General features: G+C 42.1%; 1 protein-coding gene across 2 annotated transcripts; it reads right to left on the bottom strand.

The window, feature by feature from the left end:
• Positions 1–41,612: 41,612 nt before the first annotated feature.
• Adamts18 (ADAM metallopeptidase with thrombospondin type 1 motif 18) lies at positions 41,613–172,389 on the bottom strand. 2 transcript variants are annotated; one of them, XM_040736509.1, is made up of 22 exons: positions 171,800–172,389; positions 168,498–168,811; positions 119,809–120,091; positions 117,639–117,832; positions 117,440–117,523; positions 115,655–115,814; positions 113,582–113,687; positions 111,633–111,770; positions 108,328–108,481; positions 97,672–97,767; positions 94,301–94,449; positions 87,120–87,292; positions 81,227–81,357; positions 79,947–80,070; positions 79,193–79,437; positions 57,045–57,186; positions 55,819–55,945; positions 54,062–54,266; positions 51,514–51,696; positions 50,161–50,364; positions 48,066–48,213; positions 41,613–43,484 (listed from the first exon to the last, which is right to left on the bottom strand). In XM_040736509.1, the coding sequence occupies exons 1-22, from the start codon at positions 172,077–172,079 to the stop codon at positions 43,369–43,371; spliced, it is 3,756 nt and encodes a 1,251-aa protein (XP_040592443.1). In that variant the 5' UTR covers positions 172,080–172,389; the 3' UTR covers positions 41,613–43,368. The 2 variants fall into 2 exon arrangements, with proteins under 2 accessions (XP_040592443.1, XP_040592449.1); XM_040736515.1 differs by lacking the exons at positions 94,301–94,449; positions 97,672–97,767; positions 108,328–108,481.
• Positions 172,390–223,492: the final 51,103 nt, after the last annotated feature.

The following is a 223,492-nucleotide window of genomic DNA, read 5'->3' as shown; positions in this document are numbered from 1 at the left end:
AGGGTTTATTGGACACTATGAGCACCAAGAGTAAAGGTTGGATAGGAATTGTCTCTCACAGGAACCAAGAAACACATAAAGAACTAGGACCAGTGCCACGCCTGCTTCTCTGTACCTGCCACCATGGCCATGGTCCCTGATGTTGTATCAAATGAGTTGCATCTATCTACATCAGTGGAGATATATAAATTGACACCACAAGCAATGCATCTTCACTTCCTTACATGTTGATAAGTTGAGTTTTGATATCATCTCTTAGTCACTTTTTTCTTGTTTCCAAATAAAACTGTAAACAGAAAGAAAAAGGATTCAGTTCTGGAGCTAGGGTTTAGTGTGCTTGCATAGCAGGTGCGAGGCTCTGGGCTGGACCCCCAACATCATAAAACGTCAACAGATTTAATCTCCAATTTGCCTGGTACCCAAGCCCATATTTGTTCCATAGCTCTGGCTTCCCTTACGAAATAGGAGAATATTCACCTATCTCAAAGGAATTTAGTGTCACTTGTAATTTGCTTTCCTTTTCCAAATAGACTGCCATTGAGTAGAAAACTTTTCCCAAGAGCTGAACAGAAATGTTTATGCTAAAGGCAAGTTCTGGTAAAGTTGAATGAGATGTGGAATTCTGGCTGGATGGAATTCTCAGGAGCCTTGCATAATACAGTTTTAAAAAAATAACAATATAGAAAAGGTCCAGTTATATGCATTTTAAAACAAGACTAAATAAAATGGCCATGCTTACAATGGGAATACATCTTCCCGCTGAGGTGAGATGCCTGTGGATGCCAGTCTCTTCTCTCATGAAGGCTGTTGCTGGCAAGGAGGCCAGTATAAATCAGGCTACCTAATAAATCAGTGAGAGCTCCAAGTGGTGTTAATAAAGGAATCGGATTCTAAACCTCACATGCCATCAGCTTTTTCTACCCCACTGAGGTAAGACCACGGTTTTGGTGGTGCTGAGCTTCAGTGGCAACCTTTTGGAAATCTGTTTTGGCAACTGGAAAGGTGTCAGATGAATGTCAGGCCAGTTCATTAAGGCTCTGGGCCAGGCCTCCTGAACTGGCGGCACAGCTGTTCCTTACACTGTGGGCTGGGGGAGAGGTAATGGAGAGAAACTTGCACCTGTGCTCTGATAGGCAGGGGAGGGGTTGGTCAGATACACGCCTGTGAACAAAGGTGGACAAAGAGGAGGAGTAGGTCCCTTACATCAGCACTTCTCCACCTGTTGGGGGGCCAAAGTTACGTTGTAGGTGTTAATTACTGTGTCTTAGAGATAGATCCATGAAACAAAAATTCCTCTAATCTGCAAGGCTCTTGCCCAAGGACAGACAGTTCCCAAAATCCTGGAGGCTGTTGTTTATAGGAAATAACAAGCCACATGTTTTGGTTCTCTGAAACAGGTTTGTTTGACACATCTGCACCTGATGTGCTTGATCACATGTGGGGGGGAGGTTCAAAGGCAGAAAATACTTGCTCCTGATTGGACCTGATGGAAAATGCAATGAATTATGGGCTTGCCTTCTTAAGTCACTGCAAATGGTGATTCTGGGCCATTTCCCTGGAAACCTGGGTATGGACCTGGCCAGAGCCCATCTACCTAGCCAGTATTTAATTAAAGCTTGCTTCAAATTTGACTTTAAACTGTGGCAGTGGTCTTATTCTCTATCAGATGGATTAACACTGTGGGTCCTGACCCCTCTGGGGTCACATATCAGATAGTTACTTTATAATTCATAACAGTAGGAAAATTATAGTTATGAAGTAGCAGCAAAATAATTTCATGGTTGGGAATCACCGCATGAGGAACTGTATTAAGAGGTCACAGCACTATGAAGGTTAAGGACCACTGCCTTACATCCATAGTAGGAACTCATCATCAAACTGGTGTCCTGATATGAAGTTGGTGGACTGATGGCATACATAACAGAATCTTCCACGTATGGTTTGTGCCACGCTGGATTCTGGAAATACAGTAAGAGTCAACTGGCTTTGCCTTATCAAGACTTCAGTCTGCAGAGGGAAACAGAGAGTGCCTCAGGATGGGAGGAGACACATGGTGTATTACAGAGGGTAGGGGACCAGTGAGATAGTTCAGAAGGGAAAAGAACTTGTTGCCAAGCCTGACTTGCTGAGCTGGACTCACATGGTAGGACAGACAACAGACCCTCTGTTGCCCTCTGACCTTCACGTGCTCACTGTAATTTATTGCACAGACAGACACACACTCATAGACAAAGACACAGAGAAACAGACTCACAGAAAATACATAAATAATGTGATAATTATAGTTTTAGAAAAACAACTCAGAGGAAGGAGCAAAACATCTAGGAGGCCATGAGAAAGCACTTTCATGGGGTGGGGGGTGGGGTGAGGGAACAGAAATAATTCCCGGAGGAACATTGTCCAATCTGGGACCTGAATAGTGCTAAGAAGGGAAAATTCCTCAGACCAATTAAATTTAGTAGAGTTTATTTGAGAAAAACAAAACAAAGTAATTCACGAAACATGCAGCTCCTGGAACTAAAAGGACGGTCTGTGAATTCCCACCAAAGCATGGGCTGACAGCACTTCTCTAAGTCTGGGAGTGTGGCACAGAGACCTGGCCTGGGAATGACTTAATTGGGTAAGAGAGCTCAGAGGAGCCTGCAATTAACTGAGGCTTAGCTACTGTCATTAAAGTCTGCGTTGGTTTGGTCTGGTGAGGATAGTGTTGGAGCCTTGTCCATGTCAATGGTTGCCTGCAAATTTTAAAAGTAGCCAGTAGGTATTAGTTGGATAAAGAACACGAGGGGAAGAAGATTTTCTCATGGGAACCATCTGTCTTCTTAAGCACAAAAGTACCTGGGAACTGCCATACATTTGTAAACTTCCCAGCGCCCTGAGGAAGATTGTCTGTGGCTACCTAACAAGAGCCCAGTGTTGCAGCGAGAGCTATGATGGTGTTAGCTCAAGAACCCGACCTAACCTGGAATGGGCTCAGCCAAATGTTTCTCCTTTTGAGCTGTCTGGAATTTGTATCTCCTATGAAATTGCTATCACGTGTGGGTGTTCCAGGTGGCCTCAAGTTTCTGGTAGTTGATTCTGGAATCCTCTAGTACCTTGGTTATTTTCTACCTGGGTTCTCAGCCTTAAATGGGGTAGAGAGATCATCTTTCTATCACTCTGGCCTTTTAAGAGTCCAAAGGAGGGTGTTTGAAGACATCTGGGGAGTCTGGTTGTAGAATGAACATTCCAATTTTCAATTAAACTGTTTCCATTGTTCAAGACAAGTCTGATCCTAGCCCAGATCTGACCAAAGATGAAATCGACTCCCAACTTGCAGTATCAGTGATAGGCTCTGGAAAAATCTCATGACCATCTCATTAAAACTACACTTTCTTTTTTCTGGAAAAACAAACAAGCAAGCCCCCCCCTCATTGTCATTCAAAGTGACTCCAAGAAGGAAAATTTTGAGGAGCAAAAAGGATTGGGGGAATGGAAAGAAAAGGGGCCACAATATCTTCCGGAGAAGAAGTTGGAGAACATAGCTAGTTTACTCAGAGAAGTTCTCAAAAATTGGTATCAGGGAATCAGAGAAGAAATCATGGGAGAAGGCATGGTCAGAAAAATGTGCTCACACTTATACCATTCTGTGCCCACACACAATGCACTTGGCTGTCTCGGAGGTGAGAACTACTATTCTTATATTTAAGGTCATGAAGGGCCCTACATGATGAATATGAGTCCAACATGAAAGTACTTACAGCAAGGGATTTAGGCAGTGAGGGTTGACCTTGTACACCTGAAGTGTCATTTCATAGGTCTTCTAGAAACTAAACCTGGCTTCCTTCATTCCCATGAATTTGGTCACCACCATGACTATGGTACTTGCTAGGTTCCATTGTCTCTGAATCCTGGTTCATTCCTTGCTTCCTTCTGGGTAAAGGAGAGATTCTGTTTGTGAACTGACAGTCTTCAAAGACAATATTTGGCTTCATTGTGAACACTGAAATGAGTGACTCCAGGTATCATTAGGATGGATTTGAGCATGTTAGTCATTGTGTGGATTTGAGTATGTGAAGGTAGAAGCCACCCAAGTCCACTAATGCTATCTCTGCCAGGTAGGTTCCCGAAGAATTTTTTTCTTCCTTTTATCTCCAACCATTAGGCAAAGGATGTTTTACTACTGAAGAACCGAGAGAGAGAGAGAGAGAGAGAGAGAGAGAGAGAGAGAGAGAGAGAGAGAGAGAGAGAGAAGGAAAAAGCAAACAACAACAACAAAAAACCCTTACATAGCAATGAACATTTTGGCAAAGCCAAGGATGGAGGTCATTCCGCTGCCCTAAGGTCATGTGATAGTCTCATGGTCTAAGCCTGGGGGGGGGAGCTGGTGGGGGATGGGACAGCAAATTCTCACTCCCACTTGTCAGGGACAAAACAGGGTTTGAAAAGGAAAGTACAGACTCCCTCAAGCAAACCCTCCTGTCATTTCTTTTGAGGTAAGCTGGCAACCCCCTAGCCTTTATGCTCAGACTCTTTTGAAAATCAAGTAGAGGCACATCCCCTATGCAAGGATGGGTATGACAAGGGCCTCCTGCTTCCTAAGTACACCCCTTTGTTTTTTGCTTCCCTCTCCCACCCCTCAGACTAAGAAAGCAAGAGCAGAACACAGATCAAGAATTCAGCAGTTCTTCAAAGTTATTAGTTGGGGTTTATGCCATTCACTCAACCTTAATTCTGGCACAAGGTTCTCTTTTGTTTTGCTTTGAGGAACCGTACAGGCTCTCAGAGGCAGCAGGAGTAAAGACTTGTTGACTCAAAGCATTTCTGCTAGATTAGCCTGGACTCCACGGAATGACATACCCCTCAGCCTCAGGTTGCCTGTGTTTTGGTAAGATAGGAAGCGATCCCCTCTGGGACAGGCAGGCCTGGGGCTAATTATACCGCAGGGTGAATTCATCACTAAATCTTTCACTAACAAAGACAAATTACCTCATACCTTTTACAAGACCCTAAAAAATTAGGTGAGTGAATCTGTTGTCCAGCCAGCACATGAACCCAGACAGCAGATGGCACTCCTCCAAGACGACTCCTTCCTCGAAGCAGGTTTGCATAGACCACGATGAGACAGGCAACTGTTATCATCACCTGGCTTATGGGATCTTTCACAGACCTCAGTCTGCTTTGATCTTCACTGCAGTCAGTTTGAGAGCAGTGTTGTTATTACCTGCATTTGTGAACAAGGAGACTGTGGCCTGGACAGCGTCCCATCGTAGAGCCAAAATAGTTTAGGGGGACAAACAGGTCTTAGTTCTAGGTTTCATGTCTACCACTCTATTTAGCTGAGTGTGCGATTTGGTCCCTTCATCTCATAGGGATGACAGTCCTCAGCTCATAGGCTCCTGACTGCACAGAAGAACGTGCTGACACTCCAATGCATAGGTGCATCATGCTACCTCCAGAGGACTATTTTGTTGATCGGGATTCTGTGTGTTCAAACTCCTATCTGTTTAAGTCAATAGATGAAAGAGCTAGGCTAGGCTTTCTGGGGTCATATTTTATGGCTATCCCAACTGCCAATAAATCATTGCCATAGCCGACAATGGTTGAAGCCAGCAATAAGCACAGAAATGGGGTGATGATGTTAATGGTGACTATGTTGCTGATGACCATACCTAAACTCTCATAACTTGTGCAGCTCAGAGCTTAAATCCAATCCCATGTCTTCTAATGTTGACTTGTAGTTTCTATTGTGAGACAGGAATAGAAGATTTAAGGCCAAGGATGGTAAGCAATTTGAAATCCCAAGAGAAGGGGATTCTGTCATGCCAGGACAGACTTTTAAAAGACAATGGAAGTGTGGGAGGGCTGAGTTAATGCCTTCCGAATGTTGGAGATGGGCTTTCATGAGAAGTCTCTGGGAGAGGCTGGCCTTACTAATGTGCACAGTGTGGCTGTGGGACTGAGCTACGGAGTTCCTGGATCTGAGATGTGAATGGAAGTCTTGTCTTCAGCTCCAGTTTGGCAGAAATGACTCTGCTATGGGGACCAGGGACCCTCAAAGCTCTGTTATTCATTCCTTTGCTATTGTAGCTTCTCTTTGGCGAGGCACTGGGACTAGTTATCTATCTCAGTAGTAGAGAAAAGCTCCCATGTAATTTCATTATTCCATTGCCCATTTTTGTTTTTTTGCTTTCTTTTTTAAGGATTTGTTTATTTTATTGTTGTGATGGTGATGGTTTTGTTTTTGAGACAAGGTCTTGCTATGTATTCCTGAATGGGCTGACTTTTTTTTTCCTTCCGAGACAGGGTTTCTCTGCTTAACAGCCCTAACTGTCCTGGAACTAGCTGTGTAGACCAGGCTGGCCTTGAACTCACAGAGATCTTCCTGTCTCTGCCTACTGAGTGCCACTGCCTGGCAACACTTTTATTTTTTGTAACCCAGGCTGGCATAGCAAACAAAAATCTTCCTGCATCAGTCTCCTGATGGACTGGCTTATTTTTTTTCCTCAAAAATTTCGTGTGTGTGTGTGTGTGTGTGTGTGTGTGTGTGCACGCGCGCGTGTGTGTTTGTGTGTGTGTAAATGCAGATATGTGTGCAGGTGGCCACAGAGGCCAGAGGAGGCATAAGATTCCCTGGAGCAGTAGTTACATACATCCATGAGCTTCCACCTGTGAGTGTTACCGTCCGAACTCTGGTCCTCTGATGAACCAATAAGCTTTTGTAACTGCTGAGCCATCTCCCCAGCTCTTTCATTTATTCTTTATCCTTGCACAAGGTGCTATTAGGACCTCATTTTTTTTTATCTGTAAACAGGTAGAAAAAGAATGTCTCCTTGGGCTTTTGACTAAGCCCATAGAGGATAAAGTGGGTAAAACAACAAGCTGTCTTAAGTACAAACCTTACCACTGACTGGCAAGACCATTAGAGACACAGCTTTAGGGCTCTGACAGCAAGAGAGAGGAATCTGCCTCTGTGGCTATTGACTGAAGGTCCTGATTCCATCGCTAATGAGTTCTGTGACCTAAAAGATGCCACTTCTCTGACCAGTTTCCTTATATGATTTGGGAAATGACCAATATTTAAAAGTGTATGTTCTAAGAAACATTCATCTTATGCCACTGTCCTTTGAATGAAAAAGGCCCAGTGTGAGAAGCTTGGTGTCTTCTCTTTTCTCTTGACAATCCTCAGTGTGCACTGTGGCTATGTCAGTAAGGCCCCTGGAGGTCATACATCAAGGTCCTTCTGTATTTGGGTTACACCATGCCTGTCCATTTGGCCATCGGCTCTCTTTTCCGCCATAGCAGCACCTTACCTCCTGTGAATTGTTCCTCAGAAAAGCTGATGTCCTCAGGGCCTTTTCAATTTTGATGGTTTTTTATTTATTTATTTTTTATATCATTACCTGTATCTAGTGTTTCATAGTTAACTACAGCATCGGGTGTGAGAAAAGATAGTCATCAACAGCAGTTGCCTCTTCAGTACTAATGAGGAGGGCTACACAACCTGACAGAACTATAGTTAACCAGAGCCAGGAAGGGAGCACAGGCGTGTATCAGTGTGTGTGTGTGTGTGTGTGTGTGTGTGTGTGTGTGTGTGTGTAATAGTGACATTAGTGTAAAATCTAAAGCTGTGCTTTCAGCATTTTTATTACAGCCAGTGCTGGTTCCCACCCCAATTCCCTGGGCAGTCTATTCTTTAGAATCCTATCCCCTTTTTATCACCCAAATGGAAATAAAAACTTGGAACCAGAAGCTGTTCATTGCCTCCGAGTAGCTGAGCCAAATAAGAGCAATGGACTGGAAACCAGAAAGTCTGCACTCAAATTCTGCCTGTGCTGTGAACTTGACCTTGATTTGCTGAGAATCACCTGTCCAGTCAAACCTTGTGCATTCATTTCTTCACCTGGAAAGTAAAGGAGGGTGAGCCGCATGAGCTTCTGCCTTCTCACCCAGCGTGGCATGTGGTTTCTCTCCAGATAAATGGCATGCGAACCCTGCACTGACTCCACAGCAGTCCCACAGTTTGTCACCAAGTCCCCTGTAGTAGCTGCCTGGTCCTACATGGTTTACATTAGAGGCTTCATCCGAACAAACACTAGCAGGGGGTGGGAACGGCTCAAGCCCATCTGGCTCTGTTAATGGAGCTGGACCTCACCCCTTGAGTGGCATTGCCCACAATGATGTCACCCTCATTTTTTTTTTTAAGGAAAATACTCTCTTTAACTATTGGGACAGCCTGTGTCCACCAGATCAGTGGCTTGGATCATAGGGATTTGACTGATTTTTTTTCATTTCTTCTTTTATTTTGTAATAAAAGAAATGTCATTGACACAAACCCTAATTCAAGTTATGTGAAGGATTTTATTTAAATCCACAAAGTCAATGAGAACCAGACCTGGGCCTGCAAATAAGGCGTACACAATGGCGTAGATTAGGGTACCAGGATCAGCTTCCATTCTGAGGTTAGAGACTGTTCTCTCTTTTGTGGCTCTGTCAGGCCCTTAACATCACTTAAGCCTAATTTGTTCAGGGGAATTGAAGGCTGTGAATGTGTACATTGGCCGTTGTTTCTTTGAAAGTGTGCTCACATTCCTTAAACTATGGAGCCCAGAGAATCTCTCAGAAAAGGCCCTGAGCACTGATTTTTGAGGCTGTTGCCAGTACCATCTGCCTGCTCCCAAATCATGTTTCTAATTAAAGACCTGATGACCTTACCTGGATCATCTCTGACCCCTTGGAGTTAAACTCCATTACTTTCAGGTGGAAGATACTCAAATATGGGGTGTTTCTCAAAGATTTTACCATTGCATGATTTTGGGCCAGACTTTCTAACACTCTGGGCTTTGCCAACTGTTCTTTTCCATGAAATAGTGCAAAATTTCCCCACCATACCACAACCTCCCCTTTATAGGGATTAAAGGCATGTGCCACCAACACCTGGCTTCCTTTTTTAAATTTAAATTAGAAACAAGTTTCTTTTACATGTCAATCCCAGTTTCCTCTCCCTCCCCTCCACCCCTGCCCCCCACCGTCTCCTTTCTGCTCACCAGGGAGGGTGAGATCTTCCATGGGGAAATCTTCAAAGTCTGTCATATCATTTGGAGCAGACTCTCCCCTGTGTGTCTAAGCTGAGAGAGTATCCCTCTCTGTGGATTGGGCTCCCAAAGTCCATTTGTGTACTAGAGATGAATACTTATCCACTTCCGGAGGTCCCATAGATTAACCAGATCTCCAAACTGACATCCTTGTTGAGGGGGTCTGGAACAGTCCTATGCTGGTTTCCCAGCTATCAGTCTGGGGTCTATGAGATCCCCCTTGTTCAGGTCAGCTGTTTCTGTGGGTTTTTCCAGCCTGGTCTTGACCCCTTTGCTCATCATTCCTCCCTCTCTGCAGCTGATTCCGGAGTTCAGTTCAGTGTTTAGCTCTGGGTATCTGCTTCTGTTTCTATCAGCTACTGGATGAAGGCTCTAGAATGGCATATAAGGTAGCCATTAGTTTCATTATTGGAGAAGGGCATTTAAGGTAGCCTCTTGACTATTGCATTGATTGTTAGTTGGGGAAAACCTTGTAGATCTCTGGACATTTCCCTAGTGCCAGATTCTAGATGTCTATAACCATCTGGGAGCTTTCATCCAGTGGCTGATGGAAGCAGAGGCAAACACATGGTTAAACACTGAACTGAACCCAAGGAACCCAGTGGCAGAGAGAGAGGAGTGATGAGCAAATTGGCAAAGAATGGGCTGGCAAAACCAGCAGAGACAGCTGATCTGAACAGGGGAGAGCTCTTGGACCCCAGACTGACAGCGGGGAGGCTAACATGGGACTGATCTGGACCCCCCCAAATGTGAGTGTCAGTGAGAAGGCCTGGGCAACCTTAGGGGCCTTGAGCAGTGGATCAGTGTCTATCCTTGGAATACAAACAGTCATTGTGTGCCCATAGCATAAAGAGGGATGCTCTCTCAGCCTGGACTCTTAGGGGAATGCCCAGACCCTACCCGGAGTGAAATGACAGACTCTAGATATCCCCTATGTGTAAGGAATTGGCAATAGGGTGGGAGGCTGGGGGGGAAGGGGAGTGCCGGAGGAGGGGAGGGAGAGGGAACTGGGATTGACATGTAAAACAAGCTATTTAAAATTAAAATAAAAAATGATATAAAAAAAACTATAACGGCTCCCTCTATTATGATATCTTTTCTTGCTCTCCTCTATTCTTGCCCTGACTTGATCTTCCTGCTCTCTCATGTCCTCCTCTGCCTCCTCTTCTCCCCTTCTCTTTCTCCTAATTCCCTCTTCTCTCCCTCCCATGCTCCCAATTAGTTCAGGAGATCTTGTCCCTTTCCCCTTCTCCCGGGGTACCATGCATATCTCTCTTAGGGTCCTCCTTGTTTCCTAGCTTCTCTGCTGGTGTGGATTGTAGATTGGTAGTCCTTTGTTCTATGTCTAAAATCCATGTATGTGAGTTCATACCATGTTTGTATTTTTGTGACTGGGTTACCTCAATCAGGATAGTTTCTTCTAGTTTCATCCATTTGCCTGCTAATATCAAGATTCCATTGTTTTATTTTTTCCACTGAGTAGTAAGTACTCCATTGTGTAAATGTACCACATTTTCTCCATCCATTCTTCAGTTGAAGGGCATCCAGGTTGCTTCCAGGTTCTGGCTACTACAAATAATGCTGCTTTGAACTTGGTTTAATAGATTAGGACACACTTCTTTATTCTCCAGTTTGCTGGCCTATGTGTATGGATGGTTTTCACTTTATTTAATTTCATCATGTCCTTTGGTGCTGTCTTTGATCTCTTTCTCCATCCTATCTCAGATAGGGTCTACCTAGGCCAGGTTAGCTTGAACTCATGATCCTCCTGACTCAGATTTCTGAGTTCTGAGGTTGCAGGTGCATTTCACTATATCTGACAACTTTCTTCTTTGGCTTGGTGACTTCCTGTGTTCATGCTTTCAGACTCAACCAGATGTTTTCTCCTCAGATATTGTCTCTTCAAAGATCTTGAGTTTACATTTTTTTTCATAAAAGAATACACAAGTTCCTACTCTTGAGATATTCACCAACACAATAATGATTGAGTGGTTCTAGTTTTCTCTCCCATAAAGTATCAGTATCAGAGTTAGTGAATGTGTTGAAAATATATCTGATTTCAATATGTCAATAGTTAAAAAAGGAAGAAAGAAAGAGAAAGAAGGAAGGAGAAAAGCTAATGAGTCATAGAAAGAAACACACAGAGAGAAAGAAATGCAGGAATCTCTAATATGAGCTGGTTTAATTTCAGTATTTTACCTCATTTAACCTCTCCAGAGATTCAGATGATATATATTGTAGCAATGTAATCTGAAGGGGAGGGGGCTGAAACTCAAAGTGTCTAAGTAACCCACCACACCAGTTGGAAGCTTTGGGAAGCAGGCATGAGATGGGGTTAGTAATGTGGATGGTTCACTGGGGAAATGCTTCTGAAAGACAGAAAGGAGATGAAAAAAAAATCCTCCAGGGAAATCCTTCAGTATGAGCCAGGAGTGGACAGGGTAAGCCAAAGGCTATGATTCAGATCTGATAGAGTATCAGCTGATTCACTGGGTCAAGGGGGAAAAGAATGATCCAATACAGATGCCCCATACTGGGTTGAAATTGTCCTACTCCAGTGTCCCTGAAATGTTCAGAAACTGAGTTAAGTACTGAAAGCACCACATCTAAAAATTCTCAGGTGCCTGGACTCCTCGCCAAGTTTGAGTTAAGATGTTTTCACAAAGCCATGGCTTGAAAATGGGTCACTCTGACCATTTCTGGATCTTAAGGAGCTTGGCACACATATCAAAATAAAGTTTCAAAGACAAAAAGTGTGACTAAGATCAGAGTGATATTGATATAAATAGGGCCTTAAATTTTAGTGCTGTATATATGACAAGATGCAAGGTGACTTTCTGGTTCACAATTTTGCACCCATTACTGTTTCCCCTCTTTCAGAATTGTCTTGGCAGGACCTACAGGGATCATATAATGCACAAAATAATTAAAAGTTATTAAAACCCCCAAATGATTGAGCTTACTGATTAAGCAACTGTACAGACATCCAAGTCACTTAACAGGCTGGAATGGTTTCCAAGTGTTGTAACCTCAGGCTGGAAGGAAAGGGATTTATACAAACAGGATTGCTACTCAGGCTTCCTCTACCAGGCTTGGTCTGTGCCAAGTCCTGATTCACTATGACTTCATTGTAGACATCCTGGACCTCAGCCTTTAAGCCACATACACTTGAGTACCATCGAGTGAATGGCATGGGATCCAATACAGTGTAGACTCTGGGGTTATTTATAAAACTGCAAAGCAATATAGAACTACAAAGCCTCTTCTAATTCTCTCCTGTCACTGTCTCTGTCTCTGTCTTTCTCTCTCTAGAGAGAGAGAGAGAGAGAAGAGAAGAGAGAGAGAGAGAGTGTGTGTGAGTGTGTGTGTAAATAATCCAATTTGGGGACTACTTGGAATTGGAAAACTTATCAGGGACCTTGTGTTGTGCTGGTTTTCCTGAGAGGATCTCTTGTTGCCTTGTTGGCCTTAAACTCATTACAAAGTTGGAGATGATCCTTGAGCCTCCACAAGGACACAAGCTTGTGCCACCACACTGGTTTGCTTGCTAATGGAGATCACATCCAAGGCTTTGTACATGCTAAGCAAACAGTCCCCTAACCATGATACATTTCCTAGGCCTAGGTTCTCTTAAAAATAGAAACTCAAAGAGAGATGCTGAGGTGGGTTCAGCTTTTCTTCCAGTGATTCCCATGCTCAGTTTTGTAAGTCTTGGTCTGGAAATGATGATTTCGACCACTTTGCTTCTCAGTTCTCAATTAGAATTAATAACAATCTCTGGGCTTGGACATCTGAATGATTTTCTACTGATGGGGCAGAGACAAGGCTGCTACTCATCTCGAGAACAAGCACACGGGTGACACTAGTACATGTGAACCCTAAAACTTCCAGTCCAGAGCTTGTTAGATCCATGGGAGTTCTCTTGATCTGTAGAGTTACAAGTTGATGGTTGGTTCCCATGGAGGAAAGCTCCTCATCCATGAATGAGGCAGAAGTCCTCCATCACATTTGTGGTGGATGCAAGTCCCGAAAAGGGAAGAGGGGGGATGTTCGTTGGTGACTCTGAAAGTCAGCTTTGAATATGGGTGGGTATAAGCAATGCCTTGGGAAATAACTCCCTACAACTCAAGCCTGAAAACACATCTTCTGGAACTGGTACCTTTCATCATGCTGTTGAGTCTGCACACATAATTTCTAGTCTAAAATATAATCGCATCACTTTAGTGTCAAAGGTATCACCCATCTCCCTTTGTAGTACTCGGTGACCTATCCAGACTGCTAAACCTTTCTAATCTGATCTTTCCCTTTCCCTTTAGATCCCATTCCCCTTACCTAAGGGCATGATGCACATGTGGATGCCACCTAAATGATCTCTCACTGTGAAACATCAGGATGTGGGTTTCACAATTCAGTGTTTGCCGCCTCATAGCAATTCAGGTGTGACTAGTTGTGAGGATCTAGCCCGAGACTGCATGGATCAGGGTTGCAATTACCTGAGTTCACAGTTGGCTTGAAGAATATGCTTGACAGTGACTCTCTTATACAGTTAATTGCTGTTGGGACTAATCAGGTTGGCATATGGAAGCACACTAGAACAATGGCCTGAGTTATCCTCAGAAACCATACACAATCAATTTGGCAATATTTATAGGTAGCTCAAGTTAGCCGTCCTGGGGAGGGAAGCACATAAAGGTGTGGATCTCACTAGGCAGAGATCACAGATTGTTTTGGAGGCCAGTTGCCATACCCATAAATTTCAACATGATTTTCTGTTTGCTTTGATTCACTTGTCTTTCCTTTACCTAGCTGCCTGCCATCTGTTTTTCCAGAATCATCTTAGGTTCTGTCCTGGTTAGATTTCTCTTGTTGTGATAAAATACCACTACCAAAGAAACTTTGGGAGGAAAGGTTTATTTTCTCTTACAATTCCAAATAACAGTAAATCACCGAGGTGAGTCAAGGGCTGGAACTCAAGCAGGGCAGGAACCTGGAAGCAGGAACTAAAGCAGACAACATGGGAAAATGTTGCTTATCGACTCCTTATGTCTTGCTCAGCCTGCTTTCTTTTCTTTTCTGCTTCCTTCTTTTCTTCCTTTCTTTCCTTTCCTTTTGTTGTTGTTGTTTTGTTTTTTGAGACAGTTTCTCTGTGTAGTCTTGGCTGTCTGGGAACTCACTCTGTAGACCAGGCTGGTCTCAAACTTGGAGATTCGCCTGCCTCTGCCTCCTGAGTGCTGGGATTCACGGCGTGCATGACAATGCCCAGATTCAGCCTGCTTTCTTATACAACCCAGGATGACCTGCTCAGGTGCAGCACCATCCACAGTGGCACGGACCCTCGCACATCAATCATTAATCAAGGAAACACCCCCACAGACTTGCCTACAGGCCAGTCTTAGGAAGGCAAATTTTCAATTGAGGTTCCTTTTCCCAGATGACTCTAGGTTTGTGTCAAGATAACACCACCAACCAGCATAGATGCCACCTACTTTCTTGGATATGAATGTGATACAATTAATTTCCTTATCTACTTTTCCAAAGTACTTTACACATGTTATTATGTAATATAAGAATTTGTACTTCATTATGAAACAGGAAGTCTCTATCAAAAGATGTGGAAGAGCAAGGACCACATCATTTCTAGTGCTTCCAAGACTAAGTTAAACATTGGCAAACAGCAGCTGCTTGTGGGACAAGTCAATGAATTAACTTTATCTCCTTCCATCTTGTCAGTGCTAACTTTCTTTCAAGGGACAAAATTAATACTAATGTAGAGTACAAATCATGCCCTTAGAAAAAGAGAGAAGAGGAGATGACTATCAAACAGTTTTTGCTTTAAGTGTTTATTTTAAAACCCTATCATTATATATAACTTTTGATAGAAACGGCTTCTGGGGGATGGAGAGGCGGCTCAGCAGTTAAGAGCACTGACTACTCTTCCAAAGGACCTGAATTCAGTTGCTAGCTCTCCCAAGGCAGCTCACAACCAGTCCCAGGGGGCCCAATGCCCTCTTCTGGCCTCAGCAGGGACCAGGTACACATGTGCTGCATAAACATACATGCAGGCAAAACACTTATACACAATAAATGAAAATAAATCAATCTTAAAAAAAGGAATGTTGGGGCTGGAGAGATGGCTCAGTGGTTAAGAGCATTGACTGGCTGCTCTTCCAGAGGTCCTGAGGTCAATTCCCAGCAACCATATGGTGGTTCACAACCATCTGTAATGAGATCTGGTGACCTCTTCTGGTATGGATGAAGACAAAGCATTCATATACATAAAGTAATGAATAAATACATATTTTTTAAAAAAAGGAATGTTTTCCTGGTGGAAAACTGAGAAAAAAATGAACATTAGCATTCATTAAAGAAAAAAGGATCCTTAGAGGTCACATTGCCCAAACCTGTCCTTTGACAAATGAGAAACACAGAAGTCTTATTTTAAACATACTATTTTATAGTACAATCTACCATAGAGTGTCAATTAACCTTTTTAGAAGGAGAATTCATCAGCTTGAGTAGAATTTGCCCTTATTTTTGTCACTTTCATTCTCTGATCTCATTGCCTTAAATTCCCGTGGGAGAACAGCAGCATCTGTGCTGGACGGTTTAATGTCAACTTGACACAAGTTAAAGTCCTTCGAGAGGAGGGAGCCTCAATTAAGGAAATACCATCATTAACCAGGTGGTGGTGGCACACGCCTGTAATCCCAGCACTTGGAAGGCAGAGGCAGGCAGATCTCTGTGAGTTCCAGGCCAGTCTGGTCTACAAAGCAAGTTCTAGGACGGCCAGAGAAACTCTATCTCAAAAATCAAGGGAAAAAAAAAAAAAGAAAATGCCACCTTAAGACCAGGCTAGGCAAGCTTGTAAGGCATTTTCTTAATTAGTGATTGTTGAGGGAGGGCCCAGCCCATGGTGGGTGGTACTATCTCTGGGCTGGTCGTCCTGGGTTTTATAAGAAAGCAGGCTGAGCAAACCATGGGAAGCAAGCCAGTAAGCAGGACCCCTCTGTGGCCTCTGGATCAACCCATGCCTCCAGGTTCCTGCCCTGTTTGAGTTTCTATCCTGCCTTCCTTCAAGCCAAATAAGCCCTTTCTTCCCTATCTTGCTTTTTAGTCATGATGTTTCATCATAGCAATAGTAACCCTAAGTAAGACAACCATCTAATAAAAGTAATAAGGAAAGAAGGGTATCAGCCTCAAATAACCTTATTTAAAATCACTCAGCATGTGGTATCTCCCAGGAATAGGTAGATAAAAAGTTCTTGTAATATTAGTAGGGAAACTTGAACTTCTTGAATGCCAGTGTTCTATTTTCTATGCAGGATTCCACATGCCAGAGACAGCTGCATAGTCTCTGGAAAATTAGAATTTAGTGCAATGGTGAAGGCTTTGTTAAACACTGTGGGTCAAATTTTATGATAAACTTGTTTCCTTTGGAAAGCGGAGGTGGCGGCTGGCTTAGTTGGTAAGGGGACTTGCTGCCAAGCCTGCTAACCTGAGTTCAATCCCCAGGACTCATATGATGAAAGGCAAGGTAAGTTATTCTGTTTTGCACATATTCATGATGGCATATGCATGCCCACACACAACCACTCTTACAGTAACACAGATAAATGAATAAAAATTTTAAAAATTACAAAGGATAAGTGAAGGGAGTTAGAAAGGATATAGAGAGAAAGCTCTGACTTGTAAATTCAGTTGTGAGTTTGTGATGATTTCCCTCTTTGAATCAAGGTTCATAAAAGGACCTTGTTATTTTTCTATGACCTCTGTCATCCCAACTTGATTCACATACTTCATACTGTTAACATATACGCAAGATCAATGTGACGTTTTAGATGTACCTGGGAGAGGTGTCGAGGAAATAAGGCTACCTGTGCATGAAGACAAATGTATTGGAAAGCCCCACCCCCTTTTGTACCAAACTTACCACTAAACTAGGCAGGACATTTGATGCTAACACAGAAACAGTGGCATTTGCCTGGTGGTTTGAGTTTGCAAGAAGAAGTTCCCTAAAGACCACTTCCCCCAATCCTCTCCATGTCCCATGTTATCCTGGTGACTAATACTCTGTGCAGATGTTTTCAATCTTTGCTTGTTAAATCTACCCGAGGCTGATAAATAAATGGCTTTAGCCCCTTACACAATAGGCTGAAGTCATTCTTAGATTATTCATTGAGAATGGAAATAATCGTAAAATAAAATAAGGCTTGGGCTTATCCACATTGTCATTAGGACCAAAGACAAAGGTTTCAGTCCTGCTGACTTTCAGAATATTATGGACTATCTGTAGCTCTGTCTGAAATCAGTGAACTCAGAGTTCCTGTGAGGGTGCAACATGGGCATGGATTTATGTACATCTATGTGATTCAGGATGGAGAGTAACACAATCTAATGCTATCCAGGCACCAAAGAGGATATGAGAATAAATCAGATTTGTGCAGAAAATTAGTACAAATTCTGAATCTAGAATTTCCTACCTCACTTATTACTATGTTACTCAGTTATTGCTAAGTGCTTCTCCCAACTCCCACTAGGTTCTGAGATACTCTGTTCAAAGGATGTCTAATGTGGCTTATATAATACTCTTTAAAATTTTCTTGTAAAATATTTTCCTGGGACTATAGTTTATGTACCATGTAATTTGTTCACTTAAAGTTTTCAATTAAATGATCTTGAGATCTTCAAACACATGTACATTTTATGAAAAAAATATAGTCTGATGTGACTGGATTCTTTCATCTTGAATGTTTTCATACATATCTTATGATAAGTCAATACTTCATTCCTTTTATTTTCACTTTTGCTATAAACTGACCAATTATAAATTATATGTACTTAACGGATAGAAAATCATCCTATTGTTTTAAGTTTTCTAGTGGACTCTTTAGGGACAGACAGACAGACAGACAGACACACACACACACACACACACACACCTGCATGAACACGAGTGCACACACACAAGCACATGATCAAACATTTTCTCTTTGTGTTCCTTTGATTTATTCCTTTCGCTTAATTGCTCTGGCTTGGCCATTCTATGTTGTGTTGAATAGAAGTGGTGAGAGTGGGCCTCCTAGTATTCTGTACAAAGGAAGAACCTTCAGCTTCCACTGAAGAATGTTACAGATGGAGTTACTGTAAACATTACTATGGTGAGATATATTTTTTGTATACCTAATTTGTTGAGGTTTTTAGCACCATAGTTAGATGTTGAATCTTATAAAATGCTTTTCTGCATTCATGGAGAGATGATACATTTTTTTCTTTGATTCTGTGAATGTGGTTGTTATGTTTATTTATTTGTGGTTATTGAACCATCCTTAAACACCAAGAATTAACCATTGTAAATGAAACCTTTAACATACTGTTTAATTCAGTGTGGTAGTATTTTTGCTGTTGTTGTTTTGTTTTTTAGGAATTTTTGTGTCTAGGTTAGTCAGGGATCTTGGCCTGTAATTTCATTTTCTTGCAACATCCTTGAATGGTTTTGCTATCAGAGCAATGCCAAGCTTGTAAAATAAGATCAGAAGCATTCTCTCATACTTTTTTTTTTTGGGCAAAGAGTTTGGGAAGGACCAATGTGAGGGTTTTCTTTTTTCCTTTTTTTTTGTAAATATTTGGCAGGCTGCAACCCTGAAAATGTTGAGTCCTAAGATTTTCCTTGAGAGATTTTATTATTGATTTAATATACTTAGTAACAATCAGTCTGTTCAGATTGTCTGTGTCTCTGTAATCCAGTCTTGGCAGCTTGTGAGTATTCAGGAATTTATCCACTTTTTAATGGTTGACTGAAGCCAATTAGCATGGGATTGTCATAGTCATTTCTGTTTTCTTCTATTTCCTCTTTTGCTTGCTCAGTTTGTAAGATAAGGTCTCTCTGAGTAGCCTAGGTGGATCTTAAACTCTCTGTGTAGCTCAGGATGGCCTTGAACTCAAGATCCTCCCTCCAGCCTCAATCTACCAAATGCTGAGATTACAGGGATATAGAATGATGTCTGGTCTATTCCTTAGTATTTCTGTGGTTATCAAAGGAAATCTATCCATTTGCATTTCTGATTGCATTTATCTGAGTTATCTTCTACTTTTATTAGTTTTGGTTAGGCTTTCCATTTAAAACCCTTTTTATCTGAAAATATTTGTACACATCCCCAAGTATTTAGGTTTATAAAATGGGCATATCAATCAAACACAGACAATTATAAAGGAAGCAATTTTAAGACAGTTCTTTGGCATACATATAATAACATAATTTATTAAAGATTAAGGTGAATTTGCATAATGGGATGCCCCCCTTTTTAGTATATGCATTTTTAATTGGTTTCTATTCATTACAAATGGTACTGGGTGACATTTTTGTAAGAGTATATAATGTATATTGAGCATGTTTCCTAGGGCATTTTTATATAAATATGTAAATTATTTTGTGTGTGTTTCCCTCCCTCATCTGGAACCTTCTGTTTTTTTAATCTCCTCCCACCTTTAAATACCATTTATTTTCCTAAACAATTCCATTGCTACGTTCATATAATATATACATACCCAACTCTATGTAGCTATATAAAATCTAAAACACTAATGAGAGAAAATGTAGTATTTTTCTTTGTGGCACTGACTGGATTTGTTTAATACAATCATCTCCAGTTGAACCATGCACTGCTTACAATCTAGCTTCAGTTTTCATTGTAGATGAAAGCCATCCTATAATGTATTTGTTGTGTGTAACACATTCTCTCTGTCCATTCCTCCCTTGATGAACACTTGGGTTGGTTCCATGTCCCGGCTATTGTGAATAGTGTTGTAACATCTATGGAGACTTTGGGTAAGCAGACAAAGTGGTGTAGCTGAGCCACACAGTAGAGGTACTTCTGATTTTTCAGCGGAATCATACTGACCTCTATACTGACTGCTTCCATTTACACCAGTGTGCTACCTTCTGTCTACATACCTGCCAGCATTTGCTATTCCTTCTTTTTCTTAATGACTGCCGTTCTGAGGTGAGATGGAATCTCAACGTAGGTTTTTTTATTTCTCTCTTTTTTTTATTCATTTATTTTTACATCTCAATCCCAGTTCCCCCTCCCTCCTCTCCTCCTGCTCTGTCCACTCCCCCCACCCCCACCCCCAACCCCCCACCCCTGCAATCTCCCATCTGCTCCTCAGAGAGGGTAAGGCCTCCCCTAGGAAGTCTACTAAGTCACATCATCTCATTGAGGCAGGACCAAGGTACTTCTCCACCTCCCACACCCCTGTGTCCAGGCTGGGTGTGGTGTCTCTCCATACAGAATGGGCTCCACTAAGTCAGTTTGTGCATTAGTTAGATCGTGGACCCACTTCTGTCCCTGTAATGATAAGCAGCACACTAGTTTCAGGTATAGGTAACTGTTTATTGTAGAACTTACTTACAAGAGAAAACGGGCAACCAAAGTGACTCAGCGCAGTTTTCGCCACAGAATCGGAAGCCGAAAAGAGAGCATGCATTTCTCCTGCACAGTCTTTTATTGTCACCTCTGTACACACTAGTCACGCCCAAAGTGGGTGTGGTTAGTGGAGCAGTTGGACGCCCTTTCATTACCACATCCATATGCACCTCTAGCACACTGCATGGCTAGTGGCACAGTCCTAAAGTCTCCTCCTACACACTTCTCCTGCCTTCATATATTGTCCCAGTCACATAATTGTCATCTATATTAAGGGAGTCTAGTTTGCTCTTATGCTGGCTCCCCATTTGTCAGGGATGGTGATGCCTCCAGATGATTTTTTTTTTTTTTTTGGTTTTTCGAGACAGGGTTTCTCTGTGGCTTTGGAGGCTGTCCTGGAACTAGCTCTTGTAGACCAGGCTGGCCTCGAACTCACAGAGATCCGCCTGCCTCTACCTCCCGAGTGCATTATAGGTGTGTACCACCACTGCCCGGCTCCCCATATGGTTCCTTATCGTACAGGATTATTTTGACTATCCAGAGTTTTTTGTTTTTCCATATGAAGCAGAGTATTGTTCTTTCAAGGTCTGAGAAGCATTGTGCTGAGATTTTGATGGGTATTTCATTGAATCTGTAGATTACTTTTGGTAGGATTGACATTTTTACTATGTTGATCCTACCTATCCAAGAGCATTGAAAATCTTTCCATTTTTCAATATCTTCTTTAATTTCTTTCTTTAAAGACTTGCAGTTCTTGTCAAACAGGTTTTTCACTTGTTTGGTTAGAGTTGCCCCAAGATATTTTATGTTATTTGGGGCTATTGTAAAGGGTGATGTTTCTCTGATTTCCTTCTCAGCCTGTTTGTCATTTGTATATAGGAGGGCTACTGATTTTTTTTTAGTTAATCTTGCATCCTGCTAAGTTCCTGAAGGTATTTGTCATTTGTAGGAGTTCCTTGGTAGAATTTTTGGGGTCACTTATGTAAACTGTCATTTCATCAGCAAATATCAAGAGTTTGACTTCTTTTCCAACGTGTATTCCCTTGATCTCCTTTTGCCATCTTATTGATCTAGCTAGAACTTCCAGTACTATATTGAATAGATATGAAGAGAGTGAACAGTTTTGTCTTGTTCCTGATTTCAGTGGAATTGCTTTGAGTTTCTCTCTCTCCATTTAGTTTGATGTTGGCTGTTGGATTCCTGTTTATTGCCTTTATTATGTTTAGTTATGTTCTTTGTATGTTCTTTGTTCTCACCAAGACCTATATCATGAAGGGATATTGAATTTTGTTGAAGGATTTTTTCAGCATCTAGTGAGATGATCATGTAGGTTTTTTTTCTTTCAGTTTGTTTATATGGTGGATTACATTGATGGATTTTCACAAGTTGAACCATCCCTACATCTCTGGGATGAATCCTATTTGGTCATGTTGGATGATTTTTCTGATGTGTTCTTGAATTTGGTTTGCCAGTATTTTATTAAGTATTTTTGCATCCATGTTCATGAGGGAAATTGGTCTGTAATTCTCTTTCTTAGTTGCATCTTTGTGTGGTTTGGGTACTAGGGTAACTGTAGCCTCATAAAAAGAGTTTGGCAATGTTCCTTCTGTTTCTATTATGTGGAATGATTTGAGGAGTATTGATATTAGATCCTCTTTGATCATCTGGTAGAATTCTGTACTGAATCCATTTGGACCTGGGATTTTTTTTGGTTGGGAGACTATTGATAACTGTTTCCTTAGGGGTTATAGGTGTTTATCTAAGTTGTTTATCTGTTCTCTGTTTAATTTTGGTATGTGGTACTTATATAGAAAATTTTCCATCTCCTTTAAGTTTTGTGGAGTTCTGGTTTTTGAAGTATGACCTGATGATTCTCTGGATTTCCTCAGTGTCTGTTGTTATGTTCCCCTTTTTGTTTCTGATTTTGTTAATTTGGTCAGTTTGGATAAAGGCTTATCTATTTTGTTGAATTTCTCAAAGAACCAACTCTTTGTCTGGGACTGGTGGCTCCCTTAATGCTGCCCAGGGCCGGAAGCTCGGACCTCCCTCTGATGCTGCTTCCAGGCTGGCTTTCAGGCCTGTCACTGCAGATGCTCTGCTGCTCCAGGCCTGAAGCCTGAGCCTTCCTCTGATGCTGCTCCCGGGTCTGATGTTTGTGGCTCCTTTGAAGCTGCTCTGGGCCTAGAGCTCCAGCTTTCCTCTGACACTGCTTCCATGCTGGGGTTCTGGCCTCTCACTCTCGATGTAGGTTTTAAGAAACTTTCTCAAAAACATTTGCATATATTTAGTTATGTATATAAATGTTTGCCTGCATGTATGTATGTGCACCATACATATGTACCAATGGCTGTGGAAGCAAGAAGAGTCAGAACCCCTAGGACTAGAGTTACAGGAGTATTGTGGAATATTACTTTAACTAGGCAAAGAAGTATTACATTTGTTTATGCTGCATTGTTTAACTATGTAAAAATGTGTTACATTTGTTTATGCTGCATTTGTTTAATGATGTAAGGATGTGTTGTTGTTGCACCTTATCTGCTTAAGGCACCTGATTGGTCTAATAAAAACTAAACAATAGCTAGGCAGTAAAGGAACAGGCGGGCTGCTGGGCAGAGAGAATAAGTAGGAGGAAGAGAGAGAGAGAGAATTTGAGGAGAGGGAAAGAGAGGGAGGTGCCTGGGGCCAGCCAGACAGCCGGACATGGAGTAGGACATACAGAGTGAAAAAAAAAAAAAGTAAAAGCCCTGAGGCAAAACAAAGATGAAGGAAACAAGGTTAAATTAAGTTATAAGAGCTAGAGGAACAAGCATAAGATAAGCTCAGCATTCATAATAAGTCTCAGTGTCATGATTTGGGAGTTGGTTGGTGGTCCAAAATAAAGCCTGCTGCACAGGTGGTTGTAAGCCACATGATGTGTGGGTGCCGGGAGCAGAACTAGGGTCCTCTGAAAGAGCAGCAAGTGTTCTTAGCTACTGAGTCATCTCTCCAAACCCCTCAATGTAGTTTTGCATTTCTCTGATGGCTACTGAGAAGGAATACTTTTTCATGTTGGCCAATTGTTGTTCGTCTTTTGAGAAGTGTGTACCATTTCCATTGGCACATTTTTAGATTGGGTTATTTGATTATTGGTCTAGTTTTTAATATTATAAATATTTGTCCTCTATCAGATGCACAGCTAGCAAATTTTTTTCCCTAATTCTGCAGCTTATCTGTTCACTTGATTGTTTCCTTTGCTATGAAAGAAGCCCTTTAATTTCATGAGATCTCATTTCCCAAACAACCCAAGTCCTATTCAGGAAGTCCTTGCCGGTGCCTAATTTTACAAGTGTTTTCCCTATTTTCCCCCCAACAGTCAAAGTTTCAAGTCTCCCATTAAAGTCTTTGATCCATTGAGAGTTGGCTTTTTGCAGGATGAGAGGCAGCAATCTAGTCTTATCCTTCTGGCTGTGGACTCCGGTTGACCCAGCACCACTCGCTGTGGGTTTAGCATCTTTTATCAAAACTCAAGTGCATACTCCCTTGAGTATGTACCTGGGCCCTTGATTCTATTCCATAGATCTATGCATGAATTTGTGCCAGTTCCTCATTGTTTTTCTTACTGTGACTCTATAGTACATATAATTTGAGATCAAGTTTGGAGATTTTTTTCTCAGGAATGATTTATCTATCCAGAATCTTTTGTGTGTCCATATGAATTTTAATATCTTTTCTATTTCTATGAATAATGGCGTTGGAATTTTGATTGAGGTTTCACTGGACATGTAGATTACTTTTGACAGTGTAGTCATTTTTTACACTATAAGTTCTTCCAATCCACCTTCCATCATCTAGTGTTTGCTTTGATTTTCTTCATCAGTCTTGTTAGGGTTAATCTTTATCAACTGGCTACAATGGCTACAAATCTAGACATATGTGGAATGAAGGAATCACAGCTGAGGAATTACCGCCATCAGATTGGCTTGCGGGCAAGTCTGTGGGGTATTTGTTTGACTGATGATTAATGAGGGAAGGTCGAGCCTACTGTGGGCAGTGCCACCCTTGGAATCGTGGCTCTGGGTGTATAAGAAAGCAGGCTGAGCAAGCCCTGGAGAGCAAGCCAGTAAGCAGCACTCCTCCACGGTCTCTGCATCAGTTTCTGCCTCCAGGTGCCTGCCTCGAGTTTCTGCCCTGACTTTCTTTCCTGATGGACTGAAGTTGAATTAAACCCTCTCCTCTCCAAGTTGGTTTTGGTGATGGCTTTTTATCACAGTAGTAGAAAACACACTTTCTAAGAGTTTTTATTGCAGATGTCTTTCACTTTCTTGGTTAGGTGTATTCCAGGGTATTTTATTTCTTCGGCAGCTGTGAATGGGCTATCTTCCTGGTTTCTTTCTCAGCATGTTTGTTATTTGGATATGGATAGGTAACTGATTTTTGTATATTAATTTTGTAACCCTAACAGTTCTTCTAAAAATCTTCAGTGAATGATGAATTTTGTCAATTTTGTTGTATGACTTCATAGTGTTTCTCCTTTATACTTAAAAACCTTTTCATCATGTTAATTAATTAATTAATTAATATTGTCTGGCGGTACATATATGCCATGGCCACTACAGAATTTTCTAGTTGTGGATCTCATCAAGTTTATGCTGGAGTTCATTGAGATCCTTTGCATATGTAGATTCGTTTTGAAACCAAAGTTACAAAGTTTCAGCCAACTGCTCAGATAGACTCATGTCTAAAGTCTGTTTAGGGTTTGGTCTGCAGGAAGCTTCGGCCACCCAGTGACAGGTGGATGACATTGGGTGTTTCTAAGTACATCCTATTGTTAGCCCATTTAAAAGAATCAAACCATCAGCTTACATAGAAATACTGCATTTTAGCTAATCTCAGCAGCACAGGCCTTTAGTACTAGCTACTCCATAGGCTAATGCAGGAAGATGGCAAGTTCAAGGATTTCATAGGCTACCAGGGTGATGACTTAGGTTTTAATAGCAAGTTCTACACTTGAAGAAGACCCAGATTTGGTTCCTAGTACCCAAGTTAGGCAACTCACAACCTCCTACAGTTCTAGCCCTGGAGGGTCTGACACTGTCTTCAGGCCTCTTCAGGCATTGCACTGAGTTGCCCAAACCCCTACACAGACATAGGAGCATATAACTAATTAAAACTTAAAATCTCAAAGTTAAAGCAACAGGGCTAGGGATAAAACTTAGTAGCACAATGCTTGCTCAAGACATGCAAGGCCTTGTGTTCAATACAGTACCACCAGAAATGAAACAAAGAAAACCCAAAAAACAAAATTAAGACAAAGAAATCCAAAACCAAACCAAACCAAAACCCAAGACCCAAGCCTCAAACCCACTTAGATCTCTTACCTTTTTAACTGCATGATCTTATTTAACTTTAATGAATCTTAGCCCCCCCACTCCCACCCCTTAAAAGAGAAGGAAGGATAATAAGAGAATTCATATGAAAATCAGAAAAAGGGCAGATAAACTTCCCTGGACTTTACTTGGCATGGGTCCGGGGCTCAGTAAATGTCAGTCTACTTTTCAGATGGCAATCGAGCTAGCTGGCAGTTTATCTGGGGACTTCACTTAGAGGCAGTAAAACCAAATCTGAATGATCGGGTTTGATAAGATTATCTAGGTTGCTGCTAAATCTTTCTACCACTTTGTCCTGGGGACAGGGAGACACCTAACTCTAAACCAGCATCCCTGGGAAAGCGGTACTTTACAAGGGACCCGTGAAAGGCGCTTTGTGTTTGCAGACAATACCGGGAGTGTGCCTTCCAGATAGACAGTACAGCAAGGAGGCACATTAATCTCGCCTCAAATCCTATTTCATGTCTTCCGGACTTTGTAGAGGGGAGCTGGGTGGGAACAATTGATCTATTGAGAATTGCAGGCCGATCTCTCTCTGAGACCTCTACCTGGGTGACTACATTTGGACAGAAAACAAGCGCTCTGGCCCCAGCCAAACGTGGTTTCCTGTTCCCTCACTGAGGCTGGCTGCAGTTCAGTTGGGAAGTGCTCACAAGACTGACCCTGGAAAAGACATTCAAAGTGCCCACCCCATCATGGCTTAATGAATTGTCATACAGGAACCAACTTCCTCCCTCTATGGAGCTAGGGGAAGGCTGGCAGCTGGCAGCCTGAGAGCTGCCAGCCTAGCCCTCTGAGGAGCCAAACATGCACCTGTGCCAGAAAGCTGGCAGCTGGGGTGCAGATGACCTGGGGCTTCACAAAATCCAGGCCATGAATGAATCTGCTTAGCACCTCCTTCCTGACGAACTTTAAAAGTGTAGAAAGTTTTCTTTTTTTCCTTTTCTTTGGAGCTCTAAGTGAAACTGGCACACAGGAGGGTGGTGAATGTGTTTTTAAATGATTACTGTGCTCAAATTAGCATTCTTTTTTTCCCCCCGAGACAGAGTTTCTCTGTGTAGATTTGGAACCTGTCCTGAAATTCACTTTGTACATGGAGACCAGGCTGGCCTCGAACGCACAGAGATCTGTCTGCCTCTGCTTCCTGAGTGCTGGGATTAAAGGTGTGTGCCACCATGGATCAGCATTCTTATCACTTTACAAGGTGCCCTGTCTTTTCTTTTCTCCTGTGTTGGGAAAATACTTTCCATTTTCCCTCTTAGCACATTCTAAGTACATAGCGTCATGAACTATGGTCACCTTGCTGTATTTTAGTTTCCTGGAAGTTACTCATTTCATACCCAAACTTAGCAAGCCTTGATCCACACCTCCCCATCTATTCCGCTCCATGCCCCACTCAGAACACTGTTCTACTCTATGAGTTTTAAGTACTGAGATCACACAATCTTCTCATATGTGGCTTGCTTCACTCAGGCTAATGTCTTCTAGATTCACTGAAGTTGTTGCAAATGTCAGGATGTCCTTCTGCCCTGGGTTGCTTTTTGTTGCTGTGATGAACACTATGGCCAAAAGCAAACTGGGGGAAGGAAGGGAGGGTTTATGTCTACTTACATGCTAGAGGCCATTGTCCAGGGAAGTTAGGAACTCAGGGTGGGAACAGAGACCATGGAAATGTGACTTACAAGTTTGTTCTCCATGACTCACTTAGCCCGATTCTTATACAGCCCAAGGCTATTTGCCCAGGGATGACACCACCCAGAGCAGTCATCAGTTAAAGAAATACCCTACAAACATGTGCACACCCTTTCTTTCTAGATGACTGAAGTTTGTGTCAATTTGTCTGGTGCACACACAACTCCTTTGTGCTTGCACCTGTGTGTGTGTGTGTGTGTGTGTGTGTGTGTGTGTTATCCCAATTACTTTTCAGTCACTAACAGAGTTTCGATGGCATTGCTATGTGAACAATCCTTAAGTAAACATATTGGTTGAATTTCTTTTGGGTGTATACCCAGAGTAAGCATGGCTGATCATCTATCCAGTGGTTCTATTTTTTAATGCTTTGAGATAATTACATACTGCTTTCATAATGAGTGCTCCAGTTCAAATTTCATCTAACAGTGTATGAAGACTCCTTTCTTCTCACAGTTCCAAATAATTGCTGCCCTTTGTCCTTTGCAAGTAGCTATTCTGACAGGTGTAAGATGGCATCTCATTGAGGTTTTTTCCCAGTTATTTGCCCATAGATCAAACTTATATTGTTGCTTAAAACTTAATGACACTAATTTTTTCTCTATCTGGCCTTCATATTTAAAACTTTTTAGTAATTTATTTTTTTATATTCCAATCCCAGTTTCCCATCCCTCCTCTCCTCCTGATACCCCACACCTCCCATTTGCTTCTCAGAGAGGGTAAGGCCTCCCCTAGGAAGTCTACTAAGTCTGTCCCATCATCTCGTTGAGGCAGGACCAAGGCAACTCCCCAGCCCCTACACCCCTGTGTCTAGGCTGAGCAAGGTATCTCTCCATACAGAATGGACTCCACTAAATCAGTTTGTGCATTAGAGTTAGATCTTGGACCCACTGCCAATGGCTTCATATATTGTCCCAGTCACACCATTGTCACCTATATTAAGGGAGTCTAGTTCGATCTTATGCAGGTTTCCCATTTGTCAGCAGGACTCAGTGATCTCTCACTAAGTCAGGTCAGCTGATTCTGTGGTTTTCCCCATCATGGTCTTGACTCTGTTCATATTTTCTCCGTTCCCTCACTTCAGTTGTACTCCAGTAGCTTGGCCCAATTCTTAGCTGTGGATTTCTGCATCTGCTTCTATCTGTTTCTGGAATCAGGTTCTAGCATCTCTGAGGATGTGGATTGTAGCCTGGGTATCTTTTGCTTTATGTCTGGTATCCACTTATGAGTGAGTTCATACTATATTTGTCTTTCTGGGTCTGGGTTATCTTACTCAGGACATTTTTTCTAGTTCTTACCATTTGCCTGAAAATTATAGGATGTCATTGTCTCTTACTTCTGAGTAATACTCCATTGTGTAAATATACCACATTTTCTTTAACCATTCTTCAGTTGAGGGGTATCTAGGTTGTTTCCAAGATCTGGCTATTACGAATAATGTTGCCATGAACATAGTTAAGCAAATGTCCTTGTGGTGTGAATGTACCTCCTTCCGGTATATGCTTAAAAGGTATTACAGGGTCTTGAGGTAGGTTGATCTCTAATTTTCTGAGAAATCGCCATACTTATTTCCACAGTGGCTGTGCAAGTTTCCACTCCCTCCAGCAATGGAGGAGTGTTCCTCTTTCTCCACATCCTCTCCAGCATAATTTGTTATTGGTGTTTTTGATCTTAGCCTTTCTGATTGGTGTAAGATGGAATTTCAGAGTGGTTTTATTTTCATTTCCTTGATGACCAAGGATGATGAGCATTTCCTTAAGTGTCTTTCCACCATTTGAGATTGTTCTGTTGAGAATTCTCTGTCTAGTGTACCCCACTTTTTAATTAGATTATTTAGTAGTTTGATGTCTAGTTTCTTGAGTTCTTTGTATATTTTGGAGATCAGCCGTCTGTCAGATGCGGGGTTGTTGAAGATCTTTTTCCCATTCTGTAGGGAGCCATTTTGTCTTGTTGACTGTGTTCTTTGCTTTACAGAAGCTTCTCAGTTTCAGGAGGTTCATTTATTAATTGTTGCTCTCAGAGTCTGTGCTACTGGTGTTCTATTTAGAAAGTGGTCTCCTGTGCCTATTCATTCAAGGGTATTTCCCACTTTCCCTTCAAATAGGTTCAATGTGGATGAATTTATATTGAGGCCTTTGATCCATTTTGACTTGAATTTTGTGCATGGCAGTAGACAAGGATCTACTTGCATTTTTCTATATGTTCATATCCAGTTATACCAGCACCATGTTTTGAATATGTCTTCTTTTTCTCTTTTCTATTTTTAGTTTCCTTGTCAAAAATTAGGTGTTCATAGGTGTGTGGGTTGATATCAGGGTCTTCGATTCAATTCCATTGGTTCACCTGTCTGTTTTTATGCCAATACCAAGCTGTTTTCATTATTATAACTCTATAGTAGAGCTTGAAGACAGGGATGGTGATGCCTCCAGATGATCCTTTATTGTTATTCGTGGCTGTTGTAAAGGGTGATGTTTCTCTGATTTCTTTCTCAGACTGTTTATCATCTGAATATAGGAGGGCTACTGATTTTTTTGAATTAATCTTGTATCCTGCTAAGTTCCTGGAGGTGTTTATCATTTGTAGGAGTTCCCTGGCAGAATCTTTGGTGCCACTTATGCAAACTGTCATTTCATCAGCAAATATCCGGAGTTTGACTTCTTTTCCAATGTGTTTTCCTTTGATCTCCTTTTGTTGTCTTATTGCTCTAGCTTGAACTTCTGGTACTATATTGAATAGAAATGGAGACAGCTGATAGCCTTCTCTTGTTCCTGATTTCAGTGGGATTGCTTTGAGTTTCTCTCCGTTTAGTTTGATGTTGGCTGTTGGGTTACTGTTTATTGCCTTTATTATGTTTAGTTATGTTATTTGTATCCCTATTCTCTCCAAGACCTATATCATGAAGGGATGTTGGATTTTGTTGAAGGCTTTTTCAGCATCTAGTGAGATGATCATATAATTTTTCCTTTCAGTTTGTTTATATGGTGGATTACATTGACAGATTTTTGTATATTGAACCATCCCTACATCTCTGGGATTAATTCTACTTGGTCATGATGATGATATTTCTGATGTGTTCTTGAATTCAGTTTGCCAGTATTTTATTGAGTATTTTTGTATCTATGTTCATAAGGGAAACTGATATGTAATTCTCTTTCGTAGTTGTGTCTTTGTGTGGTTTGAGTATCAGGGTAACTGTAGCCTCATAAAAAAGAATTTGGTCATGTTCCTGATCATTTACCCAGATTTTCCATTTCCAGAATTCCCTCAGTTTGTGTTTTCTTTATTGCCTCTATTTCAGATTTCAAGTCTTGAATTACTTCCTTCACTTGTTTCATTGCTTTTTCTTGGTTTTCTCTAAGGGATTTGTTAATATCTTCCATTTTTTTGGTCTTTCCTTCCATTTCTTTAAGGGAATTTTTCATTTCCTCTTTAAGGACCTCAATCATCCTCATAAACTTCTTTTTTAGGTCCTTTTTCTTCTGCTTCATCTGTGCCGGCATGTTCTGGTCTCGCTGTTGTGGCACCACTAGTTTTTGTGGTGCTGTATATTGCTCTTTATATTGTTTAGTGTGTTCTTATCTTGTCTACACATCTCTACTCTAATCAGTGTATGTGGGGCTTGTGCTTCATGGAGTCTCTTTCCCCAATTGGCCTTGTTGGAGTCTGTGACTCAGTTGACCACTCCTTCAGGCACAAGCAGAGCAGAGCCTCTGGTGAACTCTCCTCTTTGTGAAGTGGGTCCAAGGTTCAGGTGGTTGCTTCTTTGGTGCAGGTGGGGCTACAGCTCCGTTGGACGCTCCGCCCATTGGAGGTGGGGCCACGGCTCAGGTGCTCCTCTAAGTGTAGGTGGGGATGAGGGTCCAGTGGTCGATGTAGCAGTGGGGTATCTCTAACCGAGAAATGACAGTGGATGCTGGTTTGGACACAGGTGTTCTTTCCCAGAGGATCTTCTTTTGATAGTTTCTGGAAGCTGCTGCTAGGAACTGCTGCTGTCTTCTCACCTGGCAGCTGCTCCCCACTCCTGGGCCTGAGGCTCAGGCCTCCCTCTGACACTGCTTTGGTTTGATCTCATTGAAGTTTTTAATTTGCATTTCCCTGAGGGATCAGTCATGTTGAATATCTTTTCATTTATCTGTTGCCATTTTCTTGTCTTCCACTGAGAAACATCTCTGCCCTTTGCCTATTTTTTTTTTTTTTTTTTTTTTTTTTTTTGGTTTTTCGAGACAGGGTTTCTCTGTGGCTTTGGAGGCTGTCCTGGAACTCGCTTGGTAGTCCAGGCTGGTCTCGAACTCACAGAGATCCGCCTGCCTCTGCCTCCCGAGTGCTGGGATTAAAGGCGTGCGCCACCAAGAAGGTTAGCCCTTTGCCTATTTTTATTTTTATTTTTTATATTTGTTTTTTGAGACAGTGTTTCTCTGTGTAGCTTTGTAGACCAGGCTGGCCTCGAACTCACAGAAATCCATCTGCCTCAGCCTCTTGAGTGCTGGGATTAGAGGCATGAACCACCACCGCCTGACCTTTGTCTATTTTTAAATCTAGGTTTTTCTTTTTGCTATTAAGTTGTATGAATTCCTTATAAATTTCGACTATTAACCCGCTATCAGACACATGGTCTAAAGTATTTCCCCCAATTCTGCAGGTTACCCTTTCACTCTGTTGATTGTTTCCTTTGCTGTATAAATGACCTCACTGTAGTGGGATCCTCAGACAAAGAAACAGAACACTAAGGCTCTTTGCCAGGAAGCAGCTTTACCTATACTAGTACTGGCTCAACAGATTCACCTCCAAAGGATGAGCCCTGAGCATGGTGGAGTTCAGACTTCTTTACATTGTTTTTGTCCTTTTGTTCCCCTAATAAGGCAACAATACATTTCCACTGAAGATTTTTATGGCTATAAGGCTATGCTACCAAGGATACATGAATGTTGTCATGACACTGTGACATTGAGGCTTCAGGAATACAATAAGATGCTATGGCACTGAGGTCACAGGGATGTGATAAGGCTGCACATGCATATGCTGATACTTATTTCTAGAATATTCTGTTTATTTAAACAACTTTATTGAGCCATAGCATGCATATCCTTAGTCCAGTAATTTAAAGCATCCAGTTGAGTGGTTTCAGCATATTCAAAGTTTTGCAGCATTGTGCATTGCCATTAACTCATGGCTCAGGGACAAGCAATAGATCAACTCACTGATATACCAGGCCCTTATAAAGGGAATGGGCTAGATTTCTACTGTTTCAAGGTCATCTTTTTCTCCTTGAGAGGGAGGGTGACAACATCCTTAAGATTTCTATTGTAATGGTATCATAGTCTTTTTGGGAGGGGAACTTGAGTTAATGTCAGTCATATGTGTTAAATGAACTCAGGAGTTTTCTGCCTAGGTTTCTGTTTGACTTCCACTCCTTGTTAAATCATCCTTAATGTTACTAGATGTTTTCCTGTCAAGTAAATACTGATGAATACTTCAGAATACAGTAAAATGTGAGCATCCCAAAAATCACTAGAACTAATTTGTTCTCGTTAATTTATTGTATAATTTTAGGAAAGGCTCTAAAAAGTTTGACTCTCGGTTTCAAGGTCTGAAATGGGAGAAAAATTCCCTGGAGTTCCTTCAGTTTTAAATGTCTGTATATCAATTGTCAGGTAGATCATTTTGCTGAGTGCTACAGTTTGATTATTTGGTTGTCTTTGATGGAGGTGAAAAGTAGTTTTGCATAATTCACATGTGCATGTTTCCTGGGAGCAGTTGGCTGAACATATGTGTAAGAATCTGTTGCCTAGGACGACTCTAAATGCCTATGACCTTGGAATCATGTATTCGACCTTGACTGTGACTTTAAAACAATGCCTGTTTGCATAGATCAGCACTCTGTGTCCCCATCCCCAGTACTTTCTGGCACCAGGACTGTATGCGTACTAGGCTCTACCACTGAGCCATGCCCCCAGTCCCTTTAAATATTTCTATTTTTAAATGTGTATCAAGCAGGTATTTCTAAGTTCCCAAACTTTTTAGGCTATCCTTGAAGTCACAATTCCCCTGCTTCAGTTTCCCTGATGGTTGGGATGACAGGACTCTTGTATGACAGGAACGCTGTATTCTGTATGTTCAAGTCCTGTTGGGCCAGAAACAAGATCTTTTTTTCTTTTCTGTTTTTTTCTTTGCTGTTTGGATCTCACATTGTATTTGCTGTTCATAGACATTCAATAAATTTTCTTGTTGAAAGAACAAATCCATGTTAGTTAGCAGACATGTGGGAAAAATAATGTTAGTTGAAACAGACCAGACTAAGAAAGACTGAGTATCACTGTGCATGTCAGAGGGACTTTGAGCCTGAAAACAAATAATAGCTCCAAGAACATGTGAAATGTCTTTTCCCTCAGTAGACCAGGCCACAAGTAATAAAATCTGTGGACAATAAGGGCTTCATAACAAAGGGAGAGAGTTGTTGAATACAGTAATACTCCCTTCTTTACTAGTTTTGGATTTAACAGATGTGTAAACAGACAACATGCTAATTTTTAAGTATCTGGAACCAATCTGCTTTTACAAAACATGAAAGCTGTGAATTAATAAATGTAGCCATAAAACAGATTGGAATCCCAGGGCAGTTCAGACCAGAAACTTGTTTATGCTTTAGCTCAGTCCCAAGCACCCTTCCAGCTTCTCCCTGCCATAAAGGTTGTCTTCTTCCCTCCTGCCCTTCTTCTCCTCCCCTGCTTCTTACCGACTCTCCCCTCCCCACATCTCTCCCTCTCAAATAAAGCCAATGATTCCTGGCACTATATCAGGGAGGTGAGCATTGATACTATTCATAAGAGTGGTGAACTGGCCTCTTGGCACACAATGACAGGCAGTAGGAGGGACAGCTGCCTTTGTTCTGCCTTGATCCCGAGTATGTGGGCTGCAGCTCTGTCCATAAATACACACCTGAGGCTGTGTGAATAGTTTGCCAGAGCCATGTTTCCATGGTTACTCTTCATTGAGTTCCCTGCTGTACTGGAGTCCTTGCCTGTGGGTGCCTGACTGAGATCAATGGCCAATTGTCCTTGTATGGCTGGTCCCCATTTGGCAAACCTGGAGTGCCCCTGGAAGGCAGAAAAAAAGGATGTTGAGTCTGCTCTCTGCTGGTTAATGTTTCCCTTGTCCAGCTGTGTGCAGGTGAAATACACTTGGAGGAGATGGGATCAGGCAATGGGCCACTGTATTAGTAGGCGAATTTGGCTTTACACCGTGGAACTGTGCTGTGTAGCCCGATTCCAAGGGTGCTCTTTTGTCTAATTGGAAGGATAGCCACTTTTTATTACACTAGACCAGTGGTTCCAAAACCAATTTTTCTTAGAGAAACTTGAAAGCGTTTTAAACTATAAATTATCAGGCTCCATCTGCAGGATTAACACGTCCAATTTCTCGAAAGGGACTGGGAAATTTAAATACCCTTAAGTGCTGGGGATGGATCTAGTTGGTTAGGAAGCATTGTTCTGAGGCTCTTGGTCCAATGTGCTTTTTAGACAGCATGGGGAAAGGGGAGAGAGGACTCTTTTCAGAAAGAGAAGGCACTCCACCCCTAATGCACAGGCTAACAGTGTTCTGGACACCCCCTCCCCTAGGAACTTGCTGAGGACCATTGAAATTGGCAATGATTTCCTGTTCTCTAGCCATGTGAAGGTAAGGAGAGCAAGGAGAAGCACATCTGGGTCCTTCCTCACCTGACGTAGCCCCTGAGCCTGGTTCACCCTCAGAGCCCATCTCACTAAGGACTCCGGCTCCTCACAGCCAAGGCTCGCTCTTTGTAATTCTCTAGATTTTTAATCATCTATGAACCATGGTGCTGCAGGCTTGTGGAGCACCAAAGGTTGTCATCTAGGGAGAGTTTCTAACATGGTGTAGGTGCTGTGATACAGTACTACACAAGATCAAGCGACATCCTGCCTTATGTGGGACAGAGGTGCCTGTGTGATAAGGTCAAGGCCATGCAAGAAGGAAGATGAGAATGGCGTAGAAAGAGGAGTGGAGGACAGTGACTCAGAGCTGCCTGTTGCTGGACAGTGCAGCTTCTTTCTAGTCTGCATTACGATGTCAGAACAGCCCTTGGACTTCATGTGTCTATTGCAACAGCTGATAGGCAGGTACAGTGCTTTCTTTTTCTTAATTATGGGTGTTTTGTCTGTATGTCTGCCTGTCACATGCATGACTGCTGCCCAAAGAGGCCAGAAGAGGATGTCACATCCCCTGGGACTGGAGTTACAGATGGTCGTGAGCTGCTGGTGCTGGGAATGAAATCTGGGTCCTCTGCAAGAGTGGCAAGTGCTCTTAACCACAGAGCCCTCTCTCCAGCCCTGACTCACAGTACTTCTTACTATTTAATAACCTGATTATAAACCCAGCTATGTTCCTTACTTAATAGGAAAACACTTAGGGATGCCTAAAAGTGATAACTTCATGATGTTCAAACAGAATGTTTGTACCCAGAAAGGGGAGAGGTACCTTGCCACTACTTTGCAGAAACTAACAAATATCTGCACACATTCAGAACATCTCTGAGTACTTTCTCAACCCCCAAAAATTATTGGGCAGAAGTTACATGGTGATTCTCAACATCAACAAAGGACAGATAGTCTGGGTGTCATTTGTCTTTTCTCTGTACAGTGGAAATTGGCATTCAGTGTTATCAACAGAATATTTCATCTTTATCCTTGGTGATACAGATACAGAACCTTACAATTTTAAGGAACTATGAGCATTGCAATCTTCATTAAGGATTTCTTTTTTCAGATAGTAAGCCAGTTAAATGGTATGGTTTTTTTATCATTTTTTATTTTAATTTTAAATAGCTTGTTTTACATGTCAATCCCAGTTCCCTCTCCCTCCCCTCCTCCCACACTGCCCTTCCCCCCACCCTCCCACCCTATTGCCAAATCCTTCCACATAGGGAATATCTAGAGTCTGTCATTTCACTCTGGGTAGGGTCCAGGCACTCCCCTAAGAGTCCAGGCTGAGAGAGCATCCCTCTTTGTGCTATAGGCACATGCTGACTGTTTGTATTCCAGGGATAGACACTGATCCACAGCTCAGGGCCCCATAGGTTGCCCAGGCCTTCTCGCTGACACTCACATTTGGGGGGGTCCAGATCAGTCCCATGTTAGCCTCCCCGCTGTCAGTCTGGGGTCCAAGAGCTCTCCCCTGTTCAGATCAGCTGTCTCTGCTGGTTTTGCCAGCTCATTCTTTGCCAATTTGCTCATCACTCCTCTCTCTCTGTCACTGGGTTCCTTGGGTTCAGTTCAGTGATTAATTGTGTATTTGCCTCTGCTTCCATCAGTCACAGGATGGTTATAGACATCAAGTTCATTATCAGGAATTGGCATTCGAGGTGGTCTCTCCACTATTGCTTAGCTTGCCAATTGGTGTTATCCCTTTAGATCACTCAAGGTCACTCTGGTGCCTGATCTGTCTTCTATCCTATGATTCCCTCTTCCCCCTATTCTACCCCCACCCACTCAACTTCCTGTTCCCCCATGACCAACTTTCTTCCTCTTCACCCCCTCTCTTCTTCCCAGCTCCTACTCCCCCCCAACCCTCGCCGTGTTCCCCATCTATTCAGAGGATCTTGTCTCAATCCTCTTCTCTTGGGTACTATGCATATATGCATATCTTTTAGGTTCTTTCCTGTTTCCCAGACTCTCTATCAGTGGAAGTGCAGACTATCACTATCCTGATCCATGTCTAAAATCCATATATGAGTGAGTACATACCATGTTTGTCTTTTTGCGACTGGGTTACCTCACTCAGGATGGTTTCTTCCAGTGCTATCCATTTACCTGAGAATTTCAAGATTCCATTGTTTTTTTCTGCTGAGTAATACTCCATTGTGTAAATGTACCACATTTTCTCTATCCACTCTTCAGTTGAGGGGCATCTAGGTTGTTTCCAGGTTCTGGCTATTACAAATAATGCTGCTATGAACATAGTGGAGCAGATGCCCTTGTTGTATGAACTTGCCTCATTTAGATATATGCCTAAGAGTGGAATTGCTGGGTCTAGTGGTAGATTAATTCCCATTTTCCTGAGGAATCTCCATACTGATTTCCAAAGAGGCTGTATGAGTCGGCACTCCCACCAGCAGTGGAGGAGTGTTCCCCTCTCTCCACATCCTGTCTGTATTTTTGATTTTAGCCATTCTGACAGGAGTAAGATGGTATCTCAGAGTTGTTTTGATTTGCATTTCCCTGATGGCTAAGGATGTTGAGCACTTTCTTAAGTGTCTCTTGGCCATTTTAGCCTCCTCTATTGAGAATTCACTATTTAGTTCTGTACCCCACCTTTTAATTGGATCCTTTGGTGTTTTGGAGACTTGTTTCTTGAGTTCTTTGTAAATTTTGGAGATTAGCCCTCTGTCAGATGTAGGGTTAGTGAATATCTTTTCCCACTCTGTGGCCTGCCTTTTTGTCTTTTTGACTGTGTCCTTTGCCTTACAGAAGCTTTTTAGTTTCAGAAGGTCCCGTTTGTTAATTGTCGATCTCAGTGCCTGTGCCACTGGTGTTATGTTTAGGAAGTGGTCTCCTGTACCAACTCATTAAAGAGTACCTCCCACTTTCTCTTCTAAAAGTTTCAGTGTGGCTGGATTTATGTTGAGATCTTTGATCCATTTGGACTTAAGTTTTGTACAAGGTGATAAACATGGATCTATCTGCAGTCTTCTGCATACCAGTACCCAGTTATGCCAGCACCATTTGTTGAAGATGCTTTCTTTTTTCCATTGTACAGTTTTAGCTTCTTTGTCAAAAATCAGGTGTTCATAGGTGTGTGGGTTAAAATTAGGGCTTTCGATTCGGTTCCATTGGTCTACCTGCCTATTTTTGTGCCAATACCAAGCTGTTTTCAGGACTATAGCTCTATAATAGAGCTTGAAGTCAGGTATGGTGATGCCTCCTGAAGTTCCTTTATTGTATAGGGATGTTTTGGCTATCCTGGGCCTTTTGTTTTTCCATATAAAGTTGATTAATGTTCTTTCCAGGTCCTTGAAGAATTGTGATGGAATTTTGATAGGGATTGCATTGAATCTGTAGACTGCTTTTGGCAAGATTGCCATTTTTATTATGTTGATCCTACCAATCCAAGAGCATGGGAGATCTTTCCATTTTCTGGTATCTTCTTTGATTTCTTTGTTGTTTTTGTTGCTGTTTTGGTTTTTTTTTTGAGACAGGCTTTCCCTACGTAACCCTGGCTGTTCTGAAAATAGGCCTGTAGACCAGGCTAGCTTTGAACTCATAGAAATCCACCTGACTCTACCTCCCTAGTGCTGATACTGAAGGCATGAGCCTCCACCACCCAGCTTTGTTTTTTAACTAACATGTTAAATACAAGGATTTTTTTTCTGGGCTGGGCACCAAACTCAAACATGCTAAGCAAAAGCTCTACCACTGAGCCACACTCCTAGCCCCATCAGGACTTACAAATATTATTTTAGTATGTGAGTGTGTGTGAATGTTCATGTGTGGGTTCATGCTTGTGTGATGTGTTCAGGTGTCTACAGAAGAGGGCATCAGATCTCCTGGAGCTGGGGTTAGACTGTGAACCAATACATGTGGTTGCTGGGAACAGAACTCAAGTTCTCTAGAAGAGTATCAAGTACTCTCAAACCCTGAGCCATCTCCCTAGTCCCAAGGTTATTATTTTTGTTGACTAGCTATATCCATTTATACCATGTAATATAGATTTTCCATTTGAAGAACTTATGATTCAACAGGAGCATCAGGGTTGCTGTGGTTTGGATATGAACTGTTTCCCACAGGCTCATGTCTGAAGGGTTGGTCTCCAGCTGGGGGCCCTGTTCCAGAAGGCTGTCAGACTGTTAGAAGGTGGGAGCCTCCATGGAGGAAGTGAGTTACCTTGAGGTGTATAGCCTGGTTTACCTTCATCTCTGCTAAACTCAGGAGATTGGAGAAACACCATCATAGGCTTCCAGCACCGTGGAGTCATTTGCTGTCATGCCTTTTCCACCTTGGTGGACTGTGACCCCTCCAGCTGTGAGGAAAAGTAATCCTTTTTTCATATCATCTGCTAATTGATAGGCATTAGGTCACAGCAATGTTGATATTTAATACCTGTGTAGACCACCAGGTTTTTGAAGAATTCAAATAATAATGTGTTAAAAGACATTATTATTATTATTATTATTTTATTATTATTTAGCCACCATGTAATCCTGGTCAGCCCATAAGCCAGGATGTCCTCAAACTAATAGAGATCTACCTCCTTCTGCTATGGTTAAAGGCATGGACCACCATACCTGGCATGTATTGTACTGTTTATTGTGTGAGTGTGTATATGTGTATATACTTGAATGCAGGTACCTGCAAAGGTCAGAGTATCAGATCACTTGGAGCTTGAATTCTGAGTGGTTTTGAGAAGCTCAACATGGGTTAGAAACTGGACTTTCATCTTCTGCAAGAACATATGTGTTCTTAACCACTGAGTAATTTCTCTGGCCTATGTTTCTACATTTTTCAAGATAAGGACAATAAGGTCATGAAACCCATAAGCAAATGACCATTTCCCTATGATATTTACAGCAATGGGCTTCATGATCAGAATGCTATAAACCACTCCTAGCATGATACTGTCTTAGGATCATCTCTGCCTATGATTAGAACAGAACCCACGCCAAGAGCATTCCCACATGCCTTCTCTCCATCCTGATGATCCTGGGGAGCTGCAGGCTGCAGACATGCTGGTGCTATTGTCTAGGAAACACTATCATCCCAGAGAGAAGCTGTTATTAGGGAATAGAGTCTTTAACTATGCAATAACTATGCAACAAGTCTTCAAGTATCCTCTGCTGAAAAGAGGGGCTTAGCAGGAATTTATTACCTTCCACCCTGATTCTGCATCTTAAGTCCCCAGCTCTGCCCATAATTCATCATCATTAAAGTCATCTATCACGAAAGTCTAATTCACATGCATTTCAGGGACCATGATTCCAAGGCCTATGTGTCCCCTGCTTTCTTTATGTCTACTAGGATTGTGACAGAAGAGGCCCAAGGGATCTGGGTTCAAGTCTTGACCCCATCACAAGCTGGCCATTTGCTTCTGGGCCAAATATGTGATCTCTCAAAATCCCAGATGCCTCCCCTCAAAGGGAACAAATTGAGCTGGTGTGTGCATTAAATGAGATAAAGTATATAAAAGTGTTGTGTGTAGGACCCGGCAGCCATTAAACCCTAATGAATCTTTTCTAATCAAACTTTATTACCAAAAGACATAAAGATAGCTTTTTCTTGCTTTCACTTTCCATTCTTAATCCTAATTTTATTTTGCTATATATTAATAATCCATACTGTAATAATTTTAACTATATTTTAGAGTTATGCCTGGTGTGATCATAAATGCAGAGAAATGTTGGACATTCAGGTTAGTTGTATTTGCCTCATCCAGAAAATCGTCATGAAGTCTCATGATTAAAGTTCGCATTTAATTAAGATTTTTTTCTCTTCTCTGTGGTTTTTCCCATCCTATAAATACTATTCTTTCTCTCCCCCCCCTTCATTTTGGCACAAATATTTTCCCAGAATGCCTTTCAGATAGGAAGTAGCCGTAATGGCTTTATCTTCAATAATTTCCATATGCAAATGTTTATCTCCTCAATACAGCAGAACATATTATCTTGATATGCATCATGTCTTGAGATACTCAGTTTTGTTTTACATTTACTGTGTGTTTGCAGGGCTGCACACGGGCACGTGTCAAGGCACATGTGTGGAGGTCAGAAGACAATGTTCAGGAGTCAGTTCCCTCCTTCCACAGTGTGGATTCCAGGCATTGAACTTAGGTCATCAGCATTGGCATCAACTATTTTCACTCGCAGAGCCACCTGATTGGCCCCAAATACATCACCGTTGGACAGTTTATGTCCTTATTCACAGAGGTGACAAATCCGTCTTACACTCCTTTCCTGCCCTTCTTAGTGAAGTTATGTTGAGGTTCTCCATCAACAGTTAAACAAATTAACTTGAAAAAAACTGGCTTCTCACTGAATTGTTCAAGAATTTAACAAGTTTCAAAGATAAAGAAACAGCATACTTTATTATAAAACATAAAATAATTAAATATTACACATATATTTTGACTTTTCTCTATAATCCATGTTTTTTAATTCAACATTTTCCCTCAGAATGTCACTTACTCAGAGAAGCGAGTGAGACACATAAGAATAGGCTATTAATAAATTAATTCTTTCCCATAAAATAATAAATTGATAATTATATAAAGACAAATAACTTCCCACTTTTCAGGGAGCAAAGGAATGGTAGTGTGGTTTATATTCTTTTTTTCTCTCCTCATATCAAAATTACTATTGGAGGGCCAAGCTAAGAAGACCAAGGTGTTACTTTTCACTTCCATGGCATCCAAGAACTCAGGATTCCCAGTAGGATGGGGGCAAAGAATGCTATTAAATTTTAAAGACCACTGTCTAGCTGGTTCTGCTGAGCTGGCAAACCCCTGATTGAACCGAGACTCTGAGAAGCAGTAAAAATGAGTGTACATTCATCAAAGAAATTGGGGGGATAGAGTAGTATCATATAAACATGCCCTGTAGAACCACTTCTCAAAGAATTACAGGGGAACACAGTCTTATAAGTTACTCTGGTTTTGGCAAACAGAGTGGTATTTTTCCAACTGAGAACAATTTTAAGCTTATTAATGCCCATCAACAGCTGGCTCCTGGTGACCAAAAATCTCATTGGAGACATGGTGTAATACTGTTATTCATGGAAGGGTCTCGGTGAGTTGTAATTTATTAATGTAGTAAGAAGATAGAAGGATTTTTCTCTGGTCACTGTCTTTTTTTTCCTTTGTTGACCAAGTCCTGGGGTGAATTGAAACTTGTCAGTTGGTAGGAGAAAACCACCAAGAGCCTTTAATTTTATAAGCATTCTGATAATATGTATGAAGCATTATAAATGGTAGGCTTCCCTCCTTCAAGCATGCTATTTTACCAGTTAGCACCTATTTTTACCAAAAATGAATGTCACCAGTTCTTGTTCCCAAAGAGTAGACACCAGACTCCCTCATTCCCATTCAATAAGCACCAAAAGTTATAAGGTTAATGTTATGCAAAGGGCATCAGTGTTGGAGTTTTTTCCCCCTTCAATTGTGAATCGCAATTACATGCAGATCTTAAATAGCCCATGTGACCCTGCTTCCAGAATGCTACTGGGAATACATTTCAAGTTATTAATTTCAGCCTTGGAGACTCTCTACAGGCAGAATATACTTGAAACCAAATAAACAACACATAGAAAATAACATAAGATGGAGCTTGCCAGTCCAGCAGCAAGCACCCATTGAGCACCGTTTGGTAAATCTGATACTATAAATTCCAAGTGACTGTTAGGCATAGAGTTTCATCCATGTATTTGAGGGCTCTAAGTATTCAGCATTTGACCTGAAGCCTTCAAGGGCCTTTTGAAAATAGATGTCTTTGCCCTTGACTCCTTTGATGTTCAAGGGTATGTGTATGGCGAGGAGACCCATCCCAAAGTCAACAAGATTTTCACTTGGTCAAGATGAAAACTTAACATATCTCAGTATGAAGCATCTCATCTTTCAAATGACAGTGCAAATCAAAGGTTTTAAAGGAAAGTTGGATTTGTCATCACTTCTCATTGTCAAGTGCTTTAGAGTACCATGTGCTTCTAGGGGTCGACTTGGGAGGTTAGTGGCTATCTATCCATTCTTCAAACCCTGTGGCAGTTCCTCTGGAGATGGACAGATAAGGTCCTGGTCTGAGTAGAGTGAGCGGGTTCTAGATCAGCTCTTCCTTGTACATGACCTACAACACTGTTTTCCATAAAACTTGTGGTTGCAGACCCCGTGCTGAGGGACCAGGTGACACCAGCTGAAGAAATCGACACAGGATGGATCATCTGAAAGGACAGAGAGAATTTAACATATCAGCTAGGACTTTGGTGCTCTTACTAAGATGGGAGCCTATGGACAGAGACCTAGGCCCACTGCCTTGTCTCTCTGTGTGTTCTGCCCATGATACATTTGAACTTTGCCAGGGAAGGGTCAATATGCCTGAAGGGCCTGTGTCTGGGGGAGTGGTGTTAGAAAAGAAGCCATACCCAGTAAGAGATTGTGATTGTCTGCACATAGCCTGGCAGTTAGCATGGACATGAGGGTCCTGGGTCAGTACCCTTTCAAGGAGTTTCTTTCTTTTGCTTACTCTCCTCTTGCCTTCTTATATGGGACCCCCTTGGATTTTCTCTTGTGACTCACACCTGCCTACACTTTCTTCAGTTCTGGGTTCTTGTGCCCAGAATTCCCTTTTTTCATGCTCTTCCATATCTCACGGTCATTCCTAGAAATTCCTTTCAGACACAAACCAGTTCCTGTCATGCCTATTTCTCGGAGCCTTCCTTGCCATCCCTCCACAGTCCAAGGTATGGTGATGCCTGTGGAGGCTGAAGCATTAGGATCTGAAGCCTGACTCCCTGACCTCATCTTTCTTCCCACACCACATTAGCACCTTGCTGGTCCCTGAAGAACCAATGAGCTCTGGTCACCATTTTCCCGACTCACTGCCAGGTAGTCTTTCTCTAAAATCCCAGGTCACTTTCTTCTCTCCTCTGCCACTCAACAAGCCAGCCTGCTTCTTGGCCTCCCAGGGAGTGTTCCCACTCTTTCCTTGCTTTATCACCTTCATCATAACATGTGTTTGCTTAGTGTCTGCCCTCTATAATGCAAAACCATTGGTCCCCACTCTTCATTGGTTTCTTCCCAATACTTAAAATAGTACCAATCACAAAGTAGTTGCTAGATAAATATTTTTAAAAGCGTACCCACTCTTTTTATTCTTAGAACACTATCATCTGCCTGCACCAGCTCGAGCATCATGCTTCTCTTCACAGATATCAACACTCATACTGAACAATGAGCTCCCGGTTGCAAGAGTTCAGTTTTGTGCTTGTTATGTCTTGCATACCATTGCAACAGAAATACAAGTGCTACCTAAAGAAAATGTCTTTTGGAAAAATAGCCATAATAGCTAAATAATGAAATTAAGCTATGTAGCATAGGAATGTAGGTTTAAAAATGAGGTGGGATATTCTTTTCTTTACAATGACTTATGGACAACACACACACACACACACACACACACTTGCAGAAAACTTGTATCAGCAGAGACTCGGTAAATAATGTGAGAGAAATGATGGTAACAACAGTATTTTTAAATGAAGTGTATGGAAGAATGGAGTTTAATTCTCTGAAATGGGCACTCCTACAGGGCACTCCTACAGGTCAGGGATCAGGTATCAGAAGGCTGGTTTGAGATATGCTAGGTCCAAGATTCAAGTCAGACATTAAGATGAAGATACAGCTACATTCCACTTGCCTAATTGATATGTATGTACTACACCTATGTACAAACATGAGTTCATTATTATATACCTATCTAGTATCTGATGCCCCAGATCAGTTATCATACACCTTAATCATTTTATTTATCATTCTAGATTATTCTGTTGGTACAATGGAAATTTTGCAAGATACGACAGGCCACTGGAACTATGGACCTAACCTCACAGTCACATACTTTTGAGGTCCTTTGATAGAAGGTCCTGCTATTTACCCAGGGAAGTTTTGAACTTGTGGCTATGCTTCTGCCTCTGCCTCCTAAGTATTGTGATTATAGGCATATACTACCATTCCCTGAATAACCATACTATTTTATTAATTCTCACCTCTCCTCCATTTTTTTTTTTTTGGTTTTTCGAGACAGGGTTTCTCTGTAGCTTTGGAGGCTGTCTTGGAACTCACTTTGTAGACCAGGCTGGCCTCGAACTCACAGAGATCCGCCTGCCTCTGCCTCCCGAGTGCTGGGATTAAAGGCGTGCGCCACCAACGCCCGGCCCTCTCCTCCATTTTTAAAAATTATGTTAAGTGTGTGAGCGCTTTATCTACATGTGTATCTATGCACCACATGCATAAATGCTAACAGAAGCCAGAGGAAGGCATCAGGTCCCTTGGAACTAGAGTTACAGATGGTTATGCACTGCTGTATGGGTGCTGGAAATAGAGCTGATCCTGTGGAAGAGCAGCTGGTTTTAACCACTAAGCCATCTCTTCTATGAACTCAATGGAATTTTACCAAAAGCCTACATCAGGAGCTTTGGGCTTCATGTAAGCCAGGAGGCAGAGTTGAGGAGGGTCAGCGTGCCATGAGTGTGTGATGCCCTCTTTGCTTTGTGAATGTTTGGTGTTAAGAACAGTTATGAATGGCTGGTTCTTTGAGATATGAACCAGGCATCCAGCTTACACGGTGGAAGTTGATTTTACATCCCTTCTCTCTTTGCCTCATTCCCTGCAAGCAAACAAAACAAAACAAAACAACCCAGCAAGCACTGTTGGCTCAGTCTTCAATATCCACCCGACTTCCCACCTCTCCTTACCACCACTCTGTAAAAGAAACCCCTCCATCTCTCCTCGGAAGCAGCAGCCAACTCTCCATGAGGAGATCCTGTTCTCATTCTACTCCAGGTGACCCACTGTCATGACCTCACAGACCCCAAGCTTCTCCACCATATCCAGTTAAATCTGGCTTCTCTGTGATGACTAATAAGGCCCCTGTGCCACTTTTGGTTTGTGACTATGAAGTCACCTATGCCCCTAACCCTAGTATCTTTCTGTTCCTTTGCATTTGCCCTTCCTTCTGCTGAGCAGATGTAAGATCCACCTTCCTTCTCAGAGGCCCTTTGCAAAAGTTGCCTCAATTCTGAGGTCTGGCTTGACCATTCTGTCAAGCCTGTTTTCCCACCTCTTTCCTAAGGTGGGAATTTTTTGTGGACTCCTAAGGCTTTGAGATCCTCATAGTCTCAGGACAGGACCCTACTTTGCTCTATTTTTTTATTCCTAAACAAGAGTCCCAAGGATACATGGTAAGTTCTTTCTTTCTTTCTTTTTTCTTTTTTTTCTTTTCTTTCTTTTTTTTTTTGAGACAGAGTTTCTCTGTAGCTTTGGAGCCTGTCCTAGAACTTGCTCTATAGACCAGGCTGGCCTCGAACTCATAGATCCATCTACCTCTGCCTTCCAAGTGCTGGGATTAAAGGTGTGAGCTACCAATGCCTGGCTCATGGTGAGTTTTTAGTGACCATGATATGAACAAAAGAGAGGGCTTCACCACACTGGTCACACCAGCTTTCTTTTACCATATACTGAGCAGCTATTGTGAGCCAGGTGAATGCCAGATGCTGGGAAAACAGAGACTGACATGATCTCTTCTCTCTTGTGCCTGTCTAAGAGATGCTCCCAGGACTGACCAGAGTGCTAAGGGGTTGCATTTCCTTCTAGAGTAGTCTGACTACAGAGATGGACAAGAATGAGAGGGGGTCTGGCAGAATATGCCCTGTCACTGTAAAATACTAAGTCTCCTCCATGTAGAACCCCAGTGTTGATTAGAGATGATCCTGTTTCAGCAATCCTTACGTTCCAGTCTCACAGGATAACATGGGAAAACGGGGAAGAAACTGATGCCCTGAGCCACAGAGACAGTCAACTGCAACTGAGACGGGAAGTGGGGCAGGTGGATCGTCAGGCCAAAGGCAGAGGGTAACCAACAGAGCCAAATAGTATTCCCCGCAGACTGGAAAAAGTGGGCTGAGAGATTAGGCAGGCACGGAAATCTGTGATTGGATTAAACACAAAGAAACCCCAGCAGCTGTGTGCTGGAGAAGACTCCTTAGCATGATGAAATTGGATCTGACTAAGGGATATACCTCCTGGTGTTTGCCAGATTACTTTGAAACGGTTTGGACTTCTAAGCTTGATTCTGGATTACCCATCAGCACCCACTGCACTGTACTTGTGCCAACTAAGACAACAGGACGATGCATAGTCATTTCAATGGGCTGTAAGTTCTCTGTCTTGCTAATAAAACGTGATTTCCTCTAGGACATTTTTTTACTTAATTTTATACTTCCACTGATTAGCAACAATCACATATTTTTGAGGGAGGGCCTCATGTAGCCCAGGCTGGCCTCAGCTATGTAGCCAAAACTGACTGAGCTTCTAATGCCCTGGACTTCACCTTCTAAATGCTAGAATTATAGATATGCACAACCATGCATAGTTTTATGTCATGCTGGGGACCGAACCCAATGATTCATGCATGCTAGACAAGCCCTCTACCAACTGAGCCACATCCCCAGCCTCTAAATCCTTCATCTTTTTAAAAAGGGAAAATGGTGACATGATCATTTCTCAGGAATGAATGGCTAAAAAATTGAATGAAATCTTGCCTTCGGATCAGGCAAACAATATGTATGGTATTGACAGGAACCGCCTCCAATTCAACCTTGTACAAGTCTAAAGATGCAACCCTATGGGTGCTGATGGACCAGGATACCACAGAGTCAAGTAACATAGAAGCCGCACCACCAACCATAATGAGTTGTGGAAAAGCTTTCTTAAAACTGGTGAAACTGATGATCCATAGCATCCTTTACCTCTCTTTTCAGGAGCTGGACAGAAGTTTGTATTACAGGCTCTGAACACTGGTGGCTTCTGATGGAGTAGACAACTTGAGGAAGGCCGGCCTTGCTGCACACAGTGGACAGATCGGGTCTGGACACCTCCCCCACAGGTCACCGTGCACTGCCAAGGAGTGAGAGAGAAGGGAGTTATACCTTCTCAGCCAGACAGTATCTTCTCTGAGGTCAGTGGCCTCAAACAGAAGGAAGCATGAATATCATGCAGCAAGGCCAAGATGCTTGTAGATGACACAGTCCACAGCCAGGCCTAGGCATACAGTCCAAGTCTCTTCAGTCTTGGGTGAGCTGTGTGGTCAGTGTATCAGAAAAGTCTTAGGCAAATGCTATTGCACCTGAGAGTGTGTCTCCAGTTAAGGGGACCACAAGGAGGTAGGCTCCAGAAATAGTCTCAAACACTCAGAAACAAATCCAGACATGGCCAGGGATGGACAAGAAGCCCAGGAAATCTCAGCCAGATTAGAGAATGGATGGGGGTAATTTGAGACAAGGGCCATAAAGGATGGACTAACCAGAGATACTTTGGGATGGTGTCTAGCTAGACTCTGAATAGCATGGTACCTAATAGCTATGGATTTCACTGTCCAATAAAGCAGAATCTAGGCTCTAAGTTTCCTTTTGTCCCCAATGACTACATGGAAGGTTGGCAGGTCTTTAACAAAAGAATGGAAATGTCAGAGGATGTTTAAGCAGATCCTTTAACCAGATCATTGCTGTTTGCTTTAGAAGAGACTGCAGACAGATGAGAACACCATCTTGTACAAATATCACTGTGTGGTCTGGTATTTGGGAGGAAAAAGTAAGGGTAGTTTTTGTGTGTGTGTGTTTCAAGACAGAGTATCTCTGTGTAAAGGCCCTAGTTGTCCTAGAACTTGCTCTGTAGACCAGGATGGCCTCAAACTCACAGAGATCTATCTGCCTCTGCCTCCTGAGTGCTAGGATTAAAGGTTTGTGCCACTACCGCCCAGCAAAAAGGTAAGTTTTTGCAGAAAGAATATGCATTTAGGAATATTCCAAACATTCAAATGTAGACATGTGAATGCCATTAACTTGTCTGACTCGGAGGTTGTCATTTTTTTAAGTACACAATAAACTTGCATCTACAAGTCAACCTTTATTGTACAAAAACAGTGTCTGAGGAGGAAAATATCTGACTTCCTGGCAATTGTTGGCAGACTTTTGATCCTATCCACTCATTTAGATAACAGTACATGATTTCTCCATGTGAAAATGTCTTTATATTCATTATATGTAGTGATTGGTAATAAACCATAAACCAAAAAAAGAATTTCTAAATAGTAAATAAAATTACAAAACTTAAGAAGCCTATAGCAATGTGTGTGTGTGTGTGTGAAACCATGCCTAATCAAATAGAAATATTCAATGTACAATATTCAAAGCTACTTTCAATGTAGCTTTTTATATTATACACAGGTACTACCAGGGCCTGTATTTAAGGGTGAGTTGAGCAGTTGTTGTGATATCAGTGAGTCCTGCAGTAGTTATATCCCAAGGACCTCAACGTAGCTTTAGGTCCTTATGGGACACAACCAGTGTTCCCAAGAAAAAAGGTGTCTCTATCACCTGGTGACTGAACATTCTAAGCCTTAGTGTCCTCACCCATGAAACTGGGACAATAATGGTTACCACAGCATTAATGAAGGGATGCAATGAGAAAATGCATAAAGAAAGCACAAGCAGGGCTCGGCAAGATTTAGTTCTTCTGTGTCCTTCAGAAACATGCTCTGAAAATCAGGCGTCAGGGATGGAGAGCAGTGTTGCCAAAGTGATGACTTCAAGAATGGCAACAACCAACATGAGCACAATATCACAAGCTTTCCACTCAGTGCTTTTATTATTCTATTTTTATAGGTCTACAGTGTGTACCAGACTGTACGTGGCACCTGCCCAGGCTCACATAGAGGGTGGAATGGCTAGACTGATGCCACGCATCCCAAGTCTATACAGTGGGACAACTGTTGATGAACTGAGAACAATGCTCCTGTGCTACATCTTACCTGAACATCTGTCTCCTAAATCTGCATCCACCCACCTGTTGCCATGGTGATGAATACCACCCTGCCACCACGCTGTACATTGGGCAAGCCCTTCTGTTGCAGGTTTCTTCCAGTTGCAGGTTTGGCTTTTCAATGTTGCGGCATCTCCGCTCTGGGAATGTTATGAGTTTCCCCTGCAAGGTCTTCTCGCTGCAATTCAGTTCTCTCTTCCTGACACCCAAACCACAGGTTGCAGAACACTAGGAGCCCAGAAAGGAGGTATAAGCTGAGCTATGTGTCCGTACAATGTCAATTACACTATATAGCAGCCAGGTCCCTCTTGTTACAGATGAGGAAATCAAACACCAGAGCATTGAAGTGAACTTCTCTTCTCTGGGTTACAAAGAGAAAACTCTGTTCATCTGGGATGAGGTACCATATGGATGCATGAGACACAGGTCACCTATTTACTCACTTTTTCAATGCCCCATGCATTATGTTGAAATAGTTTAAAATACTCTTGATTTCTCATTATTGTCCATCCTTCTTGCTGAAGGATCAGAGCTGGGACAGTATTGGAGTGACTGGGCCTACTTGAGACCTCTCTGAGGATTGGGGAGTTTAAGGCAAGGAATAAAAATGATTGAGACGGAACCACTTTTGAATGAATAATTGCCTGTCTTTGATTTTACCTGTCTCTTTCTTGGTTAGATCTACTCTAACACTGTGTAATATGAGATGGAAAAAAGAGAGAAGTCTGAAAGAGAATGGACTGTTTTAAAGTATTATGTAACATACAGGGTTCTGATGAAGTGAACATGTCAATGCATCTGTATAAACATTGTAAACTATGAAGGTGATATGTTAGCACCATTATAAAGATGAAGAAAGGGGGACTAGCACAATGTTACTCTCACAGTGCACATTGATGGCTGATTTCAGGGATTATTCTTGTGATAATGCTTTTATAAAATGATTGAGAGGCATATTGTTGGATTTCATTCATGACATGAACCAGTGCTTATCACCTAGAACAGAAGTGCTTTGAAGTAACAGATGTGTGGCCATCAAGCTTCTTAAGATCAATTGATGCTCACTGCCAGGTTTACAAGATATAAATAACCTAGGAAGTACACCCCTGCAATTTCCAGAGAGGTTTAAGTGAAATGGGAAGGTCCACTCTAAATGTGGGTGTTACTAGCACAGGGGTTGAGGTCCTGGACTGAATCCAAAGAGAAAGCAAGTGGAACACCAATGCTTATCTTCACTTTGTAACCATGGAAACAATGTTAAAAACAGCAGTAAGTGGGCACTGGGCACATAGATGTACAGAAAGGAACCATGTGGGTGTGGGTGAGTGAATGAGCATTTATGAAAATAACCTCTCAGTTGTGTGCCTAAAATCATACCTCACTCCAGGAAGAGGTGATCCACTGAAGTCGGGTGTTTTTGGGGCATCGTCCCAACACACATCCCTCCTGTGCCTCAGGTCTGGGGCTGCCAGAACACAGGCTCTCTGGGAGTGTCTCTCCTGCAGAGTTTTTACAAAGGACCTCACGTCTCCTCACTCCTCGTCCACAGGTCTTGGAACACTTGAGAAGAAGAAAAGGTGCCATTCGCATCCATTTCAGATGGATTTCATTTGGGTAAACATTGAGAACACACTTATACATACAATGAGACATTGACATGTTCACTACATCAAGACCACATAAATTATGTAGTAGTTTAACACTGCCTGTTCTCTTTCAGACTTTTCTCTTGTTCCCTCTAGTATAGTAGTGTTAGAGTAGATCTAAGCAAGAACAGAGACAGGCAGTTACTCATTCAAAGGTGCTTCTGTGTCAATCATTTTCATTCCTTGGCTCAAATTCCCCACTCCTCAGAAGCTAAAATGGGATATAGTAGCTTCCACTTTAAACATCTGAATACCCGGTGGCTGCTTCATTCCCCCATTCTGAAGATGAGCTATGCTCATCACGAAGCGAAGAGTTTTCCAGACACAGGATACATTGATTCAGAAGTTGCCTTTATCTCTCTGCCATGAGCCTTTGTTTAAGGTGTATTACTTTGGCACCACAGGGAGCAAAGCAGAAATATGTACACATTCAATATGGATATATACAACAGTATCAAAAAGAGTGAGATCCTTACTTCCTAAGAACTTTCTTTGGGCATGGTGCTAGCACAAGCACTTATCAAACATTTCTGAATAAACTTGCACAATTCAAATCTTTACCTTGTGCAATTTACTTTTGTTCTAAGACCTTTCTTTTATTGTCTTTCCTGAGAATTCTATGAACTAGATAAATGTCAAAGAATCATCCTAGGAACAGTTAAAAACTTGTCAAGATTTCTTAGGAGACCCTGGCTCCACACAAGGATAGTCTTGGAGGGCTATCTCTCCATGTTGATCTTTGCGGTCTTCTTTTCCTCTCAGAAGGATCAAATGATGTGGCCATTAGCACCTAAACAATACCCTGGGGCATAGTCCTACATAGGGTAAGAAGACCACTGTAAATTCTCACTTATCAGTGTCCACAATCTTAAAGGAGATGATGTCATGATTAGCACATTGTGGACAGCAAGATCTTTTTAATTCATTCAATGTGATACCTTTAGGTTGTAAATTGGAGCCTGCATCACACAACTGTCCATCACCATTCTGAGTTCATTGCTATCATCCTATTCAAAAGAAACATCTGAGAACTAAGGTCAAAGTCGTTAGCTGCTAAGAAACAAACATGAACTGGCAAATGAGTTTGATGTCTAATCTTGGGAATGAACCATGGAATCTATCATCACTCTTTCACATGTAATTCCTGAACAGTTAATAAAAGTCTTACTCTTGTTGGCAATTATTTTTCATAAGAGCAAACTGTACATTGATTGCAGAGGGAATCGATTTGTTGCTGTGACCCATGTCTAAGAGCTAAATAGTTTGTGGAAACAAATTTTCTTTCATGTTCATTATGAAACTATTCATGACAGATCTGGTCTTTACAATTAATCTTTAAAAGGAGAAAAATATTCAGAATATTTTCATGTGAAATTTGGAGTACTTTAAGATATGCTGGACACTCTGTAGACCCAATTTTCTTTGGTCCATGCCCATCACATGGCTCCATCAGACCTTTGAATTTTCCATTTGTAATTCTCAATTGCAAAGAAAGATTAACTCAACAGCATATCCTACTTAGACTTACCCTTGCTATAAACAAACATTTATTTTTTTTACAAGTATCTATTGTCATGTTCAATGTATCCCTACCTACTCCTGGATCCTTATTTCCTAACAAATACAGTCTCAGTTTGAGTAAAAATCTTCCCCTCACTTCTTCTGGAAATTTGGTAGTATGTTTTAAACTTAGCATCTAAGTGAAAGCATGACAGAAATGGGGCCGTTTGCCATTAACTAGCATTATGGTACAAGTGATATGCTTTATATTATCCACCCACACAGGTTAAGATAAAGCTCTGAAGGCAAGAAAACCCTGGCACTTATCCTGTGTTTGGAGGAGCTGTTTGTACCCTGGAGGACATTTTCCTCTTATACTTCAGATGCCAATAGGACTCATTCACTTCCAAGGTGTCTCTGACATGAACACACTCCCAGAAGAGAACATCTGATTTATAGGACATTTATGAGTTGTACACAGCAGGCAATTCTGATTCTATGCTTCTTCTGGCCCTACCATGGTATCTGTGCTTTGTGACAACTGCAAACTTGGTATCTGGTTCTTTTGCATTCTTTTCCTTTATCTTGTTCTTTTTATCCTATTTATCTATCTGTCTGTCTATCTATCTATCTATTCTCTGTGTGTAGAGGTCAGCAGATGACTTGCTGGAGCTGTGTGGGTTCTGGGGCACCTTTTAGATGGAAAAGTCACCTATCTTTCCACCCCCTTGGTTTTTCATGCAGACCAAGACTAGTGCTTCCATAGCTGTGCCTGTTACCTGAGACCAGGGTCCGGAGCTCCACTCTGGAGGGCAGGCATGGCTGTTGCATACTTGAACCTGAGTGGGTGTGCTCACTGGGCAGAGAGAATGCAGCACAGCTTCCTCCTTCTTGAAGGGCTTCTTTTGCACACACTGTATCTTCCGGCTCTGCTGGCCCCCAGCACAGGACTTGCTGCATATGCTCCATTCACCTGGCAACCAACTTTCAGGGAGACCCCAAATTACTTCCTGTGAAGTCAAAACTTTGCAGTACTACATCTCAAGCAGAAAATGAGAAAGACTATCTACACAGAAAAAGCCTCTGGTTTGTTTTATAGCCAGTCAGGGCAACCCTCACTAACTGTCCCTTTATGGATGTTGAATCATACATGCACTGGTGGGGGCAGCTGTAAGGAGACATGATGGGGGAAGTCCTTCTGTGTGTATGTTGTCCTATTGGTTAATAAATAAAGCACTGTTGGCCAATAGGGAAGCAAGATAGGTGGGATTAGGAGTCTAGGAGGATTCTGGGAAATGTAGTCAAGAGTAGAGAGTCACCATGTGATCCTGGGAAGAGAATGCATGAGTCTGTGTCCTTCGTAAAATAAGACCTTATAAAAATCTATATTAGTAATTATGGGTTAATAATTAAGTCAGAGCTAGTCATTAAGAAAACATAGTAAACGGCCAACAGCTTCATAATTAATATAGTGTCTCATGTGTTAGTTGGGGGCTGAGACAGTGACGGGACCCAGGAAGCTGGCAGGAAGAATACACATTACAGAGACACATTCAATCACCACAAGTTTCTGGTAAAAATACATCCTAGCCTTCTATGTAGAAAGAAACATACTTTACTTTCTGAGAAATTCATCCGAGCAATTTTACTGAGCTTTTAACTATGTGTGTCAGAGACCCAGGCACGGGGGTTAGAGACATGAATGAGACCACATTCTTCCCATGAGGAATCATATGACACAGTGAAGCCATGGATATGTACATCAAAACAAGGATTTCTGATAAGTACTGTGACATAACCTTAAGGCGAGCGGAAGAGTGAGCAGCATAGGAGGGCAGGTTATCTATCTAGGAGAGGGAAAATGCTCAGAATTGGCCAGGGAGCTTGCTTAGACTCATCTTCCAACAGAGGCATGGCTAAGATGAATCTGAGAAGAAACCCACTGAGTGTCCCAGAGGGACAGTCATCAGTGGGGTGTCTCCACTTAGCTTTCACCTCTCTAGTTTGTGTCTTACTACTACTGTGCAATTTGCACTTGAGGTTTCATGGTTGGCATTATTACCATTCTTACACTCTTGGATAATCTATGTAAAAGTTAAACATACAGGCACATTGAAATTTAGCTAATATAAGATTGTGTATCATTTAAATATCTTCTTGACTCCATTATGAAAAGAGGGTAGTTTATTCAAAATTTAAAATGGATGTGGGGTGTGGCTATGGCTCTTGCTCAGTGATATAGCACTTGCTTGGCTAGCATGAGGCCCTAGATTTAAGTCTTAGTACTGTTAGGAGAAAAAAAGACACTTATATCTCAAGTTTGCATAGCAAAATGTGTCTAAGGCAAATTCATACTTTTAGGTCTTATGATTCAATTTCAATCATTTACTTTCCCCTATTTTTATATTAAACATTGTGTATATATTTTTTAATCCCTTCCCATCAGAAAGCACGAATGAAATTTTTCATTGTCACCTAACTGTGACAAAGATGTAGGGAACACATACAGATAAAGAGGCATTTGCAGAGGACTTACTAGGCTGGGCAGGAGAAAGCATTGCATATCTTGGGTTCTGTTGCTGGCTTTGTTCTGACACTGCAGAATGAGGAGTTGACTTGAGTGTTTCGGTCTCGTAAGCAGATGGCCTTGATGCTTATGTAACCTAGTGGGATGCCAGAAGTTACATGGTGAGAAACACAGGTAACCCATTTAATTTGGTTTCAAATCACAGTTTGGGATACCAGTGTCCTGGTATCCTGTGTAAGACACTGAATCCAAATATTTTTGTGAAAATAGTTCCTTTGGACACAGTTTCAACTCACTTGAATTAAAATCATTTATCCCTAAGAGTATATACTTTATACTTTAGTAATTTTAATGTATGTTTCTCATTTTCAAGTGGATTCTAGAACTATCAAGTGATAAATACTATTCAAAGCAAGAGTCACTATAAAATGGAACATTCCAGGAAGCTTTAACCTAAATTGTACTGGTCTTTAGGAAACCATTTATATCTATAAGCCACTAGGAAGGCGCTGGAGAGATGGCTCAGGAGTTAAGAGCACTTTTGCTCTTGCCTCTTGTCTAGAGGTCAGGGTTTGATTTCAGGCCCCCATACAGCAGCTCACAGCCATCTGCAATGCCAGTTCCAGGGAGTTCTCACACCCTTTTCTGTCTCCTATGGGTACTACGCACATGTGGTAACATGCAAACAGATAGGCAAAACACTTGGACATAAAAGTAATTAAGTGCTGGTGAATTCTATGTGAAAACCCTAATATTCTACTTCACTATGGAGCAGCTTATGCTTCCATAACCCTGTGATGCATGCATAGGCAAAAAGTTAAACTCTGAGTATTCATTCACACCCACCCGCATGGACCCTGGTTTATGTAAACACTTTGTTTTAACAGAACTGTACAGCCTGGTTCCCATTGTTCAACAGTTCCCATCAGAGGCACGTGTTTTGTAAATGCTCTTGTTTAGCTCCTGAGACAGGGAATGCCACCTTGTCTTTGAATTGTACTTTGTTCTTCATTTATATGGTTTTCCTTGAAACAGCATTCGAGACATGATTCAAATGTCACTCTCACTTTAATGATGGAAAATCGGCTGCACTCCTCAGCTAGTGGAAGTTTGTTTTCTGGAGACATGGATCTAAACTGGGTCAGGATTCCCCAAAGTTCATGGTATCCTTTTCTAGACTGGATAAAACCTGTAAACAGACACGAGCTGAGAAGCAGAGTTAGGAAACCACTTACCTCCCCCACAGGAGACTGAGCAGTCCGACTGCACTGTGCGCCATGTGTGGTGGAATCTCTTCACCACTGGTTGAGTTACATTCATGACCTTGGGAAGTGCGTACTTCCAAGTGATCCCTGGATTCTTGCCTTGTGTCAGAATCTGGATAGGGTAGAGCAAAACACCAGTGATCAGCATACCATCCAGACCCAGGAAGTGCAGAGATCTTGTTGAACGTTTTAAAGATATTTGCAAGTCATTTTGGTCTTCAAGTCGGGTCTTTTCTTGCTTCCAAGCATGTGAAATAAAAATGCGTCACATGACATTTTAAAGCATTCAGCTTTCTAGGATCAAAACTGGAGCAGACAGACGCTAGGAAACCTAATTTGATGTTTTCTGTAATCATGCAAAACTCAGCTAAAGGTATCACCATCAGTAAAGCAAATGAGTCCTTAAAATCTAGACAAGTGGGCCAGTAAGATGACTCAGTGGATACAGGCATTTGCTGCACAAATTTGTTGAACTAAATGCAATCCCCAGAAGATGTATGGTTCTGGAAAGAGAGAATAGAATTCACAAAGTTGTCCTTTGACCTCTACCATCCATGCCCACATGAGAGCACATACACACAGAGTTAAAGAGAGGTCATATCATTTGGGTCTCAACCTTAAACAAAGCACAGGATGAGCCACATACAATGGTGCTCCATAGATAATATACTCTATGTTATGTCTCTCTATACTGATCATAAATGGACTTATAAACCTTTACAACAGAATAACCATGCCCCCAAATCACAGCATATCACAGCCAGAGATCCCAGTCACCTACTGTATAGTACAGGTGGGAGTCCACATATATCTAAGACTGAGTAGTCATAGCGACTGGAGAGATGGCTCAGCAGTTACATTCCCTTTGCAGAACACCTTGGTTCAGTTCCCAGCATCTTTGTTGAATGGCTTACAACTTCCTGAAACTATGGCTTCAGGGGAACCAATACACTTCTCTGCAGGCACCTGCCTTTACATGTGTTTGCACACACACACAAACACACACACACACACTCACAAGTAAAAATAAGACAAATCCTAACTGAGTCAATCTATGTAGTATAAGGGATTCAACCTAAAAAAGGCTAGGACTCAGGATGAATCTGAGCTCATGAGGTGTGACTCCTCATGAGCAGTAGGGCTATGGGCCTCCTTTAGTTATCAGGTACTCTGCCAGCCATTTTCTTTACATTATCTCCCAATAGTCCTTCAATGACTCTACAATGCTTTTACATGTTCATAAACAGAGTGTGTACGAGCTCGCTCAAATGACTAGAGAATGAATTTAAATAAATCTGCAAAAAAGTGTGTGCTTTTCCAGTGCCATCCATGGCCTTCATTCTGATGTGGGCAAACACTCTCTGGGTGTTCTTTCTTTCAAACCATTCCCCTTTTTTTCTCTCTCAAGTTCAATTCATGAATATAAATAACTGGTTTTCTCCTACCCCATGTGTCTTGTGGAAAATTCTTCACCACCAGAACTGGGCATGCATGCTGTAGAGGCAAAACCTACAGACAGTTAAAAATAGGATCCCCTCTCCTCTGTCTGTTGGCATGCCACCCCAATTAAAGTTGGCTGGGTGGCACTGTACCACTGAACCACACTGCTCTTTAGGATGTTACCACATGGGTTTCATGTTGCTATTAGCTTAAATGCCTCCAGAAGTATTGTGTCTACCACCGAAGGGATCAACACATTAACATCACTTGGTAGTATAACCAAGAAAATCACAAAGTCTTCTAGACAGAGTCATGTTAACAGATGGATCTATGCTACCTCCCCCAACTTTATCAGAAATGAAACTAATACACAACACAACAGGCAGAAGCACTAGCATGAACAAACACTGGATACTGGCCAGTTGCCCATAAAAATGTTCTGCTCTCCTTGCTTGGCCTTTCTACTCTGTTTCTGCTAATTTGCTGGTGCCAGATTAAGTAAATTTAGGCAACTCACAGCCAAACTGGAATTGGAAGAACAGATCTATATTCAGAAACTGTGATGGTTTCATTTTGTCTGCCAACACAACTCAGAGTCACCTGGAAGAGTCTCAGTGAAGGACGGCTAGACCAGGTTGGCCTGTGTGCATCTCCCCTCCCTGATCTCTGTCTCCTCTGTCTCTGTCTCTGTCTCTGTCTCTGTCTCTGTCTCTGTCTCTGTGCGCGTGCTCCCTCCCCTTAAGTTGCTTTTTCTCAGGGTTTGTATCACAGCAACAGATATGAAACTAGGACAGGATGTGATTTTTCTGTCTGTTGGTGACCCTTCCATTAAAGTGGGGTGACAAATCTTGGTTGCCCCTGTCTATGTGCAACAGAAATGAAGAGACTTTAGGGGGAATAATGTAGGATAGCACAAGTCCATGAGTGGAAATGAAAGGACACGTGAGACACAAAAGAGTCATGACAAGCCAAGGAAGGCCTTAGCAGGGTGATGCCACAGTTTGGTGGAGTCACACTCAACTGCACACAGCAGAGGGGCATTCCTGTGGGCTATAGAAGAAAGACGTGTGCTGACTAATCATCACTTTCTAGTGCCACCCATTCCTTCATCCACACTAGTTGCTGATTTCTAATGCTACAGGGTAACGGGCTTCTATGAAATATGAAGAATGGACTTTTATGAAAATGTGAAAAAATATAAAATAATGTTAGTTCTTGCCTTTGTTAGCTGCAAGAGTGAACACTTTGGTGATCTGAGAGGTTTAACAGGGTTTCAGAATTTAGATCCCTGGTAGGGGGCACTTGCCAAGCAAGTCCAAAGCCCTGGGTTTGCTATGCAGCACTAGGAAAGCAAGCAGGCCAACTGAGTAGGGCCTAGGGATATAGAACACGTGGTAGAGTCTGGCCAATATGCATGGACCTTGGATTAAAGTCCCAGCACCACACAGACAAGGCCCATGTCTGTAATATAAGCACAAGGGATGTGAAAATAAGAGAATAGCAAGTTCAAGGTCACCCTTGGCTACACAGTGAGATGGAAGCCACCATCAATCGACAAGGGGAAAAAACGATTTAACAAATTCCCACTGAGCATACATAGTAGCTATTGCTTTCAGTTTTTGGCTATGCTGCAGAAACTAGTGTCAGCACATGACTTTACTGCAACACTGAAAAATTAGGCTGAACATAAAAGCTTCCTCCACACTAAGGAGAAAGCAACCGTGATGCCCACATTTCCCAGACTGCCATCTCAGCCAACCAGTGAACACAATCAACACTGCAGACAGGAAGAGACTTACACAGTGTCCTTCCATTCACCTGCTCCTATCTCTGCATCTGGCTCCTTCCCTGTCGTTTCTATGATGCCCTGCCTGGCTGCTGTCTGAGGCCTCTCCCACCATGTTCCAGTTTGCTTTTCTCTTGCTGTGATAAAACATCATGACCAAGAGCAGTTTGGGTAGGAAAGGGTTTGTTTGGCTTACACTTCCAGACGTCCATCACTGACAGGAGCCAGGGCAGGGGCTCAAGAGGGAACTGAAGCATGAACCATGAAGGAACATTGCAATGACTCGCTGCTCACTGTCTTTGTATACAGCCCAGGTCATTAGTAACTCAAGCTTAAGTCAGTCCCATGTCAACAGTGGTTGCCATTCTCTGTGAAATCCCAAACCCTAACCTCCACATTTGTCCATTCCACTTTCACTCAACCTCTGAATCTGAACATTTGGGAGGTGCATTCAAGTCCAACATTAGCTTTATCTTCCTGTATTCAGAAAGGCTACTTTTCCCTCAGCCTTCTCCCCATGAGATGGCGGCCCTTCCTTCTAAGTGTAATGCCAACACAGGATCCTGGAGCCCCCACAGACTCTTATTTTCACTACTCGCATGCAGCAGACCAGGATGTGGCCTACTCTTTACAGTCCACGTGCCTTCTGTCCCACTCCCTCTCATGCCACTGACACTATCCTGAACTTAGCAGCACAGTATCACTTCTGACCTCCACAGACAGGGAGAAGTGATCTTCTCCAGCAGAGGGTGAGGAAGATCCACATTTAAAAGTGATTCTGCCACAGTCACCCAATAAATTAAAAGCCAAGGGCTTTTAAACTCTGAAGAGGAAAATCACACATGTATGTGAAACTTAAAGGTAGTTGGAAGAGTATCCAAAAGCACATGACCACATCAATTGCTTGCCTATCTAAAATCATATGACCTCCTAAACCAGCTTAGTTGTTATTATTTAGCATTAGCAAAATTCTGGGCCATACCATGTTTCATGTTCAGTTTATTTACTTATTTAGTTATTGAAGTACACTTTCAAGTAGCCTACCCTGGCATTGGGCTCACTAGGCAACTGAGGCTGGACTGAACTCCTGACCCTCCTGTTTCTGTCTCTTGTGCTAGAGCTGTTTTGCTTTTGAGAACTGGAACACTATGGAGCACACTCTGACCTGAATTTGTGATCTTCATGCCTCTGCCTTTTGAATGCTGGGATTCCAGGGGGAGGGCTACCACTATGTTCAGACTTAATTAACCAAGTATCTTGGGGAAGACCTGAGCCAAGTGTCAAAGCAAACAAAGGGGAACCTAAAAGTTCCTTGAAGCTTTCTAATCCTCATGAAGAGACAAATGAGACATTCCCCACCCCCCCTTTCCTCATCAATGAATAGGACATATGAAAAATATTTAGAAAAGTAAATTATTTGAGCTAAGAAAAAGAACACTGAATAGAATATCTAAAAGCTGTAGGGAATAAATATACCCCACATTATCCAGACAAGCAAAAAAGAAAAAAGGCACGGTGTGTTACAATGCATTGAAAAATTTCACAGGAAACATGAACTTTTAAATCAGTAAATCACAAACCCCCACAGTGACTCTCTGTGTATGTTCTATTAGTTTTACAGACACTAACACATAAGACACATTCTTCATATTTACTTGTGGAACATGTGAATGTGTTTTACAAAGGCATTAAATGAATTAAAAACAACCCAATTCTAAAGACTCAAGGCTAAACCTTGCTGTCTATGTAGCTATAAATTCACATGCAGTTATACGAGAAGTCATGTATGTCAGAAGCAAATACTTAAACCCATAGAGGGCTGGCGGAAGACTTTAACATAAGCCCTTAAAAGCCTTTTGAAGGAAGGACTGACTTCTATAGGTAGCAGGGCACAGGACATAAAAAGACAAGCACATAGTGACTGTAAGGCTGTGTTGTTGCTTCTCAACAGGAAGGCACTCTCTGCCCTGTTTATCCTGTGTGGAGAAGAGTAGCTGAGGATAGAACATGGAAGGAATCCCCTGTGCTTCAAACAGTTCTCTGAATATGGCCTCTACTTTACCTAGAGTAGTCTCTGTGGGTTTTTCCTATTTTCAAAAACCTGAGTTTTGTGAGGAAATCAATTCTACATTCAGAATCTGTGCTCACAGGAAAATCCAAGTTCCCTTGATTTAAATAATTAAGAATTCAACATGCCATTAGGTCAAATTTAGGACACCTTGGAGCACAAGCCTTTCTGCTACCTTTTAGGTCCCATGGATATGAAACCAGCTTGACCCAAACTTAATCAATTTAGAAAAACAATTTTAAAACTTTAAAGTCCATAATGATCCTTCAATTAACAACAAATTCTATCTTCATGGAGGGAGACCACTTGTTGATGACACCCAAGTACCTCAATGTGACCATTATAATCCTCTTAACTGCTGGTAAGTCCAGGAACCTTGAAGAGAAGTACACAAACCCATATCCTTTCTGAGCCTCAGACAATAGATAGCCTGAATAATGTCTGTCTGTCATTAACAGCTATTTAGAACCCTGCTCCCCGACTCTCCACAGCAGTAGATTGATTTTCTCAGCATGGGTTGGAGTGGGTGACATGGACACCCTCCCAATCCCACAGGCATCACACCCTTGCCTCGATGGCACTGTGTCTCAGCCACGCCCCTCCTGAACCGCAGGGCGCTGCCCTGCAGGCTGAAGAGCCACGCTGTTAAATGTGCAAATTTGGAAAGGCTGCCAGTGATTCAGTCTACTTAACTGGACTCAATCCAGAGAACTTTTCAGCCAACTGGGATTGGGTCTCTAATTTACAGCTGGCAAGCAACCCCCTTAAATACTTCCAGGTCCTTAACAGACTGTTTAATGTCTACCTTTAACACATGAACCACCTGCCTTTAGACACGGCACTCAGTATCTTAGACCACAGGGTACAGGGTTATAAAATTCACAGCTTCTTAAACTGGAAAGCTAAGGACAAGGCTGGAACCTACCATCTGTCCTCTAAAGTAGGGGGAGTAACTCTTGACAGTGGTACCCAATGTAATCTTGGGATAATGGGATTTTTTTTTAATTCTGCTTTTTGAGAATTCACAAATTTCTCGTACAAGGTTTATATTGGTTTCGTTATTGAAAGCTTATTTTTTAAAAAAATGTGTAAATTTTCCTAATCAAGTTACAGACGGGTTTTAAAGACTGGCATTTACTATATGCGAGGAAACATGTTTCTTGTCTTGCACTGTGTATTTGAATGTGTGCGGTCCCTAAGTGTAGGTGCTTGTGAAAGTGTCTGTGGAGGTCAGAGTTCAACCTTGGGTGCCGTTTGTTCCTCAGGTGCTATCCACCTCGTCATGATAAAGCTGGTGAGGAACCTTGGCGGGTTCCACGGCAGGTGAGGGTGACAAAGGCAGGGGACAAACGTGGCCGGCAGACAGAGCTTAGTGAGAAGGTTTACTAGAAAGGAGAGGGAAGGGGCGGGGAGGAAAGAGAAAAGAGGTAAAGAGACACAGGGACAGAGAGAGAGAGAGAGGACAGAAGAGAAGGAGACAGGAAAAGTTCTGTCTGCCCCAGGGAACAGCAGGAAAGAGAGTGTAAGTGGGTAGGGGTCCTTTGCACCTGTGTGCAGACCATGCAACCATAGAAGCCTGGGCTGACCAGGGTACTGCCTGAGTGCATTCTGCCAGGTAACAGGGGAAGGCCAGTATAATGCCGGAATCCTTACACACTTGGCTCTGCAAGACAGGGAGGGCCCTTTCATTGCTCTGGGGCTTGTCAAGTCAATAGGACAAAATGGCTGCCTCTGAGCCCCAGAGTCCCCATCTCCACCCCCCTAGTGTTGTATGTTCTGAGGACCAAACTTGGGTCATCACAATTGTGCAGCAAGCATTTTATCAATGGTGCTGTCTCCACAGCCTCCCAGTGAACTTGATTGCTTTAAACATAATGGGAACAATGCCAGGCAAAGGTTTGCAGATGTGCTCTTTCCTTTAACGTGGCTATCAATAATATACAAAGATGTATGGACCATCGGCTTGCAGATGAATTTCTAATATCAGGTACCATAGCTGGAAAAGGATGGAATATATGGTATTGTCTAGTTGTAACACTCAACATCATCTCCCAGGACATTCTCTCTCGCGGTCTGATACGATGTCTAAGAGTCCAATATAAAGGCCTATACTTCCAGATACTCTGGTGGCTGAGACAGACGGACTGGAAGCTCCAGGTCAGCCAGGGCAACTTATTGAGACTCTGTTGCCAAATTTAAAAACTCACAAAGACTAAAAGTGTTACAAAAAAAAAAGCTGGAGATAAGCTCAGTGGTAGAACACACTTGTCTGGCATGCACGAGACCGCTGGTCTAATCCTCAGTGAAATGCACACATGCACACACTGTTCTCAGCAATTTTAACATTGATGGGTCTTTTGATTCTTGAACAAATGGACTCATTATAGCTTTGCTAACCTGAACAAGCCCTGCCAGTTAAAAAAATTCCAGCAGAAAGGAGTCCCCACCCCTACTTAGGGAACTACTAGTAGTTGATGACTGTTGGGGGAGGGAGTCACTGTTCTTCTGGAGGTGGCCACTCATAGATTGCCTATAATAACCTCACAGCCATTCAAAAATGGGCAGCACTAATTGGATTTGGAGAGTTGTAAAATATATATAAAGAAGACCTGAAATCAGGAGAGAGAGCATGGGGGACTTGAAGAGAGTTGAAGGGGGGGGGAGCAGAAGGTTGGAAAAGACTAATATATATATATATGTATATATATATATATATGAAATTTTCATAGAATAACCCCACCCCAAGTCCCACAACCCACACTATGGTGCTGAGCTGACGCTGACAGCTGTGTGCTTTGAGCATGTTACTCAATCTGCTGCTTCACTTTCCTTTGTGTCTGTTTAAATGTCTTCAGTGCTGTCTGGACAACTGAAACAGCAAGAGACTTACAGAGGCATCCTTCTTGATAAAATACAAACAGCATCATATGTTATAGGTCTTGGAGAAGGAAAGAGTTCCATGGCACAATTTTTTTTGTAAGTTTATGTGGTTTCTGGAACCCTACGGTATGTTAAAATGCATCTAGTTTTCTTCACTTTCTCATGTGTGGAGAAGGGGGACCGGACAAGCCACAGTTATGCAATGTGGGTAGCCATCTGTAGAGCAGCTTCAACGGCGTGGTCTGACATGCCAAGTTCACCTGTGCACGTTCATCTGAGTTTATCGAAGAAATGGTGTTGCTGATCCACCACAGAAGTGTGTGCCAAGAATTAGCCTGATGGCCCTTGGGAACGGCTGTCTCTCACCTGAGCTCTCTGTCTGCTATTCTGAATTTATTCTCCATTTCTCTCTTATCTCTTGTGTTCTGTGTCATCACTTAATGTGTGCTGCCTGATGAGTCTCCTTTCCCCTATATTGACTCATCTTAAGGAACACTTTTATCCATAACATTACAGCTATTACATGCAGGATTTAGCCAGAATCATCCCAAAGGCAGAAGCTAGATGAAAAGAACATTGTTTATTGAAAGTGTTTATACATAGTCATCCCTCTAATCAAGGTGCCTGACCACCTGGTCCCTTACCCTACAGCATCTCCCTTTGCCAAAGAGTGCACGGGGGAGTTATTTACTATAGTATTCATCCTCATCTATAGTCTCTCTCCCTCTCTCCCTATACCTTCACCTCTCTGTCAGACAGGGTCTCACTGTGTAGCCCTTGCTTGCCTGAAACTCACTATGCCAACCAGGCTGACCTCAAACTCACAGAAATCAGCTTTATTTCCATCTCTCAAATGCTGTGATTAAAGGTGTGTACCACCATGTTCATCTCATGGTAATGTTGTATACAAATTGTTGCCAGCCTTGAAACTAGCTTGAGGTCAGCCTGTTTCTCACTGTGGTTGACTCCCAGAGCTGCTGAATGCTCAGTTTCAGGGTTCCTTTGACATTCTATCAAATACTAACACTGCTGAGGGGGAGGGGAACCCTTGAACCTAAAGGAAAGCCTTTTATATTTTCAGTTTTTCTAAAACAGGAATGCTGCGAGGATCTGGGTGATCAGATTTCATTAAAGACTAGCAGCTTGGGTAGCATGGCATCACTCCATCAGGAAACAAGCCTGAGGAATCCCCCTCCCTGCAGGTCAGCTTGCTAGATGATGGCTCTTTCTCTGCTGTGTGCCTGTGCTTGTGTGTGAGAGAGACACAGCGGGAGGGATAAAGAAGAAAGAATGAGGGCCATGAAGGAGCAAGAACAGAATCCTTAGCCAGAGGCACCACAGGCTAGGGATGCAGCTCAGCAGCAGCAGGTGGTCTAAAGCAGAAGCAGTAAGCCCTGGCAAGGATCCCCAGCACCACCAACAGTTAATCAGCAAAGGACAGAATCAGTGCTTTAATCCTTACTGTCAAGGCTTCCTAATACTGTCCTTTAAGCAAGTCTTCCCCATGGGACTTAAAGACCCAAGTCACTGACCTTTAATAATCTATATCCAAATCTCAAAATGGAGAAAAAATAAGTTTTCATCCATACCCCCAAAGCCCTGCAGGAGCAGTTAATGCAAAGAGGCACACCTGGTCACAGTGCTGAGAGTGTCTGTCGAGTGACCAGCCCTAAGTGGGACATCTATGTCAACTCCTTCGATGCTCAGGAAATACCACAGTAAAGAAGGCAGAAAAAACCGTAAGGGCTGGAGCGCAGGGAAGAGAGCTGTGAAACACTGTCTTCAGGGCATGATATGACTCCTGCTCATGATCTCACAGCAACCATGGTTACTTACAGGAGACCTGCACAAGATAGGGCCCATCAGCATTCCACCACAGACATGGGAGGGCTATACGTCCCTGAGGAGCCTTTGGCTTTTAGTGGTTGCCCTGGGAGGTGATGTAGTCATTGTTCCAGCAAATGACCCGTATGCATGTTCATGAAAATAACTATAGCTTAACTCAGTGGGACACACACACACACAGAGAGAGAGAGAGAGAGAGAGAGAGAGAGAGAGAGAGAGAGAGAGAGAGAGAGAGAGAGGGAGGGAGGGAGGGAGGGAGGGAGGGAGGGAGGGAGGGAGAGAGAGAGAGAGAGAGAGAGAGAGAGAGAGAGAGAGAGAGAGAGAGAGAGAGAGAAGTAGGATGAAGGGAACTTATTGGGAAGAAGAGGTTCAGTGGGTATGGGAGGAGATAAGAGAGGGTAATGAGGTTGTGGGTGTGATCCGAATACGCCATATTCATATGTACATTCTCAAAGGACAAAACAGTATACATATGTCTACTTTAGATAAAACCATGTTTTTCAAAGAAGCTGTGTATACATTTTGACCCTGATTATCAATTATTTTTTTACTTCTATCCCTTTAGTATATAATTCTTACATCCCCAGCCACACACACTAAAGTATTTGGGGATACAGAATTACCCCAGGCAAACCTAATCATATAACACCATCAACCACACACAATACCCTCAACACTATTGAAACTAAAGCTTTCTTTAAGCCTTCCAGATAACTGACAAGTTCATAAGTTTAATGAGAGATTTTTTCAATCTTTCTGCCAGACTTACACTGTAGAGAATGAGTTGAAATAGATGGAAACTGTCTGGTTTCATAAAAACTGTATGTGCTGTAATCCCAGAAAGCAGACCCCTGCCAAGTCTGTATTGATTTCTTTGGGGGCTAGGACTTGTGTGTGCAGGACTGGCCTTTGCTCTGAGCGATGCAGAAATGTAAGTTGTTTGTATGTGTCTGAGTCTGAAGATTGAAGCAAGAATGTGATGGGTAGATTTACATAATACCTAATATTACTGAAGGCTTGAGACGGTCCTGTCAAATCAGCATAGTCTCAGCAATGTCCCTTGGCCATTGAGGAGACCTGAGAAGGAGTGACACCCACCTGTTGTAAATGCTGAATCCAGATAGTGCCAAGGATGCAGAGAGACTGCATTTCAAAACGGGACTGGCTCGAGACTTTGTGATACAAAGTCTGTTTCCTATTTAGTTTAAACTCTGAGTTGCCTATGAAGACATCCTATAAAATTCTGACATATAAAAATAACCAGAAGCAGGAGGTACTTTTATTTGGTGTCAGGCCATGTGCTTCTTTCTCAGGGTTAACTGACAGCAGTCAATTACTCCCAGGATTGTATTACTCCTCATTCTATTAAAACACACACAGAGATATGTGGAAAGATCTGGTGAACCCACCATGCAGGGGAAGCAAAATCATTGCCCTTACCGCAGTGAGCCTTCTGTGACCTCTCAGGTCAACAACATCTTATATCACTCACATTCACAGTGGGGAACACAAGCATATGAGTCCTCAAGGGCATTTTAGGAGTCAAGTGTGTGAAGGGGACTAGAGCGACACATTTAGGAGTGTCTGCTGAACATCTGGGCTTGGTGGTGTTTGCCCTTAACCTCAGAACTCTGGAGGCAGAAGTTGGTGGGTTTCTGTAAGTTGAGGCCAAACTATTCTATCATGTAAATCCCAGGCCAGCCAGAGCTACAAAATATACTGGCTTTCCATGTCCAGCACCCATGTTAGTCACTCTTAACTGCCTGTAACTTCAGCTCCAGAGGATCTGATAATCTGTTCTGGCCTCCTCAGGCATCCACAAACATGTGCACATACTCACATACACACATAAATAAACATACTGAAAAACAAAGAAGTGCATGAATTTACATGTTATTCACTGTAATTATTTTACTCTGTATGGTTCTAAGGCTGGTTCTTAGAGATTATCAAATATCATGGTAATAATACATACTGGGGGATTTTGAGGAGAGGGAAGAAGGGTGTATCAGACGATTTGGAGGGAGGAAAGAGAAGTGATAAATGTTGTAACAAAACTATAATATCAAAAACAGAAGACAAGTTTTAACATGGAATATCACTTGTTTCATACTTTAAAATTTTCTCTTCATATTCTAGAAAGTTCTAGATACCATGTCATTGGTGGACAGCTACAAAGAGAAGTAAGTCACTAGGTGATAAAGGAGGGTTTCAGGCAATGAAAGCACTTCCCGGACAAACTGGATCCTAGGAAATCTGAGCTATATAATTAACATCATACAGGAATTATTAAGTCTGATTACCAAGTACCTCTACAGCTGTTTTCTGTCTTGCTCAGGAAGCTTTCCAAGGGTAAAGGATTGAGGTACCAAAGATCTATTCCTTATATATTTTTTTCACAGGTGATGTTGCTGAGAGAGGGAGAGAGAGAGATAGAGAAATAGAGAGAGATAGAGAAATAGAGAGAGAGAGAGAGAAATAGAGAGAGAGAGAGTCAGCTTTGGATATATGCCCACTAGCAGGTTGCCTGTATCCTAGAGGATGGCCTCCTAACCATGTACACATGAGCATCACTAATTGAAGTAGATTAACAACAACAGAAAAAGCAAGACATGCAGTTGCGATGAAGACTGGATGGGGCATTGGAGGGATGTATGGGTAGATCTGATGAAACTGTATTATAGAAATGTATGACATTTTCAAAGGATAAATAATTACTTTTGAAAGACTTAAATTCATAATGGGTTATAATGAAAATAAAAAGGACATCAAGGTAGGGGGGAAGGGGCCTATTTTTGGTGTGGGGTCCAGGAGGAGGAGGAGGGAACATTTGGGATGGGGGATACAATCAAGATACATCATACATGTGTGAGCAAGTATCAAAGGATAAATAAAAATATTTAAAATACTTGAGATCAAAAAGGTTGGGCAATAAATAAGTGGTACATCTTCAGTACTTAAGACAGATCTGAGTAGTGAATGGGTACTACCATATGTTTAATGTTTTTAAAATCAGACATCAAGAGAGAAGAGAGAGGAACAATCCATGTTGACAGTCATGGGAACTGATGCATACCAAGGTGGTTGAGGATGCAGCATTGCAAGTGAGAGAGAAAAGAGAGAGGTCTCATCCTCACAGTGCTGCCCTTGGGTGTCCAGCAAACACAGCTTTCTGCTGGAGTTTATATTGTAACAGAACTCAAAACATGTAATGGCTTTAATCAACTAGGAGAGTAGTTCTGCTCATAGATTTCTTTCTATGGATGGAACAGCATTGTTCTTTTTTGGTGTGTTCCCACATTCTGATTTCAACATCCCATAGGACTGTAAAACATATTCAACATTTTTATATTGGAGTGAACATATTTTTGGCTCCCAAAGTATTCATTTTGGTTTAACTCATCATCATTGTATGGAAAGGAAAGTGAACTTTATTTAACTTCCTTTAAAGAACAATGCCATGGATCACTTGGACATTAAGATAAAGTCTCATTTGGGGAATATATAGTTTATAACTTATTATAATCTCTCTCTCTCGTGTGTGGTGCATGTTTGTGCGTGTATAGTTATGCTTGAGTCATGGTGCACATGCGGAGGTCAGAGGACAACCACTGGTGTTGGTCCGTGCCTTCTGCCTCACTGAGACAGTCTCCTGTTTGTCCCTGCACACACCAAGGCGGCTGGTCAATGAACTCCCAGGGATTCTCCTGTCTCTGCCTCCAGTCTGACTGTAGGAGTCCTCAAATTACAGACACTCATTATGGCATTCAACTTCTTGACAGTTCAAGTGAACTGAAATTAGGTCCTTACAAGAAACACTTGACCTAACAAGCCATCTCCTCAGCCTGATGTATTATAACTTGAAGTTAAAAAAATAACCTTGGGCTGTCAATTTGGGAGGGAATTAAATGTGATTAGAACTAACCAGAATTTTGGGGCTGGTGAAATGTCTCAGGGGTTATCTTCCAGAGGTTCTGAGTTCAATTCCCAGGACGCACATGGTGGCTTATAATTCTTGCTAATGAGATCTGATACCCTCTACTGGCATGCAGGCATACATGCAGTCAGAACATTCAGATATATAAAATGTGTAACTGAATAAATCTTTAAAAACAGACAAGAACTAACCAGAAATTTAATGATGCCTTCTGAGAACAATAAAACTCAAATAAACAAGATCTATTTAAAAGATAAAACAAATATAATATCAGATATCAGATTTATTTTTAAGCTTCATATATATGCATAAATTTAAACAAATCTGTAGGTACTTTAAAAATCAAGGTAAGGCTACTTTATCACTAAAGTTTCCATTGAGGTTGTTTGTCTGTCAGGCTATATTTTTAGCCTATTAATTTAAGCTTCACTGAATCTAGTAGTAGACTAGGTTCATAAGGTAAGATCTGGGAAACAAATAGTCAAGAAAATGCAATTTTACTTCATGATGGTGACTCTATAAAGTTATTTGACTACAAATGTTACTATAGTTTGTATTCTCTTTACATGTAGTAAGAATGATTTTCAAGGGGCAGATGAGGTGGCTCAGTGGGCAAAGGCACTTGCTACTAAGCCTAATGACCTGAGTTCAATCCCCAGAGCCCACAAAGTGGAAGGAGAGAACTGACTCCTGGAAGTTGTTCCCTGATCTACACACACACACACACACACACACACACACACACACACACACACACACACACACACACCACTAAAAATTACGTTAAAGCACATGGCACATAGTCAATTGAACATATAGCATATATTTATATGATGATTTAGATCTACTCTATTCAACATTCTCCTGATAGGATGGCTTTTACTGCTTAAGGAGCCATCTGTGTAAGGAACACACAGATGGGTTTTAGAGAATTCCATCTTTACTTCTTGAAAATTACTTTTAAAGGACTGGAGAGGTGACTGCTGTTGCAGAGGGCCTGGGTTGGATTCTCAGCAACCACATGGTGGTTCACAGCCATCCATAGCTCCAGTTTCAGGAGATCTGATGCCCTCTTCTGGCCTCTTCAGGCACCAGTTGTGGGCATGGTGCACAGACATGCATGCAGATAAAACATTCATATCATAAGAATGAATTTCAAAAGCCCTTTTTACCCATGGAAGAAGTCAAATGGAAGTAGTTTTTGTCAGGGTTAAATCCTGCTGCTGAATGAGCTGTGGTGAGATTGGACAAAGCATAATAAAGAGACACAGCTCAGGCTGCGGTGATACCTAGCAACTGTGCATCAAAGCTTGCTGATCAAGTATGACATCAACAGACATGCCAAAACCAATAGAAAAAAAGCCCAGGAGGCCTCAATCCTACACAAAAACTATACAAACAGCTGAAAGGTAGGAATAGGATAGGAGGTCTTCCCCAGGGAAGAAGATACCAATTGGTTATCTAGTGCCAAACAGTCATCCCTGAAAATATATATACAGGTAACATTATATGCCGACAAGGTTATATTTAGGAACATAAATACATCCAGTAACAATTAGTGAAAAGAAAGGTCAGGCACTTGAAGGAGAGCATGGTGGTATATATGGGAGAACTTGGAGGGAGGGAAGGGAAGGGAGAATGTTGAAATTAAAGTATAATCTCAAAAATAAAAATAAATGAAATTATGATATATGTGCAGCAAAAGCCCAACTCAATGGATTATTTTTCAAAAGAGAATCTTAATTTAGAGGGAGGAAGCAGGGTTAATCTGGAAGCAGTTAAGGGGAGGATGGGAGTGAAACTCTCTGAGCAGCACCTCGAGGGACAGGAGGATTGAATGGACCAGTGGAGGGGTTAGAAGAGCTGAGGACTTAATAGTGGGATAATCTTTTGAAAAGAATGAAAAAGAAGTAAGGATATCCACTTCATGAGTATGTGTCTTTGTTTTCTTTCTATTGATGTGATAAATACTATGACCAAAACAGCTTGGAGAAGAAAGGGTTTATTTTCATTTTGCAGGTTATAATTTATCATCAAGGGAAGCCAAGGCAGAGACCTGGAGGCAGGAACTGAAGCAGAAATCGTGGAGGAGCATTGGCTGCTGGCTTGTTCCTCTGGCTTGCTCAGCTACCTTTCTCACACAATCCAGGACAGGACCTCCTCCCTAGGAATGGTACTGTCCACCGTAGGCTGTGCCCTTCCATGTCAATGCTTCATGAAGAAAACGCCCTATAGATATGCCCACAGAGCGATCCAGTGGAGGCAATTCTTCAGCTGAGATATGCCAAGTCAAGCTGATAAAACCTAACTATGACAGCATGCAAATTTATTTTTAGCTTTAATAACTGGTAAAATTATTTATATAGCAAAAATTTTTGAAAATAAAATTATTATTTGTTATCTATAAATGTGTGACTGGCATACCTAACTTTACATACCTTTGATACCTAGGGTTGCTTAAAATTTTCTCAGATAAGCCGGGAGGTGGTGGCACACGCCTTTAATCCCAGCACTCGAGAGGCAGAGGCAGGCGAATCTCTGTGAGTTGGAGGCCGGGCTGGACCAACAGCCTCCAAAACAATACAGAGAAACCTTGTCTTGTAACCCCCCCAAAAAAATTCTCAGGTAAAATAGGATCAAAAGTGCAAAAAGTTTAAGAACCCCTGCTGTAGATGTCAGGAAGCCAGCTCATGATCAAGTTCTATGGCTAATCTTGCGAACTCAAGTATCCACCAGGGGCAGAGTTTCTGAAAGCAGATTTTAAAATCCATGGTTTACAATAGGTCACACAATATTAAGGCATTGTTCCATTAGGTTTTTATTGCTATGTGATCTGGGAGATGGATCTGGCCTCTGACCGCCAGTTTGCTCACTGTGGTCTGTAACACACAAAAATAGATGACTCAGACTGAGATTGGGGTTCAAACTTCAAGTTGAATATCAGAAAAACAAAGCAGTCAGCCACTAGATCTCACTTATAGCTCAGTCTGAAAGGGCTGATCCTCGCAGGAGCTATTCACCAAGTCTCAAACTGTTGCCTCTCATCGGTGTGTCTGGAGAAAGGGATGCCTTTCTGAGACCTTGCTTCTGTTTTATATACTTCCTTAATGTTGGGATTAAAGGTGTGAGTTATAATCTCTTTTAGACTGATTCATTCTTGTACAGATCTGGGTGACCTTGGACTCACAGAGATCTGTCTATCTCTCAAACCTGAGTCCTAGGATTAAAGGTGTATACCACCACCTCCTAGCTTCTGCCTGGCTTCTATAGCTTGTGGCTGACTTTGATTTCTGAATCCTCAAGCAAGTTTTAATAAACCATAAAAAATATATCACTACAGTGATGTGAGGTGTAGGGTTAGTTTCTTAAAAATGTGTGTCATATATACAAAGGCAAAAGGTGATGATGTGGACACTGAGCTTATGTCAAATAATTCTTACAAGAGCCAAGCAGCAAGTATGCTTTGCCCACTTTACAAATGTAAAGGACACAGCAAGCAAGAAAATCCCCCTGGTTCTATTAGCAAGTCAAGCCTGCACTTTCAACCTTCAAATCTCAAGTTGTAGATGATTAGCTTTGGTCAACTATCTTCTGAGTTCCATTAGTAAATGTTTAAGGTGTCACATAGCAGATTCCATATGGGGTGAGGGTTAGCATTAATTGTCATTTTACACAATCTAGAATTACTTGGGAAGAGAGTCTCAACAAGGGACCATCTACATCAGGTTTTCCCATGGATATGCTTATGACAGATTTTTCTCTTCTCTTCTTTTCTTTTTTTTCTGAGACAGGGTTTCTCTGTGTAGCCCTGGCTGTCCTGAACTCACTCAGTTGACCATACTAGCCTTGAAATCAGAGATCCACCTGCCTCTGCTTCCTGAGTGCTGGGATTAAAGGTGTGTGCTACCACATCCCAGATGAAAGATTTTCTTAATTGGGCTCATTGATGTGAGACAATCCTACCCAATGTGGGCAGTTATCATTCTTTAGGTTTGGGCCCTGAACTATACAGAGTAGAGAAAATAAGATGAGTATTTTTAATTTTGTTCTTTATTTTATTCTCTCTCTGCTTTTGAATGTGATGAGTGACTGCTTCTGTTCCTGCCATGATCCCTTCTTAATGATGAACTATGACATGAAATTCTAAGCCAAATGAACCTTTCTCCTTTAAGTCGCTCTTTTCAGGGTGTTTTTTTTTATCACAGTAACGAAAGTGAGACTAGGGCATATAGAGGCTGCATCTTTATTCTGCACCACCATGGTTCAAAAGAATCCCAGAACAGACTAATAGACTTTGATAACTTTAAGGAATGCTGCGATTCTGAAACCCAACAGATTGCATGGTCTTGAAACTGTGTGACTGACACATGGACAGCAGTGTTCTCTGGCTGACTGCAAAGACTAAGGGGATATTTGGGAAGCATATTCTACTCCAAAATGAACATAGAGAGATTTTGAATGTGGGATTCCTGCACAGATTTTTAAACATCTTAAAAAGCAACAACACACCAACTTGGAGCAGTCAGAGAAAGAAAAACTAGAATGCCATCCCTATTGTCACTAAGGAAATTTTCACTGTCCTGTCCAGGCAGGTACAGAGGAAAAGTACATGACAGGGTTCCAGAGTAGTAACAAAAGAGGATTTACATACAAAATCCCGTGACAACTTTGAGTCACCATCTAGGTGCCAACTTCTGTGCCAATCCATCGGTGGTGTCAACTGCGGTTCAATAAAGCCTGGAGTGAGTTTTTAGCACATCTGCCTCAGTAAGATCTGGTCACTGACTCAGCAGGAATCCCATGCTCGTCACCATGGGTTATAATGTCACCTGTGCTCTGCTTCTCTACTGCCCCACCCAAAGCTCAGGACATTCATTCTCTAACGCCACTCTGGCTAGATGGGACTTAACTTCCCAGTCTGAAGCATCAAGTTCATTCTTGACAACTTCCTGTCTTGAAGTTCCTGTACACTTCACTTGGCTGGTCCTTCCCATGCTTCAGTTATCACATTAGATGTCTCTTCTCTACTAACCCCTAAATCCAGAGACAGCCTCTGTTTGCTTCCTTTAGATTTATTTTCCTTCAGGGAGCTTGCCAAAGTCTGTGTTCACTGATACGTTAGTACAACACTGCCCTATACTCTCCAGTATGCTATGTTTTATAACACCAAGGAGAGCTGCTGGCTCTTTTCTTCCCTCTTTTCTTTTCTTTCCTTCCTTTCTTCATGCCTTCCTTCCTTCCCCCATATTCTGTTTCTTCTTTCTTCTTTCATATCTTCCTTCCTTCATTTCTTTCTTTTTTCCCTTCCTTTTCCCTTTCTCTCTCTCTTTTATCCTCATCTATATAATATCTGTATCTAGTCTACAGTCATCTGAGGAACCAAGTAGATATTCAGGGTATAAAATACAGAGGAACTTAACAGCTGTTTAATACAGTGGGTATTTTCACTTTTAAGCCTTCTACAGTTCTGGGAAATCTACGAATCCATCAGGGAAACATCAAGATGTCATGTAAACTCAGAATAACTCATCACACATGGCATCCAAACTCCTGCTCAGGGCAAGGGGAATCAGTGCTCACTGCTTTCACCACGGAGCCGTCAGCAGCGGCACACATCACCACCCACACTGCTATAGTACGATCTTGTCCAGCTGAGCCAGGCATGGGGAAAACGAACAGGCAGCATCAGTTTATACAGAGGAAGAATCTGCTTCTGGAAATAGTTTTTTCAGTCACAAATTTGACCCAAGTGCCCCAAGAGGGTAGGGGGATGCAGGATTCTGAAGCCCGTAGCAGCGGCAAATGTAGAGATGCTTCCTAAGCATGCAAGACACAGGAAATGCAAATAACTTAAACACTCACCAGGCAGAGAGAATGAAATAAGGAGTCATAGGCAAAAAAAAAATCACCAGTCAATGTCCTGGTACTGGTCTTAATATTCAGCTTTCATAGTGACCTTCAAGTTGCCACTGGTTTATGCCTATTGGGTGTATTCCAATGATCTTGTGTATCCAAGTGTGGACAGGGGATACTAGCTGTGGCACAGAGGTAAAGTGCACGCCTGGCATACATATGAAAGGCCCTGAGTTCGAGTCTCATAACAAAATATCTTAAAAATATTCTGTGTAGCAACTATCTCTGAGCAGTCAGATACCTGCTCGTAAAGCTTCCTACCTCCCCAGAGCTTCCAAACCTTCTAGATCAACTGGGGCAGTTTTGCCTTGAGAAAACTTTATCACAAGAGTGACTGGGTCTTTCAAGCATCTTTGGCATGCGGTAATGTCAAGTGCAGCAGAATTAGAAAGACCCAAGTTCCAGTCTCAGTCCTGCCTCTTCTATGTTACACAAGTTCTGAGAGGTTCAGTGTTCTCATCTGTAAAAGGGGCCTCAAAACCCCTCCTACTTCATGAGTTGCTGTGGATATTCAAGAAACCTAAGCATGAAGGGCTGTAGGGATAGCTCAGTTGGTAAAGTGTGTCTCAGGAAAGCATGGAGACATGAGTTCAATCGCCAGAGCCCACATAAACAAAGCTGAGAGTCGTGCTGCACACTTGTGATCCTGAGCCGGAGATGCAGACAGGTGGATCAGTGGAGCCTATGCAGCCTAAGCTAACTCACAAATTCCAGGCCAGTGAGACCCTGTCTCAAAAACAAGATGGATGACCCCTGAGGAATGACACCCAAGGTTGACCTGTGGCTGCCTCATGAATGTTCTCACATGTGTCATGTGCAGACACCCACATTAACATGAATCACCACCACACACATATCTTCTCCCACAAAAGCCGAGAGAAACTCATGCACAGAACTGATTAGCACAGTGCCTAACCACAGGAAGACTGAGTCCACAGCAGCCTAAACATTAGCGCCAGAGGAAGTTCCATTAAATAATCTGCTTCCTTTCTTTGAGAAGAAACGAGCAGCGGAACTGGACCGTGGCAAAGAGTTCATGCTCCTGGATGGAGAAGATGTGGACTTTAGTTTGCCTCTGCTTTACCCTGGCTTTGTGGGGTATGGAATTTATTAACTGTTTTTCATGCTCGAAAAGACAGGCTTTTCATAACTGTCTTTATGTCAAGTCAAAGAGGGAAGGCACCATGTGTTAGAGACTTGGTCCCTAGCCAGTGACACTGATGGGTGGTGGTGGTGGTGGTGTGTGTGTGTGTAAAAACTCTAAGTGGCGGCCCATACTCAGAAAATTTTAAGTCACTGGGGAAAAGGAATCCTTGGTAGCATTTTCTGACCCCACCCTTCTTTCTCTTTCACTTCCTGGCTTCCATCTTCTTCCATGAAATACTCCTGATGCTGCCTTGGACACAACAAGAGCAACAGGGCCAACAGAACACAGCCTGGAAATTTCCAATCTCTGCATCAAAATAAACATTTGTGTGTATGTGTGTGTGTGTGTGTGTGTGTGTGTGTGTGTATAAGTTGATCACTTCAGGTATTTTGTGACAGTGACGGAAATCTGAATGAAAGTAAACTTTCTCCTCTAATTGTATAGGTAAAAAAACTGGAGCACACAATGACTAACAAGAATGCTTGGTCATGTGAGTGCTTCTTACAGTAAACATTGTCACTTACACACAGTCCTTCCAAAGCCAACCCATTTTTCAAAGAGGAAGAGAGCAGACCCAGAGGACTCAGGGAAATGTGCACATGATAACAATCTTGCACACTTATTTAGGGAAATTCTGGCTGTGTTTATTGCTTCTATTGCCCATTCATATGTTTTTCTTTTTAATCTCTGGGGAAGCTACAACACACAAAATTATGACTAAACTCCTGCTGATATACAAGTCAGCATTTTCTCTACAAAAAGCCTCCTCCTGGGCCAGCTGACAGATGCTGGGAATAGCTACAATGGACTCTCAGAATTGCAGACATGGCATAGAATCATTTAGTATTACCTTCATATTTCTGGGCACTCCCAGGCTAGTGCAGTGGTAGAAGACTGCTATTTAAACATGAAAACCTTTTGGAGGCACATCAGATTTCTGTCTCCAGCTCCTCAAAATAGAGTTGCTAACTGTCCTTCCCTCCTTGCACTCAGAATGGTCTCCTGTTAGGAAACAAGCTGGAAGGGAGTCCTCTGAGTTTGCTCAAGTTGTAGCCATTGCTGTCAATGCCACAGGAGGCACCAGCATTAGAATCAAGCTTACTTCAATGACCAGCGTCTCATTGGTGGGTCCTGTTGCATACAGGCGTTCAGGGCTATTAAAGGAACGCTGGTATTCAAACGTAGTCCCTGCGAAGGTGAAGTCCCCAGGCCAGTCGATATTCCAGCCCCCTGTGAGGTAATACTTTTGACTGAGGCTACGAACAGCAAGATAACTGGAAGAGAGTTGCAGCTCCTGGACCTCGATGCTTCGGGCCCCAGCTGGGATGGTGACCACAGGATAATATTCTGAATGGAAAGAGAGCATCTGAGAGTTTAACACTGTAGACTGCAGCGGGAACCTTTGAGACTATTCATCCCTATCTTATGAAATAAAAAGATCAACAATTTCATTTTCTTGTTCTGCAATTGTGTGTGTGTGTGTATGTGCGTACGCATGTGCACATATGCATGGAAGCATGTGTATGTGCACATGTTTGTATGTACCCATGTGTCACAGATGCAGAAGAAGTCAAAGGACAACTTTTGAGAGTCAGATCTCCCATTTGTCCTCGGGTTCTGATGATGGAACTCGGTGGCAAGTACCTTTCTCTACTGAGACGTTTGTGGTGCACTCAACATACTTCTTGGGGGCAATGCATAGATGAAACTACTCACCCTAAGAACCTTGCCATGTGACAAAAGCCATGCCTGGTGTCAAGTGAGCTGGGATTACATTAGCACAGTCCCCTCCCATTAGCACAGGCAGGAGCAGGGGGCACTGCCAGCAGCGATGAGGGAACAGCAGCAGCTCTTACCGTTTGCTTTGTGCTGACTCAGGTACAGGCCTTTATAGAACTTGCAAGTCGAATTATCACCTTTGCAAACACCACATGCATCTGAAACCGCTTTAGAGCCAAGTTCATGATCACATCCCACTGGCTGCGGTGAACAGAAACAGGGAAGAAGTCAAAAATGAGCAAAATCAGAGGTGATGACTAACAGGAGGCTGGCAGCTCTGGTAAGGGAAAAACCAAGCCTTAATCAGACCGGGGTTCAAAGTTTCCTCTGCTATTCTTTGTAAATGATACTTCATTTATTCTTTGAAATCTTTTATTCATGTATACAGCATATTTTGATCATATATATTCCTATCACCCGCCACTTCCTGCAAGTCCCCCGTACATTTTACTACTATGTCTTCTTTCCTTTGTATATTATTATTGCTTCAACCCACTGATACTAATGAGTGCTGATTATATGCACACAGGGGTGGGAAACTGGCAATTTACTGGCGGCCAGCTTGTCCCCCTAAGAAAAGTGACCCTTCCTCTTCAAGCAAATGCATAGTTGATCAAATTGCACAATTGATCTAAGTCTTAGACTCCACCCCTGCGAAACTAGAATAAAGACTCATGGTCTATTACCAGATAGGCCAGCTCTATGAATAAAACATAAAAATGCTAAGCAGTATACATTCAGATTACCTCCATGCACATATACATATGCACACACATGTACACATACACATATACACACATAAACATACACAGGCATGTACCCATATATGTGCACGCATATACACAAACATATACACCCACACAAAGAAACTACCCATATGCATACAAACAAGCACAGGCACACATGTACAAACAAATACATATGCACAGGGTAAGCACACATAAAGACACACACACACCCTGGGAAAAGGTTGAAGTGTTCATAATGAAGTTTAAATGCAAGGGAAAGTGAGTCTGGAAAGAGGAAAACTGAACAGAGAGGACATTTCCATTCCCATTGCACTTCTGAGGTTCTAATATGTGGTGAACGTGCTTAGAAAGTAGGTGCTGAGCCATCAACGTCATTTCCATCTGTGTTTTTGCAAAGTGGCTGTGACCTCACACCATTCTCTATGCAGGGGAGAGGCTGAGACAGCAAATGAAGGGGCCATTCAAAAGAGGACCTCAGAGATGGGCATCTCAGCTGGACATTTTGTTCATCTTCCCAATGAATATTACAGGGACTCTCTCAACCGTCCTCACAGGACACAAGGAGACCAAGCCTGACTGCACACCACAGGGCAGAAATGTCATCTTACTTCACAAATTCCATCGATGCAGACATCGTTTCTGTGTGAAGAACAGGGTGTCCCATCTTTCACCTTGCCGGACATGGCGAAGAAAAACTCAAAGTTCTCAGCTTTGCAGTATAGTTTACATCGATCTTCCTCTAGAGGCAGAGAGACAAAAGAAAGTCTTGGTTAAGTCTAGCTTGCGTGCAAAACAACATGGCCACCAGACAGAGCGATTAAATCAACTTGGAAAACTATTGTGAGCATAAGACAACATTCTATATAATTTTGCTTGTGAGTGTACCTGTGTGTGTGCACAGAAGACCACGTATATGCATCTTTCAAAAGAGAAATTCCATTTGGCAGCCTATAAAAAATCAATTCAATATTGGTACCAAAGAACTGTGAGCTATGTTTGGTTTTGTTTGAGAGAGTCTGTCACTGTGCAGCCCTGGCTGGCCTAGAACAGTCTATGTAGATCTGGCTGACTTTGAACTCACAGACATCAACCTACCTCTGCCTCCCTGGTATTGAGATGAAAGGTGTGTGACACTATGCCTGGATTGATACCTAAGAATTTTATATTCCTAATCTTTAGGAATCATTATCATGTACAAGACTGTTGACTTGAGCAGCCTGCCTCCCCAGACTGGAAGCATTACAGACTTTGTGGTCCCTGAAGTTAATGAATAACAGCAGGTATACATGAAATGGTATCTTTGTGTTCTAATGAAACTTTAATTATTACAAACAGATCGGATTATAGTCTTATGATTTTTGTTTGGGACTGGATCCCTGTAGATATTTATATAGTTTATAAAAGGGTAAAGATCGATACACTTTGAAAACAAAAGCATACAGTCAACCATGTTTATAAAAACACATCAAATTAAAATATGAATAGAAAGGGCAAATAAGATAATTCTAAAGGCTATAAAGTACTTTGTGTAGGTCGTTAATCCCCTGAGAAATTTATAGTATCATCGGAAAAAGGAAAAAAAATGTAGTGATAGAGCCTTTGTTATCTGGAAGAAGTAAGCAAGCCAATTTCTTTGATAGAGACAGCTGTCCTTGGCCAGCAACTGCAGATGACGTTTTTCACATGGGACCTTCTGTAGGCGACACTGAGTGATAGCCCTAACAACAGTTTCACACAGATGTGTAAACAGTTCACAAACAGTCCTGTTTCACAAAACTCTTCAATAGAAGGCAAAACTAAAACTGAACCATGAGAGAAAAACATATTACTGTGGTCAACATATATAGATGTGTGGGTGGATAAAATGTTTTTCTCTCAACTATAATGTCTTTATTTTTCAAATAACAACTTTATTTGATATTGTCTAATTTTTATAAGTGAGATTAAGGAGTTGGATGGCGTGTGCTTGTGTGTGTGTGTGTGTATGCATGCCTTTTCTCTTCTTTACTAGTCACAGGATTTAAAAAAGTTCTTTTTTTCCAGAACAGAATTTCAGGCCTGACTTTGTCCTTTAAAGACAGAATAAAAAGGATAAAAGGGAAATTCACCTCTAAGGGGGAGAAGATGTCCATTTATGACAGAGGCTTCCCCTGCTCTTTTGCTTTTGCTTTGTTTTGACACAGTTCCCATATATAGCCCAAGCTGGCCTCCAACCTGTGCCCTTTGTGTTGCTACTTTTTAGCATGAAATTGATACAACTTAGAGTCACCTAGGAGGAGGAAACCTCAATTGAAGAATTGCTCAGATCATATTGGCTCCTAGTCATGTCTTCCAGAGACTGTCTTGATTAGTGATTACTATGGGAGGGCCTGACCTACTGTGGATAGCACCATTCAGCAGGCAATACAAGAAACCTAACTAAGCATGAACTAGAGAGAGTCAGTACAAAGTGTTCCTCCCTCCATGGTTTCTACTTGAGTTCCTGCCCTGACTGCTCTAGAGGATGGATTGGGAGCTGGAAGTATACAAAATGGTGATCAGGAGTAGGATCATGAATTTCCACGCAAAATAACAAAAGCTTTAAAGGAATTTTAGAAACAGAAGAACGGAGAGAAGCACAGATTTTTGGTAGCAGCATTTTTCTCAGGTGTGCTGTTTTGCTATTGACAAGCCGAGATTCACACGGCTCGCTTACTGGAGTTTTCCTGACTCGGCATAAAATGAAAGAAAAAAAAAAAAACAGCCAGCAAGGTTGTTTTAAGAGACTCTGCTAACGATTGAAAGGTGTGTATGTACAGCTGGAAGTGGCAGCTTTTGCTGGATGTCAGCATGGACTGAGGCGGTAAGCTGGAATCACGCTTACGCCCGCCATCTTGACAAAAAAAAAAAAAAAAAACGGCGCCGCGGTTTTAACAGATAAGACACGTGGCCAGAAAAACATAAAGATTTACTGTAAAGTCAGACTTGGATAAAGGAAAGCCTCTAAAGGTTTACGGTCTGTTTAAAAATATACGTGAGATTGAGAGAGAAAACGAAACGGCAAAGTGGTAAATAAATACAAAAGCCAGCATTGTAGTGGCACACGCCGGTAGGATTTACTCCAGAGGCAGAGGCAGGCGGATTTCCAAAGAGAAACCCTGTCTCAAAGAAAAATAAATAAAAGTAAAATAAATAAAGTAATAATAGATAAATAAAAAAGCCATGTAAAGATGGAAAATACACAGAGTCTGGATACTGTATGCTATTGTGTTTTTCAGTTTTTTGATTGCTAAGGAAGGAACAGCTGCTAAAGTACACTTGATTATAAATGCTGCTGAATTAATCCAACTTCTATCTTTTGAAAATGCGTTGACTTCAAAATTTAAGTATAAGGATATGTTACTTGGAAAAGGAGATTTTGCTTATGTTTCTACAGAAAATGAAAAGCTGAGGATTCCTTCCAGACTTCTGTGGTTTGACGAACCAAGACCCCCCCAGAAGCAGTGGATCAGATGTTCCAACAATTAAAACAACTAAGATGATACAGTTTTACAGGCCCCGAAAATACGGACTGATACAGGTTTCTGAGTTTTGTCATGATCCCCATGGTAAGAACAGCGCCCCCTTCCAGCATGAAGCAGTTTGGAATGAGCGACGTCCTGATTCCCATCTTGTTTATAAATCTTTGTTTTCATTTAAATGGGATTGTTTATAATTGGCTAATGATCACAGCCGATCTCTTGTTAATGGTAAAAAGGGGAATTATGGTATGGGTATTGTTTTTCATTTATTGATACAAATTCAAGGTCAATTTTGTGATATGTATATTTCTCCTCTTGATTAAGTATTGTGCTTATACTGATCTTTTAAAATGTAATGCATAATTAAATACAGATTATAGATAGTTACTTATAATAGTCAGAACTTATAGTTAGGTAAGTTAGGTTTTCTAGATAGATAGAAATGTATTTCAGACAGATAAACAGTCTTCAAACCTCTCAAAGACCTTCAGAAAATGGCATTTAAAATGGTTTAGGGTTTTTCTTGACAATGAGAAATATCTGCTCCTGGCAGCACCAATTACGTCTGAGAGGAAGATGGGCATCGAAGAAACTTGTTATGGAGTTTGCTTTCAACATGGCAAGATTAGCCATTTGGGCAAGAAACTGCTCTTGCCTAGACTGTTTGACTGTTGCTGTATAAACTGGACATGCAGGACCCACAGGAAAGTGAATGCTGAACTCAGTCTTACAGGGTTCCTGCTTCATGGAAGAGTCTACGAGACTTTCTGCAGGACAAAGAAAAATGACTGACAGACTGCCAATGCAGATGGACAGTTTGAAATTTCCTGCTTTGCTGAGAAGTGTTCCAGACACATTGTGGCCTATGGGCTGAAGATGGATGCCCCAACGTTACAGAGGAACTTCGGGTGACTGTTCAGGCAGTAAGATGTCTCTGTCAATCCTAGTGTTTATATATTATCCTTCTGTGGTCTTTGATGGAGTTGAAGACAGATAGTTATAGTTTTCCTTAGTTATGATAAAAGATAAGCTACATATAGGACTTTGGACTCACAAGAATGAGATAGATGATATTTTCTTTAAATCTTGCTGAATGTTGATAGACAAAATATTGTAACTGTATTCTTACTTGATAACTGTTCTGTTATATACAATTTGACTATGTTAAAGTTAAGACCTTTCTTTTTGTTTAAATAGAAAAGAGGAGATGTTGGGGAAGTCCTGTTATTTGCCTGTTATTTGTCAATAAAGTACTGTTGAGCCTATAGGAATCTAGATAGGTGGGGCTAGGAGTCCAGGAGAACTCTGGGAAGGAGAAACACAGAGAGTCAAGATGTAATGCCATGGGGGTAGGAAGCCCGGAACCATTCTCTGGTAAGAGAAATACTTAGATTAACAATTATGGGGTAATTACTTAAGTCAGAGGTAGCCAGTAAGAAACAAGCAAGGCCAACAGCTTCATAATTAATACAGCGTCTTGTGTGGTTATTTGGGGGCTACAATGCAGCAGAGCCCAGGCGGCTGGCGGGGGATAAACCAAAGCGGCTAGCAAAAGGAAAAGCTTCCTTTAACACAGGTGGTTATCACAGCAATGAAAAGCAAACTAGGATATCTTATCTGCCTCAGCTGAAATCCCATGTGTGTGCCGTCCCACCTGGACTTTTCCTGGTCTTAAATGATGTAAAGGTACAAGACTTTTGAATAATGCTAGTTTCCTCTGGCTCTAAGTTTCATCTGCAGAAGGAAGTGTGGACAAAAGCCTTAACTGTGCTGTCTCACTCTGTGGAAAAAGGAGATCCTGAGGCAGCAGATTGTCACAGAGTGACTAAAACTGCACACTCCCTTGTTACCAAAGTCTATCGTGCAAAAGTGAAGCTATACTGAAGCCCACAGCGTTTTCCCAGATACAGACTGGAAATGGCAAGCATTGCATTTCAACACTGAACCAAGGTAGTGGGTAACAACCGAACAGAGTGCTCTAGTGCTACAGATAATGAAAGGGATCCTATGCGAGGGCTGAGGAGCTCCCAAGAAGCCAGGGGACAGAAAGACAGCAAAGAGAAGGACACAGTCTCAGAGAAAGAACTATAGATGAGGAACAAGGGGTTGCGGTAGTGTGCATGCAAGAGAAAGTGTGGTTTTGGATGATAAAAATAGAGCAATTTGGCCTATCCCATCTGTTGTCTGCTGGAGCCTGCTGTTTAGTGTCCTTCCCTGTTCATAACTCAACCCCTAGTTGAAGGCCTATAGTGATAGAGAACTTGTCACTTACATGGGGATCATGAGTCTCTTTAGAGAACTGGCATTCATTCACTCATTTCAAAAATTACAGCTATTAAAGCTAGAACTCTGGAGGCTAAAATAGGAGGATTGAGAATTCTAGGTTAGTCTGGGTATCAGAGCACCATGTATCACTTTTTAAAAAAGGCGACAACAAATCTCCCAAACTAGTCTTTAAATATAGCCTCTCTTTATAGTTATGGCTTAAAAAGTTAAATACAAGCTCAACTTTGTTATAATAAACATGAAGAACCCAGTATAATTTTTTTGTTCTCTGTGTGTGCAAAGACATATATCCTTTTTACAAAAAAAATCTTTCTGTCCTTGCAATCATCCGACGTGTCCCTTTCTAAATGTGCTGTCTCTGTGGGACATATATAGTTTCACAAGCTCTCAGTCTGGACAACTTATACCAATTTCAATTAACATCCCTGGGAAATAAAAGTCACCAAGCTGTCAATGGTACATTTAGAAACATAAGTCTATTCCAAACACACAGGTCCATTCACTCACAGACAAGAGGTATCTTCTGGGAAGAGGAAAAAAAAGACTGCAAAAATAAACAACACCCATGAAATTTGATGAAACACTGAACTAGTGCAGGTCTGGAGAATAGAAAATAAACAAGGAAACTCTTTAACACAGGCAAAGATCTCTTTTCACTGTGGATTTTCATACTACCTACAGAGAGACACTGGAGTGTCATGGTCACTTGAGTTACCTTCGACTTTGGTATAGGGTCTCCACCGGTACAACCATCCCCGGAAGGGCTTGTTGTTATACTCTGCACACTGCTGAGCACGGAAGTCCATGCTGTTTTCATTACAAGGGTTAATGTTGCACAGTTTGTAGATACGGCCAGATCCTGGACAGAACTTGCCACCATACTGAGGCCTGAAAACAGAATTCAGGAATTTCAATATTCAAATACCCTACTCTCAGTCAATACAATAATGCAAGAAGAGACAGTTGAGGGTAGCATCCTTGTACTATGGGCAGTTGTATATAGTTTATTACATAATTGGAAATATATGCCCTGCAATTTGCCTACTCCCTTCTTGCTCCCATGCAGACATAATTAATCAACCACAGAGCTTTTTTTGTTTTTACAGTAACAGTATGGCCTCAAAATTAAAATATCATATTCATAATACTTTCAGGCTGTAAGGCATTATGCTGGCCTGCCCATGTCACCTGGCAGAATGCATTCAGGCAGTACCCTGGTCAGCCCAGGGTTCCATGACTACTAGTCTGCACTTCAGGTGCAAAGGACCGCTTTAAAAGAAAGACCCCCACCCTCTTACGCTCTTTCCCACTCCCTTTCCTGCGTTTCCCCTGGGGCAGACAGGACTTTTCCTGTCTCCTTTTCTTCTCTTCTGTCCTCTCTGTGTTTCGTTATTTCTCTTCTCTTTCCTCCACCACCTTCTTTCTAATAAAGCTTCTCACTTAAGCTCTGTCTGCCTGGCATGTTTGGCCCTCTGCCTCGGTCAACTTCGCCCAACATGGAATCTGCCAAGATCCCCCACGACCTTGGTTATCATACAGAGGCAGCTGCTGCTATGCCTAATTTGTGGCACACAAAATGAAACTCATTTCCCATCTCTGATGTAATTGTTATGTTCTATAACTTTTCCTCAAGACGAAAGTATTCTGGATACTCTGTGTGTCAGGGATTCTATGAACACAGTAAGATGTTCTCTGCATCAGGTATGTATGCCGCATAGACACACCTTTTGCCCTGGTATCAAAAGCTGCAAATGCAGGTCCACCCTCTATCTCCAGGTTCCCTACCCCATCTCATTATATCCTACACATTTTCCAGCACTTCCCATGCACCTGCTGCCCTGAAGATTGTGGCATTGTGGAAGAATGGAAGATTCATGTTCTCCAGGCCAGGTCTGTCAGCCCTGGCTATTTTCCTAAACTGGGGTGTTTTATTCCAGTTGACTACAATTCTGGGGTGAGACACTCCTTTTCACCAGCACGGTAGCTTTTTAACTTTGGTAACCTGCTGCCTTCCTGCCAAGCCCAAAGAGGGGTGGAGAATGATTTCCAGAGCTGAGAATCTCATAAGAATGTAAGTATTTATAATCTCAATAGCAAGCTCTTAGGACATCTTAATGGACAAATTCAGATTTGCGAAAATCAGGAGGAAAAACGAAGAAACAGGACAACTGAAAATTAGTGCCGTTCACCCAGCCTACTCTATACCAACAATAACCACTCACCCAGCCTATCCAGGACCCCATACTAACCACTCATCCAGCCTACTCTGCCCCAAATACTAACTACTTACTCAGGCTACCATGCACCCAACACTAACCACTGTCCAGCTTACCCTGCAGCAAACACTAACCACTCAACCAGCCTACCCTGCCAAAGCACCTCATTATGCTCTCCCTCCCCACAACTTTCTCCAGAGTTAAACTCAACTGATTCATATAAAATCTGATACCAGCAGGTAACCTGAAAGGGGACTCAGGGTTAATAGCTTGATGTGATTAAAATTCTTTGTTCCCATGGGAAGCACAGGCGTGTCATAGAATACTGCTGGACCCACTACAGCATCTTCTAGCAAGAATTCCGGAGAGCCCATGGATGAACTTCACAGACACAGAAGGAATTGCACGGCCAGAATGAGATCTGCCTTTATAAAACGTTCTGGAGCAAATGGCTAAACATGCAGTGGCGTTGGCACTCAATCAGATCCCCTAAGACTTCTCGGTGATCATTTATAAGGCATTACAATCTTTAAATTGTGTTATCATAGCCTCATCCTCTTTACAAGGCATATTAAGGCAAATTCCCAGCTTACAGCTTTCTGTGAGATTTTTAAACATAGGCTGCATGAACTGCCTGTTACGAGTAAACTCAATGACCATCCCAGTGCGTGATTTGTTCAGCCTGCACAGCTGTGACTTGGAAAAGGCCTCCAGACTCACAGGGCTTTCCCTCTTCAGACAGATGAGGTGAAGAAGGGGCAGGTGGAGCAGAGACAGCATGTCAATGAAGGTTACACAGCTCAGGGGGACAGCGGAGCTGAACCTCAGCTCTTTGGACTCTGTCCCAGACTCTTTTCCTTGTCACCTAGGACTGCATTTATCCAAGCAAGACAGGCATTGCTGAACCACGTGGGAACCGGGAGAAAGATCCAATAAGCAGAGTGGTTAGGGAGCCCATCTTTAACAGTGAGGCATTGGTTTAATGTCCATGACTTTTTGATGAATTTAACTATAAATATTTTAAATAGCTCATGCTCTCAGATTACAAGCCACACTATGCTCCCCACGATCAGAATGCTCAGATTTCATGTTTCATTATGGGATAAGGTCAGAGTGGTCAGTGTAATGACTGCCAATAATTTCAGATTTCCTATCAAATCTTCCAACTCAAGAACATATCCCCATAGTCTTTTATTCTGTCTGAGACCGAATCTCAAAAGGTAGTCCAATTCTGGGTTTGAACTCAGAATATTCCTGCCTGTATCTTCTGAATCATGGAGTGCAGGACTGCAAGCACACCTGATTTCTGTGGTGTTAAGCATGAAGGTTTGGCTTAAGTGAATAGAGAACCTTCCCATAACATCCTGCAGAGTGGCAAGTTCTCTATGATTAGAAACAAAACAAAAGCAGAAAGCAAAGTCCCAGAACATGATATTGCATTAGAAAGCAGAATTATATTTGTTTTGTGTCAACCTGACCACAGATGCTTATAGTATTAGTTGGTTATATGACTATTAGAATCTCTGCGGCAATGCTGTTAATGTACATAGGGACACACACGTATATAGCAAAATTTCCTCTACATTCTCATTTACATGATCATATATTCTCTGTCTCTGTGTCTCTCTGTCTGTCTCCTCACCTCCCTCCCTCAGAAAGGGTCTAATGTATCTCATTCTGACCTCAGACTTGCTACACAGGTCTTCCTGAGTCTACCTCCCTAGTGATGCAATTTCAGGTACTCTGAGCCTGGCTTATGCAGTGCTGGGGACTGAGCAGACTTCTCCTACATACCAAGCAAGCCCTCTACCACCTTAGCCACATCCACAGACTCTTTCAGTAAAAACACACAGTGTGTATGTAGTATGCATTTTCCAAAGAAGTTGGCGCACCATTTAGAGGACCCTGCTGATTCGATAATTGATCCTGGAAATTATCGGTTAGAAAAATGGGCCCCAGAGTCAGCTTAATGATTACTGTAAAGCCCCAGCTTCCTCCCAAATTCCACTGGTTAGGTGGCACTAGAGTGGTCTATAATTCTTTGCTGAATAGACTTGTGTTTTAGGAATGTCCAGGCACTCAAGATATCACTGTTGAGTTTTTGAATAGAGCTTAAAGGAATATCCCCAGTCTCTATTACAGTGTGATAATTTGATAACTAGGGAGCCAGGAGAAATGTCAAAGGGTTAAGACTATGCACCTTGGTTTGACGCTGCCATTGTCAGCATGGAACCCAAGCAGGTGCTGGTGCTATGATGATCTTTTCTCCTTTGGTTGTCCATCTGTGAAATAATTGGATGGCAAGGGGTTGGAACTGATGGGGTGGTTTTAAAGTGTCTGGGAGAAAGATGCTTGGAGAGCTATTCTGAAAGGCTCTTAAGGTATAGTGGAAATTCACAGAAAACTGGGTGTAGAAGAAATAAAAGCACCTATGACAGATAGGGGAAGCAGCCATACCTGTGTGATGTTGGCCACTGTGGAATCAGATGAAAAAGACATCTGATTTAACCCCTTGTAAGGCTAAACACTTTGGTAAGTCAACAAGTCAGCCTTGTGTACTTCACTCTTTTATGAAACAAAACACATTCTTGGAAGAATCCGAAGATGAAATAGGAACCTTATACTGCGTCTCCACTGAGAAAATGGAAACAGTTAATCTGGGAGCTACAAACAGAAACAAATGGCAGAGCTTAGCTGAAAGAATGAAAATCAGTAACTTGAAATTGAAAGAGTGAGAATAAAAGCAGCTTTGCTCCAACAAATAGAATTAAGAGCTGGATAGAGCAATTCATTCAACCATGTGGGGATCAATTGACCATCTACTTGTTTTATTTGTGGCTGAACTCTGAGGTAGAGTAGACAGTATTCCAATTATCTTTGATCTTGTTTAACATGACAAAACTGCACCAAGTGGAAATAGTATAGTGATTAAGTCTTCATTATGAATTGCTAAGACCAAGACATGCTATTTCCACAAGCAGTTATCTATCATAAGGAGAGTTCTCAATCCCATAGACATGAAACGGGTTTTAATTTAAATCCCAGGGGTTTCTTTCCTGCACTCCACCAGCAGAGCTATTAAGTTAGGTAATTTCTTTCTTTCTCAGGAAAGTATTGAGATTATAAAATGTGGTCATGCATGAAAACTAGACCCAGGAAAAATGCTGCAGAAGCTAACAGTAAGAGATTGAGTTTGAAGAGTGCTGTCCAGGATGTTGGCTATGGTGGAATATCATAAGGGTGGTTTTAATAATCTGGTATAAATCATGAATGTATCCCCAAGCCTTCCTCCCAGTGTAGTCAGGTACTGAGTCTAAGGAGACCCAGTCAGATGTATGTTTTGCTTCATTTAAGACATATGGAAATGCCATAAGACATTTTTGCCTGTTACAACATGGGGGTAAAGAGATAGAAGGTAATCTCATTAGCATCAAGTGGGAAGGTGTCATGGATGCTGAGCTTGCAATGTCAAAAAAGAAGCTCTGGGGTGATGCTAAGCACTTAAAGAGTCCTCTTGCTCAGGACCAGAGAAGTTCCACCCCAAACACTCATATCTGGCGGCTCACAACCTCCTGTAACTCTAGCTCCAGGGATCAGATACTCTCTTCTGGCCTCTGCACATGCATGCATGAGAGCACAGTCACAGACACAGGCACAGACACACGTACACACGCACGCACGCGCGCACACACACACACACACACACACACACGAGAGAGAGAGAGAGAGAGAGAGAGAGACAAACTCACAAGAACTCTGCAGCCTTTTATGTCAATAATTCTAGATCTGAAATGCTCTGGGTTATTGGTACTGCCTTTACTGTAGATTTGTTATCCCAGCTATTTATGAGGCCGAGGAGTAGGACTGCAAATTGAAGTTCAGCCTGGGCTAGACTAAAGAACTCATAGTCATCCAGGACCTTGTCTCTAAACAAAAAGTTAAAAGAGGTCTGCAATGGGAGCTAGCTCAGGGCTAGGGTACTTCATTACTGTGTGCTAGGCCCCAGGGTCAATCCTCAGGGAGGGAGGAGGAGAGAAGGCTGGGGGGCTCCAGAGCAGTTTTAAGATATCCCAAGAAGCACCCGACACACGGCATCTACTTATCTCCAACCTGCCTCTTGTATTTCGGAAAAAAGGAATTAAAAAGCTTTTTATAGCTTTCAGATTGCTGACTCAGATGAAGTACCTTTCATCTCTTCTGAAAATTTCCTTTTTATTCTGACTTCATTATGTTTTGGTTCTCAGTTCACCAAATGTTCCGGCAGTACTTATGGCATGCTGGGCCCTCTTGAAGAGCATTTTACAGCTCTCAGCTTGGCTGGGGTCTGTGCCATCTTGACCCCATGTTCATAAACAAGGACTCTGAGGGAAGGGAGAGCCAGACGCTGGTGGCTTCACAGCTGGCAGTGCAGGGCTAGGGCAGGGCCAGTGTGTTGGACTTCACAGCTTGTGTTCTTAACCTGTGGGTTGCCATCCCCTAAGTAGGTGGTAAAATTAACCTCATCACATTCTTATTCTGTCATACTCTTTGTTAGTGTTATGACTGGCAGTGCTGTGACTCTGCAGCTACCAATTCCTCTGTAGGTCTATCTATAGGGTGATGATGGACGACCCTGCCCTCCTGGAGAAGTTGAGACGAAGACTGTAAGAGCACATGGCCCTCAGAACATTTTCTTTAGTGTCTATTGGATGCTTCTTGTCTTTCAGATCAGTGGGTGTCTGTTCCTGTCTGTCTCAGTCTCTCTGTTTCTATCTGTATCTCTCCCTCTCTCTGTCTCTCAGTAAAAGATCTCACCATGCAGCCAAGACTAGCCCTAATCCTCCTGAATCAGCCCACGTGCTGAGATTACAGGTGTATACAACCACTCCAGGCCTTGAGGAATTTTACAGACACTATTCCTAATTCCTCCAAGTGTTCTGAGATGGATCTAACATCTCATTTTGTACAGAAACACAAGCTTAGAGTCAAGCGACTTTCCCAAAAGTCACATGTTAAGAAAGGGCATGTAAGTTCTCTGGGGTCTTTGTACCTGCAGCACCTCTGACCTTTCTACTAGGACAAATAGAAGTGTTCATTTCACATGGGAAGCAGAGTTTTTCAAAGTTACCAAAATGCCCTTGTGTTTTCCAGACTCAGGATCCAAATGATTGAACCACAGAGTCCCTAAATGTCAATTTCAAAATGTGCCTGTGTGCTTTTAGTTCTCACAACAGCTTGTTTTATTTTTAAAGAAAATTAAAATTCATCATCAATATATAGCAATTGCATATGGAACAACGTGTTTTTATTTCTGGTATATTTTGAGAAGTCAGACAAGTCTATCAATAGGGATTAAAATCTATTCCTGCAAGGCAAAAATCATTACACATTCTCAGTTCATCTGTTGGAGACACACATTGCACTCCTGAAGCCTCCTGGTTGAACAACAGCTCAGGTGGACAACTGCGGAGCCTGGCTCAGGTTAAGAAAAAAGTTCAGGAGATGAATGGAGTCTCTGATCACCATTTTTACACACAGAGCAGCTCTTCTGTTGTGTTCTGAGTTCTGCCCACCATGCTCCTCCCTGCCCCACTTCCCAGTACACACGGCCTTCATATGTAAACAGGAAAACCTAGGCTGGTTGCTTTTAACCCGAAGGAAGAACATCCCACTCAAAAGTCAGATCTTCCTGGAGCCTTACTTGGGGTTACTACAGTGCCTCTCCTGGTACTTGACTCCTCCACCACAAGTGCGAGAACATTCAGACCACTTCGACCAGGCAGACCACTGGCCATGGATGGGCCGCGGCCCAAGTTCTCCAAGCTTTACACACTGGCCCTGTCGACACCACTGCAGAAAGAACATGCGACATGATTCCCATCAGAGGTCACCTGGGAAAGTTCTCGGAGAGGCAAATAGCTGTACAATAAAAAGGGAAAAGGGGGTCTGGGAAGACAGGAGGGACAATGTGTAACACTGACACAGCCCTTGTTTGCTGTGTTTTATGAATGCTCAGTGGCTGCTGCCTGCATTTTCAAGTCTTCCTCTCAAGAGAAGTGGCATTTTCCATCCTAATGCTGAGAAGTACAGGTTGTGTGAACTGTCTATGTAGGGAAAACATACAGATAAGATTCTATACAATGGCCCACATAGTCAGAATGGCTAGGATGCCTTCTTGTTGCTTAGAGACATATGCTACATATGGAACAATTATAATTCATTCAAGAGTTAATCATTGCAATTATTTCACTATCAAAGCAGATTCGAGGTACAGCTAACTGTACATGTGATTTGCCTCATTCAACCATCACACGGTAATCTCATATAAAATTAGTAACTTTCTGTCTGAACAAACTGCATTCATAGAAGATGCCCACTTCAGACCCTCTGATGACTGGTGATCTTCAGTGCCTTAGATGGATTTGCTCTGCCGCCTTCCACTTGACTGTGGTTCACACAAGGTAGGCTGAGGGTTGTTTTCTCTGTTGGCCTCCCATGTTAGCTCTTCTTTCGTAGTTAATTCAGGTTTTGCTAGTTCTGGCCCCGCCCCCATTTCTTCTCCTCCTGTAGGAGTTGAGTTCATCTCTGATAGTATTGCTTTTTTTCTTGCTGTGTTTTCACTTTGAGCAAATTCCGCAAGACTTAGTAGAACCTCACACTTTCCTGAAAACCTCCTGCACATTGATCTAAAGGGCTGGGCTTTAGAGGATGCCAGGATTTTCTGAGAAGTAGGGTTCAGCTATAGAATTGCAGGGAGACTGACTTATAGTTCCCTACCACCCCACCTCCATGATACATCTGGCTGTATGACTTCAATGTGTGGCTTTGTTGATAGTGAGTTTTGTCTTGGTTATCTTTCGTCCTTTCTTCAAAGTCTTGCCATGAGCTGGTCAATCCCTCTGTCTAAGCTTTTCTTTTGCTTGGGTTTTTGAAATCACATAACAATGTGGGGAACCACTCAGCCGACTGAGGGTTTTGGCTATGGCCACCACACATCTTTCCCACTGGGAGTCATAGGGCCTCTACTAGGCTGGCAGTGGACAAACAGCAATAGCCTGTGATCCCATTAGCATCAGCAATCAACAGAAAACCAAGTTGCTCTGATATCTGAGAACAGTGAGAAGACCTGTACTCACTGAGTTTTGTAGAACCTTTTCAAGCATTCAGGAATTGAAGACTACTTTGCATATGAGTACTCAGTAGGGAGATTCTGACTTTCTCAGTCTTATAGGGACACAAATACACAAATACAACACACATACACAATACAACAACAAGAGTCTAGATTTCACACCTACATAGGGCTCATTCTGTTTTTTATAAACAAATTACTAACCAATGTGCCTTAATTTTAATCTAATTTCTCTGCTGAAAATGCATTTCTTTATATCTGCTTCAATCATTGAATGAAAAACTGGGCTGCCATGATCTCAGGATCATCATCCTGGTCCTAGATCAAGCTGCTGGTAGACTGCCTTCCTCTGCCTTTGCAATCTGTGTAACAAATGGGAATTTACAGAAATCTACATATAGATGAAGTAATACAATGCATACATAAAATCTCATGAATAAAATGTAAGTATTAAATAGATACATATATAATCTTTTTTTTTTGGTTTTTACGAGACAGGGTTTCTCTGTATTGTTTTGGAGGCTGTCGGTCCAGCCTGGCCTCAAACTCACAGAGATCTGCCTACCTCTGCCTCCCGAGTGCTGGGATTAAAGACATATATAATCTTATCTATCACATATATCCCTAGTGTTTCTTAAATATTGAATATGACTGACTATGACTTACACTGTACATTATTATTATTTGGTTTTTCAAGACAGGGTACCTCTGTATTGTTTTGGAGTCTGTCCTAGAACTCGCTCTGTAGACTAGGCTGTCCTGGAACTCACAGAGATCCAGCTGCCTCTGCCTATTGAGTACTGAGATTAAAGGAGTGTGTCAGTGTACACTGTACATTTTAAAATGTATTATTTCCATTGTTAGGCAGAATCTCATTACCTGGCAGAGGCTGCCATGGAACTTGGTATGTAAGCTAGGTTGACCTCAAACTCATGGCAATCCTCCCATCTCAGTCTTTTGAATGCTGAGATTACAGAATGAGCTCCAGTGTCCTGCCTCAAAATGTTTTAATTCAACATACGGCAGCATAGACCTAACTCTTTCTTGCACACACATCTTGAGATGGAAGGACTTGGCTTTCACCCATCTTAGATTCATGTGTCTACACTCTGCCTCTTTTTTTGTACTCTCTCGAGTCTCTTCAGTGCTAACTCCAGCGTCCATTTGATGTGCATCCTGAATTGCAACCAACGTTTCTTTTTTTCGAGTGACAGTGGCTAGTGTTTCAAGAGATGTTCAAAGAACACTAAGTCCGTAGCTTCTGCTTTGAGGTCTTGGAAGAACAGGACTGACATTTCAGTTGGTCTCATCTATCTTCAGAGACTCTCCTGAAACTCAGTACTCAATAGTCACCAAGGAACTGAAATCACTTTAGATGACCGCTTCTTCTATCCAGGTTAAGAGTGTTTGGAGAAAGCAAATGACAGAGATCAGCACACCTGTTCCATCTCACTACATGTTAAAACTTGTGTGATCTTACCAATGGACTTGCTAAATATGCTTCATTTATCACTATGCCAAGGGTAACTTTCCTTCCAGACTTCCATAAGAAAAGGAAAGACAAAAGAAATAAATATGAGAATTTGTTTGGATAGTCATGTCTACTACTAATGGGAACACCTGCCCCCTGTGGCCCTTTCATAGCACATAAAGTTTAGCCTGCCAATGGAATGCAATGAAGTCTATTAGGCCATTGACATAGAGATACTTAAGACTCAATGCCCCATCCATAAAAGAGAAACACAAATAAAATATGCATATAAGCAACCAAACGAACAAGTTTACACTGTAATTCTGTTGTTACAATATTTGCTTGGTAATGCTGGTTACTTTAAAGAGAAGTCAGAAAAAAATGCAGCTAAGAAAATGAGCCATTCTAAAGTCACAGTTCTATGACCCAGCATCCTTCTAGAGCTACAGACTAACAAGTGCACAGTTACCATACTCAAGCCACAAATGGTCCCTTCTGCTGCAGGCATGAACTTGGTTTCACATCTGTGGCCCACGCGGTGGCACCAGAGTGATTTGCAAATATCCTGAAAGGGGAAAAAAGGTCGGGGTAAGACTGATAATACACAAAAAATGCAAACAGTCAAAGCTTTGGGGGACAGTATTTTATTTTGGGGTGGATGCAATCAGACAAACTCCTCAAAGTACAGGCAAGTCAAGTTGATGGCAGTACAGCAATTTGTTGTAGTAAGTAGATAAACACAAAGTTCCTTTGAAGCTTTGAAGCATGTTTATATGTATTTAGTGATGGGAGGCAGCACTAGTTAATATTCAGAGGACTGACAATTTAGACCTAAGTGGTGTGTGTGTGTGGGGGGGGGTCAGTTCTCTCCTTTCACTGCTTGAGTCCTGGCACTCAAATTCAGGCCATCAGACTTAGAAGCAAGCACCATTACCCACTGAGCCATCTCCCTGGGCCAAAGAGATGGGTTTTCTGATGATAGTGGAAATAGCCTGGGTGGCAGAACAGATCAAGAAAGGAATACAGCAAACCTGACTCAGTCTGTGTCCCCAGCATGTTTTAGAACACCTAGAAGCTATAGGTCCCTTTTTTTCTCTAGTTGTCACTGTAAAAATTATCAAACTATCACCTGCCCCCACCTCTAGAGGTGTTCTCAAGGATAGATGACATAATACACGGTTAGGGACCATCCAGCCTGGCACACACAGTTCCTAATATCTTTGCTATTATTGTCACCACCATCATTACTTTCTTAGCTTAGTGATTTTCCAATAGTATGGCAACTTAATTCTGACACCAGATCTATGAGGTAATTTATAGGATCAGGAGTCAGCGTCTCAGCAGACAGAATCAGGGCTGCCATCTATATGGTCTTTCATATCAAGGTACTGTAGAGTTGAAGGCAGTTATTGAGCAAGAGATGTGAGGGGTGTAGATCAGACTGGAGGAGGAAGAGTTCTTCATAGAAACAATTCAAATTGATCTTATGGAAAGACTAGAGGCATCTTCCATCCATTTGGAACAAAGGTCATTTTGCTAGTGAGCTTTTTCAATCCTAGTGTCAGTTCAAGCCATATCTTTGAAGACCAAAGATGTTTCTTTCCTACAGTCAATGAAAAACCATGACCCATACCTATAGCGGCCATCAAAATGATCCTGGCACAGAGCAAAAAAGGGGGGAGATCTTAAGAAAATAGAAAAAGGAGTTGGGGAGGGTGGTCTAGACACCGCAGCCAAAGCCAAGCCACAGGGCTGAGACAAGGGGCAGCTGGAGAAGAGCAGGCAAAACACAGGGATTCCAGAATGAAATGAGACAGGCTGTACGGACATGTTATTTCCCCTGTGGTGAAGTGCAGAAGTCAAGTGTAATTACAGCCGACGACATGCTTTAACGACCACAAAACCCTCTGAGAAAACTCCCTTTCAAAGTAAACAAAAAGGGGAGCTTGCACTCTTTTGCTGGTACCTCCCTCTTTTCCCCCCTCGGTATATCCCACTTCATCTTATCTATAATTACCTGGACTTAAGTCATAATTTAAGAGAAAGAGAAATAACCACAGAGACCCTAAGGTCTCATGTTGCCTGGATATGATCCCCCCACCTCAACAAGACCACATATTTAAGCAATGCTGGCTGTACTGGGTCCTGTCATTTGCTGACCTATGTTCTCTGGTTATATTCCACAAGACAAGTTCCTTCGAGTAAAATATGACATGTTGAAATTGTTAAAAGCATCTGAAAATGCAAGTTCTATAGAGTGTGTTCATATCCAGATGTTCACCGGGGCATCTAAAACTGTACCATCATGTTGACATTACCTTCAAAATGTCCCCTGAATCTGAATGCTTCCCCCATCCATTGCTGTTACCCTGTTCCCAGCCACTTTGCCTGTGCCTTAATGTCATACCCTCTATCACAAACCTAGTTGTTCTGTTAGTCTCCATCTTTACCCAGTGAATTCTCTACAGGGAACTACCTGAAAAATGGCCCATAGCTGTATGTGACTTTTGCCATAGTTATATCTTATACTATTGAGAATCAGATATGGTATGTGGCAATCATACTGGATAGCAGAGCACAGTCCTGTCATCGTAGATGGCTATGCAGGACAGCATTATGAGCTAGAGGGATTCTTCCATGTAAATCAGTCAGTTCATGTGATAATGTGATGCTGTCTCACTTGGCTCAGAGGAAATCCAGAGTCCTTCCTGGCCCCCTCTAAGTCAGTCACTGAATCCTCTTTATCCCACTGATCTCATCCTTTACAGGTCAACTCTTGCTGTGGTGGTTTCATTTCCTTGACTGTGATAAAACTCCCAACCAAAAGCAATTCAGAGGAGGAAACCTGAATTGCAAATAACAGTTCCAGGTTACAGTTCATCCTAGCAGAGAAGTTATATATCAGGACCTTGAAGCAGCTAGTCATGTTACATCCATGGTCAGATCAGGGAAAGTATCAGTGAATGGATAATTGTTTGCTTGTCCTAAAGCTGGCTTTCTCCTCCCTTGTACTATTCAGAACCCTGGCTAGGGAATGGTCCTTCCCACAGTGGACGTGTCTTCCTATATCAATTATCAATTGTTAACAATCAATTAACAGTCAATATAATATTCCATATACATTCCCACAGGCCAAATGGACCCAGATAATTCCTTATTAAGACTCCCTTCCCCAGGTGATTCTAGGTTGTGTCAGGTTGACAGTTAAAACTAACCAGCACACCCGCTTATAGCTGTTCCATCCACACTGGCGTGGCACTCTGAAAGTGCCTCCAGGTTGCTCTGAACACCAGCCTTTGCAATCTTCTTCTATCTATATCTTCAACAACCTGAATACCTAACAATGACTCATTTTCTTGTTTCCTTCAATTCTGCCTAAAGTTCCATTTGAGAACTCATGTTTGTGTGTGTGTGTGTGTGTGTGTGTGTGTGTATTCATTCCTGTGCATGTATATGAGTTTGTGTTTGTGAGTGTCAGATCTTCACACATGCTCTACCACTTAGCAACATCCAAGCATCACTAATTAAAATTTAATCATCTGCCATCCAATCAACCTCCAACCTATTTATTCCAAAGTCATTTCACCAATAATTTATTTGTTTATAATATTCTCCATGTTGTATCATCCTACTTGCTAACACAGTGCCACTGCTACAAAGTCAGGATATAAGGTAGACTTCAATAAATATTTTCAACAAGTCAATAAGTGCCCACATGAAGAAACTGGAGAATAGCTACACTAGAGAATTAACAGAACACCTGAAAGCTCTAGAACATAAAGAAGCAAACTCACCCAGGAGGAGTAGATGCCAGGAAATAATCAAATTGAGAGCTGAAATCAATCAAGTATAAACAAAGAAAACAATACAAAGAATCAATGAAACAAAGAGTTGATTATTTTAGAAAATCAACAGGATAGACAAACCTTTATCCAACCTAATCAAAAGACAGAGAGAGAACAAACTAATTTAAAAAATCAGAAATGAAAAGGGGGACATAACAACAGACACTGGGGAAATTAGAGAATCATCAGGTCATACTTTGAAAACCGGACTCCACAAAATTCGAAAATTTAAAAGAAATGGATGATTTTCTGGATAGACATCACTTACCAAAATTAAATCAAGGACAGATAAACAATTTAAATAGATCTATAACCCCTAAAGAAATAGAAGCATCCATAAAAAGTCTTCCAACCAAAAATTTTGGGGCCAGATGATTTCAGTGCAGAATTCTACCAGAAATTCAAGAAAGAGCTAATACAATACTCCTCAAATTGTTCCACACAATAGAAGGGTCACTGCCAAACTCTTTTTTCAAGGCTACAATTACCTTAGTACCCAAATCAGACAAAGACACAACTAAGATAGGGAACTACAGACTAATCTCCCTCATGAATATTGATGCAAAAATAATAAAATACTGGTAAATCAAATCCAAGAACACATAAAAAAAATCATACACCATGATCAAGTAGGCTTCATCCCATGGAATCAGGGATGGTTCAACATATGAAAATCCATCAGTGTAATCCATCATATAAACAAACTGAAAAAGAATAACCACATGATCATCTCACTAGATGCTGAAGAAAAGCCTTTGACAAAATTCAACACCCCTTCATGATAAAGGTCTTGGAAAGATCAGGGATAACAGGAACATACCTAAATATAATAAAAGCAATACACAGCAGACTGACAGCCAACATCAAACTAAAATATCTGTCTTTATAATTGGAAAACATTCTCACTGTTAGTAAGTAATCTGTAATTCTTAAGAGGAGTCTTCATCTAAAAATGTACCAGTAGTGGCACACACCTTTAATTCTAGCACTGGGGAGACACATGCAGGTGGAACTTTGTGAATTTGAGGTCAGCTTGGTCTATATAGTTTTAGGACAGCCTGGTCCATATAGTGAGACTCCACTCAGAAAAACTATGAGACTCTTGACAAAATATTTTTAAAAACATAATGAACCTGGGTACTGCTGGGATTCACTTCCAAGGAAGAGAACTTACCAAGCATGCAAGAGGCTCTAGGTTCAATCCAGAATTGAAAAGAAACAACAAAAATCCTACTCTCATCACTAAGAGTTTCCTCTATATTACTTGATTGATTCCACAATTATTCTCTTCCATGTGCTAATCGGAAAAATTGGACTCAGCAAAAGTCTAATGAATTTCAACCACTCTCAGCATTAAATCTCTACCAGGCTAGAACTAAGTAAGACACCTTGTGTTTAATCTTACTACTAAAGCTTTTAAGTGGAAGCAGTAATTAAAAAGCAGCAACCAACAGACGACGTCATAGGTATCACTATAAGAATCAAATTTGCTGAGTTATAATTTGTAATAATATGCACCCATTGTAAGCATATGGTTCTCAAAGCTCTGACAAAATATATACACCATTGTAGCTTCTACCACAATCAAGACAGGACATTAGTGTCATCCTCCAAAATACCCATCTTAGAGGCAACCACCATTCTGATATCCACACTGAAATGCTTATCCTTAAATTTGGGCATTTTCTTCAACATGTAGATTTTAGTTCTCCATGTATCTGTGTATAGTAATTTTTTATGAAATAAATACATCAGTTTTTTTGTCTAGTCATTTGTCATTGTCTAAAGGTTCTTCTGAAGTTTGCCTCCAGTCTTTGACTTTTGTCAATCAAGCATTAGCTAAGAACACTTTCCAAATAAGTCATTTTGTCCTAACTACCTCCTAAGATTACTGTCAGACACTTGGAGGGGATTTTCTAGATCCATGGGTAAAAATATGTGTATAAAGATATATAGCTATTTCTAAAGAAATCAATGGTTATCTTTCCTTCATTTTCAAAGATTTCATTCAAAAATATAACAAGAATTCATTCCATGGTGACTCAGAAGCCTGGGCCTTAGTGTTTTCTTTTGTATTAGTACTCTATGTGTGATTTTAGATTATTTAACTTCTATTTCCTTGCTGCTGCGCTTAAGGGGAACAATAAGTAATGTCATGCATCCTCCACCAGTAGTTTAATGGGATACTGGAGTCAGACAAAGAGAGCGCTAGGGAAAAAAACTGAATTATAGACAAAGAAGAATTGGAATATGGCTGCAATCTGTGTTCCGGGTGGCCTGCTAACACAGTCTCTACATTGTTAAACTAACTGCACCTCTCCTTTTGCAGATAGAGGGGAAAGCCAAAGTCTGTGTTGGAGGCAAGGTATCTCTAGAAGATTGTTAGATAAATGTGTGTCCTTTAGCCAAACAGCACAAATACAAGCAATGCTGAGAATGTCTCGTGGTGTGCACACCCAGATGCCATCTCTTTTTGCATGCACATATGCGTCTGGTATGCATAAGTGTGTATGCATGTTTGAATGTGGAGGGGCATTTGTGTGCATATGCATTTAGAGGCCAGAGGTCAATCCACTTTATTGAGACAAGGTCTGTTACTGAAGCTGAAGTTCACCGATTCTTCCAGGTTACCCAAAGATCCCCCATCCTGTCTTGCCTTCTGAGTCTCAGGATTACAAGCTAGCTGTCATGTTCAACAACCTGAATTTTAAGTGGGTGCTGAAGATCCAATTATGGTTCTCAAAGTTTACCCACTGAGTCATCTCTCTAGCCTAAACTGCTCTATCACATAAATCACCCATGCTTTTTCAAGGGAAAGATGAGAGGGAGGAGGACAGCAGCATCTACTTTATGAAAACATGAATGCCTAAAACAGTGAACCTTAGCCATTGTTACAAGGCCAATACAAAGGATCTACTGTTATGTCAGACAAATAGCTAAGTAGATTTTGCACCAGCTGACACAAGAAATATGCACAGATGATGACAGTGTGGGATCATAAGCTCATAATGGTGATACATAAGATGGAGCCCAGAGGAAGGACTGTTAAAATGTCTGTGGGGAAAAATAGAGGCATATCCTGGGCCACATCTTTAACAGAATGAATGATTACATGTTTGTCATACAGAAGGCTGTGCAGTATTCTAGAATGGGAAATCCATTGACAAGGGCTTGTACACATGAGAAAGGAAATATTAAATAGAATATTTGAAGGTGTATAAGGGGATGATATAACTAGGATGTAAGCTTGTGAGGAAAGGTATAGATGATGTGATATATTACAGAGTATTTATGAGAAGATTCTAGAAACTTTCTATTTATTCTCTCTTCTTTAAGCCCAATGTCAAATTTTTAGAGGAAATATACCCATATCCTAATGCCTTCTGGGAGAAACACTATCTGAAATGATGGGCACTAGTATTCGAATGTCTTCCCCCAAATTTCTATTTGGCTTCAAATTCTCTCAGTGGGCCAATCAATATAAATGTCTGAGCCCAAGCTATAAGCCAAGAATCATCTCTGAGGTATCCCCATTTGTCCTACTCATGTTCATTGCAGGAAGGGTACCAGCACACAAGCATTAGCTGACTCCTGTGCCATGTTTCAGATCTCTCAACAAACACCAATTCAACTTGCTTAGCAAGGGACCATTTCTCTTTAAGTGTATAGTCACTGAGTGAATGTTTTTCTCATCAGTTTCTGGGGAGGTAACTCTCTTTTAGATCTGTCTAAATGGCATGTAACCCTAAGTCAGGTTACTCACTCATTTTCATGAATACTACTCTGTCCTGGGTGTGGTTTGAACTCCCAGCACCCATATATTGGGACTTTATTTTTCAGTGTGTCAATGTTGGGAGGTGCAGTCATTATCAAATGGGGTCTAGTGGGAAGATTTAAGGTGAGTGAAGGAATGCCCTTGACAGGGGTTACTGTGCAGCTGTTTCCTTCTAATTGAAACACTCCCTCCTGGAGGGAGGCCCTTAGTTGTCAGGAAGTACAGGAAACTCAGTCCCTGGAAGATTCAGAGGCCTTTTCCCCAAAGTTACACAAGCAATAACCAATCGCTCAGGGAGATTCTTCATCTGTCCAAGCTGCCTCCAAGTTTTTCAGAGAGCTGTGGGGATGGGATGCAGCTTTTTTAAGGGAGCACCCATGCTAGGTGGGAACTTGTGTGATACTCCAATTTGTAAGTCATCCATGTACCTGCAAGGAAACCTAAGAAATTCATTGGTTCACTAAACTAGACTTGGGTGGAATGGTCTCTTTGATCTGTTGTTAGTGTCCTATCTGAGGGAGGGGGCAGAGAAATGTATTTATGTCTCTCCAGGAAATTTCACACGACAGGGATTAAGATATTTCTCCTTAGACTCTGGTTAGTTCTCATGTGAGTAGCGACAGGATGAAATCAACCCAGCTCTGGCTCCACTATCTTTCAGTCTGGCTTAACACTTGCCATGGAGTTATTCTCTCTCATAAATGCTCTAGCTATGGACGTCATCCACATTGTGACACAGTTAGAAAAACCCTCACTAGAGTTGCTCAACCTCAGTGCTACACCTCCATGAACCACCCATTAACTGTCACCTAAAGTAACCTTCTTTCCCCACACGTGGCTTTGTTACTGCCTTCAGACAACAGTGTTGTTTGCTATGCAAGTGAAATTTGAGGATGGGAAAGGAGGTAGAGTAGGCAGGAGTTAAAAAAATTCTCAGATGCCTCTGCTTCTATGAAGAAGTCCAGTGCACTGGTGGCAGATACTGAACAGGGAAGGAGAGATCAAGAGGAACTCTCATATGCAGAAGGATACAACTGGACACAGAGAACAAGCCTCACAAATTAGCCAAGGAAGAGTGATTCCCTTCTCCTTATGGATGTGGACACATAGGCCAAATCATTTGTTCAAGAGTCTAGGCAAAGTTGGAATAAGATCTAACCCTAGGTCTGCCTAATCACCAAAGGCAGAGGGTATGTGCAAGTGTATATCTGCATATAAGTGAATGTCCTCCCAGGGGCCAGAGAGTTACAGGAAGTTATAAGGAGCCCAGTGCAGGTTTGGGAATTGAACTCAGGCCCTCTGGAAAAGAAGGACATACTTTTACTCCTGAGCCATCTCTCCAGTCTTGCACGCATGCTTTTAGCTACCCTGTGAGCCTGCCTTTCTAGGAGGAATGACAGTGGGAGGAGTTCATGAACACTGAAGGGAAACAGCAGAGAGAGAAAATGATGGCAGCACAACAAAGCCTTAAAGATAAATGTAAAAATTTAAAAATGGAATTTCATTGTTTAGAAAATCCTGTTTTGTTGTTGTTAGAAAATAAAAGGATGCTATGTATGACCTGTAGGGGGTATGGCCATGACTCAGGTTATAAACAAGACTAGGAAAATACCAAGAGCTGGTTCACAGGGAAAACAAGTCCATACTCAGGAGCTATCAATCAATATCCCCCTCCCATCCATCGGCATCTTAAACCACCTCTCTGTTAGCCCAGACTCCCTAGCTCCCCTCCCAGACATCCAGACATCCCTGAGCCGTTCATCACTTCAGTTCTTTTCATTTAGAATTTTCAATTCCCTTCGCTATGCTTTCCAGGGTCAACTAAGGCTGAGATACCATCTTTTAAAAATATGATGTGGCACTAGAAAATGATGAAGGTGGGGTAGTGACACCCTTCTCACTGCCTGACAGAGAACAGGCATGATCCCAGTGGAAGGGGCCTCATTCAGGAACGCCTTTGTATTTCTAAAGGAAACCATACTTATTACTAGCTCTGTACTTAGAATGTGCACACATTAGATGATTGAGAAAGCTAGTGATCTAAGAATGACGCAAACAGATGGCACACTTAGGAGAGAGAGAGCCTACTTAGTGGATGGGTTATTCCACCTAATGTTATGGCTTAACTTGCAATTGAAACAGCTATAAATTTGCTCATTAAAAAAACTATAACACATAATATAAAACCTGTATGTCCTGAAGGATATGGCCAAAGGATGAAGCCATGGACTAGTTTTTTTTTAATGGCAACGCTTTTAAGTTACATTAACTTATATGGCTCCATATTAAGCCTGTGACTGGATAGACACTGTTTCTCAAAAATGGACTTTTATTTTATAGGTGAGATGACTTACTGAAAATCACTATGTGCTTAAAACTGCAGAGATAGCATACAAGTCACAACAGTGGCTGCTGGACTGCTATGTTAGATTAAAGGGAAACTGGTGTCCAACAAAGGAGAGGTTTAACTTCCACGTGGGTGATTGGTTTTGTTTAGATTTCATCATTTGAGAGTTCTGTGGCTTTGGGCAAGCTGGATACCTTCTCTGGGATGTAGGTGAAAGGGGGGCAATAACTTTTACTTCAAAGTGTTTTTGAAGATGGAGGTCAAATACAATAAATCTTTCAGTGGAATGCCTCGTGCAGGACAGAGGGTCATGCAGAAACTGCTGGGAACGATGGTGGTGGTATTTAGGATTGCAGAATTGCTGCTGCTATGCATGGCTGGCTGCTGGTGGTGGTGGAGAAGGAGCAATAGGGGGAGAAATGGGGAGAGGTAGAAATAGTATGGGAAGGACAATCTACCAACTTCCCTAATTCCCATGAGTCCAAGTACCTAAGACTTCCACATTTTCCACTGAATGCCAGAAATAAACTAACTTTAAACTTATGGAGCATTTTATGGGTATAGGTACTGCAATGCTGTCAGGAATGCATTTCTTGACAGAGTGCAATAAGGCCTCTCTTGCTTCTACATATTAGAGTTTTGTTTTTTCCCACTTATTTATGCTATCTTGCTTCTAGGAGTCAATGCAAAAAATAATGCTAAGATTATTAAAGAGGCTGTCAACTTTCTGTTATCAAGGAGTGTCTGCTATAATAGTCTTCTTACATGATGAAGGGCACATGATGTTTATTCATGTAATGGTGATTTTAAGCACTTCACTTTAAAAGCACAGAAAGACAACAAAAGCCATGATTAGCAAGAACGATCATTCTCAGTTTGCTTCAAGGAATAAAGCCCACATGTAAGAAGTAGGGGATTTTCCTCCAAGGACACAGACAACTGGTATTTAAACCAGGCATACATAGTCTATGGGGGATAAGCCTGGATAATTCATTGACAGGAAAATTACCACTTAATTATCATGCCAAACAAATGACATTTTAGAGATAACCCAGATGCTAACCTTTGGCCTCAGCAAACCAAATGTTTATCCTTTTGGTAGGTACATGGGCACATGGCACATCCTTAATGCAAGTTAGAAATCATGAGGAAGCATACCTTCATAACCCCAAGGCTGCACAGCTTGGCTTTGGCTCCAAATTGCCACTTACACTGTGTGTCGGCATCATAAATCTGTCCTGGGAGTTTGTCCGGATATTTATACTGTCCTGTGTGCTTGGGCTCATCCACCAGACAGCCAGCCTGTGGTGTGCTGCATTGATAACACATCCTTATTAACAGCTCTGTTCATCTGTGACCTTTCCATTTAAAACTGCACCTCTGTGAGTGCAGTCATGCAAAGAAACATAGGATGTGCTTAGAGAAACAGGCATGTGTTTAGAGTTAAAAAGTACATTTTATTGCAAAGAGCAAGTCCTGTCTAAAAGGCTGGAATGCATACAGTCATAAAGGGCTTTACAGGGGGCTGGAAGTTCTATAACCAACGCGCATTAGGATTGGTTAGAAGTTGGGAAGTGTAAATATAAGTAAAATCTCCCTTCCACAGTCTCATTCAACAACATTGGGCATTTTTACTGAGCGTCTACTGTGGGGCAAGAATTAGCTTAAGAAATTAAAGCAAATAATGGGTCATATACAGAGGATATCTGTTCTCATGGAGTTTTAAATGATACCGTGCTTCTTAAAGATAAGAGCAAGAAGAAATAAAGATGTTCTTTGTCTCAGATACATTTTATAAACAAAGTTATACCACAAATAAACAGAAAGTTTCTAGGTATGCTGTTGCAGGCCTAGAATCCTAGCACTTAGGAAGTAGAAGCAGGGGGCTCAGGAGCTCACGGTCATCCTTTACTACATGAGTCGTTCAAGGTCAGCCTAGGCATGCACAGGAGACATTGTGTAAAAATAAAAGCATCCCATAAAATAAACATTATAATCAGGTACATAGGCAGAAAAGCTTCCCTGAGGGGTGCCTTGGTGAGATATGTTGAGAACATGGTATGGATATTTTTTTTAATCACCTTATCCTCATTTACTTATATAATCAAACTGTGCTGTCACTGAGAGGTTAATTAGTATGTGATAATAAATGCAATTTTGGAGTCAGACTATATACCATGCACCCATAATGACGTTGTATAATTCTTGTAAACCTCTTTAGTGGTGATGACTCCCATAAGGGTTGTCATTTGGCTCAAGCAAGAAAACGTAATGTACCTAGCACAGCAGAGAAGGCAATGCCAATTGCTGCTGTAACTATCATTACCACCCAAAGCCCTAACTGCAGTAACCTCATGATGGAAATTCAATCCATGTGGAGCTAATCTCAATTTACAGTACTTATTGATTTCATCCTTCCATGAAGTAGAACATACAATGTCAACCCCCAAACAATGACCTCAAAATTAATATGAAAATATATGGGGCCACAGCTTATAATAAATCAGCAAACAGCTATCAATTTTTTATTATGTTTTGGGCATCAGGCAACTATTCATGCTCACATTTAATCTTCCTTGTTGATGTATCTTGATAATTCTGTGACCATTTCCAACTGATATACTATAGCATAGGTATGAGCATATCAGGAACATCAATTTGTAATGAAACTTCACTAACATCTTGTCAAAGGGAACAATCAGAAGCCAGGTGCCATTGTGAATCAATGTGGACTAAAAAGATATAGATACATGCCTATCATTGACCATAGACTTTTTTAAAAAGATGTACTATTTTTTTACTTATGTATATGTGTCCCTGTGTATAGATGCTTGTACAGGTCAGAAAAGTGTGTTAGGTCCCCTAGAATTGGAACAATAGGTATTTGTGAGCCACCCAACATGGGTGCTGACAACCAAACTCAGGTCCTCAGCAAGAGCAGCAGTCATTCTTAATTGCTTAACCATTTCTCCAGCCCTGAGTTCATTTTCAAAACATAAATCCAACACTGGCTCTCCTAAGTCCTAAAAGCTGGTAGGTTAGAGTAAGATAATTAGTCACAGTACAAAGTTTATACATCTAGGAGTCTTAGAAGTTACAAAAGGGGGTAAGTTATGAATTTTAGATCTTGGGGTCAGAATGGATCTAACTGTGAATCTGACACCTACAGCTCCACAGCTGTTATGCTTTAAGCAACACAGCTGACCAATTAGAGACTCAACTAGGATAGGTAGAAATAGGATTGCTGAGAGGATAAGGATACATATATAAAAATTATATATATGTGTATATATAATTTTTCCTTTTAAAGTTACATTTAAATTTACTTGTATGTGCTTGCATGTATGCATGTGCGTGTATGCAAGCAGCACTCAGATGCAACAATGTGAGTGTGTAAGTCAGAGGACAAGTTCAGAGTCCGTGTTCTCTTGAGGTTCCCCAGGTTGGAGTTTAGGTAGCCATGCTTGATAATAGGTGCCTTTACCTACTGGGCAATCTTTCCAGCTTAATAAGGCAGTATGTGGAGGGAATCTAGCACAGTAATAGGTCTTCCATAGATTTTTCAACAACCATATCATTATAATTATAATCAATGCCGTCATAGTAGGAATGTTTAGTCTTTCTCTTCATTGAGATATCAAAAGTCATTTCTATTATCTGCTGTTTGGTTCATTTGGTTCATTGTGGTACTAGAGGCTAAACCTGGTGCTTCATGTATGTTAGGCAAGCATTCTGCTTATGAGTGATAGCTTCAGGCTTCTCTTCTCCTTTTTATTTTTTTAATTTATTTTTCAGTTTAAATTTAGATAAGAAACAAGGTTGCTTCACAAGTCAGTTCCAGGTCCCTCTCCCTTTCCCTCCCCTCCTCCCGTGCCCTCCCCCCAATCCCCCCATTATCCCCTCATTTCCCCAGGGAGGGTGAGGCCCTCCATGGGGATGTCCATAGTCTGTCATTTCATATAGGCCAGGGCCTAGACCCTTCCCCAAGAGTTCAGGGTGAGAGTGCACCTCACATTGTTGGATAGGAGTCCAAAGTCCGTGTGTACTGATCTGCTGCCCAAGGCTCAATAGATTACCTAGGCTTCCTCACTGACACTCACATTCAGGGGGTCTTGATCAGTCCCATGCTGGATTCCCAGGCTGATGCCTGGGATTCAAGAGTTAACCTTTGTCAGGTCAGCTATTTCTGGGGGTTAAACCAGCCCAGTTCTAAGAGTGGATAGAGAAAATGTGGTACATTTACACAATTGAGTACTATCCTTTTTATTTTTTAATTTTCAGGCTGGCCCTGAAATTACTCTGTAGCTCAGGTAGACTATTACCTTTCAATCATTCTATCTCAGCCTCCCAGATAGTCACAATGACTAGACCATCTCACCAGGCCTGGCTTGGATATTTGTTTTCACACCTACTGACCACTGCTGCAGACCTGAGCACAGAACCCAGAACTTTACTCATCTTACCTGAGGAATTTCTTGAGATACTGTCTGCTGCAGGAAGACCATGAAAACACCCCGTTGTTTCCAGTCAGTGTGGGTGACATAATGTTGCCTTCTGCCTTCCTGCAGGGGTTGCCTTCACCATCATGAACCATGCCAAAGCTGAAAGAGAACCCATGCCTTCTGAGAACCCATGTTCCAGGTTACCACCAGAAAAATTAAAAAAGTGCCCCAAGACTCAGCAGACACAAGACCATGGCTTGTTTTCCTAAAACCAAATGTCTCAGATAACTTTTACTCATAAGCAAGAATGATTAAAATTTTCATAGCCAGTACTTTGAAAACTGAGCTCAGTGTATCACTGCCCTAGGCAGGTGGATTACATGTTACCATGTTTAGTTTCTTTTGTACAGAGAATGAGCTGTTCTGGATGTTGGGTGGCATAGGCCTATAATCCCACTCCTTGGGAGGGTAAGGCAGGAGGATCACAAGTTCAAGCCAGCTAGGGAAATGTACTGAGAGATTGTTGCCACATAATAAAAGTGTTGTCTTAGGAAGGATATGATTCAGTGGCGGCGAATGTGCTCACTACACAAAAGAAAAAAATATGTCTTCACCAAAGCAAAATCAAAATGAAAATAAACACCCAGAGAATCAGGTAAGTAATGTGCAGTTCATTTGCAACCCCAAAACCTTAAGCTATGTAATACATGAATTGAAAAGACAGGCATTAATGACTGGTGCTTACTGAATTGGGTGTGTGAGTATGAGTGAGTGTATGTGTTTGTGTGTGTGTGTGTACACACATACAATGTAAGTCAGAAGACAACCTTGGGTATTATTAATTTTTTTTCTTTAAGGCAATGTCTCTCCCTGTCCTAGAATTTGCCAAGTACACTACTAGGATGTCTAGTCAATGATTTCTAGGGAGATGCTAGTTAGGGTTAGCAGTAGGGTTAGGGAGCTGACTCCATATTGCTGGGTGTGGTAGTTTGACTGAGAAAGGCCTTTATGGGTTCATATATTTGGATGTTTTGTCCCAGTTGGTGGAACTATTTGGGATGGACTAAGGGGTGTGGCCTTGTTAGAGGATGTTTGTTATTGGGCTTGGAGGTTTCAAAAGGCCATATCAGGCCCAGTCTTGTTCTCTCTCTGACTTTAGCCTGCTTATCATAATCTAAACTCTCAGCTACTGCTCCTGGACTAAATCTGCCTGATGCCTTGCTCCCTGCCATGTTGATCATGGACTAAGCCCCTGAAACTGTAAGCAAGCCCCAATTAAATGCTTTCCTTTAAAAGCTACACTGACTGTGGTGTCTCTTTACAGCAATAGAACAGTATCCAAAACACTTGGATTATAAGCATGCACCATCATACTTAGCTTTTAATTTGTGTGTGTGTTATTTGGATCAAACTCTTGTCCTTTTGCTTGTGTGGCAGAAGTTTAGCAACTGATCCATCTTCCCACTCAGGCCTCTTTGGAGTCCACAATTTGAAGCTTTATACAAGATGAATCTCATGTATTTGATCATAAGAGGAAGTGTGGTGTGGTAGTTTGAATGTATTTGGCCCCTATAATCTCATAGGGAGTGGCACTATTAGGAGGTGTGGCTTTTTGGAGTGGGTATGGCCTTGTTTGAGGAAGTATGTCACTGTGGGGGCGCCCTTTGAAGTTTCTTATGCTCAGGATACTGCCCAGTGAGTCAGCCAACTTCCTGTTGCCTATAAGTCAAGATGTAAGCACCCTCAGCTCCAGCACCATGTCTGCCTGCCTGCCTGCCTGCCACCATGCTCCCCACCATGTTTGACTGAACCTCTGAACTGTAAGCGAACCACCACAATTAAATGTTTCCTTTGTAAGAGTTGCCATGGTCATGGTGTCTCTTCACAGCAATAGAAACCTAAGACAGAATGCTAAGAAGGAATTACTTAGCCAGTTTCCATAGAAAACAGTATATTGAGAAGCCACTCACTTGTGCCCTGACTCGTGTGCAATGGTGAAGGCCAAGCCAAGTCCTGTGTCTTCATTGATGGTACAACTTCGGTACTTACTGCACATTCCACTGATAGGAGCAAATCCTATTGAAATATCAATTTTAAATATTAGCAGTAATTGGGTATATAGACAATACAGTTTAGCGGAGTAACACATTTAATTGTTTTGCAGAAGAATATTGGATGTCTTTATTGTCACAGGAATTTAGATGCCTTAACTAAATTTATTAATACAGTCAGAGAAATTGATATACTGACAGTTACAACAATGTTTAATGTTAACCTTAGAGTGGCTTTACTAAGTGTGGAATATACTTTCTAATTCTTTCCTGATCTTTCTCTGAAGCAGAAAATATAAACAAGTCCAGATATCATGTATAGATCAAATTTACTTTTCTCACATTCGCAATGTGACACATGTCCCATTTTCCAAAGTTGCCTCCCTACAAGAACAGTTACACAAGCATTCCCATCATTCCTTGGTTCTATCTTGATCAACCTTACAGCAGAAGAATTTCTTCTTCCTATGTTTGAGAGTTAACAACCATTAGAACAAGGGTTGGTGGCCATTTAGGGTTAAATACATGCTTATGAACTGGCTGCATCCACCTCCAGGTCAAGCCATGGGATCATCTGGAAAGTCTAATATGCAGGCATATATGTGTCATGGGTGACATTATTAACTAATGTGTTACTTATGCCATATGATGGAGGTAAGGGAGCAAGAGTGTAGGATAGGTGATAGAGTTCACAGAGACACTAGACGAGGGAGGAATACTTGGTTATTGTTCAACTCATAGTGAAGCTGACTCGGTCTGTAGGTTTCTAGATGACTGTCTCCAGCCTTGGTCTCAAGTCCTACCTATTTACAGCCTGGCCACATAAGGCCTGTGTTTTCTAATATATGGTGTTTTCTAAGTACCATATATTACACTGCACATGTAATATGTGCCTATGTGTGTGGGTGTATAAATTAGGTATATGAGAGTCAGAAAAGTGAATCATTTGCTTTAGGCAGCACAGTCCTGGACTTGGATATTCACAAGGCATATGTGAATGCGAACATGCTCCTTAGCAAAGAGGGTGAACTATGAAGCAGATCAGGAACTGATTCCTGGTGGTGCGTTTGCTGTTTTCAAACCCTTGTTTATACTTTTGTCTGCGGTTGTCTCCTCAGTGTAACTTCATTAGACAAAGCTTTCACTCATTGGTTTACGCATTGTCTGTGACTGGTTTGTCACTAACATAGCAGATGTCAGTAGTTGCCACTCTGCAAAGCATAGCATATTTACTGCAGAACCCTCTACAGCAAAAGTTTACAGACCTTGATGTGAATATCCCAGTCTGCCCAAAACCAAAGGTTCAGTTCCTACAATGAGCAACTGACTCAGCTTGGAAATATAGCAAGTATGTAAAAATATTCTTCTTAGGCTGAATGTCTAATACAAAAATGGGAAAATGGATTCCTTCAAGTTAAGGATCTTGCTAAATAAGGCACTGATAACCAGTAACACAGTGAGGTATGAAGGCATTCAGCAGCTTTTCATCAGCTTCCCAGTGTGGTCATGGTGCTTATTGAATGACATAAAATGTGTGCAATCAAATGATCCCTCTTACTTCATTGATCATCAGTTTGGGCAATAAAGAAAATTACTGATTGATTGATATACAGACTCTCCATACCACAATGGATTCAGTAAAGCAGAACACATTCACCATGGAACGAGGAAGCTATTTCACACCTGAAAGACTTAAATATATTTATATGTCACACAATGACCTCAGGCAATAGTGAGGTGTTTGTATAGCAATATTCTCATGGGAAAATAGTGTCTAGTGATGTCACAGCCACCTCAGATTGTGTAAGTACACTCTAAAATAGCCACACAGAATCATCATTACTTTTTCTCAGAATATGTCATGGGCAGTAAGTGACACATGAGTATATCAGGTCTCTTTGACAGGACTCAAGAGGGCCATGCATTGGTAAGACAGTTTTTATCCATGCTTCTAGATTGCAGGTGTGTATGAGCAATCTGGCCATACCATACCTAGTGTGTCACATGGCTCATTCTTCCAGGAACAAATGTCAAATCCTGTGAGAAGGATGGCATGATCATGTCTCTTGCCATTCTTTCCCACAAGGGCAGACTGCCACTGGCAGAAGCTATTTAGAGACTGGTCTGCATGGTGGTTGATCAGCAATCCTCCCTATGGGAAAGGTGCAGAAATTAGAGGGTGATGATTTAGCCAGAGTGAAGAAGACTGAATCATTGTGACTATGAAGGCAAACACCATGTTTTTAGAGGAAATTATCAATGGAGGAGGGCCACTGAGCCAAGCTCTACCAAAAAAAGCAAGTTTAGGTTATTATAAATTTTAAAGTAAACTTGAATTTTCAGTTTGCACTTTCTAACTAACTACATTTTTAGAATTAAAACAAAATTTTGATCTTGATAAATTTATTCATACTGAAGTTCAATAGTTTCCTCAATAAAGCATAACAAAGACAGCATCCATAGTTTACTTCTCTATAAAGTTTGGTACCTACGAGGCTACAAGTTATCAGTAACACAATGTGAGTTTACTGAATGGAGAACCATTTATTAGAGATTAGGGCTGGAGAGATGGCTCAGAGGTTAGGAGCACTAACTGTTTTTCCAGAGGATCCATGTTCAAATTCCTAGTATGACATGACTCACAACTGTCTATAACTTCAATTCTTCAGGATCCAACACACTTTCCTGCCCTCTGTGGGTATTGGGTACACCCATGCCATTGTGTACATATATACATGCAGCCAAAACATGCACACAGTTATATAAAAAAGAAAGACAGAAACTATTCTTAAAACAATAATTTATCAAAATGTTTGCTTAGGTAAACTTGGGTCAAGCCAAATGTTTAGATAGTAATTTTGTCAGTGAATCAGGGTGCTGCTGGCTTCAGTATCCTTGAGCAGTGTGTGACTAGCACAACAAAGTCCAAGTGTTTCCCAAACAACACACACCCTATCTTTCTAAAATTCCAGGATAACCTCACACAACACAAACCTCTGTAACTCTGCACACCTGGGTAATTAAATCCATTTTCTCTCCCTTGTCTCCTAGTCTCTGCTTTTCACATTCTTTATTGGGGTTAGAGTTGAAGAGGAAAAGCCTCAGGGGCTTTGAAAAATGGTCTGACTGATTGGTGAGATCATAGGGAAAAATACAGCTTACAGATCAAAACACTACAGAGCAGGGAGTACTGTGCAATTTAACACGTTATTATATGTTCTGTTTTTGCAATTTGCCCAGTTCCTGTGTCATGCACCTCACAATAATCAATTCAAGGCAGTTGAAGACCCCTTGTTTATTCTTTGACATTCCTAAATTGATGCTTGGGAGACCATAGACTTACTACAAGAATTTTATGATGGATTCCGTCTGGTAACTTCTCAAAATATACTTATGTATCCACCTTAGTATTAGTTAGTGTATTTGACCTATGAAGTCCAACTAACCCTGAAATCTATGACTAAATTCACCCTTATCATAAGGACTACATATTTATACAGAGAATTTACATTTTTGTATTAACAATGTTATAATGTATTTAATATTTACATATAACTGTTGATACATTTATTATTATCTAGTCTATATTAACTAGTCTAGTATATAAAGGACAGTTTTATGGTGATTTAGCTCAATGATACTTAGTAGACTGTACTTTCCCTGAGGAGATTATTGGTGTACTTTCAAACATGAGATTCATCCATTGGTATACAGTAGGTATTCAATAAATCCATCCTCAACAGCAGAACAAATGAATAAATGAAGTTTGTTACTTACAGGGTCTTGTTCCAGAAGAATTAGACTCACAACCACAATGTTTATGTCGCTTCCGATGGTCCCATCTTTGAACAAGCTAGAAACCTGTTGAACAATCAAAGCCACATAACATCTTTTAAAGGTTGCAACCCTGCATGGAGAGAATCAATCATACATATGTCTCAAGGTTATCAAGATGGTTCCTGATGATGCCGCTTACCATGTTCATGACTGTGAGAATGTATGTGGTGACATCGTCCTTGCCATGCTTTGCCACCATCTTTGCATCTGCCACTACGAGGGTTTCTACATTAAGACCCTTTTGTGACTTTCCAGCTGATCTTCTGGGCCGCCCTGTGCCTCCATATTCATCAAAGCGTAGATAGGCATCTTCTGCAGGAGGCTTGGGGGCATCTGCAGTAGACAGAAGAGAATTTGGAAGGAAGATCAGCAGAAGACATCTGGGTGACACAGACAGCTGAGAAAGTGGGAAGGTGACTCTGGGTGTCACTGTTGTCATGCCCTGGGGCTTTGCACCTGAGATTCATGCAGCAGATGTTTAGATGCATGGATGGGTGGGCTGATGGGCAGATTCAGAAATGTTAAAAATGCTCAGAGGAAAACAAGCTACAATTCTAGCTCGCCGACAAGGCAGATCAACCAAGGTCAGTGAAGGAAGGGGGCAAAACAAAAATCTCATTTTGGGAATACATTGACTTTGTAATGCCAACAGCTAAGGGAGATGGCAAAAACACTATCTTATATCCAATTCTGGCAGCTCCTATTTGTGTGAGGAACCCTCACCTGTCTGTGCTGGGCAGTGTGGGACCCAGTTGTCATCTGTGGCTACCATAGTGGAATGTGGCTGGCAAACACAAGGATCAGATATTTATCAGATAAAACAGAATGTAATATTTAGCTTGGTCCCTGAAGAATACAAGCATCTTTGAAACAATGAAGTGTCTAAAAATCTACATTTTCAGCATTGAGTCTTAGGAAATCTACTTACAGATTAAAGATTTCCTGTGGAAATTTGGTTATTAGAATTGACACTGAGCCATAAGAGTAAATTTAGTACATTTACAGAATACAGTATGAAAGAGAAAATTCAGTCCTTCTCCAGCAATTTGTTACATCGTTTATAATTTGAGGTTATGATACTTGGTTTGATGAGTTAGATAAAAAGCTACTGAAAGTAATTTGTTTTTAAACTTTTATTATTTGCAGGTGTTGTTAGCAGCTGTATGAGTGTGTGGTATGTTTGTATACTCTGTGTATGTGTGTGTGTGTGTGTGCGCACGCACACTTGTGAGCATATGTGCACATGCATGTGGGTGTCAGAGGTTGACAATCCATCTTGTAGGCAGGGTTTCTCAGTTGAACCCAGAGCCTGTCAATTCAGCCAGTCTAGTTGCAGTTTGTCCAATAGATCCCTAATGTACAAAGATTACAGGGTATTTGTGGGGAGGGGAACCTGGGTGCTGGGGATCTGAGCTCTGCCTCCCATGCCTCGGCAACAAGTGCCTTATTACACTGAGCCATCTCTTCAGCTCTTGATTTTAATGTTTTAAAAATGGCAGAATCTCATGTAGCCCAGACTGAACTTGAATCTCTACATAGCCAAGGATGGCTTCAAACTCCTGATTCTCTTGCCTTCAGCTCCCGAGTGCTGGAATTACAAGTATACATCACTGTGGATGCCTTAAACTGGTTTTGATCATAGTTGCTAGTAAATGCAAACTTACATTTGGTTCTTATCTACTGAACTCTGCTATTCTAGAAAGGAGCAGAGGAGACTAGAAATACAGCATGCCTGGTTCAGAACTTTACTGTGCACAGGTAAGGTGCTGAGCTTGACCCCAGCACTGGGCAGGTGGAAGCAGAATGTTTTTTGTCAAAACAGGGGCTTTGACCTCATAATTCTCCTACCTCAGCCTTCCAAGTGCTGGTATTATAGGTATCTACCACTGGCATGCCACCCAAGAGTTCTCCTGTTCTTTGTCAACTCACCTTCAGGACTCAATATTCCTGAGAAGTCTCTTGTGTCTCTAGTAGGACTGCTCATCTGTGCATTTATGTCTGCTTTCATTTTTTCACTACAAGGATCTGGGTACTTTCCCTAAGACCACAGAAACTAAGACAAGATCAGGACCTTTGGTTAAAACAGAGAGATGCTAATAAGGCCAGTAAAGGTCCATATCTACATCTTTCCTAATTGAACCTAGGAGAACCGTTCCTTCAGTGTGGGTTCACCAGTCCTCCTACAAGGCAGCATCTGAGAACAAATTCAGTGCAGCCCCACCGACCTGCCATGCCAGTGAACCCAGCTGCCCCCAAGACTACCCATCGAGGACCTCTTCAGAACAGACAAGGAAAATCTCCTTACATACATTTCTTGCGTCGTCCACAAAAATGCTGCTTTTGCCACCTTCGATGGTGGTACTCTGTCTCTTGGCTCTGGGAGGCAGGGGGAGTGTGACTTGGGGAGTGACCAGGATAAGTCCGATGGGAGCCAGGGTAGTCTTGGTACCGCTGGACCCTCTTCTCTGCTGTCCTTTTGTACAGGACGTGAGGATGGTGGCCTGCAGGTGAGCTGTAGTTGTGTTCCTGGGCCAGCAGTTGAGGTAGCGGTGAGATGAGGAATTCGTTGTCTCGTGTCCTTATCAGACCTGACTAAGAAAGCCAAACACAAAGAGCACACTCATGACTCCATGCGTTGTCTTTTTCTGGGTTGATTTTTTTGGCAACTTTGCATGGATTACTTCATATGGAGAGGCACTGTGCAAAATGCTTGGTATCTGTTTGCCTTTTTAAAATCCTGTGTGTGTGTGTTTTGCATTCTCGTATGTGGAGGCCAGAGGACAATTTACACTAGGCAGTTCTCTCATTCAGTCACATAGGTCCCCAGGATTGAGTCATGTCATCAGACTTGGTGTCAACCACCTGTACCTGTGGAGCCGTCTTATTGGTCCTGTCACATTTTTATCTGCACCATTACCTGCTGCTTTAGAACTCCAGTTTCACAAAGGGGACAACAAAAGACTAAGTGGGTTGGTACTCTATTTCCTAAATCAATGTTAACCATGTGTAACCCATAAACTGTATTTTTAAAGTGTATTTTAGTGCAGTAGAGGGATCAAACCCAGGGCCTTACACATGCTTAATACATCATGTACCTTTAAGCCATCTGGATCTGCTGACAATATTTTATGTTTTCATTGATTTATTTGTGCACATGCTTGTGCATGTGTGTATGTGCATGTGTTTGTGTGTGTATGCTCCATGCACGAATTTGAAAGCCAATGAAGGGGGATGCTTGGTAACCCGCTCTATCACTCTGCCTTATTCCTTTGGGATAGGGTCTCTTAATGAACCTGGAGCAAGGCTTGCAGCCAGCAAGATCCAGCAGTCCTAGATACCCACAGTGCTAAGATTTCAGGTACATAAAGCCATACCCAGATTTTATATGGGTGCCGGGATTTGAACTCAGGCCCTTATGTTTCTAGAGCAAGCACTCTTTCCCACTGAGCCATCTCGGCAGCCCTTAGACTGACAATGTTAATATGAGTTTTTGAAGGATTGAGCTAAGGAATGTCCTGCTTGTATGGCTTTGATTGATAGCTCCCGATGAAACCTAGATGGAGTGGCGAATATAAAAACAGTTCATGGCTTATGTAGAGAGAACAAGATCTCCCATGTTGGTGTCCTAAGTGCTAAAGAAATGGGAGGGTGCGCACGGATGTCTGAGAAAGAAGCATGCCATTATCTCTAAGTGGAAGTCTAGTGCCTCCAATGAGCTGCGCTATCATGAAGACATGTGTTTCTGAAATGAAGAAAGGACACTCATCAAGAAGCCCACAGTCACAATTACACCTTCCAAGCTCAAGCTCATGGCATAATGCCTGATATACTGGCGTACCAAAAATGGAGACATGGCTTGTAGCACAGGCTATTCTCTCCTCCAGATCATACACAGGGTACCTAGGCCTGCCTTGGGAACCAAACCAGCAACTCCAGTGTTGCTCTTGAGCTTGTGAATAGAGACAACTCTTAGCTTAGCTCATTTGAATCTGGATTTGTGTCTCTTTATCCTTTCTTTTTTGCTCAAAAATATTATTTAATAAGATATACAATTTTAACCTGATTTCATCTCTTAATTCATGTATGTAAACACCACATGGTATGCCATTAATTTATACAATTCTGTGGTTTTGGTGATTTACATGCTCATGGGTTCAATCCCCAGCACCAAAGATAAATATATTTAATAAGCTCAAAAACTGAAAACAGCACTGTGATTATGGATATGAACCACTATGAATAGGGCTAGTCATTATTGACTTGTGTGCTTTAAATGAGTGAACTATATTTATTTTATTTTTTATATTCCAATCCCAGTTCTCCCTCCCTCCTCTTCTCATGCTCTACCAGGGAACTCCTACAGCTGATAAACACCTTTAGTAATGTAGCAGGATACAAGATTAATAAAAAGTGGTAGCCCTCCTATACACAGATGACAAACAGGCTGAGAAAGAGATCAGAGAAACATCGCCCCTCATAATAGCCACAAACAGCATAAAATATCTTAGGTAACTCTAACCAAACAAGTGAAAGACCTGTATGACAGGAACTTTAAGTCTTTGAAGAACAAAATCGAAGAGGATATCAGAAAATGGAAAGATCTCCCATGTTCATGGTCAGGTAGGATTAACACAGTAAAACTGGCAATCCTACCAAAAGCAATCTACAGATTCAATGCATTATCTATCAAAATCCTAGCACAACCTCAAAAGAACAATACTAAATTTCATATGGATTTGTATTTCTTATTAAGACCACCAGGTGAATAGGATGCTCTGCATTCTTCATGAAGACGTCTTAGAAACAGGCCTAGGGAGGTGAAGGAATTAAGAAAAAGACTCAGAGATGTAGGTACAGAAAAGCTCTGATGGAGGGTTAGCAGCTAAGCAACAACCTGGAACCTCGGAGCTTTTATTAAGTACAGCAAAGACAGATGTGTTAGCAAGGACAGAGGGATTAGCTAGTCTCAGTAGAGTGCCTTCAGAAGAGCAGGCTCAGGCTGCAGTCATCTCTGAGGAAGAAGGCTTAGTTGCTAATTTTTTGCACACACTGCTCAGTCATTTGTAAACACTCATACACTAGCAACACTTGCCCTCAGATCAGAGAAAGGTTTTGTCAACTCCAAGTCTGACCCATACAGGGAGCCTTTTGCCATTCCTATGGGTCTGAGGTACTGAGTTCTTGACATGACCCCATCCATAACATATTCACTCAGGACTTCATCTGCTGTGAACGCATCTACCCAAGGCTTCCCTGATTTCACATAAGCATGCCCACTAGAGTTTAAGGAGCACTGGTTGAAGCCTTCCTATGTGCTGCTCATTAACATCAGCAGGAGTCTCAGATACATGCACATTACATCCCTGGTATCTCTGCCTTTTTGTTTTGTTTTGTGTTATTTTAACCACCAGGTGATTAATGAAATGTACAAATAAGCTATGGGCCCATGCTTGAGGCCTTACCATCTCATACATTGAGGGAGACTTTGACCTGCCTTGATCACTGAGCATCTGTCATATGCCAAATGATAAGCAGGGTGCACCACAGTTCATGGGCATTGCAAAGCATGTGGGTAGCTGGCTGGGTGAGTTTGGGTGTTGGGTTGAGGGTAGCTTACATAGGAATACAAAGTCAGCACCTCTCCCAGGCTATAGGATGCAGCGGGGCAGGGTGGATGACAGTTATCAGAGTTTAGCCTTATGTTAGAATTCAGCTTTGCTTTTCTAAAAGTCCAGAATACATCATTTGGTCCTGACTTTTCTGCCCTCTCAAAAGTTTGTGGATTTCTGAGAAATTATCTTATGGATATTGTCATATTTAGAGCATGTGAACATAAAATACGGCTTCATTCACCAGGCACACACTGGGCACCGAAGTCCTGATCCTTTCTAGACACCAGCGTTTATAAAAGGAAGACATAGTCAATAGAAAGATTATATTTGTGTTCTCATGGAGACTATGGGAGAAGAGGATCAATTGTATTTAAAAGTGGTATTTGGCTGGGGAGATAACTCAGTCACTAAAGTGGTTGCCATGCAAGCACAAAGACCTGAGTTTGAACCCCAGAGCCCCAATAAAAAGCTAGCAGGCATGGCAGGACACCCCCATAAACCCAGTGCTGGTGAAGCAGAGACAGGGATCCCTAAGGCTTATTGGTCAGTCTGCCTACTGAAGGCCAGTGCCATACCCTGCCTTAAAAAACAAGATGATGACTCCTGAGGAAGGGCACCTGAAGTTGTCCTCAGCCCTCACATGCATATACATATACATGTATATGTGTCCACTCACCTATGAATACACAAATTCATAAAAACTAAAATAAGCAAAAGCCTACCATCCCGAAATGCTGTCCATCATCAGACATGCATCAGCTGTGCCCTCCCCTCCCACATCTAGCTCAGGCAATGCTACCAGAAACTTCCATCTTTAATGTTGACACTTTCCACCTAGTCCTGACACCAGTCAGAATTCTCATCCAAGATAAATGGACATATATAGAGCTCTCTGCCTTTCACCTTTCTGCCAGCTCCACAAATTTCCCTTAGTCCTTGCTGACTTCATCTGTCCTCTCGCTAACCCTTTCTAAACACAACGCTGTTGTTCATACTTGGAAATCTTTTTTCCCCCATCAACTGACTGTTTTGTATTTATTTTCTTCCACTGTAGTTTTCTAATAACTTCTTCAACTATGAGTAGGTATCTCAGACACATACATACTATGGCACAGCATTCTCTGACTTTTTCTTTCTTAACCATCCAGGTAGTTAGTGGAATATACAAACTACGAGCATGTCTTCCTTTTGCAAAAGCTAGATGCTGGTATCCCCACTACTAAAGCTGGAACCTACACTGTCCCCTTTCCAAATGATCATAAGTCATAGATAGTAGTCTCCCTATCTCTCTCCAGTGAAAGAAATAAAACCCACACCTAATACAACATTTCTGTGGTAATGTGGACCACACAGGAATCCCCAGAGCAATTCTCATGCTAACAGACAACAAATATTTGCTTCTTAGTCAAAAAACATGTCAGAGTGGAGACTAAGCAGAGAGCTGGCCATCAAGAAACAGGAAGGAACCAGGCTTGAGAAGGGAAGGGAAAGCCCAGATGCAAACCCAGGCAAAATCAGAGCCTTCTCCAAAGCATACTGGCTCATCTTCTAAACTACAGGCAGACAAAAGGCACCATTTACAGCCCTCCCCAGACAGAGGTATTAGCTGAAGGAAAACTAAATGCCTCAAAAGCCCTCCAGCTTTCCCAACTTCCTCACTTGGTTCAACTAATATCCTTTAAGTCACTTAAGTGCCTTGACTGGATGGACCGGTTTGTAAGTTTTCAATTTTCTCCCTATTTCATGAAGACTCTAGGCTGCTCAAAGGCATAGGGGACACATTCCATGTTGAGACATCAACAAAATAGTCATCCTGAGGCAGTACCAAAAGATACAGGTAATTAATTCAGTGGACATGGGGAGGGAAAGGAGCCCCTCTCCGGAGTCTGGTTAAAATCTCTTGCTTGTTGAGAGGTAAGGATCATTAGTACAGCTGACATCATTCTCTGAGAAGCAATGTTGGTTTTATGGAGAGATGTTGTAAATAAGGGGGTTAAAACAGCAAGGATTCCTGCTGAAGGCCTCTGTCCTTCCCTGACTTCAATTTCTCAAGAGTCTCACAAACCCTATTTACAAGAAGAGAAAAGCATGATGGCCCTCAAGGGCCAAGCTTTTATCTTATCACATTTAATCCCATCAAAGGCACTCCAGGAGCCAATTTCTAATCTCAATTATCCAGATAGAGGAGGAGAGGGAGGGGTTCTTAGGGATCCTTTGAGAAGTAACTTAAAAGACACCCAAATTGATTTTGAGGGCACTATCAGACACTCAAGTGGGACTCGCCCTTAAAAAGTGCACCCACACACAAGTGGGTCTTACTCCTTCCCTGATCTCTTTATGTCAGTCCACATGTTTAAATCTACGTGAGAAATATTCTCCTAATAAATTCCAGCCAGGTTTTCTAGTAGATCATCTGGAAACTCTTTTCTATGGTTAATTCAAGACTCCAGCTTCTCTTGAGTGGATATCTGTGCAAAGATCCCTTCGGCTATAGCAGGAGGCAGCTTGGAGCTGCATCTTCAGCACGCAGCTGACTTCAGTTGATGGGCCCAAATTGAGACAAACACACTGGAGCTACACACTTAATTTCAGTGCAAAGGGCAAGCATCTAATTCTTTATAACAAAACAATTGCATAGTGCCAGATAATTAATAGTCTTCCTATGGTATCTGATGAAAAAAATGTAATCTAACCAAAGGAACAAATTACAGTTTAAAGAGATAGGCCCAGCACATCCAAATAGAACCATGTATATGTGGGGTGTATGAAGCTTTTTAAAAATTACTAAATGAATACAATGTTCTGCCTAAATATGGTGAATAAGACGCACCGTGGTATCCAAATGACGTCTAATTCAACAGAAAAAAACAAACACAGAAGAAGCTAGTAAATATCACAGTTAAAAAATGAAATATTCATTAGTATGCAGAGTGGAGTTAGAAATAACAGAAAGTGTGTGTGTGTGTGTGTGTGTGTGTGCACACACGCACGTTCTCTACAGCAAGCCTTCCAAGAAAGTGAATTCATTTAGACCAGAAGATTTTTCCTGATCCACGTGGAGAAACTCTGGGTGGAATGACAGAATGACATCACAGAACTAGGAAGTGAGAAAGTAGGGGCAAGCAGGAAGTCTGAGCCCCAAGTAGATAAGAAAGACAGACTTAGGTGTCCCTGGACATAGAGGACAGGAGAGGTCTCCAGTGAACTGAGCTGGTGATATCATTGTTAGCATTCAGGCATTATGCTGGCCTGCCTCCTGCTACCTGCCAGGATAAGTTTGCCAATACTCAGTATTGGCCTGCTCTTGGTCCTGAAAGCCATGGCTACAGCACATGCACTATGTCCCCTCATAAAAGGTGGGCTCCTCCTGCCTCCTGTCTCTCTGTTCCTTTCCTCCACTGTACTCCTGTCTCCAGAGGCTGGTCTCCTGCCTCTTCTCCCCCCACTTCCCATTCCCTTCCCTCAATGGAAGAAAAAATCCTCCACGTAAGCCCTGTTGCATGATGGCGTCCTTCTCCTGTTGTTTTTAAAATTGTTAACAGTCATAAACTACTGAAGGCTGAAGGATTTGTCAAAAATACATAACCGATTTGGTGCCCAACCTCTGTGATGCCATTCTAAAGGCAAGGTCCCAGGTCAGAATAAACAAAAGGCTTAGGAAAAATTGGTCAGTATGAAACAAAAAAAATCTGTGATTTGGAGGCAGGGCCCAAGGGAAAAAGGAGAGAAATGCAGATCTGCAGAGAAAAAGCCACAGCAGTCTTCAATGAAGGACAGCCTGTGCTATGAGGATGTTTATGGATTTTTGTCCAGAAGCAACAAAATTTACTGAGGGAAATTGGGTGGAATGATACAAAGATAAACAGTTAAGGAAAACGATGAAGAGGACAACACACTTGAAAGATGAAGCCTAAGTGTTGCTCCTCCTTTTGGTTATTTTCATCTCCTAAACAGTGTGAGAGCTCAGGGCTTCCCTAGGTGAAACAAACCAATCTCTAGCCACAGTGTTTTATGTCATGAGTTTCTCAGCAAATGTTCACACACACACACACACACACACACACACACACACACACGCACGCACGCACGCACGCAAAATAGAGTGCTGGTGGCTCTTGAACTTTCCAAGGAGATGATGAAATGATTCATCAAGAACTGTTTATTAAATCCCAGGTGGGAGCGAGTGGGTTCAGCTGGGACATACTCAGGCCAATAAGAGGACATCTGCTGACGTGCCCCGAGATGACCAGCACTGGACCTTGCTCTGTTTTCTATAAAGTACTTAATGTAGGAGATCTAAACAGAAACTTCGGTCATCTGCACATGCAAAGACAGTGGAGTAGATGACCTGAACTGTCCCTCAAGTGTGCACATGTACTCAAAATGAGAAGAGCTGTCCAAGGTTCCCCGTTGTCAAATGGAAAAACATCCCCTGTACTTTTTGGGGTAGGCAGGGGTAATGCATATTTTAAAAAAATACTAGTACTTCCCATCTGTTCCTCTCTCTCAATATTCACAGGACTCACAATACACTTTCCAGGTTTATGTACTGTTGGGTGACTTTAGGAAGCTTCTTGCTAATGTGAGTTTATTGAGATTAGCTTACAGGATCATTGGTGACCCATCGGCAGCTATAGCATCAGAAAGACCCAACCCCCATTCCATTGCCACTTTTTGTAAACTGTGGCATCCTAAGACCATGTCCCTCTAGGGCAGGCAGAAGAGGTGATTAGAATCTCACGTGAGATTCTTAGGCCAATCTCTCTACCTTCCTCCTAAAAAGGTGTGGCAACAGGCCTCTTTGTCTGTGATATTGCTCTGCCCATTTCCACAGTATGACTATGGACCAAGTCAGTCAACAGTTCACAACAGCTGTTCTACTTCAAGACAGAGATATGCCATCAAATAATATGGCTACACAGACACTAACGTTTCTACCAACAGCTGCCAGGTGCTTCATTTAAGTTTAAACAGACACTGTCAATATTCCCCAAGTGTTCTTAGCAATGCAAAACTAGTGAGAGCCACAATTGTCTTGACTCTCCAGGGTTCAATGCTTCTTCTGTCCTTTCCCTTATGTCAGAGGTAAAGGAAACTAAACCTCTGACACTCAAGTCCCTGGTCTGTAAAACGAGAATAACAATAGCCCTTCCTTCAGAGGATTAAAAGTGTAGGGTATGGTGTCTGACAGCATGTATCTAGTATTCCTGTGATTTCTATCTCTGATAGCTCAGGAAAAAGTAGAGAATTCAAGCCAACCTTTTCCTATTCTTTTCTTACTGTGCTGGTGTGTGATTTCATTTGTTAGGGTTTCTCTAGGTAGGCCCCTCTGGCCTCAGATTATGGAGCTCCTCCTGCCTCTGCCCTGAGAGCTAGCATTGTAGACTGTCCCAGAACACATGCCAGCCAGGCCTCTCCCCAACTGTGTTAATATTATGATTTTCCTCTTCAATTGGACCTGTGTTTCTGGAAGAGTGGTATGAGCATTCTTTCTGTCTACTGAGAGAAATAATGTAGGGATGAGGCGAGGCTTCGAGACCTGAAAAGAAAAGGATTAAAGTCTTCAGGATAGAACTGAAGATTCTCAAAGAAAGTCATGTATATGACACTGTGGAGAGCTTCTTCACTCCATGAATCTTTTAGTATTCACAGATTGGTCGCTGGGTTTGAGTGGGAATAGAGAAGGATGGTGGTGTGTGGGAAGGAGTTTGTTCAGCTTCCCCTCTTGCATGTATGGCCATTAACTCCAATGTTCGGGGGCTCATATATTTAGACATAGCCTTGGTGCCTTATGAAGACCTGATCTCTTGTGCTCCTTCTCCATGGGAAGGAGGTGGCATGTCCCCCTTTGGTTTGACCAGCATTGTGGAGAAAGGGATGCTGTTGGTTCAGAGCCCCTGCTTGGGTAGGAGAGCACCAAAGGCTTTGTGGGGCATATGGATGTGGACCATGACTGTGGGATACAGCCCCTAAGTCACATGCTGGCCATTTCTTTGGAGGAAGCAGGCAAAGGTCTGCCCTTTCCATAGAACACCTGGTGAACTGAATTGCCACACACATGTTCATGGACCACTCTGCCTGTAGTTTACTCAGGTGCAAGCCTAGACAAAACTGACCTCTCTGTGTAACCCCTGACCTCAGCAGGGTAGGTCAGGTAAAGTCTCCATACTGATGACAATGACAAGAAAAAAAAGGAAAAAGAAAAAAAAGTATCCAAGTCCTGCTACAGGTATCTTCCAAAAATTTATCTTCCTTCTCTTCCCTAAGGATCGTCAACTATATCACAGAATTTATCCTTCTGTGATAATTAATACTAACCAAAATCAGCTCCAAATCAAAATTAACTGATGTGACTTTGACCACATGGAATGCTCCCTTTCCTCAAAGCACTGGAGCCATAGCTATCTGATTGGTAAAGGTGAGGTCATTCTGGAAGCTATTAATACATACTAGTAAACTCACTGCTTTAGCCAATTTTGTTTTTCTCCTGGAATAAACAGTCATGGCTGCAGCAGCTCAAACCCGATGATACCAAAATATCTGCTATATCTGAATGTTGTGTGACTGCACAGTTTCCCTTACTCTTAAACATGTGCCCTATTAGGATTCTGGAGGATGTGATTCTTGGGAAGACACAGCCATTGACATACAGACTTTAAAAAACAAGCCATATCTGGACTGGCACACTGTACAGATCAGAATCCTAGTTAGTTGGCATTTTTTTGTCACTTCAAACACAGTGTGAAGACTTAAAGGCACAAATACATGCAGCTCTGTGTCAGAAATGAAGGGTTAGGTCAAGAGCTGTTAAAACCAGAGGGTTGCCCTCTGTACTCTCATGGCCACGTTACATCAAGAGGTGTGAAGAAAGGAGGGCAGGCGGTTGAGTAAGGTTGTCCATGGATCCAGAGATTATAAACTCATAGGTTCTCCAAGATTCAACCTGGACGACCATTGCTGATCTACTTTTTATTTCATCTAGCACCACTGTCATATAACAGCTTATTGGTATAACTTAAATGCCTTCAGAACAGAACTGGACTTCTCTGCTTGATGACAGACACACACTACTCTGTGAGACCTTTTTGAAAGAATTAAGCACAGGGTATAGTAAAGAGTATAGTAAACCACACCTGCCCAGTCCCTTAACTACTAGACACGCGTTCCAGTCAGCCTTAACTGTCAACTTGACACAGCCTCCAGTCATCTGAGAAGGGTGTCCCAGTTGAAGGATTGTATAAATCAGATTGGTCTGTGGAAAAGTCTGGGGGAAGGACTGTTAATTGATGAAGAGGGCTCAGCCCACTGCAGGCAGTGCCATTCTCTGGGCAGGTAGTCCAGGGCTGCATAATGGTAGAGAAGACAAGCTAAGTGCCAGCCAGGGAGCAACCTGCAGATGTGATGAAGCAGTTGTTAAAAGTTCTTGCACTCGTGACTTCCCAACGGTGACAGACTATAACCTGGAACAATAAGCTAAAATAAGCACCCCTCCACCTATCCTCACCGTCAGAGTATTTTATCATAGCAACAGGAATGAAATTAGGACAAGAGGCATAAAAATAAAGACAGTGATGTCTACATTTAAGGAGCTGTGCTACTCTGGGACACAAGCAAGCGCTCAATTAGATGTATCTACTTCCAGGTTCATATTCCCAATTTACAGATCCCTCCTACAGACCACCCAGTCACCCTGCACTAATTCCAGGGGGATATTTCTCTAGTTTCTTCCTAATCCTTGCAATGTAAATACCTGGCAAGACAGAGATAATATCCTTCATTTTGTGCCTTAGCATTTGACAGAGCTTGGACATGATACTCAAATTCTGCTGAATGGATGATGACATATATAGAATGCTGTAGACATAACGAAGTTAAGACAGACCACCTCTAAGGGTCTGAACTCTTGAACAATGGCAACCAGCAAGAATTTTGAAAATCTGCAAGAAACAATGATAAAGAAAACCCTGGCAGGTACCCACATTGCTGGGGTCCTCTGACTCCCAGAACAGTGAGGAGCATACTAATGTAACACTTTATATTCTACCAGACATGATCATGAAAATTGACAGAAACTTATACGGTAAGAATTTTTATAATGAGCACACATCACCTACCATCTAGTTTGCCAAGTCTTACCACAACGCTGTCCATGCATCAAATTTCTTCTTTAAATCCCTCACATGCAAACACAGGTGTTTGACCATTGAAGCTTATACTATCCATATCACATTAATTTAGATGAATACTCTCACAGAAGACTGGCAGCCATGGGCATATCGCACTCTACCTCCTCTTCATCTGACAAGAAGCAAATGACTATTGGTCTCACTCGCTACTTAAACTGCACTTATTCAGAGCCTATGTTTGGAGAGTAAGGAAACCTACGAGGTCGACAGTCAATACAAGCTGCCTGAAAACAGCTACTTTTCAAGAAGGAACAGTTGATACACACCATGCATCGCAGCTGGAACTTTGCAAATAGCATCTGCTACATTTGCAAGATAGCGGAGAATCGTCTTAGGAACAAATGATGCTCCCTGTTCCCAAGGCAGCTGCCTGCTGATGCACTATTGGGGAGACATATGTTTTCACTTGTTTCTGTAGTGGTGATGGGTTATGTCAAGCTCTCCACCCCGCCCTTCCCTGCTTCCCTTGGAACTGACAGCATTCATTTGTTAAACAGACAGCGAGAGCTGGAAACAATGCCAGTAACCAGCTGTTAGACGTAGGAGGAAGTATACCACGTGGTGTTAACTCACTGGGTAGCAGCACCGAGAGGCTGTGTGATTGACTGGACTCCCAAGCTCCCCCTGGGTGGCATGGAAGCACCTGAGATGGCCACCATGTTGGTGATGGCTGGTCTTAATTTCCATTGGTTATTTATCTTCTGCCCCTCTGTGTCCCCTGCCTTAAGGTAAATCCAAGGAAAATAATCGTAGGCTTAAGGGGTGTTTGCAGTTTGTGTAGTCCATTTCCCTAACTTCACAGAGGCAGGAAATAGGGATACATACGGAGAGAATAAAGAATGGCCCAAAGCGTTAAAAATTCATCTGCAACGTAGTAGAAACTTGTTGCCTAGCATTCTATTTTCTTGTATACTAAGTAGAAAAGTTGGGCTTGATTAATCGGCCCACCTCCATCTTATATTCTAGTATTTTCTTCACTCAGGAACATAAGCAGATGACATGATGAGCAAAATAAAATTTATGAATAAGGCAGGGAGCTTCCCCCATTCAAAGCTCCCCTTCCCCACGCCTCAGTGCATTACTAGCCTGGCACTTGCAGACTTCTGACTTTATAACCTTTGTCCTCATTCAATGCTGTACTGAATTTCTTACGTTTAAGAAATGCCTTGCTTGCCGAGGCAAGGCGGAGGTATTTCCTTTTCTGTCTCTGGCATCTGCCAGACCACGTGGCAGAAAGCTAACACCCTGGGTATGCCACATGTAAATGTAATTCCTAAAACACCTTGGCATATGTGCAAGGCATATGAGTAAAAGAAAGGGAGCTACGGTTTTGCATCCGGGTTTAGATTTAAATACTGGCTCTGCTCCTTAGGAATCCCTGCCGCTCTGTGCCATTTGCATACACCGATACTTTCCATACTCCTTGGGAATTTACAAAGGGCTCTAAAAAAGGCTCGGTGATGGGCCTGCATTATGAAATCAACAAGTGGTCACTATAAACAGGAGCAGGCAGATAAACAGAGCTTTCTGAACGGCTGGAATAGAAGCAGAGTTTATTTAACCTTGTGAAGTCTTTGTGTGTCAAATACCAGGGGCTTCCATGCAGAAACAAATGACAGCAGCCTCCAAGCAATGAGCATTTCTATTCGGTGATCTCTGCTAACTCCTGGAATTTCCAAATTGTTGCTCCTGACACAGGCTGGGAAAGAGAGGACTTGGTGGCAAAATACAGCAAAGGGGACACAGGCATTACATTACACCAGTATCCTCCACCCAGGTTCAGGTTTAGAAAGATGTAAATAAGAGACGGGAGGGATACTCATGAGATGTGAATTCACTAATGCAACAGAGATAACCCCTGACTGTGGGCAGAGATTTCCAGGTTTGTTCTCACCCTTGCAGAGACATCCTCACTCAGCTGCCAGGCCAATTCTCTTCAGGTTACAAGCTCAGAGTAGCAGAGGATGGGGGGGGTCTTTATTGCTAAGCTTTGGCTCACATCCATCTCCTGTCATATAGTCATATATCACCCTGGTCACGGGACAAATTGTATCTTGACATACCCAGTACTTCTAGGCTTCTAGATTGTCAAAGAAAATGGGCAACCAGACTCTTGGGAGCAATCTCAAAACACACATTATCCAAGAGTATCCTCACAAGGGCAGTGTGTGCATGTGCAGGTGCACATGTGTGGGTACACATGAAGAATCCAGAGGAGGATATTAGATGCATCCTCTATTGCTTCCTCCGTGTTTAATTAGGCAGGGTCTCAGTGAACCTGGTGTTCACTGGTTCTGCAGGATTAGCTGGCTGCCAAGGCCCAGGGACCCTCCAGCCTCTGTTGCCTTTGTGCTGGCATTTTAGATGCACACTGCCACACTCAGCTGTGAATGTAGATGCTGGGGATCTGAACTCAGGTCCCCCTGACTTGTATGACAAGCAAATGCTTAGTCTCATATTTTATGCAAAATAGCATAAGGGGATTGCTTCTGTTGTCACACAATCCCTCTAAGGGACAGTTACAGACTGCACATCAGTGGATTACTTACTATGGTCATATTGAAGACATTGGCATCAAGGCTGACTTCCTTAACACCTGTCCCAAACAAGGTTTTATTTGACTCTGTAGCCATAACTAAGATAACCATTTCCTTAGATGACAGCCAGTATCTTAGATTTGTCTATCAACATGCAGGCTGAGAACCAAGCTGGCCCTTTCTAGCCAGTGGTTTGTTTATTTAGCCAATGATGGCTACTCTCCTTTAGACCCTTGCATAGCTGGAATGGAAAGTGTCTGGGTTCCTGCTCTCATCTTCTCTCTGTCCTCTTCTCTCACCAGGATACCCATCCCTTTCTTTGACTAATTTCCAGGCAGGCTGGTCCTTTTGAGATTCTTTGTTTCTGGCTTTTTCCCACAGGAGCACCTCAAGGCTTGATTTGCCTAGGCAGAAGGCTGTTCTCTGACCAGCTAATCACAAACACCTATAACTTCAGACAGCATAGCACCAGGCCACAAACTTGAAACAAACGTCTGGGAGTCAAATCACAACTGTACTACTTGGAAGAATGGTGACCTTGGGGAAGTTACTGACTTTCTGTGCCTCAGTTTCCACAACATAAATGTGTGCCAATGGAGGTATCTGTTTGTTCTAGAGAGTAATATTAAAATATCTAAAGCATACGGCAAGCACCTTCTTCACAGCCAGCACCTGCTATCTGTGTTGCTTATTGTCTGAAAACACTTTGATATTAATTTCTCTCTCTCCTCCTTTCCTTTTTCTCTCTCTCCTCTCCCTCTATCACCCCCTGACATACTATGGATAAAACCTATGACCTCAAAGACCCTAGACATGCCCTCACCACTAAGTTACATTCCTAGCCTTCTTTTGACATTTGCTTTTGAGACAAAGTCTCACAAAGACACCCATGCAGATTTTGAACTTGTAATCCCCCTGCCTCAGGGTTCCCAGTAGCTCAGTTTACTGTTCTGTACCAGGAAAGGATAGCAATGTTGTGATTCACTTTTCCCCCCACGATACAAATGCTAAGTTATATTTATATGGCAAATAAATATCACAAGTCAACACTGATCCAAATCCAACCATCAGTCCTGAGACTGTGAAACAGCTGAGTGACAGCAGGGTGTTCTTCAGGAATGGCATGTGGCCTGTGGCTTTTTGAGCAGTGCAGCCAGTAACAGACTCATGCCCCGATGGGCTGTCTGAGGAGGGACCTCAGTGGCTATTGGAGTGAGGACTCAGTTGGAGGGCTCCACTCTTCTGCAGCAGAGTCACTGGCTAGTATTGTGATTCTTGATTGATTAGGGGAGCAGAGAGGTTGCCACATAAATCCCAGCCCAGTCTTTTCACCTTCAACATCCTGGCACCTAGAACAGTGTCTGATAAATAAGAGATTCTGGGTAAGTAGGTGCTAATTGGATGAACCATACCCAAATGTGCTTCTGATAAACAACAGCTTCTAATAAAGTTGCTGCCAGCCAGCTAAATAAAATTACCTTTAGGCAGAAAGTCAGGGATGGAATTTAACAGTGAATACTAAGTAGCTCAAAGTTTACATTGTCTGCCCCACAAAAAGCACGCAAGATTGTTGCTTATACAATGTTTGCTTTTATCTTATTTGTTCTTGTTTTCTTTATTTGCTAAGGATCTAGAGTTAGCAAACTCCATGACAGTGCTCTACTGTCAGATTCATTTGTGGAACAAATACTATTTGTGATGGCTTAAGCCCTGAGTGAGGCACTGGCTTTAAGGAATGAAACCTGGCTGGGGCTGGCCATTAGCCTCAGGCTGTGGGGATTCTGACCAGGGAGACCAATAGTTAAAAAGAAATTCCCTAACAGTCCCCTTCTGCCTACCCCATCACCACCCACAAGTTTGTAAGACCAATGAAGGGATACTAACAAATTCTTGAGAGGGCTTCTCCCAAGAGGGGGTGTGCATCCAAACAGCCTTTAATGAGGCTAAAGTTAGCCAGGTGAACCTGAAGTGGGGAAGGGGGATAGAGGTGTAGGGGAGGGAGCAGAGGTGAAAGACAGAGGGGCTCAGTGGCCTGCAGCTATTTGATCTGTCAAGCATAGAATGGATGTGTGCACTGGCACGTATCTGCTACTGGGAGTAGACAAACAAGAGAAGAATTTTCTAGAAGCACTATTAAATGTGTTATGGATATTCATGTGTGATTTAAAAATAACATTGCTAGCAAACCCTTGCATTCAGCTGACATGGATGTGGGCAGCAGAAGTAGCAGAGGAATTCTACAACTGGTGGTTAGCGGCCCCTCCCCCTGCCTTCCAGACCCTGCCCCCCCCCCCCGTGAGATTCGTTAGACTTTAAAGGACACTGAGATTCGGTGTAGACAGTAACAAATACAGTGTAGAACAGTGTAGACACAACTGGGATTTTAAAGTGTGGCTGCTGGGCTAAAGAGAAGGTAGGGCAGTTGAAAGTACTTGCTGCTTTTCCAGAGGACCTGAGTTCAGTTCTCAGCACAGAGAGAGGCTCACAACCACCTATAACTTCAGTTCCACAAGATCTGATGCCCTCTCCTGGCCTTAGTAGGCACCAGACACACGGGTGGTATGCATATACACAGGTAGACGGAATACTCATACACACACAATCAAACAAAGGTAGGTAAATCTCACATATCTCTTGGCCAATGTAAGAGACATGGGATCCTCATAATTATCCAACAAGATTCACTTAGTCTCCACTTGCCCCATTTTTGTTTGTCTCTGACCACGAACCATCTCGTGGTTATCGGAATTACCACTGCTGAGACATTGGGTTCAGGTTACCAGGACTTCACAGGATTTATGATCATTTGTTTTTAGAAACCAAGAACTTCATTATAAAGATTTATACACCAGAATCTATTGAACTTGATATCAGAGCACACTAAAAAAACCCAAAAGCATCCAGCCAATGTTTGGTAGGTAATAAATGGTTTCACAACCAAGGAAATCTCCTTAGCAACTCTGGGTACTCTGGTACTGAAATGCAATAGTTTATAGACTACATTACTTTGTCGCTAGAGAGCAGAAATAAGTAAGGTAACAACAGGTAAGGGTACACCCGTTCTTTTAACACTGCCTAAGTGACAGCTCTGAGGTTGCTTAACCCCTCTATACCCCAATGTTTTCATCTAACATACTATATGAAAGGACTAGCTTGGGGCTGGAGACAGGGCTCAGTCTGTCAGGTGCTTGCTTGACTTGTGGTCAAGAGGACCTGAGTTTGATTCTCAGATCTCACAGTTAAAAAGCCAGGTGTGGTGGTACATGATTGTTTCCCCACTACTGCAAAGGTAGAGACAAGACTAATTCCTGGTGCTCATGGCCAGCCAGCCTAGTCTAATGTAGACATTCCATCCTGATGAAAGATCCATAGAAAGCAAGATGGATAATGCCTAAGAAACCATACCTCTGACCTCCTAAAAAACCGTACCTGTGTTTGGCCTCTGACCACCTCCAAATACACATACACACAAACACACACACACACACAAAGAAGCAGTTTTATTTGTGGGCTGCTTTGAGGCCTAGGTATTTGTCTGGTAATAATATGCAGATAAATATTACTCACTAATGTCACTGAAAAAAAATAGGGGGAAAGATAAAATATGGTGTCATCAGAAATTTGTATCAAAAGAAATCACGCGGAGGGGAAAAAAGAGAAAGAAAGAAAGAAAGAAAGAAAGAAAGGAAGAAAGAAAACCTGTCATAGAGTTAGATAAACTACACTGGAAATTGCCTCAATGAATAACAATTCCCCCTCAAAGTGTGATTTTTTTCAAGGACATTTAAAAAAAAATCCTAGCATTAAAAAAGATAATAGTGCTGTTTTTTCATGATGTATTTAAAATTTATTTTTAAATCATTATTTTCCCTTCAAGCTTGTTACTACTATTTACTTAGTTGTACTTGCTATCAGGTTCTGCAATTATAACTCTGTTCCTCAAAATGTATAAATATGTACCCCATTATATACATTTAAATAGAGTATGCTTAAGTGGATCGACATTAACATTCCTAGTTGTTACAGCTAATAAATGAAAAGCTATGTCCCATAGAATTGCTTTCAATAAAACTGATAGTGCTAGGTAGATTGTAAGGGGATGAGGAGGTAGTTTGTGAAGTCTGTAATAATAATAAAATTATTACATATAAAAAGATAACAGGAAATTTTTGATTATTGGAATTATGAAATCTGAAAATAAAAACTGTAATTAGCATTAATACAGAATTGTTGCTTCCTAAAACAAAATCATTGTAAACATCATAAATAAAATACCAGGACATTTCATCAACAAAGGGCAAGAAAGAGCAGAGACTACACATTTACATTATATGTATGCTTGTGTGTGTATACATACATTCAGGTGCCCATCCATTCAAGAATGAAATGCGTGGATTTATCGTTCTCTTTTCACAGGACATCAGTGGCTCTTCAGGTCTAGGAAGGTCCTCTAGCTAAGCTCCACAAGTATCTAAGGCCAGCAGCTAAACTCTAAGACAACACAATCAACTACACACAGGTTGCAAATTCCTATCTGATGCACCACTTGACGCATGGAAAATCATGTGCTTGTAAAATACATCTGTTGGTGCAACTAAATGTTTGGATGTTTTTTCCTCTGCTTTCTTCCATTGTTGGCACTCACCCCTCTGCATAGGTATGTTGGTATGACAGCCACTACAACAAGAAGCCATGATAATGGTAGTTCTTTACATCTATAGTATGCTGGCAGTGCTAAGTAGTTCTCCTAATAGCACCCTAGGGATAGGCAGTGCCAATACTGTATGACTTGATAAATGAGAAACTGTGTGTGGGGGGTGTGGAGAAAAGAAAAAAATTAAGTAACACACCCAAGGGCCACCCAGCTAGCATGACAAAGCCAGAATTTTCACTAGCCATTGACTACTAAATTTTAGCATGGAACCGCAATAATTTATAGCTCTCTACCATGCTCTAGTTTTCCCTGGAATTAAAGGCTGACTCATCTACCGACATTCCATTTGGGTAAATAAAGCCATTGGCACTCAATGGTAAGGAAAGCCAAGAGGTTAATCAACAGCCCGTGTTTGCCATAAAAGGGAAATGTTGATTATCAGCAGAAAAAAATCAATATGGCTTCAAACTGTTGTAAATTAAAAACAGATCACAGTCTCCCTACAAAAATATGACTGCCTTCAGCATAAAGTCATTTAAAAATAACTATTTCCAGACGTCAAACAGGTTATGAACCAGTTTCACATAATTTGGTATAAATTTTAAAGAAAGCTGTTATCAGAAATACAAGGTTGAAAAAATCATTTTAGACCCAAAGCACAGGAAATTTTCACAGGTTAAAAAAAAAAAACAATAATAATTTAATCAAAAAACAAATGTTAATGGCAAAAACAATTGGTTCAAGACCAAACTGCAAAGAGGAAGTTCTCAATTCCAGCACACAGGGGAAATCAAGAGTCCAAGAACGCATGCAAGAAATGAGGATTGGTTTATTTTGTAAACTAAAGTCAGAAATCAGGTGGACGCCAAAAACACTATTGTTTTCATAGACTGGCATGTTTTGGACTCTGCTGGTTCTGTTCACCAAATGTGCCAATCTACACTACTTCTAAAGAGACTAAGATTCTCTACCAAACATTGTTCTTGCTGCGTGGAGAGTAAGTATGAAAAATAGTTTGGGGGTCTGATTTAGACAAGGGAAAGAAGAAAAGTCAGCTATGTGCAGAGGGAAAGCCTTGTGTGTTTATTGCCCCTATAGAAGGGAAACGTGTTCATGAGAAGAGCCGAGAGCCCCCCAGTTTGTAAATTTTCTAAGAACAAGTTCTAATAGAATTTCAGGCTCCCCATGTACGGTGCTGATGAATAAACATGTTAATTAATGCCTCCTTTGTGATTTCCTTGACGCCATCTTCGAGAAGATACCCTCCAGGGAACGATTAATGTGATTCTAAGAACAATACTCTTTTCTGCAACAAGCTTGCTAGAGTCTTAATTGACTAGACATTGTAGACACTGTATAATTTGAATTCATTAGCATATTGATGCTAGTCATCCTGAGAATAGAGTACAACTGTCTGCTGTAAAGAACACTTAAAAAAATGAACCAGAAAATATTGCCATTTCAGGTAGAAATGGCTGCAAAATAATACAACTTAATTTTTCCTAAATTAACACACATGTTGAAAAAAAACAAAAGCAAAAACAAAAAACCAAGCTACTCACCTTTATCATGGGATGATACCATGTGATACCCAGCCATATGTTTGTCTGTTTTAAATATCTCAAACTACCCAAACTAGAGCTTGGTGAGCCAGGCATCATGGTGCGCCAGGCATGGTGGTGCATGCCTGTACTCTCTGCACTCGAGAAGTGAAGACAGTAGAATTAGGTAGGAGTTCAAAGTCAGCAAGCTCAAGGACAGACTGGGCCACATGAGACCTCAACTCAAAAAAGTAAAAGAAATCTAAACCTTTCTCCTGAGGAACTGAAGGTAGCAAAGGGTTTCCTCCGGAGACAGAAAGAAAACCTATCCATTTCCCATGGGCTCTTCTGAACCATCCAATGTGCATCCAGATAGCCTTGCTTTTAGATCTTGCCTGCTCTTAGGATTTGACTTTTGGATTTCCAATAGAATTGATGAGAAGAAACTAGAATAACCAGAAGAAGTTCTCAGGATAGCAGGAAACCCAGGAGCAATAAAACATTCCAAGGAGACTCGGAGTTTCCAGAGCTTGGCAGCAGCCAAGACTGTGACAAGTCAGAAAATCCAAAGGCTGACATCAGCCTGCTAGCTTTGTACCCATGAGGAGGCACTAACTTTTTAACAGCCTTAATGGACAGCTCTGTAGCCTCTATTTCCACAAGCCCTGGTTGTAGGGGCTGTCAGTGCACTGCAGAAGTTTAACTTGTACCCACTAGAGACCATGCTCAGCCCACATTGCATCCAGAATCAGTCTGAAGGAGGAGGCATTATGCCCTGCTTTAGGGCCCTAGGCTATAAAAAAAGTTGGGAAAATTAGCTGGCTGCTAAGCAGGAATGTGTTCATAGCTCTCTGCTCCTGACTGTGGATGTGATGTGACCAGCTGCTTCAGGTTACTGCCCCTGTAATTTCCCTGATGTGATGGCTATAACTGGGAACAGTAACTTAAAATAAGCCCTTGGTCCCCTAAGGAGCCTTTTCTCAGGATACTTTGTCACAGTGACAGAAATTAAACTAGGGCACTTGCTTCATCTCCCTGATTTCCAGTCATTTCAACCATGGAATGGAGAAGAAAGTACCACACACCCCAAATGACATCGTGATCTGCAGGTAGGACAAGACTCAGGTGTCAGGTACAGAACTTGGCTTTTAACAAGCACTCAACATGTGCCCATCGGTATGACTCCATGTACAAGGTGATGCGGTTACTACCACAGTGGCTACCACTGCTTCTAGTAACAAGAGCAATGATAAGCATTACAACTGTAACTGCAGGGCCCCTCATTAATTGTGCACTGTAGTTTCAGACATATTTGCTCTCTGCGACCTAGAATTCTATATGGGTCTACCTTAAGTATGAGAGTGACTTGTCTCAACACCTGTTCAGGGACCTCTCTATCAAAAATACACAAAAACATGTCTAGTGCAGAAAAGCATGTCTAGTGTGAAACTATTTAGCACAAATCAATGCCCACAGCTAGATCTCCCAAATGGTAAGATTAAAGACTGGAATCTCAGGCCCTGTATACTTGACATTTTACCCCCTAGGGGACAACGTGGATGTATTTGGTTCTAGAGCTTTAGTCACTGTATTCTGCCCTTGTTTGCATACTAGAGTTTACAACTCTGGGTTAGTGAATTTCATGCATCTGTTTGCCTGGGTTAGGGCTGTCCATGGAGCCACCATGTCTTGTTGTTGGGTTTGACTGACAGAGTGCTTCTGGAGGGGATTAACATGTAGGTCAGTAGACTGAATCAAGAAGGCCCATCCTCTGCTTTGTGGGTAGGCACCATCCACCCCACGGAGGCCCAGACAGAAGGAAAGGGTAGAGGAAATAGGTGATTTATTCTCTCCTTTCTGGATCTGGGATATCCATCTTCTGTTGTCAGACATCAGAGTTCCAGATTCTCAGACCCCTGGAGCCAGAGACTGACATCAGCATCATCCCAAGTTCACAGGCCTTCAGGCTTGATCTAGACTGGTAACGCCTGCTTCCTGGATTATAGACCTTCAAGGTCAGTAAAAGGTGTCAGAGTTCCTGTTTCTCCAGTTTGCTGTGGATACATTGTAGGACCACTCAGCCTCCATAGTTCTATAGTCCAATCCCAATAATAAGCTATCATTTATCTAGTTCTGTATCTATCATCTCTCTTTATATCACCTATCATCTATCTACCACCCATTCACATATCTATATGTCTAATATCTGTCTGTCATCTACTTAACAGCAACTATCATCTGTCTATCTATCATGTATCTACCCGTTCTATTATCTACCTTTGCTATTTGCTATCATCTACCATCTATCATCTATTCCCATACCTTTCTATTATATCTATCACCCATTTACCATCTACATGCCTATGTATCTATCTATGTTATCTATCCATCTATCATCTTTATATCCATATTTCTCTCATCTATCTTTTTATCCATTTGCTATATATCAGCTTCTCTCTCTCTCTAATCTTTCTACCTATCTTTATATCATCTTTTTGCTACCTATCACCTATCTACCTATCTGTCTATCCATGATGGTAAATGTTGATATTCTACTTGATTATATTGATAAGTACCTAGGAGAAAAGTAAACTCTCTCCTGAATGTGTCTGTAAGAGTGTTTCCAGTAAAAATGAACGACCTGCCCTGAATGTGGGTAGAAACATCCTAAAGCCCGGGGGCCCAGATACAATGAGATTGAAAAAAGGAAAAGGCCTACAATGATGACATTGTCTAACTCTCTCTCTGTCCTTTGTGGTAATGTGTTTGTGCTCATGTGTGTGTGCCTACCCACCGCCACACCTCCTTCTGGCATAACCTTCATGACATGTTTCCACCATTATGGTGCTCTACATGAACAAAGTGACCATTGATCAAACCCCTGAAACTGTAAGCCAAAATAAGTACTCTTCCTTTAAGATGTTTCTGTAAGGTGTGTGGTTACAGCATCATTCAAACTATCAATCTCTCTTCCTATCCACCCGTTGTATTGTTTTGGTTGTCTGGAGACCCCTGACTAACACTCTGTTTCCCTCTACAACAGTTACCAAGACACAGGGATAGAAAGGCTTTAGTTATGTAATGAGGTTTCAAGTTCTTAAGTTTCTTGTTACAAAAATCCACCCACTTTTTTCTTCCTGTTTGAAGGAACAGTTCATTGGTTGGTGCCCACCCTGTCTACTTCTGATATCTCTCTCTGGTCCTCCCCAGTAAAAATATCCTGGCAGTCCTGGGAGTGTCCTCTTTACACAGATATTCTAACACAAATCTGAGTGTGACTAGGATCATGACAGCATGGGGGCAGAGAGCTGAGCATACTTTCCAATGAGGACTGAGGACTCATAGGATTACAACTCTGAGAGCAAAGTTGAAGTTCTAGATCAACTTTATATAGAAGACTGTTTACAGGATTTCCCTTCTCCCTTAATATCCAAACCAATATTTGATCAACATGGACAGTCAATCTAAAAACTAACAACAGAAAATACCCTTTAGGGAAACAAACAAGAATATGGCTGGATTAACACTCTTAGCTGCCAGCCCCCAAATTTTAGCTCTCCAGCCCTTTGTCCTAGTTTTCCATAGTTTTATGAGATGCCTTGAGACCAAGAACTCTAGTTATAATGATGTCCTGCTTTTTTTTGTCAACCTGCCACAAATTAGAGTCATCTAGCATAGGAACATCAGTGAAGGAAAATCCCTGTCTCAGATTGGTCTGTAGGCAAGTTTGTGTGGCATTTTCTTGATTAATGACTAATATGGGAGGCCAAGCTCACTGTGGATGATGCTACTCCCAGGCAGGTGACTCTGAGTTGTATAAGAAAAGGATGAGCAAGCCAAGAGAAGCAAGCCAGTAAGTATCACTCATCTACGGTCACTGCGTGAGCTCCCACCACTGCGTTAGTTCCCACCAGACTGTGATCTGGACATGTAAGCTGAAATAAACCCTTTGCTCTCCAAGTAGTTTTTATCATAGTGGGTTTTATTACAGCAATAGAAGCCCTAACTAAGACATACCAGATGCCATGAATTTTTCACATCTGCAACCCGATTTTCATGAGAAACACCCCACAACATAGATGGAGGCTATCCACCAAACATACATGAAACAAATCTTGAGGCAACAATCATTTGGCATGTTTTTAATAATGATCATCATCATAATTACCCTAAGTTATCACATATAGTAGCTTAATATGAACTGCTTATTGTGTGCCAAATGTGGCTTAAATTTTAACCACACAATTCAATTTCAGTCACTATAACTGTGAGATAGATCATAATACTACTAACTCATAGTTAAGGCAAGCAATGCCTAAAGATAGTTATCTGTTCATCTAAAGGCATGTAGATGATGATAGAAAGAATAAGATTTTATCATGAAGAGATAACTCAGCAGTTAAGAGCACTTACTGCTCTCACAGAGTACCCAATTCATTCCCCAGTACCCAATATGGCTCACACCTATACATACTCCAGTTCCCAGATATCTGATGCCCTCTACTGACCTCTGTGGGCACTGTATACGTATGCTACACATGCATTCATACTGGCAAACATACACATGAAATAAAAAATAAATCACCTTACAAAAAGGTTACCAGCACCATTAAAAGGTGGGCTGATAACTCTAGGTCAAGAGATACTTTTTAAATCCTCAAGCTAGTTTTTATTAATGACAACCAGCATCTGAGCAGCAGGCTTTGAGCCAGCTCATTTAACATACATGTTTGGATAGGGACTGTATGAAGGGTTAAACAGTTTCCTCAGGGATGGAGAAATGGCTCAGGAGTTAAAGTTTTGGGTCCTAAGTCTTGGAGCAGGAGGCTGGGGTTCTCCAGAGTAGGATGGCTGGCAAGACTAGAAAATTGGTAAGTACTGGATTTGATTGAAGGACCTTGCCTCAATGAGTAAGACAGAAGTGTAACTGAGATTGACTCCTAATATAAATCTTGGACCACCGCATAGATGCTCATGTGCACACACATGATACATGCTTGCATGCATACGCACATACACATACATGGGCACCCACATACCTGTGCCCTTCCAAACATACAGATACAAGCATGCAATACACACACACCCCACCTTGAGAAAGAAAAAAATGCCAATATTATAATTCTATGAAGTGGGAGAACCGAGGCTTAAATTCAAAATTGCCAGTCTTCAGAGCCCATGCTTTCAAGCCATTGCACAACACTAATGCAGGATACATGAGTCTGGGAAAGGGAGATAAAGGCTTTAGGATATTTGGGTTCTTTTTTCTTGGATCACAGCCTGCTAGCATGTGAGTCAGAACCTCTGAATACATCTAAATAGCCTGCATGTCTCAGTCAGTTTCCCTTCTATTAATGGAAATTGGGCCATCCCTTCCTTTGTTTAACATACAGGAGCCCTTTTATACATCAGAGCTACCAAGAAAAGTCAGGTGCAGCCCTGTGTCACAGCATGCACAGTCTAGGAGGAAAGTGACAACGATCAGAGGATTCCACAATGAAGTGTAAAGTGTCTTTCAGAGAGCCACCTCAGGCTGCTCACAACCACCTGTAACTCCAGGGCATCTGAGGCCCTCTGCTGAACTCTGAAGGCACCCATGCACATGTCCTACACACACACACACACACACACACACACACACACACACACACACACACACACCTCCCTCTCTCTCATACACACATTTCACATAAAAAGTTTTTTTTAAAGGAAACCAAAGGGATTCGGATGAATTTAAGTTCGGGGAGATGGCTAGATGGAAAAAGAACCATTACATTTGGATGGAACTTCCTTTCGAGTGTGTGTGGCCTCTGAAAATTCTCGAGACAATGGTTCTTGCTTTTTCTTTTGAGACAAGGTCCCATATAGTTCATCTGGACTCAAACTCAGTCTATAGCTAAGACTAGCTTTCATTCCCTCATCTACTTGCATCTACCAAGTGCTGGAATTACAGGAGTTCTTCACGAGGCCTGGCTAGGGATAATCGCACTGTTTCAGGAAAGTTAGGCAACTCTGTGAACCGAGACACAGTCACAGACCCAGACACTGGCACTTGGCTCTTAAAGATGACTTTGTTTCCTAAGAGGAAGGGGGGGAGTAGAAAAATGTGAATGAATGGGTCAAGAGTTTGACTTGACTTGTGCATTCCTGCTACAGCAATTGTAAAGCTCCATGACATAATAAATGCCTGTGACAAAGGGAAAGTCAACCTTCGCAGGGCACCGAGAAGATGGACTTGGGGAATAGCTTCTTAGGACGGTGAAAAAGTCTGGTTTACGAGAAATGCATTTTGCGTGTGACACTCAATTACATCATATCCTTTTTTTCACATGGACCCAGGGCTACTTTTTTCTACAATGTAATAAAGAACTAATGGCAGGCACAGAATTTTAAGGAAAGATGAAATAATATAGAAGACTTACTGTAAACCGTGTGGCTAAATAATGTTTAAAACACAACATGGAGGAGCTGGAGATGCCGCTCAACAGTGAAGAACACTTGCTGCTATTTCAGAAGACCCAAGTTCTGTTCCTAGCATCCATGTTGTGAGTGGCTCACAACTGCCTTTAACACTAGCTCCAAGGTATCTAACTCCCTAACTCCCTCTTCTGGCCTCATCAGGCATCTGCATTCACATGGTATATGAGGGGCATATGTACAAGTGTGTGCTTGCGCGCGCGTGCACACACATGCACACACAAACACGCCAATAAAAAACTTTAAAAATACATATAACATCAAATCCATGATCATTTTGGAGTTGGTAAGACTGGAGCCTTTGTTTTTTATTTCCTATTAATGCCATGAGAGCTTCTCATTTTCCAAAAGCCAACCAAGGTCATCCTATCTGCTTTATCGGATGAATTTTGCACTTCACATCAATGTGAAGGATCCATGCCAGAGCTGGAGGATGCCAAGATCGTTTGAGTCAGTTTCTCCTGTAGGAGTTACCTGTCTGGTGGTGGACATAGTCACAGGAGGCCTTACCTCAGCTTTGTGGTAGCAGAGAAGACAGCCTGCACAGGAGGAAGATATTTGAACAGTGTCTTCATGAGAGAGGAAGACAGAGGCTGGGGCAGGGGGTGGGAATGCTTTAGCACTACTATTAATTACCTTAGCCACCGGTGAGGGAAAAAATGCAGAGTGGTTTTAGGCAGATTAAGCTCTGACTAAGAGTGACATTGAAAACGCAGACAAAGGGAGGGTTTGTCTGGCAGCAGCATTTGGCCACCCCGTGTTAGGCTCGGAGAGCAAATCTGGACTTCTCAGTGGCATGTTGACAGCTGAGTGGAGTCAAATTCATGTCCAGACAAGAAGCTTGTGGTCAAATGCATCCAAAAACTTTGCAGCCCTGAATGAAAAAAATCAAATGGAAACCTTGGAATTTCTGTCAATGTCTCGAGCACCTCCTCCATTACTCTTGGCAGAGTGGCTCACACTTAGCCAGAGGCCAACATCATGCTGATTTCCATGGTATATCAGACCTTCTGCAGGGCTCTACATGAGCACACGGTGCCGGCAGGCTCAAGTTGCATTTATCTCTGGATCAAGGCAACATAGGAAATGGCTCTTTCAGCTGTGCTCTGAAGCGTACCTTTTCATAAGTAAGGCAGGAGCTTTTCACCTATGGAAGTTACTCCTTTGCTTGTCACATGAGAGATCTTGAGTAAAATAGCTCTTGTGGTTGTTATCTGGGCCTACAGTGCCACAAAACCACAGACTGGATGGCACAAGAAACAGTGTTTTCACTTAGTTTCAGGGGTCGCATGGCCAGGATAAAGGTGACCAACCACGTAGTTAGTTTTCTTCTAGCTCCAGGGTTAGCTCACTGTATCCTCACATGGTAGAGGAAGTGGTTCATAGTGTCTCTCTTAAAGGGACTAGTCCCCTCAGATTAGGGATCCTCCTTATGACCTAATTTAATTATCTCCTTACAGGCCCTTTCTCCAAAAGCAACACATATGAGGGTGGAGGGGACACAGAATTCAGTCTATTACATGTCCTTGCTTCTTAATTTCTTCAATAAAAAGGTGGTAATAAGAGGATATTCATACTGCTGCTGTAAGAGTTACCTAGGCAACAAAGGAGCCACCTACAGCATACTTAAAACATAGCTCAAAACTAGGATTTTAAAACAGGGGCTAGAGAGACACTTCAGCAATTAAGAACACCTGCTGCTTTTGCAGAGTCTCCAGGTACAATTCCCAGCAAAATGGTGGCTCACAACTGCCTATATGTCCAGTTCCAGGGGAATCTGATGTCCTCTTCTGGTTTCCACGGGCACTGCATGCACATGGTGCACATACATACATGCAGGCAAAATATTCACACACAAAAAAATAAGTAAATTTAAAATCTTAAGATGTAGACTAACAAAAATACGTTTAAACTCATTAGATGTGTGGAAGGAATTATGACAAGGAAATATGCTCTTTCATTCCCTCACTGCATGAAACTATTATTATACAATTCTTGGCCTTATAGCAAAAATTATAACTATATGCTGCTCTAGTTAGCCTTTACTGTCAACTTGATGAAGCCTAGAGAGTTACCTGAGAGGGGAGTCTTAACTGAGATGCTGTAACCCCTCCCCCATCAGACTGGCCTGTGTGAAAGTCTATGAGGGACTGTTTTGATTGTTAATTGATGCAGGAGGGCCATTCCACTGTGGACGGCACAATCCTCTGGGCACACAGGGCTGGGATGTATAAGGAAGCTAGCTGAACATGAGCTTGTGAGTGACATAGCAAACACCCTTGCTCAGCTCTATGGCTTCCTTTTGGTTGCTGTGACTGAAAGCAACCTAGGGTGAAAAGGATTTGTTTGTCTTTCCTAGCCAGGTCACAGTCCATCATTTGAGCAGAGAGTAGCTAGATGAGCATTACAAAAAGCTCTCACAATCTATCTTGGGATCATATGAAAGAGCTGTCAATTTATCCGGGACCAAAGAAGAAAATCCCAGAAAGAGAGAAACAAAAGGAAATGATATGACCATTCTACATCATTTTTTCCCCTTAAAGTACTCAGTGATAAGGATTGAAAGGTTTGAGCTAAAATAACTGTACAGAGAAAGGAAACCAAGCACCATTTTCTGCTGGATCAAGAAAATTTACTGCCAAGTCAAGAAACAAGCAAAGTAGGATCTTGTGTTTGGGGTTAGTAAACTATCTGAGACTTGAATTGCCAACATCCTGAAGAAGAGATGAACGAAGACGTCAGCCCAACAATCATGCAGGCTCAGCTTGGAGGGATTTGCTACATAAAGGATGATGGTTCAGGGAGTTGGAATTAACAACCCAAAATTAACTAACCCACAGTATTGGCAGTTTTACAAGGAAATAAAACAAAAACTGAACTCTAAACATTGAAGAGGAGGAGGAGGAAGACCCACGAGTAAGCACGGCTGAGAAGTGAAGGGGGATTTGAAATAGATCAGAATTCACAAAGGTCGGGGTCCAGCTGGACACAGTGGCACACATCTTTGATCATAACATATGGGAAGATGAGAAAAGAGAACCCCAAAATCCCAGCTGGAGCTCCATATTGAGTTCCATAATATATGACTTAATTTTGAAGGTCTAAAACATATAGAAGATATTATTTCACCATTGTTAATTTAAACTAGAAATAAAACACAAAAATATGATCAGACATTTGATATTCACAAGTGTCTGAAAACAAAGCAATTCCTTCTAACTAATCTGTGAGTTGAAAAGGAAAGTCAAAGGAAAACTATGAAATATTTCCTATGGCAACCGAGTTGCCAGGTTAAAATGTGCAACGTGCTACTAAATCGTGTATTAGAAGAGGAGAAAGGGCTGAAAAAGTAATGATCTGAGAATCTTTTTGCTTTCTAAAAGAAAGGAATGTGCAGTTAAACATAAGGAAGGCAATAAAAAGAGCTCTGTATTTTCTGGATCATTCTGTGAAGACAGCTTGGCTTGAGTACCCAAACCTAATAAGGATGCAACAAGAGAACAGACTTGTAAACAAACATTTCTCAAAAAGAAACATGGGAAATCCTAAACAAATATTTACAAATCAGATCCAGAACTGACCAAAAGGGACACTGTATCTTGACTAAGTTAGATTTACTCCATAGAGGTGAGTGCAGCTTGGTGTGCATTTACAAAATAAATGGTGGAATAATCGTGGGAATAATACATGCTAAAACACAAACAGGTAAAATAGTTAAAAGAAAACAAAACAAAACAACAAAAAAACCAACTGCTGACAAGTGGCTGGAGAGAGGGCTCAGCAGTTAAGTACACATGAAGCTGACTCCACATAAGATAAAGTCAAACAAAAATATGTCAACTTCTAGCTATCAAGAGAAACTGTGGTGGGTGGTTCGAATGTAAATGGCCTCCGTGGGCTCACAGGGAGTGGCACTGTTAAGAGGTGTAGCTTGTTGGAGGAAACGGGTCACTGAGGGTGGGCTTTGGGATTTCAAATGCTCAAACTGGAACCCCGCCCTCTCTTTCTGCTGCCTGCCCATCCAGATGCAGAAGTCTTGGTTCCTTATCCAGTACTATGTCTACTTATGTGCAGTCATGTTTCCTGCCATGATGATAGTGGACTAGACCTCTGAAACTGCAAGCCAGCTTCAATTAAATGCTTTCCTTTATAAATATTGCTGTGCTCATGGTGTCTTTTCACCACAATAGGACACTGGCTAAGAAACAAGGAAACTCATACAGAGATGCACACACACACACACACACACACACACACACACACACACACATTTCTACAAAATCTGGCATTTTCTACAAAATCTGGAACTTTTCACATAATGCAGAAATTCCACCTCTAAACAAACTCAACCCAAAGGAGAATATTCAACAGAGTGTTGTCTGTAATCAGCCCAAACTGATCAGAGGCAGCCCAAATCTTCATCAACAAGGGAATGGGAAGCTCTGCAGTGGGATGCTTTAGACAAATGCAAGTGAGACTTTTCCTATTATGGGTAGATGTCACAAACATATCACCCAGGAAAAAAGAAGGGGATCAAATAGCAGCCTCCTGCTGATTTTGTGTATAGCAGTATCAGAATAGGCAAGTCTGATGCTCAGAGGTAAGACTTCATAGTGGCTATGTTTTAAGAGAGGAACTGGAGAGAAATTGTGAGAAATGTTCCTGAGGCTGGTGACTATATACACTCTCATCTGGTTGATTACAGGAACACGGCCTCTTTGTAAATCAATGAACCGAGAGTGGCACCTTTCCCATTAGATACCACTTTAGCTCTTTACTTTTATTGCCTTTATAGCAGAAACTAAAGGCTTCCTTATAAGGAGCAAAGCAACATGCGGGGCCTCGCCAGCACCTCATAAACAGAGTTCCCCTTCAGTCAGAAAACACTAAGACTGAAACTACATCGCCTGAAGCCTGTTCCACAGAAGCAGACAGTAATGAAAATAGAGATAAGGAACAGCATTAGGCAAACACAGCATTTAACAGGGGGGATTGGCTTATTCCGCAGAGCCACAAAAAAACTGTTCTCCTAAGCTGATATGACAGGATAAACAGGACCTCAGACACTGCTCTCGGTAGCTGACTCAACAGCCAACGCTGACAGATTTACAACGGAGAGCCGAATCCACAGATAGACAACCATGCTCTCTGTTTGGGGCTTGATGACCTACAGTATACCCTGAAACCCTTAAATCAACAGCTTCGTGGCGTTTATGGTGAAGCTCTCTGACAAGTCTGCTTTATCAACAAGCCTTGTCTTGACTCTGAGCTCAGCTAAAAGCTGGGCTATCAAAGCTGAGCATTTACTAACATGGGAGTGAAAAGCGCCTCACTTCTGTGTAAATAATGGGAATCTTTCTTGAGCTTCAGAGAAGCACAGTTACAGCAGAGAAAAGCAGTAAGCACATACAGAGAGGGTAGAGAGGGTCGTAACCAGTGAGACCCATCAGTGCCAGGGCAGATTTATTTGGCCAATGATGCTATACCTCCTGCTGTTCCTACCATAGGGACCTGGGATTTTTCAGGTCCCTTTAAGAGCCTCACACCATACTACTGTTTTAAGAAAAGAGTTTGCTTTTTATTTATATGTATGTGTGAGGCTGCACACATGTACACAGGTGCCCACGGAGTCCAGAAGGGGGAAGATCCCTTAGAGATGGTCACTGTGAGCCACCCTACCTAGCTGCCGGGAACTTAACTCCCATCCTTTGGAAGGGCAGTGGGTTCTTAACTGCTGAGGCATCTCTCCAGCCCACCAATGCTATTTCCTGATACACAAATATATACTATGTATAGCCACTAAATATGGATGTTTTATGCTAGTATCTTTAAAATCATCTTTAATAAAAGCCATTGCTTATAAACTCAATACTAACTCATATTTTATGACATGGCTCCACGGAAACATGCATGTGTCTACTGCAAGCACCATGCAGTAGGGAATAAATAGGAATGGGGGAAGGGTACTTATTGGAGGTATGATTAACCAGATGTGATGGTGCACACCTTCAACTCTAGCACTTGCGGGGGGGGCAGAATTTGGAGGATCTCCGAGGACTTTGAGGCCACCTTGATCTACAAAGTGAGCTTCAGGAAAGCTAGGGCTACGTAGTAAGATGCTGCCTCATAGCAAAAAAAGGGGCATAATCAAATACATTATGCACATGTATGTAAATATCATAATGAAGCCTATTATTGTATATAATTAATATACACAAATAAGAAACTAACAAAAACCTTATAAACAAATCTTTCCTCCCTTAAGTGGTTTCTTGTTAGGTATTTCTCACAAAAACAAGAAAACAAAGTAACACACTATATGTCTGGTGGCCCACTACACTAGATTATTTTTGCCACAGAATCTCTCTATTAGGGAAGAAAATTTATAATACCCTGACATTAGCTTTTAATTTCCTAAGCAGGGATCTCTTTAAATCAAGACTTTTGCTTTGCTCCCTAAATATGTTATTTAGTATAACTAGGAAAGTCACTATGAAAACAAATCATAAAGTCAAGACCTAATAAAAACTTTTCCATCTGAAGGAAAAATGAGCTAGAGCTAATTAAACTGAAAGTTTTAAAACAAATATAATTAGAAGAAAGTCCACATACAAATTCTGAAAATTTTCAAAACATCATCTCTTTCATTTATCTTCAAGGGAAATACTTAATTCAGCTTCCCCAAGTCTGACTTTCATCAACAGGATTGAGCAATTTTCTGTGTGATTGAATAATGACCTGCTGCTTCCAAACCGAGGCCATCAACCCGTCCCACAGCAGAGACGCAGAGGTTCTGAAAACGCTTTGTGGAGGAAAAGCAATTGAACAAATGAGTCCATCAGAGGGGATTCTCTACTGTCTATACTAATAAACTTCAGAACCTGGACTTGCCAACACAAGGACATTTCTAGGCTGTTTAGTTATTGCTGCTCTGAACTGACTGTGCACACAGCACGTTACATGCTAGTCATTACCAACTGGTATAAAACTCCAAAGCATCTCTCTAACAACTTATGCATCTATTATACCTTGAAATGATTACATTTTTCATGTTTGGGTTAAATAAAATGATAGCAACATAATTTTCATCCATTTATCTTTTTTGATGTATCATTTTGAAAGATCTAAAATTACATGTTTTGCCTTACAGTCCCTTCCCTGAGGAGAGACTGAACTCCTTCAAATAAAGAAGAGATACAGTTCTGTGCAATACAAAAAGGAAAAAAAAGAGATGTCTGTTGTCATGATTCAAAAATAAAAGACTACTACATACTAAAATTAGATTCACTAAAATAAACATCTTCAAAGACACATATGAACTGCAGATGAATGCTGAGCAGTGTAATCCACAGATAAGCATACTTGGTTTACAATGTTACTCCGCATGTCATCATCCAAGCAAATCAAAGAAATCAATCAAAGCAGTTACAGTGTGTGAAGTCATCCTCTGAGCCAACTATGAAGTCTCCACCTCTAGCCAACTTCTCCTTGTCTTGACAGGCAGATAATACACTCATGTCTATGTCTTGCTTTAAAACCAGCTGAAGTTGCTATGGGCAGGCAGGGCAAAATGTGAAGTAATCACACATCAGACATGGAAAGTAATTCATCAATAAGACCAATAATAGATCCAAGATGCACAACAAGGAGCAAATATTGACAAAGCTACATGCTGTCATGTTCTGGCTGTGGGTGTTATGTCCAATGCATTTTGACTCATGAAGTGTGCCTGTCATTTCCCCCCTGCCTTAACAGCAGTTCTGGGCTCATTGACCTTGTTATAGTATACTTGTCTGTATCCTCTGTGAGGCTACAAGCTTTTTGCAGAAAATACCCAAAGTGCTTTCATCTCTATCATAGTTTTAATTTTTATTTCAAAGAGCTAGAAAAGAAGCTTGACCTCGAGTCACAACAGAAAATCAGCTTATAGCTAACATTAAAAAACACCAAAGTAGTCTAATATCAGGCATCACTTGGACATTAGGACTGTGATGACCCTTTTTTGGGGTAGCAAGATGGTTGTCAGCAATCGTGGGTTTACATCCCTCCTCTTTGCTACCCCAGATGTCTCAGGATTTCATTTTATCATCTCTGATCCTGTTTTGTTAGTATCTCCAAACCGGTCACTGTGGGAAATGACACCTCTACCCAAAGTGTGTGTGCACATACACACTTGCCACAGAGGAAGCACGAAGGTCATAAGATAATGAGTGGGAGACCATTATCTCCTTCTGCCATGTGGGTCCTAGGCATTAAACTCAGGTTGCCAGGGTTGGCTGCAGACACCTTTGCCTAGTGGGCCATTTCATCTGCTCTGCTTTTTCTTATTCCATTTTATTTATTTTAATGTCATTGTTTGCACTCTTGTGGAGTTTAAATTCATGATATCACTACTCTATCCTCATATTAAAATACTTTAGAATTTAGGAATAATGTAATTATATAAGCCCATGATTTAATATGAAGGGAAATACCAAGGATTACCTAATATCTATTAAATACATAATGGCTAGGATTTTATGTTTTGCGTTAGAGATGGATGGATGGATGGATGGATGGGATAAAGGATGTTCTGGGGACAAAGGGAGAAATGTTAACTACTAACAACCAGGAGTGAAAATACCAAAGAGACTTTCATTTTGCTTGCCCGGCATAGTTCTAAAGTAATGGAGCAATTCAGACTATGCTGTGAGTTACATAAGCATCAGGGTCTCACCACTGGCAAGGATGACACAGCTTTGGAGGCTAAATCACCAGGTGTGTCTATGTACAAACATTGACTGGTTCCGTGGCTTCTGATTCCAACAAAAGCAGAGTTCCAAGTCTCACCAAGTACCACAGGTATCTCAAAGGAAGCAATTGCGTGCAAGTTCAACTTACATGTGATAGACAGGAAGCTCTAATTCAGCTTCACGGGTGTATCAGGAAGACTATGGTCAAAGCACAAGGAGAATATCCTGTGTCATTGCTAGAACTGCCTACAGTCCATTCTTGGTCTTGTTGGTCAAGAGGATACAGAGGACATTTAATTTTATCTTAGGAAATCTACCAATTTATAAATACAATCTACATTTTAAATTTTCATTCATATGATTACTCCCCCTTCCCACATAAGAAGGCAAGGATAACTTTTATTATAAAAATCCTTCTGTTAAAGATCTGATTGTTTTCAGGAATCTGAGGGTATATCAAGTGAAATTCACAAACAATACACATCAATTAAAAAGATCCCAGATTATTTTTCTGCTGTCAACCAACCCACCATTCCTAACATCCCAAACTATCCACAAACCCTCATCAGCTCCCTTATCCACACAGGCTCAGCAGGCCTCTGTATTATCTATGCACAGGCTCAGCAGGCCCCTGTATTATCTATGCAGTAGCTCTTAACCCTACTCCACTGCACTATCCACACACCAGCAGCAGCTATATCCCTCAAAGGCAGACCTGGTACTGTTTTCATAATCAAACTTTTAAAGCATGGTCATGATGCTCAAAAATGTTCCAGCTTAGGGTTTTTGATTTGGAGGCTAGAGGTGCTTACCCAGTAAAGCAAGTACTCTGAAATTTAAAACAACAACAACAAAACTACAAAATCTGAAACCTTTCTGGTATCAAGAAACATGGGTAATGGGTGCACAGACTGCCTGAAGACATTAATCTTCCTGAAATAAACAGCATGCAGACTCCAAAAGTCCAATCCCATATAATCTATTTTCTTGACAAAGCCATTGTATGTTAGGGTTGTATCAAAGTGTGACCCACAGGAGTCTCTTGGCTATGAAACACTTTGGACTGGCACCATTGGGGAAGCTAATGGTGCTTAATAGGTAAAGGCCCGGAATGCCCCTGGGTGCACTAAGAAGCATAGATATTCCTTCATAAATAAATAAATAATAAAAATAAATAAATAAAGCATTAGCCATCCTAACACCAATAGTATTCAATTGATAATCTATACAAACACAATTTCCCAGGCATTTAAAGCAAGTTAAGTATATAAGGAAACTGGCTGCTTCTCTTAGATCCATGGTATTAAATGGAGTTCTCTAGAGGAACAGACCCAATAGTATGTGTGCATATGTGTACACATGTGATAAAAATGAACCATTAGATTGGCTTACACTATAGGGACTGAGTAGCTCAACAATAGCTCTCTGCTTGCTGGAGAAACAGAACTCAGAACTTGCTCAACAAAGTCAGGTGCTTCCACAATACTGAATTTGCATTGAAAGCCAAGAAGATCCATAGGGAGTCACAGGATTTGTGTTCATATTAGAAGGCTGATCAAGCTCGGTTGTATGTCATCAGTAGAGTGTGGGGAACACAGGGAGATACACATTTTTCCCCTGAACTTTTTATTTCTAGGCCATCAGTGGATGATGCCACCCACTTTGATGGTGGGTCTTCCCTCCTCAGCTGGTCCTGTCTAGAAAAGCCCTCTCAGCAGAGGTGTGTTTCCCAGGTGATCCTAAATTTCTTCAGGCTGAAAATCATTCTAGACCACTCTTATATTCACTATCTTACCTGCTACACAAGATTGGGGGCAGAGGGTCCAAGATGACCATGAACCTGAAAAGGGAAGGGACTTCCTTTGCACCTGAATACCTACCCCAGAAAAAGCCTCAGAGACTACTGTATTTGTATTCTACTGTTGCTCACTATCATAGCAAAGAAGCAGCTTGTGGACACCGTATTGCCAACTCAGTTCTACCAGTTCAAACAGCAAGATGTCCCACCTATAGTTATTTGTTCTATAATGAAATCCACTTCCAGGCTCTTCAGACTATTCACTCAGTTCCTTTGAGAGATAGAAATGAGCCTCAATTGCTTGTCATTTATCAGTCAAAGACCACACTGGTCCTGGAGGCTGACTCTGCCTTGTGACATGGTCGCTTCCACATTCAGAACCTGCACATGAGAATCTCTCATGTGTTAAGCCCCTCTTCCTCCGAGCCCCAGTGATGTCTGCCCACAAACTAGACCCAGATTAAAAGGACTTGTTTGATAAGACCTTCCTGGAATGTCTCCATGTAAAGGCCAACTGATCTGGAACCTTACCATCTGCAAAATCTCATGCATGTAGCATCTAGATCCAGTGACAGAGCACACTACTGGGAGAGGGAACATGTACAACAGAGACCAAGGTCACCCTGGACCTTTGTCCTTTAATATAACAGCTCTCTTTTCCCGTGAAGTCACCACTCTACAGATAAGTAAACTATATTCCCAGATTGTCCACTTATTTCCCACACAGCATCTCCATGTAGTATTTCGGCAAAGTCCCGTGAATCTGAAGTTATTTTAAAATCAAATATTAGGGCCTGGAAATGGCTCAGTGGGTAAATCATAAACACTTAAGTTCAGATCTCCAGAACCCACATAACAGCCAGTGCAGTAGCATGTACCTGCAATCCCTTTTATTGACAGATAGGAAGCCAAGACTGGAGGATCCCTGGAAGTTTGAGGGATAGATAGCTTGGTATAGGTAGCAATAAAAAACAAGTGATCCTGTTTCAAGGTGGAAACTAAGGTCCAACACTTGAGGTTTTCCTCCAGACCTCACATGCTCAGGGTATGACTTTCCTCCCCCACATCTTTAACACAAAATAAGTTTTTAAAATCAAATGCTATGCAAAAGAATTATTTCTTCAACATCATATTGCCAGATTATAAGCCAGATTTCCAAATCTCCTGCCACTTTAATATGTCATTCTGCAATCTTAAACTGTTATACAATCTATTTCTGAGATGTTGACTTGTCTAAAGTTCATGGTATTGACCTAGACCAGAGACTTTCAAACTTGACTTTGCTTCAGGACTACCTGGGGAATGTTTAAAAGATACTCATGTCTTGGCCTCATCTTCAAACCTTCTGTTTTTGTGAGTCTGGATGGGTATCTGAACATGAGCATCCATGATTTTCCAGCTGTCTATAGTAAAATCCACTGACTCTTCTAGATTTCTTTTGTTAGTCATAAATAGTAGTATTATACATGTATCATTAAGCACCAGTTTGTATTTGTCTTACACACAAAAGGAAGTCTTTTACAAGTGGATTCATCCTGTGCCAATGAGTTTTACTGCAAAGCAATGGCTGCAAAACCCAGACCTCCTAAGAAGCTGCAGAGATGGGCATTCTCATACTACAACATAAGAGGGCATGTACGCAATATTTAACTTCAATCCTGTCTTTGACATGCATAAAACAGACCCCCAGACTTATCCACAATACAAAGGATTTGTGGTCATGTCTGCTCATAGAGAAATGAATGTTGAGTTACTCTGCACATACCTCCTAGAAGTGGTAAAGTAAAACATAAAATGTGGACAAGGAACTGTAGGATCACAGGATGACCTTAGGGCACTGCCTGCACTGTTATAGAACCTGGTAAGCCAGCAGACATAAATCCCTTTCCCTGCTTATCTCAATCTCTTTCAAGTTCCGTCCCTCAAAGGAGGGTGTGCACATAGCTGGCTCCTCATAAATTAGCGATGCCCACATCTAATGTATATCAGAAGACAAGCCCCCTTGACTGACACTGCTAAAAGGGGCAGATCAAATATTTCAAAGCTGAATGGCTTGAATAAGCAATCAAAAGAACTCGATGGAAAGTAAAATCCTTAGATTCTTCAAAGGCATCCCTTCAGTAGAGGTGACCACACCATCCAGGCAGAACACTCCCCAGACCTCTACTAGAGCACTGGAGTATATTCTGTTCTATAACTGGCTAAGAAAACTATGGGAACAAGCTTTCCTGGGAGTAACTTGATGTAACCAAACTCCCGGGTTTGTAGACAGTGTTGTGTATGAACTCCAAACAAATATTTTTGGTCATGAAAGCCTTAATGTGTAGTACTATCATTAGGCTTGTTTATATTTGGACTTCAAGATTTAATCAGCGCCATTTTCTCTTGAATTGTTTATTGCTTATGGTGGGAAACCATGCAATTTTCCAGCACATGTGTTCTGCTGGAGGGAGTTCTTTGAAGCCACTGTCTTGGATCCATGCAAAACCAAAATGAGTTCTCAGTAACTTTGCCTCTTGGACAATTAAGGTTCTAGTGACAACAACACTTGGTGGCATATGCCAATAAAAGCATATAAATCCCTGACCACAACTAATATCTTGTATCTGATATGTCATTGTTTCATAAGGAGGGGGTTCAGTTCTGAATGCAACAGATTGTTGAAGATACATGCATATTTTTATAGCAACAGCAAAAGAATAAGTCAGGATCTCAAGAAAATGTCCAAATCACTTGGAAATCAGAAGGCCCTGTTTGCAGAAGGAAGCCAACAGGAGGAAAGTATGGTCAAGAGAATAATAGAGGAGGATATGATTAAATAGCTGGATGGTTCAGGCAGGCACATTTTTGCTGAATGCTAGCAATACCAGTAGGAAAGAAGGAAAGAGGAAGAGAGATACAAAAAGAGGGGAGAGTAGAAAGAGAATGGAGGTGGGAAAGGATGGAGGAAAAGAAAGTGAATTGGGGAAAAAAGGAATAGAAGAGGATAGAGAGAATGGATTTAAACCATTCCAGAAACATCTCTCTCTCTCTCTCTCTCTCTCTCTCTCTCTCTCTCTCTCTCTCTCTCTCTCTCTCTCTCTCTCTCTCTCTCTCTCTCTACACACACACACACACGCACACACACATACACAAACACCCCAGTCCCAAGCAGTTCAGATAAGGGATACACAACTTGTTCTAATAACTGCATAATAAGGATTATTATTGCAAACATTTACTCACAAAAGCACTTGCATTCGGGATGATGAAAGGAAGACACACCAAGCAGGAGGTTTTTTATAATAGTTAAGTGCCAGTCAGAATACCAGCATCTCAGATCTAAAGTGACAATTTCTCTCTCTCTTTTTAACCAGGTACTTCAAAAACACATAGGAAAGTAAACACAATGTTTCAGGTCCTACTTCCAAATAGTCTCCTGGCTCTGTATATAACCTGGGTGTTCATGTTGAATAAAGAAAACAGTCTCAAAAGTGGCCCCAGTGGGTGCTGACTGGTAACTTTCAACTTTTGTACTGAAGTGTGGCATCATACCAGCACTCAGAAATTTTGGGATCTTAACAGATCTGATTTTTAAGTTAGTGAACTTGATCATGCAGGGGGAACTGTCTTGGGCATCCATACAAGGTGTTTCTTGTGACCAAATATTTGTGAGCCTCACAGGTGGAATCCTATCCACACCCGGAACTCTCCGTGAAGAAGTCAAACCCACACAGGGTGAGTGATGTATGTGGCTGGGCAGGTAGTGAAGGGAAGAGTCAGCTCTTCAGATCTGAAGACGGAAATCTGTGATCTATGTGGATCCTCTCTCCTCCTCACCCTGACCTCAGTCATCTTACTTCTTTTATTCTTTCTTTCTCAATAAAATGTTTTCTTTCCCTACAAGATCCCCAACCTTCACACCAAGAGGGTTGCCAACACCAAAGAAATTCTTTTCCTGTTCTGACAGGCCTGCCTGGAAAGGCTTCAGGACAAGGGAAACAGAGTTCAATGGCCATTTCCTGCCCAGACCACCTCTTAGTTCAAAGCCAACAATCAAGCAAAGGACAGCTACTGTGTGACTAGTTCAGCACTAACCACTGGTCTCCCTCACCCTCTGCCAGCGGTCATTTTCACTGAACACATGAAAATCCTGAGGTCTCGGGAAGCGAGCGCAGGATGCCAACATGCAAGGATGCCCAAGATGCTCAGGATGCCCAGCCCAGGGCCTTGAAGTCACGTATGGACAAAAGAATGATCCAGAAGGAATGGTACTTAGTGGCCATATTATGACAGGCAGGTAGCACTGAGGCAGGCTGGGCCCTTGCAGCTCTCAGGAGAGACCTCTCAGGCTTGCCTTAGCTACTTTAGAATCCAACTCCTTGGCAAGAACTTTGGTCTTTGAAAAATTTTTTTTTAATTTGGTTTGGCCTTTTGCTCAAGCCTTGTGAAAAGCAAATAATTCTCTTCACAAATCATGTCTTAGGAGAACACAGAGGAGAAAAGCCAAGAAAATAAAAGGGTCTTTTTACCCTTGATGAATTGAATAATAGCCTAAGAAAACATCTTTGATTTGGGTCAGCCTATATTAAAAAACATGTAAATACAACCCAGCCTAATCTGTAATTTCACAAGATCCTCTCAAGTGACCATGACATTCGAGGGGGAGGGGGTAGATGTAATTCAACAGCTCCTGCTAGCTAACAAGGCCCCACAAAGCAACAGAGCCACTGGCTAAGGACATCTAACTTCAGCCCTTTCATGAATGGAAATTGGCTTTCTAAAGATGGCACGGCAGGCAGTGACCAGCGACAGACAACTCAGTGACAGCTTTCTGAGTTATAAAATACTTTTGAAAAGGAGACATCAAAGCTCCCTACCGCCTATTCAAATCCAATGGCTTCGAAAGCTCCTCACAGGGACCCAGGCTTTCTGGAGAGTGGTCACTGCAGCAGTCACAGGCAGCAAAGCCCATCACAAGACACAATGGGACATCAGGGCAGCTAGCCATGGAGCAGACAAAGGGAAGAGAAAGCAAAGGGAAGCAAGCGACAAAGTTGGATGGTGCACTGGGAATCCAGGCTGAAAGGGATTTTTGAGGCAGCCTTGGTGGTGGTACCCACTCTGCTGGGAGCCTCTGATACAGTGGGGAGCCAGGACAATGAGCCAACACCAGACAGAAAGCTCGGCAGCAACAGCAAAGCAGCCTTCCCTTGTGCTCAGCTGGTCTTTGCAGAGATTATCAAACATCAGCAGACCCATGCACTGTAGAGCTGAGTAGGCCCACAAGGTCAGTAACAGCGTGTGTGTGTGTGTGTGTGTGTGTGTGTGTGTGTGTGTGTGTGTGTTTCCACCTGAGAGCCATGTGAAGAACAGAATTTGGTCTAGATTGAGTTTATGAAGCAAAAGTACATTTCTCCAACTAGAAAAAAACCATGATCATCAGAGAGGTCAGCTACCAATAAAGTGCAAACCTTAGGCCTAGCGATTGTCTTTACACTGAAACAGGAACCCTGGTATACGATGTCAACCAAAAGTACAATTTTAAAACAGGTGGATCGGTCAGGCCAGTATCAACTCCATCTTTTTGAAATTGAAAATGCAGACTAGTGTATTAAAAAATAGGAAATGGCTACAGATGTAGCCCAGTTAATAGAGTGCTCAGCCCACACAATGTCCTGGGTCCAATCCCTAGTATCACATAAAGCCAGTTATGACGGCATACCTCTGGGGTTCAGGAGTATCAGAACTTCAAGGTCATCCTCAGTTATGTAGGATGTAACAGTTACATACAGCCTGGGTCACATGGGACATTCTGTCTCTTACACACACACACACACACACACACACAGACAGACAGACATGCAAAGACACAGATGAGCGTGGAGTTCATGAGGTGAAATGGCTCTGGATGTAGCTCAGTTGACAGAGTATGTATCTGCCCAGCATGCACAAAGCCCTGAGGTTAATCCCTAACACTGCAGAAAACCAGACAAGATATCGCCCTTTGTGTTTCAGCACTTAAGAAGTGGGGGCAAGAGGCTCAAAAGTTCACAGTCATCCCTTGCTACATAGAAAATGTGTGCATGGCATGGGTGCTTAACTCTCTTTAAGCCTAGTGACCATGGAACTCTTATCCCTAGAGTTTTCTCTACACTTAGGACACAATACACAATTGGGATAAGCACTGTGCTCATGATGACCTTGTCATCGTGAACCTATGCAGAGATGTTCTTTAAGGGGGGGCTGGGAGGAACCCATGACCAAACATGCTGGACAAAGTCTAAGTGTAAAGAGAATTAAAGATGTGGCGATGTAGGACTCTCTGACTTCCTGACACGCTGGTGCATACAGCGGTGCTGAGGGGTGGTGGTTGGTACTACCTGACCCAGCCTCTCCCTTTTCTGAAGCTATTGCTTGTGGGCTCTTTGCTCCTGAGCTCTGTTGAGCCACAGCTTAGTTCAGACTAAGATGGGAATTTTTAGGTCTAAGAGCCCTGTTACTTTTTCTCTTGGAGGTGTGTCTAATCCATAGCCCATGGACTATTTGTAGCCAAGCATAGCTATGAGTCCTAAACTTACTTAGTATGTTACGTTGTTGTGTGTGTGTGTGTGTGTGTGTGTGTGTGTGTGTGTGTGTGTGTGTAACTGGATTACATGTCAAGCATGGACTTTGTAGATGTCAATGTTCTATTACAATGTCAAAACATTAGACACTAGCCTGGAGCGGTGGCTCAGCAAGAGACAACTGTTAAGAGTGCTTGCTACAATTGCAGGAGACCTGGGTTTAGTTCCCAGCACCCACATTGTGGCGCAGAATTGCCTGTAGCCGTTGTTCTAGGAAAGCAAACATGATTTGTCCTCTTTGAATGCTGCATGCACATAGTGCACATATGTATGTGCCTGCAGGCACAAACTCAATAGACATAAAATAAAAATAAATCTTGTTTTTAAATAAAAGGTTAAACACTTCTGTCAGTGTGTTACTGGAGTCCATGTCCTCCACATGCAATGTCTGCTATGACAGAGGCAATAAACAGTTATTAGATGGCAGAATCAATGAGTTAATGCAGCTTTCCCATATATTCCCAAACACAAGTGTCTACAGCAACTGGTTCTCAAATACTAACATACTCCAAACTCATTCATAAAGTGATACATTTCTGGGGCCAAATTCCAGTTGGAGGAAAAGGAATCCAAATTTTCAGCATGTCAGACAAAGCTAAGCAAATGGGTCATAATCTACGTCAGTTGTTTTTTTTTTTTTTTGGTTTTTTTTTTTTAACAAAAATCTCCCTAAGGAAGGATGTTTTAAAACAGTAAACTCTTTGAAGAAAGATGCATTCTGACAGGAACTGGAATTAAAGAACACAGGTGAGTATCCAGAGTTGGTTAGTTTCACAGTAAAGTGAGGTCTCCCTCCAGCAGCCTCAGTTTGCCTGTTGTCATGACCTTCCTTCCCACCACCGTGGTGGCTAGAGAGGGGAGGCTTCACAGAGTAGAAAGGGCATATGTGGCAGGCAGCTATAGGCTAGGTTAATAGGTAACCCATGATTCTGTGACAAACACTACAGCTCCAAATACACTCACCAAGTTTAAGGCCACCAGGTGGAATGAGCGGTGGGGTGACCCAGAACAGACATTTAGAATTAAAAGTCAGGAATCACATGCAAACTTAATGGTAGGCAGGATTCAGTTGCTCCTGTTTTATGAACTATTGAAAGTAAGGAACAACTCACTGAACTCCTTAAAGTGAACGCTGTTGGCTTGGCATGGTAGCTGTACGCTCCAAGAAAGTATTAGAAATATTTTAAGCACTGGACAATTTTGAATTTTTCAGGGAAATCCTCTGCTAGAAAAATTCCAGCTGGGGTGTGTATGCCTACCTTGCTGCCTGTAAGAAGAATATATGTATTCCAGTACCGTAATCTTACTACCCTTTGTGTTTTCTTCTGAGGTTTCCCCAACAGTTTAGGAAGAAGCTGGCTTTCCTGCTGGCACTCTGCCAGATCATTTAAAGGTGACTGATTACTTTCCTAATACATTCTGGAATCACACTGGGAGATGGGTATCACATCTAAAGGGATCCTGAAGCCTACCACCTAGCCCCGCTCTTAAAGAAACCCCAGACAGAAGCTTTTCATGAAGGCATTTCTTTTCACAGTGTCATCAACTTCCTATCAACACCTGAATCAATGGGTGAAGAACTGCCATATCCTCTGGCATGTTAGCTTTCCCATTAGTCAATCCAACAAGTCTATTAGACACAAGTACATCTGCTGAACTTTTGGACCATCTGCAATATTCTGAATCCATCACTGCCGCTGTCAACTAGCCTTAGGGGAGTTATGAGCCTCCCTCTTAACCAAAGATGCTTACCAGTGTCTGTAGGTAGCTAGAAGAGGGAAGACACGGTCATTCTCTTTTATGCTCATCTCTCACTGCCCCCTCAGTGTGGTACCTTTAGATGATTTCACAGGACTTGCTTTTTAAAAACCAAAGAGGTGATATCAGAGTTTGATAGTCACAGCATGGAGGATACTGAGCTAGTAGGGGTGTTCTGCTTAGAACCCTTTTTCCTGTTCACTGAGAAGGGAACACAAACCACTATTTAAATTGAAAACACATATTCTATTTCTTGTCTTTACATAGTAAGGAGGACATTAAAGGAAGCATATAAATAGCCAATAAGCTTAAAGGAGATACTTTACCCATTAACCATCAGAAAGATGTAAATTACAATGTGGTATCTAATTCACACCTATAAAATGACTAAGATGGAAAAGGCAGATAGTATCAATTGTTGATAAGAACAGGAAGCATCCAGAACTTTCCCACATACTATTAAGTGTAGATTGGCATGGCCATTTTGAAAAGCTGATCCACAATTCCTGCTAAAGCTTCAACTATACCTACCTGAGACACAGTAACTTTACTCTTAGGTATCTATCCCACAGAATGAGAGAACCACCACCACCAAACAAACCATTATCGGATCCTCATACCAGGAAGTACATTATGGTTCTACTTATGGAAATTTTTTCAATAAGCATAAATAAACCATACCATTTGTTAGGGCAAAACAGTTACCTCGTGTGGACAGTAAAGAGTGAAGGAATAACTGAGGGCCTTCTTGGGGCATTAACAATGTCCTGTTTGATCTAGGCTCACAAATATGCATATAAACTTTGTGGACACCAATCAAGTTACATCATTACTTTTTGTGTTTTTCTGTATATACATTTTAACATTTCTATGCAGATATTACCCTTCAACAGAGGTTACAAAATGAATATGCATCAGGGCCATCACTTGCCACTGAGTTCCATCCTCCCTCATTTTGTTTCTTACTGTTGGGGGTTTAAGAATTGCGCAGGTGTTTGGTGGGTGAATGGGAAAGGGATGGTAAAATAAAGGGATGTATAAATAAATTTGATTGTTCCCTACCTCTTACCTCATAGGCTCTACCAGGGTCAACAAATTAGATCAGAGTCAGATGCCTGGAGATTGTAATGATCTCAGAAGTCATCTCACATGGCTAATGAGAGCCAAACAAAGTCCTATGAGGTCAAGATAACTGGCTTGCTGAAAAGTAGGGTCAACCCGTGCTTCCACAGGACAGACCCCAATGTCAGTTGCTTCTTTCACCCTTGTGGAAACTGGACAACTTTAACCCATTTCATTCTTCTGCCTTGCATGGTAAGTTGTCGCCAGTTCAAATATGAGCCCACTTCTTCTCTAGAAAAGATCACCTGATGTCTATTCTTGAGAAAACTGATCAGACTTCCAAGTACTGAATGTGGAGGCCATGTTTTGTAAGAACAACAAAAGCTAGAGACCAAAGGAGCACTTCACACATAAATCATTTCGTCTCTATAGGTCTGGGATGAAATCTCTCCAGTTACTACTATTTTATTATATTTTAAGTTTTTATTTATTTTGTATACACAAGTGTATGTGTTTGGGTTTGTGTGTCCCACATCATGTGTGCAGAGGTCAGAGGAGTTGGTTCTCTTCTTCCATTAAATGTGTCCCAGGGATTGAACTCAAGTCACTAGGCTTGGCAGCAAGCACCTTTACCTTCTGAGTCAATACATAGGCCATAGTTCCAGTTTTAGAGATGAGGGAACTAAGGTACCAGAAACCACTAGTTAGTGCTGGTTTGATATCGAGAACCTTAGCTTACTGCTGTTAATTGGGAGTGTTTGGAATGAGATGCTCTAAGACCCTGTGGTGGAGTGAGTAATCCTTGAGGACTTTTGGAAATTGGGACAGGCAGAGAGAAAGGGAAACACAAGAGAATGTGAGAAACCAGCAGAAGACTCACCACAGTATAACAACAAAGGAAAACTAAGACGCATCCATGCATGTGTGAGCACACGTGTGCGTAACCACGTCACAACACTTAGGGAATTGTTGAGCCAGGCATCATTCAAATGAATGTAGATTAGTTGGGAATTGCTAACTCACTGTTTTATTTTGCAATTTAAATACACTAAAGAATATAGTGCCTGTGGTTATGGTTTTGGCTGGATTTCAGGACTACACTGTGAAACAGAAAAGTTGTAACTGAAAAGTCTTAACCAGTGAAGAATAGCGGAGCCCTCATTCACCCCCAGTCCACTCCCAAAACCACACCTCTTGCTTAGCCAAGCTGCAGCCCACATGTACATCACAAGCTAACTCCCAACTGGGCTTTCTCACATTTTCCTTCTTCCGGCCACGCCACAGCATGATCACCACGTGTCTCCAATAGCAACTCTGCTGTCGGTCTGAGACATTTTTCCATTGCGACATGAAATGAAAGCCTAGGATGTCATTTACTGCCTTGTATATTTGATTGGATTCTGAGTATCATTTACATGGATATTCTTGGCCTGGTGTTCGACACAGAAAGATTATAGAGAAAGGAAATCATGCTTGTCCTGAGTGCTTTTAAATGCCTGCCTCCCTGGGTGCCTCATTTTATCCTTCTTAGTCCACACACACCACCCCACATTCTAAGAGGATGCCTTCTGTAAAACAGATTTTTAAAAGAGAAACAAAAGACCCATTCCATCAAGTTGAAGGTAGGTTAACTCTGCTGCTGAATGTAATTTTAGACTGAAATGCTGTTTTCCCCTTTCAAAGCAATGGAAACGCATGCAGGCTGTTAGATTTATAGAATTCCTGGTCTCCCAAGAGTTTGCAAAGCGAATGGCATCCATCAAATTAATTTCCTTGGGGATCGTCTCAAACATGGAGAATGAAAAGGCCCAGGCCATTAAACATCAAAAGAACGCTCTAAATGCTCATTAAAGTTCTATTATATTTCTTTTTTTTCAGAGAGCAGATTAATTCAATTGAGAATATTATACGTATCAAAGCTGACAGTGTGAATGTGTGGAATTGGCTGGAAGAGAGCTTAATGCTGCAGACATCTGTTCATTCAAGTTACACAAAACACGAAAAGCGTGAGCTCCATTAGACGGGGGCAGACTTACCAAGCCGGCACATGTAGACACAGCAACAGAGGAGGAGCTGTCATTCCTGATAAATCCCTGATACAAACACTGCTGCACCTCAGGCTCCCGAGTCTCTGAAGCACCGTCCTTTCCAAGAACCTGGACTATAAAGTGACTGCTCAAAATCGCCGAGGGCTTCAGCTCCAAGTGTAGATCCTGTCCAAATGCTGAAAAGTGGTAGTGCAGGGAACTGCTGGCACCCTGTGCCGATCGCCTTTTCCTGTTGTGAAAAATGTCGTGCGAGATATATGACCCGCCCGAGTCCACTTCTACTGGCGTGACAAAGACGTAATCTGTAATGGAAAAATTTAGCTGTCAGCACCCAGGGCCCAAGATGCCAAAGAGTCAGTTTCCAGAAGGCTGCCCCAGAGCTCACAAAAAACCTTGTTCTGTGCACCTAACAGCAAAGAGAATTCAGAGACGCTCGTGTGCATTGCATTCTGTGAAACCAGGCTCTTCCAACTTTAATTCCTATAGAACCTACAGCTGGGCTCAGTGGTAGCACTTGTCTAGCATTAAAAAAAATCCTACAAAAACTAAACGCCAAGTGCAATTCTGATAAATTTCTAAGATATTTGGGTGAAAGGTCAATATTCAATCTGAAAAAAAAAATTACAGGAACTCTTCAGGCATTAGCCACAGAACATCTTATATAATTGTTTTATTATTATTATTATTATTATTGACAAAAATTAATCAATATAAAGCCACAAAGATTAGTAAGTGGGAATTTTTCTTCTGGGGGATTGATAACCTTGCTTAGGCTGAATTGAGGATAGAAACTTTTCTGAACGTATTTAAACCGCAAATAAGTCACAGAGTGTGCAGCTTCTGATGACCCTCTCAGCCCATTAACAAGGGGGCAGCCAACCCCCTCTTCCAGTGCTACTTCACTCGGATCTCCTTTACTGTTTCAAGAAGCTTCCACTGGGGACTCTCCTATTTAATCTGAGGCCTAAAACACAACATAGACAGAAACCTGCCTCCAAACCTTCAAAAGCATCCTAGATAGAGGCTGATGTTTCAAACTGCTTAGACATGTTGGAGGGGGCGTGGCAGATCAGGGACACCTGGAAAGGCATGTTTAAAAATGCCTTCCCCCTGGCTCCCCTGAGCAGCACTAATTGCTGTATGATCTGGGGGTGTGTGAGGGGGTGGACAGCTAGGAAACAATTTGCTGTGGGAAAGAGCAAAGTCAGTACAGTACACTGCTTTCTTTCACAGAACATTGGAACTGAAAAGCTTCGTCCCAGAAGATGATGTGGAGAGTGCCCTGTGCACATAAAAAAAAAAAAAGAAAGAAAAGGTTCTGGGTTTCCACTTTCGAGGCACAGAATGGGAAACTAATTTGGAAAGTGTTTAGAAAGATTCTGAACAACTAAGAGGCATGTTTGAGTCACTTGGGTCCTTGGCTCCCAGAAGAGAAAAGGAAAAAAAAAAAAAAAGAAAAGAAACTTCCCTTCCCTGAACAATCAACAACAATGAAATGAAACATTATTTAGGAGACACTAAGGAATCAGGAAGTCTCACACAGTGTAGGGATAAAAAATGCTATATTCTAATTAGGCTCACATTAGCAAAGAAATCCCAACATTACAATAATGTGTCCCTGTTTCTTTCTGGACCACTTGTGACTTTTAAGGCGTGGCCAACTCTTTTATGGTTCTTTGCACCACCCTCTCTACTTTAAACTAGAAATACCCTATCATTCACATTTTTCAGAAAATAAAAGGAAAAGTGTGTTTCCCTTAAAATTGAGCAGGACACGTTTTGTTCTCAAAAATTCCTGATATGTTGCTCTGCAGGTATGTAGCTTTTGATTAAAGCAGCCTTTCGTTCTTTGTTTTTTAAAGAGACAACTTATTTTCTCCAGCTACCTTAATCAGGCCTGACTACATAATAGCCATTTCTGACATATGTTTCAGTTTCTTCAGTGTGTGTTCCTTACCTCCACCTGCTCTTACTTGGGAGTGTTAGCCAGTCATCCTGGCCTCTCATCCCCCATCCCCCAACCCAGACACCTGCTACAAATTTGTTTACAAAAGGGAAACATACAGGCTGTTGGTTACATTCAGTCCTGATTGGGGACAGGGGCAGTGAGAGGTCCCTTGTAAAAATGATGTGCTGTGTCAGTTCAGGTGCTTACAGGGGCTGGGGAATGTAGCTCAGTGGGTAGAGTTCTTGCCAAATATGCATGAGGCTCTGGGTTCAATCCTCTTTATTATAGAAACCAGGTGTGTCGGGCATTCCTGCGAAGCCAGCATTAGGGAGATAGGGTAGGAGGGTCCTAAAGTTAAGGTCATCTTCTCTGTATCTACACTTTGTGAGACCCTGTCTCCAAAAACAAAACAAAGAAGTCCTTATAGGCTATGCCTGAAGCAGAAGGGCTCGATGGCCATTAGATCCTGGTGAACACGGGTGTGTGGGGGGAAGTTTTAGAAACTTCTGATTGGCTCTTCTGAGTGGACAAAAGGTAGAGTTGACAAGAGTGTATTTCTGGATCTCTTGTCATCACCACCCATTCTTTGAAAGGCTTTGCCCATAATTCTGGCACCGTCCAGTCCCTTGCATCTGGACAAGAGGACTCAGTCCTACTAAGACGACAGAGAAATCCATGTTGGCTAGTAAGGTCTTGCTAAAGAGCCCGGGGCAAACGCGAATTGTTCTCCTGCAGCTGGTGGGAAACACTGAGAGTACTGTGGAGATAATAAGCGAGAAGAGACCAAGTGCACTCTGGACCTTTGAAGCTGGGGGACTTAAGATACAGAAAAAAGGATTTAAGGCACCTTGTGCTAGCGCTATCCACCAAAAGACAACTTTGGGTATCCATGGCACAATGTCAAAGAAGAGGGAAGGAAAGAACAATGGGAAGACCGGCAGGAGGGAAAATTTGGGCTCACCCCCTCTCAGCCTCAACTAGAATTAGTTTCTGTGGCTTTCCCAAGGGAGGAAGGAAACGAGGGAGCCTCTTATCAGTTCCCTACTCGGTGCCCACTTCCTTTCTAATTTCTTAAGTTCGGATTATTTTTCTTAACAAGCCACCTGTGAAGGAGGGAAATTATTTTCTCATCTATGTGACTCGCAGCTTGAGGCATTGATTTTCTGATAACTTCACAGACCTTGCCACACTTGCCCTTTCCAAGGAGCATACACCTGCCCGGTTAGGAGGTGCGCCTTTTTCTAACATTTCTCTCTTGAACACAAAGAGGACAGAATGCGAGGGGCGGGGTGGAGAGCCCTTGTGGAATGGTGGAGTACAGAGATAGAGGGCAAATACGAACCATCATTTAATCCGCTGTCACCGCTGCTGCTGTCACTGGCTAAGGCAACGGCCACCGAAGCACAGCAAAGGCAGCACAGCTGGAGCGCCTGCAAGAGAGAAAAAGGTGACACCCGTGTGTGAGCAGCACCGCGGGTCGGGCGCCTCCCTGGTCCCGAGTGTGCGGCGCGCCCCTCGGTGGTGGCACCTGCCTTGGCCAGACGCCCTAGTCCCGCGGGGCCCCACGGCGGCCCGGGACCCGCGGAACGGAGGGCGCACGCGAACAGGAGGGCGCACTCCATGGTCAGGAGCAGACGAGGTGACTGCTGGAGGCGCGCATTGTCCCCAAGGGCCGCGGAGCCCCAGGTGCGGCGCCAGGTGAGAGTCGCTTCTGTGGCTCACATGGCAGCACCGGAGCCTGTGAGCCTCCTGCCTGCTCCGACTGCACGGGCCTGCGGCGCTTCTGAATGCAGGGGTCTCCCAAAGTCGGGTCTGTAGCGCCGGTGTCGGGGAAGCTCTGTCGGTGATGCCCGAGGGTCTGCAGCGCGCGCGTCGGTGTTGGGGTGATTGTCTGCGGCTTGCGTAGAGCAGCGCCAGCTGGCTCTCCCAGCGCCTGAGCCTAGCGCCCGCCTCTCCTCCGCTCAGTGATTGGCGACCCGAGGCTTCCCTGGGCTCGTTGGAGCTCCTGTACTGCAAAGGGCGTGGGATTCCTGGGCCTGGGCTCCGAGGGAGGGGAAGGAGGGGGCGGGGAGGCCGGGTGGGAGTCAGGAGGGAGGAACGGACGCACAGCCTGGAGAGGGAGGGCAAAGCTCATGGTCCGCCTTGGGATCCTAGCTTAGGGGCACAGAAAGATGAGCTGAGGAGCTGAGAAGCTGGAGGCTCAGGTAAGGGGTGTGACTTCTGGACAAGTCTTCTGGTGATGGAGAAGAAACCCGGGGCATCCTGGAAACTTTCTGCAATTTTCTCCTTTGCTGCATCCTTGACCAGGTGGCAATCCCGAACCTTTGATAAAGAGCCATGCAACCTGAAGCTTGGATGCACTCATGACCACCCAACTGCCCAGAATCCCACCAGTAATTAGCATATCCAGGGCAGCTTGAAGAATGAACAGTGAGCTAACTGGCCACGGTCCCCAGTGTGTGAAACAACCCCATCCCCACTCTGAGGTGGCCTTATCCAGACTCTCTCTACAAATTGAATCTTGTTCCCAGATACCCAAACCTCTTTACGTTGACTCTTAAGAAACAGCTTGTGTGGACATGAGGTACCTCCCATTCTAAACAGCCATTTACTCAATGCATTTATGTGGTTCTTTTGATCCCTACTGTTTGTAGTGAGGAAAATAAAATACTTGTTCATAGGCCAGTGAGAAAGACCTTCATTGGTCAGCTCAGCTACAGCAAAACAACAACAGAAGCATGTAATCACAAATATCACTAAAGAGCACCAACGGGGTCCTAAGCAAGACAGACTCTATTGTGGGGGGCTGGGCTTGTCAGATACGAGACATCTCTTAGAGGTGCCTCTGAAAAAAAATTCAATCCCAAAACAGTAAGTCCATTTTACAAGAAAGAGGGGATTAGGCTCTACACGCTAAGAGAATAGGCACAGCACACATGAAGAGCTTTTGAAGCAGGGAAGGTTTGGGGCATGATGAAAGCATTAAACAGGCCAGAGACAAAACCATCAGGTGCCTGAATGAGGAGGGCACTGTAGTGTTGGCAGAGGTGTACAACGTATGCAGGTATATAGGATGCAGCATCCTATTTTTGTGACTGTGTGTTGTGTGTAGGAAGTAGGCAGTATCAGCTCCAGATATCAGCCAGTGGGAAGCCTGCTGAGCATGCACACCCATCAGAGGTACCGAGGCAAGCAGAGGGCACACAGTTAGGCTACTGTTACCATCATCAGGGTGCAGAGCAAGGGTGGTAATAGGAGGAAACAGCCCTGTTCAGCCCCATAAATACCATTTCAAGGAGGGTCTTGTCAGCCTCAGGAAAAGTGATAGGTCAATTTACACAGTCTCGCTCATTGAGTGCGACAGTGAATGATAAACTAGGACTGAAGAGGCAAATGTGGCATATATCTACTGCAAGGATGAAGCATGGTTTCAAAGTGAGAAAAATCAGGCTTCCATAATCACTGGGCCCCTGTCTTAAAATATGTTAAACAGGAATCACCATGCTATACCTAAAGGGTATTCTAAGAACTTAGTGCATTTTTCTAAGCATTTCATAAGGAGGCCTTAAAAGTAAGAAGGGAATATGTCCATTCCTTTGTATAATGCTATGTGAAATTTACATATGCATCAAAACTGCCTGTGATGATGGGCCAGGATTCATTGGGCATGGGACACAGAGATGAGCACCCAGCTGATTGTGACAGGGGTGACAGGGGGAAGTCCTAGATCATCTCTCCATCCCCCTTCCTCCCTCCCCGCCCCTCTGTGTGTGTGTGTGTGTGTGTGTGTGTTATGTGTGGGTTGGTTAATATTGATTGACATCTGAGAGTATCTAGAATAACTAAGAGATAAACCTCTGGGCATGTTTGTGCGGCAGTTAGAAATCTAGAGGGCTGGGGTAATAACTGAGGTGAAAGACTCACTCTACATGTGGTTGGCACCAGTCCATGGGGGAGGATCTTAGATTGAATAAAAAAGAGATAATGAGTTGAACACCAGCATTCATCTCATTGCTTCCCGAGCAGGGACACAGTGTAAGCTGTTGCCTACCTTTCATTACAGGATGAACTATATTCCCTCTAACTATAAGCTTTGGATTCTAGTCTTGAGCTTAGCCACAAAAAGAGGCACTCTGAAAGGATGTGGGTAATTTCTTACAAACTCATCTCAGTTCGTGGGAGAACACTTGCCAGGGGCACAGTTATTGTCAGCTGATTGTGGACAGACTAATTTTCCCTCCAGTTTCTGTTGGTGTTTGCTTTGTGCTGTGACTTACAGCACTGTTGACATAGTCTCCCTTTTTGTTCATTCTGCGTGGTTTATTATTTTTTTACTGCATGCCTTTGGTGTCTAATTTCCTTTAGTGTCCAGTTCTTTGGGAAATCATCTAATGCATTAAGTCACCCCTGTCACAATCAGCTGGGTGCTCATCTCTGTGTCCCATGCCCAATGAATCCTGGCCCATCATCACAGGCAGTTTTGATGCATATGTAAATTTCACACAACATTATACAAAGGAATGGAAATATTCTCTTCTTACTTTTAAGGCCTCCTTATGAAATGCTTAGAAAAATGCACTAAGTTCTTAGAATACCCTTTAGGTATAGCATGGTGATTCCTGTTTAACATATTTTAAGACAGGGGCCCAGTGATTATGACATGCAGATGGGGTAAGGGAGGGGTTGCCCCAATGAGAACACAAATGAACAGTGTAGTTCCAAATCTTAGTCTTTTCTCCATCAACATGAGTCATTAAGTGTCCATTCATTGAGGTCCTCAGCCTCCTTACGAACCTAACAGAAGTGGTTCATCACCCTTAGTGTCGTTCCAGTTCTTAGAATCCAATAGATCTCAGTCTTCTAAAGTTCGGTTTAGTTTCCAAGAGCCATTTCCTATATCATCACAGATATGGCAATCATAATTCCGATTGTATTTATTTACCTATGAAAGTGCCAAATCTTTCCTGCAGGGTTGATAAATATTTGCAAAACCTTAACTTGTGGGATGACTTTATATGTTCCCATTTCCTAAGAACTGGGCCTGCAATATGTTTGCACTACCTCTAGATGGTGACAGAGGGTCATCAGCATGGGGTCCAGCCTTGAAGACGGATATTTTGTAACATTTCTAAGTCATTTGAAAATACTTTGAAATTTTTAGCTTACTTTAAAACTGTAATCTAAAACACTGTAATAATTATTAAAGTTCATAACAAACCTACAGACTTTTTTTTCAATCTTAGCCCAGAACATGGCATGCAGATGGTACTAATAAATGGAAGGAAGAAAGGGAGGAAGAGCTAGAGTCAAGAAAATGGAAAACAGGAATATTTGACATAATTTTCTCATTATCTTTGCTTTAAAAATCAATGATACAAAACGAAAGTTTGTTTTATTTCTAGTGACACAAAGTTAATCTTATTCTGCAAAGCTTTTTTTTTTTTTTTTGTAATATACCTTCTCCTGGCCAGGTCAAGAAATATAAGGTAAACTCTGTTTTCTCCTTATACTTCCCGTTGTCCCTGATTCATAAAGGTGCAAGTATCTTTCTCATAGAGTGAAATATCTTCACCATCAATAGCTTTCTGAGCTGGCCATTGAGAGACACTGTCCCGAACAGAAGGGAGGAATGGGAGAAGTCAGGGATTGTTCCCTGACTTTTATTTACGTGTGTGCTGTACAACATGCACCTATACCCATGAGCATACCACCACATGTGAGTATATACATAATAATTCTTCCTTCCTCCATTAAAAAATCCCCCCCTGAAGGGAGACCTGAAAGGTAGGATTACTTCATTCAGCACCTCAGAAATGGGGCATAGGTAGCAAAGTTGTCTTCAAAATCAGTGGGGAGGGAAGAGAGTTTCTGATTCTGCCTTTATAATCAAATCATCCTGAAAGTTAAGAAGCACAAAATAAAGGCTGCAATTTAAGCCAATGACAGCAGGCTTTTACAACAATTATAGTAACAGTATAGGAGATAGAATCTTGGAGTCTAGCAACTAGTATTCCAACTAGGGCTCATCTAACACAATTTAGGCAGTCAGGCCTTGATATGTAGACCTGTAAACACAGCTACTTGAGAGAGTGGCTTGGGAGATGGCAAATTCAAGGCCATCTTTGAGATCAATGAGACTTGATCTCAAAATAAACAGTAAGAAGATAGAGGGTGTGGCTTGGTAGTAGACCACTTGCCTTCCTTGAGTGATGCGATGCCACAGCGTCCATATCCTCTTCTCTGCCCTACTTTCCAGTTAATGCATGACTTAGGAATTCCCATCGCATCTTCCCTACCCTCAACTTGGCATTACATCTTATTTTCTTATTAGACAAACATTGAACCAAGGTTCTCGGTTACCTGTATACTAAGGTCCCGTCATGTCGGTTCCCCCACCCCCACCCGCACTGTGGATCTTACTCTGCGTGTGGTATGCTTGCTTCCCTACTTCTATTTTCAGCCCTTTCCCAAGCTCTACTATTAAAAGTTCTTTATTTGCCAGAGGCTAAAGAGGTAGCATTAAAATGAGGCTACTTATTTCCACAAACAAATTCAAGGCCAAGTTCTAAGCTTGTGGAAGAGTAGAATACGCACTTTTCAAAAGCTCTGGAAAATATCGAGCCGCCTAGGAAGGACAAATAACTTCAGTGTGCAGGCACCATTCTCTCCTTATTTGCCCATCATGCACCAGGGGGAGTTTAGACACCAGCTCCCCCCCCAACCCCCGAGCCTCAGGCTTGGAGCAGTGGGTACTGGTAACCACCATTAATCAGAATCACCTGGAACAATGTTGTAACTATACATTCTTGGCATCACTGGAATAGTCCAATTAAGTGTGTCTGGGTTTCCGATGTAACTAAATATATTACAAAACAGTAATTGGGACCCACTGCACTTCCACTTTTGTTTGGATGCCAGCGCCACTTCCTACTGCATAGGATGCAAAGCTTCCAGATTCCCCCCTTTCACTGTGCATACACAAGGAAGGCTCGCACTGAAGACTCTAGGAAAACGGGGCAGAACCCTTGCTGTAGCACAGTGTGATGCGATGAGTGGAGAGGGATGATACCTGGGGGTTGGTTGAATTGATTTTGGGATTGGAGTAGTGATTCATATGCTCAAATTATTTACTTCCTTTCTTCTGGCTTAATCTATATTGGAGGCATATCTAAATCTTTAGGACATTGAATTTTTATTTTGGGAGGAGAGATAACATCACACCTTTTGTCTCTTATGGAGAATCTAAGTTTATACACACACAAATACACACGATACTAAAAGCTTAAGTGGGACTTTAAGGGAGCCAGCAAGGGGGAATAAGAGATGCCAGTGGATCAGTGAACATGTGTAAAAATGTCATATTGAAACCCATTGTTTTTATTATAAGTAAAGTAACTAATTATCTCTATATATAGCAATATTATCATAGTAGACAAAAATCATTGAACCAAAAGATAGACTCAGGAGAAACCTGCTATAATCCCTCACTGATATTTATCTACCCAATTTTATACTAATCCATTTAGTGTGGGGTGGGAGGAGGCTGTTAGACATGTGTGTGGAGGGCAGGGGACAGCTTGCAGGAATCTGTGCCCTCCAATCACTATGGGGATCAGGGACAATGGACTCAGGTCATCAGACTTGTTGAGACGGCCCTTTATCCACTAAACCATCTTAACAACTAACCAGCATCCCTTTTGTGTGTGTCTACTATCTCAGGGCTCATTGGAAAGGCTGGGCAAGACAGTCAGGCACTGCCTTTCACTTCTTTTCTGCCTGCAATGAGCTCCTAACCATAGTCACATTTCCATCAAATAAAAGTACAATAGAGCCTAAAATTAACGAATAAATGAGAAATACAAAGTGTTCAAATACAACCTTTAAACGTTCTAGACAGATGGAGACAGATAAAACAGGGAGAGTGAGCCAGCCCCTGGTACAGTTCATACAGGAATAGTACTTGAAGGGGTTGGAGAGGGTCATAGTGACTAATATCACGTGTTGTCTTTCAGATGATCCTAATTCCATTTTCAGCAACAATGGTGGGCAGTTTACAACAGCCTGTAATTCCACTTCCAAGTGTCCTTCCAACCTGTGAGTGTGTGCATACACACACCACATGCAAAAATGAAATAACTGAAAACTAGTGGTGTAGCATTTGAAACTGAAAGCTGTTCACCCCACCTCAGAGCATTCCATCCTCAGATACCCAGTCCACTGTCCTCTTTTCATCCTCTTGTCATGTTTAATGTGTCTTCATTTCTTTGCCTTCATGTCTTTTAAACATTGATGCCCATAGATTTGTGTCTTTCTAGCTTTTCTTCTCTTTCGTCGTAAGATAATTTCCATGTAGAGTACATAACTAACCCCAGAGACACACTACTGCTGCCACCTTCAGGAGTTCCCTGGGCTTGATCTCCAAACATGCAGCTGGACATGTTGACTGTTGACATTCTCTCATAGTAACAGAGCAGGGAAGGTCATGGATACCCTTACCTGAGTATCCAGCCACCCATCCAAATCTGATGTTTACCTATGTGCGGTCTAGCATAATTGCAAATGGTCTCTGGATCTCAGGGTGAGGTTAGAGGATATAGGTGAGGAAGGACAGAGGAGGAGGTTCCTTCTACATGGCTGTGGGAAAGCTGTCACCCATGCTGGGTGCAGTCCTTCCAGTGTGTCTGTTCTTAGGTCACTCCTGTTCCTGACTGTGACCACTCACACACTGATCTGTAGGATCAATAATCTTATTGGTTCCTCAGAGTAAACTTTGATAGACTGCATCTCAGTTTGTCCTTAGGACATTAATGGGGCTTTAGGAGAGACTTTAGGTCTCTCGCAGAGAAGGATTTTGGCAATACCATTTCTGAACTGGTACCTCCCAGACTTGTTATCCCAGTTCAAATTTCTCCTGTACTCTAGACACTAATTTCCAAACATTTTGAGGACTTTTTTATTCCTGATGTATCTGAAGTGCCTGAAACTTCGAAGGCATTGAGTACACACCATCAAGCAAACTCCATCTATATCCCAAACTCCCAGAACCCCAGACTCTAGGGTGCAGGAGGTAAAAATGAAGAAGGGGTCACTTAAAGCCCAAATCTGTCCTCTAAGTAACTCAGCCTAGTCTTTCTACATCTAAAGCACAGTTGTCTTATTCCTGGCCATTTTTATCTGTATTCTGTAGGACTAAAAACTGGAGGTGCCTCATGTAGGCAGACTACCATGATTGCTCTGACTGGACTAGACTGGATGAAAGACTGCACAAACAGTTACCAGTTCCTCAATGGCCTCTGTCAGGTCACCAAGACAAGGCAAAAGAAGCCACAGGCTCCAATCAACTCTGCTGCCAGCTGTTTAATCAGATTTCTCTGTTTCTAGTACCGAGATCAGGACCAGTATGCTTATGCCTTGCTAATACTGCATGGCACCACAAGGAGAACCACCCAGCCCACTGAATCCAGCACAGAATCGATCAACCCACTGTTGTAGTTAGCCGCAGCTACAAGGTGACACAACCCAGAATCACCTGGAAAGAAGGCCCCTCCATTGAGGAATTGCCTCCATCAGATTAGCCCGTAGACACATCTTTGAGGCATTTTCCTAATTGCTAATTGATGAAAGAGGGCCCAACACACTGTAGGCGGTACTATCCCTAGGTAGTTGGGCATAAGCTGTACAAAATAATCCAGACAGGGATAACAAGCCAATAATCACCATTCCTCCATGACCTCTGCTTCAGTTGCTGCCTCCAGGTTCCTGTTGAGCTCTGCCTTGGTTCCCCATAATGGACTTAAGCTATAAGATGAAATAAACCTTTATCTTCCCCATGTGTTTTTGATTATGGTGTTTATCACACATCAGAAAGCACAATAGAACATCTATGGCTCCCCTGAAAAGACCATTTCAGTAGGTCCCACACCTGCCTGTGAGCCCTGTCCACTTGCTTCATTTTTTCAATATCCTCCTTCATTCCCCAAAATTTACTCACTTTTGTTCCCTCCCTCACTTTAAAACACACTTGTCTTTATTTCCTTCTCTTCCTAGGTGAACTGTATTATTATGAATACTTTGAGACTAACTTTGACTTTCTTTAGCTACCCCCACAACAGATGTTCACATTTTAGGGGCACCCTGGCCAAATGCCTCTCTCAGAGGTGTGAGTTAATGGCTATGAATACAGCTGGGATTATTTTTAAGGGTCCCTAGCTTCAGGTGAACCTAAAGAGTAGCCAGTTGAGAACCATCATTGTCCAGCATCTCCATGGTCAGAGTGTGGTCCTGACACCAGCAACATTAGCATCCCACCCACCCTGCTGCTGCCCCACTTGTATTTAGTTCTGGATTCCCAGTGAATGCATGGACATTACATGTCAAGTAGTGTCATTCTAGGGAATGTGATTCTCAACCTTCCCAATGCGGTGGCCCTTTAATATAATTCCCCATGCTGTGGTAACCCCCAAGCATAAGATTATTTCCACTGCTACTTCATAACTCTAACTTTGCTACTGTTATTAATCATACTGTAAATATCTGATATGCAACCCTTGTGAATGGGCCATTTAATCCCCAAAGGGGTCAAAATCTGCAGGTTGAGAACCACTGTTCTAGAATCAAACAAACAGGACCTTGACACTAGTTGGGGTACAGATGGAAAGTCTCTGGTCCTCAATGAGTGTCTGTGTCCATATCTACAAGATGGTGAAAATAAGAAATAGTACTGTCTCACATAGATGAAAGAGCAAAGAGATCATCTTTCAAGTTGTTTAATCTTGATTGACAACCTAAATTCTGATTAATACAACCGCAACCATCAAGTTTGTTGTCAGGTTAGGTCCTTACTAAGTGGTAGCCTTGTTACTATCTTTTTTCTCTCCTCCATCGTTCCTCTGCCCATCATGGTGGCACTGTGGAACAGGGAGCTTTTATTCCTTGAATGCTGTCTTTGTACCATGGAAAGTATAGGCAACAGGAGGAGGCATCTAGGCTCCAGATTCCTAACCAAATTAGACATTTCCAGTTTTATGCACAAAGAAGATAAAGGTTCCACTGACCCATCCCAGTTACCCAGTTTCTCCCTATGATCTGTTCTCTCTGATACCTTGTTCACCCTACTGCTCAGTGTCCATCTTGAAGAGCATGTCATGTGGGAATTATCTAGGCCCTTTCTTTCTACAAGTTATGTGGCTACAGAGCACCCTATGCTAAAGGCTGCCTATTCTACAGGGCCAAAGGGCCTGTTTCAAGAACCACATATTTAGAGCTGATGACTAGAACTCACATAGCTTATATGAAGAATTCACTTAAGGAGTCCAAGGTTCCAGAGGACTGAGATGTGGGTAAAATGTATTTCTTGTTTTTAAAACAGTCTGGGATCCATTTGGAGATGTCCAGACAATGGTCAAATGGTTAACATGAGACCCATCTTCCTCTACAATTGATTGGAGTGCCTCATTTCGGGGATTTTTATAGAGGAAAAGTCTAGAAAGCTATCATTGAACTGTGATACATGGAAGCCTCAGTCCTTCGGAGTCTAGTTATCTGGGCCTTGAAGTGGGAGATTTCATGTGTATGACATGAGGAGCTTCCATCTCTCTGAACAAAGAGGGGGAAGCATTTCCTCAGTGGGTGGCCCCAATTAAACACGGTGCCTAGTGAGTTTCCGCCTAGGCTGGCTGGAAGTCAGCCAGGGCTGATTAGAGAGCAGGTACATCAAATGGCCCAGCCGGACCATAATGAAAAAGCCCTGGAAATGTACTAAATGACACAGAGGAAAATCATTACAATTGAAGTGCCTACTGCCCCCCTTAAAAAATACACACTTCTTCAGAGCTGCCTAAATATCTCTCTTCTCAGTGGCTTAACTGCTTGGTAAATGACAGATCACTTACAAACTGTGCTTTAATTAGGAAACAATTGTTACTTGGATTGAAAGCATATAAAAAAACAAAATACGCACACACACACACACAAATCCTCACAATCAAATCAAGTAAATGGCCACATACACTATGAAACAGTCAGGTTTGAAGTTGAGGGACTGTGGCTGTGGTAATTGTCTAACTTAAATATGTTTATTTTTAGGGTGACAGAGCCAACATAAGCTCTTCTTGCAACCTTCGAAAACATAGATTTAGAGAGAATGAGAACAGCTTGGTGTAATGCTCAGTTCTGATTGTCAGCTGGACTCATTGTAGAGTCACCTGGGACTAGAGTCTTTGTGGGGTTTATCCAGATTAGATAGGCCTGTGGGAATGTCTTTATGCCCTCAGCTGATGTGGGAATGCCTCATCAGATCAACTCTCAAAGCCTATCCTGAGTGATATACTTCAAAAGGCTGCACCACCTCCCCAACAGCACCAACTGTGAAGCAAGTGTTGAACCTATATGTGTGTGAGGGGGGCACATTTCCCCTTCAAACCACTACACCCTGCAACATGGAGTTATGAGCCAAATAAACCTTCTCTCAAGCTGTTTTTGTCAGAATATTTTATCCCAACAAGAGAGACTGAGACCCGAAAAGGACAAGCACAGTTCTCAAGATCCCCAGGAGGTGGGACTGATTTTGGAGACTGGTGAACCTTTGGGAGGTGGGACCTAGCTACAGGAAATAGTTACTGGAAGTAAGCCTTGAGGCCTTGCTTCCTGTCCTTTCTCTGCTTCCTGCTCCACCCAGATGTAAGTAAATTTCATGGCCACAGCCTGGAACTACTCCTGCCACAATACCTTTTCCACTGTGGTGGACTGCACTTCCAAACTGTGAGCAAAAATAATCCTTGTTAGGGATGGAAGAGAGGTAACAGAATGACAACAGACCACCTCCATGAGGAGGTAGGTGATAAAGATAACCTCCCACATGTTGTAATTTAGAGCCTAGAACAGCATCTTTTGATTCTATCTTACTCTGTACATCAGCCAGGTGACAGCTGAGCTCGTATTGGTCCTTCAAATGTCAACACAACACTATCCCTAAGTCCCACATACCCTATAAAGCAGACCTAATATCTTCTACAGGACTGGTGACTTCCTAGGGATTTACTCCCATGTTTCCCTTGGCTTCTAAGGAGCATTTAACAATACCTCTCCTCTGACTGCATCAACCCAGATCTGCAACGGAGCCAGCTTTCGTTGCTCCAAACCACTTAAGGGAGGCATGTGTATGGCTAGAAGTTGTTACTAAAGTTTGGAGGCCCCAACTGATTTTATATGATTGTGCTAAAATATACAACCCATAAAACTTGCCATTTCAACCATTTGAGAGCATCCAAGTTTGGTGGCGTTAAGTGCATTCACTAGGCCACATACAACCATCACTGCCATGGAAAGAGTTTTATATTACACAGGTGGGAAGTGATTTAAAGGGAATATCTGATACCCTTTCAAGTCTTTTGGCCACCCACCATGTGGCTTAAGGTTTTCAAGCCCCCAGAAGACTGCCCCCTCCTGCTCCTCTTTTGCATTTTATGTAGAACAGTTTAGCCCCACTTTTGTTCTGTCCTAGGACTCCCTGAGTAAATCAAATGGCTTGTTAAAATGCTCTGAAGGTCTGAAAGATGGTTCATTCCTCAACTCACTCATCAGCAGGGCAGAAGAATCAAGTGAGGGGCTTCAATCTCCTTTCTGCTAGCCCAGTTTCCATCAGTGAAAGCCATCCAGAAGACGCACCCATGGAAAGCAAAAATCATGTCTGCTTAGGCTCAAAACTACACCTAAGTATTGTCAGTTAGAAATGATTTCTTTCAGCCATGGGACTGGGAGGAGCCAAGCCTCAGTTTCTCACCTCTGGTTGGGGCTGACCTAGTGGGCCTATTTACAAAAGAATTTTGTAGCAGTCAATGATTGGAGGAGAGCTTGGGTTGGCATGAGCATGAGCTCAAATTTCTCCATGGACACACTTTCCAACCACACATGGATTGACATCTTTTCTCTGCCATAACAAATAGACAACTAAATAAAACAAACAAGCAAAAAAAGATCAAAATAGGGCATAGAGTGGTTCTGCCACTGAGTGTGGACTGCTCCTGCAAATGACTTGCGTTGGATTCCCAGCACCCATGTTAGGAAACTCAGAACTGCCCGTAACTCCAACTCCAGGGGATCTGATGGCATCTTCTGACATCCATAGGTATCTACACTCATGTACACATACTCACATACAGACACATGAGCATACTTAAAATAATCTTTGTAAACCCCTCTAAAAAGTGAAGTGGAAAGGCTGTCTTGCTGAATTCTGAGGTCTTGAGACCCAGGGCTTCATTTTTAGTGTTGATTCTTATCTGAATTCAAGTCCCAAATGGGGGCTACAGGACAATGACCAGAAGCATTGTTAATGATGATACTGGACTAGGAGTTGCTATTGATACTCAGCATCCCACACTGCATAGGGCAGAAGCCCATGACTAAGAGGCGTTTGGTCCAGGTAAAATTTTCCCACTTAACAACCACCTACTAAGTACTTTCTGTGTGTTTTACCTCCTGCTAAGAGTTGAAACCACACCTTTTTCCTTACTACTATTTTTGAACTAGTAATTGTACAGACAAGTGGACAAAGAGTTTCCTCCTGTGGCATACAACATAATTGTTAAGCTCTGTAACATAATTATCTTCTCTTCCCCACCTCTCGTATTTTAAAGATAGGATAGAACGGAAGTTCAGAGAGATTGAATAATCTTCCCAAGGCAGCACAGCATCTGACTTAATACTTTTATACAGAATTTCCACATACTGTTGTCTGCAAGCAAAGAAAGAAAGAAAGAAAGAAGGAAGGAAGGAAAGAAAGGCAAAAAAGAAAAAGCAATTGGTAATCAATCTTAATACCCTATCAAAGGACTGATGAAAAAGACTGCCAAACTTTTGTTTTCTTTGCATTTAAGGACTCCACAAATATAGTAGGCTTATACTGTCTCTGTAGTCAACAGGTTTAGAAATATAAGGCTATTGCTTGAGGTGGGAGAGAATCAGGAAGCCTATAGAGGCCATGATTAGAGGGATCTAGAATGCCAAGTTATTCCTGAGGAATGATGGCTTCCTGAAAATCTTCAGCAAAAGAGGAAATAGAAAGGGAAGAGGAAGAAGAAGGGAGAACAAAAAAGAAGAGGAGAGAATGAAGAGGAGGAAGGGAATCTGAGAATTCAATAAATAGTAGCAAAGAGGAGGAAAGAGAATTCTGTTGGATTTTGCAAATGTGAGCCTAAGAAAGAGGCTCCTTCTGTCTACCCACTCCTTCCCACCAGTGTTTCTATATTTTCAACAGGTGTGCAACTAGTTTAACTAAGAACCTATGAGCAAGATCAAATTCTTGAGGACATCATAGGAGAGCTATCTGCAAGAAAAATGGGAGGGTCTTGGGAAAGCAGAAAACCCATTTGATAGTGATGTAAGTTGACACCAAGAGAAGGAAGGAAAGAGGATTGGTGAATAGACCCAGAGACAAAGACTCAATTTAGACGTCTCTCCAGCGAAAGGCAGGTCCTGGAAACCACTGAAGAAGCCTCCAGCCAACAGTAGCCATTGGAAATCTTTGCATCTCTAAGGAACAAGCCCCTCTTAGTATCTAAGCTGGACTTGATCATTGGTTAGGATCAGTCTGCTGAGGTGTAGTCAGGCCACAGATGTGGGAGGAGCATCAGTACACAACCGATTAATTGCCTTTCTTGTAGTTGAGTGTTTGGATCCCACTTTAGGCACCTTTATACATTTAAGAAAACATAATAAACACTAGCAAGGGTGTGTGTATGGAGAGAATGCTTGTGTATCATTGGTGGGAATAGAAATTTGTCCAACCACTGTGGAAACCTGAATGGAGGATCTTCATGAAGCTGCAAATGAAAGATCCACATGATTCAGCTCAACCTTTGCTGAATATTTGCTAAGTCAATGACTCACACAGGTTCCTGCACATCTGCTCTGACTGCAGCGCTGTTCACGACAGCCAAGTTATGGAATCAGCCTCGGTGTCCATCAACACATAAACAGACAGAGAAAAAAGAAAAACAAAATGATGCTGCTTGCTGAAAGGCTACACTTGTGGAGATCAACATGTTAAGCAAAATAAGTCAGACTCAGAAAGGCAGATGTTACATTTTCTCTCATGTGTGGGTAGGTGAAGGCAGAGCAGGGAGGGGAAGAGGACAAGTGGGCACAGGAAGTGAGGAAAAGGGAGATGGGATAGGGAGTGAATAAGATCGAAGTAGGTGATATATATATATTTACTACTTTAATATATATATATATATATATTCACAATCACAAGAAAGTGTCATTATGAAACCTGCTGCTGTGGACAATGAATGACACAATAAAAACAAGATATAAAAAATGTCTTATTGGGACTAAAGAGATGGATTCTTGCTGCCAAACCAGATGATCTGAGTTCAATTCTGGGAGCACACACGGTAGAGACAACTGACTCCTGCAAGCTGCTCTCTGGCCTCCTCCATGCATGTACTATGGTACACATGCAACCAAACATGCAAAATGAATACATAAATGTAAAAATACTTATGTTTCCTAAGACAAGCGCAAACCCACTGCTTTTGATTTAACTCACACACATGTCCTTTAGGGCAAACAGCTACCACCTGTCTATCATACTGTGGTACCTGTTTAAAGCCACAGAACTCATCTGCTTTTGGGACGTGCTGCAAATGCCGGTCACTGTGACAGTGGCTCTGTGGCTACAGGACAACAATTCCTCTTTCTAAGGGGAGTCTAAGTCAAGGAGTTTGGCAAGCAGACCTCATTCACCCCACGGTCCTACTTATCCTTGGAACAGCCCAGGGGATAATGGGAAGGTTGTGCCTGAGATGCTGGACCATGGCCAGCCAGCTGTGAGTCCTTAGGTGGGACATGAAATAGTAATCAAGCAGGGTAGACAGAGGTGATGGGCTTCAGGATCTTACCTGAGTGCTCTGTAGGTGGCCGCAGGGCAATTGACTCAGATCCAAGAGAGGCACCTGGCTCCAAGCTGGAATAGTGCCAGTTTCAGAGGGTAAGCTTGCCCTGAATGATGGTGTCTGGACTCATTTTATGCTTTATTGTTGTGTGACTCCTTAAAATTAATTCCTCACTGAAAGACGTTTGAAACCTAAGCCTCCCAAGCCTCCCTTTCCATCTTACTTGCAGTTGCAGGCACTTGTCCATGTTGAAACTGAGGAGGGTCTTGCCAGTCAGCCAATCACTTGGGGAAACTAAATCCCCAAGCAATGCCCAGGGCCGAAGTAGAGAACCTTTCCACGGGTCTTTCAGGAAAGACAAAACTGTTTTCTTGTCCCATCGCATACAGAGCCAGACCTTGTTGTAAAGGAGGAAGAGATGATTTCTCAAAAATACTGGGAACCTGGATCTAGGAACTGTCTTCCTAAAGCACAGATGGGCTTGTACCTTAACTCATCAAGTGTGGGCTGCCCACCAGCAGGACCATCACCACAGGAAACTCATCAGAATTGCAGAGTTTTGTTAAGCCATCTACCGAAGCTGAGGTTATGACTATGTAAAGAGGCTGAAAGAGAGCTCCAACAACAGCCACTTTTTTTCCCTGTTACAATGCAAAGACATAGACAAGTGTGCTTCCATATGGAACAATCCTATAATGCCTTGTCATGGTGCATTTCTTCAAACATTTATTGAACGACTCCAACATATTAGGCTATACAGTAGGCATACTGGAGAGCATCGCAGCAAATAGAGGCTTCATCTCATGAGCTTGCCTTCTAGCAAAAACAACTGATATTATTTCAATGAATGAATGGCTAGCTGCATAAGCACTGATTAATAAAATACTTTGAATCAAATGAAGTTTCTCACATAATAGCAAATAGAAAATCAGCTGCTATGAACTAGATGATGTCTGAGTCGGGATATAAATTAGTGGAGGAGACGTGATGGACTATGATAGAGACATTTAATATATGACTAGAGTTATGATGAACTGTGGATAGAGACATTTTAGGCAAAGAAAGGGAGCATGAGTTAAGGGCCTCTGGCTAGAGTTGGTTCATTCAAGAAAAATGACTAGGGTGGCCTGACGCAGGGATTAAAGGATAGTGAACTAAGGGAGAAGGTTAAAAATAGATACTTTGAGTTAGTTTTAAAAGACTGGTCTTTGTAACAATACCTTTGGGCATCCACTGAAGCATGTTCAAAAGAAGGGTTAGGACAAGGTGAGGAGACTAGCATTTGAATAAAAACCCACAATGAGTACAGAGTTGACAAGAGAATGCAAAGCAAGAGGGACAAGGTAAAACCAGGAATCACAGGCCAGAGGCAATGAGGTCAAGGAGAGCAAGATGGTGAGTGTGGAGATTTAGAAACATGGAAGGTACTGGGAAGACTCTTCGGCAAGTTCAGAGGATGGAGACAAACTTGTTAGGTCTGAGTCCACACCTAGCTAGTGTGGCTAGCTAGAGGAACAGCATACTGTTCAATGAGGTGATGCATCTAAAATGCCTGGGGTTTTGGGCAGGAGGGGTAGTTAAGCCTCAAGAACTAATCTTTTCAATAATGGATGTTAACCTACCTTGAGACGTGGGATATAAATCCAGAGGAAGTTCTCATACCCAAACTTCAGACTGAAGATACTAAAATGCATCTGACTCAAGCTTCTACTTCTCAGAGATGAAAACTCAAATAGGAATGAAGAGAGAGAAGATGCTGGGTCTCAGAGTCCAGCTAGCGTGGGCTCCATCTTGTGTGAGTCTGGCATAGCAGGAGCTTGGAGGAAGAAGAGTGGAATAGACATAAGAAAGAGAAGAACAGAATATTAGGTTCAAAATATGGCTTTGCCTTTTGAACAAACATTTTATCCTTCCCAGCCAGTTTCCCCATCCATAATTGGTCCATATCTTCTTGTGTTGACTGTGTGGATGAAATAATGTACCTTTTCCTCGAAGCCACTCATATAACCCTGTTCATTCATATTAGCTACTAAGGGTTGTGACAGAATAAACCACTGATTGAATGCACATGATCAACTTGCTTTTTTTTGGTGTTTTTTCTGAAGTTTAGTTTCCCACAATGGCATCAAAAGTGAAGGGGAAGGGTGTTTTTGCACTCTGCCTCTTTTCTATTAAGCTTGAACATTTGGGTCAGGCTTCTAGCTCATTGAAGAAGTAGGAAATAGTGAGGTAAGATTTAAACATAGCATTTTCTTGAAATGACAGAATAGATGGTCTTTGTTGTTTACATATTCTCAAGGAAACATGAGAGTAACCCTATATGACCCACAACTACATGCATCTAATGTGCCAACCATTCCATCTGGTCCATCTTACCCTGTTTGATCTCATCAGTTTTGGAAGTCTATAGTCCCTTAGAAGCCTCATCTCTCTCAGAACTATCACCTCATAGACATTTGTTTTTACAGTAAACTTTACAGAGAAGCACCAACAGTTTTAAGAGACAAAGAAATGGGTATGTCTCTAAAAGTCTGGGAGCAACCCCAAACTGACTTATATGCAAAGAAAAAGTAAAGGTCACCGGGCAATCTGGGGCTCCCTTTTGTACTTCTGCTCTCAACAATGAAAGGATTTAAATGTGAACTCAGAAGGAAGAGAGGAAAACCACCAGGGCTGACAAGCTGTGAACCCTAGTAGCCGCTAAGAGGGGAGATGAAGAAGAGAGAAAGCCGTGCCTCTTAGAGTCAGGGCCTGAGAAAGTTGGCAGGTTCAACAACAAGATCTGTTAGCAACTGTTTTGTGGAAGGGAAGGGGGCTTCAGGGAAAGAGGGAGGAAGCTCAGAGATCCAGAGCATGTTTGGGCTTCTGGCCAGTATCTGAAAGAGAGAGAAGGCAAAGGAAAATCATGCCTAGTGCTGGGCTGCAGATCCGAGTTCAGCACCCTGTTTCAGGCTCTTGTGTTCCAGGGAGAACTATGGCATTTAATTAGAGAAAGTTTATTAAAAAAAACAAAAAGCACTCCCAAGAATTAGCAAGCTAGTGAGGGAAGAGACCGAAAAGTTCCCACCAGGAGGCTTAAGACTTTCTATAAGAAAGTTACACAGCAATGGAGCACACTCTGTTCCTTATATGAAGCCCAGGTGAGGAAGGGCTTCCTGTCTTTCTCTGTCAAGTGACTTCTTTCTTTGTTAATCTCCATAAAGCTCTTTACAGTCTCTCCTGTCCTGCTACAGAAAAGCCTCTCATTGAAGACATCAGCCCAAACAGCCTTCTCTTTACATTAACACTGATTAAATTAGCATGAACATAACCAGTCATGGAAGTGAACTGAGAGTGATTGCTGTCTTAGTTAGGGTTTCTATTGCTGTGAAGAGATACCATGACCACAGAAACTCTTATAAAGGAAAACATTTAACTGGGACTGGCTTACAGTTTCAGAGGTTCAGTCCATTATTGTCATGTAAAGAATCAGGGCAGCATACAGGCAGAAAATGAACTAAGAGTTCTATATCTTGATTGTCAGGCAGCAGAAGGAGATTGTCACACTGCTTGAGCATGTAAGACCTCAAAGTCTATCTCCACAGTGACATACTTTTTCCAACAAAGCCACATCTACTTCAACAAGGCCACACCTCCTAATGTGCCACTTCCTATGGATCAAACATTTAAAACATATGGATCTTTGGAGGTCATTCCTACTCATTGCTATTCATAGTTGGCCATTGTATCTTACTGTGTGGTCTATCTACTTAATAGTTAAAGCTAAATAATGAACAGGAGCAGTGCAAGATTAAACCAGTCAACACTTAAGCGTAACAAGGGACTCAGGTGTCTACCCACAATGGAAGAGCTATTGGCATTTGATAACCACTGCAGGGGGTGTGGGAAGAGTCAGTTTTCTTCAAAGGTTAGCTAATGGTAGGTGGCCCATGCTCCAGTAGCTTGTGTCCTGTACCCATGGGCATGTAGGTATCATTAATTGGACTCAGGAAGTTATAAATATGGGAAAGACATGAAGATTAGAGGGGAATATGCAGAGGGCCCTGGAAGAGCTGGAGAAGGAAAGCAGATGGTGCAGTAGAGGTGGGCATGACCTAACATATTGTATTCATATATGAAATTACCAAATAATAAATTTTAAAAACTTAAAGGAACTAAAATAGCCAGAAAAAAATTAAAAATAAGTAATATCCTATTAGATCTTTGAGAGAAATAAGTAAATTCATAAGATTAATTCAAAGAATTCCACTTTCCTTGACCATTCAAGAGCAGGGACTAAGCATGCCATAAAGTTTACATCCTAAAGAATGTCCAGAAGATTAGCACCAAAGTTGTTTCCACCCAACAACCAGGAGTTGGGCTTGGGAAAAGTCACAGAAACAATAAGTGCCCTTTGTAGTCTTAAATAACAAGGAACAGCCCCAAAATCTTGCTACTGAGAGATCAAACACCATTGTTCTGAAATGTGCCTCTCCTGCCATTTTACCCCTGTGAAATAAAAGGAATACTGCAATTATTAACAGCAGCTGAGGGCCAGAAGAATAAAATAACAGCTAGAATTATTTCGTGCTGGGAACTGTGTTTAGATTTTGTGTTTTAGCCATTTATTCCTAACTGTGTTGTTCTCTCCATTTTACAGAGAAGTAAATTGAGGTATAAGGAGAAATCAGTTAACCCAAGACCACTTTGCCAAGGCCACATGACTTGAAAGGATGAAGCTAAGATTAATAGAAAGGGCTGTCTGGGGCTGGTGTAATTTAGTGGAAGAATGCTTGCCTAGCATGTACAATACCCTAGGTCTAAACCCTCATGCACACACACAGAGAGAGAGAGAGAGAGAGAGAGAGAGAGAGGGAGGGAGGGAGGGAGGGAGGGAGGGAGGGAGGGAGGGAGGGAGGGAGAGGGAGAGGGAGAGGGAGAGGGAGAGGGAGAGGGAGAGAGAGCTTATCTGGTTCTAGTCTGTTCTCTTAACATAAATGAAAAGCAGTTTTGTAAATCTCTCTCTTGCCAATGGTTCCTCTTCTTTTTAAAAAAAATAGTTAAAAATAGATACATAGATCCAAATTTGAAAGAAAACAAAGTGTTAGATATCATCACCCTTACCGTGGTTAAGGAATAAGGGAAACAATATAAATGGAAAGACCAGGATGAGAGACTGTGTGGATCCCATGTGAGCACGGCAAGCTGAGCATGTTTGTGTCTTTTAACATATCTGGGTTCACTTGGATTCTTTATGTATGTAACTTGATTCACTCGGTGAACTAAAGTGTTGTTATTGTAAGAGACTTCATTAGTAGCTAAAACATGAAACTGTTGAAACCTTAAAAAGTTCTCCATGCCCCCAAGAACCCTCTGGAGTGCTGACATGGAATTCATTTCCCTGATCTAGCAGCCTTGGGTTAGAGTAGTGGGGCATGCAGAGAGGAACACAAAAGAAAGTGAGCAGAGACGGGGTGGGGGGGTTCCAAGTTGCTCACTTCAATGTCTTCTTTCAACTTCCCAAGGAAATCCCAAGAGGCAGCACTCAGTTGCCTGGGAAACTCTGGTCTATATGGACAGATCACATACTACCCTGTGACATTTGGAAAGGCTGCTGAGTCACACCAAGCATTTATCCTTACCATGTCCTCCCAGGCATGCACATCTCATGAGCTGTGAATTTAAAAAAGCAAAAACAAACAAACAAAAACCCAAACAAACAAACAAAACCAAGCAGTTACTTAGCAAGAAAGTACTCACAAAACAAATGTGAATTCTACAATGAATTCAAGAATATATAACATATTGGTCTATATACACAAGGGGGGAAAACAGATTACAGCGAAGACCAAACATTTATCTTCTCCTAAGTTAAGCCTGTATCCATGGCCATTTCCTCTGCCATCCAATTAATCAAGCCAGAAAAGATTTCAACTTGTAGTCACTTGTCTAGCATTGAAAAGAAAAGTCTGATTCTGATTATTCAATAGATAACTCCTAAAGGAAAATCACTGTGAGAGACATTTTCTTCCCTTAAGTTGAAATGTTTTGAACTCTTCCTATGATCTGATGCTAGGAAAAGATTAAATTTGCTAGAGACTGAAAAATTTATCCAATCCGTCAATTCTAGACAAAATATGGAAATGTGTAAATTGCCTCTTAAAAATATAAGAGTGGTTCAAGGCCTTAGCTGGCGGGAAGACATCCATAGCCCCTTATGATACAATTCCATTCAGGCAGCTGCTAGTCACCCACAGGCCACAAAGGCCAATGGGTGGTCCCACTGGGATAAGCAATGGGGACCAGAAGTGGAGTGGTTCATATACTGTGGAAAGAGACAGAATGGAAGAAATGAAGGCGGTGAGGAGTAGGCTGATCTAGGAAGCCTGCTTGCCACCCAGGGCCCTTGTGACATTCAGGCCCAGGTGGTTGTCAAGGGCCATGTCTGGGTCCATGATTCTACCACAACCAGAATCTGTGTGTGCATCCATGGCCCATGTGGCCATCAAAGACCACACAGAAGCCTGGGGTCTGGGCTGCAATCTATGCCCTCCTTGGTGTTCGAGAGCCATGCCACCATTGGAACCACACTGGTCTAGGAGGCCACCTTGGGCCATAGTGTCATCCAGGCCTGAGCTGCTGCTGTGGGCCATGTCTGGGTCTGTGGCTCTACCGCATCCAAGGGGTCTGTGTTGATGTCTGTGGCTCCTGTTGCCACTGAGGGTCATGCAGATTTCCGGGGTCTAGGTTGCCACCTGGGGCTGTGTTGGTGTCTGAGGGTCACACTGCTGCTGGGGTCATGCTGATTTGTGTGGCCTGTGCTGCCACCTGGGGCCATGGTGACATCCAGACTGCTGCCTAAAACCACATCTGGGCTTGTGTTTCTACTGCAGCTGGCCATACAGATGCCCAAGGTCTGGGGCCATGTTAGTGTCTGAGGGCCATGCTGCCGCAGGGAACATGCTTATCTGAGTACCCTGCAGTGCTACCTGGGACACTGGTGACATGCAGACCCAGCTGTTGCTGAGGACCATGTCTGGTTCCATGGTCCCACCACAGCTGGGGTCTGTGTTGAAGTCCGAGGCCTGTGTTTCTACCATAGGTCACACAGAAACCCAGGGTCAGGCTGAAACCTGTGACCTTGTTGGTGTGCAGGGGCCATGCCACGGCCAGAGCCACTCTGATCTGAGTGGCCTGTGCTTCCACCCAGAAACAAGAAGTCATCAGGCCTGAGCTGCTAACAAGGGCCATGTCTGGGTCTACAGTCTTGTTGCAGCTGGAGTCAGTGCTGATGTCTGTGGCCTGTGTCACCTCAGGGGGCCACAGGAACCATGTGAGATGAAATCAGAGAGCCATGCTGAGCAGGCCCACCCTTTGCTGGCCCTGGGAAAACTGTCCCTGTCCCTCATGGACACTGTAGCAAGAGAGCTGGTTCTGACCCTCATGGGAGAGCTGCTCCCCACATCTACTCAGGAGAGATGGCCCCACCCCTCACCATGAACAAGGGAGATGTATGGGCATAGGGGAGCTGTCTCCACCCCCTTACCTGAGGGGGTCAGTCCCAGTGGCCTGGACTGACCATCTTAGCTATCACCCAGGCCTACAGCTGGGTCTTGGGTTTGCCCACCTTAATCTACCCCATCCAGGATCTGCTGGAGCTTGTGAAGGGATTGGTCCTGTGGAACGCTACCTACAGGATCTCCAAGAGTCGGGTGGCTGTGGAATATTGGAGAGGAGTTTTGGTGAGGATCTAGTGATGATGGTGTGCCAGAAACCAGAGGCCTTGAATCAGAACAGTGACTCATTACAATGAACATTTGCAAATAAAGCTGATTGGACAAAAGGGTATACAGTGTGACACACTGCAGTTCCCAGTGCCACCAGGACAAATGAAGAGGATCAAAGAGGGTTTTTGTCTTGTTTTGGTTTGATTTTTTAAATTTTCTTTTGGGGGTACACTGCAGCAATGAGGATATAATATGGGGGACTTAGAGGTGAGCAGAATTAGGGTACATGATGTGAAATTCCCAAAGAATCAATAAAGAAATTATGTTAATTAAAAAGAAATTTAGGAGTATTATTTGCTTTGCCTTCCATGTTAAAGCAAATAGTTGTGACATTCCTGGGGGGTGCACATGTAGGTCATATGCTTCCTAGTGGGGCATAATGACATGTTCTCTCATCAATGGAAGAATTTGGATAACTGGATACACTCAATTTTGATTTCATAGTCCTTTCCATAATTCCTTGTGCCATAATTCAGGGTGGTCCAAATAGTCTCAAGGAGGAGAATCAATGGAGTCAGGGGCTAGAGAGATGGCTCACCAGTTAAGAGCACCTGAAGAGAACCTGAACCCGAACCTGGGTTTGTTCCCCAGCCCTTGCATCAGATAGCCCATGATCCCCTGTAAGTCCCACTCCGGGAGGACCCAACTCTCTCTTCTGGCACCACATGCATGAAGGCCAACAGCCACGCACAGAAAATAAAAATAAATTAGTGGATTAAAAATTAAAAAGAACCAATCTATTTAGATGACACGGTTCAAGCCATGAGCACTACTTACAACCTACAGGCAACCTATCTGATCTCAGTGTCTAGTCACGTGAAGTAGCAAAACCGAACACAAGTTTTCAGTCTATGAAAGAGTAAAATGAATGTTTTCTGTGGTTCAGAAAATAAAAACATTATGAAGGGCTACATGTGGCTCAGCCAAGTTCCTTTAACTAAGAGGAGGAAGATGCGTGTTTAGGGAATCAGTACACAAGGAGAAGGAGATCTCTCAGTTTTTGTGCTCCATACTTTCAGACATGTTGGATAGTGTTCTGGTGGAAAGGTCACCTGAGCCCCTGGCACCCTGGGATGATTTGGTGGAAGCCACACATTTCTCTCTCCCCAGACTCTGCTCCCCTCAGAAAGCCCCACATCTGAGACTGTTCCCCTGGTGATGCCCAGGACTACGCCTACCAGCCATTTAACACTCACCTATATATCTGCCACATGTGCCTTCATGTCCTACCCCTTGCCTTCCTGAGGGCCCCTGGGAGTGCTCTTATTTGCATTTTCCTGCTTATTAGACCTGTATTTATTAATTTGGTCTGATTTGGCTTATTGCATCAGCGGAGGAGGAATCCAGCAACCAAGGATCCAATATTTAACAGATAGGATGGGGTAAAACGAACACTCCTCATATTTCACAATCCAAGAATAAAATGACATTGAAGCATAAGGTCAATAAGAAGACAAAAAGAAAGGAAAAGAAAGAGAATGGGATCTTTGCTCCTTGATTTGTATTCTGATCCAAGTGACATCAAATGGAAGCCACATCTGTGTCTTTTTGCTCTAAAGCTGCTGGTCATTCTGTTAAAGGCTTTCTGGATTCTAGGTAATTTGTGATTGGCCACAGCTCAAAAAGCTTGGCCTCTGAGGCTTAAATTTCCTCACTGAGTAGCCTTAATTCCCGCTCAACACACTGAAGAATGGAAGTTAAAGGGTGTTTCCATTTATCATAAGTATGACCACAACAGCATTTCTACCAGTCATTTACATTTATTAGAATTTTGTTGTGGGCTTGGAACTGAGCTTAGTGTGGTTTTGGTGAATGCTGCATTTAATGCTTACACCGACACTCATTAAGGCACTCTTCCCACCCCCGGCTTTGCACAAGGGACAGATGGTGCTGTAGAGTTTGGGTGTCTGATCCAGGGAATCACAGAGCTAGTAAGTAGCAAAGCCAGAAACGGGATCCAGCAATCTGGAATGTGATATGGAGTTAAACAGCAGGACTCAACAGGGAGCAGGCTGCAAAGCTAGCAGATTAGCTCTTTCTTCATACACTTGGATTTCTTATTGATCTGTAGACTCAGAGTTTTTTTCACTGTGTCAGGGATGGCACAGGTCTGTAAGCTGGATCTTTGTCATGTACATGGGATGGATGGCCTTCTACCCCCTGCTTCAACTTCTCCAGAGGAAGGTAATCCAAGATGTGAGTGAGTAGATCTCTGTGCTATGACTCATTAGGCACTTTCCCTTACATCAGGAAAAAATGGGTGGTCCTATAAAACTGCACCAAGGACCAGTTATTTCTGAAGACCCACATAGTTAAATATTCTATAGCATAACATAGTGTTGGAAATGTATATCTCTATAATACATTTGGATGGCCTTCTCTGAAAGAGAGGGTAGAATCTTGAGTTATGAACTTAAAATCATTTGACATATCTTGTCTAGACATATCATTTGGAGCAAGTTCCTTCAAAGCTGAACCTAGTCTTGTCATAAACAAACATATGCATATAGTACCCATGCTTCTGGATTCATGGTAACAAATGTCAACTTCTTAGTGTGCCTTAGTGCTAGGGAATACATAGGACATTTTGGTTCTCCCATGTCACAATGATTGGAAGCTGTTATTAGCAGCCTCCTTCCCTCAGTAACACTACCTTCTGTCTATGAAAGACTGATCTCCAGTTTTCAGTCGATTGTTCCTGCCTGTTTGTCTCATTATGTCTCAGTTCCATCAGCTATGCATCAACAATACCCCTCCAGTTTGTGACAGCTGAAGATGTGATATACATACTTTCAACCTAAGGAGCTGATAAAAAATGGCAAACAGAATGGGACCAGGGAAAGATCCCCATGTCAATGGCTAGGGACCTCCCACTGAGTTGACAAGGCATCATTAATCAAGCACGGCCAGTCAGAGTTGCTCAGACATTTATGATTGGATCCAGCCTTTCCACCATCTAGTTCCCATGTCATAATCCTGCTCATGTGGCCATCAGAGAAACATTATCAAATGCTTCTCTGAAACCAAGAGGCATTTGGCCTCTGGTCTACCAGCCTCAAAGTGACACCATCAACACAGGATGTGAAGTTATTTTGACACAAACCTCGTTAATATCAACTCCCTTCCATACAAAGTCCCTGATGTAATAAACACCAAGCCCTTCAGAGATAAGTTTCCGAAGAAAGAAGCCACTTGGGCGGCCCAAGTGACTTAACAAAACACACTTTGTTTAGGACACATGAGTGTGGCTGAGCTGACAGCGTCCATTCTCTTTTCTCATAAGATTCAAATGTTCTAGAAAAGTTCTCTAATGAATATCCAGACCTCAATAACTGTTTTTGCTAGCCCCGAAGGACTGGCTTTGCTTTGGTGGGCACAATTGCCATCTTCTTCCCAGTCTAGAGAAATGCCTTCTATTCTTCAAAAGCCTGTTTGCCCTTCTCCCTGCTGCTGCACTTGAGAACAGACAAGGAAAACATGGAATGGACAACACTTGAGTGGGCCTTGCTTTATCTTCCTCATTCCCCTTCCTTAGGGAATTTCTAATTTATTTATTTCTAATTTATATTTTAGATGGAAACTTAACTTCCCATTTTTGGATTTATACAAGCTTCATGAAACTCAGGGCTAAATACAAATCAGCATTGTTCAAAGACATTCACCTTTTACCTACTTTAATCATTTTTTTTTAATTTTAAACTGGAATTGCAATGTAGACTGACTGTATTGCTGTATATGTTAGCACAAGATTTAAGACAAGTATAATGTATCAACTACCTAAACTTAATACACTATCTAAATTAGGGTTTCTATTGCTGTGAAGAGACACCATGATCACAGCAACTCTCATAAAGGAAAACCATTGAATTGTGGTGGCTTATATTTTCATCATGGAGGCATGCAGCCAGACACGGTGCTGTAGAGGTAGCTGAGAGTGCTACATCTTGTGCAGGCAGCAGGAAGTGGTCTGAGACACTGGGCAAGTCTTGAGCATGTATGAGATCTCAAGGCCTACCTCCACAGTGACCCAATTCCTCTAACAAGACCACACCTATTCCAACAAGGCCACACCTCCTAACAGTGTCACTTCCTTTGGGTCTCATTTTCTTTCAAACCACCACACATACTGAAAGTTTATTCATGATATGATTTTTTATTTTTATTAAAAGATTACAATTTTTGGCCGGGCGGTGGTGGCGCACGCCTTTAATTCCAGCACTCGGGAGGCAGAGGCAGGTGGATCTCTGTGAGTTCGAGGCCAGGCTGGACCGACAGCCTCCAAAACAATACAGAGAAACCCTGTCTCGTAAAAACAAACACAAAAAAAAATTACAATTTTTAATTTGGAAAGAAATGCTTGTTATTTATTTGAATTATTTCCTTAGCACTAATTTCTCTGAGTGGAAGACAGACTTAGATAAGAAGAAATAGTTTCAGTTTATTTATTGTACATTCAAAATATTTATCATGTATGAATGTACAAATGTGGCAACACACTGCACACTGTGCATTATATACTGCATGTATTGTATATGCATTCATATAATCTTGCATACGCTCCTCCTGAAGAAAGGTTTTATTTTAATCTCACCAAGCTTCCATCTGTGACTCGTAGATATTTAGAAAACATTGAGGTTGTGACGTTTGCTCTATCAACTTTCTCATGTAAATTTAAAAACTCTTCTGTGGATTGGTGTGTCAGCTTTATTCCTCCTACTGAAATGTCAGGAGGGGAGTGTGGGACCTGGGCATTCTTCCTTTCCTCTTTCCTTTATTTACCCTGTCCTAACCACCTAATATATTTATCAAAGGATGAATTGTAACATTAACTTTATTGCCCCACTATCAATAGCTCCAAGTTTTGTAAAAACACATGTGGCATGGGACAGCTGTCAATCTTCCTGTTTCTATAATAAAATAATTATTCACACTTGCACCTGTGCCAAGTGTGGTGGATGATACCACAAAGCAGAAATGAGGGAGGATATTCACAGATGTTAACCACTGAGGCCAGGGGAAGGGGGTCACAAAAGAAAAATTTAAGCAAATTCAAATAAAACAACAAGGTCAGTCCATCTGCACAGCAAATTTCAGGCCAGCTTTGGAATAAGACCTTATCTCCAACAAAACAATAAATAGTTCAATCAGTCCCCACTGAAAACAGGAGCCTGCTATGGAACATACCCTCACTATTGACATTTAGGAGTTGAAGAAGGGAATATGGAACTTTTAACTCCCTCCTTGGGGAAAGATGGAGTGATAAAGTTTAGAGAGATGAAGGCTTATTAAACTCACAAATAGACATATTTTGTGTGCTGCTCAAATTAGAAAATCATGCCAAATAAGGGTAATTCCTAGGGAAACAGATACGATTTCTGCTCCCTAGGGAAAGGTCTTCTCACACTTTGTTCGAAGCTGGGATTGTGCTGAGACTCGCAACTGTCTGGGAGCTGCTCTGTGGGAGACTGCCTTGTGTTTGGGGTGTGTTTGCTTTTGGGTTGTGTTTTCCCAAGAAGGAGAGTTTGGTCTGGGGTCCAGAAGGACTCTGGGAATTGGGCTTGGTTCCCCTCTTCTTGCAAGCCTGGAATGTGACTTCTCCTCTGAGCCACTGCTGTGCCTTGCCATCTAGCACTAGGGATTGTGAAAGACAATTTGTCATTCTGATATTTATCAAGCAAGTCCCACTGAAGACCAAGCATTGGCTTCTCCCTTCCTCCCCGCCACCCAGAAATCCCACTGCAGCAGCCAGTCCTGGGCCTGGGGAAAGGAATGTATAATCTGCATTCCTTTCTAGAATAGCTGTTTGGGTGCCTGCTGCCTTACCCCTTGAGGAACAGTGTTTATTGATTTTGAGTAACTCTGGGAGCCTACATTCCAGGGCAGCTTGTCAAAATAGTGGTCAAATTAATATGTCACTTGATTACCCCCTCATTGTGGCCAAAAAGTCCATAACTTTGACACATAAAAATATAAATAATATCATTTTCCCACCTTCTCCCTTTCCTCCCACTGGTGTCCAGCCATTAAGCTATTCCACGTTGCTGATTAATTATGAAATAAAAAAGAGGCAAAAGAAATGAGGGTGCACACGTTAGTCTCACCACAGTGCTTGAGGTATGTGGCTTCTTGGGCAATGACAATTTTCTACAAACTTAAAATACTGACCCCTGACATCACTCAGCTAGCAGTTAAAAGAGCAATTTTTTTCAAGGGATTTTTCTGAAGAAAGACCTCCCCTTTTAACCTAGTAACTCTTTATCACATTATATCCCGAGACTTTTTTTCTACAGACATTGCGCTTTACTTGCTTCCTTTAACAAGGCTCCACATGGACAAGAGCTTTTTCTGCCTTGTTATCTTCAGTGCCTAACACACTCCCAGTCTATAAATACTTTCTGAGGGTGAGGTTAAATGAGTGAGATTTAGAAAGAGGCCCTTGGGTGTGACCCCAAATACCCAAGCTACAACAACAGGAAATAATAAACAGATGGTACTTCATCCATATTCGAACTGTTCATACATCAAAAGATATTTTCCAGAGGGTAGGCCAGTGGCTCAGTGGTTGAAAGCGCTGGTTGTTGCAGAGGACCGAGGTTCAATTCACGGCATCCACACTGTGGCTCACAACCATCTCTAACACCAGTTCTGGGGATCCAATAAATCAACAACCTTTTCTGGCTCCTTGAGCCCCAAATACTCACGGTACACAGACACATATGCCGTTAAAATAAAATAAATAAATCTTTAAAAAATAAAAAATAAGTTATTTTCCAGAAAAAGAAAAGGCAGCCACCAGAATAAAAAGAAATATTTCAAATGATATGTTGGGTAAGGGCTCAATGCCCAGAATATATTAAAAATACAAATCAATAACAAAAAGATAGATTGCATACACAATGTATAATATAATGAAAATGTCATAATAAACGAATAAAAATAATAAATAAGGCCCATGACCTTGTATAGTTAATATTAGCTTAAAAAGTAAAAGTAAATAAATGAATAAAACTGATATTGCCTAGACCTTCAAAAAATGGGTAAAAGATTTAAATAGTCTTCCAACTAAGATGTACAAACAGCTAATAGGCACATAGATTATTAATCACTAGAGAGATACAAACCCAGGCAAGGTGAGATACCAACTCATAACTCCCAGGATGGCTACGTTTTTCAAAGCTGAGTAATGCTAGTGATGATGTGGAGACTCTGAAGCTTTTGTACATTGCTGACTGTGATACTGATTGGTATAGCTGTTGGGGAAAATAGTCTAAAGATTCCCCAACATTTCATCATCTAGTTGTCAACATTTCCACACCTAGGTACATACACAAAAGACTTGGAAACAGGAGCTAAAGGAGAAATCTGGGCACCTCTTTTTGCAACTATTCATAGTAGAAAAAAAGATGGAAACAGCTCAGTATCTGTTAACAAAGAGACAAAGAGGATGTGACAGCCACACCATGGTACATCGTTCAGTCATAAACCAAGAAGTTACAATATGTGTTATCACATGCAGAAATAACTTAGACACAAAAGAATAGTAAAGCATGACCATGTGAATATAGAATCTCTGCCACAAGTAAAGCAATAGAAAAGAATATTAAGAGGACCCAGGGAGGGAAGAAATAGAGGGCTGAATGGTTAGAGTTTCTGACTGGGAAGATTTTTTTTAAATCTCAGAAATGGTGGCAGGCTAATGGGTACCTAAAGCTTGATGTCATAAGTGCCATGTCTGAAACCCATGTGACAGAAGGAGAGAATGACTTCCACAAATGGACTTCTGACCTCCCCTCTCTCTCTCCCTTTCACTCAATAAAGAAATAAATGTAAAATACAGAAAACCTTAGGAAAAAGCAGAAACAGATGGCAGTTGAGCTTACATGTAATTAATGACACTGAATTGAATATTTTAAAAGAATAAAATGATAAAATTTATGGATTATGTATATATTTACCACAAAAATTCAGAGTTTAAATGAACAAATGGTTTAACAGCCCTTTATTATTTCCCATGTGACGTTTTTATCATAAATATTTGTTACAAGGAGAGCTTTTTATCTGCTTAGATTTCATCTGTAAAATGCTTTACGGAGATTTAAATAGGAGGTTTCTTGAAGTACTGGGGCTTGAACCTAGAGCCTCATCTTGCATGCTAGTCGAGTTCCCTACCACTGAGCTATACCCCTTAGCTTTCTTAACATTTTCTTTTGACAACATGTTTTCCAGGCTGGCTTTGAATTTACTCAGTAGCCTAGACTGCCCTGGAAATTGTGATTCTTCCGCTTCAGCTTCCCAAGTAGCTGTGATTACAGACATGTGACACTAAACCTGGTTCCAGAAGCTTCCTATATAATGTTGGTGTTGAGGAATGAATGGCAGTGTGGCTAACACAATAGCAACTCTGCATTACCCAGGGCCAACAGTAAGCATTCATCTGTTGCCATAGGCCGCAGACAAAAAGATACTAAGATGACTTAAGTGTAGAGAATTCACTGCTCAAATTCCCTCTCTAGGGAATGAAAACATAAATTCCTAAAACAGCTGTTGGAAAAGATGTCTGGTCATCAGAAATCTCTTGATTCTGTATATCTTTGTCTTTGGCAGAAAACTTATAAGTCATGTCACATGGAGACACTTTTCTGAAGCCTGGACTAGGTTAAGAACCTAGCAAAGGTGATCATTGCAACCCATGTCTTCTGCATGATGCCCACTCCCATGGTTATCCCTAGCACAAGATGAGGCACACAGTAGGTTCTCAATAAACAAAAGGCAGAAGACCCAAGGGTAATGCAGCTGTAGCATCCCAAGGCTTCCAGAATATCACCATCGACTATAGCAACTTAATTACACACAGAACAGCAGACTCCCTAGTAATTTGACAAATTAGAGGACACCTCTTCTTTCCCATCTTCTGAAGGCATTCTTACCAAATATGAAGTGTGCAAAGATAAATCTCTCTTGCAAAATAATGTGGGTTTCTTTGAGTTCCCATGGGGGGAAGGGAGAATACCGCATGTATACAACATATTCAAAGTTCCATTCAGGAACCCCAGTAAGCACATTTTCCCCAAATATACACAGTTCAAACACAGAGAGAGAGAGAGAGAGAGAGAGAGAGAGAGAGACAGAGACAGACAGACAGACAGACAGACAGATAGACACACACACACAGAATCTTTAAAAAGCATATTTCCGACAATGAGCATGACGCAGTTGGATGTTCCCTTGAACTGAGGCAGGTGATTAAGCCATAAGAGAAGCAGGGGAGGCAGAATTGCAGAAACTGCAGGTCCAGGAAGCCCAAAGGAGGAGGAAGGGCTGTTAAAGACTGGGGTTACAGTCCTGGGAGCCACTTAATCCAATCTAGTTATCCCTTTCTCCTTGAGCCTCAGAGTCTTGCTTGTACCAGCACAGATCATTTGCTCATTTGACCTGTGTGCTTTGATCACAAGGGTTAGAGGAAATGTCACTCACAGTTTGGTGGTTAATTAGGTAACTCCCGCCCCTCACCGTTACCTCTATGATAAATGACATGAAACAACATGGGTGACAAAGAGGATGACTCTTCCCTGTAATCAGGATGCTTCAGTTCTTAGATCTGAAGGATGACCCTGTGTAGCAACAACGGTCCTGCTTGAAAAGTGAGACCCATCCCCAAGGGCCATATGCTCCTCCCCAAGGGGCCTTGTGCTCCTTGTTTATAAGACAGACACTTCCAGCTGTGTGACAGTCAACAGACACCTGCCTCTCTTGGGTGCCCACCAAATACTCAGTATTAAACTCTGCTTTAAAAAAAAATCAGAGATTTTCTTACCAAACCTTTGATCTTACTGCGGTGCCTCATTTGGTGGTTTCTTCGCTCTTCTTTTCTCCCCCACTTCTCTTCCCCATGCCCTTTTTCTTCTTCCTTGGAGACATGTTCAGGCTACTTTGTGTGGTCAGGAACAACTTGATTTCTGTGGTTGCAGATGAATGTAAGTGTCACCACTTTATAACAAGCTTGGCTTTCCAGAAAACAGTTGATAAGCCTAGATCACCTGATAGCCTGATAACCTAGGTCTGTCATTCCAGTTACATGGGAGGCTGTGGCAGAAGAGTCTAAACTTGAAGACCAGCTGGGGTACAGAGTGAACTCAAAGCCAGCCTTTCTGCTCAGTGAGACTCTGTCTCAAACATCAGAAACAGAACAGAGCATATGGCTCTATGATAGTGTTTAATGCTTGCTGAGCATGCAAAGCCTCTGGGTTCAAGCCCTAGGACCACAATGCAACCCAAACCCCAAGTATATGATGCTCAGTCCTACTTTCTTCAGTAGGTGTTTGTGTTCGAGAAGGTACACATGTCAAGGCATCTGCATGTGAGGGGTGGGCATGCAGGTCCTAGCCACCTGTTTTGGAGGCAGGGTTTTTCAGTGACCTGAAGATAGTCATGAAGATTTGGTTGGCTAATCAGCAATCCTGCCTCCATCTCTCCAGCACTATGGTGCACTTATTGATGCTGGCCCTGGTGGCTGAATATGGGTCCTTGTGCTTGTGAGGCAAAGCACTTCTCCCAGCTGTCCACCCAGGCTCTGAGTTCTCCTCTGTGTTTCTCCAAAAGTTACATAGCAGGACCATTCTGTGTTAGAACATAGTTCATTTTCATAGAGAACTCTATGTAGATCACGCCCAGGCCAGCAGTGTTGAAAATGCAAGGTCCCACCCCTTACCCAGTCATCTCTGCAATATACAGGCAGGGTTTAAGCTATCCAGGAGAAAAACCAAATGGCTGACTAGGTAGGAGAAAGCCTGCGTCTCTCCATCCCTACTCAGGAAATGAGGATCAAGCACAGGCAGTTTCTGGAGATGGCTTTTCTTGCCCCAGCAAAAGAACAATGCCATCTCAGGGAGTGAGCACAGTTGAGAAGATACTTTCTCATAGCTGGTTACATCCATGGGAAGTTCTGTTGGGGCGCGGCCCAAGCGTGTCTTTTACATCTTTCTCTTTTAAAAGGGAGATTAGCAAGCATTAGGGAAAGGGCAGGCTTCAGGCAAGAACCTTTGGCAGGAAAAAGTATCTAATTAGACAGTGATTTAAAATATAAAGCAGTGAAAATAATATAGTACTTAAAAATTCTTATTGTGGCAAGTAATATATAAAGAGTTCCTTTTGTGCATTTGTATCAGGGCAGGGGACAGTGAGCTGACTTAAAAATGAAGATCTAGGAGCTGTCAGGTTGCCAGCTGGCTGGAGAGTACTGGGGAACGCTGATGTTTGTGTCAATGGTTCTGCCTGTCCTATAACCAACTCTGTTCTGTGTGTCGCTTTATTTTATATAATTTTATTTTATTAGATAGGTTATGCAGGGCAAATTTAATATAAATATATGAAATGCCCTTTGAGCATACCTGCCATATGTCCTGTCCCACATCTAACGCTTCCATTAGTTCTATTTGTTCCCTTGAATGTATTCACTTCTATTTATGTCACCCTTGCATGCATGGCCGAGTGTCTGCAAAGATTAGGACCTACAAGTGACTGATGCAATACTTGTCTTCCTGGGATGTACTTAATATGATAATCTTGAATTGAACCCATTTTCTTGCAAATGACCTAATTTCATCCTATGACCTTGTTTTTGTGCTTTTCCCTACTGAAGTCAATAAGTATGGAGTGTTTCAGATCTCACAAAAACTTAAAAGATACAGAACAGTAGTTCCTTGGCTAGCCTCTTCATATTTGGAGTCCTAACTTGATAAACCCTAAGGTCTATGTGAGCTGTAGCTGCTCTGTTAGGAGCTCAGAGAAGAAATAATCTTCCCCAGTGTACAGTGTACAGGTCTGGGAAGTGGAAAAGCCAGTACAATGGTCCATTGCTCCCTGCCTTCCCTCTGCTGACTCTGTCCAAGCAGGTTGGAGGCAGTATTTTACTCTTCCTCAGTTCCAACCATATTCTCATCCCATCAGCTCTAGCCTGTAGGTATTTGCCAAGTGGGACAATAGAAGCCTCAGCTTGCCAATTCCAAGGCAGAGACCATCTGGTGTGTGAGAAAGACCTGTGTGATAATGACCTCAGGGATGAGATGACACTAGCCTCAAGCCACTAGAGACCATGCAACTCTGTTCTCCCAAAGAGCTGGAAGATAGCCTCTTCCTTCCTATGACATAGGAGACTTCCCTGTGTTTACTGTTCTCACAGGCCAGACCCAGGGTGGGCCTTGTGTGAATGCTTCCCAGACCCACCCTGTCTAAACATGTAGTCCCTACCAAGTACTCGTTAGTTTTCCTAGGAACACTGCGCTCAACCCTACTGCTGGGAAAAACCAAAAGCCACTGAACCAAAAGCCAGAAGTGTCTGTGTCATTTTGTTTATTGGATCTGGTCCCATTGATAATTGAAGGTCTACTAACTTTGGAATAACAGCAAAAATATTTTTTAAATTCAAATGAAAAAAAATCACCATAGGGAAATTACTTCACTTGTTCAAACAGGAATCTGTCCCATATGGTTGCATGTAGATGCAGTACCCACTCAGATACCAAAGCTTGCAAAGCTTACACTGCCCCAAATGCATATACCCTTTGGGCTCCCTCCCCATACTTTCTACTCATGGTATCTGGAATTCTGTCAAGTGTGTTTGAAACAAATGCACATTGATTTGGTTTACACTAAATGGAGTGATTTCCTGGTCCAGCAAGAGCTGTGTATAAATGTCACCTACTATCTTACAGAAGAGTGGTTCTAAATCTTCCTAATGCTGTGACCCTTTAATAAAGTTCCTCATGTTGTAGTGACCCCCAACCATAAAACTACTTTTGTTGCTACTTCATAACTGTAATTTTGCTACTGTTGATGAATCAGAATGTTTTCTGAGGGTTTTAGGTGACCCCTGTGAAAAAGTCTTTCGACCCTCAAAAGGTTCTGAAAACCACAGTTGTAGAAACTCCCTCTGGAAAGTTACGTTAAGACTATTCCCTTTATATGGGGGCCTGAGGAGAAAACTCAGTGTATAACATATTTGCTGCAAAAGCACAAGGACCCGAGATCTCCAGCACCCACATAATAATTCGGTAATATCAGCACATGCTTGTAACCTCAGCACTAGATATCTGAGAAAGGCAGATTTGGGGTTTACTGGTAGGCCAGGAAAGCCAATCTCCAGATTCAGGGAGGGACTCTGTCTCAAAACAATAAGGTGAAGATGTGATTGAGGACAGCATCCTCTGGTTTCCACATAAGCCCATACAATGCATACACACATGGATCACACACAAAAGGATATCCCCTCTGCATCAGAATTCATCTTCAGTAGCTTGGATTAACAGTCTGTTAATTAGAGCAAATAAGATTGATTAAATAGAGAAATCATTTGAACAAAAACTGTGAAATCACATATTTTCCTATCCCCAAATTAGGCTTCCATCTGCTCTCACTCTTCAGTGAGGAATCTGAATGAAAGCACATAGACAAACTAAGTACTCATGCTGTGCTACCACCAGCTGGCTGAAGATAATCTTGAAGACACCTGGGACACAAACAGAAGGGTGTTGACATACTAGCCTAGGAGAAGAGGGCATACTGGCCAAGAGCATTGCTAGAAGTCAGGCTGCCCTCATCTGGGAATCCTGACTACAGTATAAATCGTCTCTGAGTTTCATATGGGTAGCTCACCTTCTCCAAGCCCCCATTGCCTTATGTAGGGCCAATGGCTCATCCTAGCACTCTGGAGGCTTGGCCAGGTGTTTGACCATATACTTTCAGGCTAGCCTCGGTTGCACAGTGAGTTCAAGGTAAACTTAGACTGCATAATAACTGTCATCCCAAGTAGAAGCAAAACTTAAAAAAAATGAATAGTATTAAATGATTGTGACAATACTCTATTTACCTGGCACTATGATACTATAGTTTTGATATTTGTGGAAATAACCGTGGTGAGTGTGGTGAAAATGGAGTAGCCTTGTCTCATTTAAGTTGGAGAAAGTCCTGGTTTCTCTCCCTGCTGGTGTATTTAAAAGACAATGGGTAAAATTCTTATTTGGCTCTCCTACTAAGTCAGGGTTTCCAGTTTACTCCCTGTCAGGACACTTTTGTTGACAAGTGACTGACCCGCAAGTCACATCTATTTAAACACAAATCAAGATTTATTGGGTTATGAAGCTGAGAGGTTCAGGTACTGGCTTCAGATTAAGAATCCAAGACTAGCCGGGTGGTGGCACACGCCTTTAATCCCAGCACTTGGGATTCAGAGGCAGGTGGATCTCTGTGAGTTTGAGACCAGCCTGGTCTACAAGAGCTAGTTCCAGGATGGCCTCCAAAGCCACAGAGAAACCCTGTCTTGAAAATTAAAAAAAAAAAGAATCCAAGACTAAGATTTGGGGATTCTATACTCCTTTGGGGGTTAGACTTTCCTCCTCTATTCTTTATTCTTGGCAGTGTTTCTACTGTGCCTTATCTCACTCTTTCCTATTGGCCAAGTGTTTCTACTGTGCCTTGACTCTCTCTTTCCTATTGGTCAGGTGTTTCTACTGTGCCTTGATTCTCTCTTTCCTATTGGCCAGGTGTTTCCACTGTGCCTTGTGTCACTATTTTCTATTGGTCAGGTGTTTCTTTCCCATGGCTTTCGTATTCATAGATAATGTTGATTTTTGCCTTTCAATTCTGTGTCCTCAAATGCAAAATATCTTTTAATTTTAGCTTTATATGAGGGAGGTCCTCAAGAAGACCTTTAGATGATCCATCTTGGGATACAGAATTGAAAGCTGAACCAATTACCTTGACTTGAAAACTGTGATTCTAATGCCAGGGTCTACATTCTGTACCCAACCAGTTGCCCTGCATTGAATGGAGTGTATCTGTAGAAGAAAAGAGAACATTGAGGCTAAAGGAATAGTTTTGTACTTTCAGAGAATGGATTTCTCTGTGTTGAAGAATCCATACCTAGACATCAATATCTCTGTCAGAGGCACATACCTGAATCAATAGGAAGGAACATAGTAGAGTCTTTTCTATATTTTAAAAAATATTTTATGCTTTGTAACTCAAATTTTTCTATGCCCTTCCCAGTGAACAGCTTTTGTTTGCTTGCTCATTTTTGAGACTGGCAGAGACACAAGAGTCTTAATGAAGCTTCCAATTTGGTACAGTGATTGCTAAGAAGGAAAAAGAATGAATTACTGTTACTGGTGTGGTCCTGATATCTGGAACATATGTTTATATTTTCTAGCCTTTCTTAATTTTTACATACCAGGGGAACTTGCTTGCAGTGGCTCCAAAGAGTGACTACTGGTCCTGTTTTCCACTCTAACTTCCTTCCACCCCATACTTCCCTGATAGAGCATTTAAATTAAGGGAATATGAAGCAGAGGAAGTCACCCAGGCATATTGACATTCCTGTATTTCCTAGAGACAACATGTAAGGTAGAAACTGGACTTAGCTACTACAAACTACATGAGATCAAAGAACCATGCTGTCTTTTGGAGCCTTTACTTCTCCTTAACTGTAAAAAAGAGAATGGCTTACTATTACAAAGACTATTGATAAGATTCAATAGGATGTTAGGAAGGGAGAGTGTCTCCTGAAGACAAAATAGATGAGCAAGACAGACAGACTGACACACACACACACAATCATCATCATCATCTAAAAGAAGTCAACAAATAAAATGAGTAACTATACGGTAGAAGTGGTTTTGAAGATTTTTTACATAAAATTATGAGTGAAAAGTTAGAAAAATGAGACCACCACTACATCACAGTTTGTCTTTTCAGTTTAGCAGAGTGTTAGGTGGTCAGGAACACAGGTGAACCCTAGGAAACTGAATTAAGTGTTGAGCATCCACATCTGAAGAGCCCTGAGTGGCTACAGTATATAGGGCACAGCCCCAGAGAGGGAAGAGCTGTGTGTAGAGGCAGCTTAAAAGATCAACAGACGGCCCTACTTAGTGGAGTTTTAGCCATGCCTGCATGCATGTAAGGAAACTATCCCAGATAAGAGTAAGAACCATTCAAAAGGATCAATGAGAATTGTGTCTTGTACTCACACTTTTCCATACCTCATAGTCCCCAGAGGACTCTTGCCTCATTGTAAGGGAATAATTAACCTTAAATTGAGAACCACCCAGATCCACCTAGGAAAACATAAGCAAAGATACCCAGAGTGCTTAGAATGTTTCCAGGTAGAGAAACCCTGACAACATTTGTAGGAATATATCCATTAATCAAAAATAAACCCACAATGAATAACAGAGAGTTATTCAATGTCTGGGGAGGACCTGGTTCCTGGCACTTGAACCCTTTTTTGTCATGTTCTTGCTAATTTCATTCATGAGTATTCAAACCATCATCATCTACTCACCTGTCAAAGGCTCTGCCCCCCAATGTCACTGCACTGCTAACCCAAAGCTTGAAGAATACAGAAGAGGACACACATGTTTAGCCAATAACAAAACTATCCACAAGAAATAGCCCCTTCCTGAGATTGAAGTTTGGCTTCTCAGTCCATAATGTGATAGAAAAGAAAACTGTTTCCTGTAACACACGTGACTTGGAAATGGAAAATACACATTACCTCAGCTCACATCCCATTGGCCAGAACAGGACCAAACCTGTTGGAAATGGAGCATACTCAGGGAGACTATTAGATGAAAAAGACAACTATACAGTGGAGAGATTGCCAGTGTCTGCCACAGTGACCTATTGCTGTGAATTCTCCATCCAATCTTCTCTTTATTTGACCAATTGAAAAAGAGTACATGGCTACCTGTAAAACTAAATTCCCTGAGGGCATGGACCAAGTTATCTGGTTTATTCCCATACCACAATTCCCTCTTTCTCTCCTGTTCTTCCTCCCACCTTTAGTAGATTGCTCTGGTATATTCCTTTATTAAGACACAATCCACAAGTGACACAACACAATTAAAGATACAACTCCATATTCCTTTGTATGTTTGCAGGAATTTTTCAGTCATTATAAAAATAAAATTTTAGAATATTTTGTCTACAAGGAGAAACATCATTTCTGTGAGCTGTCATCAGACAGTCTGAAGGTTGTGAACCCACTTCAGAGATTTTTCTAGGTGCATCTTGCTCCCTAGTGGCTATTAACACACTTCCTTGGAGTCCAGAATAAAATGATAAAATAACCCCCACTGTTGCATGATTTAACAAGTAAAGTTTTCATTTTGCCTCCACTGCAGACATGCAAGGTTCAACTGTACTTTTCATTTTATAGATGGGAACTTTCTAGGTCGACTCCCTTATCACACAGGGACCCTTGATTTGAGGGCTGTCAGCATATTTTCTACATACAGGTCTACCTCAGTCTTCAGTCTTAGCTGCAGCTGTAATTCCGTATCTTTTAGAAAATATTGTCTTCACAGGGCTTCTCTGAGCCCTGAGGTTCTATCTGCTACAGAAACAATATTGAAAAATGAACCATTGCAACCTACTGTCTGATCTGCCCGCCAACCACCTTCATATCAGGCATTGAAACTGTGCCATCAGGTTCTCAAAAGGACATAAATATCTAAAGCAGCACTCCAAAGAACTGGACATCTTCACAGACAAGAATTTTTCAATTTCTTAAGCTATTTCCCAGCTTTGCTGTCAGAGCCAGCACACTGGCTCTGCTGATGATAGCCTGAGTTTTCTTACCATAAAATCTGCAATCCCACTAGCACCGGACAAAGCCTTTTGTAGCTGAAGTGACTTGTGGGGTCCATGGTAACAGGGGTATGCATGGGGGTTTGGTCTTCTGAGTCTGAATAAGAGGTCCTATCCTGGTAGTTGGGGTATGTTTGCTGGAGAGAGAGAGAGAGAGAGAGAGAGAGAGAGAGAGAGAGAGAGAGAGAGAGAGAGAGAGAGAGAGAGAGAGAGAGAGAGAATTGTGTGTCCATGTGTATGCAGTTGCATGGGCAGGTAGAGACCAGAGGTCAACCTCAGGTGTTGTTTCTCTGGAGACATCCACCTTATTTTTTGATAGAAAGTCTTTCACAGTGACTGGGAAGTCACCAAACGGGCTGGACTAGCTAGCCAGTGAACCCCAAGGACCCTTCAATGCTGGAATTATGATCACGGCGTTGCCTTCCTTGCTTAATGTTTTGCTAGGCGTCGGTCTTCATTCTGGACCAGGGAGCACATCACCAGTGGAGCTGTCTCCCTAGCCCCTGTGTGTTGCATTTCAACACAACCACTTCCTACTTCTTGTACGAAAAATGAAAACTTTCATTACTTAACTATCTTCTAGCTCCCAGTCCCTTGCCTTCAGCCATGAAGTTGCCAAGTACAGTTATCTGTACTTTCCCTTTCACCAGATCAGGCTTTAGAGGGAACAATTGCTTTTCTTTCCAGAGACCTTGTGGGAAGTCTGGAGGAAGTCATTGGGGGCTGGCGAGGATAGGAGCTCCCTCAGAGACTCCAGTTGAATGGCAAGAGGATGAAACAGCCTGAGAGAAGGGCGGGGCAGCTTTGATGTCTTCGGGCATGTGGAAGGCAGCCAGGGAAATTCAGATATACTCACCCAGTAATTGATTGTTCAGCTGTGTCTCAGAAAGACCCAGCTTGGCTGAGACTGACAACCATTGTTTCCTTTGCAGCCCTTGGTGGAAGCCAAGGAAATGTGGGGCATAGAGGCAGCTTTGGGGGAGCCTGAGGTGAGAAATCACCTGGCCCAACTGTTTATATATTTGCAAACCTCCTTCTTGCATCCAGTCTGAGACAGGCTGAGGTACGAGACAGGATCTGATAAGAGTGGTTGAGGCAAGGGTAAATGAGGAAAGGATGTAGACACAATAGACAAATGGAATTTTTGTGGGCTTAATGATTTTCCAACTCTTTGTGGAGTAGAAAACACAAATAAACCATAGTTCAGTGGGTGAACCAGGTTTAAAGGGAATGTATACCAATGTTGACCCACCATGCTTACATTCCACCGACTGTCAATTAATGCTTATATAGACCATTGAAAGAGCTTATGAATCATTATGTCACCATCTTTATGAAGTACGTTTTCTTTTTTTCTGACAGATGGACAAACAACTACAATAATTTTTGAGTTATGAGTCCCACTGGTTGCTTTTACTCAGCATTGTGAGTTTACACTCAGGCAAAGAGAGAAAGCAGGCAGTCTCTTGTAGGGATTTTTACATAAAAGATAGGAAGATCTGTGTCCATGTCACAAAGGGAAGTTCGTGTGTACATTTACAATGATTTAGAAATGTTGTCTTACTATTTAGGTTTAATGTCATCCGTGAAAATTTCATCTAATCAGAAAATATGTGAGATTGAGCCATTTTGGCTCATAATGGGGTAATTTTGATACAACATCCACTCCTCCTTGTAGGCAGGTAGCAGGTATCCAGGATGCTGTACACAGGCAACCCTGCTGGCGGAAATGGTGGACCAGAGATCTGAAACAAATTATTCTACTTGCAAAACCAACCCACTGTTGTTGATAGTTACATACTCAGTGGCTACAGGTGTACAGGTTAACATCTCTGCTAAATACAGGCAGGGAGCCTTGTGAAGAGCAAGTCATGGGTTTACATGTGGTCAACAAATGTTATCAGGTAATGCCAATCATTGTGCTCAGCATTTTTATGTGTATGGGTATTTTGCCTACATGTATGTCTGTATACCACTTATGTGCCTGGCATATACAGAATCCAAAAGAGGGCACTGGATTTCTGAAAATAGAGTTACAGACAGTTGGAAACTACCATATGGGTACTGTGGACCCTGGTCCTCTGGAAAAACAGGCAGTGCTCTTAACTAACTGAGCCATCTCTCCAGCCCCACTGAGCTCAGCATTTTATATGTACTGTCTCATTTAAGCTTCCCCTACAGTGTGTGTATGTGTGTGTGTGTGTGTGTGTGTGTGTGTGTGTGTGTGTGTGTGTAAAGTGATGGAGCATGTGGAGGTTAGAGACAAGTTTGTGGAGTCAGTTCTCTATTTCCACATGTATGCAGGTTCTAGATACTGAACTCAGGTCATGGGCTTACACAACAAATCCTTTATCCACTAAACCATCTCACCAGCCCCTACATTTAGGTTTCTGTGACTATGCTACAGGACTCTGATCTTTGGTACTATAGTTATGTCCATTTGCATCAAGAAAGCTTGTTCTGAGAGATGCTCAATGACACAGTTTTAGAAAATGTGTGAACTGCCTACAGAACACATTATCCTAATTTCCGAGATAGAAATTAACTGGAGTCACAGTTGTTTCTATTCTTATTCAAAGTATGCTCTAAGTTCCTAAGAACTGAGTGTAATTTAGCCTGTTTTTCATATCAGTATTCTCCAATTATCACGAACTGTTCTGGTGTAGAATAAGTTATTTCAGGAGTGAACTGTGCAGTTGCAGAGGATCCAGTAAAGATGCCATGCCTCTGGTCAAGAGTAGAGCCACTGACTAGAATGAAAATCAATTCTGGATGTATATGATCCTCTCTTCTTGTTCATCAAGCTTGCCTGTGGATTCTCATCCACTGTGTCTCAGACAAAAATCTCTGCTAATGTCACCAAAGTGCATACAGTCCTAAGGATGTTGCTACGTCACCTTCATAAAAGAACATGAGTGAATTTTAAAAATAAGGATGTATGTGGGTTCAGTGTTTGTTTTTGTTTTTTTCGTGTCCATCAGACAGACAACAGAGACTGGTGTAATGATGGAATCTAAGATGGTGTTGAGACTGGAGACTGTATAGTCATCCACTTAAGAGACAAAGCTAGGACTTGAGCTCACCTCTGTGTCACCCAGCAATTGTTCTCAGAGACCAAAGTCATGACAAGTAACTAGAGACAATGGAACTCATTAATTGGCAGAACATGAAGAGGTAGAGGACCCAGAACAAGGGATCATCTCCCAATAACCATCTCCAAGGAGATCAGCCAAAGCGAGAGAAGACAGGCTGCTGGAGGTCAGCACCACAGCCACTCTGTCCAACACTGCTTCTCATGTGGTTTCAATGGGCTTTAATCTGGAGGCACCACGGAAGGACAGCTCTGTGTCACATCGACAGCTCTTATCACTGGGTATATGAGGATATATTTTAGAAAATAACTCCAGGCAGATTTCTGGAATATATAAGGCATGCAGACTTTTAGAGTGGACACTCCTTTGCAGCAAGCATAAATACTGCTCACTAGAGAAATACATCCTCAGAGTATGTCAATGGATGCTGGCAGTTGGCTCTCAGCTCTGCAACTTTAGTTGGAATGAACATGGAGTTGTGGTGGGATACCAAGGCTCATCCCAGAACTTCAATGTCTAGCTCAATAACAAAGGGCAGGAACCATTAGTCAGCTCCACCTGCTCCATCATTCCCTTCCCTCGTCATGGTCTTCACCCTTCCCTACCACACTTTCTACCACATGTCTGAGGAATCTTTACTCAGCCTTGAGGGATGCTAACCTCTGTCATTCTTTTGCTTAGAAATGATCATCTCGGAGTTAATGGGGCTGAGATCATGGGAGCACCTGTGCTTCTGGATATGAGTGTTCAATTATGTCATCTTTGAGTGCTCTACCTTCTCCGTTAGATTAGAAAATCCAGTGTGAACTAAAAATGTCCATCTTTTTTGCTTTTCATCCCCCACACCTAGATTTTCCAGTGATGGATTTCCATACCATACATGTCTCAGCATTCTCCAGTTTTGATTTGGTGTTGTTTCTATTTCTCCCTGTGTATGATCTTTAAGTGGTCCCTGATGGCTAGAGGATGTGATTTCATATCATGAGAATGGTGTGGCCATGGACATGAGACATGAGAGTGTATCATAAATCAACCACGGTTTGCAGAGACGATGACAGTGTGATTTATAGGCTATCTCAGCTCTGATTTCCATATAGCTCTTCTCTGATTCACTACTATCCCTTAGGGGGATGAGAAGTGAAAGAAAGTACAGTGTGGGTGGTAGGTTCCCTCCCTAGAAATCCATAGCAGTCACAGTATCCATATAGGAAAACACATATTTATGCTTTGCAATGGGTGAATGCAACCCATGGCAACTGGGAAAGTGTCCCAGACAGAAGAAGTGAGTCAACCAAGGACTGTTTTCCCTTGACCTGTGTAAGAACCAAACTACTTTTACATAATGGTCAGGAGAATTATAAAGCTGTCGGTAATTTATGGCACAGAGCATCTGTAACAGATCTCAGCTACCAAGATGTAAATCAAACAGAGGTATGTTGGTGCTCAAATTCTGTTGACATTAAATACAAGTAAAATTGTGATCAATTTTAGCAAAAGTGTATTTGGGTTTTTTTAAAACATAGGGTTTTCAGCCTGTCTGTCTTAGCTAAGGTAGATTGCTCATCTTCCATATTGGGCTCTTCTGAAAGCAACAGGATTTTCAAGGGTTATATGACCGGGGAAATTCCCTGCACAGCGACCCTTAATATGCATGAAGGTTACTGTGCCTTGCCCACTCCATCCCTAGATCCTTCAGCATAGTTGCCTCTTCTGGAAGCTCATCTTACCCTCTGCTAGGAGCCAGGACTATATGTATATTGAGAAAATGACAAAATGATGTTTGGAATCAACCCACCAGCATATGTGGGATAAGGTAAGCACCTGTCAAGTATATATTAATAACCACACTTTAAAGTAGAGAAGTAAGGGGAATCTGATGTAGTTTACTTAGATGATCAGCAGCCTTTGCTGATGCTTCAGAGAGTGTTTTAGGAGATGTCTTGAATTTTTATCTTTTTCCTCCTCTTCTTCCTTCTCTCTGCCTCTCTGTCTCTGTCTCTGTTTCTCTCTGTCTCTCTGTCTCTCCCTTCCTTCCTCCCTCCCTCCCTTCCTCCCTCTCCCCCCCTCTCTCCGGGTCATAGGCACACATATGTGTGCAGATGCACTTGTAAAGGCCAGAGGAGGACATTGAATATCTTGTCTTATGACTTTTATTTCCTTCGATTTTATTTTTTAATTATGAGTCTGTGTGTGAGTATGTGCACATCAGTGCAGGTGCCCATAAAGAACAGAGGCTTTATATCTCCTGGAACTGGAGTTATAGGTAGTTGTGAGCCCCATGTGGGTCCTGGGAACTGAACTTGGGTCCTCTGCAAGAACAGCAAGGGCTTTTAGCCATGGAGCCACCTTCCCAGCCCTATGCTCTACCATTCTTCTTTTTCCCTTAGGATTTTTTCAATACATCCCAACTATAGTTTCCCCTCCCTCCATTCCTCCAACTCCCTCCCACCCCCAATTTTTTCTCCCCCAGATCCACTCCTCCTCCATTTCCCTTCAGAAAAGATTGGTCTTCTAGGAATACCCACCAAGCATGGCATAACAAGATAAATAAGAGTAGGTACAAATCCTCATATAAAGGCTGAGTGAGGCACCCCAGTAGGAGGAAAATGGTCCTAAGAGCAGACAAAAGAGACAGAGACATCCAACTCCCAATATTAGCGGTCCCACAATAACACCAAGCTACCAACCAAAACATGTATGCAGAGGACCTATCTCAGACCTATGTAGGCTCCATGATTGCCGTTCAGTCTCTGTGAACCCCTACGAGCCTACTTAGTTAAAGTTTGTGGGCCGTGTTCTCCTGTGTTCACTTGGTATCTTTGACCTCTTTGACCCCGACATTCCTTCCCTCTCCTTCCTCTTCCACGGGTTTCCCAGGCTCAAAGGGGCAAGACCTGACAGAGATCTCCAATTTGGGTTCGCTCTCTCTCTCTCCCTAATATTTGCCTGTGATCTTTGAAGATGACTATCAGTCTTGAGACAAGGTTTTTCATAGAACCTGGAGCTTACCTGGTAATCAGCAAGTCCCAGAAATTCCCAAGTATCCATCTCCGCATAGGCGCAACTTTTTGCATGGATTCTGGGGATTTGAATTCAGGTCCTCATGCATGCACAGAAAGTGTTTGACTTGTTAAGGCTTTTCCCTAGCTCCTATCATTATTTTCTCATGCTACCTTATTTTATGCTTCTCAAATATAATCTTACCCAGAACCATAATATAGAAAACAGACAAAAGCAGCACACAGCTGGAAGAAACCCCACAGCATTTGCAGAAGTCTATAAAACACAACTTTAGACTCTGATGCATCACTTGGAGGCAAATTCAAACACTAGCAGTCTATATAAATCTTAATTATAACATTAAAATACTAGTTAAACATGATTTGCAGAAACAATCTCAATATGTTCTGGAAGTTCCAAAGTACATTAAGGAAGAAAATATTTAGTATCCACTAGGCTGTGGTTTCCTTTAAAGCCAGATGCATGTGATCCAGAAAGTGGAGCCCTTTGTGATTGATCCCTTGGGCTAAATGTCAGACAGAAAGCAGAGCGGAAAGAGAAGAGGCCACCAGTAATTGCTTCATTTATCTTCATATTTTTCAGACCCCAACACACATTTAGTGGAAAACAGAGCTTTTCCTTCACGGACTCTATAATACTCCTCCTGAACATCTTGTCTCTGGCTTGCCAAGTCCTTGCTTCGACTCTTTTGGCCAATGTGGACAGCAGTTGTTCTCTGAAATCATTACTGGAATATAAGTAGATTATTTTGATCCCTGAAGATTCCATACAACATTTCTATTAAGAACTGTGAGGGTTGAAACAAAGGTTTTGGATTCAGGGATGCCTTCTACAAACTTCTTTCCCATGTCCCACAATGCCTGAGTCGTCTATAGCAAGTCTAATACCACAGTAATACCACAGTAGGGTTCCACTTAGAAATTTACCACGCCTAATGCTCCAGGAAGCAGCTGACCTGCCTCAGCCACAATGAGATTGCCCTACTCATCATTCACATTAATTCTCAATGGTTACATAACACATGACCATACACAGTTATTATCTGGATCCCTTGCTTCAGGGTCTCTCACAAGGCTGCAATGAAGGCATAAGCTAAAGCTGAGATTCTATCTGAAACTTGCCCCTAAGCCATGTGGTTGCTGGCAGAGTTGAATTCCTGGAGTCAGAGGAAATCTAAGCCTGTTGTTTTTTGGCAACTCAAAGCATAGCAGGTGTCTTGCTTCTTCATGGTGGGAAGTCCAGAAGAATCAGGGAAAGAGAGGATGCCAGATGGGTGTCACAGCTCTTTATAGCATGTTACTGGGAAGACATCCCCTTACCTTTGTTGTAAGCCTTTGTTAGGAAGCAGGTCACAGGTTATGCCATACTCGGTGGTAGATTACACAAGGGTGTTGGTGTCCCAGCATGGAAACCAAGGGACTTTCTCCAAGCTTACCTCCCACATCCACTGCCAACTGTCAAGGATCTATCTGAAGCAGAGAAACTATACACAAATACATGTCCAACCAATGCATTAATGTTCAATGGACAAGAAGAGTATTTTCAGCAGAAAGGATAGCACATGTGACAAGCCACATGTGGGCTTTCATAGTACAGGCTGAACCAAAACTTTCTCTATGTGGTTAGATTAAACAGTGAGAGGAAAGGGAGCTAAAGAGATACCTAGAGTTAATGATTTTTATGCCTACCTAAACACTGGATTTCAGTTTATGGCAAAAATCTTTAAGGGCCACAGAAGAAGGGATGATATGTGGCTCAGTTAGTAAAACACTTGTCTTTTAAGTACAAGGACCTGAATTCAATCCCCAGGACTCAGGGTGGCCTGTGCTTATTACCCCCCAACTACTGGAGGATCCCTTGGGCTCTGTGGACAACTAGTGGAGCCTAGTTAGTGAACTTCAGGGCAACAAGAGACAGTCTTTTTTTTTTTTTTTGGTTTTTCAAGACAGGGTTTCTCTGTATTGTTTCGGAGGCTGTCCTGGAACTCACTCTGTACACCAGGCTGGCCTCGAACTCACAGAGATCCGCCTACCTCTGCCTCCTGAGTGCTGGGATTAAAGGCATGTGCCACCAACGCCTGGCTAAGAGACAGTCTTAAGGGAAGTAGACAGGCATTTTAGGGTAGCTTCTGAGGGATTCTTCCAGCCTCCATACACATATGCACATGCACTGTCATAAACATACATTAAAATCTCTGATCTTTTATTGCATCTATCTATCTATCTATCTATCTATCATCTGTCTAATCTGTCTGTTTGTCTGTCTATCTATCTATCTACCTATCATTTGTGTGTGTGTCAAAGAGGGCCAGAGCATTAGTGTGGAGACCAGAGGACAAATTTCAGAAATGATTTCTCTCCATCTAAACTCAGGTTATCAGGTTCAAAAGCAAATGTATTTACCCTCTAAGCCAATGGTTCTCAACATGTGGGTCATGACTCCCTGGGTTGTATATCAGTTATCCTGCATATCAAACATTTACACTATGATTCTACTGTTATGACAGTAGAAAAATTATAGTTATGAAATAGCAACAATAATTGTATGGCTGGGGATTCATCACAACATGAGAAACTGTATTAACGGGTCATAGCACTAGGAAGGTTGAGAACCACTGTTGTAAACCATCCACCAACCCAACTGTGACTTCATTTATCATTATTATTATTACTTTTTATTATTTATTTTTAAATTTAAATTTAAATTAGAAACAAGGTTGCTTCACAAGTCAGTTCCAGGTCCCTCTCCATTTCCCTCCCCTCCTCCTGTGCCCTCCTCCCAACCTCCCCCCCAATATCCCCTCATTTCCCCAGGGAGGGTGAGGCCCTCCATGGGGGTATCCATAGTCTGTCATTTCATCCAGGGCAGGGCCTAGACCCACCCCCAAGAGTTCAGGGTGAGAGTGCATCTCACATTGTTGGATGGCAGTCCAAAGTCCATTTGTATTCCCGGGATAAATACTAATCTACTTCCCAAGGCTCAATAGATTACCTAGACCTCCTCACTGACACCCACATTCAGGGGGTCTGATCAGTCTCATGCTGGATTCCCAGGCATCAGCCTGGGATTCAAGATCTAACCCTTGTCAGGTCAGCTGTTTCTGGGGGTTAAACCAGCCCAGTCTTAATCCCTTTGGTCATCAGTCCTCCCTATTATTATTATTATTATTATTGTTATTATTATTATTATTTGTGTGTGTGTGTGTGTGTGTAGGTCAAAGGGAAATTCTTTCTTTTCACCATATGGGATCCTGGGAATCCATCTCAGGTTGTCACATTGGTAGCAAGTGTTTTTAGCATTTTAGTCATCTCTCTGGGCAATCCTCAGACCCCACACGTTATTCCTCACATGTGCTACCTCTCCAGTAATGGGGTTACCCTCAGAGGCCACCATGCTCGACATTTTTAGGTGGATTTGGGGTCCTTGCATTTGAAAGGCAACCTTTTTACTGGCTGAGCCACACACCCATCTCCACCTCTGTGACTCTTGGAAAGTTTTTAAAGGATAGGTAAGAGGTCAAAGGCCAAGGAGGGTATTTTCAGCAATAAATCAACTGCCTGTCCAGTGTAATCACCTTTTGTAACCCCTGTTTCACTGATTAAATATTCCTTATTTTTCATAGTTTAGAATGTGACTCTTATTAAATTGCAAGGCACTTAATGGCAGAAAAGACCTTGTTCCCCATCGTCCACTCAGGAAGCAGCTGGGACCAGCAGCCTCTCAGTATCATCTATGAAGTATATTTGAGTCAACAGAGCTCCCAGGAGCAGGGAGGTCTTTCTTGGAGTCTCCTGAGCTCCTCCCCCCACCTTGATCTGTCCTTTCATCACACAGAAATGTCCCCTGAACTTATGACTACATGAACCACAGCAAGAATGTTTGCTGTCCTCAGTCATCTCATAGTTAGTGAGAAGCTCCAACATGCCCACCCAGGAATTAAAAACCTGGTCCCCTGACTCTTCAGAGAATTTGGCAGTCTTTGAAAATCGGTCTGAATTGGATACATCTGTCTTCAAAAGAACTGAAGTTCCTACGTGGCAGTGGGTGGGGTGGGCATTGTCTTTGTATGCAGAAGGCAGATTCTTTAAAAAGGACTCTATCAGGTCCAGCCTGTCACCCAGGCTACATCACCAGTGTTCTCAGAGGAACCACTGGATGGCAAGGGCCTCTGTGACCGATAAATCACTAGCTTGCATAAAATCTTACTTTACATAATATCTCAGCTACATTTTACTTCAGTGAAGACATATCCTGGGGCTGGTGACATAGGTTGGTGGGTAAAGGGACTCTCAGGCAAGCCTGATGATCTGAGTTCAGTCCCCAGAACCTACAATGGCAGGAGAGAACTGGCTCCTTTAAATCATCATCTGACCTCCATGTGCATGGCATAGCAAGCCCATGCACTCTCTGAACACTAAATAAATAAGTAAATACATAAATAAATAAAAGAGTTTTTTAAAAAACAAATACTTTCAAGGCTTTAAAATAAAATTTGCTGTTTTTTAGAGTCTCAGTCTATCATGATTTCTGATCCTCAATGAATGATAAAATCAAGGTGCCTAAGACTGCAGAATTAGAATCAGTAACCAACATTTACCCTAGAATGCAAGTACCAATA

The sequence above is a fragment of the Mesocricetus auratus genome, unplaced genomic scaffold (assembly GCF_017639785.1).
Source record: "Mesocricetus auratus isolate SY011 unplaced genomic scaffold, BCM_Maur_2.0 Super-Scaffold_6723, whole genome shotgun sequence".
Lineage (NCBI taxonomy): Eukaryota > Metazoa > Chordata > Mammalia > Rodentia > Cricetidae > Mesocricetus > Mesocricetus auratus.
Note: the sequence above shows the minus strand (reverse complement) of the source record. Positions and strands in the feature narration are given on the sequence as shown.

Coding starts and splice junctions, on each gene's coding strand:
- Adamts18 (XM_040736509.1), bottom strand. CDS start 172,079: ATGGAGTGCGCCCTCCTGTTCGCGTGCGCCCTCCGTTCCGCGGGTCCC. Junction 115,815..117,439: donor TTCTTCTGGAACAAGACCCT/GTAAGTAACAAA, acceptor CCTTTCCCATAG/GGAGGATTGCTGATCAACCA. Junction 97,768..108,327: donor GCAGCCTTGGGGTTATGAAG/GTATGCTTCCTC, acceptor TTCCCCTTTCAG/GATATTTGCAAATCACTCTG.